The sequence below is a fragment of the Gobius niger genome (genome assembly GCF_951799975.1).
Source record: "Gobius niger genome assembly, chromosome: 19".
In the NCBI taxonomy this organism is placed as follows: Eukaryota; Metazoa; Chordata; class Actinopteri; order Gobiiformes; family Gobiidae; genus Gobius; species Gobius niger.
Genome location: NC_136870.1, coordinates 21827244 through 22100025, shown reverse-complemented (window position 1 = coordinate 22100025; position 272782 = coordinate 21827244). Strand labels below are relative to the sequence as shown.

General features: G+C 42.2%; 4 protein-coding genes across 8 annotated transcripts; 3 read left to right on the top strand and 1 right to left on the bottom strand.

The window, feature by feature from the left end:
- Nucleotides 1-2117: 2117 nt before the first annotated feature.
- On the bottom strand, nucleotides 2118-28598 carry sec24c (SEC24 homolog C, COPII coat complex component). 2 transcript variants are annotated; one of them, XM_079577102.1, is made up of 25 exons: nucleotides 28428-28598; nucleotides 24397-24575; nucleotides 23110-23190; nucleotides 21757-21883; nucleotides 21404-21573; nucleotides 19938-20873; nucleotides 18912-19054; nucleotides 17606-17674; nucleotides 15709-15817; nucleotides 15437-15564; nucleotides 13541-13679; nucleotides 12468-12583; nucleotides 12191-12315; nucleotides 11917-12108; nucleotides 10448-10541; nucleotides 10097-10213; nucleotides 9673-9843; nucleotides 8797-8893; nucleotides 8570-8715; nucleotides 7050-7188; nucleotides 6793-6911; nucleotides 5829-6008; nucleotides 5104-5289; nucleotides 4909-4998; nucleotides 2118-3065 (listed from the first exon to the last, which is right to left on the bottom strand). In XM_079577102.1, exons 2-25 carry the CDS (start codon nucleotides 24554-24556, stop codon nucleotides 2925-2927), a joined length of 3975 nt encoding a protein of 1324 aa, XP_079433228.1. In that variant the 5' UTR covers nucleotides 24557-24575; nucleotides 28428-28598; the 3' UTR covers nucleotides 2118-2924. The 2 variants fall into 2 exon arrangements, with proteins under 2 accessions (XP_079433228.1, XP_079433229.1); XM_079577103.1 differs by lacking the exon at nucleotides 17606-17674.
- A 1511-nt stretch (nucleotides 28599-30109) lies between these two features.
- Nucleotides 30110-49922, top strand: synpo2lb (synaptopodin 2-like b). The gene is made up of 5 exons (XM_079577120.1): nucleotides 30110-30280; nucleotides 36225-36376; nucleotides 36542-36796; nucleotides 38371-38780; nucleotides 47339-49922. The coding sequence occupies exons 1-5, from the start codon at nucleotides 30179-30181 to the stop codon at nucleotides 49891-49893; spliced, it is 3474 nt and encodes a 1157-aa protein (XP_079433246.1). The 5' UTR covers nucleotides 30110-30178; the 3' UTR covers nucleotides 49894-49922.
- A 21709-nt stretch (nucleotides 49923-71631) lies between these two features.
- Nucleotides 71632-88426, top strand: myoz1b (myozenin 1b). Its single transcript, XM_079577322.1, has 5 exons — nucleotides 71632-71843; nucleotides 80905-81071; nucleotides 81330-81399; nucleotides 84152-84335; nucleotides 87954-88426. Exons 1-5 carry the CDS (start codon nucleotides 71759-71761, stop codon nucleotides 88186-88188), a joined length of 741 nt encoding a protein of 246 aa, XP_079433448.1. The 5' UTR covers nucleotides 71632-71758; the 3' UTR covers nucleotides 88189-88426.
- A 6736-nt stretch (nucleotides 88427-95162) lies between these two features.
- Nucleotides 95163-229534, top strand: usp54b (ubiquitin specific peptidase 54b). 4 transcript variants are annotated; one of them, XR_013793899.1, is made up of 21 exons: nucleotides 95163-95306; nucleotides 123657-124338; nucleotides 135243-135335; nucleotides 147789-147923; nucleotides 149909-150022; nucleotides 153876-153958; nucleotides 168652-168757; nucleotides 180741-180887; nucleotides 188386-188535; nucleotides 190128-190326; nucleotides 193542-193724; nucleotides 197100-197319; nucleotides 198888-199283; nucleotides 199914-200041; nucleotides 200135-200293; nucleotides 210324-210471; nucleotides 217574-218283; nucleotides 222441-222568; nucleotides 224842-224973; nucleotides 227353-227500; nucleotides 229270-229534. XR_013793899.1 is itself a non-coding variant. In XM_079577117.1 (21 exons), exons 3-21 carry the CDS (start codon nucleotides 124090-124092, stop codon nucleotides 229354-229356), a joined length of 3567 nt encoding a protein of 1188 aa, XP_079433243.1. In that variant the 5' UTR covers nucleotides 95245-95306; nucleotides 121816-121922; nucleotides 123657-124089; the 3' UTR covers nucleotides 229357-229534. The 4 variants fall into 4 exon arrangements, 3 of the variants coding, with proteins under 3 accessions (XP_079433242.1, XP_079433243.1, XP_079433244.1); XM_079577117.1 differs by lacking the exon at nucleotides 227353-227500 and adding an exon at nucleotides 121816-121922 and having other exon boundaries at nucleotides 95245-95306; XM_079577116.1 differs by lacking the exon at nucleotides 227353-227500.
- The last annotated feature ends 43248 nt before the right edge of the window (nucleotides 229535-272782 follow it).

Genomic DNA, 272782 nt, shown 5'->3' with positions numbered 1-272782 from the left:
AGAGGCAATAAATGAAAAAAAAAAAAAAATCCAAAAAGTTGAAAGTAAGGTTCAGAAAATGAAGGTTACAGTCAAAACGATTGGGTCAGTGAAGTCGGAACAGAGGGCACACCACACTGAAGGGCGACTACGGTGTTGGAAAAAAAAAAAGGGACAAAAAAGTTGTAAAGAGACGATAATTTCAATGAGGAGGGGGAGAAATGTTTTCAAAGTGCGTGTCGGCGATCCCTCTGTTCCTGTCGAGAATTCACCGGGACCGCGAAATGATCACACGCATCCACAAAACCCAGTCACTCCATCACACATGTCGTGGACATATCAAAATCCAGCTTCCCTGTAAAAGCCGTGATTTCAAACCGCTTTACCCAAACCGTGAGCAGCGCGAGGCAGATCTTTTAAAATTGATTTTTCTCTAAATTCTGTACACGTTATAGTATATTTTATTTACACAATGTAGGACTTTAAGAGGGGTAAAAACGGCTGCGCTCTCGTCCCTTAACGCAGGAAAGATCGTAGACACTCGGGGGGGGGAAGTAACGATGGGCGGATCGAGACCGAGATAACGCCAGTATCGAAAGTATCTCACGTTTAGGTATCGATACTTTCATTTCATAAATAATAATTTGTAGTTGAGCAGTGCAAAAGACTACGGCCCCGCGTTCCAATGCATTCTAATGTAAAACCATGAGACGCATTGCTATTAAATCTTACCTAGTGTGGGGAAACTAAAAATCCCAACAGGAAGTGGTATTATAAAGTATGCACTGGGGTTTTCAAAATAAAAGCGATGCAAGAAGGCCTACAGTTTTTCCGTTTGCAGAAATGTCTGTATTATGAATATGTTGAGATCCAGTTTATTCTTTCAGACGATAGTTATTAGTAGAGCGCTAACGTGGAGTAGCAGACAGGAGCGACAAAATGAAAAAAATGATTACTTCTTAGGAATAAATGTTGAAGGGCAATTTATAGTTAAAATGAATAAAGTTACAGACAAAAGAAATGTACACAAATATATATATATGTATAAAATCAAATAGTACAGGGTTTCTACAGGTGGGAGCAAGTCAAATGTAATGCTTTTAATGCCATTTTAATGCTGAAATAAAACATTTTAACCATAGCATATTCAATTTCTCTCATTTAAATCTCGGCATATTTTCTTTCGTATCATTTGGAAATATTCAATTCAAATGGGAAAAAGGGGAACTTTGATAATCAAAGCTAAATTGGACACAACAAGCAACTTTTGCGCAACATTTCAGTCAGAGCTGCAGCTGAATGTGTTCAGGGTCTCTCAAGGCAGCAGAAAAATTAAATTTAATGATTTTTAATGCCTGGAGTTTGCTCCCGGCATACTCCAATAGTATGCTAACTAGAAAAATTTTAATACAAGTGATAAAAAATATATATTTCAAAGGATGGAGGGGAAATTTTGACGTTCAAAACTAATTTAGACAAACGGGAAACTTTTGAGCAAAAGATTGTGTAAAGTTTCAGTGTGAACTGCAGCTAAATTTGTTTGAGCATTGTATGTATGTATGTACAAATGTATGCAGTAAAAATAGAGAGAAATGCCATTGAGTGGAAACTTCTTGATTTAATGCTTTTAAATTACTTTTCAGGTCTTAAAGGGACTAGATGCAAGTTGGCCATTTTATACTCACTACTGCCACTTCAGGGCATACGTGTAACTGCAGCTTCTATATTAAGCTCGTGCATGACTTCGGACTCGAAGCAACAACTTTTTGAGTGACAGTGCAGGATTTTAGAGGCAGTTGTGGCGAATAGGACATGGCTGGAACATGTAGGGGGAGGAAAATACTTAATTTTAACATTTTTAAACTCCGAATAGTCCCTTTAATTTTGGCGTAATTCTTTTAATGACTTAATACTTTTGAATGCCCATCGTTTCAGACCATATTTTTTGTATTTGTGTCAAATGTATGCAGACAAAAATAGTTGAGCGATGTCATTGAGTGGGTTCTGTCTCTAAGGAAAAATTATACTTTCAAGTTTGAATCTAATTTAATGCCTTTTAAATTTCTTTTAAGGCCTTAATTTTGGCACAAATCATGTAATGCTTTTTAATACCCTACAGAAACCATGTAGTATTACATTTTAAGCAGATTTGTTGGTCCGTAAAAAGCAGCTTTTACTCACAACATCCCCATTTCTCCTACCTGCTACTCCAATAGCATAATCCAGCCAACACACTGATAGAAGAAATTAAAAGAATAAAGTCCTTTTAGTCGACATAGACCAAGATATCCAATTTGATCAGATTTTATGAATAGATTTATTATTGTACAACAGTTCAAAACATTTCATTGTGGCTTTAAAACCACATTGTGACAGCTTCACCATAAACTTTGTATCGAAGATGGATCGCTCTCAATATTTAAACACCTCTAAATTTGATGGCAGCAGCTTGGGAAGATCTGTTTAACTCAATTTAGGCGTCTTTCTCTCTCTCAGGATTGGTTTTATATAAAATGTCTCACCGTTATAGGGTTGGTATAGCAGACACAGCCTCTCAGTGCTAGTTTACCGACAGTACGTGGACCGGAATCTCCGTCATTCGCTCCGAAAAAGGTTGCATACATAATTGTTTACTTGTATTTACATTACTATGCCTCACGTCGGGTCACCCTCCAGCTAAGGCAAAGAAAAAGCTTTATGAACAATCTCCTCCCACGCACTCTAACACACAACTCCTGCCAGCCGTCTCCTGATGTCCCGACAGACGGCAGGCGGAAGTTTTTTTTATTTTAGTTTAATTTGGTTAAAAAAGGTAATAATAAAGCGCTTTCGTTCACAAAAAAAAAACAAAAAAAATAGGTGAAAAGTGAATGGGTAGGAAGGGGAGGGAGGGAGGGGCGGGAAGGAGAGGTGGCTGATGGGGGGGGGTTAAAAGTGGGCAGGGCCTAGCTGAGGAGTTGGCGTATTTCCTTGTGCATGTGACACAGGAAGTCCACGTAGGAGGCTCCTCCGCTGGCGCTTTTGTCCTCCACCAGAAAGTGCCGGAAGATGAGCTCGGAGCGGTCCTCCTGCTTCACCACCATCAGCTGCAAACGAGAGGGAAATCGTCAGAGTGGACATATATAAAGTATACCTTAACCTTATATGCTTTACGGGCGTGGCTTTTAAGCTAGAGTAGATTTATATTGGCCAATGCCGATATGCTTGGCCGATACTTTTGGCCGACTTTTCCAAATGTCTGGTCTATAATCCTGTATAAACATAAATGCTTGGCCAGTCCAGCAGTGTCCGGTTTTATTTGATTACTTTAGGAGATTCAATCATAGTTTCTGGCCCAGCTTTGATTAGTTGCCGTTAGCATTAGCATCCTGCTGTTAGCATTAGCGTACGGTAGCTGTGGTGAACAAAAAATACACTACAAAAACTAACTCAGTGGTTGAATTTGAATCTCCAGGTTCTGTGCTTCAAAATCACAGACAGTACATCCATACTCATTGAGTTGGTGAAACCTGTACTTAAAGGGACTATACGGAGTTTAAAAGTGTTCAAACTAAGTATTTTCCTCCCCCTACATGCTCCAGCCATGTCCTAATGTGTAGAATGAGCTCAGACCTGTTCACCACAACTCAAAAAGTTGTAACTTCGGGTCCAAAGTGCTTAATATAGAACCTGCAGTTAAGCGCAAGACCTGAGGTGGCAGTAGTGAGTATAAAATGACCAACTTGCATCTAGTCTCTTTGACAAACTTGTAGCTAACCAGTTTTCATTGTGATTGGGAGGACTCAATCACTTTCAGTCGTCGAGATATCGGCTTTTAGCGGTGCTAGCTCGGTCGATAGCCGCTATTGTAAAATCCCCAAATATCAGCCCGATATACTGGTCGACCTCTACTCTTTAGCATTGATATTTTTACATTTTATAACTTCAGCGAGTTTCATCTATTGCCCAAATACAACATTTTCAACGAAGTGCTGCTAAGGTTACAACATAGTACCCCTTTTTATCCACCTAGAAAATCGACATGTTTAAGATAAGATAAGATAGATAAGATAATCCTTTATTGATCTCACAATGGAGCAATTCACTTGTTACAATCGGCATTCAAGAAGATCACTCAGAGTGTGCATAAACAGACAGGAAAATGTGCAACCAGTTAAATAGTATAAAAACGAGGAATCTTATGTACAATAAGTAAAGCAAAAATCTTAGGGGGCAGAAATATAACAATCGGGGAATAATAATAAATAAAAATAAGATAAAAAGAATATCAGGGAACAATCGTTTTGTGGAACAATACTTGGATCGTGCAACAACTCACGTAACCGTATTCAAATAGGGAAAACTAACTAACTTCACCCCCGTTTGACAACATAGAGGAGAGGAGGAGAGGCTAAATGCTAACAACGTTTAGCCTCGTGACTGAACGCACGCACAAAGACCACACAGGTACACATCAACTCGTCTAAGCTCAGGCAAGAACATCTCAGTATGGAAAAACGGTGGCCTGTTCCTTTAAGCAATGAGTGTTTTCACTTCGCACTGAGAGGATTAGGCTCAGCAAGAGATCGAGAGGTGAGGGAAGCATTTCCTGGATACGTAGGACCAGGAGCTATTTGTGAGCTGGAGAAGATTCAAAGATTACTCAAGGAGGCTCAAAACTCACAACTCCAGGTATGATTTTTAATTTTAAATAGCATTTAAAGCCTTAATTTGGGCTAAATTAATGAAACTTTTTTTTTTTAAACCTCTTGAATGCACTGAGGAAACCCTGAAGAAGGACTGTGTTGGTCAGGATCTTGTTTTGGGATTGGGTCGCCCTCTACTGGCAGCCGTGGGAATGATATGCTTTAATCTGTTTGACCCGTTTTGATAATGGCATGGCAACTAATTGAAGGCACCGTATTGAAAAAAAGGATGTAGAGGAATTACCTTCATGTATCGCGGGCGCTGGGCTCTAAATTCTGAAATAATTTCTCTCAATCTCTTGGAAAACGGGTTATCCAGCTCCGGCAAAGTCGTCTGAAATGAACAAAAATTAAAATGAATCTTATCGAAATAAAGAACAACTAAAAGCATTTGTAGCACACGAGCTAAAAGATAATGCGAGTTTGTTTCTCGTCGCACCATGCTGGGGTCGATCTGGCTGAAGCTGGGCGTCCCGAACAGGTTTTGCAGCAGCTCTTGTTGGACACTGGCCCCGACCCAAAGGAACAGATGCAGCCCGGTCTCCAGGACGTACACGCCCCCTTTAGACAGACGCTCCTCTGACGCCCGGATCGCCACCGGCAACGAGCCGCTGTCCAGATTCGTCTGAAGGACACACGGACAGAGAAGGGGATTAGAAAAAGCACAGCATTCGGGAATTTTTACTTTAAAGCAGTACTAAGTAACTTTTCCCCCTAGAGGCCATAAGCGCAACTGCAGGTGTAGTAGAAAGTTACAATATTTTAACTTATTAATTGTCTTGGAGAGTAAATACTACGCCGACAGGAAAGGCGGAGGGAGAGAGGGTTACAGTGCATCCAATTATACAATGGAAATATTTTTTTTCACTCAAACTTTGCTGTAAATACTGTTTGAAGATACGTTAGCCCGCAGTTAGCTTTGCCCATTAGCATGCTAGCTTCTTCTTCGTGATTTCATTAGTGTGTATTGCTTTCTCCGGACCGGTGGCAGTCAAGTTGCAAACATGGTTTTCTGGTCAGAGACACCAGGGGGAGATGAAAGACCCTTCAATCATCCCATAAACACTTGTATTACCCGCACAGGGACTACGAAAAGGATTTATTAAGGTAAACACGTTACTTAGTACTGCTTTAGACCTAGGAATTGACAGTAAAAATCCTCACCAGGGGCATTAGTTGTGGGTAGAAGAACACGTGTGTCTCGGTGACGTCCATGGAGCTGATGAACTGTCGGAGGTAGGCGCGGTCGTCGAGGGAGACGTCAGCCGCCGGCAACAAAACATCGCTCTTCAACACACAGTTCAGATACACCGGCAGCAGCTTCATGCACTCGGGCAGGATCAGCTGTGGGGGAGAAACAACAGGTTAAATATATCGGGCAGAAAAGAAAACCTCTTAACCCCAACCTGAACCGAGCACATTTTTCAGTTCGTCATTACCCAAATCAAAAGGCTTCTTGAAAAAGCATCAATAATGAGACAATAACAAGGATGAAAACGCTACAACAACAAAAAAACATAAAAAAGTGACAAAGATGTGGCAAAACATGGTAAAAAAGCGTCAAAAAATGTCAATAAAGTGATGGAAAAAATGGCAAAAATGTGACAAAGACAAAGAAAGAGCAACAAAAAAGCGACAAAGGAAGCGATGGAAAAAGTGGCAAAAATGTGATGAACAAATACGCAGAAAAAATTGCTGAAAAAAATTCAAAAGAGTGATGGAAAAAGTTCAGAAAACGTGACAAAAACATAATATAAGAGCAACAAAAAAGCTACAAAGGAGGAACAAAAAAAAAGCTATGGAAAAAGTGGCAAAAAAAGCAACAACATGGCAACAACGTGAAGAAAAAGATCAGATTATATAAGTTTTGTAGATCTTAGCTTTCAAATGAGTAAAGACAAAGTGGAGAAAATGTGCCTGGTTCAGGTGGGGGTGAAGAGGTTAAAATAGTGGGGGGAAATATGGGGAGGGGGGTTAAAACAACATAGAAAAATATTGGGAAAGAAAGAGGGAAAAATGTGTATCTTTTTGAGCGACAAACCAAGCACATTTCTGCTGGTTTTCAAAAATCTCGCTTCATTGTCGTCCAGCCTTACGTCCATTTGAAGCAGATTGAACAGCGCCTCACCTGACCGGCGGACGAGGGGCTGGCACAGTTCTTGCGGTAACAGGCCAGAATCTGAGCGCACTGGTTCACTAGAGTGTCCCGCACCGTCTTTGTGGGGTGGTTCAGCACGCCGCGGAAAGCTGACAAAAAAACAAAGCATATACTTATATAAACACTGCGTCTAAACGCTGGAGTCCACACTTTATTCATTGAAAATCTGAAGAATAAAAATGCACCAAGACTAAGATTAAAAGTATGTCTTTAAAACTGTCTCTCACCAAACTTGGAGAAGTAGTTGATGATGGTGTCGGTCTCGCAGTTGCGGTACAGGTCTGCGAGCTGAGAGCAGCAGTTCACCGCCATGTTGTGGACCCTCAGACGCCTCTGTCCACTGCAGCTCGTGTACAGCACCGCACACTGGAGGGAGAGACATGAGTGAGGGACGGTCACATTATAGACATAACAAATGAGGAAATGCCAATGCAGCATGTGTAACTGGCTTTAAGGGCAACTTCTGAACACTTTTGTATCACACATTATCACATTTCTGTAAAAAATAAAGTCAAATGTTCAACTTTTTCTCTAAAAGTGTGCATAAGCTGTTGATTTAGCAGACAAGGTTCTTTTCTCAGTCCTGTTGCATTTTATTAGTGGCCCTTTTCACTTCTTGGTACTCGTAATGACCAATCAATCAAGTCAAACGTTATTTGTACAGTGCCTTACAACAGCCAGAAGGAGCCCAAGTATATTCCAGTATAAAAAACAAGAATCACAAAGCAAAGACATCGATAAATAAAAACATAAGCTACAATGTTTGTTTAATGACAGACTATGGGCCCGATTTTGTGTTTCTAAACACAGATTATAACGTAACATTTTGCGTTTAGTAGGAGCGCACTTTGAGATGCAGCTCCTAGACTTAAAGGGATATTTCAGTTGAGTTCAATTCAAACAGTTCTTATATTTGAAGAGTTTTGTGGCGCTAGGCTAGTGCAAGGCTAGCGCATTTCTACGATATCAGCTAGCCTGCATTAAAAACAGTCTGACCCGCTCCACAGAGCACCTGAGGCAAATCACTTATAACACCAGACTAACCATATAAATGTCTGTCAAAAAAATAATTTCAACCATCTTGCATTTAAAATAACTTCAATTTGAGCAGCATCAGCTTCGTGGTTGTACAAGTTACGCAGCGACAGAGTGATCTGCTAGAAAATAGTCCCTCAAAATGCGATCATTCATGTGATGCAAGGTCAGTTATATTCCACACATTATTCTATGGACACAGACATTTATATGGTTAGTCTGGTGTTATAAGTGATTTGCCTCAGGTGCACTGTGGAGCGGGTCAGACTGTTTTTAATGCAGGCTAGCTGATATCGTAGAAATGCGCTAGCCTTGCACTAGCCTAGCGCCACGAAACTCTTCAAATATAAGAACTGCTTGAATTACAAAAAAAAAATATCTCCAGAAATCAGCAACACTCTGGATAACTAGGAAATGAGGCCCTATGTCAAAAATCCTGAAATATCCCTTTAAGGAAGAACACAAGGCAGCGCGATGTAAACGAGGAAATGCATGTGAGGACATCAGAGCACCGCTCTCAGTGCTGCTTGTAATAAACCACGCGTCAGTCGACCTCTTTTATTATAAGTGGCACAGGTACATAGTGCAACAGCTGCGCCAGTAGGAAGATAACCATAGCGTTTAGAGTTTGTGCTGTCCTTGCGCCAGGCACGTGTTTCTTTGATTGGAGAGTCTTTTGTGTTTGAAAAAGGAAAGCTCTCTCCGCTCTGACCTGCATGAGCGCTCCGGTGTCTTCGCTGAGTTTGTCGTCGTGTTTGAACTCCACAGTGATGGCTTTGTCGCAGTCCAGTCCCGCCAGCTCCACGTCCGTCGTGTTACTCATGAAGAACGAGCCGAAGAAGTCCGTCGCTCGGATGCCTGGAGAGAGACGCACAGGGATTATTTTTTGTACATTGCAGACTTCATACAAAACAAACAGTAAATAAGCTGTGTGGATACCTGTGCTGGTGCGGACCCTCATAACGGCGTCGAATCCCATCGGCTTCTCAACGTCTCGTCTGAGGTCGTTTAAGAAGCGCTCCTGGTCTGCCTGCGCCTGTGGGGAAACGGGAATACTATTAGACACCTGAAACGAAGGTTCATTAACCTCTTAACCCCTGTCTGAACCGAGTGCATTTTCTCTAGTTCAGCTTTAACCAAATCTCAAAGCGTACAGCCTGTAGGCCAGAGTAACTCCTCATTTGAAAGCTAATATCTATAAAACTCATCTAAACGGATATTTTTCCTCACATTGTTGCTGTGTTGTCGTCACTTTGACATTTTTTCATTGCTTTTTTGTTGTGCTTTCTTCATCACTTTCTCATCTCATTTTTGTTGCGTTTGTGTCACTCTTCTGTTACTCTTTTGTGCCATTTTTGTCACTTTTTGTCACTAATATATTGCATTTTTGTCACTTTTTCTTCACTTTCCATCAAGTTTTTTGTCCCTAATTTGATGCGCTTGTCACTTTTTCATCTTTTTTCCCTCTCATTTCTGTTGCTATTCTGACACTGTTTTTCAAGAAGCTTTTAGATTTGGGTAAAGCCAAACTGGAGAAAAGGTGCTCGGTGTAGGTGGGGGTTAAGAGGCTAAAAAACATGGCAGTCTAAAGACATTATATCATGAAAGGAGCAGTGAACAAGTTTTGATTGACTGGCAACACTCAAACCTACATCTCCATAAAGCATTGATACAATCCTACATTCTACACTGCTTTGAAGGAATACCAGCAGGGGGCAGCACTTTTTGTGAAGAAATAAACTGCTAGGAGCTCACAACAGATAAAACACAAGTATGGGTAACGTTTCTATGAGGATATGTATTTAAAGAAAGAACCTGAAAGTAGGTGTATTTGTAGACGGAGCCCCCGGTGGACACAGGCACCACTCCCAGCGTGGCCATGTCCACGTACTGGTTTGGGAAGAGGAAGAGGTCCACGCAGCAGCCCTGGGCCACGCAGTCCTTGGCCAGAGTGTTGTAGAAGCTCACCTGCGGCTGGAACAGCGACTGTAACCATAAACAAGACAAGAGTGGAGTGACGATGGAGGGTAAAAATCATGGGATTAGAATATGTTAAGGATGCAGTAATATTTTAATGGAATGTAATACAGTGTGTGCTTAACATAGTTTAAAACGGTTTCAGGACACATAAGACAAAGCAAAAGTGGAGCTTGACTTTAGAAAAATCTAATAACATTTCGCAATAAATCCAACGTCATTTTATAATGCAGTTTTTGGTATTCACTGAAATCGTCCCCACCTTTTCCTTGTCGGTTCCCACCAGTTTTTTGTCTTCTCTGTTTTTTAGTTTCCCCGGAGCTTCGGCGATGGGCAGAGACGTGTGGAAGACAAAAAGCTTCCCCGAGCAATCTGCAGCCTGAGGAACAGAAATCAGTTTGATATTGTTGTAATTGTACTACAAAACTATCACAGTATTAGAGGTCTACATTGTGCTTGGATTAAAAGCTTTTTTTTTTAGGTTAGAAATCTCTGGAAGTGTAAGCTACAGCTGGTATTGTGCCATATGCCTCTAGGCACATGGAAAATGAGATGCTTAAAAGGTCAGCAATATATTTTTGATGCTTAAAATTTGTATCGCAACACTTGATACCTTGAGCGCCTCGAGTCCGGCCTGGATGACGGGCCCAAACACGGTCTCTGTTTCTCTTGTGTCTGCGAACATTTCAGGGATCTGGTCCAACAAACTGAAAAAGACACAATGGATTATTTCCAACAGTTTTAGGCAACACAGACACAAGGGCTGGGATCAAACGCTTTAGTCATAATACAATACACAATAATGCGATACATATTGAGATACACTGAGTATTCAATGAGGAATTGCGAAATGCACAGAATGAAAGAATAGAAATAAATCAATTGTCTATCAGAAATTCAATGAGAGAAATATCAGGGTTTCTGCAGGTTGCCCCTAGAGGCCATAAGCCTCATAAGCCGCGGAGGTGTCGTAGCAAGTTGCGATTTTCTTACTTATTAATTGTCTTGAAGATTAAATACTACGCTGACAGAAAAGGCGAAGGGAGAGAGGGATATTGTACATCCAGTTATACACTGGAAATAATTGTTTTCACTCAAACTGTAAATACTGTTTAAAGTGATGTTAGCCCGCAGTTAGCTTTGCCCGTTAGCCTGTTAGTTTCTTCTTCATGATTCTATTAGTGTGTATTGGTGGCTCCGGTCCGGTGGCAGTCAAGTTGCAAACATGGTTTTCTGGCCAGAGACACCAGGGGGAGATGAAAGACCCTCCAATCATCCCATAAACACTTGTACTACCCTCACAGGGACTACGGAAAAGATTTATTAAGGTAAACATGCTACTTAGTACTGTTATAATGCCATATATGATGTTGTAAGATTCAAACAAACAGCAGAATGGGGTAAATTTTGATAGTCACAACAAAATATGACACAATGGGCAACTTTAAAGCAAAAGAGTGTCTAATATTTCAGTCAAAACAGCAGCTGAATTTGTTTTAGAGCAGAGTTTTTGTGTATGCAGTAAAAATAGTAATAATAGGAAAAGCAATCTCTAAGAAATTTTTATTCAATGCCAATTAATACTTGAATCTAATTAATTACTTTGAATCCAATTAAATCTCTTAACCCCCACCTGAACCAAGGACATTTTCCCCAGTTTGACTTTACCCAAAAGCCTAAAAAACCCCATCAAAATAGCGACAAAAAGGAGAATGAAAACCCAACAAAAATGTGACAAAAAAGCGACAAAAAAGTGACAAAAGCGAGACGAAAACATGACAAAAAAGCGACAAAAAACCCAACAAATGGGTTTTGTTGTTATGACACAACAAAAAATAGCGACAAAAAAGCGACATAAAAAGAGATGAAAATATTTCAAAAAAACGGTTCAGAAATGTGACAAAATCACACCAACAACGCATCAAAAAAGTCACTCAGTTTTCTCTCTAATGAGGGATTACGCTGTTGTTCTCCAGTCCGGAAGTTTTTAGATTTGGGTAAAGCATCATGACATATATATATAAATCATATATTGACCCATCCCTATTAGACGGCATATATTCCTACCTAAAGTGTGCTTACCTCTCGATGACCTGCCGACTCTCGTTCACATTGACCAGGAAACCGTCCAAAAGGGGCACGAACATGTCGGACACGTCGGACACCACCAGCATCTGGGGCTGGGCCAGACTCCCCTTGACGTTGTAGAAGTGCAGCACCTTGTTGTAGGTGACGAAGCCGACCCGCACCACCGAGTCCACCTCCGGGTTCTCCCTGGGAGCACAGATCAACCGCGTTTAATCCAAGCATGTGATGCAAACATGTACTAGATGTTTCCAGAACGATGGGGCTGTACCTGGGCAGATAGTCGAGCAGTGTCTTGAGCTCCTGACACACGATGTTGACCATGCCGCTCTTCACAGCGTTGTAGGAAACGTCGATGAGGAAGATGAAGGCAGGAGGCTGAGGAAGCTTATTGTTCTGGTGGAAAGGGGGTAAATGTAACACAGGGTTTAAACAGGGAGCAGCAAGATTTTGACATGTAAATCAAATTGGAAAAACTAGACAACCTTTCAAAAACAGCATGACATGTCCCAGACCCAGTCAAAGTAAGTTAAAATCGTTTTATTTACCTTACAGTAATCGACCGTGGCCAGAAACTCGTAGCTGCCCAGAGAAAGCTCCGGCCGGTCGTAGCAGTCCACCCTTTTCCCGGTGTGATCCAGATGCTGGAAATAATGAGGAGGCACTGGACGAAAGAAGACACAAAACCATTTACAAACGGAAACTAACCTCTAAAACAGGATGGGATTGAATTGCAACCTTTCTACTATTGTTTTATTGTATATGCGTATCCAATGACGTCATGCATAGTTCTAGTGACCATTTTGAATAACGAAGTAGAATTATGCAGTAATACAACTTGTAACAATATCTCTGCTCAGGATGAAAATGAAAAAAAAAACGAATTGACAGTGGCATTTTTATGTACTTATACATATAACCAGCAAATGTGGCACATACAGGATTTACTAAAGATCTGCTTCACTCCTCAGACTAAATTAACACACCAAAGAGGAAACAGAAAACCTTTCTCTGTGATTTTTACATGTGTCATGTCAACAGTCTCAGTCTGAGTCAGCTGCTCAAGACGCTAGCATGCTACCGGTTAGCAACTGTCATCAATTAACTGTCAATGGCCTCAACACAACAAACACATGTGCAAATACTACAGTAACAGCTCAGCTCTGACCTCTGTCACATGTTGTATCCAAGGCTTGATTTTTGGAGTGTGGTTCAGGGCTTTTTCTTGGAAAGGTCAGAGCTGAGCTGTTGAAGCTAAATGCTAATGCTAACATCTTGAGCAGCTAAACACTGACTCACTGGTTTCTTCACATAAACGTGTGTCTCTGGGGCCGTGTTTTAACTGTTACCTTCTTGAGCAATGATTACGAGTAAATAAAAATGCCACTGTCAATTAGTTGTCCTTCATTTATATCCTGAGAATAGATATTGTTACATGTTGTAGTACTGCATAATTCTACTTCGGTATTCAAAATGGCCACCATAACAGCAAAGGTCACATGACTGAAATACTAGTTAATACTAGTAATTTCTACGCAAATGGGCATAAGAAACAGGCAGAATGTGTTGCATCATTAAAGTTTTTTACATATATTCTGCTATGCAACACTGTGCTCCTCACCCTCTGTGACACAGCTACAGAAGCCGCACTGAAAGCGTCGCCCGCCTTCGATGAACTGCATGTACGGACACATGTAGGCCTTACAGCGGTTACAGCGGATGGGGCCCGGCTCGCCGTGGTCCACAACGTAAGGAGGCGTCTGGGAGAGAGAACGAGTTATATTATTATTAGACGGAGGAGCTCTTGAGGACTTCACTTGACATTTTTAGATGTTTGCCAAAATACTAACGGCTCCTTTTATAGCAATTTCGACTTTCAGATGGAAGCCTTATGTGGTCTAAACAAAAGTGGATCATGAAAGTTCACATTTCTCAGACTCCAAAGAAACACACAGAGATAAATGGGACTAAAGAACAAAAAGTAATTTAATTTAGCCTAGTTATCTTTAAATTCTTGATTTGACACATTCTTGAGAGCAAGCAAAAAAATAGCTGATGAAAATTGTAACTTTTTATCCTGCAGCTCTACCAACACCTGTATTAATCTACTGACTTTAACAGATTATAGTAACGACAAACACAGAGGAGATCCTGCCAAAATCTAATCTTTTTTTCTCTCTCTCACAGCAGTCATCATACCGGTGATCCCTTCGGTGCAGACAGATAAAGAGGCACGTCATGGATTAAGATTACCGCCTGCTCCAGCTGCAGGATACTCCGTTACGCAATCAACGATACATAATATGCCCCACATTCAGTAAACTACGGTCTGGGAGTGTTCACAGCCGAACGAGGTTTCACATCGTCAGGTTTTAACGGGCTAATACGGTATAAAGCATGTGTCTTATGGCTAATTTAACACTCTGATTAATAAATATGTAAATACGACTTTGTGGCTGCTATTTTTAAGTACATGCAACAAGTTAACATGTCTTTACAATATTGGAAAAGCGCTATAAAGGTTGGTGTTTTTCTTTTTTTCCTTTTGAAGAGCTGCAAATTGTAATTCCTAGATGTTTTTGTGTAATAGATAGAATGCAGAAATGTCATTCACATTTTTGACATCTGTTCACCGTGACCTGTTCATGAACCGTTCTAAGCCGTTCTACACAATACAGCGCAATTGATTTATTTTCTGTGGAACACAAACATTTCCCACTGCTACCTGCAGAGGGAACTGAGGTGTCCCAAAGCAAATTTATAAGACACACATATGCAAGATAGAAATAGATAGCTAAGGACACTCGCTGATCCCATATTCGGATCTGAAAAGGATATTTCTGGATTTTTGACATAGGGCCTCATTTCCTAGTTATCCAGAGTGCTATAGTCCTTATATTTGAAGAGTTTAGTGGTGCTAGGCTAGTGCTAGGCTAGTGCATGTCAATGGTAACTAGTAGCCTGCATTAAAAACCTCTTCAAAATCATGGGGTCATCCGCCAAACGTTGCCATATCTGAGGTAAACAAACTACTGTAGATCCGGTTACCGAGCAGATCACTCCACCACTGCGTAGCTTACAATCAGGACGCTGATGCTGCTCAAATATAAGTTCTTTTAAATGCAAAATGGTTATATTTAAACAATTATTCAGTCAACACAGACATTTATATGGGTAGTCTAGTGTTATAAGTGATTTGCCTCAGGTGCACTGTGCTTGGGTCAGACTGTATTTAATGCAGGCTACTAGTTACCATAGACATGCACTAGCCTAGCACTAGCCTAAACACTTCAAATATAAGGACTGCATGAATAAAAAAATATATTAAATCTCCAGAAATCATCAACACTCTGGAAATGAGGCCCTATGTCAAAAATCATGAAATATCCCTATAAGACGTCAGAAGTATCACATTAAAGGAATCTTCTATTGTACATGTTTTTACCATTATTTTCAATAAACAAATATTGTTCAGTCTTGTGTACTTTTGGTGTATTCCAGCTGGTCCCGTACTCACCTCGTCGGGGGGCAGGATGGCGAGGGGCTTGATGACAGCGGCCAGAGGCACCTGAGACTGTTTGGCCATGTCGGCCGTACAGGGCATGTTGTACGCCGTACAGCGGACGAACCGGGGGCTGGCGTTTCCTAAAGCACAGAAATCAAAATTAGTGAGAATCTAAGGCTGTTTAATGATCATACCATAATTATACTATTTCAGTTTATTTAGCATTGCTGTCATTTCCATTTAATCTTATTCAGTTGACTTCACAAATACATAAGTGAAAATACCTTGATCGCGGACTGAGAAGGTGGTCGTGACGAGGGGCGGGGCCTGCCCTCGGACCCCTGTGGTGAACGGCTCCGTGGACTTCGCCTTGTCGTCCTCGATCACCTGGATCTGAAACAGGAAGTACATCCGGATTTAGCACGTTTGTCCCGACATGACAAATCCTAGACGCTGTATAAACCAGCGCTAACACCCATGCAGCAGGACACACACAGCAGCTGAGCCCAAAATGATGAGACGACAAAACAAACCAAAACAAATCCATGCTAAATCCTCAAAGGTTTAAGAGAGGGAAAGGCTGCATGCAAGGAAATGAAATGAAACATTACAACAAATGGTCAGTTTAGCTACAAATAATAATATGTGGATTGGTTTGTTTTCAACCATCTTTTAGATTTAGTTTTAGGGTTATTTTGAAAATTGTAAATATATAAAGTGAATTGTGACTTTTATTTCCACAGACAACACAAGGCGACGCTTGCAGTAAATGATTAACATGGTTTTAGAGAGATCAAAGTTTAAAATTATACATCGCAGAATCCATCGACTCCAAATAAAAAAACCTGTAGCGCTTTAAATGCTCCGGCAAACACATTTCGGATTCCTTTTAATACATTATTTTTATGCCAAACCCTGATCCTGTTAAACACGTTTATGTTTGAAATATTGAATGCCACTTTACTAAATTCAAAACACATCCATTTAAATACTACTTTATGTCAATTTATTGAACATATTGGCAATGCTTTCTTTAAAAGGTTCCTATACCTTATTTTTACTACACAGTTATCTGTTTCTGTGGCGGGTAAAGCTCTGCACTGCCAGTTTTGCAAAGTGCTCATAAACTCGTCCCATTAAAGAATCGGGATGTTCGGAAAGGTAAAAGTTCAAAGTCAAACTTAAAGTGAACATATCATGCAACATCAACTTTGGGCTTTAAAACTTGTTATAAAAGAACATTCACGCGATTTCTTCTTCTACAATGTCAGCACTTGTTCCGTTATGACCCGAAACGCTGTTAACCTCAAGCTCATTTTCTCTAGTACGGCTTCCCCCAAATCTAAAAGCGTCTTGACTGGAGCTTAAAGACTACAGGCCAGAGTAGCGCCTCATTTGAAAGCTAAAACCTAAAAACTGATCGCAACTTTTGTGCTGTGTTTTTTTTACGTGTTTTTATAGTCGTATAGACGTTTTAGTCATGTTTTTCTTGCTTTTATATTGTGTAATTGTTGCTTTCCTGGCACGTTTTGGGGCTTTTTCGTCACTTTTTCACTGTGCTTTTTTCATTGTATTTTCATCCTCGTTTTTGATGCAATTTGGACGCTTTGTTCAAGAAGCTTTTAGATTTGGGTAAAGCCAAACTCAGGGAAAATATGCTCGGGTTCAGGTGGGCTTTAAAAGGTTAAAGTCCATAATCGAACATTATATTAGTTCTGAGCCGTTCTGTGGTTAAAGTGTGCTATCAGGTTGTGCTGAAGCTGTAAACCACGCTGTAAATAGAAACTGAAAGTCTTTTTTTTTCTTTTATCATTCCTACAGCTGCCAGCAGGAGCAGCCCCAGTCCACCAGCTCTAGCGCCTATATTTCATTGTTACTACCTCATTCTCACATCATTTGAATTCATAAAAACACAAATTATCAACAGAGGCAGCCAGAATGTCTATTTATAAGCCTCACTTGCATGAAATGTTCACTTTGAAAGGGGAAAAAAAGGCACAGGAACTTTAACGTCTTTATTCATGGTTGGAAAATGGAAAACAACAAACTACAGACCCACAAGCCCCTAAAACAACCCTCAAAACTCACTTCAATGCTCTATATCTATAAAGGCCATGCAGTGGAGGTTATGATGAGTGGGTTAGTGGCGGAGGAGACAGAGGCAGCACTCAGAACACTTACTGGGCTGGGGATCGCGTCTGGGTCTATTCTATGTCGGGATTTCTGCACTGCGGGCAGGTCAGACGCTTGCTTTACATTCAAAAGATTGTCCAGCAAAATGTGCACAGAAACAAAAATAAAAAAAAATACAGAGTGAAAGAGAAAAAAAAGTGTGAGAAAGGGTCCCAGTAAGAGTTGTTCAACGATAAGCACGCAGCAATTTAGTTATTCGGATTAGAAACTGCAGTACAGATTAGTTGAGTTTGGTGATTAGCTTGCGGTTAGGCTGCTCATTGCTCATGCTAAAGCAGATATTTAAATCCCAGACTTGAATCAAGATACAAGTGTCAAAAAAGAATAGAAAAATTTGATTTCGTTTTTAGATTTAAGATTTTAGATGGTCCTTTGTGGCTTGAAATTCCTAATTCATAGGAAATACACAAAGAAATAAGACTACAGTAACAAATAAACTAAACATTGAGGACATTTTGTAAACTCTTGCGGAGTCTTGACCAGTGACAGGTCCAGCAGGCTGAAGGGCTGCTTTATCTACCAGGCTGTTGGGTGAACTCTCTCCTTCCCCCCCCTCTGCTGCCAACTATAATCTACAATTACTACTGTCTTTTTGCTTAAAAAGATTTAGAGAATGACACAATTTAGATTCTTTGCATGTGCTTTTTGAGTGAAAGAACTGTCAATAACGCTAACTGAACTGAATTAAATGGTTGCACAGTGGTTAGTGCTCTTGCCCCACAGCGAGAAGGTTCCAGGTTTGACTTCCAGGCAGGGTGGAGTTTGCATGTTCTCCTCGTGTCAGCGTAAATATGGTAAAGTAGGTAACAGCAATTACTTTTTTCCCCCCCCCATTGCCGTCCATTTAATCATAGTAGTCCTTCTTAGATTCAGGAACTCTTTCACAGGTGGGTTCTCCGGACTCAAGACGGGACCCTATTATATATGTTTTGCCGTTAAGCGAACTCTAAGCACACAGAGGACCCAATATGGACACGAGGAGAACGTGCAAACTAGACACAAAAAGTCCGGCAATCAAACCCAGGCCCTTCTTGCTGTGAAGTAATTGCGCTGACCGATGCTAACCATTGCTAACCGTTGCTAACCGTTGCTAACCGTTGCTAACCATTGCTAACCATTGCTAACCATTGCTAACCATTGCTAACCGCTACCATACGACGCCCATGGTGTCTGCATACCGCCCACAAACAACAAGTCAACACTATTGAATGTTGAAAATGAAAAAGTAATGAAAGACATATTAAGGGGCTCATTGGGACAAAACCAGCTATTCCATGATGCGCTGTGGACTTACCGGGCTGGGAATGGCGTCAGGGTCGAGCCTCTTCTGTGCAGCAGGGGCAGGAGCCGGGGCGGGGCCAGGACCGCTGTAGTTCTGTTGTCCCGGGTAAGGGCCTGGATAGCCGGGTTGGGGACCTCTCACCTGGCCGTAAGCTCCTGGACAAATATATTGACATTGTTTGGTATCCACATGTCAATATGACGCTGTAATTCAAATATGGGAGTTTCCCTCCAGGAAGCACAGCAACAGGGCAGCACTATACAAGACGCTACAAAACTTTAGGGCCGGCTTTGAACCCAAAAAAGGTGCAATTTTATTTTATTTTTTTTCACTTTAAAGCAGTACTAAGTGACTCATGCCCGTAGAGGCCATAAGCGCCACTGCAGGTGTCGTAGCATGTTGCTGGTTTTTTACTCATTAATTGTCCGTGAGAGTAAATATTACGTTGACAGAAAAGACAAAGGGAGAGAGGGATATTGTACATCCAATTATGCAATGGAGATATTTTTTTTCACTCAAACTTGGCTGTAAATACAGTTTGGTGCTAGTGGTGCTAGCCCGTTAGTGTGTATTAGGGCCTCCGACCCGGGGGAAGTCAAGTTGCAATTGTGGTTTTCTGGCCAGAGACACCAGGGGGAGATGAACGAACCCCCAGTCATCCCATTAACACTTGTATTACCCCCATTTATTAAAGTAAACAAGTCACTTATTCTGCTATAAACTTACTTAAAAACTAAAAAAGGTATCCCTCAGAAATAAGAAAAAAAAACGCCAAATGTACAAGACATATGGCATTGTTTTTCTTTTCAAAGCATAAAAATTGCATTTTCAAGTGAATTTCTCCGTTGTGAGATCAATAAAGGATTATATTGTCTTATCTTTTCCCACCCTTATATCTACAGCAAAGTTTCAAATAGCTTTTTTCCCCAATTCCCCTGTAGGGTCTCGTCTTTTTTTTCTTTCTTTCTTTAAATCTAGATGAAAAACTGACATCTCGACCAAACACAAGTTTGGATTGCATGTTGTGCTGTTTCTCACCGTTTTGTTGAGGAGGGTATCCCGCTGGCATGCCCGGCTGAGGAGGCGGCGGCTGCTGCAGCGGTCCAGGGGGTCCCATAGGTCCCATGGGTCCCATGTGTGGTGGGGGTCCCTGGGGCGAGGGAGGCATGTGGTTGCTCTGTTGCATCGAAATTGGAGGCATCTGTGACATCTGTGGCCTGGGGGGCGGCGGACCTGAGTGATACGGGGAAGGCTGATTTTGGGACTGGGGGTGTGGAGGTTGCGCCTGGGACTGCGGTGGTAGCGGCGGCATCGGCCCGGAGAGGAACTGTCCCGATGGGGTCGAGGTGGGAGGAAACGCCCCCGGTTGAGACGTCGGAGGTGGGGGGAACTGGCCTTGCGTCGGAGGGGGAGGCAGAGGGGACTGTCCCGGGGCGTAACCGGGCGGGCCCGTGGGAAGTGGGGCAGTGGGCGCAGAGGAGAAGGGCGGCTGGGATGGGGGAGGCGACTGGAAAGGTGGCTGCTGCTGCGATGCTTGGGACACTTGCGGAGGCGGGGGCTGAGTTGGTCCCGAGTAAGAAGATGGCGGGAAGCTTTGAGGCTGCGGGGGTTGCGGAGGTGCAGAGGTATAATGCGGCTGGGATGACGGAGGGGGCTGCTGGGGAGGGGCAGAGGTGAACTGGGGTTGGGGAGGGAGTTGCTGGGGCGGGGCAGAGGTGAACTGAGGCTGGGATGTCGGGGGCATGGAGGAGGGGTATGGTTGTTGAGGTGGAGACGGCCCCCCGTAGTATTGCTGCTGCTGTGTTGAAGGCGGGGCAGTTGGCGGGGCGTTGGAGGGGGGAGGAAGGGAAGGTTGCGTCGGGGCGGAGGACACCGGGGGCGGGGCTTGTGAGAAGGAGGATGGGGCTTGTGAGTAAGAGGGCACGGCAGCCGAGTAGGGGGTGCTGGCAGGAGGAGGCGCACTGTGAGGGGGAGCTGGGGAGACGAGAGAAAAATAGGTCACAAACTGTTCACTTTAACAAATTTACTGATGAAAATATTGCTTTTAAGACGTGAAAAGAAAGCAGAGGTAAAAGCTAGACAGATTAGATAGATATAGATAGATAGATATTCTAAAGCAAACTTTTGAGCACTGAATCCAGCCAGAAGCACAGAGATAGAACAGCACAGGCTAAAGCACAGTCAATTTGCATACACACGTCAGGCCGATAAACAACAGAGCTCTTCCTGTCTTAGATGCAGCTTAGTGAAGGAGCCACGCAAATGGTTTCAAGTCAAAGTACCCAAATACACAAAGCTCCACTTCTTGTTTCAATAGTAATCCAGGAATAAGACCAATCACAAACATATACTGGGTATCGTACTACTGCTTTTTTTATGTGGTTTCGAATCTAAATCATAAAAGTTTTTATGCTTGCATTTGCATGTCTTGCCTGTGAAAATTAGAGAGAACCTTTCCAGTGCAATTGTACGTGTTTATATATAAATTAGGCTTCAAAACACACCGTAACCTGGCCCAGCAGAGGTAGGGGGTCCCGCGTTGATCTGCATCCCGCCCATTTGGTTCGTGACCTGTTGCATTGGGGGAGGAGGGCCGTAGTGTTGAGGATAGGAGGACTGCGGGGGTCCCGACAGGTTCACGGCCCCCTGGTGGTACGGCTGGGACACAGGAGGCCTAAAGACAAGAAAGAATATGAACACAATTGCGTAGATTTTATAAGAATAACGTCAACTATAATAAGCAATGTTTATCAAAAAGAAGGCAGCTGGACTAGATGTTTTGAATTTCTTTGTAACAATAGAACACAAATGGGAAAAAGAGTTTCCACAGCCCGTAGCTGTCGAGCTTGTTTTTCACCTTTGCGGGGCTTGGGTCATGGGCGGAGGTCCATTCTGCACACTGCCCTGTCCTTGGCTGTACTGACTGTAGGGCTGAGGCGCAGAGACGGGAGCCGCGGCTGAGGAGGGAGGACCTCTAATCGGGCCTAAAGAGACAAAAAACAAACACGCAATGAGTAATGCAAAAATCTAAAGTACATGAGTGTAAACAACCTTTTTTTTGTATTTCATAGTGTCCGTGTTTGTGCATAAAACAAAACACACCGTCACATTAAATCTGCCTTTTACTGTACAGTAAGTGGGTCACAGTTTGGCAAAGGTGTACATGTTGTTCCTACATGCGCAAGATATACTGGTTACGCTACTTTCTATTCTCTCAGGTGAAATGCATGTATTGCTAATGTAACCGAAAACGTGGGCTTTGTGCTTTTCATAGTTCTTTGGATAAAAGAGAAGAGAAAGAGAAAAATTATCTTTAGTAAAGTCTTTACACATCAGAGATCAGAGTGAAAAACTTTGAACTACCCAACATTAATGTTACATTATTTCCAATCAAATTTCATCTATTAATTCAGTGGGTGGTAATGAGCACATGTATTAGGTGCCACAGTCACCAGATCAAGGCCTGTAGAAACAACATGGATTGTTCTATCTAACGTATTATATTAATTTTTAACCAACACAACTTGTTTATTTATTAATAAAAGTTCAATAACAGATACCAAAGTATGCACCAGCCATGATATAAAGGTAAGCCAGTGCAAAAAAACAAAACAAAAAAACAGATAACGCGAAACCTTGGGCAGTTCGTACTGGGCGGTTCCAAGCTAACCGATTCTCATAATTAAAGGAACAGGCCACCGTTTCTCCATACTGAGATATGTTCTTACCTGAGCTTAGACGAGTTGATGTGTACCTGTCTGGTCTTTGTGCGTGCGCTCAGTCACAGAAGACGACCAAAGATGTTGTTAGCACTTAGCCTCTCCCAGCATATTCCTATAGCTCCAAACGGGGGTGAAGTTGGACGCACAAAGACCAGACAGGTACTCATCAACTCGTCTAAACTCACGTAAGAACACATCAGTATGTAAAAACGGTGGCCTGTTCCTTTATCTGATCATACCAATATGAAGATAGTGGTATTGGTTAGGGTTTCATTCAACACGGTTTAATGCTATGTACCTTGATGTCGGCTAAAGAGGATAGGAATACAATAAAGTTAGAAATCAGCCTGACCTACAACAAGCCATAAAACCCACTTACAATAAAAATCATTTTGAGCAAGTGAAAGAAGTGAAGCTTGAGAAAGTTGTCAAAGCTTGCAGGAATGATGAAGTGTGAGATGAGAGCGTGAGAAAGAGGAAGAAGTTACCCAAGTCGAGAGGAGAGGAGAGGTCAGAAACTGGGTTGGCGGCCACTGCTTTAGAGGGAAAGCTTGTGAAAGGAGAATAACCTGCAATACAAGAAGAAAAAGAGGGAAAAGATACAAACACAGTGTATGAGGGGAGCGAGTCGAGCAATATTATGAAGACAGGAGTTTGACATTAGTATGCACGGGCTGCGCACAGGACAAGAGGCAGGAGGGACACTTCAAGGTTAATCGAAAATTGATGCTGGAGGTAAGGGTGGGTGATATTGACAAAATTCATAACAATGAAGAGTATTTGTTGTATCCCAGCAGAGCTCAACAGACCACTCTGGTTTGTTTCCCTTTGTTTTAAACTAAATATTATCATTCTTTAAAAAAAAAAAACTCACTAAATGGATTTTTTACTTGCTAACCAGAGCATGTTGTTGAGCGTCATAACAATAATCTCACAATATGTATGAAATCCATCAAAGACAAATGTGATAAAATGAGTGATTGATATGGGATTTATTTTACATATTGATATCCTCTATCTGGATGTGTGAGAATTCCTGTGTATTTGAGAACCATGTAAGCAAAAAATATATATTCACTCTTAAAAACTGTTTGAAAGATTAAACTGCAATGCCTTTAACATTTTTATCAGCTTAATTTGAATCTTTTTGAGTATTTTCAATTTCAGTGTTTTCTCATAGACAAGGCTTTTGTCCCCTTTTGAGGTTTTTCCACAGGCAGGCGGTTAGCAGCCCAACGCCTGGTCAACCCGGTTTGGCGAGCTTTTCCATAACGAAGGCCTGGTCCAAACAGGTCTGACCAGGTATACGCTTTGGGACCGACCTCTGGCTGTGGCCAAAGCGTGCTAGCCTGTGTCTGACGTGACGTGAACAGACTGCTGGCCTCTGATTGGTGACGAGAGAGTGGACAGCCCTCACTATTAACATCACACCGCTGTTCTAAAAGGGGATTCAATCGATATTAGCATTTAGCCACTGATAGCACAACTTTAGCTGGTGTTAGCATAACATTTGCAAGTTGCTTACCTTGGTTGCTTGTGTTTTAGTGTTTCTTTTTCTGTTTTATTTGCCTTTGCACATCTGAATGATTCCATAAACCCCACCAGAAGTTGTCCACATTTGTTCTCATCGCAGCTTACTAAACTTAAATGACGATCTGTACAGCGTGCTCATCTGTGGAGGCGCCGCCCACAACAACTGCGGGTGTGTGTGTGGTGGAAACAGAAGGGTGTGCGGGGTAGAGATAATGTGGCTTGATGTCAGAGCGGTGGTCTACCTTGTGGCGGAGCTCCGGGTTGGTAGGCAGTTGCCGGGCCGTTGTAAGGGGCGTAAGGAGCGTGGTATCCCCCGTCAAGAGGACCGTACCCGGGCTGAGCGTATCCGGGCGGGGGCTGGCCGTACGGAGAGGCCATGGGAGTGTGCTGGTTTACATTCATCCTCAGTTCATCCCTAAATCTGGACAGAAACAAACAAAGCAATGGCATATTCAGTCAATTATGAAGCAGCATGTTGGATAAATATAAACCCGACTTTTCTTCTTTTACTATTTCTACTGCACAATCCATATAATTGCAATTGCAGATACAAAAGTAGAATGCATCACATCGCTAAAAAAACACTATTAGAGAGAGTCCTTGAGCAGCAGAAAAAGTTGCAGCTGTTTTAAATTTTATCTTGTGTTTCACGCTTGACTCAGCAAAACCGTGTTAGGCTGTAGGGATGTGGAGCGCGAGAGTCACTAGAAGTTCAAGTGATAATTCATTATTTTTGGCCAATTACTCAAAAAGTTTGGCGTAAAGCCGTCCCAAAACACAAATGTCAAGGAGCAGCAGATAAAAAGAAAATCCTCAAGACCACTGTAAGCCACTCGTACTTTAAACAAAAAGCACAACAATCCCAGTAAGTGCCTTTTCTCGTACCTCTCCATATCTTGTGTTTAACGCATGAGCTGCAATGAATCGGAAGCAAAGGGAAACACTATTACAGCATGTTAGCTACTGACAATGAGTCCTATATGTTTATTATGTAACTCTCTAAAGCTTGCATTTGGCTTACTAGGGCTAGGAGATCGCTGGTTAACAACACATACAAATATAGGTTAGGGCTTGATGTTTAAGTTTGATGTTTAATTTGAACTGTCTTAAATTTTAACAAAACAAATTGAATCAAAACAAAACTCACACTCAATCGGGATCAAAACAAGGCTAAAATGGAACTTAATTTAACCTCTTAACCCCCAGATGAATCAAGAGCATTTTCTCCGGTTATTATCCAGGTATCCAGGCATTATCCAAACCTAAAAGCTTCTTGAAACGGGCAAAATTGCAACAAAAAGACCACAAAAAAGTCATGAAAATGTAACAAAAACACAATAAAAAAAAAGTAACCAAAACGTGTTGGAAATGGGACGAAAAAGTGACGACAGCAACAACGCAATATAAGGAAAAATCTTGGCTCGCTGAGGCATGACACTGTCCTGTAGGCTGTAAGAAGCTTTAAGAAATGTCTAAATGATTTTGCGATATAGAAATGTGGCTTCATATACACTTCCAAACATTTGCAATAACAATAATTTGGCAATGTTTTGTACAGGCCAGTCCTTAGTAGATTAATCAATAATCCCAAACCCATTCACTTCTTCTATATTGACCAATATGCTGTTATAGTAATCGGAGAGAGGTATAGCAGCCAGAAAGATTGCTCTTTAGTTTGTAAAAATAACCAAAATCATTTGCCACAACTTTTATTTCAGTGGATGTTTATCTAAACGAATTGGGTCAACTCTGTAACAGGAACGCCTTGTTACTACTAAGCCTATGCTCCACATTAGACAGTAATATTTCCTGTTTCAGCGGCAACACCTTTATTGGCTCATGCTATTTAACTTGGCCACTCCCACGGATTTCAAATGAGTCAGTGAAATGGGAAATTTTAAAACAGGTACAGAGCTCTGCCACTAGTGAAAACCAGCCAAGTAATTTGAGAGACCCAAACAGTAGACTGGACAACTACACTTTGTGGGCACCTGGGATTAAATGATAGGCTTGGGCTATGTAATGTCTGCTGTAGTGGTTAATGAATTTGCATCCAACTATTCACCAACAAAAGCAGCACGACCACAAACTTGTCAAACCAATTTCTAAGCCTAGTCTTAGGATTATTCATTAAGGACACTGACTAAAAGTTTGTTATTGTATTTGTTTCATATAAAAAGTTGTTTCAAGCAAGTTATATAACTAATTCTGCTACAGTATGAAAAATGTATATTTTATAGACTGTATTGTATATTCAGGAAGGATAAACAACTAATACCAGGAAAGGAAGTAATACAGTAGGTAAAAATGCTGACATACAAAAGGAAGTAGGCAATCATTTCTGATAAAAAGACTGATATATTAAGAAGCTGTGAGCCTTATTCTGAATCTTACTTTCCATATCAATTGAAGTTTTTGATAAACTGAAACAAGGTCACTGTCCCAATATTTATTGTGTTTTTATTTTAACAAATAAATAAACTGCTTACTTGTAAAAGAAGAAGAAGAACTTTATTCATATAGCGCCTTTCACAGACATGGTCACAAAGCGCTTTACATGAAACAATCTTACACTTACTCCATACTCAGTGGTGTAAGCTACGTTTGGAGCTTCAGTTTCTCCTGGGGGAGACTGTCAGAAGCGCTGTCACAACTGCACACATCTGCACCATCATTCATTCACGCACACACATCATTCATACTGGCCTATTGTACATGTTTTTAGTGGTAGGGGAAACCGGAGTACCCGGAGGAACCTACGCAGACACGAGGAGAACATGCAAACTCCACACAGAAAGGCCCCGTCCAGGTGGGAATTGAACCCGGGACCGCTAACGGCTGCGCAACATTCAAAAAAGCCTAGAGTTTAAAATTGAGGTGGAGGTAGGGCTGAACGATATGGACAAAATTTCATATTTATGAAAATATGAAGATTTTTTCCAGATATCTCGATATCGATACGATACAACAACGGGTTCGGTGAAAACCAAACATTTTTCAGAAAAATAAAAACATCATATACAGTGCAGTTTTATTGGTGAAAATGTATATTGTTTATATCTTGGTTTTTCGATATGAATATCTTGAATGTTCATATCTCGATATCAATACTATAACGATATATCTTTCATCCCTAGGTGAAGGGCCGCTGAAAATTCTATCAATTCTACCAATTTGGAAGTTGGTGTTTTACCTCCCTTTACAGGAGACAATTATAACTCTACCCTCTGATAACAGGATGGTGTGTTATGTTTAACCTCTCTAACTGCATAGACAGTGGCACCAGTCAGTCATGGAGTACTTTCAGTCTCAACTTTGCAATGAACTGGGTCACTACTTGAGCAGCATAAGTGATGGGGTTCTTTCTTGGCCACTCTACCCACCGCTACTCAAGTCCAACCTCGCTGCTAATAGACTTGGCTTAGCCTAGGGTTGTATATTTATACTTTTGGACACTAGCCCTAACCCTATTATGACAGAGTGATGAGTATCAGCTATCAGACAAACTCGGGCTAAACGAGCGGAGCCGCTGAATAATTCAGTAATGCAGGTGACACACAGAAACACTATCGCCGCAGCCCAAGTACACTAACCTGAGTGTGAGGGGCCTACGGACTGACCCATATGTGCCAGAGCAGGGTTAGCCACCACAGACCACGTTAGTCAATGTCGACAGAAGGTTGTTGTAGTGGTTTTAATACACTTGTTTTCTAAGTATCATGTGCTGATCGGTCAACAGTCCACGTTTAATGGAGTCTTTAGTGTTGTTGGTGTGGTGAGCTATGCGGTGGACACATACATAATAGTGTCTTGGCCTGCTAAAATCAACCATAAAAAACTGCGGTCAGATTATCAATATTGTACCAATTTAAGCTTAAAAAAAACTGTGATCGGCAGCGGGACTCCAAAGCAGGTTTAATAACAACTGCAGCTGACAGCCGAGTGCCGCAATATACAGTTGTTAGCGCTAACTTGGCTTAGCATGACAACAGTGACAACTAAAACTTACAACAAGAGAAACTTGTGCCCATTGTCATGGCTAACGTGTACCTACAGGTATAATCGCACACGTGTGGTGTAAGTAATTGTTAAGAATTGAAGTTCTGGGGCCAAAGGTTGCGTCTGTTATAGCTTGAACCACAATGACAGCAGCGGTGTTGAATCAGCTGTGCTAACATGCTAACATGCTAAGCTAAGCTACCGCTAACGTAGTAAAAGCCCGTGTCCCACTGATGGACCGCGGATGTCACTCACTTTTCACCTGGCTACGTACCTCCACGTGCTGTGAAGAGTAAGGCTGTCTCCCGGTCGGAGCAAAAGGAGGAACCCGGTGAAAAATCAAAAACTACGAGGCCAATGTCGTCCCGGGATGTTTCACTAATCCGTTTCGGTATCACGGCTCTCAGACAGAAGCGGACATCCAGCGGAACTGCCGCAGCCTGTGCCACGTCCACATCCGGGAATACACGCTCCCTCTTCCGGCCTTCAGCCCCGTCTGCCGCCCGGCGACTTCACAGCATCCAGCATCAGGGACAATCTGGTACATGTACATCTCATATATTGACTCACAACTGTCGCTGTTTAATTCTGACATCTTGTTCAAATGGTCAATATTAGCAAGCTTTAACTTAAGTTTGACTTGTTGATTGCCGCGTGCTGCAGCAGTCTACATCCAGAAAATTCAAAATTTCTTAGTTTAGGCTAGTTGTTGTTGTTTGAGGAAATGTATGCAGTATCTTAATTCCATTGGTTAAAAATGTCACTGAAAAACACTGAAATACTATCCCTTTGTAATTTTATCAATGCAGCATAACTCTTTGTGAGGTTTTGGGACCCCAATTCAGGTCCCAACTCCAAGGTTGGGAATCACTGATCCAGTGGTATGATGATGTGCTTCAGCAGGGGGTTCATATGATGACAGAAGATGTTTGGTTTTTTTGTATACTTTATTCTCCCCATAGGGAAATGTGTCCTCTGCGTTTAACCCATCCTTTGATGCCACTGAGGTAACCCGTAAGGAGCAGTGGTCGACGGCAGTGCCGCACCCGGGGACCCATCCCCATGATGTGGAGCCAGGCTGATGGTCAGAATCACCTGGCTGGAGGATTCACCTATTGCACATGTTTTTAGTGGTAGGGGAAACCGGAGTACCCAGAGGAAGCCTACGCAGACACGGGGAGAACATGAAAACACCGCACAGAAAGGTGGGAATCGAACCCTGGACCTTCTAGGTGTGAAGCGGAGGCGCTAAATGCTGCCGCAATAGAGATAATACTGAGGATATGCAACAGTAATGGGCTAGGTTTATAGACTACAAATAGACTGCTATTGTTGTTAGTTACCAAAATAAATGTTTTATTTAGCTACTGTCCTAAATATTGATAAGATTAAATGTCCAGAAAGAGAAAGAAATCACTTTGGATCACTGTGGATCACACATTGGCCATGCGCTACTATGCATGGAATTACATTGTTCCTCTTGATGCAGCCTGTTTATTGATAAGAATGAAAGTGTTGTTTAATTGTTTAATAAACTGACCTTTGTTTATTACTCAAGGAGATTTTCAGTCATTAAGCAGTAACTCTTCAACAAGATCCTTTGAAGCTTCTGTCCACATTCTTCGAATGCGTTTCCCCCCACACACCTGCCCTCTGTCCCGGCGTCTGGTCTGCCGGCCTGGTTTATGGATAGAGCCTTGCTGTGGGGGCATGGGGGTGTCAACAGGAGGGGGGTGGTAGCGGCAACAGTAATGGTGGTTATTTCAGGAGCGTATATCAGCAAAAGCATCCCCTGTGCTGAGTGTTGCGGAGTGACAAGGCAAGTGTTGAGACAAGAGGATGAACTGCAGCACCCCGACACAGCATTCCAGGGTCCAGCGCATGTGAAAGCGAGCCCCCACCCCAAACTAAAGAACCTGAGTGCGGTGGTGTGGTCCAGTTGAAGATACACAAGCGGCAGAGAGTTGTGCAGGGGCTTCTTTCTCTCCTTTGTGGCGGCTTGTTGGTTGTCGGACCAATCTGGGGATGGTGGCGGAGGAGATCGTGGTGTCCCTGTCCGGGGGAGCTCCGTGGGGCTTCAGGCTGCAAGGAGGAGCGGAGCACCAGAAACCCCTACAGGTGGCAAAGGTACGGAGCGCTTCACTCATTCTTACTTGCAAGTGTAGTGCCTAATTGTGAAAACTTCTATGTCTTACTTTGATGGGTGGCAAAGTCATGTATCTACACTTTATTGAAGTCACACACACTCATTTTGTTGTTGAATGTGACAACTTAAAAATAGACCCCAAATACACCAAAGTACTAGATTAAACAAGAGAAAAGATGCATTATTTTTTATAAATTTGAATTTTCTGTGACCTCTACAACATTATCCCATTGCATAGGCCTATAGACGGGCAAGGACATATGCAGTAATGGGGGAACACAGTCAGGAACTAAACTAAGAAAATGAAAATCTATTGCACGGCTTCACGTTTGTAAGGAAAGTACAGGTGTTGCTCTTGCTGAAGCCTTTGCGGGAAATCATGTCCTCTTAATCTCAGTATGCAAAGTGTTATTTTTGTGTGTGCCCATGAATCCAATTACATGTCAGTTTAGGCCATGCGTCATGAACTGATTCTGGGATAAGATAACGCTTTGTACCTTTAATGTACCAGTAGAATAATGTTCCAAGGACAGACCATCTCACTAGTGTCACCAAACCTCAACACATCATGTATTGCATGTTCATTGTATACGTCATATAGCATATAAATACAATCTGTAGACTTTGTCAAAAGGAGAGGGCGTGGGAGTTGATGAATGTACGTTACAATGCCTCTACTGAATTGCCTGTTTGAACTTCTGGTTACTTTCATCAATAAATCTGGCTCTAGACCGATTACTGCTGCCTCTCTGGTTAGATATTTAACCTTCGACAGCTCTGAACTGAATATAAACAAAATACATAAGCAACCCACTCTCTTTCAATAAAAATCTATGTAACTTTAAAAACCTAATACACTCCTTATGTGTGACCTACAAGCCATTGTTGTGTTGAAGACATTTTAACCTGTGACTTATAACAATTGAGTCACAATAAACATGGGTCAGGTCCTATTTAATCCTACAATCAAAGCATTAACAACTGAGTCGCACTTCCACAACGACAGCAGTCCATATGGGGCGTCTTGAGCGATAATGGAGTTCACATTGAGTGCCCATAGTTGTCTCTCCTGGTGGTTTGAGGTACATTGACCCCGCTGTGACCCCGGTTAGATGCTGAATGTTAGGGACAGGGAGTAACTCGAGTGCGTGGATTGAATGGAGAGACGATAATTGGGTTTGAGGTTTGATGGTCAGACTGCGGTGTGCTGTGTTTGTAAGTGGAGCTTCAGAGGGAACCGTTATCGTCTACGGCGCTCTGAGTGGAGTCCACACATCTTCTACTCGGGCGTTTATGGATGGAGTCATCAAGATGTCAATGTCACCTTGTAAATCTCTTAACCCCCCGCCTTAAAGGAACAAGCCACCTTTTTTTAATACTGAGATATGTTCTTACCAGAGCTTAGACGAGTTGATGCATACCTGTCTGGTTTTTGAGCGTGCCCTCAGTCACGCAAAACTACCAAAGATGTTGTTAGCCTTTGGCCTCTCCCAACATATTCCTATAGCTCCAAACAGGGGTGAAGTTAGAAGCGACCAGACCTATTCACCACAACTGCCTCTAAAATCCTGCACTGTCACTCAAAATGTCATGCACGAGCTTAATATAGAGACTGCAGTTACGCGTAAGACCCGAGGTGGCAGTAATGAGCATAACATGACCAACCTGCATCTAGTCTCTTTAACGACACAGTTTTCTTTGCTAATTATTCCCAACATTTTTCTCTCAATTATCTTATTTCACCAAATGCATCGGCAAGTCTTCTTCCCACTCCTTTTCGAGCTAAAATGTTTTTTTTTTTTTTGTTGTTGGCCAATTATAGGGGCAAATGAAGTATGTTGTATGTACACACTGTATAGTTTTGCTAATATGGCTCGAAATAAAATGTTCAATTCTAACCCCTGCACCCAACTCCTACCTAATAAAGTACACTGCTTTAATGGGGATTTTTTCTTTTTTTTTTTTGCATTAGAATGTCTATTTAAAATAACATTTAAATAGAAGCCCTTGGAAGCTTTGCTAAGGTTGGCAGTCACGGCTTTATATTATTAGGCCAGAGCAAAACCAAGTGGTAAAGGCATTTGATTATTATTAATATCAGATGCTATTAAAGTGGCTAGATGCAAGTTGGCCATTTTATACTCACTACTGCCACTTCAGGTCATACGTGTAACTGCACCTTCTATATTAAGCTCCTGCATGACGGCAATTTGGACCCGAAGTAACAGCTTTTTGAGTGGCAGTGCAGGGTTTTGAACAGGTCTGGGCTCATTTTGCCCAATAGGACATGGCTGGAACATGTAGGGGGAGGAAAAGAGATAATTTTAACACTTTAAACTCTGTATAGCCCCTTTTAAAAGTTTGTCTTTATATATAAATGTATTATTATTAGGACAGGATTGTGTTTAGTGAGTAAAATGATGAGGGGCAGCAATGAATAACTGAACAGACTAAATAACATTCACAGAACTGCTGTCATTTTCCCATATAGTCTTAAATGATCTTGAAATGCGAAACAGAACTAACAGCTAATGAATGTCGTAATCTGAAATAGCCCACTTGTCCATCCACTTGCGTACGTGTCGACAAACCAGAATGCACTCGGTAATGGGAAAATCTATTTTGAAGCCAAGGCATGTGTCCTTACAGATAATGCACATTCGGACAAACGCCGTGTTAAAACATTTGATACAAGACTGTAGCGCTTTTTGGGTCCAGGGTTTTCTAGTACATCTCCACACTATACGGGTCAGCACTTGCCCGTGGCTTTGATTTGCGTCGGGGACTTTTGCATCTGCGTGAGGTGGCACATAGCTCAGATAAGCCCTGTTGGGAATAGGGCACAGACGCAGGTCAGGAATAGCTCATTTGAGAGGAGCTGGAAGGGATCATGGAAAAAGGCCTTTAGTTGATAGCAATTCCCAATGTCTTTAGTTAGATTGGCTATAGCCTATTATATATTTAAATGAATGTTCACTTTTTTAACATCAGTAAAACATTGTAAGAGGCAGTGTTGATTTCGTCGACTAAAATATTTAGTCTCAATTTTAGTCAAAGTGATATTTTTGACGACTAAAACTAAATTAAAAGTTTCTCATGAGACTAAAACTATGACTAAAATGTACAGATATTGTAGTCGACTAAAATAAGACTAAATAAAAATTAAAAGGAGAGACTAAAATCATCCAAACTTCTATTGACCGTCTGAAAGAGCCTCATATCATTTAAATTCACTGCCAAAGGATCAGCTCTGAGCTTTATTCATGTGGGAGCAGCTCCATTACGTCGAGGACCTTGATTAAATATGATTATGAATATTATCAATGCAAAGTCGACTAAATTAGTCTTAAATTTAGTCGACTAAATTGACATGCAATTTTAGTCGACTAAAACTAGACTAAAATTGAAACGTTTTTTTTGACTAAATCTCGACTAAAATTAAATTACATCTTAGTCAAAAGACTAAGACTAAAACTAAAATAAAATATGTTGTCAAAATTAACACTGGGAAGAGGGTGAACTCCATATTCTAAGGATAAATATTTACTCGTTCATGGTCCTTATGGTACAAAATGGTTGCTTAGTGACCAAACATGTAAACCCCTTGTGCCCTTTATACCAAAAAGAGTAAAATAGTAAACATTGCTTGGATATCTGTAAATTTACATATAAGAATGATATAAGATGATTAATAAGATAGAGTAGTTTAAAGGTTTTGTGTCTTTCTTTCCAATGATGCTTTATTCATTCATCTGCAGCAAAGAAAGCTGTTATAAAATGCCCCTAGCTCAAAGTATGGTGTTATGTTTTCTAGATAATGTACACATCTTTGACTGTAATTTCCTCAAGCGGGCTCCGTCTGTCGAGGAATGTGCTGTGTAGTTTATTTCGGGTTTGTGGGGAACATATGGCGAGCGACAGAATGCCCCCCGCTCCACTGCAGCTGTCCCGACCCCTCCCTGAGTTTACTCTGTTCATCTGAGCTGCTGGCTTTTGTCCTTGTCCCCTGTGCACCCGCGGACTGTAAACGGGTCAGGGGGAGGGAGATAAGAGAGAGATATTAATGATGAAGAAGAGTACTTAACATTTGTGCTGTGGATAAGAGGGACTGGGTGGGTAGTTACAGGAAGTAGTTGGCAGAGATCGGACCCCATGTAGAGAGGTTTCCTAAAGGATCACGTGACATTATCTTAAAGAGACATTATCGGGACACGCCCAACCTCAGTTTGAGCTCAAAGCAAAATTAAGAATACCTGTTTTGATCAATTTTACAGAGACTGCGGAAGAAAATGGATGGATGGATGAATGTTTAGATCAACTTTTTGCTTAAATGCCCAGTAAATATCATTCAGTTTTGTCACAATCCATGTCATTAAAGTATTTTTTTGCCTTATAAGGGATAACTAAAGCCATTTGCAGCGTGGGAAAGTTTCACACGTCACTGTTATTGGTTAAATTTGCCTGTTACTCACTCAGGAAATCACAAGACGGACCAATAAGAGGAATGTGTAGGGGAAATTGTTTGAATATAATCATAGAGCTATGGAAGAGTTTTTGTGTCATCATCAGAATGTGAATTTTTGGTTTTATTTCATTACAAGTGTTTGGAATTCAAAAAATGAAATAATTCACCTTTAAAATATTCACCGTATTGTTTATAAATTCAACAATTTAAATTTGCTGTCGAAAAAGATTTAAAAAAAAATGAAAAATACACTCTTTAAGGGACTATACGGAGTGTAAACATGTTAAAATTATGTAGTTTCCTTCCCCTACATGTTCCAGCCATGTCCTAATGTGTAGAATGAGCTCAGACCTGTTCACCACAACTGCCCCTAAAATCCTGCACTGTCTCTCAAAAAGGTGTTAATTCGGATCCGAAGTGCCGTCATGCAAGAGTTTAGTATATAGGGTGCAGTTACACACATGACCTGAGGTGGCAGTAGTGAGTATAAAATGGCAAACTTGCATCTAGCCCCTTTAAAATATTCAAAATTTGTAAAACATCAAGCCCTGAAATTCAACAGTAGAAATTCAGAGAATGAAATTTGCAGTGAAACATTCACACAGAACATCCTGGACATTAAGGCCTGAGCAATCCAAATTCTAATTCATCAGCAAACAGTGCAGGGGACCAATCAAAATTCTTAGATTTGACTCGTCAACTCCTGTTTGCTCATCTGTAAGTCCCGCCCACAAAAGACACAAAAACAATAGGAAACATCCGGATTGCTGAGTCTCAGTCATGCCTTATGTCCAGGATGTTCTGTTCACATTTTTTACCTGTGAATTTCACTTTGAATTTTGACTGTTGAAGTAGATGTGATGAATTATTACAAAAAGGGGAATTTATCATTTTAAATTGAAAAAATGTGTAATCGATAACACTGACTATAACTTTTTGTTACAGTCTGTTAAATATTATTTACTGTTTATACCTTTTGTCCCCATAAAGTCCTTGGTAGTCATTGTATATAAGATATCACTATTTACTATTTAATTGTTTTTTACATGCAGTACTGTACGTTTTTTACATCAATAAAGGCTATCCTATATTACCTTATCTTATCTTATCTTATCTTATAAAATTCAGGGACCAAAATAATCAAACATGTTATTTCAATGTTCAAAAGATTAAAAGCATTCACAGACATTGAAAATTCACATATTGAGCCACTGAATCATAATACGGCTACATTACCAAAATAGCAGATTGTCAGAGAAATCGCAACCCAATTGAAGTTTTATAATCGTATTAGTCCTTAATCCACTCATTCGTACTTACTCTTACAAAAAGGAGAGCCATTTCATTTACAGGTAATAATAGGAATAACACTTTGCATCTGATTCTGCTGTGATTACTTCATGAATGACCTAAAAGTGTATCATAATGGATTATTCTAATGGGCCTAACTCTGGTTGCAGGTGCGCAGGCGCAGTAAGGCGTGCAGGGCGGGGCTGAAGGAGCAGGATGAGCTGGTGTCCATTGGGGATCACCCGTGTTCAGAGCTGAGCCACGCGGAGGCCATGAGTCTGTTAGACCAACACAGCAACACACTACTGCTGCGGGTCAAGAGGTCAGACTCAACACATTAGGGATATTCTTGTTTGTGCAATTATCTGGAGCATTTTAAGAATAGTCTATAGCCTAAATACAATTTGTGACTCTAATGTTCACAAATTACTTTCAACTTACACCTCCGGTCAAATACCTTTCCCTTATCGTTGATCTCTACTTTCAGAGCTCCTCCCGGGTTCTACGCCTTCACCTCCAGACTCCTATCCCCCACTTCGGACATCCTGCAGAGGAGCGACCCCTCTCTGCTCCCGGCCGGGGTCACCTCTCCTCCGGACAGCGAGGCTTATTACGGGGAGACCGACAGCGACGCCGACACCCAGTCGCTGACCCTCCGCCGCCAACGCAGGACCCCCCCACATGCCCGCTCCCCGGCCCGATACGACAACCAGGCTGAGGAGGAGACGTCGGAGATGAGCGGGTAGGTCCAGGCCAGGTATCAGTGAGACAGAGAGGACAAGCTAGCTCAACATCTGGAGAAGAGTCTCGGCAGCATTAGGATAGGACAGGTTTTTATTGTCATTGCAAAATTAATCACAATGAAATTCACTTTGAGAGCCCTCCCTTGTGTAACAGCGCATAAAATATCAAGGCTTTCCCAGGAGTCCAGAGATAGACTCATGCCCCTAGAGGCTATAAGGGGCACTGCAGGTGTCGTAGCATGTTGCGGTGTTTTACTTATTATTTGTCCGTGACAGTAAATACTACGCTGACAGAAAAGACAGGGAGTGAGAGGGATATTGTACATCCAATTACACAATGGAGATATATATATTTTTTTTTTCACTCAAACTTGGCTGTAAATACTGTTTAAGTAGCGCTAGCCCGCTGTTAGCTTTGCCCGTTAGCCTCGTAGCTTCTTCTTTTTCGTGATTCCATTAGTGCAGGGGTGTCAAACATACGGATTTAATCCGGCCCCTGCCCTGTAGAGCATAAATTCCAGAGTATGTCAAAAAAAAAAAGTAAGTCTCTAGCCCATTCCTGTGCGGAGTTATGAATTTTTAAAGAATAACCAGAATGCTCATTCTAGCCACTAGGGGGCATTAAATAAAAAAAAAGGGTAGAGTTCCACACGTGTCCAGCAGAGGGCACTGACATAATAAGAGCTCAGGATATGAACAACACATTATATAGCCATGTGGTAAATGGACAGTCTGCCCCAGGGCGGCTGTGGCTTCAATAAAAGTTTACCACCACCAAGTGAATGAATAATGACTACTGCACTTTCAGGAACTTGTGACACAGGCTTGTAAAGTGCAATACAAGTGTAAGCCGTTGTCATTGATGAAGCTACAGTCAAGTAAGGGCTTTGATCAAATCACAGCTTATTACTATTCATTTATTGGAAACATTTTCTCTATTATATGTGGCCCGCGACCCGCCATGGGAGCTGAATTTCGGCCCGCGACCCAAAATGAGTTTGACACCCCTGCATTAGTGTGTATCGCAATTGTGGTTTTCTGGCCGGAGACACCAGGGGGAGATGAAACACCCCCAATCATCCCATTAACACTTGTACTACCCCCAGAGGGACTACGGAAAGGATTTATTAAGGTAAACAAGTTACTTAGTACTGTTTAAATCGTTGCCATTCATTTGTTACCATGCTATTAGCTACAATAAATGTATTCGGGGTTTATACTGAGATTAAATCCCTCTACTACCAGTGTAAAATGCTCCTAACAACATGCGCACTGCTTCTAAAGGTGGTATTATACTTTTTACAGTTTTGTTTGTTCATGATTTCATACACATCTTGATCACTCTCTTCGTTGGTGTTATATTGATCTAAAACAACCTATTAAAATTCTCCCTGAGCTCCTCTTCCTGGTTCAACATTCTGATTGTCTAAGCCCCCTCTCCCTCCCCCTTCGCTCCCCTTCTCAACAGACTTGCGTAGCTTCAGGTGAACAGGAAGGAGAGTAAAGAAAAGTACTTCATTGCTTACTTTGGACCGTGTCGTTTTGTAATACTCTCATCCCCTTTTGCACTCAGATATGAAAGTGCGCCAGACGCCGCACTGACCCAGCGCCCGTGGGACGTCCCGTACTCACTCGGCGTCCCGAAGCGAGAGCTCGTCTACCAGCCCCTGCAGCCGGAGTGGGACACCCCGACTCACACCCCTCACACTCTGACCCCTCACACCCTGACCCCGCACACCCTCTCCCCCACCCCTGACCTCAGCCCGGGGGAGGCGGACGGCGAGGGGGACAGCGGCTTCCAGGACGCGGGAGGCACAGCGGGATGCGGGACACCTGTCTGCCCTCCTTTGGTGTCTCCGGAGCGGGCTCGGGAGGCGCTGACGATGGGACTGGGGGCACAACTGGTGCCCATGGTGGGACCTCAGGAGAGAGCGGTCAACGATGAGCTGTCCACCACCTACAAGGACAAGGCGCGGCAAGCCAGTGAGTATGGGACCGTGAGATTTGAATCTGTATAAACAAAACAACCCATATATATATAATGTACAAAGAGGAAATAGAATTGTAACTATGTAGGAGGGCTATTTATTCTATTTCAGGATAAAAGCTCTTGTTTATTAAATCAAATGTACTGCACAATGAGAAATAAAATATCATCTTATCTTGGACAAATATTACTTAACCTCTGACCTGAACCTCTTAAAGCACCGCATAGAATTTTTCCCAATAAATAGAATTGAAAAACAAGCATTTATATTATGACAGATATTTTCATCATTGAAAAATACCTCACAAATGTACACACAAATTGTGCTTTTGCTGTGAGCAGCTCACCTCTCCTTAGACACGGCTGTAACTTTGCCAGAAGTGGGCACGTCTCCAGCTTGTCTCCATGGAGATGTTGATTAAAGTCAGCAGAATTTGATTTTTAAATAAGTTATGTCTTCATATTAATCCATTCTTTGCAGTAATCGCATTTTCTGTGTCAAGCTGGTCATTAGGAGCATGTTTTGTATTGATGGCATGGAACAGTATAGTCCAAAATATTACGCAGTGTGCCTTTAACTGATCACATTATCTCCAGTTCGGTTTTACCCAAATCGTGAAGCTTCTTGACTGGAGTTTACAACCTATAGGCCATCGTAGCACCTCATTTGAAAGCTAAGATCCATAAACCTGATTGCATTGTTACTGTGTTGCCATCATGTTTTTGACAATGTTTTCATCGTTTTTTTGTTGCTCATTTGTGGCTTTTTCCTCACGCATTTTTGTCACTTTTTGTCACATTTTCCCTCACTCTTTTGTCTCATTTTTGTCACTATTTTGACACTTTTTTATCAAGAAGCTTGTAGGTTTGGGTAAAGCCAAACTGCAGAAAATGTGCTCGGATTGGGTAAGAGGTTAGAAGTGCTTTAATTACCCAGATTTTTTTAGTATTTGACTTTTTTGTTTCATTTCAAGTCTTTTTGTCTTATTTTAAGCGTTCAAGTTTATTTATTTCTTTTTAAGCTAATTAATGCTTCTTGCATTTTTCATCCTTCTTATTTTCATCATCCTTATTTCGATATCTACTCAAAATCAGCATTAACTGTTCTAAATCAAGCACATTTCAATTTCCTGTAACTAGGGATAATAATGGATAATACATTATGCAGCCAAGTTTCCATGTTAGTACCAAGAAAATACTGAGCATGTTTTCTGGTATGAGGGGGTTTGGGCTATGAATAATACTGTTACCATGAGATAAGTACAATGGCAGGTGTGTAATTATGGTAATGACACATTTAGATGTGCTATTTTCATCCTATTACCATGCTTTTACAGTCCAGATCACAATAGGTTTCAGGTGTTTGTATTATTATTATTATTATTATTGTACTACAGCTATTGTGACTGACCAGCATAAGAGTCATTGATAGCCTTTTTAGGACATTTATCAGCAAACTGAACTTGTTACAATAAAGGCCCATGGTTTGGGTCATTATTAACCTCTTAATCCCCACCTGAACTGAGGAAATTTTCTCCAGTTTGGCTTCTTGAAAAAAAAATGGTCATAATAGCAGCAAAAAATTAGACGAAAACGACGTTGAAAATACAAAAAAGCGCCGAAAATGCAACAAAAACACCACAAAAGAGCAACAAAGGAGTGATGAAAAAGCGACGAAAAAGCAACAAAAGAGTAATGGAAGAGTGACTGAAATGTTTGATGAAAAAGCAACAAAAAAGTGACAAAAAGAGATGAAAACGCAGCAACAACACGAGGAAAAAGACCCGTTTGGCCAATCGGCTGTAACAATTTAGATTTGGGCAGAGCTGAACGGGAGAATGCACTCCGCTAAGGCATGGATGAAGAGGTTAAGCTCTGTTTGTTGTTTCCTAGAATGGCTGGTACTCTCATTTACAGTACTGCAGTATTTAGCGCCCTCTAGTGGCCATCCAGTTACTCTCTCGCAAAGGTGACAATTTGGTGATCTACCCTTTCTGCTCCCCTCTCTGCCCCTACCACCCTGCTCCCCGTCATCAGTATTCGAATCATTCACCCCCCTCTGCTGTTCTCATGGCCCCTCCTGCTGGTAGATTTGATATTTATAGCCTCTAAAGCCCTGTTGGACAGTTGGGACGGGGACCACACAGCTGATTATGTGGACTGTACAATTGTTTTGGCTTTCAGTGTGGGTTCTTCTTGATTTCACCATTTTTTTTTTGTAAATATCTTAAACAATTCTTTAAATGTTGTTTAAATCTGAACAAACTCCTCCTATTGTCAGATCTGGCGTTTCCATGTGTGTACTATAGATTTATTCCAAATATAAATGCTGCTGTGCTTTGACTGTGCGCCTAAAGTCATGTTCCTGCATAACATCTCATGCTGCTTCAGTAGATTGTTTTGACAGCCTGCAGATACTGTAACCATGGCTGCCCTGGAGGGACATGTTGGTGATTACAAACAAACTGGAGAGAACGGAAAAAAAACATCACTGACATTTGCTTCTAATATTCAAAGTTGCAATTTGGCTGATGCATTTTTGTGGTTTGGGAAAGTAATATCACAATTGCATAAATGTTTTCCATGTATTCCATCAACTTATAGAAAATGAAATGTTCAAGGTACCTTTTTATCAGTTCTTGATCATGGTGACACAGTTAATGTGCACACTTCACCTTCCAGGCTTAAACCTCTTGATGAACTTCATTCTGTTTTACATTGAATATACAGCACTCATCACTGTTATATGACAAAGTTGGCCGGTCTCCTTGTTGATAAGAGGGAGCAACACTGTATTTTATAAGGGACTTGTTGGCTTCCTGAGTATCTTACATGTGAACTAAACTTCAGCTCCTGTAGCTTCACCAGGTCACATGACTGTTTAGGTCCGAAAAATTCACTCGTAAAAGAGTGAAACATGAACAAAAGAGCCTTTTCTTATTACGCCACTAATAATAATGCATTGGTTTCATGTATCTAGACACTCAAAGACGCTTTACATTGCATTATTCATTCACTCCATACTCGGTGGTGGTAAGCTACGATTGTAGCCACGGCTGCCCTGGGGTAGACTGACGGAAGCGAGGCAACCAGTCTGCGCCAGGGGCCGCTCCGACCGCCACCAACACACTCACTACATTCGCGAGGCTTCCTGGTGTTGCCAAACGGTCTCCCATCCAAGGACTGACCAGGTCCTTCCCTGCTTAGTCTCCGAGGTCTGATGGGATCGGGCAGAGCAAAGGCGGTTTGGCCACTCAGTAAAAGACTTTTACTCTTTAGTACCTCTCTCCCATCTAAAACCCTTAAAGTGCATATAACACAATAGACACAATTTTTGCTAAAATATAGTTAACACAATAATATTTAAGATTTTGCTAAAAAAAAAAAAAGAACAACAACTCAGACACGGACAGGAAGTGACATAGATAGAGGCAAACAATTTCAAACTGTTGCTGTGCCAACCATGTTATGTCAATGGGAAATGAGTCAAGCTGCTACAAAACTTTACCTCTATCTATGTCACTTCCTGTCAGTAGCTTAAATATTCAAATAAAAATAATAATAAAGAAATAAGTTATCCATCTAAATAGTAATAAAACCTGTCATATGCACTTTAATATTGGATATGTAAAAACAAACTGGAGTTGTTTTAAATGAAATAGTAAAAGCTTCTTGTAAATGTTTTATTATTCTAACAGGGCACTCATTAAAATACTCATACCCTCATTGAGCCTTCCCTGTATAAATAAATACTTACTATATTGTGGCCTGAGAAACACAATTACACATAATAGTGATTTAAACGCTTGTTATAGTCGCACAAAAATGGAATATTGTTTAATATTGTCAATTCCTTTTACAATTCCCCAGAGCAAGAAGGTCCCAAGTTTGATTCCCAAACCTACAGTACTACCCGGTGGTACAATATAATCTATGCAATGTCACCCCGGACAGACTTCATTTGAATAACCACTGTTTGTTGTTTTGTCATTGTTTTGATACACATTTTCTCTCTAAAAATAGATCCCCGCTATGTTTTTTGGCCTAGTCTCAATGGATGCCTTTATTCCAGTGGGACAATTATAACTGGTCACATTAGACGCCTGTTCCCTGACATTGCAGTGACTTCATCTGATCGGCCGCTGTGGTGAGCTCGGTTCCTCTAAGAGCGACCAATGACGAATAAACACCCACTAAATACTAACGCTGAGCTTTACTACGGGCCCGGGACAGCCACAGCAGCCAGGGACCTGCCATTTCTCAGGTTACACCCTGGGAACAGGGGATTGTTCACTTCCTGACTGTACATCTGCTGCTATGAGTGCTTTTAGCGACAAAACAAACAGATAGCACGTTTTTTTTTCTTTTACATTAAGCCATACTGTGCAACCTTTTACCTAATAAATAATCCATCTTTGCTGGGAGTGGGACATCACCAGCTTGTCTTCATATAGAGGTCTTCTTCCAAATCTTGACGTCTCACTTTGAATCACATTGTTGATGCTGCTCTGAGCATTAGCAGCGTGTTTGGCATCCTTTATGTTTATCTTTTTGTCAGTGTCTTGTGACAGTGTAGTTATCCTTGAGACGTTGTCACATATTGTCTGGAATGTTCCGCACTGTGTCTTTAATATAAAAATAGTCTTGTTTATGTCATATGTCCTGTATTTGCTGTATGTAGTTTCAGGCTGGTCATGATAGGTTTTAAGCAGATTCCAGGCATAATATTACATACAGCTGGGTATTGTCAACAACTTCATGTTACGCATCCCAATACACAGTTTACGATACGATGCGTGTATTGCGATAGAGTATCCATAATACAAGATATATTATCATATTTTAAGAAAAAAGTGCACAAAATGTAAGTTTTTATCATGCTGAATAAGCCCAGTGTGCAATTTAAGCCTTTTATTGGAGTAGTTACAGTGCATATTGTGATACATTCTGTATAAAGAGTATTGTATTGTCATGTGCACAGTAGCAATATATTGAAATATATATTGACGCAAATATTTTGGCGATCAGACCCTGGCAGTAGACATCGATATACAGAATATTCGTATGGATGGGTAGGTAGAGTTAGGGATGTCTTCCCCCGGACCTTGCACACTGGTAGTGGTATAGGAGACTGGAGAAGGATGTAGCAGGGTGAAGCCATGGACAGAAGGGGTGGAGGTGGATCGCAGCACAGCTGGGAAGCTGACGAGCGTAAACACAGGGCCGCGGGCGATGATTGGCTGCGAGGAAGGTGTGGCTCTGCACTGATAGGCTGAGGTTGAGGTGTGACCCTTGTAGACGCGATCATAAGCTGGAGGTAGAATTTGCACCTCGGCTTCATTATATCAGTCAAATTAACGTTGTTACATTCTTAACTACTACTTTTTTAACTATAACATTGATTAGTACTTTTTGACTACTTTTTTGTTGTAGCAGCAACAGATGTATAGTAGAACCAATATTATACTGCATAATGATTAATTTTGTCTTGAAGTAGGAGTGCTCTTGAACTTTGTCTATAAATGAATTGTTTTCATCTCACTGACTGGAAATTGCTGGGGATTTTTGTAAAACTGTTAAAAAGTGAATACTAATTGCCACTGCCCATTAACCAACTATATTTATTATTGTTGTCTTTTCCAGATTATAGTATGTTACACAAAATCCATTAGACTAACACACTGTTTCTTATTATTACCTGTTTATGAGTTGCCTCATAGCTAAAAGGCCTGAAAATGAAGAAGCTACCAGTCACTGCCCTATTATCAGCTATATTTGCTCATATGAAATAGCAGTCTAAATTTTGCCCAGGGTCGTCCCATTCTGTGTGTATTTGTGTGCATGTGGGGGGAGACAGGTGCTCGATGCCACTCATTGGAGCAGGAATAGAGTGTTGACATCATGTGTTAGTTTGGGTTACATGGACTTAGACAAAGGTCCTCACTCGGACTCGGGACAAGAGGTGGGAGCAGGCAGGGTAGCACCTCGGCAACTGTAGACCAGTGACCCGTCTGGGGATTGGGGGCACACGCCGGGACTGAGATGAGGGATATCACTGAGGCACAAGAACATACAGGCATTGTGAAGAAAGGTAAGATGGGCTTAGAGGATGATGAAGGAGGGATTGTAGTGACCATTGGTAAAATATTTGTAAATTGGGGAAAAAAGTAGGGCACTTTTTAGGATTATAGGATACTGTATGCTATTGTTATAAGGCATGAAAGTTTTATTTCAGTTTTTATTTCACATAGGTGGTAGTAGCTATTCTTTGTTTTCTTTTTTTCCCTACAAATTTTTTATTTTTCATTTGAAAAGTGTCAAAAGTCGTGGATGGAAGCAGTACCTAGAAGTTCTGGATCTCATTTTTGGTTGTAGAGAATTGCTTACCCAAACAAAGGCTATATATTGAAAGTAAATTAGCACTTAGATGACCAGGGAAACAATGTTGAGCCACTATCACAACAAGGAACATGTATTTTTGTTGTTTTTGCTGCAATTTTCAATAACAGATTACTAATGAATCTAATTGTACGATAACTTTGCTGAATTTGACTGTTATCGAACTAGGCCGTTTGGAAGAAACTAAAATGACTGAACACATTTCCTTGTGAAGCCTAATGTGTTGGTGCTTTATGATGTGACTTGTCATATAGTTCAATTTTGTAGGCTGTTATAGGAAGGCAAATGTACTGATTTACAGAGCACAACTTCACACACAAAGCAAATCAAAGTCATTTACAAATATACAAAGGACATTTAGATTACAAGCACACTACTATTAAAAAGAACACACAGCAATGCATAATGTAATAAGTCAAAGACAATAAATGGAGGCAATAAAATCAACAAAACAAGTTGTAACTAATGCAAAGTAAATAACAATGTTCTCTGTCCGGATTTAAAAGCCCCAATAGTCGAAGCAGATTGAACAAAGTGTGCTGAATTGCAAAGAGAGAGGCATAAAAACTCAATTCTGTTTCTCTCTGTTTAGTTCTGGCTCTTGGGGGGAGAATAAACCAAGCCAATACGAATAAAGTGTGGTTAACCTGATTCGTTTCACCATCTATTGAGCGATCTTCAAAGGTACAGTATAGGCACATCGCTGCTGGTCCACCCAATAAAACCATGCGTCAGACGTCCCCTCCTATCGCAGCTGTGAGGGGGGTATTTATATAAAGTGAGATAATAAAACCGCTCAAATGGCCGTGGCCTAATGCTGGAGTCCTGGTGATCTCAGCTTCCTGGAGCGAGTGACTTAGCTTTAGGAGAATCCTTTGTTGTAAATCCTCTCCACGCTCTGCTGTCTGTCAGCCCTGATCCACAGCTCGGCCCTGTGTTAAACTGCGTCATCCTCACACGTCCTGCCATTTTGTTATGGATTTGATTTTGGGCAAGACCACAAAACCTTGCTCACAGTGTATGCGTGTATTAACGATTGTTGGAAAGTGGTTTGTTTATGTAAAGCGCTTTGTGTAGCTTTTAGAAGGAAAGTATTATTTGCCACATTATTCTATTGATCAAAGGTATGAAATGTGAAGATAGAACGTATCGTTGAAAGGGTTTTTAAACTACTTATGATCATTTATTACTTGTTTATTTGTAGCAAGAAAGTACATAAAATGCCTTAGGTATGCCTAATCTCGTCTGATCTGGGACGTCAAGCAGGGCTGGGCCTGGTTAATACAGGGTGAAGAAGACTGGTGTGTGACTGAATAAACATGGCGAAGCTGCGTTTCAGTTTTACACAGCTAAAATGTAGAACAGACTTTCAGAAGATCTGAACCGGTCTCAACTCTGACAGTGTTAAAACTGTTCATTTTAGCTGTGTGTGTGTGTGTGTGTTCTTGTACTTACGACATTGAGAGGACGAGCGTGGGGACATTTTTGGAAAGTGAGGACATTTTGGGTGCTCCTCACTTAAATGAAGGAGTGTTTGAGGGTCAAGATGTGGTTTAGGGTTAGGATTGGAATTGGGTTAAGGTTAGGGTTAGGATTAAGGTTAGGATTCAGGGTTAAGGTCTGGGTAATACATTATGTCTACGAATGTCCTCACTAAGATAGAAGATTGTGTGAAGTAACTGAAGTACACTCTTCATTTTTTAACGTATTTAATTCATTATTATATTGATGTTTTATGGATCGATTTTATCCACCTTCTTGTGAATTAATGTTATGTCACTGTAAAGCACTTTGAATTCCCTTGTGTCTAATTGTGCTCTACAAATAAACTTGCCTTGCCCATATGGTGGCTGTTGGATGGTCCGACAGCACAGATTAGCAGCCAAGCTTCTGTCAGTCTACCCCAGGCCAGTTGTGGCTGCATATTAGTTTACTATAGGGCAAACTTTAAATGAGAAGGTCTCAAATTCACAGAAGTCAAAGGTCAGAAAAATGTTTTCTTTGCTCACTGAACTAAAACTGTAAACAAGAAGGGATTCTTGTGGAGCGCTTTACAAATAACCTTTACTTAATACCCAAATACTGTACATACAGTCCGCAGAGGGTCATACCATATACGCTTTTTTAAATTCTATCCATCTCTCGTCTTTTCCAGAGTTGCAGCGTGGGGAGAGTCAGGTGGAGAAGCAAGTGAAAGAAGCCCGCACTAAATGCCGCTCCATTGCCTCTTTACTGACGGACGCACCGAACCCCAACTCTAAAGGGGTGCTTATGTTCAAGAAGCGCCGGCAGAGGGCCAAGAAGTACACGCTGACCTGTTTCGGCAAAGCACCTGAAGACAAAGGCTCAGAGACAGAGGGCGAGACAGAAGAGGAGGGAGGCAGTTCGATTTTGAGCGGCTCCGAACTTGACGAAGAGGGATTTTCGGCATCGTATGACCCAACGTGGGATAGCGGATACTTGGATTTGCTTGAAAGGAGAAGCTCTGCCTGCCCCTCCACCACCCCGACAACCCCAACAACCGATCACAACCCGGCTTTAGATTTCTCAGTCAATCAGACGCCTCCATTTGGGCTTTCGAATTCGACCATTCAAAGCCCCAAGTTGGAAGCTGTCCCAGGTCTGGACACGCTGGCCTATCAGGATACGAAGCTGGAGAACGGAATTGTGAGTCAACCGATCACCTCTTTGCCGGTTTATCCACCGATGTCTCCGCTAGCTATGCCGATGCCTAATGGCGGGGCGGTAGAGGTTAGCCGTGCCAGCATGGTTCTCAATCCGCCTTCACAGAACCCCGCACCAAGCCAAAGTACGCAACAAGTCAATCCAAGCCAAGTCAATGACCTGAACTCAGCGTTTAGCCCAAGTGCAAGTAGTGTCCTGAACCGCACAGCTCGCCCTTTTAACTCTGCTACAAGCACCCCGTCCCGCCCGACCGTAACCTCCGTGATGTTCCGCCCCCCGCAACCCAAGCCCTTATGCGCACCGAGCCCACCTGTTTCCGCTGTGTCAATGATGACCCTGTCTTCTCCACGCCAACCCGATTCAAAAAGGGCTGTTTCAAGCACCTCTTTGTACATCCCAGCCAGGAACACCAACGGCAACTCCTCAGATATGTCCTCGATTCACTCGCCGCCATCTTCTTTGTCCTCTGCGACTACGATCTCCCTGTCAGCCACAAATCCAGCAACCTTTGCGCCGCTGGGTCCAGTAATTGCAGCTCAGCCTTACAATCCTCCAGCCCCTCAACAAGTGACTCCAGTGTCTAATTATTACAATTCTCCTCCACAAATAACATCACCAAGTCATCCAAGTTATCCATATCCAAACAATGTTGCCCCTATATCTCAACCCTACACACCAGAGACACCCTCTGTGCCAATGCCGCCACCACCAACACCAACCACACCTGTCAATGCATATTTCAACATGCAAGCTCCAATGCCACAAGTTCCTTCCAATGATTCCCTTGCGTCCCGTGAGCAGCGCATTGCAGTGCCGGCCGCTCGCACTGGCATCCTCAATGACGCTCGCAAACGTAGTCAAAAGAAGCCGATGTTCAGTGCTCTGCAAAGCAAAGACGTCAACCCCAATCCTGACTTGGTTTCGATGGTTCAAAACATGGACGATCGCTTTGTTAAAAGTCCAAATGTTGAAACTAGTGGCGGAGCCCCTGTTATTGAAGCTGGCCACGAATCCGGACCGGAGGAGGATTGGTTAAGATTGGGCGCTGAAGCTTGCAACTTTATGCAAGCTCAACGCCAGCCAAAGCCACCACCAGTTGCGCCAAAACCTAAGTCACCAGTACTGCCCCAAGCGCCCCAGATGCCAGTTCTTGGAGGCAAAGGCGGTCAGCTTTTCGCCAAAAGACAAAACAGAATGGATCGCTATGTTGTTGAAAGATCTCCATCCGTCGCAGCAATGCCATACTCACCGGCGCAAACGAGAGAACCATCACCTACCCCTTCTCTTCCTGCTACTTGGAAATACTCTTCGAGCATTCGCGCCCCGCCTCCGATCAACTACAACCCGCTTTTATCGCCGTCTTGTCCCTTGAAGGCCCAGAAAAAGCAAGAGCCTCCTAAATCGAGAACAGCCAAATCTAAGAAACAAGTGGGGAAGGCGGTTGATCTCATGAACCATCAACCGTATCAGCTAAACTCGTCATTGTTTAGCTACGGAGGAAATGCCAACCAAGATCTTCCCAATCCTCAGCCCCAGAGAGGAACCCCGGGTAGCGTCCACAAAACAGCAAAAGTCTACGAAGTCAAGCGTTTCTCGACTCCGCCGCCGATGACAACCGGCCCGGCTTTGAAGGTGATTGTCCCAAGATCAGCGACTACACTTGGGGAACCAATGTGGAGGTCTGACATCACGTCTCCTCCGCCACAAGCCAACTTTGTGCCTTACCAAGCTCCATACCCACAGCAGCAATGGGGGCACGCCCCTATGTCTCCTCCCCCTCCTCCAGCCCCAAATGCCCCACTACCCCAACTACCAACATTCACCTCCCCGTCGACATATAATTCAACCGCAAGTCCCGCGCAAGCTAACAGGCAGGTAAAAAGTGTACCCGATTTGAGCCCACTGAGTCCACCAGGGTCTTCCTCAGAGTTCAACTCTCAGGTTAGGGTCCCAAGGCCGAGGTTCAGCACTTCCAACTTAGGATTGCAGCCGTGTGTTTGGCGACCTGGATCAACACTGTACTGAAAGAAAATGTAGTGTTCCCAGGGGTTCTCAAACTAACCAGATCTAAAACCTTATTTTTTTCTAAATCTGCTGTTCAGTTTCCTTGACTTGGTAGTAAGACATTAAACCAGTGGTGCCCAAACTCTTTTCCTCGGGGGGCCAAAATGGAAACATACTAACAGATGAATTGAATATTAAAGATGAATTGAATATCCTTTAGTTATTGTGCAATGTAGGAGGGCATACTTTTTTGGTGTGTGTAGTATCTGTTTGCAATCTATGAGTGCACATATTAATCAAAGTTGCACCTCTTTACAAATCAAAGCATCATCACACACTCTTTTGGGCACCCTTGCATTAAAAAAAGATAGTCTGGACGAATACGTTTTGTCCCTCCATAATGTAATATGATCAAACAAAAGTTTCTTCTAAATACCACAATGTTTGGTGTTTTCTTGAGTTTATCCTTTTGCATTCAGTGGTAGGGTCACAAATACAAACACAGGTCATTAAAACAAGTTGCAATTTTGTTTCTGCTTTGTGAAGTACTACACAACTTTATAATCTGATTTACATATTCTTATATTGTATTCATTGTATTGTTTGAGTCATTGCTCACCATTAAAGGGAACACTGTGTGAAAGTCGCTATAAAACTGCAGTTAAAGGTGCTTTGTGAAACACTGAAAAAAAATGTAGTAGTGAATTACGAGGTGGATTATTTGAAGGGTAGAAGGGGCAGCTACTTTCTTATTATGCTTTATTGATTATTGACTCCTGCTGCAAGTTTGTGCTAAGTGGTTTGTTCCTCAAAGCATCTTTAACATTGAACTAAAAGGGCATTGAATGATTAATCGAAAAATGTCGCGCTCCAAAGAAAGTGAATGTAAATATTGTAATGATGAAGAGATTCGACGAGAGATTGTGACAAGGATGTGCTTTGAAGAGGACAATCGAAAGAGGAAAAAAAAGGACTAAAGACATTTGATGAACTTTGTCACTCACTTGTTTTGCGTCATCATTTAAGCTGTGTTTTTGACTGTAGTAGAAAAATCTGTGTCATGCTGCACTGCCATTATGGAAAACATTTTTAAATGAAATTATGGATTAACATACATTTTGGATTTCCTAGTACCAATAAGGTTGCTTTTTATATATAGATTTTTAATTCCTTCTACATAATAAATCAACCAGACATTTTGAAATTACAACCTCCTTGTATTGCCTTTTGCATTTTGATAGCGTTTTTATTTGCCTGATGCTGAGTGACTTTTGTAGCTGTAACATGCAGTAACAACACCTGGATTGCTTTGTTTTTGTTTTGTCAATTTTTTATTGTTCAAAGATTTCCATTTTATGGTGAACACCACTTTTTTCTGTTTTTTTGTTTTTTTTGCTAGCTTATCCATGTGTAGTTGTTTTTTTTTCCTTTTCTTTTTCTCCACAAACACATGCTGCTCAATAAAAATAGAGATTCAAGTCAGCAGTCCAGTGTCTTCCTGTGAGATCTACAGCTCTGTATGCCCCTATTTGAAACTAATTTCAGGACTAAGTTTGTATTTATTCATATTTCTTGGGTTAAAGCTTAGGCTGCGCAAGTTGTCAGCACTCTCCTTGCAACAATATCCTAAGTTCCATCTCCGGACGGTGTGAGGCCTTGCAAGGAGGAGCTTGCATGTTCTCCCTATGTTTCAGTGCTCTAGTTTCCCCTATCAACCCAAAACATATACACTTAAGCTTTTTTCTATGCACCCGTTGTCACGGTATATCTCAAGATGAGTCCCAAGATGCACATGCAATGGATTGATGGATCAAAAGCAGAGAACAAAGTGTCCTAAATGTCCCAAAATGTCCAGCCATGTAGATCAGACAAGTTCTGGAGCTTAATCTACATTTAATCATGATACCTTACCTTAAAATGATGTGGCTGACTTTATCATTCTATTAAGGCCATATTGAAATTGTAATAAGCGTCCAAGGATGCACTTTTTAGCTCTCACCACTGGGAGGAGCTATTAGCTTTTGGTACTGTGAGGATGAATGGGGAGTCAAGACAGATCTTTTTCCATTTTAAACAATATAACTACAGAACAAAACCAAATAGTGTTCTGCTACTTTTCATGAAAAACATGTAAGCAAACATGAATCATAATAGCCTTGAGAAAACAGGATACATTAACATTTTAGGTGGTTTCTTTCACAACATGCAGTTTTTAGCAATCCAGATCACTTTGGTCCCTTCTTTAGCCCACAACACCTTTCCTATTTCAGCAGTAGGTCTGTTTGTTTCATTTTATAGCTGAAGTGCTCCGATCTGTGGATTTTATTGTGTCTTTGAGGGAGCCAAAAACTGTCCTCCACATTTCTAAAGCCCATAATCCATCACCGGACCTGTTGCCAAAAGCTTGAAGTGGAGTTTTTTGACATTTTCACTGTTGCCTACAGAGGGCGCTCCAGGTCAATTTGAAATCCTGACCGGCCCATCCTTTTTATAGACATTGTTTGAATTTTTTAAATGTAGATGATCAATGCCAGGTTACCAAAGTAATGTTTTTAAGCCTCAGTTTTAGCTGCAGTTTAGCTTATAGCAACACACTCAGCTGTTGAGGCAACTTTGGGGTCATAGCCATAGTAGGGAAAACATGACGTCATAAATTACAAAAATAAATACATACAAATATTTGTAAATGAAATATTGATTTTAAAAATGGCTCACACAATATAAAAAAAAACAGTTTTTACAAATGGTTTGTTTAATGTTAAATAGGCTAACAAACACATCATTATATAGGCCTACATCTTATTGTTTAGGCTACCTTTAAAAAAAAAAGTTAACAATTAAGTTAAATACTGTATCTCTGTATGTTTTAAACAAGATACATAGTTATTTCCAGTATTTTAAAAGGCAATTTAAAGATCTCTGAAATCCAACCATACTCACAGGTTCAACCTTTGACCCATGGCACGGATCAGGTGACGGATTGGGGCTAACTTTAGCGGCTAACTTTAGCCCTGGTTGGTTCACTGGTAAGCTAATAGCAAGTCTACAACACACATTTTCTCTGTTTGCATGTGGAGTTGAGCTTTTTTTTTGTTCAAAGTAGGTCAGTGGATTTTGCACAGAAATACCAGAGGTTGCACTTTTCAGAAAATGAATGAGTTTTGTAAAAAGCCATGTTGCAGAAATAAGTCCAGTGTTTTAGTCTTGCTCCATGATTATAATGTGTCTGTTGTTTGAGCTAATAACCTGAAACGATGTGACACCTGCCTGTCTGGTGTGTCAAGTAACATTTTGTTGCATAACTGTTTCTAATTGCCTCCTACTGTCAAGAACTGTTAATAGCTTCATCTCAGCCCTCAAGTTTGCACCAGAGAAGGTTGAGACCCGGGAAAAACGTATGTGTTGCTCTCATAATATTTGACCAAAGTAGGATGAAACTGGAGAGAGCCCTTGATATACTACAGTGAGGGCTAGCGATGCATCGATACTGGTATTGGATATTGGAGCCGATACCGGAAAAAATATCTGGTATCAGCTACAAATATCCGATACTGAACCGATACCTGTGTTGGCAAGCTGTACGTCGCTTTGAGGGCAGAACCTGGTGAACTCATTCACTGAGTTAGTTTTAACCTCCGCAAATATATTTCTGAACGGTATGCAAAATGCTGTGGTTAGCGGCAGCATGCTAATGCTAGCAACAGTATGCTAATGCTGGTGGCAGCTAGCGGCAGCATGCTAATGCTAGCTGCAACATGCTAAAGCTAGCGGCAGCATGCTAATGCTAGCGGCAGCATGCTAATGCTAGCAGCAACTAACCACTTATCGGCGCATTGGTGCAGCCGGTCACGCTGCCTCACAGCAAAACAGTCCCAGGTTCAATTCCCACCTGGAGGCCTTTCTGTGTGGAGTTTGCATGTTCTCCCTGTATCTGCGGAGGTTTCCTCTGGGTACTCTTGGTTCCTATACCACTAAAAACATGTACAATGGGTTCCCCTCTGGGGTTTGGACTCCCTTGAAAAACAGATTCTTAATCAAAGTGGGACTTTCCTAGTTAAATAAAGACAAAATAAACAAATCAAGGCTTGACAGAAAACATGATTGGGTTCACCTAAAGTAAGAATACATAAAGTGGCCTCTAACATATTTGTCATGATTAGATCACTTTGGGAATTGTTCATATTAAAGCAACCTAAATGCCTGTCATGTATCCAAGGGTATTTAATGTAGAAAAGTCCAGTGATCCTTGTTTAATGGTTTTACATTAATTTCTGAATACATAAGTATAATTGATATGCAACATCTCGTGAGAAGAGAAGATAATACTCTCTTGATCTTGCAGTGAAGTAAAGAGGGAACATTCACTTTTTCACTTTTTCAGTTTTAAGGAAGTGTCTTGATTTGATGCTTATTTAACAGCAATCTGTCGGGGAAAAAACTGTATTTTACATAATGTGTCATCCTATGAGTGACAGTGGGCCTTCAAGCCATACGAGTTGAGAACCACTGCTGTAAACGGTCAACAATCCTAGTGACGTCACTATATTAGCCTATTAAAATATAACAACACTAATGCAATGCTAATGCTAAAGGCAAAAATAACAGCATTCATAATCCCTAATATTTCCATAATCACTTGACAAACACAGTATAAACAGTATAATTCTTCTGTTTAGGTCCTCCTGACCAAGACCCTGAACATGTGGACCACTTCATGTAATCGCCTCCTAATCCTGACAGGTTACCTCACATTACTCAAAAAACCTGGTTTTGAGAACAATATGGATAACAAGTTACTGTTATGTGTGGCATTTAGTCTAACCCTAAACCCATGCCCACCTCGTCATTTTCACCCTCTCGGATCTGGAAACCCCACACCTGCCTCCAGTGAAAACCCCTCCAACCCCCCGGCCACCAGCGTCTCAGGACGATAGCGCCGCCGCTCCCCCTCTGCTAGGGTTTCACTCTGTCCAGGGCTGACAGGAGGGCAGCTGAAGAGGGGGCTGTGGGATCTACCTGGGACTGTCCTGTTCTCCGCCACACCTGCGTCTTATCTGGGACCACCGGCTGTTACTGTGGACACCTGAAAAGCTAAGGTACGGCAACACACACGGGACAAATGGAGTATTAAAGCTCGCATGTGGCTGGAGTGGGCGTGGATTAACTAGGTTTGCTGCTGACAAGTTGTGAAATCAAAGCGTGGTAACTTTACTCTGTATAAAATTCTTAAGAGCTTTTAGCAACACTTTGAAATGCAGACTAAGATAATATCACACGTGGAAGGCACTTGTGTAATGTGATTGGAACTTAATTGACTGTTTCTCTGTGAGTCATTCATAGCTTTGTATTATTAAACTTTTAACAGGGGTTTTGTCAAAGGTCTGACATAGATCGTAAAGTTGTATTGTGTTTTGCATCGCTCACATCTTTCACTTCATTTGCATATCCTTTTTATGTAGTATCTTCATTTAGTCCTGGTTTTGAACTTGTGCCCTTTGCGTCTTTGTGGTGCCGTGCCGTGCCAAGTTCAGTTCATGGTTTGGTCCCTTTTTAGACCTGCTGTGGTGCTGGCACATATGTGAGACTTTACTCTGTGTGTCGAGTCGTTTTGGTTGGCCAGTTTTAGGTATATTCCCCCCCCCCCCCCCCCCCCTTTTTATACTGTTCAGTTATTAAGTCCTTTGTTAAATTCATAAAAGCCCTAGTGCCTGTTTTGCCTTACTTTGTTACTTGAGTAGTTCTGTTTTCCTGTTGACTCGTTTTCACCTTTACCCTCAGTCTTGTTAAGTTTTAAAATATATTTAGAGACACATTCCGTTACCTTGTCTTCTGAGTTCTGTATTCTGAATACTTTTTGAATACTATCAAATCGATTGTCATTATATTTATGTATAAATATGGCATATACTGTTGGGCGATATGGAGCTAGAATTTAATGAGAGATTTATTTCCCTGATATTTGGAAAGTAACTATTCTCAATTCTCTCAAATGAAAACGTTTTTGAGTAACTGGTAAAGCTAACCAGTTACTCAAAATGAGTATTCTAAATATTCTAAAGACATGTATTTCGTTACTCACCAACACTGCTTGTAGTTTTATTTTTAGATGACTGGGAAAGGGAGAGGGTTGTGTGGGCAAGATTGTCCTGTGTTTAGCGTTTGTCTCTTTTGTTGTTGTTGTTGTTGTTGTTGTTTTGTTTCTCTGTATTATGTCTATTATGTTGTGTGTTGTATTATTTGTTTGTGAAATGATGTGTTGTATTTGTTTTATGTATTGGTCCCCTTTGCAAATGACATGTGTCATCTCAAGGGATTGTCCCAATAATAAATTGAAATGGTTTATACTTCACTTAAATCTAGTTGACGTCATCCCAGTGGTGGTCTGGTCCGCAGTTAAAGTGATAGTCTGGAAGTCTAAATGTATAACACATTTTATAAAATGTGCTAAATGACCACCTGGTCTTGCTTTTTGATGTAAAGTAAGTAATAATATATAAGTGTTTTTTTTTTTTTTGTGAAGTCCCTCCTTCCCGGTTCTCAGCAACTAATCAGAGTCTTGTATCCTCCCACGTTGACCAATGAGACGAGCTTTTCCTGTGAACCAGCCTGTCAGGACCAATCAGGAGGGAGGGGGAGGAGCTTGACAGTTTACTTTAGAAAATTCTGTTACTGCTCTCCTCATTTTACAAACAAAGAAGGGGTTTCTGGTAAAAGAGGGGAGGAATTTGATTGTTTCACTCCATCTTTGCTCACTTTGCAAACTTACAGACTATCATGGCAATGCATGAAATACATTCATACACCATATCACTTTAAGTTGAATGACTCCATCCCTATACTTTCACAATTCCCCAATGGCTTTGGTGAAGCTTTTGTTTTTGTAACATGAGGCGACCAAATCTCTGTAAATTAAACTGGAAACGGCATCTTCTCTTCGTCTCACCTTTAGCATCTTTGACTCAAAAGTTCGGCGTTGTACTTTTGTTCTGTTTTATCACGTTGACTGTTTTAAAGGGGACACTTCAGCACACTCTCACTGCATCGCTCTTCAGCTATCGAGGTATTCTTGACTATTTGAGGGCAGCTATCCAACATACAGTAGCCCCACTATTTATACACTTGGCTCCAATGTAAATGATGACTAAGACTATATAGTTACTTTGTGTAAATATATGCGTATCTTAATAACAGGTGTGGTTTTTCTGTGATTAGAATAACTGCAACCTGCAACCAAGAGGAGGTTTTATTGTCAGTGGCTCCAAGTTCCTTCATTCTGTTCTAGCGGCCTTCTTATTCCATTAGGTGTCGACTTTGTAGATCCAAATGATTTTCCGCGGCGTGTCTCTCTCCAAGCCCTCGTGAAGTGTTTGTCGATTTCTCGCGGCGATGCCGGTGGTGGGACGTACTGGGGAATGTGCTGACTGATGGCCTTCCTCGCAGCTGTCCTCTGGAGATTTATCTGGAGCTAAAACCGTCACAAGCCCCAGAGGGTGGACAGGAGCGCCTCTTCACTCACACCGGGGGTAACTGGAGACCGGCCCAACTGGGGATGGGGGAGAAAAAAAAAATCCACCAACTTGTTAGCTGTGCTCTGTAAGCTCTGCTAATTGAAGCAAAACCCCCAATGGTTTTCTTCAACATTTCCATCTAAGCTCAATGACGCAATCTCCAAACATTTAAAAACAGAAAAGTAATATGAGAAAACTCTTCAATTATCAATTTTCCCTCGATGAAGGTTTTTGAGTCAACATCTGTACTCTGCAGTTGAAGTGTAGGACGTTTTGCCTCGCATCCAAGAAGCTTCGTCAGCGACACTTAAGATTTCTGACCACAGACGGACTAAATAAAGACCACTGGGAGGGCCTTAGCTCGTCCTAGTCCCTCCCCTTTTTATTTGAAGGCTACTCTCAACCAGTGTCCATTTTGTTGACTTAAATATTTAATCATAACTTCAGTCAATGCATTTATAAATTACTCTAAAACTTAAAGTGATAGTCTGGAGGTCTCAATGTTATAAAATGTGCAAAATCCACCACCTGGTCCTGCATTTTGCTGTTAAGTTAGTAATAATATATACATATTTTTTGTGAAGTCCCTCCTTCCCGGATCTCAGCGACTAATCAGTGTCTAGTCTCCTCCCGCGTTGACCAATGAGACGAGCTTTTCCTGTGAACCGGCCTGCCAGGTCCAATCAAGAGGAGGGGGAGGAGCTTGATCGTTAACTTTTGAATATTCTACTTCTGTTTTCCTCATTTTTGCAAACTAAGAAGAGCTTTCTGGTTAAAGAGGGGAGGAATTTGTTGCTATGGCGCCGGCCCTAACTGGCAGCTAGTTGCGTTGGCTCTGTTACCTCTCTTACACTTTTTGCTTTTATCTTTATTTATAGACGTGTTTTTTTTTTAAATTTCATCAAGTAGACTAGACATTGTGCATTTGTGCACAGGGGAAGCTGTTTTTTTGTTGCACTTTCCCTTTTATTTGCAATGTCTTCAGCATTTTTGGGATCTGCATCTTTTTGTTGTTCTCGTTGCCACGGTGACACACACAGTCCTCTTGTTTATTCACGGGAACAGCTTCTCGGACTCAAGGACTCACCTCTCATGCATGTGGAGAGGCCGGTGATCCCCGCCGAGATACGCAGAAAACGCAGAGGCTGCAGAGGTGGACGCAAGAGGAGAAGATGGCTACCCTCCGTCATCCTGGGTAATGTGCGCTCCATCGTGAACAAGACCGAGGAGCTGGCCGCACTGACCCGACATCAGAGGGCTTATCGGGAGTGCGGACTGATGTGCTTTACGGAGACGTGGCTGAACGGGAATATACCGGACTCTGTGGTTTCCCTGGACGGATTTAAACTCACGCGCGCAGACCGGTGTGTGGAGGGGAGCGGGAAGAAGAAAGGCGGTGGAGTAGCTGTGTTTGTGAATGAGAGATGGTGCCACCCCGGACACGTGCACGTGAAAGAACAGATATGCACCCGGGACCTGGAGATGATCGTCGTCAGCATGAGGCCTAGGTATCTACCGAGGGAGTTTTCACACATGGTGGTGTTGTGCTTGTATATCCCCCCCTCGGCCGACGCCGCCGCAGCCTGTGAGCGCATCCACAGTACCGTGACCCAGACCCAGATGCGTCACCCCCGCGCCCTGCTGCTCATCACCGGTGACTTTAATCACGCCTCTCTTTCTGCCACTATCCCCACACTCACGCAGTATGTTAAGTGCCACACAAGGAACAATAAGACCCTGGACCTTCTGTATGCTAACGTGAAGGGCGCTTACACCTCTGCCCCCCTCCCCCCGCTCGGACGCTCAGACCACAATCTCGTCCTACTGCGGCCGGATTACACACCCAAGGTGCGAAGAGAGCCAGCACAGAAGAGGTCTGTGAAAGTGTGGAGTGAAGAGGCTGAAGAGAGACTTAGGGACTGTTTCCAGACCACAGACTGGAACATGATCTGCAGCTCTCATGGAGATGACATCGACAGCCTGACCCACTGCATCACAGACTACATCAACTTCTGTGTGGAAAACACTGTACCAACCCGGAAGGTACGGTGTTTCTCCAACAACCACCCCTGGGTGACCCCTGAACTTAAAGCCCTCCTGAACCAAAAGAAAAGGGCTTTCAACTCAGGGGACAGAGAGGAGCACAGGAGAGTCCAGCACGAACTCCAGTGGAGGATCAGGAAGGCCAAGAAGGACTATGGCGAGAAGCTGGAGCAGAAGCTGGCGCAGGGCAACGCACGGGACGTGTGGAGGGGACTGAAGAACATCTCCGGTTTTGGACAGAGTGCCAGAGGGACAGCTGATGGAGACCAGCGCGGGGCGGATGAATTCAACCAACATTTCAACCGGTTTGATTCTCCCCCCACTCCCTCCTCTTCACGCGTCTCCAGCACAGTGGACACTGCCCCCCTCCCCCGACCACCTTCACCTGCCTCCAGCCCCCCTGCACCCACGTCTCCAGCCCCCATCATACGGACTTCCTCTAGCACCTGCCCCACCCCCGGCAGTCCACCCCCACACCGGTCCCCCCCTCACTCCCCCCTCTCCATCACACCGGACCAGGTGAGGAGGGAGCTGAGGCGACTGAAGCGGGGGAAAGCTGCAGGACCAGATGGCATCAGTCCCAGGCTGCTGAGGACCTGCGCAGACCAGCTCTCCGGGGTCCTCTGCCACATCTACAACCTGAGCCTCAGCCTGGAGAAGGTCCCCGTCCTGTGGAAGACCTCCTGTCTGATTCCAGTTCCTAAAACAGCGCACGCCAGGGAACCGGCCCACTACAGACCAGTCGCCCTGACCTCCCACCTGATGAAGACGATGGAGCGGCTCATCCTCACCCACCTCCGCTCTGTGGTAAGCCCCACCCTTGACCCGCTGCAGTTTGCTTACAGACCCAACATTGGAGTGGAGGACGCTGTCATCTACCTGTGGGAGCGGGCGCTCACGCACCTGGAGCACGCCGGGAACGCTGTGAGGGTCATGTTCTTTGACTTCTCCAGTGCCTTCAACACCATCAGGCCGGCGCTGCTGCGGGGGAAGCTGGAGGACGCGGGAGTGGATGAACATCTCACCGCATGGACCATCGACTACCTCACGGACCGACCACAGTATGTGCGGCTGCGCAGCTGTGAGTCTGAGGTGGTTGTCTGCAGCACTGGGGCCCCTCAGGGCACCGTCCTCTCACCGTTTCTCTTCACCATCTATACATCGGACTTCACATACAACACGGACAGTTGTCATCTCCAGAAGTTCTCCGACGACTCCGCCATCGTGGGCTGTGTGTCTAAGGGGAACGACCTGGAGTACCGGTCAGTCATCATAGACTTTGTGGACTGGTGTGAGCGCAACCACCTGTGCTTGAACATCAGTAAGACGAAGGAGATGGTGATCGACTTCACGAGGAAGCCACTGCCGTACACACCGCTGAACATCCAGGGGGAGGACATTGAGGAGGTGGACAGTTTCAAGTACCTGGGTGTTCACCTCAACAATAAACTGGACTGGTCCCACAACACCAACGCCCTGTACAAGAAGGGCCAAAGTCGCCTCCACCTTCTGAGGAGACTGAGGTCGTTCGGAGTGAGCAGGCCTCTGCTCAGGACTTTTTATGACTCTGTGGTGGCCTCTGCTCTCCACTACGCTGCCGTGTGCTGGGCCCCGGGCAGCACAGAGCGGGACAAGAACAGACTGAACAAGCTGGTCAGGAGGGCCAGCTCCGTCCTGGGCTGCCCCCTGGACTCTGTGGAGGAGGTGAGGGACAGGAGGGTGTTAGCCAAGCTCACCTCCATCATGGACAACACCTCCCACCCACTGCACGGGACTGTAGAAGAGCTGTGCAGCTCTCTCAGTGGCAGACTGAGACACCCCCAGTGCAGGACGGAGCGCTACCGCAAAGCCTTCATCCCCACTGCTGTCAGACTGTACAATAAGACTGTGAAGTAACGCCGACTGTAACAAGTGAATTTCTCCTTTGTGAGATGAATAAAGGTTTATCTTATCTTATCTTATTTGATCGCCTACTTTCAAATTTCACTCTCTCTCTCAAACTTTGCAAACTTACAGACTATCGGAGTTTAAAAATGTTAAAATTATATATTTTCATCCTCCTACATGTTTCAGTCATGTCCTAATGTGTAGAATGAGCTCAGACCTGTTCACCACAACTGCCTCTAAAATCCTGCAATGTCACTCAGAAAGGTGTTAATTCGGGTCCGAAGTGCCGTCATGCATGAGCTTAATATAGAAGGCACAGTTACACGTATGACCTGGGGTGGCAGTAGTGAGTATAAAATGGCCAACTTGCATCTAGCCCCTTTAACTAGGAAAGTCCCACTGTGATTAAGAATCTGTTTTTCAAGGGAGTCCAAACCCCAGAGGGGAAGCCATTGTACATATTTTTAGTGGTAGGGGAAACCGGAGTACCCAGAGGAAACCTACGCAGATACGGGGAGAACACGCAAACTCCACACAGAAAGGCCTCCAGGTGGGAATCGAACCTGGGACCTTTTTGCTGTGAGGCAGCGTGACCGGCTGCACCAATGCGCCGATAAGTGGTTAGTCGCCGCTAGCATTAGCACGCTGCCGCTAGCATTAGCACGCTGCCGCTAGCATTAGCACGCTGCTGCTAGCATTAGCATGCTGCAGCTAGCATTAGCATGCTGCCACCAGCATTAGCATACTGTTGCTAGCATTAGCATGCTGCCGATAGCCGCTGCATTTACATACCGTTCAGAAATATATTTGTGGAGGTTAAAACTAACTCAGTGAATGAGTTCTCCAGGTTCTGCCCTTCAAAGAGACGTACAGCTTGCCAACACAGGTATCGGTTCAGTATCGGATAAGAAATGTCCAGATATTTTCGTCGACTACAACATGACTAAATAAAAGTGAAAAGAAGAGAATAAATCATCAAAACTTTCAGTGAAGATTTCACTGAATTAGAATTTTTATTTTATTTGATCAGTGCACAAAAGACATTAGTCTAAAAAGAAGAGATGTTATAGCAAAAATGGTCATTTCTTCCCCTAGTCTCTGGACAGGTTGATGTTATACAAAAGTTAATAAAATGTATACTGCCAAAGGAACAGCTCTGTACTTTGTTAATGTGGAAGAGGCTCCAAGAAGCACCTTGATTAAATATGATTATAACAAATATTATAAATGCAAAGTTGACTAAATTAATCTTAGATTTAGTCAACTCAATTTACATGCAATTTTAGCCGACCAAAACTAAACCTTGATGAAAATTGAATTACATTTTCAAAAGACTAAAACTAAATGCAAAATATGCAGTAAAAATTAGCCATTATTAATCTTGTTCTGGGTGTATTATAATATTCAGGGTTATATATTGAAGTCGTGACCAATTCTATGTAATAGTGTTAGAAGTTGTGCCAGGATTGAAATGGTGTCACTGCAAAGAGGAGAACCTGTACTTCTTTATTATACCAAATAAAATAAAGGTCCATAGTCATCTCCTGCTTCAACAACTGCTTTTACTATTGCCACTACAGCAACAACTTTTACAACTGTATTATTTATATAGTGAATCAAGGGTCCCACTGAAAGTACTACTACAAATACTACGACTACTGCGTGTTATATTGCTGTGTCCTGAGTTTGGTAAAGTCTGCTCATCCTGGCCCCGATATACTTATAATTATCTGTACTGTTAGCCAGTTTACTTTTGCATTAACATCTGATTAAATTACTTTCCAATGTGACCTTGTTTTGCTCTAATTATAATAACGGCTTACATTTGTATTGCATTTTACGAGCTTGAGTTGACATTATTTTCTCTGCAGTCATTATTTATTCACTCCACACTCGATGGTAAATGGAAATTCCATTCATATATCGCATTTTGACTGCATTTTAAATTGAAGATGTATCTAAAAATGTATAAACTGAAAAGTTATAAAAGTATTTTTATTTTCAAGTATTTAATGTTTATTGTAAGATATCCACGCGAAGATCGTAGTTAGCACATAGCTGATATGCCTGCGTCATACTTTTAAACTCTTAAAGAGGGGGTATTATGCTTTTTTCAATCACATAGCACCAGTCTATAGCACACTACAATGATGACCAAACCTTCTGTTGGTCTGTAAATGCAGTAAATTAGAATAACTGCCTTGTATAAAATTGCTCTCTCAAAATGGCTGTAGTGAATGTCTTGAAATAGGCCTCTGTGTCTTTAAGAACCTCTGACCCTTTCCGACACGCCCCCTCCACACGCTGTCTGTGGCATCAGTGGGGAGGGGGTTCTGCTGAGGGGCAGTGGTTGGTTACTCGGCTGGTGAGGAAAGCTCGGAGGCGTCTCCGGGAGGTGGGGGCGTTCCTAGGAGGACTCAAACCTATCCCTAAAATGGCTGCCATCAGAGTTTTTACAGATTACTCCAAAATACGTGAATGTGCCAAGGCAACACTTCAGGCATGTTTTTAATGAGGGAATGACATCATAACATGATGTAAAGCTTGAAAAAGTCGATTTTGCATAAGACCCCCCCTTTAATATAAATATATGATAAATATAATGGAATTTTTTACTTCCGGACCTCGGCAAAGGTCACAAGAGGAGGTGACTGCTCTGATGGAAGCACCACTGACATTCATGTCGTATTGTCTTGTCTTAGTGTGTGCCCGTGGAAGAGCATGGTCGCTTCTTACTTCACCCCGTTTGGAGCGATAGGAATATACTGGGAGAGGCCAAATGCTAACAACATCTTTGGTCTTTTTGCGTGACTGAGGGCACACAGTTCTTCCATACTGAGATATGTTCTTACCCGAGCTTAGACGAGTTGATACGTACCTGTCTGGTCTTTGTGCGTGCCCGCTAGCTTCCAGCTTCACCCCCGTTTGGAGCTATAGGAATACACTGGGGCCAAATTTTAACAACATCTTTGGTCTTTTTGTGTGACTTACAAGTACGCACCAACTCGTCTAAGCACAGGTAAGAACACATCTCAGTATGGAAAAACCCTTTAAGCATGATAGGCTCTCACAGGTTCAAACTAAAACCTTTATTTACCCCCTCGTGAGCTAAACAATGTTCATGTCTGGAGAGAAAAAGAGCCGATCGTCCCGCTTGGCATGAACGCGAAACAAAACAAATGCACATGTTCAACCCCCCACTCCCCCACAACCCCTCTCCCGACCGCGGAGTCGATCTGGTTGGAGGCTAAAGCGTGTCCCCACCCCAGTACTTCTTCCTTAAATGCGCTGAGTCTGATTGGCAAGATCACAAAACTCCTCCTTAGTGCAGCTCTATACCCCAAAAGTACTGAAGGTATTAGTTTGATGGATAATATCTGATTTTATTTCAGTTAAGATGCAGCGTAATGAAGAAAAGTCAGGAAAAAAAAGTTATTATTGATTTTTTTTAATAGCTTGTGACACGGTTGGCATGGCAACAGTAAACTGCAGATCTCTCCAATAAGGAAGTGAAATAATAAACATTACAAAAAAAGTAAAACCAGGGAAAACTAGTTAAAAATCAGGGCAAAATCTATAGTATAATTGTGTTAACTAGGTTTTAGTTACGTGTCACTTTAAAATACACAATTTTTTTTGCCCTGAAACTGCCTTGAACTGAATAAACCTGCCCTACATTCATACCTGGGCGAGGTTAATGAAGTCAGAGCCGGGACTCGGACCGCCGCCCTCTGGCTCAGCCACTTTCGCACCAGAATTCGCCTGATTTCCTGTGATTTGGATGTTTTACAGAGAGCATTGCGACACAATCCACAACTCCCTGACAGTCTGACAAATACCATCAGTTCTAATGTATTTCACTATTCAATTACGCGTCCCTTTGTATCCAATAAAGCCGTACATCACGACCAAATCCTGGCGCATCAGCCGTTTTATTTCCTAATTAAATGTGACTTAAAAGCCTGTTCCTGTCCTTGGAGGAGCACTCATTCCCCACGGCCTTTTCCTCACTCAAATGGGGCCTGTATGCGCATCTACGGCTTAGGTTAAAAGCAATTATGCGCCGAGAGAGGTGCATTGTCCCAGTGGTGCGGATGTGAAAGGTGGTCTGTGGGGAGACGGCGAGTGTAATTGGCTTTCATTGGTTGTAATTGAAGAGTATGTTCCTGGTCTGAGCTGCGCCGCTGTGTGCGAGAGCTATTTTTATGGAGAGCGGCCTATAGCTTCTCGCTGAGTGGAGCTGTCACCAACTGATACATTTCCAAATCAAACATGTGCGGAGAAACTGGCGACAGTAAGATTGCACTACAAAAAGACCCTGTAACTTACTTCTTTTCTCGTAGTGCAATAACATTTGTTTTGTCCTTCAATATATTTATTTGGCTGAGCATCTGACAATGTTTTTTCTTATCGACCGTGAACCAGCAGATTAGTTATTGTTGACAGTATTGTGCCTTGAAAGTTGTACAGCGTCATTGCAAACTCATCCCTGTGTGGAATTGGGACTTTAATTGCATTAGGAAACTCAGGTCCAGGCCTTTAAATGCATTATATTCTCGTTGTTTCTTATTGTTTATGGTTTATGGGTTTTGCTCAGTTTTGTGCTTTCTCATGATAAAGACTTTCACTTTTAGAAACCAAAAGATGTGGCACAAAGCAGTGATTCTCAACTGGTGGGTCCAGGACCCAAAAGTGGGTCACGGCAGGGGCAGATCTAGAAAACAAATTACGGAGTGGCAAGCAGGGTCAGGGATAATATCTGGGGTGGCAACACAATTTACAGTGTTGAATGCTTATAGCCGGGGTACGCAAGTTTTGCTTGATTGCAAGGTAATTGTAGGGGGTTTCTAACTCAGGTAAAATCTAAAAATCAATAAATAATAATAATAATAAAAAATAAAAACATCTTTGGAGTCACAAGAGTTGGCACATGGCTCATTATTTAGCAATAAAGTTGTTATAATTGTCCTGTCAATAAAGTACCAAGCACCAAAGTAGCTTCGCATTGGTTATACAGTGTGGAGTGGCAAGACATTTACTGGGGTGGCAGCTTTTTGTGATTAAGTTTTAGCAGCTTTCTTCATTGGGGGCCACTTTGGGTGTATATGCCATGGAGGGCCACAGACCAGTGGTCAATGCAGTGAAAGATTTAGGGCTGCAACTAACGATTATTTTGTAATCGTTTAATCTACCGGCTGTGAATGGTGTTGGAAAGTTGTATTTTTTTTTTGTTTTTTTATCACATGTAGCTTAAGTGGCGCTGCTTGAGGATGTGTTGATGGAGTAAACTAAAGGGAAATGTTTGTTGGAGGCTTTATTCATGAAATTTACAATGTACAAAACACTGCAGACCCTAACTATGAAAACAAAGTAGGTTTTCATCAAGAATACTACATTTTTATGTCATTTTTGCTCCATTTAAGTCTGTTTGAACCAGAATTAATCGATTATTAAAGTTGTTGCCGACTATTTCAATAATCGATTAGTCGCCGATTAATCGATTAGTCGCCGATTAATCGATTAGTCGTTGCATCCCTAGAAAGATTTGATTGGGCTCATTTAGCATGAAACCATTATTTAGGTTTGAAAGTTGGTCATTTTTATACTCACTACTGCCACCTCAGGTCATACGTGTAACTGCAGTCTCTATATACATGACGGCACTTCAGACCCGAATTAACACCTTTTTGAGTGACAGTGCAGGATTTGGTAGTTGTGGTGAACAGGTCTGAGCTCACTCTACACATTAGGACATGGCTGGAACATGTAGGGGAGGAAAATACTTTTTGAACTCCGTATAGTCCCTCTAATGCAGCTCTTTATAAAAGTATGTCTAAAATAAAATATATATGTGTGACCACGTACGAATGTATACACATTTATAGCAAAGAAATTAAAAAACAATAACAACTAATATAAAATAGATAAATAAAAGGATTCACATTCACCTTTGATATTAAGCATGTGGTTCAATTTGTTTGGAATTAGCTAGTCAGGAAAATATCATTTTAATCAAATTTACACAGAGCTGGTCTCTTGCTCTGTTTATGCCATGCTTACGGAAGCGTAAGTCCTTTATATAAGATAAGATAAGATAAGATAAACCTTTATTGATCTCACAAAGGAGAAATTCACTTGTTACAGTCGGCGTTCAAGAAGATCACTCAGAGTTAACAAAGTGCAGCTGATACAGAGATTATTGCACATGTTACTTTACAGTCTTATTGCACAGTCTGACAGCAGTGGGGATGAAGGCTTTGCGGTAGCGCTCCGTCCTGCACTGAGGGTGTCTCAGTCTGCCACTGAAAGAGCTGCACAGCTCCTCTACAGTCCCGTGCAGTGGGTGGGAGGTGTTGTCCATGATGGAGGTGAGCTTGGCTAACACCCTCCTGTCCCTCACCTCCTCCACAGAGTCCAGGGGGCAGCCCAGGACGGAGCTGGCCCTCCTGACCAGCTTGTTCAGTCTGTTCTTGTCCCGCTCTGTGCTGCTCGGGGCCCAGCACACGGCAGCGTAGTGGAGAGCAGAGGCCACCACAGAGTCATAAAAAGTCCTGAGCAGAGGCCTGCTCACTCTGAAGGACCTCAGTCTCCTCAGAAGGTGGAGGCGACTTTGGCCCTTCTTGTACAGGGAGTTGGTGTTGTATACAATATGAAATTACATTTTAAATGTAAATTATTAGATTATTAAGATTATAATTAATTATTAAGCATAAAAGCATTTGCACATCATGTTTAACAAAGTTGTTCTGCGGCTGTGTCCTTTTCTTATTGTTTATAGATCAACGAAAGCTATGCTATGCACTGTGTTTGCTGACACCTGATAGATACTGCCGAAGGGAAGGAAACACCATTTTCCACTCTTTTTAGCGATACAACTTATTTATCACATTCAAATGAAGTCAAGTCTAAATCGGGGCCATATGGAGGTTTTCTCACAGCAAATTGTTCAGTAGAAGCAAAAAAATAAATAAAAAAAATGGCATTCATTACGTTAGCATGTAGCATGATGCCAACATGGAGCATTATATTAGCATTCTCCGTTATTTATGCAATTATGGTCTGTTGAACTACTTTGCTCCTCTCCGAGCCTTTGCATCTTTATTGGGTAGAAAACTATATTGATAATTCAGCATTTGTTAAAGTAGTTTTGGAGAAATTTTAGAAAGTTAACATTTTTCTCCTCTTTGTTTTCGCCCACAACTGCTTCAAACATGACCATATATGGGCGATTCCAGAGACACCATCTGTTTCTATAACAAGGAATTTTCATGGTCACGTTAAATTAAGAACATTCCATTTGGAACTCCTAATATTCTAATGTTACATCATACTGACCTACGGAACAGTGCTGTTGCCATAGAAACGCTGGAAACACACATTATAGGGTCAGATACAGTCAGATGCCATCAGAGGACACACTTTCAGTAGTGCCATCAGATGAGACTTTGAAATAACTCCTGCTGGTTTTACGTTACCGAATCTGAGACCGAATATCTGAGAGAATGGATCATCGAGACCACCTCCAACGCTTCAAAGCCCAAGCTGCAAATGTTAATGAGACCCCAGGACCTCTGCTCACTTTGGAAGAGGCAGAGTCACTGGATACAAAGACCTATGCGTCTGTACCAACGAATGAAGAAATGGTGGACGCTCAAAGTCCAGAAAGCAAGCAAAGGTTTGCTCACGATCTAAATCTGAATGACCCAGAAGTGGCCCTGGAAACTGAAGCAGAAGGTGAAAGTGTGAAGATGTCACTCGCACAGACAGAACCTGCAAATGAAACGTCCAAAGTGGCACAACCTGGGAGGACTGATGAGTCTGAGAAAGATGCCGAAATCCAGCGGCTAAAGGGTGTCATAGCGGAGCTTCAGTCTAAACAGAGAGAGGCTGAGAGGAGATCAGAAGAAGAGATTAAAAGTCTCCAAAAACAAATCACAGATGATAAGCGACAGTATATGAGCCAACAGAAGCAGGATGACGAAAAATACTTTCAACGTGTACAGGAATTGATTCATGATCGGGCCAAGCTTCAAGCGGTCATCTGTGTCACAGAGGCTGAACACAGAGCATGGACTGAACAACAAGGAATGAAGTATCAAAAGCTGCAGTCTAGAGAGAAGGAGCTTCTAACAACCATCTCTGACTTGAAAAGGCGTTCAGAGCAAAATGAGAGCCAACTTCAAGCTCAAGGTTGCGAAATTGAGTCGCTCAGAACGGAAAATGGTCAACTGTCTAGAAGATTAAACCTGTTGTCTACAGAGGAGGAAGAATTACAAGGCAGAATTAAAACTCTGCAATTAAAGAACCAGGAGCAAAGTGACACTATCGTAGCTCTGCAGTCTAGAGAGAAGGAGCTTCTAACAACCGTCTCTGACTCAGAGAGGCGTTCAGAGCAAAATGAGAGCCAACTTCAAGCTCAAGGTTATGAAATTGAGTCGCTCAGAACGGAAAATGGTCAACTGTCTACAAGATTAAACCTGTTGCCTACAGAGGAGGGAGAATTACAAGGCCAAACCAAAGCTCTGCAATCAAAGAACAAGAAGCAAAGGAAAACTATCAAAGCTCTGCAGTCTAGAGAGATGGAGCTTCTAGCAACCATCTCTGACTTGGAGAAGGGCTTAAAGGAAAAATCTGCCATGACAAAAAGCAGTGACCACTCTGTCGGTGAGTCTCCTATTCCAGAAGATGACACAAATAATACAAGCAAGTGGAAAATGCCACTTCTAGTTAAAGGAACATGTGTGGGTTTGGCGGCTGCAGCATTTGTGGTCGATACCTTGAACCCATTTTTTTAACATGTCCTAAAATGCCGGAGAGAGACGTTTAGGAGACTGCTGTGACTGGCAGCAGTCTCAAGCAGCTGTGGCAACGTTGCAAACACCATTTTTTGTCCTCAACTTGTGAGACGTTTGTGATGTCCCTGTAATGTCCCTTTATAACAACAAAGGAGATCTCAAAGAGTCGAATAGTCTTTTTGAAATCTCCTTTGTGTCCGACAGGTTTTGGAGACATTACAGGGACGTCACAAACGTGAAACTGTAATGTTTCCGAAATCTATCGGATACAAAGGAGATCTCAAAGATTCGAATAGTCTCTTTGAGATCTCCTTAAGTATCAGACAGGTCTCAGAGACATTACAGGGACGTCACAATCGTAAAACTGTAATGTTTCCGAAATCTATCGGATACAAAGGAGATCTCAAAGAGTCGAATAGTCTCTTTGAGATCTCCTTAAGTATCAGACAGGTCTCGGAGACCTTACAGGGACGTCACAAACGTCTCACAACTTGAGGACAACAAATAATACTATTTGTTGCTTGAGACCACAGAGACCTCTCTGAGACCCTGGGGAGACCATTTAGGATGGAGCAGGATGGAGCAGGATGGGGCAGGACGGAGCAGGACCAGGCAGGACGATATTCCAATTTTCCGAGTTTCACCTATAAATAAAGTTCTTCTTCTTTTTCTATGGGCCTATTAGGGTCGACAGTGGCACAGATGGTAGAGCGCCACTGTCGCTCTACCAGTGCTACCTGACCTTCCGATCTCATGATCGGAAGGTCAGGGGTTCGATTCCCACCTCCTGAAAGTGTACACTGTTGTTGTGTCCTTGGGCAAGACACTTCACCCACATTGCCCCCAGTGTCTGCATACACTGGTGTATGAATGAGAGTATGAATGGGTGAGTGGATCCTTACTGTAAAGCGCTTTGAGTGCCTAATGTAGGTGGAAAAGCGCTATAAAAGTTTAGACATTTACCATTATTATGGGCCTGTTTATTTAATAAATGCTATATATACTTTTCCTTCTATGGGTTTTTATTGGTTACACAATTCTCAGCACTCACTTCCTTTTTATTTGTCAATATGTTTGAGTTCTTGCCACTTCTGGCCACTCCTTCACAACAAATTTAACCATTAAACTTAAAACCTGTGACACACACACATATTTTAGAGACATTTATCATTATGTTGCTGATCATTTTGGACAGAATCTGCAAACTTTTAGGTTCATAAAGTAAAGTAAGGACAAAATGAAAGCAGCACCAAGTAACCTGTTTACCTTAACAAATCCTTTCCGTAGTCGCTCTAGGGGTAATACAAGTGTTAATGGGATGATTGAAGCTTTCCCTGCTCCGACCCGGAGGCCCCATGGAATCACGAAGAAGAAGCCAACTGATTTCAGAAAAAATGCCAAAATCGACTGAGCTCTTCAAAGTTTTGCTGCATTTTGTTGTCAAAAACACAAACAAATGGCCTAACCATCAAATACTTTGAGTAAAAGTTGAAAAATAAATATTGTTTTTGGGTCGTGACTTGTCGTGATACGTTGTAGGTGGATCCTGAAGCCACATGACTACAGTTGAGAACCACTGGCATAAAGTATTGTGTTTCTTACGTTAATGAAAGCTTTGTCTGTGTTCGTTTGTTCGTCTGCAGTGCTGTAGCCATGCCTCTGCCGACCGCTGCCCCTCCAAACAAGAGGAAGAAGGTCAACAAGATCATCACGGACCTCACCAACATCAGCCAGAACGGTACATGGTGCTTGTTTTCTTTCATTTGACCCAGGGTATCAGTATCCTTACTCTGCTCATAGTTAGATAACAATTAATTTCAATAAACTGATTCTCCCACTCTTATACAAGGGCTATAGCGCTTCACTTTCCTCACCATCATTCTCTGTTTGTCTTCAAGTTTTATTTGTTTAATTTATTATATACATTTTCCAAGAGTGCTCTGCTATGGCCAGAGGCTGGTCAGCTAGAAGGTCCTGGGTTCGATTCCCATCTGGACGGGGCCTTTCAGTGTGGAGTTTGCACGTTCTCCCCGTGTCTGCGTAGGTTTCCTCCGGGTACTCCGGTTTCCCCTACAACAAAAAACATGTACAATAGATTCTCCTCTAGAGCCAGGACTCCCCTGAAAAAGAGACTATCCTGGCTAAAAAAAGGTTGATAAATAATTAAGTTACACGGTACTTGAGTAACATTTTAAACTGTAATTCTTGGAGTAGTTTTATCACACAGTAATTTTTACTACTACTTGGAGTGATCTTGTTTTTCACTCTTGTCACTGTGAGGAAATCTGTAAAACAACAAACAACAAAACATACAGAAGTTGAAATAATATCAATTTCAATTCTTTTAATTTAATGTTAATTCAAATTAAGAAAACTGATGGTGTGTCCCATGGAAATATCTTCAATTTTGTACTTTGTTTGGCCTTAAGTAAACAGCAAACAAATACTCATTTACTTTCATTGATTAACTGTTTGGATACTTAGAATTTTTTCGAGATAACTGTTCTCTTACAGTGCATGCATTTTAGAAAAGTAAGAACCCCACATTTGATCCGGGTGTTACATAGCAAAGTCGTGTACTAATCATTGTATCTGCACCTGTTGTAATGATTTCAGTCAGATGGCGTTGTAAGCCGGAGCCCATGTTTCCGGTCCAAACGCTGGTTAGATCCACAGCTGTGGTGTAAATCATGTGCTCTTATGAGGCTGTAATTAAACAGGCTTACATGGGGGGCAGTAACATAATATCTGACATATCCTCAACATGCAGCGGGCGTCTCCTACAGCGAGAGGAGCACGGTCAGACCCTCTGCCGCCACAAATCTGTCAACATTATGAGACCGATGAAATACCACGCACCAGAGATCCTTTCAAAAGACCAGTGGGGGTAGGTATGGGATGAGTAGATCAGCAGTTGGCATTAAAAGGGTAATATTAAACACAAAAATGGTTGAAGAGGCCGTGTGAGAGGTTGCTGTAAATTGGATAAAATGCATATGTTTTTGTTCGAGTGTGACCACGCTGCAAGCATTTCTTTACTGTTTTTTTGTCTCTCTTTGTTTAGTTTATTAGTTTATTTGTCAGGGACAATGTACAAAATACATTAATCTTACGAAAATATGCTTTGTACCTGATTTAGCAAATACTAATTTCCATCTGCAGTCCCTGGGCAGGTGCACACAGTATTAAAACATTACATTACAAATAACTGTCAGTAGCACTAACTAGTGGTACACAGCCAGGCTTCTGTTCAATAGAAATGCCCCACACCGTAACATTTCACCTATGGTGAAAAATACCTTGTCCTAGCATCAAGACGACGAGAACTCGGATGCTAAACAGCATCTATCTATCTATCTATCTATCTATCTATCTATCTATCTATCTATCTATCTATCTATCTATCTATCTATCTATCTATCTATCTATCTATCTATCTATCTATCTATCTATCTATCTATCTATCTATCTATCTATCTATCTATCTATCTATCTATCTATCTATCTATCTATCTATCTGTCTGTCTGTCTGTCTGTCTATCTATGTATCTATCTATCTATCTATCTATCTATCTATCTATCTATCTATCAGGACTCATCTATCTATCTATCTATCTATCAGGACTCATCTATCTATCTATCTATCTATCTATCTATCTATCTATCAGGACTCATCTATCTATCTATCTATCTATCTATCTATCTATCTATCAGGACTCATCTATCTATCTATCTATCTATCTATCTATCTATCTATCTATCTATCTATCTATCAGGACTCATCTATCTATCTATCTATCTATCTATCTATCTATCTATCTATCTGTCTGTCTCTCTATCTGTCTATCTATCTGTCTATCTATTTATCTATCTATGTATCTATCTGTATGTCTGTTCCAGTAACAGTTGCACAGCACGTTGTTAAGTATTGTGTTAATGTGCACTTTTCAAGTTTAACTCTTCAATAAACGTTAAATCAAAATTTTGGTTTATTAACTTTGGACACCTGACTTTTTTTTTTTTACACAATTTAAGGTAAACGTATTACTCATCATAATCACTTACTGTATCACAATACTACTGAGACTCTATTCACATCCACTTAAATCTGCGTTTTTGCTTGTATTTGTTTCTAACCACACGTTTTTAACCTTTAAGCGCAGCACAGCCCAATCTACTGTATCTATTATTGACCGATAAACACGCAGGTCCCTAAGCTACACATTTCGTATAGCAGGAACCAAAGTAATTCCAGTGTTATGTTCTGCTTGGGGGCGCACTTCAGATCACTATGTAAACTTACCTGATCCAAACTTTGCAATATCTCCCAATTTCCTGCGCCCGCTGTTTGTAAAAGCCTCATGCAGTCCCCAAAGTACTTTATTTTATGTCTGTTAAACTGTTGCATTGTAAACCCTCTTTATTACCGTCATTAATAATTCATCGGCTCGCTCCATTTGTGCACCGTTAGCATTGTCTTTACGGCGCTGCACTTTCTGATTGCGTTTTTTCGGGTTCCTCTCTGCCAACTTCCCCCCACACAGCCACACTGCCTTGTTTTTATTCCAGAAATAACTTCACAGACTTCACCTGCGAGGGGAAAAGACCCAGTTTTCTTTTTTTTTTATGTTAAGAGTTGCGTCCAAAGTCGCCATCTGTGCCTTCCCACGCAACGGTTCCAGGCAAACGGGTGCTTATTTAGAAGTGTAAATTTGTCATAAATACTTTTGGAGCTATACTTTTTGTAACGGGTGCAGATTGCTGGAGAAGGAAATGTTTTGGTCATTTTGAGAAACAGGTGCTTCTCCGTGAGGCAACATGAGGTCTGGATGGTGCTTCTTTTTTTTTTTTTTTTGGCTCTGGTTATTGCTGATTCATCCATTTGGACCAAACCCAGCCAGGACTTAACAAGGAGGGGGCAGTCTAAAGCAAAGAGGAATTAAAAAAACATATAAAAGATACAGCAGCTCAAATACTCTCAGGCTGTAATGTTACACAGACATACAAGGCTATAAATATGCTTTGGGATGGGCGTCAGGTGCAGAAAGGAAATAGAATTCATACAGTATATCGTCGGAGTGGCAACTTGTGATCATAATTTCAGAACCAAATGTGATAGAGACTTACCGTTTATAGTTTAGGACACTAGAGTTCCCCTTGAGACAAAATACAGTGCAGTATATTCAGTAGTCTCCCCAAACCCTCAATACTTAGACAAGATTTTAAAAAAAATAATAATAATATAGTCAAAAGGAAACAAAAATGAAAGTTTGAGACGGCTATGTAACAAAACAGAATATTCAGAAAAGACATAAGCAAGGAGTTTTAAAGCAGTATTAAGTAGCTCATGCCCCTAGAGGCCATAAGCGCCACTGCAGGTGTTGTAGCATGTTGCATTTTTTTTACTCATTCATTGTCCGTGAGAGTAAATACTACGCTGACAGAAAAGACAAAGGGAGAGAGGGATATTGTACATCCAATTACACAATGGAGATAATTTTTTTCACTCAAACTTGGCTGTAAATACTGTTTAAGTGGTGCTAGCCCACAGTTAGCTTTGCCCGTTAGCCTGTTAGCTTCTTCTTCGTGATTCCTTTAGTGTGTATTGGTGACTCCGACCCAGACAAGGGAAGTTGCAAGCATGGTTTTCTGGCCAGAGACACCAGGGGGAGATGAGAGACCACGTAAAGGATTTATTATGGTAAAAAAGTTACTTAGTGCTGCTTTAATTTTCTCCCTTCTTTACTTAACCTAAACACAAGATGATGCACTGAGATGTTATGGATTCTGAAAGAAATAACCAGAATGCTCACTCCAGCCACTAAAAAGGGAAGAATTTCACACGTGTCCAGCAGAGGGCACTGACATGAGATCAGGATATAAACAGCATATAGCCATGTGGTTAATGGTCAGTCTGCCCCAGGGTGGCTGTGGCTACAATAGCAACTTACTGCCATAGAGTGTGGAGTGAATGAATAATGACCTCATGTAGCACTTTGAGAAACGAGTGACACAGACTGATGAAGCGCAATAAGACTAAGCCGTTGTTATTTATTAGGCCATAGTCCTATACAATATTAAGGTAAACACGTTACAATAAGTAACGTGTTTACCTTAATAAATCATTTTCGTAGTCCCTGTGGGGGTAGTACAAGTGTTTATGGGATGATTGGAGGGTCTTTCATCTCCCCTGGTGTCCCTGGCCAGAAAACCATGTTTGCAACTTAACTGCCACCGGGCCAGAGCCGCCAATACACACTGGTAGAATCACGAAGAAGAAGCTGCCAGGCTAACGGGCAAAGCTAACTGCGGGCTAGCGCCACTTTAAACAGTATTTACAGCCAAATTTGAGTGAAAAAAATTATTTCCATTGTTTAATTGGATGTACAATATCCCTCTCTCTCTTCGCCTTTTCTGTCAGCGTAGTATTTACTCTCCAAGACAATTAATAAGTTAAAAAATCGTAACATGCTACGACACCTGCAGTTGCGCTTATGGCCTCTAGGGGCAAGAGTTACTTAGGACTGCTTTAATGAACGAATGGATAAAGCTAAACTGTTTCAGTCAGAAGCGGCTTTGAACTGAAATGCTTTCTGATTTCTTTATTAATACACGGCACAGTAAACAAAAAAGAAGAAAAAAGGGGATTTCTAGCTTTCAAATGAGCCCTCACCAATCTACCCAGGCATAGCATTGTGGTGAATATTGGTAATACTTCTTCATCATGTGCCCTCTTCAACCCAAAAAATAAATGTACTCTTCTACAAGAAACCCCAGCTTTAAGAGACATATTACTTGCCCTATATGAAAGTGAACGTGCGATTGAATGATTGACTCTCCGTGGTAGAACCCACTTAAGGCCCGCGGTAACTGGGATGGCCTCCGTTCACCCACTTGTCTGCGATTGTCTCATCTCCACTTACACTATACGCCGTAACCGGGCCTCATAAATGTAAAGTACGAGCTGTCACCTGTGCAGCCTTGACACACATCCAATTTCCTTGACACCTCTTTTCTCTGTCCCATTGCCCTCGTATAGGTGGCATTCATTTCATTCTATGATAATAGTGTTTGGAAATGGAGGACAGGCTGTGGTTCAGTGGTGGAATTGTCCTTGTAACTGTTACATTGTGAGATGTCGTATTTTTAATTGGCGGGGCTGTTCGCATGAAACAACAATGGGTTATTCCATGTTAAACCTAATTCTACACAATTATAACATGAAAAACCTTTGCTTAATTATGGGAAAGAGCTGGTTTGAAGGTTCTAAGCCTAAATAAAGGTGTGGGGCACGGGTCAAAATGGCCCTAAACGAAAACACACCCAGGGGCGGACTGAGACTTAAAAACGGCCCTGGATTCTGACCAGTCTAACCCAAGTTAGCTTAACTTTCACAAAGACATATGTTAAAGGAACAGGCCACCTTTTTTACAGACAGCAACCAATACACACTAATAGAATCACGAAGAAGAAGCTAACAGGCTAACGGGCAAAACTAACTGTGGGCTAGCGTCACTTTAAACAGTATTTACAGCCATGTTTGAGTGAAAAAAAATATTTCCATTTAATAATTGGATGTACAATATCCCTCTCTCCCTTCGCCTTTCCTGTCAGCGTAATATTTACTCTCCAAGACAATTAATAAGTTAAAAAAACGCAACTTGCTACGACACCTGCAGTTGCGCTTATGGCCTCTAGGGGCAAGAGTTACTTAGTACTGCTTTAACCAAGTGTATTTTCTCCAGTTCGGCTTTACCCAAATCTAAAAGCTTCTCAACTGGAGAGCAACAGTGTAACGCCTCATTTGAAAGCTAAGACCTACAAAAGTGTAGCTTTTTGTGATGTTTTTGTCGTTTTTTCTTCACTTTTGTTGCTTTGTTATGTTTTTGTTGGTTTTTCGCTGCTTTTTGTCATGTGTTACGCCACATTATGTCACATTTTTGTCGCTTTTCTGGCACATTTTTGTTCCGTTTTCATCCTCTCTTTCGTCGCTTATTTCGATGCTTTTCCTTTGAGCTTTTAGATTTAGGTAGAGCTCGGTGAAGGCGCGGGGTAAGAGGTTAAGGAGAAAATTGAGAGGCCCTTCTGTGCTCTTCCAGAATGGACATATGGCCAGTCCGCCCCCCATTCGAACAAACTATGACAAAACAAAGTCCTGTCCTTCATGACTAGTTGTTATATTATAAAATGTTACCACTGAAAAGAGCACATCTTCCTTTGTGAATGTAGAAAAGCTCATGTTAGTGCACTGAAGTTAAATATCTTTATTGTTTTGGTAAAGATTGGCAATCAGATGTTGAGTTTTATTTACTTCCTTCAATCTCACATGTTGTTCACAAGCACTGGTTTAGGGGTGGTCAAGTGCGGAGTAGAAATTGGCCTCAGAAAGGAAGAGTAGTAGTATTGGCTCCAACCCCTACTTTAGTATTAGAATATGAATGCAACCTTTTGTCCCCCTGTTCGTCTCTTCCATCTGCGCCATTTCACTCCAGTCAGCACAAGCAGCTGAAGCAGCCCGTACCAGATTCCCATGGCTTTGAATTAACACTCCAATCAATATCCCCCCTGAGCGCTCTGATTTACGAGTTACCCTGAACTGCTCTCCTCTCCTCTGCGCAGGTTATAGATGCTTCGAGTGTATGTGTGTATGTGTATGTGTATGTGTGTGTGCGCGGCTTTATGGCTGCGCTCCAGGTATTATGAGTGATACTCCGATGCATGTGCAGGAAGCCAGCGCTGGTTTACGGCATCGTGTCCCGCGGGAGCAGTAAAATTCATCAAATCTCTCCATCGCGGAGCTGAGGAACGACGGGAAGAGGAAGGGAGGAGAGAAGAGATAGTAGGGCTTCCCCTCAGTAAAGAGCTGCCCCTTTAAAAGCTTTGTGGTACGGGGAAGATCGAACGTTTGCACCAGGAGTTCCCAACATTTTTTCCCCCCCACTTGTCACGGAGACAGGCTGGAGATGAAGTCGAAAGGCGAACAGAACTACTATTTGCACATACGGCTTGAGTTTGGGTTACCTGTGGGAAGGCTTGGCACCCCGCTTTTCTAACTAGACCAGGGGTGCCCAAACTTTTTGTCTCCGAGGGCCAAAATGAAAAAGTGCCTGTGGGTCGCGGGCCAAACACGGCAATGTCAAGAGTGAAACACACATAACTGCAAATAACAATAGTTACTTTATTATATTTTTCGGTGCACATTTGCATGAATCTCCATCCATCCATCCATTTTCTTCCGCTTTATCCGGGGCCGGGTCGCGGGGGCAGCAGTCGCAGCAGTCTCAGCAGTCTCAGCAGAGATTCCCAAACTTCCGGATCCACGCACACCTCCTCCAGCTGTTATGGGGGGACCCCGAGGCGACACCAGGCCAGCTCGGAGACATAGTCCCACCAGTGTGTCCTGGGCCTTTCACGAGGCCTTGTCCCACTAGGACATGCCTGGAACACCTCCTGCGGGAGGCGACCAGGAGGCATCCGAAACAGATTTCTTAGCCACCTCAGCTGGCTCCTTTCGACGTGAAGGAGCAGCGACTCTACTCCGAGCATTTGCATTTGATTCTATCTATGTAAATAACATGCTACATTAAAAGAAATGTTAATTATGGAAAAAGTCTAGTAGTAGTTTAGTAGAACAAAATCAACAATTGTAGCAATATAGTGTAAACAACAACTGTATCTACAGTACCTACAGTGACTTTACCTCATTCGTTTGTTAACTCAAAGAAATGGCACATTAGATCATTTCGAAAGTGTAATTTCAGCATAAATTCTTATATAACTCATTTTTTAACACGTACCTTTGTTGATGTCAGCAACCTTTGCAATAAAAGTTGGAAAACTGGTTGATCTGTGATTGACAAACAACAAGACACCACAACAGTGTTTCCTTAACTTTGCGAATGGAGTGAAACAGCGCCCCCAATTTGACGCTGGTGGCCAAAAAGTGTACTGCAGCCACATTTACCATTGAGAATGAATGGGGGAGAGTCGGTATTAACCATACACGCACGCACACAAGTAGGTGCTCTCTGGTGGGCCTGAACTAGACACTCTGTTGCAGGGCAGCTTCGCCTTCAGACTTGTGTTGGGTACAATTCTTTTGTGTAACGTAAGAGATAAAGAAAGACTGTCACGTTAGTGTCGTGTAGACATTGTTGTTTAATGCAATATTGGTGTGTTAAACTCATGTATGACTATATGTATGTGACACTTGCTCTTCACTCGTGTGCTCAAATTGTCAAGCAGTTTTGCATGTGTAGATACTGTAACCTGTTGTCTGCCCTCTTAGGGTTAGTTTTAGGGTCAGAGTTATTGTCTCCAATGGTATGCATATCCAAAACTCAAAGGGTATTGACAGGAGAGCTTACAGCCTTTATGCCAGTGTGATACCTCATTTGAAAGCCAAGACCACCTAGATTATAAAAAGACGTGTATGTGTGAGTGAAACACAAAGTAGGGCACATTTGCTGTCCCTAACCCTGACCCTGACCATAGCCACCTGATTAAGGGGGACAGCAAGTAGCAGTTTGATTATTCAGAGCAAATGTTATTGTCAGAATCTGCAGTAGTCGTATACAAAGGCTCTGTGGTTCAGTGTTAGGAGTATGACATTGCTTGATTGGATTTATGAGACAAGTTTCATGTATAGACCAGATTCAGATTGGTGTCATCTGTTCATCCACCTGATAATCCATTTCTGCCGCCTCCTCTCTCTCTCTCTCTCGCTCTCTTCCTCACATCCCTCTCCCCTTCTCCCCTCTCCTTCACCGTCTCATTCTCCGCCCCTCACTCTCCCACAGATGATGAGTTGGACCCGGAGGCCGCGGAGTTTGACCTGGGAACAAAGATTAAAACGCCTAAAGATACGATGCTGGAGGAGCTGTCTCTGTTCAAAAACAAGGGCTCCAAGATGTTCCAGATGAGGCAGCAGCGCGTCGAGAGGTTCATCATCACCAACGAGAACCTGGTCAGTCTCGTAAACAAAGTGATCGCTTTAAATCCCTTGGTTTCATTATGGCACAGCTAGATACTAAATATGATCAAGTTACCTTTTCCACCTAAAACTGAAAAACTGAAACTGCTCACTAAGACAAAGCTAAATGCATACACCTGTCCATACTGTTCAAGGAAAATTATATATATTTATTTTTGTAGCGCTGTAAACGGCCTCTCGTGCAGATTCTCTTCTTCTAATTTCGAATCTCTCTTTTTTTTGTTTTTCCAGGCCAACCTGGAGCACCTGCTGATCGTTCCTCCAACACCTCCACCTAAACCCGAGATCGTCAAAGAGCATGGTGGATATTGATTTCATTTCATTATTTGTTTCATTTATTTAATCAAATGAAAAGCCACAATTCATATTTATGAATATTGGATATGGAAATATGTGAGATCATGGAGCTCATTTCCATCTGTAGCCGTGGTTGAGCTAAGCTGGTGGAACGGAGGCGCAGTGGTTAGCGCTCGTGCTTCACAGCTAGAAGGTCTGGGTTTACCTCAAGGGTGGCTCGGTACCACCATCAAGTATGGAGTGAATGAATAGTAACTACTAGGGATGCACCGAGACCAGTTTTTCTAAAACCGATACGAGTACGAGTACTTTGATTTAAGTACTTGCCGATACCGAATACCGATACGAGTACAAGGCATTTTCTTCAACAGACTTTTTGAAGTGAATAGGCGGTTTATAGATTGACTTTTTCACAGCAGATTGGTTAGTAATTAGTTCATTTACTCATTTACATTTCCTTGAGTAAAGTAGGCAACACTTGTAAGATAAGTTATACCAGGTTTGAACAGATGCCATTTTGTTTTTATTTTTGATTCAATATATATATATATTTTTATTGCACTGTCCATCATAGACAGAACAGCTCATGTCCAAAAGCTCCTCAATGCCTGTGCTTTATTAATTTATCTATTTTTATGTAACAATAGTATTGAGATGTTACTTATTACTGCAGCTAAATAGTCTCTTTTCACCTTTACTTCAGCTCTGTGTAGATTTTCTCGTGGGTTTATAACAACTTATCCAGTAGCTACAGCATTTTGATTGTTTTGCTGCAGCTCATTTTCGCTCAATATGGATATTTTTTTAGTCACTGGGTTAGTTTTTCAGACGAATAAGCCCCTGGGCATAAAACAGTGTAAGAATCGCTGTTAGCCACAAGTTAGCGGCTAATTTATCAACATTAGCTTGTCTCTTGTGAACACTGCAGACGCTGCAGCACTAACAACATTTAGCTCTGGTTAAATCCAGCACAGACTCTGATTTAGGGAGTGTCGTCTGTAATAAAGTCAGCTCTATGTAGAATATTGTATTTACACAAAAGAATTCTCCAGTTTGTTACACATGTAGCAGCACCGACCACACGTCAAGTGGTTTCTGGTATCGGGACCTCATGAATGAGTACGAGTATGAGTGCAAGCATGTGGTATCGGCCCGATACCCAATACAGGTATCGGTATCGGTGCATCCCTAGTAACTACAGTGTGGCGCTTTGAGAAACTTAGTAACACAGGCTTTTAAAGTGTAATACAAGTGTAAGCATTATTATTATTACTCACCTCTTAAAGGGGCTAGATGCAAGCTAGCCATTTTTATACTTTTTATACTGCCACCTCTGGTCATATGTGTAACTGCACCTTCTATATTAAGCTCGTGCATGACGGCTCTTCGGACCCAAATTAACACCTTTTTGAGTGACAGTGCAGGATTTTAGAGGCAGTTGTGGTCAGTGTTAATTTCGTCGACAAAAATATTTAGTCTTAATTTTAGTCAAAGTGATATTTTTGACGACTAAAATTGGACTAAAACTAAATTAAAAGTTTCTCATGAGACTAAAACTATGACTAAAATGTCCAGATATTGTAGTCGACTAAAATAAGACTAAATAAAAATGAAAAGTAGAGACTAAAATCATCCAAACATCTATTGACCGTCTGAAAGAGCCTCAGATCATTTAAATCTTCTGCCAAATGAACAGGTCTGAGCTTTGTTCATGTGGAGCAGCCCCATGAAGTCGAGGACCTTCATTAAATATAATTATAATGAATATTATAAATGCAAAGTCGACTAAATTAGTCTTAAATTTAGTCGACTAAATTGACATGCAATTTTAGTCGACTAAAACTAGACTAAAATAGAAATGTTTTTTTTTACTAAATCGCGACTAAAATGAAATTACATTTTAGTCAAAAGACTAAGACTAAAACTATAATAACATATGTTGTCAAAATTAACACTGGTTGTGGTGAACAGGTCTGGGCTCATTCTACACATTAGGACATTGTTGGAACATGTAGGGGGAGGAAAAGACATAATTTTGACATTTTTAAACTCTGTATAGTCCCTTTAACCTCCACCTGAACCGAGAACATTTGCTCCAGTTTGGCTTTACCCAAATCCAAAAGCTTCTTGGACAAAGCACCAAAAAACACAGCAAAGAAGCGATAACAAAAGTGACGACAAAGCAACAAATATGCAACTAAAAGGCAACAAAAGAGTAACAGAAGAAGCCACAAGACAGCCACAAAAAATGAAAATAAATGTCAAGAAAGGTTACGACAACACGGCAACAACACAAGGAAAAAGATCAGTTTAAATCACTTTTGTTGAGTTAAGAGGTTAAAGTGCTTGATTTTGTTGTAAAAGTAAAGCTACTACTGGTTAAATATAACTTTGATACAAGGAATAGATCCTCTGTCAAATAATTACTTAACATAAAGTATTTGCTGTTGAAAATACTGACAGCCAAGTTTTACTTTATACTTTGGCACGTGTATAGAAGTGTAGCGCAGAGAAGAAAGTATTATATTTATCTTTCAAATGTTCAACTACCAGTTCATGGGAAGCTTTTAAGGTTCTTTTAATGAATAGGAAATCATGGCTACACCTTTGGCCTTCCTGCAGCCATTATTAAAGCTTGAGGACTGGAAAAGGAAAGCTGCCCACTTTCATTGACAACGACAGCATTAACAAACTAAGCAACTTCTCGAGTCTGGTTATCTAATGGTCATACGCACCTTTGTTTCTCTCTGTGTCAGAAAAAACGGAGGTGAACGAGGCGGAGGAGAAGGAGCGTAGGAGGATTCAGTACGTGCGCACCTATGTGTCTCCATGGGAACGGGCCATGAAGGGCGACGAGGTGCTGGTGGCCACGATGAAGGGAGTCATGCCGGGGCCCATCAGGATGCACGCCCAGCTGCCCCAGTACAAGAGCTTCAACAGGTAAACAAAGCAAAACTATGAACTTTTTTCTGTCCAGAGCAAAGAAATAAAGCTGAAACAATGGATGGGAAAGACTTATAAAGCTTGAATGCTTAATGTGATGTTTTTCTTTGCTTCTGCAGGTGAGTTTCTCTCATTATAAGGGGAATAAACCCTATTGGCATGTTTCAGGATAGTCCAAACCTGCCCAAAATGAATATAAATCCTCATAATTAAAGCTGTCATTTATCTCATTTAACGTGAGACACTGCAGGTGAAAAGGGATTGTGTTTTTAATTTAGACATATCAATTTGAAGCTTTTGCTGTCGATTACTGACATCAACACATTTAGCAGTTCAGTGCCAACAATCCAGACCATTTTTCCTCTCTGGACGGACACAAGTGTTATGGAAAGCGGCAAATGCTAATAAATTTTCAACGACAACATTGTTGACACCGCATGTTATCGGTCGCTTTTTATCGCGTGTGCATTTAAACAGCCTGGTTCTCAGATTGAAGACTTTAACAGGATGTTTCTCAGCCGTCCTAGGACCGATTTGAACCATTTAAAGCAGTACTAAGTAACTCTTCCCCCTAGAGGCCATAAGTGCAACTGCAGGTGTAGTAGCAAGTTACGATTTTTTAACTTATTAATTGTCTTGGAGAGTAGACAGGAAAGGTGAAGGGAGAGAGGGTTACTGTGCATCCAATTATACAATGGAAATATTTTTTTTCACTCAAACTTGGCTGTAAATACTGTTTAAAGTGACGTTAGCCCGCAGTTAGCTTTGCCCGTTAGCATGTTAGCTTCTTCTTCGTGATTTCATTAGTGTGTATTGCTTGCTCCGCACCGGTGGCAGTCAAGTTGCAAACATGGTTTTCTGGCCAGAGACACCAGGGGGAGATGAAAGACCCTCCAATCATCCCATAAACACTTGTATTACCCCCACAGGGACTACGAAAAGGATTTATTAAGGTAAACAAGTTACTTAGTACTGCTTTAAAAACTCAGAGAAAAATTAAAATCCTTCTCTGCTTTGTCAAACGCGCGAGAGAGAAGTGTCGGGTTTACAGCAGGTTTACGTCCCCCTTGGACTAAAATAAGAAAAGAAACACAATAATATATAAAATATCCTGATCGTGACTTTCACAAGTTTTTGATGAAGATGAATTGAATTGAATTGAATTGAATCGTCATTTATTTCACTTCTGGTCATCACAGAGTTACCAAAATCACACATAAGGTTTATTAGAGTGTCTAGTTTCGTAATAAATAAAAATTGGCACTCGTTTTTGGCACTCAATGTGTTAAAGGGGCTAGATGCAAGTTGCCATTTTATACTCACTACTGCCACCTCAGGTCATAAGTGTAACTGCACCTTCTACATTAAGCTTGTGCATGACGGCACTTCAGACCCGAATTAACACCATTTTGAGTGACAGTGCAGGATTTTAGAGGCAGATCTGGGCTCATTCTACACCTTAGGACATTGTTAGAACATGTAGGGGGAGGAAAATACATAATTTTGACATTTTTAAAATCCATATAGTCTCTTTAAGATGGCAGCTAAATACTTTAACGTATAAATGAAAATTGGTGTGTCAGGTCATTATAGTGGTCAGTTGTGGTTCTGGAAATACACTGGCACTTAATCTCAGTCCAGTGCACTATATATTTATACTGTATATAATAGGCTCACTGTTGACACTGTTGAGGCGAGGACTGAGAGGGTCGAGCTGCTGCTGCGGTTAACAATTTGCCATTAAGAGAGCTTAGGAATGTGTCGTTTCTGGGATTCCTGGCATATTCCATAATAATAAACCAATGGGGATTCCAATGTACCCCCTGAAATGGCGTGTTTGTAATGTGCGCTTTATAACATCCTTTCTTGAACTCTTTAAACTGGAAGAGCATTGCACATTTTTAGTCATATGTGTTTGTTCGAATTTCCTTTTAACTAAGCCCAGGATTTTCAAGATGGCGGTGCATTACACTCTTTGACAAAAGTCTTTCTAAGCCCAAGGAATTTGCAGTACCACGGAGCGACCACTACTCGAATAGGAGGGTGCGATACTATACATCCCTGCCTTTAACGCAATCACATCCAAAGTCAAAATGTATGATGATTTTTGTAAGATATGCAGATGTAAAACAGCTTGAGTTCGATGTCTCCAAACTCTACCCCTTCGAAATAGATTCTCGTGAAATTGGTTGACCCTCTTGAAACCTTTTATCATCTCAGTGAAATCCCGTTGACAGCATAATGACTGACAAACTAAATCACCTCCTCCTCTTGTCAAATAGTCCCTCATTACCAGCCCGTAATGCACCTGTTTTCTCCCTCATCGGTTTTTCAGGTAGGTTTCCAAGGCGACGCTGTAAGTTACCGGCAAGAAAAAAAAAAAGTTTCTATTAATAAATCGCTCTTCGTTCTACCTGCTTCCCTCCGACTCCCTTCACTATGACAACAGCAGCCTCTAAATGTCGCTTTCCTCTCCCTACATCTGCAGCAGCACCGAACAAATGTCATTATTTTTAATCCAGTTTTAAGTCGGTGTATGGGAGCAGCCGTGCAGCGACTAATGGGTCTGAATCAGCAGAGTGAACAGCAGAAAACTCCAGAAATTGAATTAACAAACGCGAGTGAACGTGTCGGGGCCAATTTGGCTTAAAGAAACAAGATTACAGGCTATGTAGGTATAGTTTTCAAGGAATAAACTCGAAACGTTGCTGTAGACTTTGCCCAAATTAATTCTCTTTGCAGAAATTTCTTGTTGAGATTAGGGCTGGCTCTATCGGGATATTGAGTTAGTTTCTTGATATTGCGATAACAATACTAATGCGATATATATACATTTTCTTTCCATTTCGGTTTCAATTTATACAGTGCTTTTCCACCTTAAAGGGTCTATACAGAGTTTAAAAATGGTAAAATTATCTAATTTCCTCCCCCTAAATGTTCCAACAATGTCCTAATGTGTAGAGTGAGCTCAGACCTGTTCACCACAACTGGCAGTAGTGAGTATAAAATGGCTAACTTGCATCGAGCCCCTTTAATGTCCTATATGCAGTGTCCCAAATGAAGCAATAGCCCAAGATTTTGTTAAGGACAGCAAGTAAAAGATAGAACGACAGGAACAGGTTGACCTCTTAAGCCCCGCCTTTATCACATGCATTTTCTCCTGGTAAGGAATAGGCCACCGTTTTTCTTTGTGTGTGCCCGTAGAAGAGCTTGGTCGCTTCTAACTTCAACCCCCGTTTGGAGCTATAGGAATAAATTGGGAGAGGCCAAATGCTAACAACATCTTTGGTCTTTTTGCGTGACTGAGGGCACACAGTTCTTCCATACTGTGATATGTTCTTACCTGAGTTTAGACGAGTTCATACATACCTGTACCAGACAGGTACGCATCACCTCATTTGACCTACAAAACTCTCACGTTGTTTCTGTGTTTTTGACCTTTTTTTCACTTTTCCATCAAATTTTTCCACACATTGTTTTTCCTTTTCTGTTACTCCTTTATTGCGTTTTTTATACTGTTTTGTGGCCTTTTCGTCTCTTTTGTCACTTTTTTGTCACATTTTTCTGTCGAAATTATCATTCTGTCAAACCATGGAACTCCTCTCTTGTCTCCAGAACGGCTCTTCCTTTCGGAAACCTGGAGAAACCTTGTAAGACGTTGACCTTCGAGATCCCAGAGTTCACGGTGGACCCCGAGGAACCCGAGCCTCTGCCATCTATGCAGGGGGACGTCCGCTCCAGACCCTCCTTCAACCGCACCCCCATCGGCTGGGTCTGCTCCGAGGACAACTCCCACATCCACCTGGAGCTGGACACCATGCCCTTCGACGGAGAGACCGAAGACCTCTGAGCCGCTGCATGTGACACAGGAACAGGAACACAGGGACAAAACGGACAGGAAGTTGTAACATACTTGTGAAAGCAAAGTAGGGAAAGAAAGAAGAGAGGTCATGTAATGTTAAACGCTAGGGATGTAACAATATTGTGACTGTTTATCATATCACACCCTAAGAATTGCATATTTGCTACATCCCTACTAAATGCATGGATTGAGTCTTTGGAGAATGGACACACTACACTTTCTTATTTCAAATCTAGTCATTTAAGTCTTACTCAAGTTTTTTTTCTGGCAGTAAGCCTTTAGAAACTGATTCACTCTTTATGTATTTATGCAATAAAGTTCACCTTTACACAATATTGCCTTTGACCATGAGATTCAATCATTGAACATACACAGACAACATGATTGATGCTTGTAGACATTTACTATAGCGGAGGTAGGCGAGTTTGCTGTATGCTGATCTTCTCAATCACTGTTTTGCTCAAATAATAATACACTGACTTGAAATCACAAAGTGTGCGACAGAATTAAAATAACAACAAACAATGCATATTCAAAGACAAGCATTGGCTGTTGGGATATGCTTTTCTGAAATGAAAGGTTTTAAGTCCTTTCTTAAAAGCAGCCACCATCTGTAGAGCCCTGAGGTGGTCCAAGAGGATATCCCACAGTGAGTAGAGGCTTCAAAGACCCCATCGTTTTAAGCGTGTCCTGGGCGGGAGCAGACGGCGCTGACTGGGTCCTGGCCGAGGTGTGGAGTGCAGTCATGGGTGTGAAGGGGGATCTTGTACTCTAGCTAGTGCAGAGTGTGTAGGATGGAGTCGATGTGATAGCTCATCAGGACCCTGGCAGCGCTGTTCTGAGCACAGCGGACAAGCTTTCGTGCAGCAGTGAGGTAGAGGGAGGGCCATGGTTTGGAAATGTTACGGACATGAAAGCAGGATGTTTTGCAGATCCAGGTGAAATGATTGTCGAAGGAGACGTGGGGCGAAACTTGACCCACAGGTTTGTTACTGAGTGAAGAGGGTTGGACCAAAAATGGAGCCCTGGGGGATCCCACAGGTGACAGTGTGAGGTCTGGATTTTGCATCCCCCAAGACCACACACTCGGTCCCTTATGTGAGGTAAGAGTGATACCAATGAATGGCGGTGCCAGAGAGATCATGCAGGAGAATGTGGGGTTTGGGGTCTGGAAGTTCTCCCCTGGAAATGTTTTAATGGAATTGATGATATATTTTGAATTTTGGAAGTACTTTAACAGGGGCTTTGATTTCTATTGGGTGCAATACAAATGTTGCTACGAAATATTACTAAAATTTGGCTTGAAAAACTATCGACCTAAGCAAAAATACAAGACGCAGTACTCCTCTCCCCCCCCCTTTCTGCAAAGTATAATTATCGTCTTGGTCCTAGTGTGGTTTCAACCCCTGCAATCTATAAGTTTGTAATTTTCAATATAGAAACTCCCCATTCCCTGGGTTCTGAACAATGGTTAAGCTCACAGCTATTATACTCGCTATAGTGTCCCCTGCGCAAACACTGAAGAACATAATTATTTTTTCACTTGGCCCTATGCAGTTCATACGGGTTTGTTTCCAGAGTCATTAGGCCGCTGGATAAGGGGGGGAAAGAGCTTCTGCCAAAGTAATTGTTTGGAGGAAACGCGTTGTGTTGGTCTTTGTGCATTTGGGCAAAGTTCCCAACTTTAAATAGAACCGCATTGACTTTTACGCTATAAAGAGGAATACCTGCTAAGACAAATGAATACGGAATGTTAATGACGATTAGAGTAGTTTTTCATATGGTATTTACATTTATTTGTTCTTTAAATATATCCAGTTTATATATATTTTTTACTCATGGGTTGGTGACCTCAATACCCTTTTGCAACCTGAAACAACTGTACATTCAGGAAAATATAGTAACTTCAGCCTTAACTTTTAGAGGTGGATATTTCCTAGTCTAAGATATGGAAATCATGGCTATAACTGGGAGTGCATTAACTAAATAAACACATTACAACTAATGCTATGGTCTCGATTTTTAGTTTTTTAAGTCCTGCACAGCATTTGCATGTTCTTTTATTGCAGTGTAGCTATTTTGAGTGTAGCTCGGTATGAGTTTAAAAGTTGATTTGCTCGTCCCGGCTGGGCCAGGGCGTGTCTCTCACACCCCTCACCTCTCTGTGTTCTGACTGTGGAAGTGTGACCTCGATGATGTTGGCTCGTCTCCAGTGACGGAGAGGACAGATGCCTTGGACACGCAGCGGTCAGCGGGGAGCATCTGAGAGAACGGACCGGTCTAGAGTGAGGTCAGGTCACAACACAGGTATGTTTTGCAATGACAAAACAATTACAAAATGTTCACCAACTCATAAAGACGCCTTGTCAACTTTAGTACACCACTCACTCTGGCTTAGCTCCACCAAATTATTTCCTAAACTCCATCAAAAGGTGATATTTGCTCACAATGTTTAGCGGCCCACACACTTTCCTGACTCTTAGTGTGTGTGCTAGCCGTAATGGAAACACTACATGTGACCGGTGGACTTCTGTGTTGTGTTATTTGTGCAGCTTGCGGTGCATCAAGGAGCCACGGGACACAGCGGGAACTTTTGGAGGCCCTCTCTGTTTAATCTGGTTGCCAATAATGAAAATAAGATCAACATGTGCCGCTATATCAAAAGGTCCAGGTCCAAGCTACAGGGGAGACGATAATGGATAGCGTTAGCATCTCCTGAATGAATTAAAACATCAGGAGCAAGGTCGGAGCTCAATATCAACTCAAGAACAAGTAAAATATATTTACAGATGGGGCAAATGTTAGAGCAGTACTAAGTAGCTCATGCCCCTAGAGGCCATAAGTGCCACTGCAGGTGTTATAGCATGTTACGGTTTTTTACTTATTAAAGCAATACTAACTTGTTTACCTTAATAAATCCTTTCCATAGTCCCTCTGGGGGTAAGACAAGTGTTAATGGAATGATTGGAGGGTCTTTCATCTCCCCCTGGTGTCTCTGGCCAGAAAACCACAATTGCAACTTGACTGCCATCGGACGGGAGCCACCAATACACACTAATGGAATCATAAAGATCAAGCTAACAGGCTAATGGGCAAAGCTAGCTGCGGGCTAGCACCACTTAAACAGTATTTACTACCAAGTTTGAGTGAAAAAAATGATCTCCATTGTGTAATTGGATGTACAATATCCTTCTCTCCCTTCGCCTTTTCTGTCAGCGTAGTATTTACTCTCACAGACAAATTAATAAGAAATCGCAACTTGCTACCACACATGCAGGGACAAAAGTTATTTAGTTCTGCTTTAATTGTTCGTGAGAGTACGCTGGCACAAAAGACAAAGAGGGAGAGGGATATTGTTGTACAAGAGGAGACTCTTTTTTTTTCACTCAAACTTGGCTGTTCTGTTTAAGTGGCACTAGCCCGTAGCTAGCTTTGCCTGTTAGCCTGTTAGCTTCTTCTTTGTGACGCTATTAGTGTGTATTGGGGCCTCCGACCCGTAGGCAGCGAAGTTGCAGGCGTGGTTTTCTGGCCAGAGACATCAGGAAGCGATGAAAGAACCCAAATCATCCCATCAACATTTGTATTGAGTTTGGGAAATTCCACTGTCACCATGGAGTTCAGCCATCTTTGCAACTTTTAGCATACATTTCCATTGACTAACATTAGCTAAAAACAGTATAAAAAGTGGAGAAAAAAGTCATGGAACAGCTTTGTTAGCTGCTGAGTTACTGCTGGTAAATACATATAACTCACTGTGGTGTCCAAGTGTTCTAATGTGAACAATAACTCCAGTATTTTAACTTTTAAAATCTCCATTAGTTTACAATTGCTGCTAATCCCATAATGCTTAGCGATACAATCACATTCCCGAACTCTATTACCCCCAGAGGGACAAGGAAAAGGATTTATTAAGGTAAACATGTAACTTAGTACTGCTTTAGCAAAAGGACACTTTAAACATTGGATGATAAGATAAGATAATCCTTTATTGACCTCACAATGGAGAAATGAACCTGTTACTTGAGATGACTGACCTCTTCCCAACATCAGAGTCACACAGGGAAGAGGCAAACCCTGAAACCCTGTTAACTTTCTTCCAAATATACCACCATCGAGTAGGCGACCGACCACGATGAACATTTTTGAGTAATGTTGTCCGTCACTGCGGTCTCTTCAACACTGAATTTTAATGTAACCCACTGTTGTTTGTTCCATGGGAGTCTATCGCCAGAGAACATTGAGTACCCGCGCTGCCAGCATGTGATTAAAACATTTTGCTGCTCTTAATAACCCCGCATAATGCATCCTCGTCATTATCTCATCAAAAATAATGAGTTCAACATGAAAGTGAAGCCAAGATGGAGTCGTGCTCGGAGCGGTGGATAAACGCGGGACACTTTTATGGGGGGGCGTAATTAGGGTCATCTGCGGGACATCAATCAGGCCATGCAATAATGAAGTTGAATTTCAGGACACAATATTCCAGCGTGTGGGACTGTTTTGGCTTCAACACAATGGCAAGGCATTTGTATTAGAGTATGTAGGGACAAATTCAAGCCTCGGATGACGTCATTGCCGGCAGACGCATCAAACCACTGACCTTTATTGTGATTTTTTGCAGTTTTTAATGTTGGTGTTTCTTATACGCCACCAGAACACAAATTGCAAGCTCAGCGTACTGTCACTGCCTTGAAGAATTAGTCGTTTTGTTCCGAAATCTGACAGAGAAATGACACAATCGAAAGCAAAAGGTGAAGTGTCTCGGATACAATATAGGTTTTATTTTGTCTTTTCGCTATTTCGCTATTATTTTACTGTCCCTATCTGTCCCATATTCCATCCTTCAATGCCGCCGGCTGCCTTGTGTCGGGATACCTCTCCAAAAATCGTGTGCCAAGATCTGATCAAGAGTCGCTGTAAGAGTGTGTGTTGGGCTATAATTAATTGTTGGGACATTGTGTGAAGCAGGTAGGAATTGAAAAGATGAGACAAGATACAACAAGTGGTAGTCAACTGGTGGGTCAAGACCTATAAAAACAAAAAAAATTAGCCACATACCCTTTTTGGGTCACAGGCCTGACCCAAAATGAATATTGATAGGCTTTTTGCTGATACTTAATGATTGTTGATATTTGGATTAATCCTTGAATCAAAAGTGTGTGCAAACAGGCCAACCGTATTGTTTTGTATCTATGAATTATAATAATAATATAATAAAAATAATAATGCATTGGTTTTATATAGCGCTTTTCTGGACACTCAAAGACGCTTTACATTGCACTATTCATTCACTCCATACTCGGTGGTGGTAAGCTACTATTCTAGCCACAGCTGCCCTGGGGTAGACTGACGGAAGCGAGGCAACCGGTCTGCGCCAACGGCCCCTCCGACCACCACCAACCACTCTATCACTCACTACATTCGCCAGGCTTCCTGCTGTTTCCAAACGGTCTCCCATCCAAGTACCGACCAGGCCCTTCCCTGCTTAGCTTCCAAGGTCTGACGGGATCGGGCAGAGCTAAAGCTGTACGGCCCCAATTATGATGTATTTATTAATTATGATGTATTTATGAATTATGACGTATTTATGAATTATGATGTATTTATGAATTATGACATATTTATGAATTATGATGTATTTATGAATTATGACGTATTTATGAATTATGATGTATTTATGAATTATATAGTATATATATAGTGCTTGATGATGGACATATAATTGTACTGTATGAGAACATGCATAAAAACAGGCCATGCCAGATTGTAGGTTGTAGATGGACTTATTTCCATCCGTTGTCCCACACTCTCGCTCAACCTGGCCATACATTTTAGTGGCTGGCACGGAGAGAACATGCAAAGTACACACGGCCGAGGAATCCAACCCGGGACCTTCTGTCTGTGCAAACGCAAGCACCAACCGGGATCGAACTGTAAAATGTTTTATGAGTTATGAACTGACATTAATACTTTTTTGGGTCATTATACTTCATCATCTAAAGCTGTGTTTCTCAACGGGTGGGTCGGGACACAAAAGTGGGTCGTAGAACTTCAGATTTTTACGATTATTACATATACAATGTTAGAGGAAAACATTAAATCGCTCTTCATCATACTGGGTCAAGCTGTACAGTCGTACGATCTCTGTCATAGCCTTGACTGTGGTGCTCAGGCGTCCACTCTCAGCTACTTGTGTGTGCTTGAGAGAGTATATAGCCCTTTTCTGTGGAAGCATAGACAGACTGGAATGGTAGGTAGCTAGTGTCTCGAGTTCATGTCTCCGGGTCCCGCACCAATGGTAAATAAAGATCTTCTGTATAAGACATCTAGACTGCTGCCTATTCTTCATCTATTCTCTCTCTCGAAGAATCTTCTTCTTCTTCTTCTTCCATTCTCTCGAACACATTGTTAATTCTCAGATTTTACAGTTTTTACATTATGTCTAAAAAAAAAATCAATAAAGTTTTGGGTCATGGCATGTTATCTTATGGCAAAGGTGGGTTTATTCGACATTTATTCAACCAGGAAAGTCCCACTGAGATCAGACATCCCAAAACCATACCAGCTCCACTGATGTGAAGGGTCCCACACTACAAAAACGAAATATCAAGAAATGAAAGCATGGGTTTAAATTACAGCCACAAGTAAAAGCCACCAAGAACAATTGGCCATATGTCAAGGACTGTATTTTTCAACCCAATGTTTTCACTTGCTCTCCCTCCCTCATAATCGCCGGTTGGGTCAAGCTGACACCCCAGATTGCATAAAGGCCACAGAACCCCCACTTTGATTCACACCTGCTTCTCCACAGCCTCATCTACTAACGACCCTCACTCTCTTTCCCTCAGAGGTGACATCATCCCCTCTCTCCCTCAACACCTCGTGCCGCGATGTGCCCAGGAGGCGGCGCCATTGTGCCAGACAGGACGACACACACACGCGATCCTTCCAAACCCCCCCACCCCCTCCCCTCCTGCTCTCCCCGCGATAAAGCGCTACGTCACGGGCTCGCGCTGCTCTGCTGGAGGGGAGAGAGCGGCGGAACATGGCACGGCCCACGGCTCGCCCTCATGGATAGAGTGACAACCCCGGAGCCTGCCGCCGCGGTGAGTACCGGGTCATCCGCGTGTGTGTGTTTTTTTTTTCTTTTTCTCTGACGAGGCGTAAAAGTGCGGGACACGCGGGGGGGGGGGGGGTTGGTGGCAAGGCGCATGTGACCGGGACTCGCGCGTAGCATCAGGACAGGGGGGTGTGTGCGCACGGGGGAGGCGAGACACGCTACGATATCCGGTAACGGTAAGGGCTCCGTGCATTCTCTCGCCAGATGTTGTTGCGCTGTTGTTACTGTCTTCGTTTTTCCCCCCGTGCGCGTGCCGTCAGGTGTCCCCCCCCCCCCTCTATACGCAGATGCACGCGCTGTTCCGCGCCGCGGCTCGGGTCCGTTCCCGCTGACTGTCACGTTACACCGGTGACACAGCGCTCTGCCTCTCCACGTGAACTCCATTTGACTAAACAGCATCGATTTTTTTATTCGCCTTTTTTTTGGCTTTCGCATGGACGCCACAACCAGGAAGCGTCACTTTCCTCGCGCCGTCTATTGTGCAGTTATTATGCCGTCTATTTATAGGCCCGTGACTTCTAATTACGTTCGTCGCTGTTACACCCTATTGCATGTTCATGTTAATCCTTATTGCCCTCACTTCTAACATATTTGCATCATTGCTTCGTGGTCACATGGAGCAGGTGCACCCCCCCTTTCAGACCGTCCTGTCCCATCTCACTTCACTTTGTCCCATGTTGCTTTGGTCAGTGTATCTTGTTTAATTGATGACACATTATGAATACGGCTTGATGTCTATTGTTTGTGTATTTAATTGCATTCCAGTAATTGTCTTAAACCGTGATTCATGTTCATTGCAACTTGTGTGATATTTAGGGTATGGTAGTACATCCATCCATCCATTTTCTTCCGCTTTATCCGGGGCCGGGTCGCGGGGGCAGCAGTCTCAGCAGAGATGCCCAAACTTCCCGATCCACACACACCTCCTCCAGCTGTTCTGGGGGGACCCCGAGGCGACACCAGGCCAGCTCGGAGACATAGTCCCACCACCGTGTCCTGGGTCTTCCACGAGGCCTTGTCCCACTAGGACATGCCTGGAACACCTCCCGCGGGAGGCGACCAGGAGGCATCCGGAACAGATGCCCGAGCCACCTCAGCTGGCTCCTTTCGACGTGAAGGAGCAGCGACTCTACTCCGAGCTCCTCCCGGGTAACTGAGCTCCTCACCCGATCTCGGAGGGTGCGCCCAGACACCCTGCGAAGGAAACTCATTTCGGCCCCCTGTATTCGCGATCTTGTCCTTTCGGTCATGACCCAAATCTCATGACCATAGGTGAGGGCGGGAACGTAGATCGATCGGTAAATCGAGAGCTTTGCCCCCCGACTCATTGTAGTAGTCATTGTGGTAGTACATGTATATGATATAATATAACATTTCATGGTCAGATAAGGGGGGCTCAAGCAGTGTCGTGTCGCTGATGTTTTGACCCCGGCCATGTCCACGTGAAACAAAAACTGACACACAGTTCTGTCAACGCAATGGAACGCAGGTAATCATTTTGTGGAAACATTATTCAGACACGCAGATGCAAAGTTGAGTTTAACATGGCTTGTGACTTTTCTCTTAGAGGACATGAAGAGGCGGTTTGTTTAAAGGAACAGGCCATCGTTTTTCCATACTGAGATATGTTCTCACCAGAGCTTAGACGAGTTGATGCGTACCTGTCTGGTCTTTGTGCGTGTCCGTGGAAGAGCGTGGTCACCTCTAGCTTCACCCTGTTTGGAGCCATAGGAATATACTGGGAGAGGTTTAAATGCTAACAACATCTATGGTCGTTTTACGTGACTGAGGGCACACAGTTCTTCCATGCTGTGATATGTTCTTACCTGAGCTTAGACGAGTTGATACGTACCTGTGTGGTCTTTGCACGTGTCCGTGAAAGAGCTTGGTCGCTTCTTACTTCGCCCCCGTTTGGAGCTATAGGAATACATTGGGAGAGGCCAAATGCTAACAACATCTTTGGTCGTTTTGCGTGACTGAGGGCACGCACAAAGACCAGACAGGTACGAATCAACTTGTCTAAGCTCAGGTAATAACATACTGTATCTCAGTGTGGAAAAACGGTGGCCTGTTCCTTTAAGCCAGGGGTAGGCAACGTCAGGCCCGAGGGCCAAATCCGGCCCTTCAGCGCAGAACCTCTGGGAACCTCTGGCCCTCAAGGTGATTTTGAGAAACATTATCACTCAAATCAGAGAGAACTTTTAACATTATTAGAGTTAAATGGGTAGAAATACTGTCAATACACCCAATTAGTCATATATTGTGTACAACACTGGCATTTGAAGGAAGTGCACTGGAAAAAGCATAATCGCATAAAGGAAGAAATGACATAACTCTCTTGAATGAACAGATTAAATCTAAGGTTTGAGTAGATTTGGTCTGGTTTAAGATGAGATAAAACCTCTAGTAGTAGTTATTCTCTTAATTCAGATAATTTTGTGTCATTTCAAGTGAAAACAATTATTTTTTCTGATTTCAAGTGGGTATTAGTCTTGTTCCATTGGCGCTAACATTTATATCTTGGATTAGTTCAAACCAACTGAAATTAAACATAGAAGAACTTTTATTCAAGCAATTTTAAGTAATTTATCTCATTTAAGATTTGGGCTAACAATCAGCGCCTTCGGCCCTCGGTCTATTCACAGTAAAGAAAATCGGCCCTGCTTTAAGCTGTTGGCGCAGAATAGCAGCCATGTCTATATCACCCAACGCCACCTATGGCTACATTAGATTCTTATTATGGAGTCGATGAATAACGTGCAACACAAAACTGAGCTCTCATTGCCATTGTGACGCATCCTGATTGCTGGCATTTTAGAGCTCGATGACATTCCTGACCCAACCCTTCATCAAATGTCAGACACTGCAATCTTCTCCATCAGTTTCCATCTTCTCTGACTGCGTCTCACCCTCACATGTTCAGAAACGCACACGTCCCTTTTGTATCAGTTTATCAGTTTCAGCCTACATTGTTTTCCTGACAAAATGTGCACAGCGAAACCGAAGGTCTCGCTTCATAAATTCACGCTCGATCTCAGACACGTTTCCAAAAACCGTGCGGACCGAGCATACATATTAAAGTATTGACAATCTTGTGTAAATTACTACATTCAAATTCACAACCAGCGTCTTTGATTGACAGCATTACACGTTTTCCTAATCTCCCCGCTGTACCCTTTGGACCCCGTATTCCCCACGCAGACCCGACGTACCTCTTGACAGTCCACTGAGCACATCCGCTTTAACCGCGGCGTGGCTGGATTCGCGCCGCCCGCTCCGCGCTGTCCGCACACGGCTGGCGGCCATATTGATTTAGCGTTGCGCTTTCGATTCTCGTGAGTGATGAGCTTAGCCCTTCACCGCGCGGGACGACACTAACCACTACAGCGCCGTTTTCAGAAGTGGGGGTCCACGAGCGGGCCAGGTGTGTTTGTAGAGCACAATTTGCACATGAGGCTATTCAAAGTACTTCACGGTTGCATAAAATAAAATAAAAATTCAAATAAAATAAACGAAAAGCGTCGGGTGCATGCGTCCTAAAGGCTTGTAGCGAGATATGCGGTTCTCAAGGCGCAGTATGGAGCTCAACTGTGGAAGGTTCTCAGGAGTATTAAAGCAGTGCTACGCTACTCATGCCCCTAGAGGCCATAAGCTCCACTGCAGGTGTCGTAGCATGTTGCGTTTTTTTACTCATTAATTGTCCGTGAGAGTAAATATTACGCTGACAGAAAAGACAAAGGGAGAGAGGGATATTGTACATCCAATTACACAATGGATTTTCACTCAAACTTGGCTGTAAATACTGTTTATGTGTCACTAGCCCGCACAGTTAGCTTTGCCCGTTAGCCTGTTAGCTTCTTCTTCGTAATTCCATTAGTGTGTATTGGTGACTCCTACCCGGTGGTTTTCTGGCCAGAGACACCGGGGGAGATGAAAGACCCCCCAATCATCCCATCACCACATGTATTACCCCCAGAGGGACTACGAAAAGGATGTGTGAACAAGTTACTTAGTACTGCTTTTAAAACAGAAACATCATGGAAATTCGACTTTTTGGGAGTTTTACCACAACCACTTGACGAGTGCTTTTGGGTCAGTGTGAATTAAACCAGGACACTCCGGCCGATCTAAAGAGCTGTTCGCTAAGCAGCTTCTGTCGCAATTTGGAGCGGGAAGGGTGTGGTGCGAAGAATGCCCGCCCGACATAGTTTCGGCTTTTGAGTTAAAGGAACAGGCCACCGTTTATCCATACTGAGATATGTTCTTACCTGAGCTTAGACGAGTTGATACAAACCTGTCTGGTCTTTGTGCGTGCCCGTGGAAGAGTTTGGTCTAACTTCACCCCGTTTGGAGCTATAGGAATACATTGGGAGAGGCTAAAGGCTAGCAACATCTTTGGTCTTTTTGCGTGGCTGAGGGCACACTGTTCTTCCATACTTTGATATGTTCTTACCTGAGCTTAGATTAGTTTATATGTACCTGTTTGGTCTTTGTGCCCGTGGAAGAGCGTGGTCGCTTCCAACTTCACCCCCGTTTGGAGCTATAGGAATACATTGGGAGAGGCTAAATGCTAACAACATGTTTGGTCGTTTTGTATGACTGAGGGAACGTAATCAACTCGTCTAAGCTCAGGTAAGAACATATCAAAGTATGGAAGAACAGTGAACTCTTCTTTTAAGAAAGGACTTTTTAAAATGACCTCGCCAAATATTTGTTTTGAAGAGTCTTGAAGTAAAGCTTTTGTCTCCGTGTAGCGTTTGCAAAGTGCTCCACATCCTCCCTGTATTTAGCCACGAGTGAGAAATCACCATCGTGCAATATCAGGGAAGCGTGCAAAATGATGGGAATGTGTTTGCTCGACACTCTTCACGTGAATAAGTTTCTCCGATTGTCATCACGCGGCTTATAGCGCGGCGTTCGGTGCATGTGAAAACAAACAGGACTAACGGGGAAGCAAATACAGCTGCGATGAAACATGTTTTAGACACACTCAAATAGAAGTCCTTTGATAACCTCAATCTGCAACTAGCATTGTCTGTATGTGGCTAAGAACTAAGCAGAGTTGATGTTCCTGCCTGTTTGTTTATGTTTTAAAGGGGCTAGATGCAAGTTTGCCATTTTATACTCACTACTGCCACCTCAGGTCATACGTGTAACTGCACCTTCTATATTAAGCTCGTGCATGACGGCACTTCAGACCCGAATTAACACTTTTTTGACAGTGCAGGATTTTAGAGGCAGTTGTGGTGAACAGGTCTGGGCTCATTCTACGCATTAGGACATGGTTGGAACATGTAGGGGGAGGAAAATACATAATTTTGACATTTTTAAACTCCCTTTAAGGCGAGACACTACAGGTGAATAGGGAAAAAAATGTATATTAACAGATATCAATTTGAAACCTTTGCTGTAGATCACTGACATAAATGTGAGAAAAAAATACATTGCAAGTTTTCTGTCATTTTATCTTTTCATATAAGAACAAGGTGTTTTATGCCTAAAAATGCCCCAAATTTCTCATCTTTTCGGCGACGAAATCTGAATAATGGATAGAGCTACATTCAAATTTATGGCTTCATTTTATTGATGAATGAGTTACCAAGACTTTTTCAGAGGGGATTTTGGATATCTTGTTAAGTTTTAAGTTTTTAGTGGAAAAATTAGTAAAAAATTAATTTTCGCCTTATTTTTTGACATTCAAAACTCAATAAATGGGGCTTTAGGGATTAAATAATAAAAAATCCCTCTGAAAAAATCCTCCAAATATTGTTCAGTCCAAGGCTGGAAAATTTGAAGTCTTTAGGTCCTACTGACGTGGACATAGTGTCGCCACAATGACAGAAAAATGTGTTTTGAGAAAGAGGCCCTTGAAATTGTGTTCTCCCATATAAGTCTATGGGGGAACATTGAATCAGTGCAATATTTAAACATGTGTTTGTCAAGATTAGGTATATTTTCTGTTTCCAGGTGAAAGCTTGTATGTTAAGAGACCAATTTGGCCCAAAACCTGAACACTGAAAAAATTGAGTTTTGCCTGTAGTGTCTCCCCTTAAGTTTTACAACAGTCTAATTCATTAATTTAGGCCCTATTTTGTATATCTCCCGTTTACTTTTCTATTGCTTATTTTCGTCTTGCTCTCAACCAAACAACCAGTCAGTTGTGCTTTGTATGAAATGTTTGAATAATTTAGCATAACAATCCCTATATTAAGCAGCCTCTCAACACAGAAAAAAACAACAAAACAGCCTCCGCACGTGAGATCTCCTTCCTGTGGAGCTGGTGTGGTCCGAAACGTGATCCTGTTCTTTTTAAATGTCGCTCTGACATTCACAGACTTAGCACATCTTTGACTTTTCACACTTCGCAGGAGACTCGAACACGCCGCATTTAATTAACATTATATTATTAAAGGTGAGACAAAAGAGGGGCAGGATCCAACTTGATCATTTGTATTGTCGACTGTTGTTAGCACTAGGGCTAAGCAGCTTGGGTAAAATTCACCAGTCTGCTTGAGTATGAGGGCGAGGATTGGATTCAAGAGGCGAATGCACTCTAAGGGTTTCTCTTTTGGAAAACTAAATCTACTGAAACATTAAAACAAATTGAGCTGTATCTCTCCCATCAAAACTACTTCCACTTACTTCCTCTTAAAAAAAAGTGTGTTTGATCTTTACGTACAGTTTGGCCAATCTTTGGACAGCACAGAAATATTCATAATCTGTGAAGTTGTCTGCCCTCCAGTGATATTATCGAACATAAAACTGCCCTTTGATGCGAGAATGAGCTCGTGTGAAGTGCCTTTAATCCCATGTATTATGTATTGTCCATTAGCGCTGGTTAAAGCCTGGTGTTTTCTCGGCGGCTCTGGTTTCTCCCTGGGATTAGAGCGAGGTGTGCGAGGAGACATCACACGCTGTGACCTTTAGCAGCTATTTGACATTAATTTATTTGTTCTGGTGGTTTTGCATGCATTTAAAGCGTGTTAGATAGCCTACGCTTTTATGTTCTTCTAATTATTATTGGTTTATCTGGGAAATGCTTGTGGTGAGTGTTGTTTGTAGTAAATTGACACATTTTTATGATCTAAAACATCACTGACAATGAAAGAGGGAAGGTTCCACTGGACTCATGGCCCTGTGGTACAGTATGGTTGCATGGAAACATCTTTTCATGTGCCACATCCTGTGCTCTTGTTGAATACAAAAGTTAAATAATAGCAAATGTCATATGTCATTATTAGGGTTTCTGTGAGTCATTCATTTTGGCAAAATCAAGGCATTAAAGGGGCTGGATGCAAGTTAGCCATGTTATACTCACTACTGCCACCTCAGGTCATGCGTGTAACTGCAGCTTCTATATTAAGCTCGTGCATGACGGCACTTCGGACCCGAAGTAACAACTTTTTGAGTGACAGTGCAGGATTTTAGAGGCAGATCTGGACTCATTCTACACATTAGGACATGGCTGGAACCTGTAGGGGGAGGAAAATACATAATTTTAGCATTTTTAAACTCTGTATAGTCCCTTATAATGTCATTAAAGGGGCTGGATGCAAGTTGGCCATTTTATACTCACTACTGCCACCTCAGGCCATATGTGTAACTGCACCTTCTATATTAAGCTCGTGCATGACGCAGTTGTGGTGATCAGGTCTGGGCTCATTCTACACATTAGGACATGGCTGGAACATGTAGGGGGAGGAAAATACTTAATTCTAACATTTAAACTCCCTATAGTCCCTTTAAGAAGCATTAAATTAGATTTATATTAAATTTATTGGAAAATTATGACATTGCTCAACAATTTTGACTGTGTTTTTCTGTTTTGTCCAATTCTCTTTGATCAGCTTGATGAAATGTTTGCAAATCTTAACACATTGAAATTACGAAACTAGACACTCTAATACACCTTATTTTGAAATAGAAGATGATGAAAAACTTGTGAAAAGTCACATCTGGACATTTCATATGTATTTTTGCGATTCTTTTCTTTTTTTAGTCTTTTTTTAGCAGAGGAGAGAGGAGTTAATCAGAAAGGACAGTGTTTCATAAAATACACATTATCTCCATTTCTTGAAAAAAATCAGTGATTTTGGTCAAAACTAGCATCTGTTTAGCTTTGATTTCTCCGGAACCGAGGCACATATAATTAAACTGTTTCCACCTACGGAGAGCTTAGAGTCTCACCTTTCAAACGAGCCATAGCTACAACACAGAATACGCTGTGGTGCTACAAATATCATGAAAAATGGTCTGGATTGTTGGCACTCTATTGCTAAATTCCCAAAACAGCGCAGCACTCAATGTGTTAAGACATGAAATACACGCTGATATTTTTCTTTGCCTATGACATTTCTTCCACTTGTCACACATATCTTAATGAAGCTGCACGGTTTGTTGAAACATTGTCTTTGACTCAAGTAAATCTTTCCAGAAGTGAAGACCGAACCTGAAATCCAGCCCATCTCGGTAACAGAAATCTACAAACCTACCAGTGACGGCTTAAAAGTTTGCAATTTGATTCTCCGCGCATTCCTAGCATCTTTCCATTCACACATGGCTGTAGCTTTAAATCCATATTCCTATTCATAATCCCCTCCTCTCTCTCTCTCCTAACCTCCTTTTCCCCCTATATCACCAGCAGCAGCGGCGGCGGCAGTATCAGCAGTAGGAGCTTATGTAACAGCCTAAATATTAAGCCCGATCCCTCTCTTTAATGCGGCGCTTCACGTGAGCCGCTGGTAATGGCTTGCATCTGGGTTACGCTGTTCCACTCTCTCACACGGACAGTCGGCACGGGCCTGTCACCTTCAGACTCGCTCCGCTTCCTCATGCTCCTCGAGTGTTTCCTCAATGGCAGCCTCGATATCCTGTTATGTAGCCTTCAAACAAGCTTTTCCAACTTTCATCCAACCACCTTCCCCAGTTTGGTGTTGATGAGAGATCAGATGTGTGTGGCCAGATGTTCTAATCCTTTAGCTGCTAAATGGATTAGCACACTCATTATCTGTGGCTGTGTATTTAGTATTAATAGGGAGAAAAGGAAACAACATTTGAAAAAACATAAAGGATGTCAACTTTCGTTTGTAGTCCAGTAGAGCTTTATTCATGTGTCACTCGATTGTTTTTTCATGCCGTGACCCCCCGAAAATCAGTCAACTTGGGCCCCCCTTCTGTAAAATGTAATTAGCATTTATAATAATTCAAGGTGCAGGAACGTTTGAAATGTGATATAATGATGCTAGTTTTGATAATTTCACTAAAATATGCTGTTTTCAAGCAACAATACATGAAATTAAATGTAAGAAATGGAGTCTCTTTTGACCTCCACTTCAGTGTCCCACGGACCCCACTTTGGGAACCATTGAACTAAGGGATATATTTACTGAGTCAGATGCTAAGCTGTACTGACAACTTAAAATTAGCTTTTTAGTAGCATGTTGCGCCAGATTTATCATTAGAAACTGGATATTTTATACAAATCTTGAGTACACCTGCTTTTCGCCCTACGAGGGGGGTCCGGGTGTCCTCCCCCTTTAAAGATTGAAATAAACACCATCCAATTTGATGGGAATGTCATGTTTTTTTTTTTTTTGAAGAGGGGTACTTTTTCCAGGTATTTGATAATAATGTTAAACAAATCATCACTATCTTACACTAACTGTTAGAAAATGCAACGCTGATCTGCAACAACGAACATAAACTACTTCCTGATCCTATGAGCGAGCTAGAATAAGCCCCTCCCACTCCCCCACTCCTTCTTGTTCCCCTTTGCTGCGGAGCTGTTTCAATAGAGTACAAAAAAAAAAAACCACCACTTGGTTTGTGTGCCTGTAGTGAAGCTAAGATGGCAGTTAGCGCTCGTGCTTCACAGCTAGAAGGTCCCGGGTTCGATTCCCAACAGGACGGGGCCTTTCTGTGTGGAGTTTGCATGTTCTCCCCGTGTCTGCGCAGGTTTCCACCGGGTGCTATGGTTGGGGTTAACCCTAAACCTTTTAAAGAAGTAAGCTTTGCAAAAGATCGAGAGTATAAAGGGGATAGATCCAAGTTGACCATTTTATGCTCACTACTGCCACCACAGGTCATACGTGTAACTGCAGCTTCTATATTAAGCTCGTGCATGACGGCACTTCTGACCCGAAGTAACTTTTTGAGTGACAGTGCAGGATTTTAAAGGTTGTGGTGAACAGGTCTGAGCTCATTCTACACCTTAGGACATGGCTGGAACATGTAGGGGGAGGAAAATACATAATTTTAACATTTTTAAACTCTGTATAGTCCCTTTAAGCATTTCCTGGGTACATAGGAAATGTGTGGACTTTTTATTGTATTTTACCCTTATAGGGACTATACAGAGTTTAAAAATGTTAAAACGATGTATTTTTTAAGTTTCTTATGTGGCATTTGTCTGTTTTCATGTCGTGTAATGTCCTTTTGTACGTTGACAGTGCACTTTGAGCTCATTGCACCCTTTTTTTTTCCAAAGTGTTTTTTATACTGCAGATGGCTAATAAACTGAACTGAACTGACCTCGGCTTTATGGGACAAGGAGGAGCTTTTTGGGAGCGAGGTGAGGATCCAAAGATCTTCAAAGACGTTGCGCTAGAGGCTCGTAACACAACTCCGGGTATGTTTTTGATTGGAAAACAATATTGTAGCACGGTCAAAAACTCTAAAAAGTACATTTGGCATATTTAACGTCTTGACATCAAAGACATGATCAGAAAATGCGACATGGTCTCTTTCATTTTCAGCTCTGAGTGGCAATCAAAAACCCTCCGAGTGCCAACATCTGATCCACACCAGTGATGCGTCACCAAAGTAGACATTTTTTTTTTACATTTTTGCATTGAAGCTACATATTATACAACGAACCGTGTTCCTCAGACAAACAGACTTCGTTAAGCACATGCTCAGCTCTCCTTTCCTTGTGAATGACCTTGCTATGTTCCCTTCCTTTGCTTCCTACCTTCCTTCCCTTAACTCCTTCCTCGCTCCCTCCAACACGGCGTCTCACGTGGCTGCCTCTGTTCTCTCATTCACAAGTTTTGTACCTTTTCTTATTAAAGGCTTCTGGGTTTGTATTGAGGAGGTGGTGAATAGGGCTCTCCCTTTTGTCAGCCCCGCGTCTATTTGAAGTTACAGCTAACCCAGTTTCTCAGGGAGCCCACGGTCTGAGCCTCTGCACGTGGATGTGAAGCGGAGAGAGGAAGCAAGTTTTTCAGAAGAGAGAGATGAATGAGACGAGACGAAGACGGGGCAGAGTGAGCGAGGGAAGAATACAGGTCTGCTGTGAGGGGATGTGATGGGTTACAGTACATTTTTAGTTGGAATATTAGAAGCATGTTTCCTTTTTTGCATATTCTGCCAATAAGACAGGTCTTCTTCAGTGCAGGGTCCCGCTCCTGTCACTAGAACAAAAGCCATTGTCCTGCACGATCTATCAGCGCTTTGTTCTCATCCCGACACGGTGGATCCATCTCCCTGTCATGTCCCACGGCGCATAGACAACTACAGGAAGGACAGTTAACCATCACATGCTCCTAGTCCCATTTCGAGATGTCGAGATCTGATCCCTGGACACATTGGAGACATAGGCCTGATCATATTGGGATTCAGGGTTATCTCTGATTAATGCCACACTTTGCTCAAACCGGGACAGTTTTTTACACCCAGTCCTATTGGTCAGTGAGTGAGTTCGCCCAGTTAGCCCCGGTTAACACGATGTGCGTTCATGCCCAAGAGCTGTTTCTGAAGTTACTGTGTCCTACGGATCTTTAACTACTATTACACCCACGGTTACATCAGGATCTGCCCCAGTGTTCAAACTCAAAACCGCCTAAAACTCTTTAACAGAGGCCAATTAGCACGTGGCTAGCAGCTGAATGCTAACAATAGGCCTATACTCTGCCTACGATGTGACTTCAACAAACTATAAATTCAACAAGCACGGCACAACTTTAAAGGCCTCTTAAGTAAGTGCTTTATTTGTCATAGTGCTCAGGTGTTAGTCCTGAGCCGCTGCGACTGAGCCCCACCACTGTGGGTCAACCTGAGCCGCATGTTTTTGGAGGTCGGGGAAACCGTAGTATCCACAGGAAATCTGGCTGGCTGCCTTCTGTGCTCCTCTGATCCTCTGAAAAGGTGCACGGCCACCTGGGTTTGTCCCTGTTTCAGAGCGTGGTGTCCTGCACTGGTCAGCTCCACCTCCTCCTTCCTTTTCCTCCTGCGCAGCTCCATCCGCTCCACAGCAGTCTTTCACCATCTTCTGGGAAGAGTGTTGCAGTTCATCTGTTTTATCCTCCAGTGAACTTACATTACTCGGTACAATAGTAGGGATAGAAGGCATGTGTGGCTAGGCTGTGAGTCTTGCCCGGATACCTCCTCATTTGTCCTCATTTGTACCCTTTAGTGGGTGACGCCTCCACTGTGCTGCAGGTATGGGGGGCTATTTGTGCCACTTCAGTGTTTCAGAAGAAGAAATTTGTACTCATAAAAAGCAGCTTTCTTCAGAACAATTATAGACTCTCTGCAGTCAAATAAATCCGTCAAACCTCACAAAAACACGGTAAAGACGTACAAAAGTATCCAGTAAAACAATTTAGAGCACAGAAGCCACAAATGCAGTTCACAGAAACAGGTAAAAACAACAACAACACAGCTGTACCACGAGAGAGGGAGATTGACTTCTCTTGTTTTCATATGATCGATCAGAGCTAATGTTAGCTGTAGCTCCGATGGGAGTCTTCAGTCTGTCTCATAGTCCAACAAACATCCTCTGCGCTGATCCACCCACTAAAGGCAGCTCTCCTGACATCTACGAGTAGTGCGGCTTTGCTGAACAATGACAGTAGTTCGTTAGATGCATATAATGGGACGTTTTTTGACGATGTGTTGGAGCAGTCTGTGTCGGGTAGTTAGTTTCCGGGGCAGGGACAGCATGTGTCACTTTGGGCCAATACAATGCACTTTGATACGACTAGACTGTTAGACTCTGCTCTAATCTGACTGCAATCGGCCCAGGCAGGTCGCCGATCGGCTCCCGGGATCGTCAGATTCATTTTGATGAATTACAAATGCAGCCGTAGGTTTGGGCAATCGTGTTCTGGTTGATGAGGTGAGAGATCCGACTTTCCCTTTGTTCATGTAACCACAGAGAGTGACAGGGGGATTTAACCAATCACAGTGTGGTTTTCCCAGTCTGCAGCCGTCCGTATCAAAAGCGGTCAAAGTATAAAACAGCAGTGATTCTGTGCCAGATATTGCAGCAGGATTACCTTTTTTCCCACCTCTAAATATTCAATAAAAAGAAACTACTTTGACAAGGGGCTGAGGACTTTCTCTTTTTACCCAATAGAAAACTACTCAAATGGAACCAAAAGCTATTACATCAGGACAGGCCGTGTAAAAACCAATCACATTGCAAATGCAATGATGTAAGAATTTATCTCTTTAAGCGCTTCTATTGTTCGGCTTAAATTGAAAGATAAAGATAAAATAAAAAGCCTAAACTGAGAGAGAAAGCGGTTTCTGGTAATACATGGGGAAACAGACGACGTTATCCTGGATTGCTAACCGCGTGGTTTAGTCTGTGTTGTGATTACGGCATTTGTTTAGCAGTTCAGCAGCACCGACTTCTGATGAATCAACAGGTGAAGCACTAAACTTGACTCAGACATTATAAAGCAGGGGTGAGCAAGTCATTTTCATGAGGGGCCACATGAGAAGCCTGAATTGAGTCGGAGCCGCACCAACAAACTCAAACTTATTCTGCTCAACTTGGTGTATTTTGAATAGCTGATACTTACCGTTATTTAGTAGGACCATTATTTTCTGTAAGTATTTAGCCATGTCAAGCCAAGGACGCGCATGTGTGCATCATTATTTAGGTTATTCAACTTTTTATCCTGGTTAACTTGAACCATCGCACTGAAGCACCTCGGAGCTTCCTTCAAACGGAGTTTGTTGGAAATGAAGCAATGCGCTACAGCAGGGTCTCCAAGTACATTTCCCTGGGACCAAATATAAGGGGAGTGAATCGCCAGGGTCCATAAACAAAAGCTCCAAAATAAAAAAAAATAGTTTTGATTGGGAAAATACTATTGAGGAAACTTTTTTTCAATAAATGAATAACAATGAGCCTGGCAGGACTGTAGCCTCATAAAAATGGCTTATACTTCTTGCACTTTACAAGCCCGTGTCACAAGTCTCATACATTGTTGTCAATATTCATTCACACCACACTCGTGGTAAGCTACTATTGTAGCCACAGCTGCCCAGGGACAGACTGTCCATTTCCCACTTGACTACATTGTGTTGTTTATATTCTGATCTTTCATTCTGTCATTGCCCTCTGCTGGACACCTGTGGAATTCTTTCATTTTATTGTTGTTTAAGCTGCCCCCTAGTGGCTGAAGTGAGCATTCTGGTAATTTCCTAATTTCTTGAAAAAAAAGAAAATCATAACTCTGCACAGGAATGGGCTGCAGACTTCCTTTTTTTTTTTTTTTTTTTACATACTTATGAATTCATGCTCTTCAAGTCGTGGGCCGGACTGAATAATCTTGTGGGCCGATTTTCTTTCACTAAAGTTGAGTGAAATGTACCCGTTTGGTTTTTCCTGCACCTAACTTTGCACAGGAGCCACTCAGAAGTTGTTTTCACAGTTTAGGTGCTTTTAGGTTGTACTAACGTTGTACTTATAGGCGATTTTCTATTATTAATAAGTATTTTTGTTGTAATGTAATGTAATTCCTGTTTCCCGCTCTCATTTATAGTCTCTGATTGGTTTATACATGCATACTATACACCACTTAGAGCAACCTGAAGGCTTTATTTACAACCAAGATCCTCCATGCAGACCATACACAGACTGAAGCAGTAGAAATCATAAAGATGAAATACAGTATCTGTGAACCCGCCATTTGCCAAAACATTTCTATCACAATTTGTAGTCTGTGTAATCTCGCTCTTCTCCCTCCCACGAGCGGAAGCAATGATGAAGAGATGATCGGATTTCTTCACCTGTCAGTGGTCATAATGTTGTGGCTCGTTAAACTTCCTGCTGTAATTATTTTTTCACTATTTGTTGACATTGCAGATGAGACGGAATAACTGCTTAATAGTAAATGGAGCTTGGTCCATAATTGAATTTAAACAAGTTTGACTTTCCCCAATTACCACGATTAGATAATGCACACATACACACACGCGATGTTATTGGACGTGCTCCGGTGCCTGTCTGCTGCTCCCGCTACGTCTCGCCGTAGATTGAATATTCATAAATGAAGGATGAAATGAGAAGATAATTATGGGAATCTTAATCGGTCATAAGACACCAGTGCATTTGATGAGAGACTAATTGGAAAAATACTTAATAACTTGTTGCTTAACTGAAAAGATCTTCTTGTTAAAAGAAATGTGTTAAAAATGTAAAAAAAAAAAAAAAAAAGAAACATTAGAGGGGGAAGAATACAGGCAGTAACATGGAGTCATTACAAAGTCAAATCAAGCCAAGAAATTTGGGTTGGATTTTTGGGGTCTGATGGAGTTATATATTTTATTTGATGTATATTATTTAATTTCCCAATTACCATTTAACTTGTATTACTATAGTAAAGGTTTCAATCCTATCTTTTGTAAAATTGTTTGCTACAGGTGCAGCTATTTAAATTTGTTTTAGTGTCCTGTAGCTTTAAACCAAGTTGGTTTTGGCTCCAAGCATTTATATAGATAGATAGATAGATAGATAGATAGATAGATAGATAGATAGATAGATAGATAGATAGATAGATAGATAGATAGATAGATAGATAGATAGATAGATAGATAGATAGATAGATAGATAGATAGAGGAAAGCCGTTGTGGTTGACAGAAGGTCTGGAGAAGGTCTGGAGGGTGAAGGCATCAGTGGTGCCCGTGGTCGTTGGGGCACTCGGGGCAGTGACCCCGAAACTGGAGGAGTGGCTCCAGCAGATCCCAGGAAATACATCAGACATCTCGGTCCAGAAAAGTGCAGCTCTAAGAACAGCAAAGATACTGCGCAGAACCCTCAAGCTCCCAGGCCTCTGGCAGAGGACCCGAGCTTGGAGGAAAAAGAGACCGCCCGCGGAGGGTGAGGAAGAGTTTTTATTTTATATATATATATATATATATATATATATATATATATATATATATATATATATATACACTACCGTGCATTAAATTAAATTAATCAGAAACACAGTCTAGACGTTGTGAATGCCTATACTAGCTGAAAACAGGTGATTCTTAATAGAATACCTACATGTACCCACACAGGTGAGCAGAGGCGCATCGCTCCAGTGTCTAATGGTACATTGTGTTCGCTAATCGTGTTAGAGGGTAATTGATGATTAGAAAACCCTCGTGCAGTTATGTTCGCTCATCTGACAACTGTTGTGCTGATTAGAGAAACTATAGAACTGACCTGGGTGACCTCAAACTTTGGAACCGTGTACAGTAAATATTATAAATATTCGTGGACCTCTTCGAGTAGCAGAATTCAAGAAGAGCCAATGTATTACAGGCAAAGATTATTTTCAATTGCTAGCTAACTTAGCGGTTAACTAAATAGAAGAAATGGTTGTTTACATGTACCAGTCGAGACATTTGGAAGTTGAACAAGTCTGGTTATAGGCTATGCAATAAACAACAACAAAAACAAGTATTGATCTAGAATCATTTGGAATGCGTGGGTGATTGTGTGACTGCAGTTCAGTAAAAGGAGGGAGCACTTGTGGATACAAATCTTCAACATGATTTCACACAGCGTCCTGGAGGCCTCGGTGGCTAAAATCTAATATCGGCTGATAATATCGGCTGGCACAATTAACCACAGTCAATAGAAGTCACACATTGAATAGTTTAATTAGCGACTCGCAAAGGCTGCTTTAGGCCTCGACAAACATGTTCTGAAATGCATGTGATACTTGCAGTAGTTTAGCTCAGATTCCAGTCTTCTCTCTGATATTATTGCTCCTGTGATTTCAAAGCATCCATTTAAAGTGTGTGCATATTATCCCAAAATGGTGCAGCCCCAGCACAGAGTAAAGTTTGAGAGCAATGCCTCTTTGATTCTCTCTCCGGCTTAGCATGTGGTCGAACTGACAATAAAGCTAACTGCGAAATGTAGAAAATCCTGTTTGTTCTGGCTGTAAAAAGTCCAGATCCTGCTCCTCAGTCGCCCTTTTCAGACGCCGCGTGCTCCCGGTGTAACATGTGCGCGCGGGGCAGGAGGATGTTTACATTACTGCGGATCAGAGGCAGTTCAGCTCCGATCAAGCGGACGCCACGCAGCGCTAAACACTGACGGCTAAAACCTCAACGACAAACGAGTGGAGAGAGGGATGTAGGCAGAGACTTTGAAGAAACTAGGGCATTTACTGACAGCAGCTGTTTATGTGGGGCATAATGTTGGCATCAAAACATGTAAAACGACAATTTTAATATTGTCAGCCTCACAGTAAATTGCTTAAGTTGTTTTTTTGTTTTTTTTCGTTTGTCGCTACCTCTCAAAACACTCTTACTGATCTCTATTAAGGCTTGTGTTTTCTATTGCCTTAAATATTGCTATATTTTTGCAAAACCATTTCAATACAGAACTTCAAAAAATACTTATTCAGAGGAAAATCATGGCTTAAACTGGTCAGGTGCATTTTTAGACCTAATGATAATTTAGCGCTATAATGTGAACCCCTACTTTAACTTCTTTTATCTTAATCTTTTGTTTTTATTACGGATCCCCATAAGTTTTTACCGCAGCAATAACTATTCTTCCTACAAAAACACAAACATGTACAATAACACACTAGTCCATATGTAAACATTGAACAAAGCAGGTTAAGCTGACATTATCAGTCACAAGCACAATTTCGCTTTACATCATAGACATTGAAATTGTGCAGTGTCTTAAATACACTCAAATACAATTTAAGGGGAGAGACTACAGGCAAAACTCAATTTTTTCAGTTTTCAGGTTTTGGGCCAAATTGGTCTCTGAACATACAAGCTTTCACCCGGAAACAGAAAATATGCCTAATCGTCACAATAACATGTTTAAATATTGCGCTGATTCAATGTTCCCCCATAGACTTATATGGGAGAATGCAATTTCAAGGGCCTTTTTCTCAAAACACATTTTTCTGTCATTGTGGCGACACTATGTCCACGTCAGGCGGACCTAAAGACTTCACATTTTCCAGACTTGGACTGAACAATATTTGGAAGATTTTTTCAGAGGGATTTTTTATTATTTAATCCCTAAAGCCCCATTTATTGAGTTTTGAATGTCAAAAAATAAGGCGAAAATTACATTTTTACAAATTTTTCCACTAAAAAATAGCTTATTTTAAAACTAAACAAGAAATCCAAAATCCCCTCTGAGAAAGTCTTGGTAACTCATTCATCAATAAAATGAAACCATAAATTTGAATGTAGCACCTTATTCTTATGAAAAGATAAAATGACAGAAAAATTGCAATGTATTTTTTTCTCACATTTATGCCAGTGATCTACAGCAAAGGTTTCAAATTGATATCTGTAAATATAATTTTTTCCCTATTCACCTGCAGTGTCTCGCCTTAAACAGAAGCAAGCATGAACATTTTAATTTGATAGAATAATATCCTTCATAAGTATGGCAATTTTTAACTTATTTTTTAAATGCCTCCTCTTTACTGACCTGTGTTAAATATGGAGGCAGATGATTCCACACTGATACAGCTCTACACAACACTGGCTTCTTCCAGGCATTTGTTTTTGGTATCGGTAGTGAGTAATACATGACACTACTTCTTAACCCTTGTCTTATCCAAGCACATTTTCTCCAGTTCAGCTCTACCCAAATCTAAAAGCTTTTCAGCCGGAGCTTGCAGCCTATACAGCGTAACGCCTCATTTGAAAGCAAAGTTGTTGCTGCGCTGTCGTCACTTTTTCGTCATAACTTTGTGCTATTTTGTCACGTTATTGTCGCTTTTTTGTTGCTATCTCCTCACTATTTTGTCGCCTGTTTTGTTGCTTTTTCATCACTTTTTGTCGCCTGTTTTGTTGCTTTTTCATCAATTTCTTGCCACCTGTTTTTGCTGCGTTTCTGCCCTTTTTATGTTGCGTTTTTGTTGCTTTTTCATCACTTCTTTGTCGCCTGTTTTGACATGTTTTTCTTGCTTTCTCCTCACTATTTTGTCGCCTGTTTTGTTGCTTTTTCATCCCTTTTTGTGGCCTGTTTTGTTGCTTTTTCATCCATTTCTTGCCACCTGTTTTGCTGCGTTTCTGCCCTTTTTATGTTGCGTTTTTGTTGCTTTTTCATCGCTTTTTTGTCGCCTGTTTTGCTCCTTTTTCATCACTATTTCGTCAGCTGTTTTGTCATTTTTGCTGTTTCCATGTTGCTTTTTTGTCACCTGTTATGTCGTGTTTTTCTTGCTTTTTCATCACTTTTTGTCGCCTGTCTTGTTGCTTTTTTGACTATCTTGATGCTTTTTTCAAGAAGCTTTCAGATTTGGCTAAAGTCGAATAGGAGGATTTGCCGGGGGTCAAGAGGTAAAATATGACCTTTGCTATTATGAGACTTACAATCTACTCTCATAAACAATCATAAATGTAAACACTAATTCCAGGTTGAATTTTTAGAGCCAAATCCTGCCGTGGTTATTACCGGCCTCATGAGTCACCGATGTAAGGATCAAATCTACTCTTCTGACGTCTCCACCCGCCGTCCTCACCCGAGCATCAGACGAACTGTTCATTACACCTCCCTCATTTGTCCGCCCCGCTGAAACACCAAAGCGCCGTAACCCGTCCTGACAATAGACCCATCTCATCCACTTAAAACTCCACTTAGAGCTTTTCTTATTTTGAACCCCTCTCCTCTCTGTCCGCCCTCGGTCTGTTCGGAAGCGGCCGTGATTGACTCGTGCCTCGACTCGCGGCGACTTTTGGGAACTCTGAAGCATCAATACACATCAGCGTCGTCTCCCATCAGCCGCTCCTGGTTCAGTGCATTTAGTGTCACAAGAAAAGGAAAAAAAAAAATGATAGTTCGGATTTTACCCTACGCTGTGACCGGTTTCTAGAATGCCGTCGGTCTTGTCGGATTTTCAGGGGAACAGACGAAGATATCTTAGTGCAAATATCAGTAAGGCTCCTCTCCTCCATTTTCTATCATTTTTAATTGAAAATTAGCTTCTTCACGGGGCCCCCCCTCCTCCTGGTGACCTATGGGCGACTCACCCAATTGCTCCCCCCATATCGACTGCCCTGGTAAATCGATAAAATCTTAAAAAAGAATAAAATTTGCAAATTGAGGGTAGGCACGTGCATCATTTTCCCTCTTCCCATATAGCTCTGACCGTCAGAGTGTCAACAGAGGATAAAATTGTCAAATTGCCACTCATTTCACTTTTGTTGCCATGCTGTGACATCATCACCCTTTTCATTTTTGGCGGATTTATTAAAGGGATATTATGGAAAATCTAGCAGAAGAAGAAGAAGGTAGAAGAAGAGGAAGAAGAAGAAGGAGAAGAAGGAGAGGATGAAGAAGAAGAAAAGGTAGAGGAAGGAGAGGAAGAAGAAGATTGAGAGGAAGAAGAAGAAGGAGAAGAAGAGGGAGAGGATAAAGAAGAAGAAAAGGTAGAAGAAGGAGAGGAAGAAGATTGAGAGGAAGAGGAAGAGAAGAAGAAAAGGTAGGGGAAGAAGGAAGAAGGAGAGGATGAAGAAGAAGAAAAGGTAGAGGAAGGAGATGAAGAAGAAGATTGAGAGGAAGAAGAAGGAGAGGAAAAAGAAGAAGAAGGAGAGGATAAAGAAGAAGAAAAGGTAGAGGAAGGAGAGGAAGAAGGAGAGGAATGAGAGGAAGACGAAAAAAAGGTAGAGGAAGGAGCGGAAGAAGAAGAAGATTGAGAGGAAGAGGAAGAGAGGAAGAAGAGAGGAGGAAGAAGAAGATTGAGAGGAAGAAGATTGAGAGGAAGAGGAAGAGAGGAAGAAGAAGAAAAGGTAGTGGAAGAAGAAGAAGATTGAGAGGAAGAAGAAGAAGGAGAGGAAGAAGAGGAAGAAGAAAAGGTAGAGGAAGGAGCGGAAGGAGAGGAAGAAGAAGATTGAGAGGAAGAGAGGAAGAAGAGAGGAAGAAGAAGAAGATTGAGAGGAAGAAGATTGAGAGGAAGAGAAAGAGAGGAAGAAGAGAGGAAGAGGAAGAAGATTGAGAGGAAGAAGATTGAGAGGAAGAGGAAGAGAGGAGGAAGAAGAAAAGGTAGTGGAAGAAGAAGATGATTGAGAGGAAGAAGAAGAAGAAGAAGGAGAGGAAGAAGAGGAAGAAGAAGAAAAGGTAGAGGAAGGAGCGGAAGGAGAGGAAGAAGAAGATTGAGAAGAAGAAGAAGGAGAGGAAGGAGAAGGAGAAAGAGGATGAGGAGGATGAGGAGGATGAGGAGGAGGAGGAGGAGGAGGAGGAGGAGGAGGCAGAGGTATACTCGGTGGTGTTCAGTGTCCCTCCCCCTGACAGAAGCGCTGCCGGGGCTGCACCCATCTCTGTCCCTCTGACCACCATCAGTCATTCATGTGCACACATCATTCAGCCTTTCTAGGCCTATTTCAAAAGGCCTAAAAAGTTCCCAACATACCCGGAGTCGTGTTTTAAAACCACTTGTGCATCTTTGAGTATTCTATGAATCTTAGTAAGGTTAAAATATACTTTATTGTCCACCTTGGGACATTTCCTTTTGCATTTGACCCATTCTTCGATTGCCGCATGTGGCGACCTGTAAGGAGCGGTGTGCGACGGTAGCGCATGGTCAGAATCACGTGGCTGGAGGATTCACCTATTGTACATGTTTTTAGTGGTAGGGGAGAACATGCAAACTCCACACAGAAAGGCCCAAATGCTAAATCTGAAAATCAAACCACTTGTGTTTGTTCTGTTGCATTTTCTAACCAACAAAGTGTAAGCTGGTGATTAGGATGATCGAGTACCTGCCTCTACAGACACAGCATTTGGCATTTTTATTTGTTTTTTTGTGACTTCCATTAGGCCTACATGACACTTTTTAAACATATTATAATGCGTGTGTATGTTGTGCCATAGCTTTATCAATTACTAGCATTATCCTTCCCGCCCTAATGTATAAATGTCCAGCTGTGTTCATTTGGTGGACTCCGTGCTACATCCCCCCCCCTTCATCTTTCTTCTCGAAATGTTTGTTTTAGTAGTGAGTTGATATTGGCCTGGCCTCCTCTGCCTCAGCGGGACGCTCCGAACACTCAGCACTGGGACAGAAGCTGCTCGCGGGCCACGCCAAATCTTCCCATAATCCCCCGCTCTTTGGACTACTGTTTGTTTTTTTGTGTGCTTTTTTTTGCAAAGCTGTGGTCATTACATTATGTGCATGGGATAGAAAATGACCATCTGAATATAAAAGGCAGACAAATGGAGGCGCTGTCCTCAAATGAAGTAAAATGGACAATTAGGATTTGGAGCTGAACTCGGCCAGGATTATGAAGATTAGACTAAAGCCAGACTCGATTTAGGACTTTACCAAAATAGGATAAAACCTATAAGACACAATTGCTTAAGTTGCACAAATACAAGATAAAGACCAGAACTAAGCCAGACTTAAAGGCGACATATCATGTAAAATCAACTCAATGTACTTGACATTAGTATCACATTTTATGCTCACTACTGCCACCTCAGGTCTTATGCATAACTGCAGTCTCTCTATATTAAAGGGACTATACAGAGTTTAAAAATGTTAAAATTATGTATTTTCCTCCCCCTACATGTTCCAAAATTTTACTTCGGGTCTGAATTGCTGTCATGCACGAGCTTGATATAGAAGGTGCAGTTACACGTATGACCTGAGATGGCAGTAGTGAGAATAAAATGGCCACCTTGCATCTAGCCCCTCGAAGCTCATGCATGACGGCAATTCGGACCCGAAGTAACACCTTTTTGAGTGACAGTGCAGGATTTTAGAGGCATTTTAGAGGCTGGAACATGTAGGGGGATGAAAATATTTAGTTTTAACATTTTTAAACTCCGTATAGTCCCTTTAATATAGGATTGACCTCACATAACAGACACAACCCCCTACATTTTTACATGTTTGAGTGACCTCTGCCGACAGTTCTCCTCAAGGGCTCCTTTTTAAAGACCAGGCAGCTTTACTGGACTCATTTGGATCATTGCAGCGCTCAAGATTGCCTCCACTACAATGTATATCTTGCTGGTAATTTCATTTTACTTGCTTCACCTATGTCTGTGCCATGAGGTGGTTTGTATGCTTAGGAAATTGAGCTGAATACGTTAAAAATCATTTAATGAACAGTGCCAAAATGAAGGCCCTGCACTATCAAAAAAGATTCATTTTGGATCAAAAATTGAATGAAATCTACATTTATTTGGAGAATAATGACATTACTAGAGTATTTTTTTAAATCCTTTGCTCAAAAGTTGTGCACTGTTTCCAGGTTATGCTTTTTAATATCCAAAATGTCCCTCCCTCTGTTTGAAGAACATTTTCAGATTCCTTGCTTCTGTACTTTAATATGACACCAAATGCTACATAGTCCAGAACTATTTTTAAAGCATGAAAAAAGAATCGTTGACCTTTTATGCAGGTTTAAATCAGCCATTCTCCACATAAAGGGTATACTGTATTTCCCCATCAAAATTCAGCCATTCCTTTCTTTTAATCCTCCTCACTCTCTCCCCTCGTCGCCGATATCGCCCGCTTTACTCCCCACCCACAGACCACAGTGACATCGGCCGCTGCTGTGTCTCACGACCTCTGGACTTTTGCCAAAGGGGGCGCTGTGGAGCAGGCTTCCAGCCCCAAGCACGGTGCCAGAGAGCAGTGCCAGAAAACAGGCAGCTCTATAGGGAGAGAGTGTAGGCGTGGGAGGAGAAGGGGTGCACTGCGGATATACCGACTTTTAATATACATTGAGAAAAAGGCTGCAAGACGAAAACGCAATTGAATCGAAATTTTGACTGGCTTTCACCCCGACAAACGTTGTTCTGAAATGCATGTGGCTCTTGTGTTAGTTTAGCGGTTCATATGTTGACCCTCCTGGACAGGTTAGAAATGTGCACTCGGGAGCAGGAAATGTTTTGCTCAAGGACACTCCACAGTGTAGGCTACATAGATAAGGGTGGCTTCTATACATTGGGTTACCCTTCACCCATGGAAGCACTTAATATATTCATCAAATCACAATGCAAATAGAGCTCAACAACAGATCCACCCCTGTTCTGATGGGGCTTATCACATATGTGGTAAATATTGACCATAGCGTGATTATTTTAAACTAAAGGAGACATTTACTTTGCTTGTACCCATGTTATGAATGTCACCTCATCAAAAACGTACATGTAGTAATATTTAGGTTAGTGCCTGGTCTACCCTGCTATGTGAGCATCCCCAATGCCCAGGCCAGGACCAATCCGGGCTGACCAGGTACAAGCCAAAATGCACTGAAAGGATTTAGTATTGCACAACATCATACCGCTGTTGAAAACGGTGATTTAACATTTAGCCGCTGTTAGCACAACTTTAGCTGGTGTTAGCATAACGTCTGCGTGTTGCTTACATTCATAGTTCATCTTTTAGCTGCTTCTTTCCTAGTTTTTGCCTTGGCACCTCTGAATAATTCCATAAACCCCACCATAAAGACCACATTGTTCTGTTGTTCCTTCAGTAATATGTATTTCAGCGTGTGCATCCCTGGGAGCGCCGTCCACTCCTTTCGCTCCACACGTGAAACTGTCCCTTGTTGCATTCTGCGGCCAAACAGTGTTGGGTTGGCGTGGCTTAAGGGGATCATCTATCCAGTATTTGCTTGAGTATGCACAAAATGCTGTAGCAATTCAGATTTGTGTCTTCTAAAAGATATGCTTTCGCTCATTTACATATCACTTTTATATCTGACAATAACACACGCTATTTTAAATGTCGCATGGTTCTTTCAGATTGCAACAGAATCACAAAAAGCCTCAAAAAGCCAGCTTGCACTCGCTATAAATGCTCCCCAAAGTGCATTCATCGCAGTGCTATGACTTTCAAGCATGGTGTTAGCTGAAAACGAAGCTCTTTTAAGTTTTAGTGCATGTTATCCCCACTCCTGTCTACAGGGGGCACTCCTGGCCAGTTGAAAATAATGACCAGTCCAGTCTCTCTATCCTTACTGCAATTTCTTTACATTGACATATATTTATTAATTACAAGGGACTATACAGAGTTTAAAAATGTTAAAATTATGTATTTTCCTCCCCCTACATGTTCCAACAATGTCCTATTGTGTAGAATGAGCCCAGATCTGTTCACCACAACTGCCTCTAAAATCCTGCAGAAGTGCCGTCACGTGTATGACCTGAGGTGGCAGTAGTGAGTATAAAATGGCTAACTTGCATCTAGCCCAGGGGTGCCCAAAGTGGGGCCCGCAATTAGGTTGCGCCGCATCTGGTTAATACTAACTCTCTCCCATTCATTCTCAATGGCAAATATAGATGCAGTACACTTTTTGGCCACCAGCGTCAAAATGGGGGCGCTGTTTCACTCCTTTCGCAAAGTTAAGGAAACACTGTTCTGGTGTCTTGGTATTTGTCAGTCATAGAGCGTCGCAGCATCAACTTCCCAACTTTTTCCGAATTTTATTGCAAAGGTCATTGACATATATGACTTTTAAAAGAATTTATGCTGAACTGACACTTTCAAATTGGTCTAATATGGCATTTTCTTTGACTTAAAGAAATGAATGAGGTAAAGTCACTGTAGGTAGTGCAGGTTACAGGTGGTGTTGTTGCACTATATTGCTACAATAATAGATTTTTTTTCTACTAAAACTTGGCTTTTCTAGCATACTATTTGCATAGAATTAAATGCAAATGTATACCAAAAAACAAAATAAAGTAACTATTATTATTTGCAGTTATATGTGTCTCACACTGACATCGCCGTGATTGGCCCGCGACCCTTAGGCACTTTTTCATTTTGGCCCTCGGAGACAAAAGGTTTGGGCACCCCTGATCTAGCCCCTTTAAAAGGTAAAATATCTATGCTGCTGAGGTACGTAATGTCTATAAAATATCAGATAAATATTAAAATAAAACTTTTTGTGTTTTACGTCTATCCAAAATGACAAAAAAACAACATCTGGAATAGGAATTGGTTTGAAAGTGAAACTCCATTGCTGCAACTTGCTAACCAGATTGTTTTAGTGAAAGAAAAAGAGGACAGAGACGCCCTCCACAGTAAACCCAGAATCAAAATTAACGCCCCCATTGTAGAAAACCACAATTGTGCCAAAGCCTATACCAAAGGGGAGCGCGGCGTTATGTAACCCCGTGTGAGCCGCCTCTGGTTCGCACACACGCTGTGGCAGACACGGAAACGCTGCTGTGACCACCATAAGCTCTACATAATGCCCCAAAGAACTGATTATGAAATGACATAAGAGATTTGTCCAAACGCTTCCTCTCTCTCATTCTCAGATGCAACGTTACCCGGGCTGACACGGCAGGCGCGGCTTCTATCACCGAAATCTGAAGCTGGAGAAGCGCCACGGCCTCTTTTCAAATAGGACTGCTCATTCCTGCAGGTCTCAGGGCCCAGTTTATTCATGCTTAATAGACTTTTCTTCTTTTAACCGTGCGATAACGTTGTTTCTGAGCAGTTCTTCTCCAATCTGAAGTTAAAAACGCCAAAGGTTGAAACACCTTGGCCAGCACCTTGCAATCCATGAAGCTCTTTCATTTTTAAGTTCTTGCACCTCCACTGGACTTGGTCTATTCATGCCCGTGCGCTCAAATTGCCTCCACTGTGGAGCTTACTTTGGTTTTACCTTGTTTTATGTACTTTTCGCTCTACTTTACTAAGTTGTCCAGTTTAAAAAGTCAGAAAAAGTGTGTCATTTTGTCTGAGAAAATTTGATTTAGGCCAAACATGTATTGTACTTTACACACATTGCTGTCACAATATCGACTTATTGTTTACTAAATAACAGATAAACGATTTTTGGGCTCGATGTTTATCGTCTGTACATTTATTAGCATTCCCACCCTATTTTTTCATTGTAAAACTTTGATTTCTAACTGAAGCAAATAGAGTTACATTATATTTCACGTTTATTGCAGCTTGTGTGGTAGTTTAGGATATGATTATGCACTTTTAGAACAAAGGTTTACTGTCATTTTTATACCTGAGAGTTGACAGCATCCAGTATGTCAATAATATCGTTTATCGCGATACTTTCCTGCCTCGATATATCAAACTTCAAATTTGTTATTGTGATAGGCCCTAGTCATACCTATGGGCAAGAAACTGAACTCTCCTTGCTTAGTTATACCTATTCTCATAGTTAGGGCTGGGCAATATGACAATGAAAATGTTTTCGTCTGATCCCTGTTATAGAGCGATCTTGTGTGTAGCTTTTTGTCTATGCGGCTCTGTGCTCAGATCAAGACTGTTTTCACCACTCACTCTTGTCAGTCATGCTCTGAGTAAGTGACAGGGGGGATTTAACCAGTTATAATGAGGTCTGAACTTTCATAACCAATTACCAATTACCAATTACCTGTTAAATGCACTACAAAGGCAATGGAATTGAAACAATGGCCGCTGGCTGCTCTGCTTTGCGACGACGACACTAGAGGCCGCCATTGCCCATTGGAATGCATTGGACTTTAGACACGTGAAAAACAGTCTACAGTGAAGATCCCGCCCTTACGCCCTTTTTAGGAACAGGCTTCGTCAGAGCTGGGGAGGGGGAGTCTGTAAATCCGCCATGATTTCCCCCTCGAACGTGGTCATTGTGGCAAATGGGGAGGAGTGAGCAGGATCTGTCTATTTATATATACAGTCTATGAATCGAAATCGTGATCTATCTTTGAGAACACCGTGATGTCGCCCACTCCTACTCGTATTAGAACTAAATACAATTTGTCCCCTTGTTCGAAACGTCTTTACAAACTAATCTCCCTGAAGAATCTGGATGTTTGGAATGCGTCGGAAAATGTAGGGTTAAATTTTGTCCCACAGCTAACAATTTAGAAATAGCTGCCTCCATTTTTGTCTTTTCGAAATGGGACCTCTTTGGTGCAGGGCCTTTCCCCATTGTTTACTTACTAGAAAATCGCTGTGGAACATCTTCGCCGTTGCAAGTCTGAAAAGAAAACGGAAAACCCCAAAAGATCATTCCCTGCTTTTACGAAATGTCCCTATGAAGCTGCTGTAGTGTGAATTCAGGGACTCCGCTCTTTTGTCGCTATCAACACGAAAACATTTTAAGGCATTTTCCTCGGATAACACTTTTTTTTTTCTTTATTTCTTGCAGCTCGACGTTTCATGGGACAAGTAAACGAAGTGGGATTTCTAAACCATCATCCAGCCGACTCAATCTATCCAGGGAGGCTTTTTGGACTTGGATCTTCTTTACCCTTCTTACTTATGCCTTTAAAACGTCGTAATCCAAGGAGCTCAAGGAAGGACTAAACCCCGGCGCTGGCGTCTCCGTGCGGGGCAGATTTTTAAATCCGTACCACGGCTGAGGTGGGGGGGACGACGTCTTGCATGGGTGCCCAATCCCTGAAAAGCAAAACCTCGTCCAACCGCCGCCTCCTGTTTCCTCAAGCTCCCACACCTTTTTCGCCTTCCCAACGATTCTCCCCCATTCTCTCTCATGGGAGTGACATAGAGCGCACCGCCCCGTCCGTAGCCCCGCCCCCCCTCCCCCTCCTGGACCGATCCGGCGGGGCGTCCAGGTAGTGATGTCTTGGAAGAGGAACTACTTTGCGTCGGGAGGTGGCGGAGGAAGTGGGGGCGTGAGCGGAGCTTCGCCTGTGGGAGGAGGAGGAGGAGGTGGTGTTGGTGGAGTAGGAGTAGGAGGAGTGGGAGGAGTCGGGACGGGCGGCCTGCAAGGGCTGGTCACCCCCAGGAACATGAACTCCATCGCGCCCAGTAAAGGACTAAGCAACGAGCCGGGACAGAACAGCTGCTTCCTCAACAGCGCTTTGCAGGTGAGTGTCACAATGTCGCTTTCTTTTGACCCATGGCGCATCTTTGAGTGTTCTGGCTATTCTCAGGTCCTGGGTAATGTATCCTCATTCCCTTGCAAAGCTTAGCCCCTTGATGTCTGAATTTATTTCCAATTACATGAAAAATACATTATCAGCATTTTTAGGTTTAGGTTTATTAAACATTGACATAGCAGGAAAGAGCAACATTTTCAACCTGAAATGTGTCAATTATAATAGAATTAAAAAAACATCTATAAAACAACGTTAAAGCTGCCTTAAAGGGATATTTCAGGATTTTTGACATAGGGCCTCATTTCCTAGTAATCCAGAGTGTTGCTGATTTCTGGAGATATTTTTTTTTGTAATTCAAGCAGTTCTTATATTTGAAGAGTTTCGTGGCGCTAGGCTAGTGCAAGGCTAGCACATTTCTATGGTATCAGCTAGCCTGCATTAAAACAGTCCCGCTCCACAGTGCACCTGAGGCAAATCACTTATAACGCCAGACTAACCATATAAAAAGGTGTTAATTCGGGTCCGAAGTGCCGTCATACACGAGCTTAATATTGAAGCTGCAGTTACACATATGACCTGAGGTGACAGTAGTGAGTATAAAATGGCTAACTTGCATCTAGCCCCTTTTAATGAACATACGTGGGTCTCATGCATGTAACCACACCGGATTGTAGCCTTGGGCCAATTTCCATCCGTCGTCCCCCATTCTCAAACGCAATCTCATTCATCCTGGCCTATTGTACATGTTTTTAGTGGTAGGAGGAAACTTACACAGACACGGGGAGAACATGCAAACTCCACACAGAAAGGCCAGGGTGGGACCTTTAACTGTGAAGCACGAGCGCTAACCACTGTACTACCGTGCTAATCAAATGAAGTACCCCCTCAGAAATCCTGCCCCCTCCCCCCAGGATAAAACACAATTTTGTGATGTCACTTCCAGTCCCCCTGAAGGTACTATTTGGCTTAGAGAAACAAACCATCATATTGCCTTTCTAGACCCGGTTTTGTCCAGATTGGTTCTTGATCCAAGCCCGGTGGCAATCGAAAGGTGAAATACTTATTGAGGCGCTGTGATATGTTTTGAGAGTCAGTGGTTATAAGCCATGTCATGATGTTTTAAAATCACGTATGTCACAGTTTTTCTCCGTATGAAAACGCTCGCGGTTATCCTTTTTTGGCCATCCCTTTCTCTCCAACCTCCCCACTATAAAGCCTTTTACAGATGCTTACTCTGCGTTGCTACTGCTGCATCTCCCCCTCTGTTCACACACTCCTCCCAAGACTTTGAACTGGCACAAACACAACACCGCACACACACACACACACACACACACACACACACACACACACACACACACTTCTTCGCCCCCCTTTTTTCCACTATTGCCTTCAAACCTACAGCAAACCAGAGATGGGGAGCACGCTCAGGGCAAAGTTAACGTCAAAATAAAGCCGCACAGGAGCACAACCAAAGGAGGGATGAGAAGCGTGCAATATGAAAGGAGCCGGGAGTCTGGGAAACGCGTGGAGAAATACACGGGGAGCAATAAGGTAAGCGCGCCGTAGTGGGACAGGTGTAGGTGTGAAGGACGGCAGGTTCGTTTGTGAGAGGGAAGAGGGAAAAAAAGAAAAGGGAAAAAAAATGGCTGAATGAAAGCGGAGGTGCTGCGGCGGCTTCATTGAGGAGGGAAATGGGCCACTTCAAGGGCACACATGTCGCCGCACATGCACAGAGGGAGGAGAGAGAGAGAGAGAGAGGGGGGGGGGAGAGGGGAGAGAGTTAGCGGGACAGGAGCTAAACGGGACCGGAAAGGAGTGTGAAATAGTGAGAAGACGCTGCCGATTGATGGAGTTCTTGTTAGTAGTTGCAGTAATGTATGTTTGACTTGTATTGGCTCTATGTTGTTCAACAGTGAGTGATTGTTTAGTTTTGTTATGAGTGCTTTATTTGGCTTAAATGTGTGACCACTTTGGGCTTATATACTTGGAATCTAATGTTGGCTTTGAAGCTTTATCTTTGTATGTCTTAATTTAAGTTATGCTGAATGTACAGCCTTGTAGTTTAGCATCAGGACAAATGTATTTATTCAAAAACCTAATAATTATATACAATTTGTGCTTTTAAATGTGGAAATAAAAATGAATTGCATTGGACACTTTGCGTTCGCGGGAGAAATAAATAAACAAAACATATTTTTTGCTATGTATAGTAGTGTAGTGCAATGATTTCCAACCTTTTTTGCCCTGTGGACCGCTTGAATCCTTCACTGATACTCCGTGTACTCCCTACCTCAGGGGTGTTGCAGTTTCTTTAGAAAGAGATCACATATACGTTCGATTGATGTGTAAAAAGACAATGTTGTGTGTTCAAAATAAAGCTAGAATGCTCTCAAAACCATAGATTTTACAGCAAAACGTCTGATGTAGTTCCAAGTTCCCCCAGGGGTCACCGTACCTCTGGTTTGGAAACACTGGTGTAGTGTACTGTAAGGAATTTGCCGTTTAATGATCTATTATTCATCATTAAATTGTACATTGCGAGCCTGTTATAACATATTCATAGTATTGAGGATAAGTTTGTCCAAGGTCAAGCATCCGAATTGTAGTTCAGACTGTCGTGTCCCGGGACAAGACCCTTCATCTGCCATACCCCAGATTACAGCCCCCCACCTTCCATCAGCCGATCCAGGAAACAATACTGGATCGGGAATCGTTCCAAATATCTGATACTGAAATGATACATGTCTTGGCGGAGTGAGTTTAACGTCACAAATTGTCACAGTTAACAGTAACGTTACGAATACTAGCATCAACCAAACAGGGTTGGGACCAGAAGGAAAGAAATAATATTGGCCAGCCACTGAAGGTCTCAGTATTTACATTTCAGGAGAAATGCTGTTAAAGAATATCGATTATCTTTTTTTTGTGATAAAGAAGTTTAATGATCAGATGTTTACCTTAATAAATCCTTTCCGTAGTCCCTATGGGGGTAACACAAGTGTGAATGGGATGATTGGAGGGTCTTTCATCTCCCCTTGGTGTCTCTGGCCAGAAAACCACAAGTGCAACTTCGCTGCCTCCGGGTTGGCGTCACCGATACACACTAATAGAATCATGAAGAAGAAGCTAACATGCTTGCGGGCAAAGCTAACTGTGGGCTAGCGCCACATAAACAGTATTTACAGCCAAGTTTGAGTGAAAATAATGATCTCCATTGTGTAATTGGATGTACAATATCCCTCTTTCCCTTTGTTTTTTCTCTCAATGTAGTATTTACTCTCACGGACAATTAATGAGTGAAAAACTCAACATGCTACGACACCTGCAGTGGCGCTTATGGCCTCTAGGGGCATGACTTACTTAGTTCTGCTTTAACACTTGGTTCAAAAACTTTGGACACATGACTGACAGTTTCCTTTTTACACATTGTAAGGTTAAGTTACCTCTTCTATAGCACAATTATTTTTTATATATTTACTTTACAATGCAGTCAAACCCTCTAACAAGGCGCTTCTGTGGAAATGTACTCAAACCTCTACCAAAGCCTCATGTCCAACACGTTTATAACCGTACAATACAAACACTAATAAGTTAATCGTCTCCTTTCTCCGTGTCTTGGGAGCCCTTGAGCAGGACACTTAGCCCCCCGCTGCTGCAGTGGTGCTGGGGAGTACAGGCAGTTTCCTGTGGTTATGTAGATGTGGGCTTTTAATGAGGCGCTATACGGTAAAGTGTAAGACTCAGCATGTTCAGAGCGCGCAAACAAAAGTAAAAATAAAGTAGTTACAGGAGCTGTAGGGAGCACTCCGCATTGATGAAGTTTTCTAATTAGGAGGCCTCTGTGTTTCTATTTAGACGTTTGCAGTATTTGAAAAGCTAAATGTGAACGCAGCTATAGGTTTGAGACAGCGGCGCTGAGGATGATAGGAAGGAAAAACTACACAGAAAGTGTCAAATTAAGGGGATATGAGGGCATTTCTTTACTTTAAAGCATCTTGGGCAGCTTTCTACTAAGTCCACTTCCATGACAGTTTTACAGTTTAAACATTCATGCCTTAGTGGTTCTCAAAGAAGCAACAAAAACGCCACAAAAGAGCAACAAAGCAAAACAGAAAAGTGACAAAAAGTCAACAAAAAAGCAGTGAAAAGGAATGTCAACAACAGGTGACTACAACGCGGCAACAACGCGAGGAAAAAGATCTGTTTAAATAGGTTTTATAGGTCTTGGCTTTCAAAGAGGTTTAGTAAATTATCTGTTGCAACACAAACCTCTTCAGACTTCAATTCAGTGCCTGTTTGGGTCAATACTGGGTCATTTGAATCCTATTTCCTCTGAATTTCTGCAGTAAAAGTGTATGATCTTTTGCATGGTTGTAGACTGCAGCACTGTAGCCATGACTGCAGTGAAATCTCTTACAAACATCGTTAGCGTAAGATTTCATTCTGGTCCAAAAGTTGCATTTTGAGCAAATTTGAGTACTTTGAATCCTATTTGCTTAACCCCTTAAAGGAACAGGCCACCGTTTTTACATACTGAGATATGTTCTTACCTGAGCTCAGACGAGCGTTAGCATTTAGCCTCTCCTCCTCTCCTCTATAGCTCCAAACGAGGTGAAGATAGAAGCTACCAAGCTCTTCCACGTTTTCCCTATTTAAATATGGTTACGTGAAGTGTTACACGATAAAGTATAGTCACACAAAATTGAACAATGTGGATTTTCTAAGCGGGTAAAAAGGGGAACTATATTGTAAGGCGTAATAATACCAGGAGTAGTTCAGCGTCCGCACAGATGAAGTGAAGTGAAGATATTCCTGCACGGATGTCGAACTACTCCTGGTGTTATTATTATTATTAGGAGGAGAGGCTAAATGCTAACGCCGTCTGTGCTGTGTTTACGTGACTGAGGGCACGCGTGAAGACCAGACAGGTACACATTAACTCGTCTAAGCTCAGGCAAGAATATATCTCAGTATGTAAAAAGGGTGGCCTATTCCTTTAACGCCGCGTGTCGCTAATTTACGACATACCTCTTCCTGCAAGGATTTAGCATCGGCTTGAAAGCAAAAACAAATCCAATCTCTGAGTGAGAGGCGGGACATGGCCACACCGCAGACCCTCCAGAATATCCTGAAGGACAGTTCTTCTCCTCTGCACACCTTTATGACTCAGGCCCCCTCCATTGGAACTCAGGCACCGAAGACCATATGCAGCCAAGAAGAAAAAAAAACATCTTTTATCCCACAAGCTTCTATTGTTGTTCTTCTTCTATTATAATAATTGACACATTTCAGGTTGAACATGTTTTTCTTTCCTGCTATGCCAATGTTTAATAAACCTAAAGCTAAACCTAAAAACACTGATAATATATTTTTTGTATAATTGGAAATAAATGCAAGCGTCAAGGGGTTAAAGGTGCATTATGCAACTTTTTATGTGTAAATAAAAGTTGTTATTAGTGCGTTTTTGACCTTGTAGTGACCCAGCAGCAGTATGAGTGGTCAGCATGGCGCCTTTACTTCCCATCACAGTTTTCCCTGGGACGCTCCTGGACCAACTATTTGGACGGTTTTCACTGCTGATCGACCCTCTCACCAGAAAAGCTACCAAACAATTGATCCTGGAGCGCTGTAGCGACCGTCATGATGGAAAGTAAAGGCGTCATGCTGATCACCCACACAGCCGCAGGGTCACTACAAGGTAAAACACGCACAAATGTCATCTTTTTTCCCCCATAAAAAGTTGCATAATGCACCTTTAAAACTGGGAGAAAGGATGAATAGTCTCGTTTCTTCAAGGTGTATTTAGAAAGCAGACTAAAACACGATGAAACCCCGCTATATTTAGAATCACATGCATTCCTGACTGTGTTTGAAGAGGTCTAGCCTACAGGGTTTGCAGTTTTTTTTTTTTTTACTACATCCTCTGCAGAGAACTAAATATAGAAACGCACTAAAAAAAGGCTCCATAAATAATCGACGTTGCGATTTCATTACTGCGACTCCTCCGATTCCGATTAGTCTCCTTCGTTGCTGTCATATTTCACACACAGGGCTCATAAGTGTCAGACGTGCCCCCAGGTTTCCCCCTCCCCAGACGCCCTCCTCCACCTCAGGGCGTTCCGGCAGACGGTCCCTCTGGTGAGTCCTGAGGGTTTTCCCCCGGGGCCGACTCCCAACGGGACACGCAGAGCCGCCCTTTTTTGGAGCGTGTTACAGGCAGGGCTGGACTGGCAGAAAAAAATCGTCCCGGGACTCTTGGGTCAAGACCGGCCCCTCATAGTCAATGCAATAGCCGAGACCATTAGCAAAACAGTGAGCCCTTAAACTAAAACAGTAAATGCTACAAAACCGAGGACAACAGCTGCATTTTGTTTCTGCCGAATTGAAGCTAGCACCTCAGAGCACTCACGACTTTGATCTTGTTGTTTAGAAGTGTCTGGAACATTTGTGAAATAACTAAACAATCTTAAAAAGCGCGTTCCGTTAAGGAGGTTCCGCTTGCGTCTGCTACACAAACAAACTCCACAAAAGCAACCAAATGATCACAGGGTAGATTTGGGAAATGAAATGGTAAAACTCTAGTGTCACTCTAGGGAGGTGTAGAGTGAGAATAGAAGTCCTGAAAAGGCAAAAAACATTGTAAATCCTTTCAATGGAAAAGAGAAGCTTTTCCAAACTGCGCACTCTGACGACGAGGGGCAGGAGGGCGAGTCACCTGACAACTCCCAACATGCACTTCTTTACATGCATTGGTCTAAAATGTGTAAAAAATAGTCAGGTCTGAGGTTCTGTTGGTCCTGGAGGGTGTTACAATAAACTCTTTTCACTTATAGTGGCAAATATGAAGTGAGGGGCATGAGTAATGTTGTATCCGATAAGCCCATAGCACATCATATACAAGATTATCTGGGAATAATAACTCAAGAAAGCTCCAACGGAGGGGTTAAAATGTGTCAGATACACCTGGTAAATGAGTCATGTGATTGCATCCAAATTATGATATGGACGTCAAATATATGTATGTGCTGGATGAAGTGTGACGGACTGAATGAGGATTTTAAAGGCCCTGCAGCAGATGTTTTTGGATTACAAATCCTAAAAGAGCGAGTGAATGAATTTTTCGTCATGATCCAAAGTCATTGCTATAGGTTTCCTTCAGTCTTTGTAACTTTCTGATTCTTCACAGGGGAGAGTGTATAAGCAACTTTAGGGGAGCAATTCTTTTACAGAAATATGAACAATGAGCCTGCAAGTTCGAGATTGATTAAAAAAATATGCTTTGTAGCCAGACGCAGAGGACACAAAGTAACTCAATCTGGGGATAGGGCTTTATTATTTAGAGACTATACAGTTGTCAGAAGGTTCATGGGATTTAATGGGAACTGTCTGGGAATGAACGAGGATATGGCACGGTGGCGCAGTGGTTAGCGCTCGTGCTTCACAGGTTGAAGGGGTTCGATTCCCACCTTGACGGAGCCTTTCTGTGTTGGAGTTTGCATGTTCTCCCCGTGTCTACGTGGGTTTCCTCCGGTTTCCCCTAGCACTGAAAACATGTACAATACGTTAATCCACCGGCCAGGTGTTTCTGACCATTAGCCTGGCTCCACATCTGGAGATGGGACTGGCTGCCCACTGCTCCTGCAGGTCGCTCCAGCAGCATTGAGGATGTGTTCTGTTGCAGAGAATGAATTTCCCTATAAGGGCGTTAATAAAGTATAACTTAACTTAGTGAATTGATTAGAATAAACAGGGAATTAACTGAGCTGAAGGTTGTTTCTTGGGAGAAACATTCTCAAACAAAACCACCTTATTTTATGTTAATACACTGAAATATGTATCGATTCAGGGAGATCATTTTTGCCCCGACTGACCAAGGTTTATTGTAGAGGTCTCCTATAGAGGTCTCATATAGAGCTCTCCTATAGAGGTCTCCTATAGAGGTCTCCTATAGAGGTCTCCTATAGAGGTCTCCTATAGAGGTCTCCTATAGGGGTCTCCTATAGAGCTCTCCTATAGAGGTCTCCTATAGAGGTCTCCTATAGGGGTCTCATATAGAGCTCTCCTATAGAGCTCTCCTATAGAGCTCTCCTATAGAGGTCCCATATAGAGGTCTCCTATAGAGGTCCCATATAGAGGTCTCATATAGAGGTCTCCTATAGAGGTCTCCTATAGAGCTCTCCTATAGAGCTCTCCTATAGAGCTCTCCTATAGAGCTCTCCTATAGAGCTCTCCTATAGAGCTCTCCTATAGAGCTCTCCTATAGAGCTCTCCTATAGAGGTCTCCTATAGATGTCTCCTATAGAGGTCTCCTATAGAGCTCTCCTATAGAGGTCTCCTATAGAGCTCTCCTATAGAGGTCTCCTATAGAGGTCTCCTATAGAGGTCTCATATTGAGGTCTCCTATAGAGGTCTCCTATAGAGGTCTCCTATAGAGGTCTCCTATAGAGGTCTCATATTGAGGTCTCATATTGAGGTCTCCTATAGAGGTCTCCTATAGAGGTCTCCTATAGAGGTCTCATATTGAGGTCTCCTATAGAGGTCTCATATAGAGCTCTCATATTGAGGTCTCACAGCAACGACTTTCAGGGGGTGAGATCCTTGATTGAAAAGCATAGAAAGGAAACAAAGCTTCACCATATGTAGTCCACACTTTAATTTTACGGAAGAAATTGGATTAAGAGATTAAATCTAAAGTTTGAGTAGATTTTGTCTGGTCTTAGATCAGAGAAAACATCTTATTGCCACAACTTTCCGAGGATTTTAGAGGCAGTTATGGTGAACAGGTCTGAGCTCATTCTACACATTAGGACATGGCTGGAACATGTAGGGGGAGGAAAATACTTAGTATTAACATTTTTAAACTCCGTATAGTCGCTTTAAGATGATCATTTGTCCAATGTGAGTTTAAATGACTTGAATTAAGAATGTTAATCCTGTTTTGAGTAGTTTTGACTAATGTAATTTGCATGTTTGATGACATTTCAGACTTGTTCTCAGGTAATCTCACTTGAAATAATAAAGTAAAACTTCCAATGGGACAAGTCAAAATATTCTTACCCCATTGGCAAATAAAATACTCTGGAATTAAGACAAAATGTAATGAAACAAGTTAAAACATCTCAACAGAAATAGTCTATGCCAAATTACTGACTCAATTCTAATTATCATGCTCAATTTGAGACATTTAAACTCATGTAGATATATATTTTTGGAGCGCATTGATACCTAGAACCTCAGCCATTTACTGTGGAACAGAAATCGATAATGTAGCAGCGCTGTATTTGGTTGCGGCTCATCTGGCGGGCCGCAGAGTCGGCTGTGCGTGGGCGTGCGGTCGGCTGTAGCTCTGTGAAGCAGCCGCCCGAGGGACAGCGCTGTGTCAATATTATCTCTCAGCTCCGCAACCAGCGCTACAACGGCTCTTTTCTCTAATTATCCCACGGAGAGGCCCAGAGGACAGGGAAAGGAGCGCTTTGGATCCTCCGCCTTTGTTCTTCCTCTGAGGCGGATAGAGGGATATCTTTGTTTTGTTTTTTAAAAGGCGTTTCAGTCTGGTATAACCTGTGGAAATGTTCCCTGTAGCTTTTGAGCGTAAATGTCTGTAATTCTGAGGAGATTTCTGGATGTAGTAAAATGTGATGTGCGGCTGTGAATGGAAAAAGGTGCTCGTTTTGATTCAAGCCGATTATTTGATGATGCAAACCCAAAAGTTATATGTTAAAAAAAATGACAATTTAGATTTTAAAGGGATATTTCAGGATTTTTCTTGCAACTCCAGACTTAGCCCATTTAAGTGGGTGGAGACACACTTTTTCCTCCAACCAGATTGCCTCCGTGGTCGGGGGAGGGGTTGTTGGGGAGTGGGGGGTGAACATGTGCATTTGTTTTGTTTTGCGTTCACGTCAAACCGGCCAATCCGCGCCACAGCGGACGCTGTAGCTCTTTCTCTCTCGAGACATGAACATTGTTAAGCTCACGATGGGTTAATGAAGTTTTTAGTTTGACCTGTGAGAGCCAAAGGTTTAAGGAAGAACACAAGAATGTCAGCGGTGTCCCCATCAGAGCAGTCACCTCCTCTCGTGACTTCCTCTCACAAGTGGCTCCCCCCTCACATCGCTCCGCCACTGGGAAAATCATTTGCCATTTCCCCGTCCGTGCGCCAGCACAAGATCTGGCGCTCTATTTTACACTACCCTTGATATATTCTACTTGCCAAATTTAGTTCAATGTAATGGGCTTTGTAACAATGTGTAATAACTTGTACCTGTGGGTGAGATACACAATGGAATAATGTGTATTAGTATTTTGCAGGTACGTGATGTAATAAGACCCTAATCCTAAAGGTCATATGTCATATTACATTACATTGTAATTCTTAGTCTGTTTTATTGCGCTTTGAACTGCAAAAAAAAAAAAAAAAGGTTTTCCACTGAGAAATAACTCATTGAAAAAAATATCTCCACTGAAAAAAATCTTTGTAGCTAATATATCGACAAAATTTAAATTTAAACCTGGCTCTATCTAGTATTTAGATTTCAATAAAAAAAATGTTTATGCATAAAATGCCATATTTTTATATGAAAACTTAAAATGACAGAAAACGTGCAATACCTTTTCCCCCTAATTTACAAATCAGTAATCCACCGCAAAAGTTTCAAATTGATATCTCTAGATTCAATGTTTCTGTTCTCCTGCAGTGTCTCACCTTAAGCTTCAGGTACATTTAATATATCTCTGTTTCCTTTAAGAGGTAACGCTTTGCGCAGTATTTGCACAGAGCGAAGCTTAACAAAGTTTCTTCTGAAGCCTTGGAGATTTGCAGCTCGCTCGCGGATGAAATATTAATGGCATTGATCGTGACAGCGCTGTGTGTTTGGGGCTGTTTGCAGGTTTTGTGGCACTTGGACATCTTCCGGAGGAGCTTCCGACAGCTGACCACGCACAAGTGCATGGAGGACTCCTGCATCTTCTGCGCTCTCAAGGTAGAAAACACGCTCACATACTTCCTTAATGCTGAAGATATGACTTGGTTTGGGGCAAACGGTGGGAAGTGCGGAGTTTTAGCTCGATTAGGACACGTGCAGACAAATGTTTAGTGTCTGATTGTTGGATAAATCTGGTTTTCAACAACAGTTGTCTTTGGGTTGCACATTTTACCCGGCGCTTTGCCCTTTATCTTGAGCACTTGTGAGGACTACTTTTTTACTTATCTGTATTATTATTAAAGGGATATTTCAGGATTTTTGACATAGGCCCTCATTTCCTAGTTATCCAAAGTGTTGTTGATTTCTGAAGATATTTTTTCTTGCAGTTCTTATATTTGAAGAGTTTAGTGGTGCTAGGCTAGTGCTAGGCTAGCGCATGTCTATGGTAACTAGTAGCCTGCATTAAAAACCTCTTCAAAATCATGGGGTCGTCCTCCAAACGTTGCCATATCTGATTTGTAGAAAGCTCCTTTGTGAATTCCACGTGTAGTAATGCCGGCCGCAGGTAAACAAACTAATGTAGATCCGGTAACCGAGCAGATCACTTTGCCACTGCGTAGCTTACAACCAGGAAGCGGATGCTGCGCAAATATAAGTTATTTTAAATGCAAAATGGTTATAAATATTCTATCGACACAGACATTTATATGGGTCGTCTGGTGTTATAAGTGATTTGCCTCAGGTGCACTGTGGAGCGAGTCAGACTGTTTTTAATGCAGGCTACTAGTTACCATAGACATGCGCTAGCCTAGCACTAGCCTAACTAAACTCTTCAAATATAAAGGCTGCATGAATTAAAAATAAATAAAAAATCTCTCAATAACACTCTGGATAACTAGGAAATTAGGCCCTATGTCAAAAATCCTGAAATATCCCTTTAAGCTCTGTCAGGGTTAGTTCCCCTACTACATGAATGATCTTTTGCTTTGCACTTTCCACAAACCATGCGTTTTACATTTAGCTTGGCGACTCAATCAGGATTCATCGGGCTAACATTGAGAAAGAGTGATTCAAGGAGCATGAGACTTAACCCCATTGAGAATCTTTGGGATGTGCTGGAGAAGGCTTTGTGCAGTGGTCACACTTTCCCATCATCAATGCAAGATTGAGGCGAAAAATGAAAGCAAAACTGGATCTTTTGACTTTGCAGTTTATTGAAACAATGCCACAGCGAATGTGTACAGTGATCGAAACTAAACTACTGCCACGTCCGGTAAGAAAACCTGACAATTAAAAAAGCAACATGACCATAAGTGTTTAATAAATTAAATTTAAAAGAACAGTGCATGAGTACATTTTCCCCACTCTTCCCTCCTTTAGGCTTCCCCACAGTTCCGGGCGCTGTTGGCGTTTGCCTGGTGTCAGCCTCATCAGTGGAGTGGAGTGGGAGGGTTCTTTTGTATTTAATTGTAGAGGGGGAAAAGACAGTGAGAGCCCCGAGCTTTGTGACATTTCATTGACATTTAATCAGGATCGGGTGGAACAACATCATCCATCTGAAGTGGAAATCGCACTGGAACCAACCACTCCAAAGTCCAAATTTTGCAGTCAGTGGCATTATAAAGCTTAGATCAGTTTGCAAAGCACTCGGGGCCATGTCTTACAGAATAAACCTACCTTCGCTTTTACAAACAGAAGCTCTGGTTTTGGAGAAAGTAACAAGAATGGATCGCTTTCTACGAATTGAATGCCAATACTGCCTTCAAAAATATATCACAGTCGACTTTTTATTGATTGGCAGGGTTGGATGAAGTGCCTTGCTCAAGGACACAATGTCAGCATGTACCTGCAGGAGCAGGTACATGGATTCGAACCTCAGCCTGTCGTCCCCAGTTGTATTTTCACTTCGGTCATTCATAAAGCTTCCTTAAAGGGGCTAGATGCAAGTTTGCCATTTTATACTCACTACCGCCACCTCAGGTCATACGTGTAACTGCACCTTCTATATTAAGCTCGCGCATGACGGCAATTCGGACCAGAAAGAACGCGTTTTTGAGTGACAGTGCAGGATTTTAGAGGGACTATATAAAGTTTAAAAATGTTAAAATGATTTATTATCCTCCCCCTACATGTTCCAGTAATGTCCTGAGGTGTAGAGTGAGCCCAGACCTATTTATCACAACTGCCTCTAAAATCCTGTCACTCAAAAAGGTGTTACTTCGGGTCTGAATTGCCGTCATGCATGAGCTTAATATAGAAGGTGCAGTTACACGTATGACCTGAGGTGGCAGTAGTGTGTATAAAATCGCCAATTTGTATCTAGCCCCTATAATATCAAAACAATTCATTTGATAGGTAAATGTTTGCTTCCTTTCTCTATTTACTGCATTTGTGGGAATTGTGAAGATACAAGTGCAGAGATGTTTCTTTGTGATGGTCGGAGTTAAGAGGCAGAAGCTGAATAAATGATCAGCAAACATGAGTGCGTCATCTCATAAGAGCCTAATTCACTGAGTTTCTCATAAAGCACCAGGTCTAGCAGGAACACAGCGTCTCAGGTGCTTGGTTAGCCCACCCCCCCTCTTCAAATGTGTCCGCCCACATCTTCGAAGCGCTTCTGGCGGCAATGAGCGGTATATCGCGAAACTGCAGGAATTTCTTGATTAAAAAGAAAACAATCCAAACCGGCCCAGCCCTATTTACAGTAGACACTTAAAAGTCAATTTTTTACAGATTGCAGTGAGGGGAGTTGGGAGTTTCTCATTAAAATGTGGCACATTATTACTAAATGCGTCTCAACACACCGCCATTGATCAGCCAGCATGCAGTCAGCAGTGTTCATTTTGACAACATATTTTAATTTAGTTTTAGTCTCGACGAAAATGTAATTCGATTTTAGTCTAGTTTTAGTCAAAAAAAATATCTTCAATTTTAGTCTAGTTTTAGTCGACTAAAATTAAGACGAATTTAGTCGACTTTGCATTTATAATAATCTTTATAATCATATTTAATCTTGTTCCTCTGCTTCATGGAGCTGCTCCACATGAACAAAGAGCTGATCCTTTGGCAGTGAATTTACATGATCTGAGGCTCTTTCAGACGGTCAATAGAAGTTTGGATGATTTTAGTCTCTCCGTTTCATTTTTATTTAGTCTTATTTTAGTCGACTAAAATATCTGGACATTTTAGTCATAGTTTTAGTCTCATGAGAAACTTTTAATCTAGTCTTAGTCCAATTTTAGTCGTCAAAAATAACACTTTGACTAAAATTAAGACTAAATATTTTAGTCGACGAAATTAACACTGGCAGTCAGCTGAAAGTGTAAGCTTGTTTTCACTGGTTTATAACATGCCATACTCACTACTGCCTGCAGAGGGTGCTCCAGGCCATTTCATAATCCTAACCAGTCAAGTCTTTCACTCCTTACTGCTTTTTCTTTTCAGATTTTAAGCATCAATACTGAGGCACCACAAACAATAAGACTCATTCTTGTGCCACTTTAAGGGACTTTACCTGCATTTAGAAAATAATATCTTCTCACACAATAAATTTCCACTTTTCATGTGTTGCTCACTCGTAAATTCGATGATAATCACCATCGCGGCCCTGATGTTTCTGTATCCTTCCCCCATCACGGGGATTACTCAGTCTGCGCGGCTGTAAAATGAGCGCAAAATGCCACGACATAATGTTCACCAATGACTCCTTCATGTGTTCAATGATGGTCCCAATCTCAAGATGAAGTGCTGCGATCTTAATGAACCCGGCCTATGCGGCGTCTCTCCAGCAGCACCATTTGTTGCGTCAATGATGACAAATTTCCTTCGCCGTGATGTAAAAAAAAAAAGAAAAAAAAAGGGATCTGGAGAGGAAGTACGCATGTGTGTACTTCATAGTGTGTGTCCTCCACGGCTGCTCGGTCTCTAGCGCTTCTCTGTAATTAATTGGCCGACAGAAACAGCTGAGCTTGCAGGAGCCCACGCTGAGAGGAGAGAGAGAGAGAGGAAGGGAGGGATGGGGAGAGAGAGGGATGGGGAGGGAGAGAGATGGAGGGAGGGATGGGGAGGGAGAGAGAGAGGGGGAGAGAGATGGGGAGGGAGAGAGAGAGGGGGAGAGAGATGGAGAGAGAGAGATGGGGAGGAAGAGAGAGAGGTGGAGGGAGAGAGAGATGGAGGGAGAGAGGTGGAGGGAGAGAGAGGTGGAGAGAGAGATGGGGAGGGAGAGAGAGATGGAGGGAGAGAGAGAGAGGAGGAGGGAGAGAGATGGAGAGAGAGAGAATTGGTGAGGGAGGGAGAGAGAGGGGGAGAGAGAGATGGAGAGAGAGAAAATGGGAGGGAGAGAGAGAGGAAGGGAGAGATATGGAGAGAGAGAGAATGTGAGAGAGAGAGAGGAAGGGAGAGAGATGGAGAGAGAGAGATGGGAGAGGGAGAGAGAGAGAGAGAGCGGGAGAGAGAGAGAGGGAGGGAGAGAGAGAGGGCGAGGGAGTGATGGAACGGAGAGAGAGAGGGAGGGAGTGATGGAACGGAAAGAGAGAGGGAGGGAGGGAGATGGGGAGAGGGAGGGAGGGAGGGAGGGAGGGAGAGAGATGGAGAGAGAGAGAGAGTGATGGGGAGGGATTAAGAGAGGAGAGAGAGAGGAGGGAGTGAGAGAGGGAAAGAGAGATAAGAAGGGATAAAGGTAGAAAGTGGGAAAGAGGTAAGAATGGAATGAGGGGGAGTGAATGAGAGAAAATAGATGAGAGAGAGAGAGAGGAGATAGAGAGATAAATGGATAGATAGATAGATAGGTAGGTAGATGGGGTAGACCGATGTATAGACATAAATAGTGAGAGGTAGATAAATATAGATAGACATAGATGACGCTACCTAATGGAAACTTCATGAACAAACATGACTCATGCATGTAAACACGCCTCACCGGACTGCAGCCACAGGCAGGCGCATTTCCATTTATGGTGGTTTTGTTGTGTTTTAGTTGTCAAAGAGCAACAAGTGAACAATTGATAGATTTCTCTGAATTTAATGCCAATAGTGCCTTCAAAAAAATATCACAATTTACTTTTCTGATCGGCAGGATTGGATGAAGTGCCTTGCTCAAGGACACAATGTCAGTATGTACAACTTTTTTCGGCCATAAGGCAACCCAAAGTACCCAGTAGTATTTTCACTTTGGCCATTTCTATTATTACGCTCCATTATACACACAGAAAGGTCCCACCCGGGTCAGGAATGGAACTGGAGACTGAGCACAGGGATGGAAGAGAGGGGAAAGGAGAGAAATGATGAGAGAGAGCGTAAGAGAATAGACAGAGGGAGAAAGGGAAGACAGGGAGGGAGCGAGGAAAGAAGAGAAGGGGGGGGAGGTGGAGAAAGACAGAAAAATGGCAAATCTTCCGTGCGCGTTGGTGTCTGTGGGCGTTCAGAATCAAAGGTATTGTGGATGTGTTGAGCTTCCATTTTCTCTGTCAACTGGCATTAAGCGCCCTGTCACTGCGCTTGAACAGAGGATGGTTGTTCTGAACACACAGTTTGAGGCCATAAAATCTCCAAGGCCGTATATAATAGAGCAATAAAACTACACACGGGGGGGGAAATAGAAAACCGAATGTAGGTCAGCAATTAAAGAGGAGAATTTGGATGCGTAGAAGTGATTGTAGGATGTAGGTGTCTCTTGATTTAAAACACATCATAAGGCGAGCTTCATATTGCATACATAATTGCAGCCTTTGTAATTTGCTAATTACTATCATTGAAAGTGTGGGAAAGTGTGACTGTGACTTATGCTGATCCCGCTCGTCTTTCTTTCATTGAACGGGAAACAGACGTCCGTTTGCACCAGGCCTGTCATGAGAACACTGTATCCGCTAAAGCAAAAATAACCCTGGGAACACCACTGGGCACTTTCCGTTTCAAAACAAACAGCAGCCATTTTGGACTTTAGGGGATTGCGGTTTGCTCTCCCCCCGCCAAACAGACAATGACCAACCAACCACCACAGAGCAGAGGCTTCTGGGACGTCCCGGCGAAAGGAGAGATGAGGGAGATGAATGGATTCGGAAGTCGGGCCGGACCGGGTCTCTCCTGTTCAGATACACACCCCTCGATCAGTCCCCCCCCCCCCCCCTCGCTCCCTCCCTCGCTCGCTCTCTTTTTGTAGGGTATACCCCCCTCTGCTCTGGTTGGCGCATTGCTGCAGAGAGTGCAGGCACACACACTGTCAGCACGACTGCATTGTACCTGTCCCACTGCCAACCCGGAGCCACTGGGGCCTATTGTTTTATAACGGGAGCGCCTCGTATCAAGCGCCAAGAGCAGATGCACTACTTTCACCGCTCGAACCGGAGAACGCAGTGTGTTTAGACAGAAGCGTCCTGGAAGAGCTAAACCACAGGAGGAGCTTGGGATTTTGAGATTCCTCTTTGGTCATCGGTTTACGCGGCTTGTGGATAGATTTTATTTTGCTAAAGGTTTTGAATTGGGATGTTACATTAGAAATCTGCCATGTTAGGGTGAACTGGCAAACAATGCCAATGGATTATTATGTCAAAACAATATGAAAAGAAAGAAAGAGAATTCTCTATTTTCCTTCCTCATTTTTTATATTGGTGAACCTTTGAAAGTTTACCTTAATAAATCCTTTCCGTAGGCCCTCTGGGGGTAATACAAGTGTTAGTGGGATGATTGGGGGTCTTTCATCTCTCCGGCCAGAAAAAAAACACAATTGTAACTTTGCTGCCCACGGGTCGGAGCCCCAGTACACACTAATAGAATCACGAAGAAGAAGCTAACGGGCAAAGCTAGCTGCACTTAAACGGTATAATTTACAGTTACACGAGTTTGAGTGCAAAAAAAAAAAATCTCCATTGTGTAATTGGATGTACAAAATCCCTCTCTCACTTTGTCATTTCTGTCAGCGTAGTATTTACTCTCACGGACAATTAATGAGTAAAAAAACGTAACATGCTGCAACACCTGCAGTGGCACTTATGGCCTCTAGGGGCATGTGTTACTTAGTACTGCTTTAACCTTTTAACCCCCACCTTAACCGAGTTTGTTTTCTCCAGTTCAGCTTCACCCAAATCTAAAAGGTGGCAGCCTATTAGGCCAATGTAACGCCTCATTTGAAAGCTAAGACCTACAAAACTCATCTAAACAGGTCTATTTCCTTGGGTTGACATTTTTCCATTGCTTTTTTTTCCGTCACTTTTTGTCGCATTTTTGTCCCTTTTTTGGTCACGTTTTTGTCACTTTTTGTCGATATTTTGACACTTTTTTTCAACAAGCTTTTAGATTTGGGTCAGGCCAAACTGGAGACTGCTTGTTGTATGTGGGAGTTAAGAGGTTAAAACATGTATTCTAATTAGGCGTGGGAACCTCTGGGTAGCTCACGATTCGATATGTGGCTTACGATTATCTCACGATACACCGATACTGCGATAATCGAGATATTGCACAAAAATAATCTAAACCTTTATTTTAACATACTACATATTATTCATCATTTACATTTCTTTTCATGTGCTTTGTGCCACTTTTATAAATGATCCTTGACTTACACACATCATTAAAAGTAATTTATTTGTGCGACAGTGTTTGGTCCAAATGCTTCAAACTGCAGTGCTGCCCCCTGCTGTCCTGGCTGAATTCTTCATCATTATTGGCCTATATTGACTTTGAAAACAGTGGAGCGCTGTTGCCTCATTAATATGCATGACGCCATCAAAAGTATCGATATCGGAATAAAAAGATATCGCAACGACCTGCAAAATATCGCGATATATCGGAAAATCGATATGTTTTCCCCCTCCTAATTCTAATGCTACCCTGAAACATAAGATTTGCTTGCATTGTCGCCTGTCCTGTGTTACATTGACATCATTGGCCATAGTCGTGGTCCGGGCAGCAGAGGAGAGATCTCTAACCGGAGTAAAAGCTGCAATCGTCCGCCGTACCAACGCCATAGATCACGCTAAAGGCCGTCTTTAATAATGCACGGTGTGGCCCTTAAGTGTACTGAACTCACTGTCCTCCTCTGTGTGCGCTGCTATAGGCGACAGGTCTATTGAAGTTTACACATCCGAGGGGAAACTGCCTCCGGAGGCTCTTCTGTTGTTGAATTGTCTTCAACAGATTTCCAAAAATCCACCCCCCCCCCAAAAAAAAAAAAAAATTATGATAAATTGACATGTAGAATTCTCCCCAACAGTTTTACGGCCCTTGCACATTGTAAAGTTATTGAATTAACATCAAAGCCACACAGTCTAGAAAACTGATCGCCAATACTTGAAAAGTTATTATCCATGTGACGATCTATGGATTTGAGGATCTGTGTAACTGCTCCTGACAGAATAGATCAGTAACATTAAGGGATGGGTCAAATACTAATAGGATTTCAATTAAAACAACCTACAAATAAATCTGTGAAGTAAAAAACATTGTGAAATGTTTTTTTTTTGTTCAAAACAAGCAATATGACTCTAGGTGTCCAAATATAGTCCAAACGTTTGTATAGATGCTCTTGGGAAAGGGATCCAAATTGCAAAAATGTAGCAAGCCCAGGCACTCCAAACAAATATGAACAGCACAAGGGGATACTTAAATGGCCTGTATCAGGGGTTAATATATCACATTAAGCCCTGATGAAAACCTAGTGCTTTTGCTGCTTTTTTATAATTCCATATATGTTCATTCATAATTGTGCGCCTTCCGTGAGAATCTACTTATGGAAATAGTCTTGAAATAAAAGAAAAAGCAACACATAAAAAAGTGTTTCCAAACTTTTGACCGGTACTGTATGTTCTCTGTGTTTTCCTTCCTTAATTTTGATAAATATAAGAAATGCAATATTTCACTCTCAGAAATTTAGAATCTGACATTCTTGGCCCCGTGTGCTTTATGACGGCCACACTAGGGGTTGATGTTGCCCGCCATTGCAGCAGTACCTCCATATATGGGCAGCAAAACAAGCTAGTTTTCCATTAGATAGCATTGCACGTTGCACACGCTTTAAAGGGACTATACGGAGTTTAAACATTTAGAAATGAAGTATATTCCTCCACCCATGAAAACAAAAGAGCCATTTCGGACCGTTTCAGCCCAAACAAAGGTCTCAAAGAGCCGCAGTAGTTTTAACGCTCAACCGACCAAACAAACTGATTTCTATTATTGTTGATATGCTGGAACATGTAGGGCTTGCATGTTCCAGGAGGAGTAAGGAGTCTATTATTTATTATGTCTGTGGTTGGGACGCACCTTCAAAGTATCATAACAAGCTGCGACCCATAAAGCCACATTTAAACCTCATTTCTTCACAGATTTCTCTCACAAACTACAAAAAATATCAACAGTAATCTTAACCCACCAAATGAGAACCACTGCCCTATATCAACTCTTCGATGTAGTACTTATATCTAAGATTCAGTAGTATTACTGTATGTGTCTGTGTGGTAACTGCGCTACCATGTACTGACGCATTGGAGCGTTTGGAGCGGTTACCTACAGCTGGTATTTATAGTGCTCCGGAGCGCGTCATATGGCCATTTCCCGCCGAGTTGTTGTGTAAACGTTGAAAATCGGCATCTTCAGTGAAAACAATCGCGTCCCGGCCAACTGTTGGAAATTGGCAGTAACATACATCGTTCGTGTGCTTTAGGAAATTCACGCTGAAGTTGGTTGACTTTTCGTTTTTCCACCATTTGTGAACTGAAGCCTCCCCCTTCTACTTCGGGCATGAAGCAGGGCGAGCAATGTTATCGCTATCGACGTTTCTCAGAGGATTTCTATCAGCAGGGGTCATTTTCAATGCATTACAGATGACTTTGAATTATTTATGCTGCCCAAATCTCCATCCGTTTCCAGTCTTCTCAAACCGTCGGCAGGTAAACTCATTTGTAAATCCCAGGATTAGATTGGATTGTGTGGACGGCACCTCGGCGGCCCCCGTCCCTGCAAACGTTTGCTTTCAAATTTGCTGCTACACGGCGTTTTGAGGCTTTTCTGTCGAGGAAAAGTGCTCCACAAACGACATCTATTATTGATACTCGGTGATATTGAGGCCAGCGGGGCTCGGGGGCCTGTATTGTGTTGTGTTTGGTCTGGGATTGTACCAAAAGAGCTCCATTTAAGATGAGGCTTCGGGACCTGTGGCTTATGTGGGTCAGTCACGGCGACAAGAGAGATCAAATCCAACAAAGATCCACACCCGAGGCAGATGTGCTCATGCAAGGAGATGAACATTATGCCATTTTGAATTTAGGTAATTAAGGTGAGACGTCTTCATCTGTTTCATCAGTTGTTCAGTGTAAAAAAATAAACCAAACTCACCCGGAGGTTTCAATAACAACTACAGTGCGATGATCTCTTGCCTTTCACACACAAAAGCACAAAAGGGGCCAAAGATTAAGATTAATAATCTAAATATGGTTGCTAACTTTCAGGGAGACAGCCGTGGCTAAAGAGGGAAAAAATATACAGGCACAGATATAGACGTTACAAAAAAAGTAGGGCCCGTTTTCTCAAAATATAAGGCTTTCTTTACGCATCTCCACTTTAATACTGCCTCCGAAATTCAATTACAATTTCGATTATTACACTAAACGATTACAAAATTAGCATAATCTGGAAAAAAACGTTTTTGTTTTTTTAAATTTTAAATTTTTTTAATTTAATTTTAATTTTTAATTTTTTTTGCAAAGTAGACTTGCATTATTTCATGGCGCTGGGATTATTTTCCCTTCGCATTTCACTTGCCATGGCTCATGCATTTGCCTGACATAAAAACTGTGTGATGATGTCATCAGGCCGCGCTGCTCAGTTTACTTGTGCAGGTGTGAAACAGAGACCTCTCCTTAATCAAGGCATCCTTGAAATCATTTGTACTTTTATGACTGTTCAGAAAGCAGAAACTATTCAGCATAGTTTGTTTTAGTAATAAATATATAAATAAAATAAATACAAATAATTGTTTGAATAATCGTGATTTCAATTATGACAAAAATAATCGTGTATTATTTTTTCCATAATCGAGCAGCCCTATCTTGTACTAGCCGGATTTATTGAGTTTGGAACTGCAAAAAAAAAAAGACCACGTTTAAATTTCTTCATTAACTAAAAAAGAGATCCAAAAGCAGCTCTGTTTATGTACAAATATTCATAGTGCATGTCTGTTGCATGTGCTCTATCAACCACCTCTGGATACGTGCTGGTCTCCTGCTGGTGTCCAAAGTCAAAACTAAACATGGTGAGGCTTTGTTCCAGTTTTTGCAACTAAAATCTGGAACTGTCTTCCAAGAGATGTGAGACAGGCCTCAACTCTGACCGTGTTCGAATCCATGGCATTGAAAGTATTTTTTTTGCTTTTTTTGGTGCTAATTATTTTACATGTGTTCTAAATGTGATTTTATGTGAATCGTGTTCTGTTAAAGGAACAGGCCTCCATTATTCCATACTGAGATATGTTCTTTCCTGAGCTTAGACGAGTTGATGCGTACCTGTTTGGTTTTTGTGCGTGCCCTCAGTCACGCAAAACGACCAAAGATGTTGTTAGCATTTGGGGTGAAGTTGGAAGTGACCACGCTCTTCCACAGGCACGCACAAAGACAGGAGCGGACTTGGACTTGAAAACGGCCCTGGACTCTGACCAGCCAGGCCCAAATGAGCGTAAATGCGCACTTGCACAAAAACACGTTAACCTTTTACCACCTGCTTTACCCAACCGAGTGTATTTTCTCCAGTTCGGCTTTACCCAAATCAAAAAGTTCCTCGACTGGAGAGCAACAGTGTAATGCCTCATTTGAAAACTAAGACCTTTTTGAACTTTTTGGCATGATCTTGTTGTTTTTTCATTACTTTTTTGAGGCTTTGTCATTGTCTTTTTAATCACTTTTGCGTTGTTTTTCGTCATTTTTTTGTTGATTTTTCACTGCTTTTTGTCATGTTTTCACCACATTTTTTTTCACACTTTTGTTTTTCCGGGCACATTTTTGTCCCATTTTCATCCTCGTTTTCGTCGCTATTTTGATCCTGTTCTTTTGAGCTTTTAGATTTGGGTAAAGGTTGGTTAAGGCGGGGGGTAAGAGGCCCTAGAGCCAGTGGTCCTTCTGTGCTCTTCCAGAATGGACATATGGCCAGTCCGCCCCTGCACAAAGACCAGTCGGGTACATATCTACTGGTCTAAGGTCAGGTCAGAACATATCTCAGTATGGAAAACTAGTGGCCTGTTCCTTTAAGCACTGTGGATTTGTGCACAAAGGTTGCTTCATAAATAAAGCTTGTCTTGCATTGCCAAGTGTATGTTTTAAACACATCCAGCAGCATTAACATTTGAGAGAGGAAGCTGCTTCTTTCATGAATCCGTGGTTCTCATCTGTAAGGTTGAGACCAAAAAGTTGTTTACAGGACCATTTTTAGTGGGCCTAAAATGATCGCTCACTGTAAAACTGCACTGTGGGTGTCTTACAGTAGAAATGCTCTGAGGTAGTAACTAAATTGTGTGTTTTGTTCTGTGTGCAGAGTATCTTTGCCCAGTTCCAGTACAGCAGTGAGCGGGTGCTGCCCTCTGACGTGCTGCGCTCGGCTTTGGCCAAAACCTTTCAGGACGAGCAGCGCTTTCAGCTCGGCATCATGGACGACGCCGCGGAATGCTTCGTGAGTCACGCGGTCAATCTGCCGCCACACAGTGTGGCCGTGACACCTGCCCTCTGCACTGTGCAACAGGAAACAGGGAGACAAATGAGGCTAATGCTAAATCTTAAAGGCCCTGCTTCATACAGGGACGTCTTTTGGACACCTTGATATTTTTGACGTATAACTTGAGGAAAGATAGTTTGAGGTTTCAGCTTTGATTTGAACAAAACATCATCTTTAAATAGAGATTTAAAATGATGATTTTCTGGGAGCAACAACTAATGCAGTGGTTCCCAATGTTTATTGTCTTTCGTACCCCTTGGGCCTTTTAGTGGTCAACCATGTACCCCCTACCTCAAGGGTGTTGTAGTTTATTTAGAAAGTAATTACTTAAAAGTGGTATTTGTAAGAAAAAGGACAATGTTGCAGTCAAAATAAACCTAAAATTCTCCCAAAGCAACACATTTTACTGAAAAATGTACCTTTCCTATAAAAATTATGTTACATTTTCCATTTTTTTTTCAATATGATATAGTTCCAAGTACCCCCAGGGGTCCCCGTACCCCTGGTTGGGAAACACTGAACTACTGTACGTCACTGAGAAGGTTACCGCCCCATTTGGGTGAAAATAGCGGCTCTCGTCCACTGAAATGAATGGGCAGAGATTGTCTGAGAACTTCAAATTTATGTATATATATAAATAAAAACGTTTTATTTGTTTAAATTATGTAATGAATGTGAAAAGGAAGCCCTGGAAGTGATCTGTTGCTTTGATAATTCATGGAGAAGACGGTTAATGTGATTGAACTGAGCAGCTGAGGCCCACTGTGATCATAACTCATAGCTTTTTCGCTAGTTCCCTTTTTAAAGTCATTAGAGCTTCAGCTTTTAGTCTGTTCATTTTATATTCTTATTACATTGCAGCCTACAATGTAGTTTTGTGTCTTGTGAGAGCAAATGGTACATGGTTCATTGAGCAGCTAATCTACTAGCTGCTATGGCTAACATTAATGCTTGTTTAAAGTAAAAAAAAAAAAAAAAGCTAAAAACTGTTGATTTGGCATAGTATGAACCCTAAGAAACATCAAAATATAATCTGGCAACAATAATCCGGATAAATTTTCCAGAATGAATCCAAATGAATGGATTGTTCTTGCTGTCTTCATTTAGCTATAAGGGCTGTCCATGCTAATGCTAATGCTAATGTGTTATTAGGCAGTTTCCCGTAAGTCTCTCTCTTGCTAATTCTTTCCCTGATGTGCAGCCAATAATTCCAAACATTTAACAAAACATGGGACACTAAAGAGGCCTGTAAAGTAAAAGTAAAAAACACCTGCCAGCATTGAAAAAGCAAAGAAGATTTTAGAATGGGACACATTTGTTTTCTGGAATCTTATCTCACAGTAGCTCAACTTTAAAGTGAAGCAGTGCCTTTACAGTCACCCCATATCTCTTTATTTCGAAATTAAACCTGATTCAGTTGGTCACACATAAAAAAAAGCCTGCCCCTCTCTTTGTCTTCCTACTTCACTCGTTCCTCCGCTTCTCCACCCATCACTGTCGGACAGCCCCGGCATTTTAAACAGCCGCTCTTCATAAAACCATCTCCCCCATTACCAAGAGAAACCTCCATCATTCACGAGTCCCGCTCCTGCTCCTCTACGGCCCCTCCGCGTCGCCCCCTGTCTGCGCGTGCGTGTAAATGCTCGTGTGTGTGTGGGGCCCGGAGGCGCGTTCTGATCGATTGGGACTAAATGTGTTCAGTCAGGGAATCCGTCGGAGTTCTTATGAAATATAGATGCTGCTCCCACGCCATAGATTAACAAGAAGCCACAGCCAGCCCACACAATACGCACTTCGGGTCTGCCGTGCAAACAAGGAAAGTGAGGCTATAGTGTTTGATAAGGCTAATTGTATAATGTGTTTTTACTCTACACTTCCCTTTGAACACAGACACCGTTCACACACTGAGTATTGTTAATATTTGCCTTCCTGCGTGTCTTTAGGAGAACCTGCTGATGCGGATCCACTTCCACATCAGCGCAGAGAGCAGAGAGGACATCTGCACCGCCAAGCACTGCATCCCTCACCAGAAGTTCGCCATGATGCTCTTTGAACAGGTACCACCCCTACCTGACTCATGTTTACTCTGTGCACCACAGAATAGATCAGAGGAGACCGACCTGTTAGAGCTGAGGGCCACTTCGAGAATTCTCCGCACGACAAGCCTTTAAGTTACACTATCTGATTGTAGAACTGTATATTCAAGAACTTTTCTTGTATTTATTTATTAAGGGAATGGTGTTATTTGTGGATAAAGTCCCAGAAGCAGCTGAGAAAGCCACAAAGGGCCCCCGGGGGCGTGTGGGCATAGAGTTCGTGAGCCGTGGATTAGATTGAAAAGGCAGTAAATCATGGGGAAAAGAAATGAGACCAATGGGTGTAATCGTTTTGTAAAATGGACCAAAAACACAAGAGCTGTCGGTGTTGTGTGGGGTCAATGCAACTTTTCAGATTTTGACGTCCAAGGACAACCTTGACAGTAGAGCTGGGCAATTTCCCCCCCCAAAAATCAGCGATTTATAAAGAAATCTGCAATCTTTTGTTTTGTTTCGTGTATTTAATAAATGTGCGTCAACATAAACAAAATTGCAAAGGAAAACCATTTCTCTAACTGAAAAGTCACTGTGAAACAAAGCAGAACTGGAGAAAGTACACTTTTTTGGTTAAGGCGGGTGGTGGGTTAAGGTTAAGGTTAAGGTTAAGGTATACTTTAAGGTATACTTTATTAATCCCCGTAGGGAAATTCATTCTCGCATTTGACCCATCCTCAATGCCGCTGGGGCGACCTGTAGGAGCAGTGAGCTGCCAGCGTGGGCCGGTGCTTGGGGACCCATCTCCATGATGTGTAGCCAGGCTGGTGGTCAGAAACACCTGGCTGGAGGATTCACCTATTGTACATGTTTATAGTGGTAGGGGAAACCGGAGTACCCGGAGGGAACCTACGCAGACACGGGGAGAACATGCAAACTCCACACAGAAAGGCCCCGTCCCTGGTGGGAATCGAACCCGGACCTTCCAGCTGTGAAGCACGAGCGCTAACCTCTGTACTACCGTGCTGCCCCGGAGGGTAACATATGTCTTGGTGGAGATGAATTTATGCTAATTTGGAACAGACTGGTCAGAGTCCAGGGCCGTTTTAAGTCCCTGTTGGAGGATTCAGCAATGCGTTGGTATCATAGCCAGCCTCGAGCGATTCCCCACGAATCCAGCTCAGAGTAGCTTCGAACACCGGGAAACTCCCGAGCTCTAACAGGCAGAGAAGGGAGGCTCTAGACACGGCCAAACTCCCGAGGAGGAGTCGCTGTGCGGGCAGTGCTTTGGCTTGACTGAACACCCACCTGTTTAAACAAAAAAAAACATAACACACTTTAAAGGGGCTAGATGCAAGTTTGTCATTTTATACTCACTACTGCCACCTCATATCTTACGTGTAACTGCAGGTTCTATATTAAGCTCGTGCATGACGGCACTTCGGACCTAACACCTTTTTGAGTGACAGTGCAGGATTTTAGAGGCAGTTGTGGTGAACAGGTCTGGGCTCATTCTACACATTAGGACATTGCTGGAACATGTAGGGGGAGGAAAATGCATCGTTTTAACATTTTTAAACTCTGCATCGTCCCTTTAATAAAAGTGAAGGCACCTGTAGGCCACTGTTGTCTTGGTAAATGTGACCGTGCACGAATCGAAAAGTCCAGTATTTCCAGTGGTGATGGTGCTTCTAATGCGAGTTGGTGTGGCTCATTCAGGTGCGCTCGAGACTTACCGCACGATACCATTTATTATGACAACTGAGCTGTTTTTAAAGGTATCACTCAGAGAAACCAAACCGGCCCTGAAACCGTGGCCCTCTTTGTCGTCTGTCGAGGCAGTGCTGCCCCTAACGTTACACAAAGCTCCAATGACTTCTATCCTGCTGATCAGAGTGTGGGCAAAGGCAGTCCTCCAGTCCCTCTGTAGTGCCAGGCCATAAACCCAAACCAATAAAGTCGACTTAACTGGACGCGAGAGGTCAATCACACTGTACTCAGTACTACTCCATTCTCGTTAATTTTATATGGGACGCTATCATGTCTTTCTGTGGTTACGGAACTTTTTTTTCTTCACACCAAGTACAGTCGTAGAAAGCTATTGCATTTCCAAGTGTTACAATGTATCAAACTACATACAGTCAGTGTGGAGTTTAACAGTGTAAAGCAACCTTGAACGCCAAATTTCTCCATTGCTTTATAGATTTAGGTTCAAAACAGAAACTACAACAGTAAGAAAGTCTTTACTAAACCAGTAATGAACAAATCAATGACTACTTCTACTTTTCGTTTGGACTAAGGCTTCATCAAGTCAAGTTCAGGCGTATCACCCGTATCATCCGTACAAAGACAGCCTCCTCGTCTTATCTATGGATTACAAGTCTATAGAGTAGTTTCATCTTCACTGTGGCGTTATTGTTTTATTCTAGAAAGTGTGCAGCACATCCATTTCCTACTGTCTTGTTCTACCCTGAAAGACTTTCAGTGCCAGGGTCACAGCGCCACACATTGATCTGGCACATGTAACGCAGAGTTGATTCATGTAGATGCGCACATATACCGAACCGGCTCTGTGTTTATGAAATTACAGGTGTTTTGTCTTTGTGTGGATGTACAGTTGTGCTCAAAAGTTTACATAGCCTGGCAGGAAAAAGAAAGTACCAAAAATGACCCTGATCAAAAGTTTATGATGAAGAGGAATGGGCCGTTTTACCATTAGATTATGTACAGAACCTTCTCCACAACTACCACAAAAGACTCCAAGCGGTCATTGATGTTAACACATTGAGTGCTGCGCTGTTTTGGGGATTTAGCTGTAGAGTGCCAACAATCCAGATTATTTTTAATGATACTTGTAGCAGCACAGCATATTCTATGTTATAGCTATGGACACATGCTATGGCTTGAAAGGTGAGACTCTAAGCTCTCTGTAGGTGAAAACGGTTTGATTCTACGTCGGTTCCTGAGAAATCTAAAGCTGAACAGAGGCTGGTTTTGATCAAAATCACAGAATTTTTTCTAGGAACAGAGATATTGTGTGTTTTATGAAACAGTCTCCTTTCTGATTAACTCCTCTCTCCAACTGTCTCCTCCTCTGTGGACAGACACTAAGGTTAAGATGCAAATGCCTAATATCTCCATTTCAAGTCAATTTCAACGACAACATTGTTGTATCGATCGTTTCTCGGATTGAAGACTTAACCCAGATGTTTCTCAGCCGTCCTTGGATCACTTTTGACCATTTAAAAACTCAGAGAAATGTTAAAAACTCAACTGTTTCGATCTTTCCATGGGAAGCTTTGTTTTGTCCAGAGTCTTTACAGCTGTTTGCTACGCAACACCACGCCCCCTCAGGCCTTTTGAGCTAGGTTTGGTAAGGACTACCTGGACTAGATGGAGGTTTTAGCCTTTTGTGCCGGCTTTGGGAAGAAACCAAAAGAAGAAACCCATCTTGGCGTTACCAGAACATGCAAAAACTGCACCCTGAGAACCAGAAAGGATAATAATTTTAAAGTGTTCATGTATTTTACAGTTCAAAGATAGACTAAGTTTAAATTGTAACGCGCGTAAGCAACATGTAAATCAGATCTAAGTGTCGGTTTGGTAATCGGAGTGAAACTGCCTGTTACGTAAAAGTGTAATTGCATGGGAGGTGAGTTAATTGCCTGTTCATTACTCATGGAAAAGGGGTCACACACCTGCCACTCTTATTTATTTCAAAGTTACATAGTTAACCATTGCCCTAACCCAGTAGAAAGGTATTTCTTTTGTAATATTACAGAAACGGACCCTTGTCATCCCCAGTTACCATACTCTTTGCTATCTCCATGCCATTACCGCGCTGTGAAGTAAAGTGTGACCCATTTGTCTTGTCTTGCAGTGCGTCTGTACCAGCTGCGGCGCCACCTCAGACCCATTGCCCTTCATTCAGATGGTCCACTACATCTCCACGACATCTCTGTGGTGAGTCCCGGCACTCCCCTGCACACAAAAATACCACACCTCACACTGTGCAGTCGCTGTCGCCCCTCGCTGTGGCCGGGGCGGTCGGCGGCGGCAGCAGCAGCAGCAGCAGCAGTGGAGGAAGGTACAGCCTGTTCTCTCGTCCTGTAGCTCAGAGCCACACATGTCTCGTCCTCATACATATGCAGGTGTAGCGCTCCGTAAACCAACCGCACCACACTGTAGAAATCATCGCTTAACGGACTCCAATTCTGCTCGACTGACTGTTCGCGCTTTTATAATGTTATGTAATATCCTTATGTAATGATTCAATGCACCTGGAGTTGTGTTTTTCTTTCATTTTTTGGTTTTCAGAGTCTGTTTATTTAATGTTGAACAACAGCCAAAGCTTTATTTTATTTTTTAATGATACAAATACACTGCCTGACCCCCCTCTCCAAAAAGGTCACCACAAAAACAGGTCAGAAGCTCTATTATTTGATGGGACCGCTTTTAGCTTTGATTACAGCACATGCATTTGCTGTTGCGTTGTTTCAATAAGCTTCTGCAATATCTGTGCACGCAAATGACACGTGAGTCCCAAGTGGATCCTCAGTCGGTGTTTGCGGATCCTCTTTCTGTTATTTCCCTGTAAGGGAGCAAGAAAGCATTACTGACAGTGAGATATTGATCCGAAATGACTCGCTACGTGTTAAAAGCATTACTTTGGAAGTAAATTCTTGACTGCAGGAAGCATCTGTGTTTTTTGAGGTAGGACTTTTTATCTCAGAGCTAACAGCTAAACAGTCTCTTAAGTATCTAGTGTTTAACATGATGCTAGTGACTGTTGTTGTGGATTTTCTTACTCAATCTAAAGGAACAGCTGAAGAGATGTTGTCTCATCAAGTGAGATTTATTATCCATGCAGAGGGCTACACACAGAGTCAGTCCATGGTAAGAAGCAAGACTTCTTAACAGTTTCTATAGGAGAACGTCTGAAAGACAGCACAGCAGGACAGCAGGATACAGTGATACAGTGTGTGCAGATCGCCACAGACTGGGATGGTAATGCAGTAGGAGGTTGGTGGACGAGCAGACCTTTTTGGGGTCGTTCCACACGCGCATGGCATGATCTACGTGCACGTATCGACTCTACCCCACACACACTTCTGTTTCCACCACACATTTATTGTGCGCTTCGTCCCCACGGAGGAGCACGCTGTACAGATTGTCATTAAAAGTTTTGTAAGCCGCGATGAGAACAAATATGGACAAATACTGCCTGGTGGGAGTTATGGAATCATTCAGGTGCCAAGCTGTATTAAAACAGAAAGAAACCGCTAAATACAACTGTGAAGGTAAGCTACATGCAAATGTTATGCTAACATCGGCTAAAGATGCACAAACAGCGGCTAAATGCTAGTATCGGCAAAATCCCACAGCCATATGAAATATTAAATCCGTATGGCCAATAGTGAGGGCTGTCCACTCTCTCGTTGCCAATCAGAGGTCAGAGTCTGTTCACGTCACATCAGACACGGGTCAGCGCGCTTTGGCCACAGCCAGAGTTCGGTGCCAAAACCTATACCTGGTCAGACCAGTTTGGCCCTAGCCTTATGGAAAAGCTCGACAAAGCATTTGAAAGAGCCATTCGGCTGACGCATGCCTGTATATGGAAAAGCAGCTATAGATCTACTGTCTTAGGTGCTAGAGGAGCCTAGAGGGGAAGAAGGAGGAAGCCGGTCTTCTGGGCTTTGATTAAAAGCCCAGCGGGACACCAGACAGCTAAAGCTAGTCTGTGTATTCTCACTACTGCAGCTTGCTTTCGTGGTAACTAGCTAACTAACTAACTAACTAGACTTGTCACAACACTGTCCACCAGTAACTCACTGCCTGCCATTTAATCTTGAGCTATTGTTTTTTTTGACAAGGCCTCATAGGGAAATAAAGGATGAACAAGTGCTGACTGAGGATCCACTTGGAAGTCATGTGACGCTCACGTGCATATAGTCTATGTCAAAAGATCCAGTGTTGCATTAGTTTTTCACCAAGACCTTGTATTGATGTTGGGAGAGTGTGACCACTGCACTAAGCCTTCTCCAGCACATCCCAAAGATTTTCAATGGAGTTAAGATCTGGACTCTGGTGGCCAATCCTTATGCTCCCTGAACCACTCTTTCACAACGTGAGCCCGATGAAGTCTCACATTGTCATGTTGGAATATGCCCATGCCATCAGGGAAGAAGAAATCCATTGATGGAATAACCTGGTCATTCAGGATGTTCATCAGCTGATCTTATTCTTTGGGCACATAGTGTCGCTGAACCTGGGCCTGACCAACTGCAGATCAGAACAGTTTGTTAAATCCAGGTGGCGACTTATTTTTGGTCAGGCAGTGTATATGTTGTTCTGAAATAGTAGACGCTTCAAAACCTGAGACAGCACTGTGCAGGACAGCTGTTGTTTTCAGCCGTTATTTAAAAGCGCTGTACCCATTTTTCATTCTATTTTCACACCAAAAATGGAGGCAAGATAAAGCTTCTTTAAAATTCATGCTCCTCCTAACATGGCAATTCTTCACATACCATTGAGATGTTGGGTGCAGAGCAGAATGGGGTATTACTTTACATTACAGCCCATGTGTATGCACAGGTAGCAAGAAAGTAATGTAAGTACAGGTAATTACACATTAATGTGCAAGGTTTAATAACTGTTCAAAGAGTAATAAAGGTGTACCACACGCAGGTGTACGTGTAACACAGGGATACATGGTCAAATAAAGGTGTTGGAAATACAGAAACTTCGGATTAAAATATATTCCGCTACAATTTTGTTGACATTCTCTTTTTGCTCAACAGTTTCCCTTTTCGTCCATTTCTCTTTCCTCTGCTGAAATGTTGGCAAATCTTGAGACAATAATTGTGCACAGATTTTGTTCTGCCTTTGTGGTGTTCAAATTGACTATTTCGGCATTAAAAATGTATTAAAGTAATGTAGAAAGTAAATGTAAATGTATAAAGTAAGTATTTAAAGGCACACTGTGTAACAATTTGGACTATTCTGTTGTCATCAATACTCAGGAGCTCAACACAGAAATTGCTATTTCTGCAGTGGGTAATCAAAGACTGGATTTGGATGAGGAACTATTCACTGAAATCTTAAATACTGCCGACTTTAGCCACATCTCCATGGAGACGTACCCACTCCCTGTAAAGTTACCGGCACTGGTTGTCTGATGGATTTAGCGATTATCTTCTAGCACGATTATCAGAAAATGTTGCGATCGATTCATTGACACATTTTTTTATCGCGATTAACGATATTATTGTTTATCATCCCATCCCTATTTACAACAATGGACCTGAACCAGGATGAAGATTTTTAGCAACAGTGCTATTTCTGGGATTACATTCACTAAAAAACAAACTGAAATTGATTCCACCCTATTTTGGGTAAACGATGAGTACAATTCGGTATGGCGTCTTTGTGCGCTCTGCTGTTTACAGTTAGGGGTGCTCGAAGAATGCCTCGATTAAGGAGAGGTCTCTGTTTCACACCTGCCCCCTGCTGGCCAGCCCTCACACCTGCGCAAGTAAACTGAGCAGCGCGGCCTGATGACATCATCACACAGCGCTGTTTGTTTTTATGTCAGACAAAAGCATGAGGTACGTGATATGCGAAGGGAAAATAATCCCAGTGCCATGAAATAATGCAAGTCTGCTTTGCAATAATAATAAAAAAATAAATAATGTTTTATTCGAATATGCTAATTTTGTAATCGTTTAGTGCAGGGGTAGGCAAGTTTCCTTGGCAGAGGGCCGATTTTCTTTATTGTAAATAGACCGAGGGCCGAAGGCGCTGATTATTAGCCCAAATCTTAAATGAGAGAAATTACTTAAAATTGCTTGAATAAAAGTTATTCTATGTTTAATTTCAGTTGGTTTGAACTAATCCAAGATACAAATGCTAGCGCCAATGGAACAAGACTAATATTTCATTTCATTTTTTTAAAAATTTATTTCATTCATTTAAAAATGCAACAGCATTTAGCAATACCCACTTGAAATCAGACAAATAATTGTTTTCACTTGAAATGACACAAAATTATCGGAATTAAGAGAATAACTACTACTAGGGGTTTTATCTCATCTTAAACCAGACCAAATCTACTCAAACCTTAGATTTAATCTGTTTATTCAAGTAGAGTTATGTCATTTCTTCCTTAAAACGATTATGCTTTTTCCAATGCACTTATTTCAAATGCCAGTGTTGTACAAAATATATGACCTCATTGGGTGTATTGACAGTATTTCTACCTATTTAACTCTAATAATGTTAAAAGTACTCTCTGATTTGTGTGATAATGTTTCTCCAAATCATCTTGAGGGCCAGAGGTTCTGTGCTGAAGGGCCGGATTTGGCCCTCGGGCCTGACGTTGCCTACCCCTGGTTTAGTGTAATGATCGAAATTGTAATTGAATTTTGATTAATTGCACAGCCCTAGTTACAGTGACATTTTGCAAGTTTATTTCACTTGTTTACTATGAATTTGATTTATACAAAAGATAATATTCCCAGTTTCATTCCAGTTTTCGAGACTCTTTCCCCTCTTCCTTTTTTTTGCAGTGCGTTGGACACACACTCGCACACATGCAGGTGAGGCGTTCGTGTGTCCTCCGCGCTGTTACGTAAAACCTAAAACCCCACACCTTTTAAGTCAATGGAGTGAGGAACTGCAGGGAAGTAATCAATCAGCTCTTTAATTCAGTGCACCCAGGGGCCCGCATAAATCCATACCGTGTGATCGCGGCTCGGAAACGTCTGGGAAATCACGGGGAACGCGCCGCATCCCGCTCGGAAGTGGAGCGCAGGAGGAAGAGGAGGGTGAATACAAAGATGAAGCAGGAACACTGGCGCAACAATAACGCCCGCAGCTGGACCGACGGGGGCGAGGGCCGCTGCGCTGGGACCAGGAGCGGGACTGGAGGAGATGTATGGCTGTGCTGTTTCAAAGAGCTTTTCTATAGGCGCCATAGTGGTATTAGAAACCCTAGAGTTAGTAGCTGTGCAATATCTTTGGCAAACAACAAATGCTCTCCCCATAGGGTCTGATGTGTTTACGGCTAACCCTGTAGTTTGGAGCTCTGCAAACCTATTCTGGCATCCATCTTTAGAAGTTTAGAAGTTCATAGTGCAGTCTTCTCTCAAATGGTAATGCTCCATGACATGCTATGTGCATTATGTTATAAAATAAAAGTCCAAAATGTAATAAAATACTCACTTCATCTTGTAATAAACGGATGCATTATGTATTAAAGGGACTATACAGAGTTTAAAAATGTTAAAATTATGTATTTTCCTCCCCCTACATGTTCCAACAATGTCCTAATGCAGGGGTGTCAAACATACGGCCCGCGAGATGATTTAATCCGGCCCCTGCCCCGTAGAGCATAAATTACAGAGTATGTAAAAAAAAAAAGTAAGTCTCTAGCCCATTCCTGTGCGGAGTTATGAATTTTTAAAGAATAACCAGAATGCTCATTCTAGCCACCAGGGGGCATTAAATTAAAAAAAAGGATAGAGTTCCACACGTGTCCAGCAGAGGGCACTGACATAATAAGAGCTCAGGATATGAACAACACATTATATAGCCATGTGGTAAATGGACAGTCTGCCTCAGGGCGGCTGTGGCTTCAATAAAAGTTTACCACCACCAAGTGAATGAATAATGACTACTGCACTTTCAGGAACTTGTGACACAGGCTTGTAAAGTGCAATACAAGTGTAAGCCGTTGTCATTGATGAAGCTACAGTCAAGTTGGGGCTTTGATCAAATCACAGCTTATTATTATTCATTTATTGGAAACATTTTCTCTATTATATATGGCCCGCGACCCGCCATGGGAGCTGAATTTCGGCCCGCGACCCAAAATGAGTTTGACACCCCTGTCCTAATGTGTTGAGTGAGCCCAGACCTGTTCATCACAACTGCCTCGAAAATCCTGCACTCAAAAAGGTGTTAATTCGGGTCCGAAGTGCCGTCATGCACGAGCTTAATATAGAAGCTGCAGTTACACATGAGAACTGAGGGGGCAGTAGTGAGTATAAAATGACAAACTTGCATCTAGCCCCTTTAAGTTATTACATTTTCAGAATAGTTGATCCCCCGCTGGAGAGGGTGGTTTCCCCTACCACTAAAAACATGTAAAATAGGCCAGAATGAATGAGAGTGTGCGTGAGTGGTTGCTGGTGGTCAGGCGATCCCAAGGGGCAGCTGTGGCTATGATAGTCGCTTGCCACCACCGAGTGTGGAGTGACTGAATAATGACAGTGTAGCGCCTGAGAAACTTGGTAATACAGGCTTGTAAAGTGCAATACAAGTGTAAGCCATGATTATTACCAATATTAATGCACATTGTATTACATAATGCACCAGGGTAGTTTATTACAAGATGTGTTATTTCAAAAGGTACAAAATAACAACAAAATTTACAAAATTGTTGTGTGCAAAAGTCATTCAATTTTGTGAAACTTACAATTTGTGACTATATTTGTGATTTTGGTTTTCAAATCCAGATTCAGAAAATCAACAACAGAGAAAAATATTATAACTTAACGATACAACATAAAACACTATGTAGTGGTTTAAACTACAAGGTTAGGAGGTTGAACATATAATAAAACCTAATGGGGAGAAAGATATTTTGTTGTTTGCAGAGGCCATCACACATATTAACCAAATAAACAAGTCACTTTGGTTGTTTCTTCTTCTACTGCTGAAGCTCCTCCGTTTTATTCCCTGCATTTTGTTGCATTTTTAAAGCCCAAAATCTATTACCAATTATGTGTTGAAAGTGTCCCCTTGCATGCCGTTAGATGACAGTGAAATCTTGTTTTCATTGCTTTATAACGTTCCCATTACTACCTGCAGATGGCGCCCCAGACTGATTCAAAACCCAACCGTCCATCCGTAACCTGGGTGTTATTTTTGACAGCGGTATGACCTTTGACAAGCAGATAGGTGCAGTTGTGAAAGTGAGCTTTTACCAGCTAAGGCTCCTCAGTAAGATCAAGTCTTTCTTGTCCCGAGCTGACTTGGAAAAGGCCATCCATGCCTTCATCAGCTCGAGGATAGACTACTGTAACGCCCTCTACACTGGACTGAACCAATCACTCCTCAATCCGCTAACTGGTACAAAACGCAGCAGCTCGTCTCCTCTCCAACACCTCCAGACGCTCACACATCAGCCCAGTCCTCCGCTCTCTCCACTGGCTCCCGGTGGCGTTTAGGGTGGACTTTAAGGTCCTGATGTTTGTGTTCAAGGCCATCAATGGTCTGGCCCCGGCCGACCTTGCCGAATTAGTAACGGTCTACGAACCAGCCAGAACTCTGCGCTCCTCTGAACACACCTCCCTCGTCACTCCCAAGTTTAAATACAAAAAGTTTGGAGGCCGGTCATTTGCCGCGCAAGGCCCAAAGCTGTGGAACGCACTTCCGGTACAGCTTCGAAACATCACAGAGCTGAGTGTTTTTAAATCACAGTTGAAGACACATAAATTAAATTTGGAAACATAAATTACCCAAACGTAAGTGCCCAAAATAATGTTTTAAGCCTCAGAATATGTCCACTTTTAACTTAAAGGTGCATTATGCAACTTTTTATGTGGAAAAAAAGGTTGATATTTCTGTGTATTTGACCTTGTAGTGACCAAGCAGCTGCACGAGTGGTCAGGATGGCGCCTTTACTTTCCATCACAGTGGTCTATATTACGCTCCAGGATCAATTATTTGGAAGGTTTTCTCTGCTGACGAACCCTCTCACCAGAAAACCGACAAAACAATTACTCCTGGAGCCTTGTAGGGACCACTGTGATCAAAGGTAAAAGTGCCATGCTGACCACTCATACAACCGCTGAGTCACTACAAGGTCAAACACGCACAAATGTCAACTTCTTTTTCCGCATAATAAGTTGCATAATGCAGCTTTAAAGTTGTTTGTACCTAAAATGCACAATATCATACAGCAGATGTGGTCCATGTGTGTCTATTCTTTTTCCACTGTGCAAACTGCACATTTAGCCATTTTTTTTAACCACACAGGATTTATTTTTTTCTTCTTTAATGGGGCCTGGAAACACCACTAAAAGCGCGGCGAATGGCGGAATAAACAAGGGGCAAAAGTACAAATCAACACCGAGCGGCGGAGCCACCACGCCGCTGTTTGCACCCGGCTGTTAGCGAGCTATTTTTAGCCGCTACCAAATATGCAAAAGTCAACACGGGTGAGCTAATCAGAGGGCAACGCGGAGACGAAAACACAATGTCTGTTCTGAGCAAATGGGTAAACAGAGATAGAGGCGCGCTGTTGTTGTTCTCGCGTCGGGGAAAAAAAAGGAGGCTGGATTTATTAGAACGAAAATAGCGAGGGGAGTCTTTGTGTCAGTTCTACGACAAAACAAAGAGGACAGGGTCAGGAAGGGCGTCTGGCTTTTTTGGAAGCTTGTCATAGTGGCTGAGGGTGTAGCATCATAGTAAGAAGTCCCTGGGTTTGATTACCGGATCAACTGATGACTTTGAGTTGAGTTTGCATGTCCGCCTTATGCCTTTTTTCCCTGTTCTCCATATATACCTAAAACATGTACACTAGGACTGGATTCTTAAAGTGTGATGGGGTCCCAAGATAATGAAAAGAACAAGAAAAAATACTCACTGGACTGGAAAATACTCACACACTGGATTTAAAGCAGTACTTAGTAACTTTTGAGGCCATAAGCGCAACTGCAGGTTCTGTAGCATGTTTGTTTGTTTTGTTTGTTTGTTTGTTTGTATACTTTACTTTTGCTTTTTTTGTTGTGATTTTTTAACTTATTAAGAGTAAATACTACGCTGACAAAAAAAAAGAAAAGAAAAAAAAAAGGAGAGGGGGATATTGTACATCCAATTACACAATGGAGATCATTTTTTTCACTCAATCTTGGCTGTAAATACTGTTTAAAGGAATGGGCCACCGTTTTTACATACTGTTCTCTCCGTAGCTTAGACCAGTGGTTCTCAACCTTTTGGAGCCGCAACCCCCAATATAACAGGTAAAGGGGTTCGTGACCCCCCGCCTGGGTCACACCGTGAGAAATAGGAACATTAGCCTATATAATTCTTATTAAAAAACAAAGAAAACAAAAAAATGGCTGAAATAAAATTCATGAAACTACGAACAAATAATGGCATTCTGGTACAATAGCAAACACATGCTACAATAAAACATTACATTATTTGCTAATGAAAATATGTATATTTTATCTAAATGATCTGGCGACCCCCCAAATTTGTCTCGCGACCCCCAGGTTGAGAACCACTGGCTTAGACAAGTGCCCTCAGTCATGTAAACACAGCACAGACCACATTTAGCCTTTCCCTCTCTCCTCTATAGCTCCAAATGAGGTGAAGATAGAAGCTACCAAGCTCTTCCACATTTTCGCTATTTAAATATGGTTACGTGAAGTGTTACACGATAAAGTAGTGACACAAAATTAAACAATGTGGATTTTCTAAGCGGATAAAAAGGGGGAACTATATTGTAAGGCGTAATAATACCAGGAGTAGCTCGACATCTGCGCAGTAATATCTTCACTTTACTGTGCGGATGCCAAACTACTCCTGGTATTATTACGCCTCTACATCTATTCTCTGTGTTTGCGTCACAGCGCCACACACAGGCCTGGAGGATGAATTGCGCCGTTTTCACTGACCTGAGCCGACCCATGTGGACGCACACATTTACAAAGCTATCTTATCTTCATGTGGATATAGCCTATGTCACAAATGAAACATTAATCAGGCTTTAACTCTCAAACAGTTCATTGGTACTCAGACAAAGAAGTACTAGGACAATCCTCCAGCAAAGTACTTGTGGCTAAGTTTAGCGCTTGAGATTTGTAGATGAGCCTTTGGGCGCTGCACTGCTCAAGACACTCCAGTGGCATTAAAGGAAAGGTCAAAAGCACACGTTTCCTTAGAGAAACTGTCAATTGTAAATTATTCTTACCCTCGGGCTCTTTATATATAAATATATTACATCTTCAAATCTTTTAGGACAGTTTTCCTGCAGCATCATGTTATACAACTTCAAATAGTGTATAAGAAGTGAGGACAAGGGGATGAAATCAAATGAAAGCGTTATCTTAACAAAATGAACTCTTAAAACCCAGTCATTCATCCTTACATTGACGTTTGCAGGCTGCACTCAAACGCCGATTTCTTCTGATATAAATTAGACGGATTTTCCGGCTCTTTCTCAGACACAAAAACAACAAACAAGGCTCGTGCGGCGAGAGACTTTTGAGGAGTTCATCTGAGGCTAATGACGGGGTTAAAATAAGGGGGGAAGGAAGTGAAATGCGGCTCAATCACGGCTTGTATCAACTCTAACATGAGCTGCACGCGGAGAGCAGGGTCGCAATTATAAATTCATGGATATTTGAATATGGATGTGTCCTCAGCATGACATGGGGTTAAAGCCTGCCCTGGAGAGGAGTCACTGAAGGACGGATTATGCAACGGGCGGCTATAGAAAGCCCACTTGATGTATGCAATTAGCAGATTGAATATGCTGAAGTGATATGGCCAGCGGTGTGGTGGAGGAACTGTGCTCTGCTTTTTAATGTGCCATGTCAGAAATGAGTTTCCTTCTTACAATCAAGCATATTTAGTGAGAGTCTTTCTTTACTTAAAGGGGCTAGATGCAAGTTAGTCATTTTATGCTCACTACTGCCACCTCAGGTCATACGAGTAACTGCAGCTTCTAAGCTCGTGCATGACGGCACTTCGGACCCAAATTAACACCTTCTTGAGTGCAGGATTTTAGAGGCAGTTGTGGTGAACAGGTCTGGGCTCATTCTACACATTAGGACATGGCTGGAACATGTAGGGAGGAAAATACAGAATTTTAACATTTTTAAACTCTAGTCCCTTGAACAACAATGTCACAATGCCGTTTTTTCTTTTGAAATATACAGATAGATTAAGTTGTAGTATTTGAAGGAGCAACAAAAATAGATAATAAATTAAATACATAAATGTACAAGCAATCGATTTACTGCAAGTGGTTTCGTCAGTAAAAAATATCTGAAAAATATATACATATATAATAATAAAATAAAATAAAATAAAAAGAAACTCTGCTTGTAGACACATATAGACACCACATTATCCAGTCTTGTACTTGGTTTAATCTGAGGTATTTTTCAAAACTAAATCCTTGCCTCATTTATTAATGAAGGCAAGACAAAATTAGAATTTTCAATAATTTCTTCTCCTATTAACTCTCTGTTTAAGGAAAAAAAAAAGATTTCCAAAATAAATTCATAAATTCAAACCGGGCTTTTTTCATTGATTAGATTTTGTTTGAAATAAAGGCAATTTTGGCAATTTTTAAACATTAATTTCATTTAGTGTTTTCTTCTGGGTACTCCGCGTTCCCCTTCCACTCATAACATGTACAATAGGCCAGATTGACTTTGAGTGGTTGGTGTTGGAGATTGGCAGCCTCGCTTCCATCAGTCTACCCCAATGGGCGGCTGTGGCTACAAGACTAGCTTACCACCGCCGAGTATTGTGTGAATGAATACTGATGACAGTGTAGCGCTTTGAGAAATTTAGTAACACAGGCTTTCATTCATTCATCACCCCATCACCGGCAGCTCCAATCATCCAATCACAGACCCTGCTCAGGCCGCACCTTCACGACAGCCAATCACTGCAGCTGCTCATCCCCGCTCCAGCCTCTCATCGCTCAGGATCCCCTTTTTAAAGGAACAGGACACAGTTTTTCCATTCTGAGATATGTTCTTACCTGAGCTTAGACGAGATGATACGTACCTGTCTGGTCTTGGTGGAGCGTGGTAGCTTCCAACTTCACCCCCATTTGGAGCTATTGTAATATGCTGGGAGAGGCCAAATGCTAGCAACATCTTTGGTCCTTTTGCGTGACTGAGGGCACGAACAAAGACAAGACAGGTACGCATCAACTCGTCTAAGCTCAGGTATATCTCAGTATGTAAAAACGGTGGCCTGTTCCTTTAAGCTCCCTGGTCAATCACTCAGCAGTTTCCCAGCTGTGCTATGACCCTCCTCCACCCCTTTCTCCACCTGGCCTCTCCGCAGCTCCAGGTCACCTCTTCTACCACTGCCAGGGTCCGGGCTCCAGGGAAGTTTCTGGCTGTCATTCATCGATGCCATTCATTTCATATCATTCATTCAATCCTCCACCGTCCACCTTTTCAGGTTGAAATAAAGCACATACTTACCTGCTTGCTTATACACTTCAATATGCTGGAAAACTTCATATCTAGACCAAAAGTTTCAAATAGATGGCTATAAATTCAATTCTCCGTATCTCGACCGTATCTCGACCTTTCTCGTCATTGCTGTTGTGAAAGAATCAAATCCCTAACCCGTTTTCCCTTCTAAGTGACTGGTACTGTATATATCTGCCCGTGTCATCGAGGTGAATAGATTTACTGCTCTGTTGTTTCTTCCGTGCGTCACTTTTAATTTCCCTCCACTGAAGGTGCTCCCCGGAGGGAACTTTCCTTTTGGCACGCGCCACTTCAGAGGTCAGAGTTCATTATTAGTCTAAATGCAGTCAGATAACCCAAGGACATTGCGGTCTATATCCGCCGATTTCCTGCAAGGCGACTTCGGTTTTCAGGGAGTCCCTCGCTTTCAGTCTCTCCATTCATTATGCATGCGCGGGATATTGTTCCTAATCTCAAATGTTATTTTCCCCTCACGTTTAATCCACTAAGGCAAATGGAGAACGAGCCGGGATTGTGCATAATTTAAAACAGGTTCAGGCAATCAGTGAACCAGAAACTATGGGGGACTGATTCAACTTAAACTACGTAAAGATGTGGAAATGTTGGGTCATAGGCAGTTGTTACTTCACTTTTCAAACTTGTTAATGTAGAATGTGAAAGGATAAAGCATGGTGTTTGTCTAATGTATCCAATACAATATTTGTGGAATATGTTAAATTAGATGTTGGTGATATTGCAACTTGTCATGCACTTTTTATAGCTTTATAGATAGATAGGCAGATAGATAGATAGGTAGGTAGGTGAGTAGATACGTAGGTAGATAGATAGGTAGATAGATAGGTAAGTAGGTAGGTACGTAGGTAGGTAGGTAGGTAGGTAAGTGAGTAGATACGTTGATAGATAGATAGGTAGGTAGGTAGGTAGGTAGGTAGTTATATATGTAGGTAGGTAGTTATATACGTAGGTAGGTAGTTATATACGTAGGTAGGTAGTTATATACGTAGGTAGGTAGGTAAGTAAGTAGATACGTAGATAGATACGTAGATACGTAGGTAGGTAGGTAGGTAGGTAAGTGAGTAGATAGATAGGTAGATAGATAGATAGATGGATAGATAGATAGATACAGTAGATAGATAGATACAGTAGATAGATAGATACAGTAGATAGATAGATAGATCGATAGATAGATACGATAGATACGATAGATAGATAGATCGATAGATAGATACGATAGATAGATACGATAGATAGATAGATAGATACAGTAGATAGATAGATAGATAGATAGATAGATACAGTAGATAGATAGATAGATAGATAGATACAGTAGATAGATAGATAGATAGATAGATGTAGATAGATAGATAGATAGATAGATACAGTAGATAGATAGATAGATAGATAGATAGATAGATAGATAGATAGATAGATAGATAGATAGATAGATAGATAGATAGATAGATAGATAGATAGATAGATAGATAGATAGATAGATAGATAGATAGATAGATAGATAGATAGATAGATAGATAGATAGATAGATCTTTATTGTACAGATGTACAGTCAAATGCAACAAGGTTAGGGGACCAAACATTAAAACTGGTCACCCCTGTTTTAATAGGGTGGCCAGACCACATTAAAACAGACCACATTCAAACTGGACCAATTAGTATTGAGATGGAAGAAGGTTTGTCCCTGTCGTGTTGCCGTAATGAAGGTGAATTCGGATGCAGTTTTCGTGCTCTTGAAGCTGCAAAGTAATGAATAACACATTTAAACAGATTCCTTGGATGGATTTACTTTGTACTGTGAATAGGCTACTTAAGTGTTTCCTACAACAAGCACTATACTGCAGTCTTGCACTTTGATTGAGCCACTTTTACTGTTATTGGAGTAATAATTGATAATACTATTACTCAAGGAGTGAAATCAAGTACTTTGGCCTATTTAAACTATTGGAATGTTTGTGTAAGCTCTCAGTTGTACAGGGGCTTTTCATGGTAGACAAAGGTTTTAAAGCTGGCAGCTTTACTTGGTAGTGTGAAAGGCAAAACGGCCAACACTTAAACTACCAAGTTTGGATGGCAGCTAATTAACCTTTTGTCTACGATCAGTCAAAGTATAATAAAGGTAAATGTTCCCAAGCTATGCTAATTTTGCTTTATCTTAACTATTTATCCTTATTTTGAGCCATAAACAATCCAGTCCACTATTTATTCAACAAAACCAAAAAAATCCAGTATCTTTTAAAACCAACTGATATATCTCCCGTTCGATTTCGTTGTCCTAAACTAATTTAATTTATAAGACATTACCTGCGCCTTCCCTCCCTGCCTCTCTATACAGTGAGTATCGACTGCGTTGTTTTATTAATGACTTTGTTGTCCCGTGTGCCGCAGTAACCAGGCGGTGAGGATGCTGGAGTGCAGAGAGAAGCCCACACCGGACATGTTCGGGGAGCTGCTCCGCAACGCCAGCAACATGGGCGACCTCCGAAACTGTCCCGTAAGTCAATCCTCCGTGTCCAGTTTCCAAAGTATCATTGCTGCTGTACGTGCTGTGTGGGAAGTATAGGAAGGCTTGTTTTGGCTCATTTTGAAAAAAAAAAAGCTAACTAATGCTGGTGCTTTAACAAATGTTTGACAGATGGTTAGGAAAGTTTCTGAAATGTTTTATAAACCCTGAATTGCAGATTTACCAATGCTTTGCAAACGCTTGAAAGGTCCTATATCGTGCTTTATGCAGCCTTTTCAACAACTTAAAGCACATTAGCCTCAATATTGTTAGTTTGAATTCAAATAAGCTTTAGTTGCATTTTGAGAGGACTGTAGCAAAGCGTTTTGTGGGTGCTCTGTTACCAAAGGGGGGTCTAGAGCACCCCAACGCCAGACTCCTGTTTGTGGGGTGGGGGAAGAGATGCCACACGGTTGGGCGGCACAGTAGCGCAGTGGTTAGCATTTGTAGAAGCTTCCAGGTCGGATTCTCACCTGGACGGGGCCTTTCTGTGTGGAGTTTGCATGTTCTCGCCGTGTACAATAGGCCAGTATGAAAGATGCATGTGAATGTATTGTGGTGGTCTGACGGACCGTTGGTGCAGATGTGTGCAGTCAAGACAGCGCTTCTGTCTTTCTTCTTCTTCTTCTTCTTCTTCTTCTTCTTCTTCTTCTTCTTCTTCTTCTTCTTCTTCTTCTTCTTCTTCTTCTCCTTCTTCTTCTCCTTCTTCTTCTCCTTCTTCTCCTTCTTCTTCTCCTTCTTCTCCTTCTTCTCCTTCTTCTCCTTCTTCTCCTTCTCCTTCTCCTTCTTCTCCTCCTTCTCCTTCTTCTCCTTCTTCTCCTCCTTCTTCTTCTCCTTCTCCTTCTTCTCCTTCTCCTTCTTCTCCTTCTTCTTCTTCTTCTTCTCCTTCTTCTCCTTCTTCTTCTTCTTCTTCTTCTTCTCCTTCTTCCGCCTTCTTCTTCTTCTCCTTCTTCCGCCTTCTTCTCCTTCTTCTCCTTCTTCTCCTTCTTCTTCTCCTTCTTCTTCTTCTTCTTCTTCTTCTCCTTCTTCTTCTTCTTCTTCTCCTTCTTCCTTCTTCTTCTCCTTCTTTCTTCTTCTTCCTTCTTCTTCTTCTTCTTCATCCTCCTCCTTCTTCTTCCTCCTTCTTTTCTTCCTCCTCCTTCTTCTTCTTCTTCTTCTTCTTCTTCCTCTCCCCCCTCCTCCTCCTGCTCCTACTTCTTCTTCTGCTTCTTCTCAACTTCTTCTTCTTTACTCGTCTTCTTCTTCTTCTTCTTCTACGCTATGATCCAGATGTGGGGGAAATGTACTTGAGCAAATACTGCAAGCGTAAAAGCGAATATTCACAATCAAATTTCAACACATTCGCCCAAGTGCTGACCTGTTTTGGCGATGGTGTTGTTTTCTGTGAGAATGGTAGCAAAGCCTGAAAAACAAAGCAACAGCATCTCTTGTTTGGAAACATTTAGCATCATCTTCCAATTGTAAATTTACATTACATTGCCTTATGAGTTAGAATGCAGTAGCCTATTAGAGTTTAGGATCGTGATGTCATATCCCTAAGCATCATGGGATATGGCTTTTCCCCCCCTACTTTTTCTACTGTTTTTAGGTAATGTTGATCTATGGCAAAACATGGTGGATCTCTATGGTAACAGTGAATCTTCGCAAACTCCATAGAGGGGCAGGAATGTTTTGACTCTGCATTAACACAGCGCCTCCCCAGAGCTATAGGGAAAAGCAAAAGTCACATGATATAATGAGTTGCAAACATGCTAATCAAACATGGAACACTGGATCAGGACAAGTTTGGTGAAGGACAAACAGAGAATAATCAAGGAAACCTCCCTGTGATGTATATCGGAGTGTGGTCTGGCGTTTTGAGTGTGTAAGCGGTATAGACGCAAGATAGAAGAAAAAAAACACTTGTGTGACAGGATTTGACATTAGAAAAAAAAAAGAGTTGTTATGATATAGCTCTGTAATATTGCGTTGTTTTTATAAAGTGTTGCCAGTGCAGTTGAATAAATAATAGAGAGAAAGTGAGATGGAAAAACTGTCCTCTGAAAACATCCATATAGTGTTTCGTTGTCGTTCCTCAAATGTTAATGCTCCTGCACTGTACATAATTTGATATTTCTCCAAAGTTTTTATTGTTTTTTTCATACTGCACATAGCCTCCTCTGTACGGAGGACCAAATGATGTCTTTGACCTTATTCTGTTTGCAATACACAAAGTTTATTGTACTTATGGAGAACTGTTAGTGGCCAGCGCGATTCCCCAAATTGTGTACACAGCACTATTGAATACCATCATTGTCCACTTTTTCTATTCAAGCTGTTGGTTGCATATTAACTCTTAAGCCCCTGGAAGTCCTTGGACTAAAAGTTGCTGATAATACGGTCAGCCTAAGGAATAGGCTGCTTTTGTGTAAAAATAAAACGTCAAGGAGACACACAGTCAGGTATTGAAGCAGGCAGCATTTAGCGCCGTTGTTGTTGTTGTTGTTGCCACATGGGAAAGTCCTGCCTGTGAATAGCTCCGGCTTGGCCCCCGGGCGCCCACTTCTCGCTGCCAAAATACCCGCACAAAGCAGCTCCTCTCCGGGCTTTGGTCGGGCATCTGTCCCCCCTCTCGGTAACCTCGGCGTTCTGACCATTTGCTCGTTCAGTGACGCCCGGATTGTGCTCGGTCCCGTCGGGGAGACAGCGAGGAGGCAGTGTTTATCTTCCATCAAAACCAGACGAGCGTTTGCAAAGGCCCACCCCGGCTTTTGTTCAAACAATGTCATGGTATCGGGACTGCGAAGGGAGGAGAGGCTTTGGGAGGCTGGGGGTGTCGGATTTAAGTGCTGGTTTAACTCGGGATGACGCCTGGAAATACAGTTTAATCTTGGTAAAATTTTTGCTCCTATTTCTGAGTAACATCAGGTAAAAGTATCCAGACCTTGCGCACATATGGCAAAACAATGTCCTGTTTGTTGAATCTCTCTCCCTGCTCTTTTCCTCCTTCCATCCTGAGCTGTCCTGGCAATTAAAGCTTATGGGCCAAAAATCCTTAAAGGAACAGGCCACCGTTTTAAAATACTGAGATGTATCCTCACCTGAGCTTAGACGAGTTGATGCGTAGCTGTCTTGTCTTTATGTGTGCACTCAGTCACGTAAACAGAGCACAGACGGCGTTAGCAAAAGCCTCTCCTATGGACCCAAGAAGAAGTGACCAAGCTCTTCTATGTTTTCCCTATTTCAATACAGTTACATGAGCCTTTACACGATCCAAGTATAGTCACAAAAGATTAAAACATGACGATTTTCTAAGCGGATAAAAAGGGGGACTACATTGCGAGGCGTAGTAGCACTTCCACACAGTAAAGTCCTTTAAAAAAAACTTTTATTTACTACATAGAAGTTTCATCCTGAAATTACACATTCATTGATTTCATAGTAGGGGTGGGAACCTCTGGGTATCTCACGATTTGATACGATATGCGATACATGTCTCATGATAATGATTATCTCACGATACGCTGATACTGCGGTAAACGATGTATTGCAGAAAAATAACCTTCAATACATAAAGATTTTAAAAAAACATTCTGCTTTTAACTTTAATTTTAACATACTACATATTATTCATAATCTGTGCTTTGGACCCCTTTTTTCTGTGTCTATAGATCTGTCAGTGACATCATTAGGAATCACAAGGAATAAATCAACCCCAAATTAATCTTATATATAAATATAAAAACTATCATTAAAAGTAAATTATTTGTGTGACAGTGTCCAAGTGCTTAAACTAGTGCTGCCCCCTGCTGTCGTTGCATGTCTTGTGCATGACGGCATTTCGGACCCGAATTAAAACCTTTTTGAGTGACAGTTAATGATTTTAGGGGCAGTTGTGGTGAACAGGTCTGAGCTCATTCTACACATTAGGACATGGCTGGAACATGTAAGGGGAGGAAAATTCATTATATTAACATTTTTAAACTCTGTATAGTCCCTTTTAATATGCAGGATGTCATCAAAAGTGTCGATGCTGGGAAAAAAAAAATATCAGTATCGTATCGTCCCGCAAAATATCGCGGTATATCGGAAAATCGATACATTGTCACACTCCTATTTCAAAACAATACTTGTCTCTCCAGGCAGGAGGTAGCATGATCAAATCAAATATTTATTTCACTGATGATAATTGTAATGTCATCAGTGACTTCCCAAGTTATTTTTGTTCACAATTTTTTGTTTTGGTTCTGAAGAACTGAACCTCAAACTGTGGGTTGCCAGATCCTGTGGCTAAACTCAATTTTTCATTGTCAAATCCCAGCCTTGTCTCCAATAAAATACTGATTTGTACAGAAATTAAGACTGTAAATTTCAGAGTTGCTCTTCAAGGATTCAGGTAGAACATCCCGAAAGGAGATGATCCGAGGGATTGCAGCTCCTTTATCTGTCCAGTCCTTTTTATAATTATGCCCCATTTGAAACATAAAGGACTTTTGTCATGAAAGCAAGAGAGTGTAGCATCTCCTCTTTTCCTTAGTTACATGGAAAGTAATCATTAGTGACTGAATTCTGGAGGTTCTTAGCTTGTCCACAAACTTAGTGACATAGGAACTCATACCTTAACAACAGCTGCAGATCATTCCTATTCCTCTCCAACATATTTGTGCTGTTTTTGAACTTTTGTTGCTAATGATACAGAGACACAGCCCTTACTGTAGATTGAATCCAGTTAAAAACAAGGCAATTTGAACATTTCAGTACCAGACTTCACCAAAGTAACATAACGAAATAGAGAGGTGTGAAGACTTCCCGAACCCTCAGTACAGTCATTTCATTTTTGATAATTTATTCAGGCGCACTGACGGAGAGAACATTAAGTAAACTCCCGGTTTTCTAGAGGTAGTGTTTGTGGAGGAGACTGAGTCAAACAAATGGCACCTTTTTAATGCACCATTAGGAAGCAGAGTCACGACCGAATCTCCGACTTCAATCTGAGGAGCATTAGCAAGAAATTACACACATTTATCATTACAGCATAAACCTGAGTTCAGTGTTAATGTATTCACGCAGGCAAGATGTGGAAAGTGTTTTTGCTTTACGACTGCGACCGAGAACCTAAAGGCTCGGTGGGCGGATACCTTTACACAGTCCACTTCATTTATTTGTAATTAGAACATTTACCAAACAAACTTAAATGATTAAAGAAGATCCTTTTGTTCAAGGGTCTCCGACATTTCTTTTCCCGCGAGCTAAAGAGAGAGAGAGAGAGATACTTTTTCTTTGAATATACCTGAGGAACGATGTGGATTTGGTGCATAAAGAGAGAATACAATGTGAGTTCATACAGTGAGTTGTTTTGCCGGGACAATCTTCAAATTCGACTGATCGAGCTTCGAGCGGTAGAAAGTCTATGGCACACTGGAAATATGAGACAAATGATTTGAACTTGCTTGAATAAATGTTCTTTTTTGTTGAATTTGAGTCAGTTTGATCTAAAATGCAAATGGAGCAAGCATAAGTCCCACTTGAAATCAGACAAATTCACTTTTACAGTCAAAAATATTTCTTTTTCCCTTGAAAATGACGCAAAATATCCTGAATAAACCTTTGCACAAATTTAGCCTTATGGCAGAGCGGCATTTTTAAAAGAAAACCATTAGAAGAAAACAGGATTTTTTTTTATGGCCCAGATTTGTGAAGTGTACGACTAATAGTTGTGGACAGTTTCCCCCACCTGAGCTGTGTCTCTTTGCAGTTCATCCAGGGTCACCATAGGCTTCTTGGTAACAGCTCGGGTCAGTGCTGTCCTTGTTCGGTCAGTAAGTTTAGGAGGACGGCCGGGTCTTGGTAGGTTTGCAGTGATGCCAAACTCTTTCCATTCGTGGATGGTGTATTTAACTGAACTTTGAGAGAAGTTCAAAGTTTTGGAAATCTTTTTATAACCTAACCCAGCTTTATACTTCTCAATAACTTGATTCTGGACCTGTCTGGTGTGTTCTTGGACTTCATGATGCTTCTGCTCCACAATAGTCTCTTCACAGACCTGAGACCATCACAGAGCAGCTGTATTTGAACTGACATTAGATTACACACAGGTAGACTCTCTTTAGTCATTGGGTCAACATGTGATCATTCAGAAATCATCAGGTACTTATGCAACCCACTGTAAGACCTACACAACTGATCGTGACTTTTTTGCTGCATTGTCACCTTGTTTTTCGTCTCTTCTTTTGTTGCTTATTTGTCTTTTTTCTAATTGTGCAAAGAGCCTCTGGCCCATATGATGATTTGAACGTTACACACATCTGAGACCAAATACCTGTGAAAGTACCATAAAAAATATGAAAATAAATCAGTTAGGGCTGCTCGATTATTGAAAAAATAATAATCACGATTATTTTTGTCATAATTGAAATCACGGTTATTCAAGCGATTATTTGTTGCCTTTAAAAAAAAGTCTATATTTTATTTATGTATTTATTAATAAAAAAAAAACTATGCTGAATATTTTCTGTTTTCTGAACAATCATAAAAGTACAAATGATTTCAAGTTTGCCTCGATTAAGGAGAGGGTTAGGGTTAGGGTCTCTGTTTCACACCTGCCCCTGCTGGCCAGCCCTCACACCTGCGCAACTAAACTGAGCAGAGCAGCCTGATGACATCATCACACAGCGCTGTTTGTTTTTGAGCATGAGCCATGGCACGTGAAATGCGAAGGGAAAATAATCCCAGCTCCATGAAATAATGCAAGTCTACTTTGCAAAACAATTTTAATTGAAAAAAGAAAAAAAACTTGATTATGCTAATTTTGTAATCGTTTAGTGTAATAATCGAAATTGTTATCGAATTTCGATTAATTGCACAGCCCTACTGTCAAATCCAATAAAATTTCCAATAGGGGCCGCCCCCTGGCGGGACATATGCAGGATTTGAATGTGGTGCTGACTTTGTACCGCGATTAGGAGGTTCGGCCCCTCGTCGTTTGACATTAAAGGAAATCGTTCCATCACAAAGCGAACTCGCCTGCCTCTGGTCTACGGGGAGCTGCTTGGAAAGGGCCGGAGAGCTACGAGCAACTCCTGAAGGTTAAAAGAACCCCTGCAACTTTCGTAAGAATACTCAAAAAAAAAATGCTTGGATTGTAATTCTTGTTTAGACTTGAGTAATCCTGCGTCATCAATACTTCTCTGCTGTTGTCAGCCATTTCTTCATTTTCCCAGCTCTAAAAATGAGTCATGATTTGGAGCGAAACTGTTTCCCGGAGTTGATTTAAAGATATTTTTTGCTTCGAAGAGACAAATGTATTGCTCAGTATTACGCAAAGAACATCCTGTGTCCATATGTGTAAATGATGATTATTTTTATTAGTTAAGCAGGTTGTAATTCAGTCTCTTCTCAATTCCCGCCGCTCCTGGAAGCTGTGTTTTATATGCATACTGTGAACTGAATCTTAATTTTGGAACATTAAGCGCAAAAAAAACAAAAAAATACAATTAGAAGATCTTATTGATGTCGATATGTTTGGGCTTTTAGATAATGAAGGATGTCTGTGGTTTGAAGGGAGCACAGAGAGCTATTAACAAACCCAAGCAATCAATACTAGTGTGTGTGTGTGTGTGTTTGTGTGTGGTTTGTTTTGCGTTTCCTGGGAATTGGAACTGGCAAAGTCACTTCCCGGTGCCACAGAACAACAAGGAAAAGGGCACCAGTCTCCACAACAACTCGACGAGCTTCGCAAAAAACCTCCTCCATTGATCGGTTCTGGGGTAGTAGCCTTTTAAGAAGTCTGTTTTTGACCATTACAAAACCACTTTTGAGCAGCTGTTTTTGATATACACTGAGGAGTGTATTTTTGCCTTTTCTATTGTTGGCTGTTGTTTAATATGTCTTCATGGAATCAATAGATACATGTATGGAGTCATTGTTTATAATAAGATAATGCTAAAGGTGGCATATTGTACTAAAGAGATGTTTGATTTAAAGCTGCTTCTGATGGTTTCCCTGTGTTTCTTTGTAACTTATTACTTATTGTATTGTTTTATTGTATTTCTATTGTTATGTTATGTTAAAAAAATCACTGAAACTGCAGAAATTATTGGAATTGGGCAATTATTACATTTTCATCTTCATTGTCTGCTGTAAATGTCATACTGAGAAAGACCTAAAGTATTTAAAGGCACACTGTGTAACATTTTGGACAATACTGTTGTCATCAATACATAACACGTAGCTAATGAGCAACTCGACACAGGAAATGCTTTTTCTGCAGTGGGTAATCAAAGACTGGATTTGGATGAGGAACAAACCTACTGAAATTTTAAAGGAACAGGCCACTGTGATATGTTCTTACCTGAGCTTAGACGAGTTCATAAGTACCTGTTTGGTCTTTGTGCGTGCCCATGAAAGAGCGTGGTAGCTTCCAACTTCACCCCGTTTGGAGCTATAGGAATATGCTGGGAGAGGCCAAATGATAACAACATCTTTGGTCGTTTTGCATGACTGAGGGCACGCACAAAGACCAGATAGGTACGCATCAACTCGTCTAAGCTCAGGTAAGAACATATTTCAGTATGGAAAAACGGTGGCCTGTTCCTTTAAATACTGCTGACTTTAGTCACATCTCCATGGGGACGTACCCACTCCCAGTAAACTTACCGGCACCGGTTGTCTGATGGATTTAGCGATTATCTTCTTGCACGATGATCTAGATAATCAAAAAAAGTGGTGATCGATTAATTGCTGCATTTTCAGACCCAAGATGTAAGGCGCTGCTGCTCCCTCAGCCTACGGTGGAGAGTAAAGCGACAGTAATGTGGTTTCAATTGCATATGGTAATTTGCATTGAGAGACTAAGCTCCAGTAACTAATACGCAATGTGGTATTGAATAGGTTGCCGATCCTAGGAAAATCTGTATCGGTATCGGAACAACCCTACTCATAATCAACACCATTGTGGTGAACAGGTCTGGGCTCATTCTACACCTTAGGACATGGCTGGAACATGTAGGGGGAGGAAAATACATACATAATTTTAACATTTTTAAACTCCGTATAGTCCCTTTAAATAAGGTTAGATAATGTTGTATGTGTGTATAGATGATCTCAAAATGCCAGGATATTGAAGGCAATTATTGAAAGCACAATCTTCTCTCATGTCTTGTTTTTTATGGGACTGCAGATGGAAATTAGCCTTGAGCTAAATCCGGCATATTTACAGCACTAGTTGTCTGTTCATTAATATGCACTGTCCCATTCAAATAAATTAATAAATGAAAATGAAATGTTGGCCTAATACAGTATGTACTGCCTAAACAATTGTGATTGTTAAAATTCTCCGTTGTCAAGCCTGTCCATTCGTACGACTCTCTCCTCTAGCCTATTTCTCGCTGCTCTTCTCCTCCTCCTCCTCTTCTCTCTCTCTTTCTGTGGTGGGTCAAAGTAAGGACTGAGAACACATTGAACTCCACAGTTTCCCCATGGGACACTCGCACACTCTGCCTGACACACTGCTTCTCCTCCTCTTTCCCGCTCAATTCGTTCATTTGATCATCTCTGATGTTAAATCTCTACGTCCTGGTGCTCGGGTTTCTAGAACACCATGTTTTTGATCCTTATCGTGGCTTTCTAACTAGGGCTACTTGGATAATTCTCATCTGAGGTCTTTGAAATCGCTTGTCTGTTCTATTTGGTCAATGCTTTTTCTTTTGGTTGTGTCATTTAAGGTTGTTTATTCATTCAGAGTTGCCACAGAGGACCAGTTACCTGCCAGAAGCCATGTTTGTCACAATATCACTGTCTTTGCAAATTATCTATCTTCACAATATGTCAAATATCAGCTGTACTGTTATGAAATGTGCTATTTTCTTAATTGTAATACACTTTCATCCATTATAGATAGATTTGCACCGTACTGAGCTGGAATCGAACAAAAGGCTTTAACCACTGAGTCACTGCTGTCTTCAACTTGTTCCCTTGGTTTTCTGCCAGATGTTGGTTCTTAAAGCCATTTGCAATTAATCCATGATTAATGCACTCATTATTTTTTGATTTATCATGAGTTAAAGCTTTAACCTTGACAGCCCTAGTGATTACGTATACATTTATCAGTAGAAAGTACCGCACAGAGCATGCGTCTTTACTGTGAGTCGCCTCACGTCGCCTCGTAACTTTGCTGAGAGATTTAAGCTGTTGTCAACTCATCGTAGTAGTAGTGGAGTAGTGGAAGTAGCGGAAAAAACAAATGATACACAGCCCTACTGATCGGCCACATTTAGATGATGTCAAAGCCAAGTTTTAAATCACTAATCAATGTACAAATATTTTATGATTTAGATAATAAGATTTAGACTTTAGATAAGAATTAGCATTTAAAGGTTTGCCTCTGGACTCAATGCTAAATCATATTCAGTTAACCGACTCGGTTCCGGACTTTGGCCCGTTTGGAGGAGGTGGGCCAGAGCACACACGGATACAAGCAGCTGTTGTTTGAGTGGTTGCATTTGTCCTGGTAAAACAGTGAGAACAGGCTGTATTTATAACGTTTGTCAGTGCATATTAAGCATATATATCAAGGTGAGTTTATTTTAGTCTTAGTAAACTTCAATTTATAATTATATTTTAAAATCTTTTACATACGTTACTCACACACAACCGCATTCACATTCATTCATATCCGCATCCACTCAAACAATGAAATAATAAAATAAAACAAGAAAGTTCTAAAACAGTCACAATGTGGCGTTCAGGGCCAGAGACCAGGATAGGAACGAAGTTTTACAGCAGCCGTTGTGTATTAGGGCGACGTAGATGGCGATAGCCTTGCTACGTTGCTTGTGGAGGAGTAGTTTGTGAGACCAGCGAGGAACCCCTGGTCAATTGAGTTCAGTTCAGTTCGTATGCAGCTTTAACTTGCTTTAACCAAGCAACCAGAGCAGAGTTCACCACTCCACCTACTGATGAAAACATTTCAAAAAGACATTGCTTAAAGGGGCTAGATGCAAGTTGGCCAATTTATACTCACTACTGCAACCTCAGGTCATACATGTAACTGCACCTTTTATATTAAGCTCGTGCATGACGGCTCTTCGGACACGAATTAACACCTTTTTGAGTGACAGTGCAGGATTTTAGAGGCAGTTGTGGTGAACAGGTCTGAGCTCATTCTACACATTAGGACATTGGATCCCAATCTTTATTGTCTTGGGCTTTTCAGAGGTCGTCCGTGTACCCCCTACCTCAGGGGTATTGCAGTTTATTTAGAAAGTAATTACTTAAAAGTGGTATTTGTAAGAAAAAGGACAATGCTGTGGTAAAAATAAACCTCAAATTATTCCAAAGCAGCACATTTTACTGCAAAATATAGCTTTTCCAATGAAAATTATGTTTTTGTTCCCCACTTTTTGAAATCTGAAATAGTTCCAAGTACCTCCTACTAGGTCCCTGTTCCCCTGGTTGGGAAACATTGCCATAGGACATTGTTGAAACATGTAGGGGGAGGAAAATACTTAATTTGAACATGTTTAAACTCAGTATAGTTCCTTTAAGGCAGCTTTAAAGAAACCACATGTATAAATATAAATACAGTATATAAATGCCATGAAACAGACAATCCATACCTTGACATACTTTTACATTGGGACTGGCTTCTCCATTCATTTATATGGGGATAGAGCTTAATTCAAACAGGTCTGGGAATCACCTTGTCTCCATGTAGGTCTTGCTTATTATTAGAACACTAACTGCCTTTTGCGATAGATGAGTTAACCAGTAATGTTTCTCAGTGTGGCTTTAAATACCAGCCACTAACACGGTCATTCTCAATCACAGCGTGTTACCCCAGAACCAGACAAATCTTTCGATGTGTTGAGGAGCCTCGTTTTCCTCACAAGTCATCATTAAATGGAGCCTTTTGTATCAGCACCGTCGCACTCGCACATCTCAGCATTAATAAACCCGTTTGATCACACCTTTTGTTCCTCTCCCTCCGTCTCCACAGAGTAACTGCGGGGAGGTGCTGCGGATCCGGCGGGTGCTGATGAATTCGCCCGAGATCGTGTCCATCGGTTTGGTGTGGGACTCGGACCACTCGGATCTGGCAGAGGACGTCATTCACAGCCTGGGCACCTGCTTACGTCTGGGAGATGTAAGTCGCGATAACGAAGAGCTTTCAGATTTTCACACCACATCAGCAAGCTTTGAAGTAGTATCTGACGGCCGAAAAATGAATATTGCTACGTAAGGAGAAGGCAGAGATTGAAAGTGGACTTAATTAGGGATATCTACTGTACGAGGTGCCTGGTTGTTCGTAACCATGAACAGGACAGGGATTTTAATAGGACAAAGTCATAAAAGGGGTGGCGTTTTACAAAATTGGCTGTTCGGAGCTTGTGTTTCGAGCCGCGCATCTTTGAGTGAGCTTTGGTTTGGACCTTCACCGGTGGCTGTTCCCAAAAATCTCCTCCTGAGGTCTTATGTATTCAGGAAATGTTTTTCTCACCTCTCAATCTATTGCTAAGCTTGACGCTTTCATCACAAAGCAAAAACACTCGTCATAGCTTCACAACGGCCACCGGTCTTTATCCCCCCCTCTCTTTATTGAAACAATTGCAAAGGGGAGCAAGAGGAGGGCTTGGGAGGGGCTTATGGGGAGATTGAGTGAATATCAGGAAGTAAAAGTACTGGATATTTTATAAAATATCAATAATGTTTGATAGGCCTTAACAAGCATTGATTTCAATCCAAACTGGCATTAAATGTACATTTCCTGGAAAATAATGACATTGTTCATCTACTTTCTATAACTATGTTTGCTGTTACCAAAAGACAAAAAATCGGGGTCTATACTAAGCATATTCAGCTACAGTTTTGGCTGAAATTGTGCACAACGTATTGCTCAAAAATAGCAGCTCTGTCTGAAATCAACATTTTCCATCTTTCTTTTGTTTGATGGAATTTACAAATCATACCTCTAGTAGTATTTTTGCTTCATTCACGTAGATATGTTTACTTTGGTTATTTTTAGTCCTGACCTAAGCCATTCTGCGCTCAAAGTGTGTTCATCATACTAGATTTGCGGGGTACCCCAAGGCTCAATTTTAGGGCCTATTCTGTTTTCATTGTACATGCGCCATTGGGCTCAATTTTTAAGAAATACAACATTTAGTTTCACGGCTTTGCAGATGATGTACAGATCTACTTGCCTTTGGACCTTAAATCTAACTCATCTGCCACCTTATTGACATGTCTTAAAGAGGTCAAAGACTGGATGAGTTTTCTCAGTTTGAGAAAAAGACTGAAATAGTGTTTTTTGGTGAGCCTGACCTCCCTGGCAGTGCTCTTGGTCCACTTGTGTCCCACTGCTGTTTATCCGGCAAAAGTCTTGGATTTCATATTGACAGTTCATTTCAGTTTGAAAAACAGATCAGCGCAGTAGTAAAAACTATTTTTTTTCCAACTCAGGCTTCTAAGTAAGGTAAAGCGCTACTTGCCTTTGAACCAGTTTGGACAGGTTGTCCAAGCATTAATCATGACTCATTTCGATTATCATAATTCTTTGTATTTTGGTCTAAAGCAGTCATCGATTTACAGACTCCAAATGGTCCAAAACGTGGCTACTCGCCTGCTCACAGGAGCCAAACGACATGAACATGTTACTCCTGTTCTGTCTTCTCTTCACTGGTTACCTGTTGCTTTTAGAATCAACTTCAAAATTCTATTACTGTTTTTTAAATCTATCATGGACTGGCACCGCCTTATTTATCTGAATCGTGGTCTTTGCCCCTGTCAGAGCTCTGCGATCCTCAGGCCAATGTTTGCTGGATCGTCCTAGATCTCATTTAAAAAGTAAAGGAGATAAAGCTTTTGCAGTAGCAGGCCCTAAACTGTGGAACTCCCTCCCTCTGAACCTTAGACAGGCTACTTCAGTTGAGAGCTTCAAAACATGAGATGAGCTGAGCATTTTTTGTAGTTTTACTGTTTCATTTTTTACTTTTCTTATCGTGTTATATTGCTGTGTTTTTTGTAGTTTTGTATTATTGCACTGCGTACCTGTACAGCGCTTTGGGGCAGTGACTGTTTTGTAAATGTGCTTTATAAATAAAATTGACCTTGACCTAGATTTTCTGACACAATTATCCACAATATGCAAGTAAGTAAGTCAGTAAGTATGTTCTTTATTTGTCACTGTGCAACAGTGCAACGAAATTGTGTTCAGGTGTTAGTCCTGAGCCGCTGCAATTGAGCCATTGTGGGTCAACCTGACCGGCATGTTTTTGGAGGTAGGGGAAATCGTAGCACCCGAAGGAAACCTGGCTTGCTGCCTTCAGTGCTCCTCTGATCCTCTGAAACGGTGCACCGCCTCCTGAGTTGAGTGAGTCCTGCTGTGTTATTTATATTTCTTTTAATGTTGCATGGGCGGATTAGCTCGGAGAGAGGGGGCGGAGTTAACTGAATCGAAACGTTGTGTCTTCCGGGTTTGCAAAATACCCCCAGAAAATACTTATATTCTCACAAAAAATAGTACTCCATAGCGGTAGAGGAACAATACATCATATTGCAAATGCCTATAGTTTACTTCGGGATGGCTAAAATAGCGTGATACAAATCCTTTAACACTTTAATTGGTTTGAACCCGATGTAACTGTACATTGACCATGAACTGGTGATTGAACAAACTCGTCTGAACTTCTACGGCGGTTAAATATCACTTTGAAATGCCCTTCATAAACGCCATCATAATCTCATGTCCCGTGACTTCCCCGAGAGTCCCGCAGCCCAAGGACACGCGTACATTCCTGGACATTTACTGCACATGTCGGACATAAACAAATTCATAAAACTTGGCGGGTTCGATGCGGCCATCGTAAAATCCGTCTCATGTAAAGAAAAGGGGGGGGGGGGATAAAAAGTCTTACCCTCATCCCTACCCGTCTCTCTCGTCTTCCCTCATCTTCACACCTCGCACATGTGTTCGCGCAGCGGGCTCTGTGTCATGACTGACTAATGTCCATGCATTTTAATGGCACCATTCTCCAGCAATCGCAATGAATAATGGATTGGTGCATACGACGATGATGTGCTACACAAGTTTCCCCTCCGTCTGTCTTCTCTCTCACGCTCTCTCTCCTTCTTTCTTTTTTTTTTTCATTATCTATCAATCTTTTTTTCTCTCCATCTCTATCCGTCTATCTTGTGCTGTCTTTCTATCTCTCCATCTTCTTATCTTTTCCTCCTCTGTCTTTCTTTTCCTTTTGTTCATGTTTCCTCTTTCTCTCTCTGTTTTTTTATCGCTCTCATGCCATCTTTACATCTCTCCCCTCTCTCTTGTTCTCATTATTTTCCTTCTTTATCCCTCCCTCCTTGCCTGTGTGGTCCGTCGCTGACGTTAAATGGAAATCGTAGGTCTACTCTTTTGTTCCGTGATCTTAAAAGTGAATTTCTCCCTCTCATGTCTTGCGTGTTATCTCTCGCCGTTTCCCATCTTTTCGTGGTTTCTGAAGTCGTGCGGCTTTAGTACAGATTAACATATCTGCTGAACTCGCCATATGGTGCACATACATTGTTCCTACATACAATGCGTGCTTGTATTCGTGACTGCTGAAATAATTACTGCTTGAGTGAGCGTTGTAGTTGGCTAAATAGTTAAAGAAGCCAGGCTGTTAACTTTCAAATGCACTTCTACCATAGAGAGTACGGTAATAGCAAGGACGAAGCAGTCATTTATTATGATATTAGGTCTTAGTTATTGATCTGTTTGTGCATTGATAAGTTAGGATTTCGCAGTGAGCATGACAAGGCCCTGTTCTTGCACCTAATTCATCATGTATTGTGTAGAGGTCGACCGATATGGGGTTTTCTAAGGCCTTCTGTGGATGTACAGTATACTGGCCGATGCTGATATAAACCACTGAGATTTCATCCTGCGTATGATGCTTCTAAACTGTAAAATGTGTCAGTGTTGATCTGTGACAGCAGGGGATGCTTTATTGGGGGCAGAGGGCTGATGTATTCAGGACATTCATGGCTAGCAGTTTCTATTTCTTATGGTTCCAGCAAAAGTCTGCAACATAAATATACAGCATATGGTAACGCTTTAGAATACAGCCCGCGTTCCAGGTGTAAGTATGGGGTAACAAGAAAGTAATTACATGTGTAAGCACAGGTACTCTTGCATGTGTAACAAGGGAGAACAATGTGCAACGAGGCAGTACAAAGTGTAACAAGGGGAAACAATGTGTAACATGGCAGTACAAAGTGTAACAAGGGGGAACAATGTGTAACATGGCAGTACAAAGTGTAACAAGGGGGAACAATGTGTAACAAGGCAGTACAAAGTGTAACAAGGGGGAACAATGTGTAACATGGCAGTACAAAGTGTAACAAGGGGGAACAATGTGTAAAGAGGCAGTACAAAGTGTAACAAGGGGGAACAAAGTGTAACAAGGCAGTACAAAGTGTAACAAGGGGAAACAATGTGTAACAAGGCAGTACAAAGTGTAACAACGTCTAACTACGTGTCAAGGTATTCATTTTCATTTTTTTTATTTTTTTTTCATTCAAAGGTGACATCATACAATCATAACAAAACCACCAAGCCAATACGGTATGAATGAAACGGAACAATTAGTGGTGCTGAGCTTTCAGATAGTTGTGGCAAAAAGGCATTGGTGTTGTGCATACATTTTAATGTTGCAGGACAGTATTACTGTAAGTGAAGACATGACCCCAGGCATTTTTATTGATTGTTCTTTATTTTTTTTTAGTAGTAGTTACACTTTGTACTGCCTTGTTACACATTGTTCCCCCTTGTTGCACTTTGTACTGCCTTGTTACACATTGTTCCCCCTTGTTGCACTTTGTACTGCCTTGTTACACATTGTCCCCCCTTGTTACGCTTTGTACTGCCATGTTACACATTGTTCCCCCTTGTTACACTTTGTACTGCCATGTTACACATTGTTCCCCCTTGTTACACTTTGCACTGCCTTGTTACACATTGTTCTCCCTTGTTACACTTTGCACTGCCTTGTTACACATTGTTCCCCCTTGTTACACTTTGTACTGCCTTGTTACACATTGTTCCCCCTTGTTACACTTTGTACTGCCTTGTTACACATTGTTCCCCCTTGTTACACATGTAAGAGTACCTGTACTTACATGTGTAATTACTTTCTTGTTACCCCGTACTTACACCTGGAACGCGGGCTGTATTCTAAAGTGTTACCCAGTATATAAAATACAGCCTTGTTTAAAGTGATCACAGCTTGAGGAAAGAAACTGTTAATATGGCGATCAGTAGAACATATAGAGAGTACTTCCACGTGCATTGGACTTTCAGTGCAGTATTGTAAATTGCAAAATCAATAGTTGTCACATTGTATGTTACATAGTTTTATGCCGCTAGATGGAGTTATGAGCTATTAATGCTTCCGTATCATATTTTGTGTTGTTCACTTTGGTGCCACTAGATGGAGTCATGAGCTATTACATTTCCCGTGTTGTTAGCTCTTTTGAACTATATATAGCAGCAATTTTTGTATTATTTTCTGTAAAATGTTCAATTACAAAGTGCTACTACTGCCTTTTGTCATCAGCAATATCCATCCACCGCTGTCAGAATTACATACGGTTTTCCCAAGGTCATCTCCATATTTTTATTGCCTGGGGATTTCAAACTCAACGTGCGGCCAACACATTGTAGATATGTGAATCAATAGAGCACATATTGTAAAGATCCAGCCATAGAGGAGCTTAGGGTTCACGGCACAGTGCTGTTAATGGTAAAATCAATACTTGTCATATTTTATGTTGGATACTTTTGTGCCACCAGATGGAGTTGAGAGCTATTGGGAATTCCTCGTGTTGTTGAACCTCTTAAGAACATTTCACTGTAGGATTGACAGACCAAACACCTTGAGTGATTCATTAACATAGGTTTGAGTTATAGTCCTTTCTTTCCTTTCCTTCCTTCTACTGCTGAAGCTTCAAATCTGTATTTCCTTGGTTATGTGACATCATAGATAGAATTGGAAAGTGTCCTTCAACTTTTTAAAACCACATGAACCTTCACCAGATCCAATCATGTCCACAAACGACATTTATCATGGCGCTATTGATGCTGTAATAGTGCAGGGGCAGGAAAGTTTGCTTGGATTTTCTGCACTGTAAGGAACAAATTTTAGTACTACATTTTTAGTAGTTTACCTCAAAAAATGTTCAAGCAGAACCAAGTAACTTATGTCCCTACAGGCCATAAGCGCCAATGCAGGTGTTGTGGCATGTTAGTTTTTTTTTTGAGTAAATACTACACTGATAGAAAAGACAAAGCGAGAGAGGGATTTTGTACATTGTGCCACAACCCAATTACACAATGGAGATATGTTTAACAGTCAAACTTGGTTGTAAATACTGCTAAAGTGGTGCTAGCCCGCAGTTAGCCTGTTAGCGTCTTCTTCATGATTCTATTAGTGTGTATTGCGCCTCCGAACCGGAAGCAGGGAAGTTGCAAGTGTGATTTTCTGGTCAGAGACACCGGAGGGAAGATGAAAGACCCCCCAATCATCCCAATAGCACTTGTATTACCCCCAGAGGGACTACGGAAAGGATTTATTAAGGTAAACAAGTTACTTGTGTCTTGTGTAATAATATTTCTCAAAATCATCTTGCGGGCCAGAGGTTTTATGCTGGATTTGCCCCCCGGTCCTGACATTGCCTACCCCTGTAATAGAGGCTCGCATACTGTTTTTAGCCTGTTTATTTCCCGTTAGAGCCAGTGGAGGGCGCTCCAGAGACCCAAACCAAAACAGCCCTGAAGATTAAGCCTCCTTTCTCGGCATTTCAAGTTGTAATATTTAGAACTTTTGTGCCCGGGTTTATAAGCCATAGTTTTGCAGGATATGTCCACTTAATCTCTTAACCCCCACCTGAACCGAGCACATTCTCCAGTTTCCCAGATCTAAAAGCTTCTTGAACAAAGTTAGTTGGTCTTAGCTTTCAAGTGAGGTGTTACTCTGGCCTATAGGCTGGAAGCTCCAGCCGAGAAGCTTTCAGATATGGGTAAAACCGAACGGGAGAAATTTCGCTCGGTGAAGTCGCGGGTTAAGGGATTAAAAAAATAAAGGGTCTTCAATAACAAATGCGTAATAACATAATTTTGCCACGCAAGGCTGCCAACATAACGCACGATTTTCCCAAGGTCATCACCATATTCTTATTGCCTGGGAAGTTCAACGTACGGCCAACACAATGTAGATGCGTGAATCAATAGAGCGCATACTATAAACATCCAAATGCAGGGGGAGTGCGGGGTTCACTGTTAATGGTAAAATCAATACTTGTCAGCTCGCATGAATGTATGAATGAAAATATGAGCGAGCCTCCACCTCCTCTTCCTCCTCCTCCTCCTCCTCCTCCGCAGCGGCAGCAGCAGCAGCAGCAGCAGCACTATCAGCAGCCGATGACCTTAGCACGAGGAAGACTGGGCTTTTGCACGACTTCAGCACAGTGCGGCAGTGTGAAGGATTACTGCATACTGGCCGTGTACTCCAGTCACAATAACTCTCCCTTCTCTCTCTCTCTCTCTCTCTCTCTCTCCCCCTCTCTCTCTCCCCCCCTCTCTCTCTCCCACCCCATCCCTCCCTCAGCTCTTCTACCGTGTGACCGAGGAGAGAGCGCGGCAGGCAGAGCTCTACTTGGTGGGCATGGTGTGCTACTACGGCAAGCACTACTCCACCTTCTTCTTCCAAACCAAGATCCGAAAGTGGATGTATTTTGACGACGCGCACGTGAAAGAGGTAAGGACGAGTATTTTTTTTTTTTTTTTTCACCCTTCAGACGTATTTCTTTTCGCAGGACGGCTGTGTGTGATGCCTGGCGGGATGGGGATGGGGATGGGGGGGGGGGGGGGGGGGGGTGATGTAACAAACGAAACGGGGTGCGGAGTACAGTACAGTAGCCATTGCAGCTCTGTACTTGCACCTGGGGGGAGAAACGGCAGATGTAGGTTATACTTTGAGCGGCCGGGGGGGCAGCGGCGCTCGGGATGATTTGCGGCAGCCGCGCGGTGCCCAGTTCAATCTGCCGTCTGGAGTTGATTAAAAAAAATGCGAGCTGGCTGGACTTTTCGATCAATTAACTTCTTTTTTTTTTTTTGTATGTTGTTACGGTTGACTTTCCGCCTGAAAAGGGTGTCATTGGCTTTTATGCAGCTGCTGTGATTATAACACGGAGACCAGATAATCACACAGATTTAAAGCATGCACAAACAGTTTGACTACTTTCATTTTGTTTAGAGATCTTCCACTGTAATGTTTTAGGGCTGTGCCTGATCGCAACTGGGAGTAGATTTGCCTTTTTGAAGACGACACAAGAATCCTGTGCTTTTCAGAGCCACGTACTGCCCGGGTTTTGCATGTGATGAATCCTTTTTAAGCCACATTTTACTGTTTTCCATCAGTTTAGTAAGTTGCAAGAGCTGTCCTATGATGCTCGGCCTAAAGACTTGCTGGAATGAGTTGCTGAAATTGGCTTTTCTGACCTAATTACTCATTGTTTATCACTGACCAGATTCCCCAGTGAAACCTCTTTTTCCGAGTGCAGTTTGATATCGTTTGCCCCTTTTAAACATCACTTATTGATGTTTTTTTTTTAGTCGGGGGGGTTGTGTAAGAGAGCTGTTTTCATAATGACCCACTCTGGGCTTAGGGTTGAACTTACTGCATAGATTTGGTGCCACTTCACAGTCGTCAAAATGCTTCAACAAATACGCCAGCAGCTCTCATCTCGGAACTTGAAAGGCTTCACGACTTGCTCTGCGGGAGAGGGAGGTGTTAATAGGGACGTCGATTTGTCCAAATTGAATGCTTAACCTACCCGTAGATTCACATTTACTTGTGAGTGTGCTTTTAAAGACCTATGGGGCTTACTGTACATTGCCAAGGACGTCTTACCATTGATCTGCACGGTTCTTATGCACAGTGTCTGCTGCATTGACTGACCGCGCTTTGGTCGTTAAATTACTTTCTAGAATTGCTTTCACGTTATTCACCTTCCTTCCTGTTTGCACTGCTTATTCTGTGACCAATGACCTGATAGCTTGTCTGCAAAACTGTAGCTTTCCCTGTCTAGTACTCTCTTTTTAATACTAAGATACAGACTAGGGATGTGATTCAAACCCCCATTTACATACAGGTTTAATACTTTTGCAGTATAGCTTACACTGGAATCTGTTATTACACCTTCTAAACTTCCAGCTTTGTTCATTTCAGTCCGATTCAAACAGCATATTGCAGATGTCGAAGCCGTCAACACTAAATCCAGTCTCCCCTCCTGACTCCCCTGCAAAGTGTCCCCCCCTAACGTCTTTTCCCCCCCATCGCTCCCTCAGATTGGGCCCAAGTGGAAGGACGTTGTGTCTCGCTGTATCAAAGGTCACTACCAGCCGTTGCTGCTGCTGTACGCTGACCCCCGTGGGACGCCGGTGGTACTGCAGGACAGCCCCAGCCCCTGTTTCAGCCCTAACCCTCATTTGGAGCTCCAGCACTGCAGCAGCAGCAGCAAGGCCGGCTACGACAGCGAGGACTCAGGTACAGAGAACAAGCGCAATGCTACATTTTTAGACCCAGGCTACGGCTATTTTTACACAGCTTCTTCCTCTTCTTTTTTTTCTTTCTTTTTTTTTCTTTTTTTACCTGGAAACTGTGGATTGTGCTTTGTAGTGGCATAGTTGTTTTGTCGGGGCAAGTGCACCGCAATGGAGGGTTTCAATTGCTAAAATGATTTGTGTTTTTCTTGACGCAAGTAGTTATTCAGCCTGTGAGTGTTCGGGGTGAGTGCCAGCTGTCCTGTTTTTACTAGTTTAGTGTTTTTGACGTGGAACTGGGTTAACCTCGTAACTCCCGCCTGAACCGAGCACATTTGCTCCAGTTCAGCTTTTACCCAAACGTAAAAGCTTCTCGACTGGAGCTTACTTACCAGCTTCTCGGCCAGTGTAACGGCTCATTTGAAAGCCAAGACCTTCAAAAGTGATCTAAATCTTTCTTTGCATTGTCGTCACTTTTGTGTTGTTTTTTTTATGCTTTTTTTCGTTGCGTTTTTCATCCTCATGTCTTGTTTTTATTGCTTCTTTGTAACTGTTTTGTTGCTTTGTCATCACTTTTTTGTCGTTTGTTTTGTTTTGCGCTTTATTTGCTTTTTTGTCGCGTTTGCATCCTCTTTTTTGTCGCTATTTTGGCACTTTTTTCAAGAAGCTTATAGATTAGGGTAATGCCAAACTGGAGAAAATTAGCTTTTTATTGGCTGACATATTAATATTGTGTTTCAGAGGAGATTTATGATATCTATTTGTTCTATTTGATTTCTGAGGTGTTATTGAGGTTCGAAGCTCAGTACTTGTTAAAGTGACTAGATGCAAGTTGGTCATTTAATGCTCACTACTGCCACCTCAGGTCTTACGCGTAACTGCAGCTTCTATATTAAGCTCGAGCATGACGGCAGTTCGGACTGAAGTAACAACTATTTGAGTGACAGTGCAGGATTTTAGAGGCAGTTGTGGTGAACCGGTCTGGGCTCATTCTACACCTTAGGAAAATACATAATTTTAACATTTATAGTCTCTTTAAGTAAAAGACCAGGATATTTGATGAAGTAAGATAACTTTGAGGAGATGGCCTTTGATTTTACATTTTCCCATGTAGCTCTATAGCGCAAAGGCAAATCGGTGCAGAAGCTTACTGTGTCCACTGAGCAATGCCTTTGTTCACAAGTGGAGGTTTATATGTTAAAACAATATGACCCGAAACCTCACAATATGAAAAAAAATCTGCCTTTAGATTGAGAGGCTGGCTGTTCAGCCCCAGCTCTGTTCAGTCCATACACTTCTTGTCTGTTGGCGGTGATTGACGGCCCGGTTTCATCAGTCAGCCACCGGACAGAGTGGAGAGTGAATGAAAAACGCAATAGCGACTCTGCGTATTCCGAAAAGCCCGGTTGCTACGGATGTTTTTCCAGGCGTGCAGTGAGAAATCTTTGGACTTTTTTATGCTCGCTTGTGCTATAAATGGAACACCCGAATGGAAGTGTCTGCCATTGCATATAATCCACTCCATTACCGGTTATATTGTGACCCGGAGTGCTGCTTTTGTCATTCTGTGGGCTGAACACACCGACCTCACCTTTGACATAATGCTAAACAAATTGTTAGCCAACTCCATGCTAAATCAATTGTCGTAAATATACATACAATCAGCTGACTGCCGCAGAACGTGCTTCAGTGCGTCTCCACAGTGTTTCTCTCATTCACTCGCACAGACCACAACCTCAAAGTACAGTATGTACAGAGAAGAATGCATTTGATTGAATTATTAAGCAAGGATAATGATGACTGTTGTAGGGCTTCACAGGACACGACCAGCTCTGGAAATGTGAATGCGGTGGAATGGAATTAGGTGGTATTTATAGGGTGAAGAGAGGAATGAATGAATGATGGTTTATTTTCATTACAAAGGAAGGAGCCTGAGGTGCTGCAGAAATCAAGATCTCAAACATGTAGCTTCAGTCGTCTCCCAAATCTTTATTTTGAAAGGAAAAGCTATATTTTGCAGGTAAATGTGTGTGTTTGGGAGAATTTTCAGTTCATTTTGAATACAATAATGTCTTTTTACTTGCAAAATGCGCTTTTTAAGTGATTGCTTTCTAAACAAACTGCATTACCCTTGAGGGAGGAGGTACACGATTGCAACTTTCCTGCCTCCGGGTTGGAGGCGCAATACACACCAATGGAATCACAAAGAAGAAGCTAACAGGCTAATGGGCAAAGCTAACTGCAGGCTAGCGCCACTATAGCAGTATTTTCAGCCAAGTTTGAGTGAAAAAAAGTATCTCCATTGTGTAATTGGATGTACAATGTCCCTCTGTCCCTTTGTCTTTTCTGTCAGCGTAGTATTTACTCTCACGGACAATTAATGAGTAAAAAAAAAACGCTACATGCTACGACACCTGCAGTGGCACATATGGCCTGTAGGGGCATGAGTTACTGCTTTGGTAATTATTGAATTATGTGTTTTTTCCTTAAAGCGGAGCAAAAGAGACACACCATGCAAACTTGACCTTTTGGGGCTTTTAAAAAAAAATCATTTTATCAAAAACATACTCGTGAGTAGTGTTTTGCGGAAGTAATTCTTGACTATGTTTTTTTTATACAAAGACATTATGTATATTTTTACAGGTAAATACTCAATATTGAGGTACCCTAACTTGTGTTTTTAAGCTTCATTTTACTGCAGAAGTTAAGGAGTAGATTGGCTTTGCTGTGAAAAAGGTTTGTAAGATATTTCACTGCAGTCATGGCCTCATTGTCGTCCTGCTCCTGCATGAACATTACTGCAGAATTTCCGAGTAAATTGGATTTTAAGTTCACAATACGGACCCAAAACACTATGCTTGAGCAAGTTTTAAATTTTACTCTATAGGATTTCTGTCTGCAGTCATGGCCTCAGTGTCATTTAATCAGCAGAAATTCAGAGCAAATAGGATTGACATTACTCAGCATTGACCAAAGGTGTTATTCTTGAACTGGCATAAAATATTTTACATGAAAGAGATGTAATTTACACTGTGGTCGATACGTTTTACTTAGTTCTAGCATTAACCATAAAGGTTTCAGCCCAGCTTCTAAGACAAATAACTCCCCTAAAATATTTAACCTTCAACACTACTCCAACAAATCTGCAACTCCATTGCCCTCTTGTTCCCGAAGAAAGAAATCGATCTGATCAGCGCGCCGCTCCCTCTTCATTCTCAGGTCGCGAGCCGTCGATATCCAGTGACACGCGGACGGACTCCTCCACGGACAGCTCCAGCCACAGGACGTCCCGCGCCCGGCCCCTGCACCAGTCCACGGGCAGCCACCTCAGCAGCGACTCCCAGGCCACCGTGGTGTGCAGCTATCAGACCGGGACTCCCCCGCCAGGCCCTGACACTGGAGGTGGGTGTCCGAGCACAGCAGAGTGAATGGGTGATCTTTGGTGGCGCTGGTGCGGAGGAGAAGGTGGAGTTTTTCTGCTGCTGCAACAGAACAGTGAGCCTGAAGAGCTGAAAATGCAGGAGAAATGATTTGTATGAATGATTACATGTTTGCCAGAAGGAGCAACAAATACCCATGTGATTATGTTTCAACTTCATGTCATAATCTATCAATGTAATACAGTTAGGGATGCACCGATACCAGTATTGGGCATCGGGCCGATACCACATGCTTGTACTCATACTCATTAATGAGGTCCCAATACCAGAAACCGATGCCACTTAACGTGTGCCCTGCGCTTCTACAGGACGCGGCTCTCCGCTGAGGAAAGAAAATAGCAACAAACTGGAGAATTCTTTTACATATTCAATATTCCACATAGAGCTGACTTTATGACGGATTACACTCCCTAAATCAAAGTCTGTGCTGGATTTAACCAGAGCTAAATGTTGTTGGTGTTGCAACGTGGAGTCTGCAGTGTTTTCAAGAGACAGGCTAATGTTGCTAACTAGCCGCTAGCAGTTCTGGCAATTCTTACGCTGTTTTATGCAGAGGGTGTTATTCATCTGAAGTTGCTATAAACACACGAGAAAATCTACACGGAGCTGTCGTAACACACATGTGTCCAGCAGAGGGCACTGACATAATGAGAGATCAGGATACAAACAACACATTGGCTAAAGTCCTATCAGGTTCATTATTTTTCATTTATTGAAAAAAGTATAAGAAGTTGAATAAGCGAAATAACGATGCACACACATGCACGTCCTTGGCTTGATATGGCAAAATATTTTTAGAAAATAATAGTCTTACTAAATACGAGTTTCAAATAGTCAAAATACACAATTTAGTGTAATGTGCAATAGGATAACGTTGCAGATTAAGTTCGAGTTATTGTTGGTGCGGACCGCTAACTCAATTCAGGCGTCTTATGTGGCCCCTGGTGGAAAATTAATTGCCCACCTCTGGACTAGATGGAAGTTGTCATTTGTATACTCGCTACTGCCACCTCAGGTCTTACGTGTAACTGCAGTTTCTATATTAAGCTCGTGCATGACGGCACTTCAGGCCAGAATTAACAAGTTTTTGAGTGACAGTGCAGGATTTTAGCTGCAGTTGTGGTGAATAGGTCTGAGCTCATTCTACACATTGGGACATGGCTGGAACATGTAGGGGGAGGAATATACATCATTTTAACATTTTTAAACTCCGTCTAGTCCTAATTTTAAACAGACTCTCAGAGCATTTTCATACCATTTCAGTATAAATATTGAAAGAAATGTTCCCTGGGAAAGGCTTGTGACCCACTGAAAAGGGTTCCGTGACCCACTTTTGGGTCTTAACCCACCAGTTGAGAACCACTGGGAAGGGAAAGTCAAACAAAAAGTACACAAAGCGAAGACAAGCTTTTGTTAAGTCTAATAGCGTTCATTTGTATGGCATGAAATCACGATGGACCTCACAAACTCAAAACACAGCTAGAAAGGAAGGATGTAAAATGTAAAATGATGCCACCGTTTGGACTATTTTGTGCAGATCCCCTTTATCACCCCAGTTACCACAGAAGAAACATTTAATTTAATATCGCAATGTTTTCCGTGACCAGATGAGTAATAATCTGCAACAACAGACGCCTGGAGTGCTGCCTATATGCTACAGAGGCGGGTATTTGCTGCATTGAACCCAGATGCAGGAGTTATTGTATTCATTTACAGTAGCCACTTTAGCTGCTGAACGGCCGCAGTGAGCAGGGGGAATACGCTGCTGCGGCACTTGTTGTTCGTGAACAAGCAAAAAGTCAATGTCCAACTTTTCCGCAGCTTTTCTGCTGCCTCCTCCTGCGCCGCAGTCCCCTCCGCTTAGACGCCTTGTTAGTGGTCACTCCGATATTCATCTGCACTGCTGCCCGCTGCCTAATTGCCCCCAAAGGGATAAATGAAAAAGCTTATTGCAGGGGTTTTTACAAGTACCACCTAAGAAGATGTTTGCCTTCCAAAATGGTGTCTTTAATATTAGAGCTCTGCGCCGAGATGCAATTTACACACAGTAATGCTTTTAGATTAAGCTCTATAATGTTGTGCTATTTTTTCATCACTTTGCTTGTGCATTTATCGCTGTTTGGGGAGCAGTTGTTGTTGTAAATGGTAGAGGTTTACAGTAAATGCAGTTCGGGCTTAAACCAGGAGTGGCAGGAACCAAACCTGGCATTAAATCTGCATTTCTTACAGTAATGGCATTGCTCAACTGCTTTTACTTCACATGTTTGTCAAATACCAGAAATTATGGTCTAAAACTGGTGGTTCAGGACCCAAAAGTGGGTCTCGGGACCTGTTTCAGTAGGTCACCAAAGTAATTTTCTTTATCATATTTGAATGGAAGTGCTATGATCAATGGACGTCTCCAGCTCGTCTCCATGGAGATGTTGACTTAAGGCAGCGAAATATGAGATTTAAATAGGTTAGGTCCTCATGCAAATCCATTTTTTGTTTACCCACTGCAAGATTGTAATTTTAAAGGAACAGGCCACCGTTTTTCCATACTGAGATATGTTCTTGCCTGAGCTTAGACGAGTTGATGCGTACCTGTCTCTTTGTGCCCGTGGAAGAGCCTGGTCGCTTCCAACTTCACCCCCGTTTGGAGCTATAGGAATATATTGGGAGAGGCTAAGTGGTAACAACATCTTTAGTCGTTTTGCGTGACTGAGGGCACACACAAAGACCAGACAGGTACGCATCAACTCGTCTAAGCTCAGGTAAGAACATATCTCAGTATGTAAAAATGGTGGCCGGTTCCTTTAACACTGTGTCATATCTGATCAAGAATAATAGTTGGCAAAACCAATCCTAGAAATGGTCTGAAACAGACTTTAAAGCTACCCTCGGCTACTCCATTTTGCCGGACCAGCATGGTTGCATTCCCACATTGCATCACTAGATGTGCCACCTTTGCAAACAGCGACAACCCCGCACTGCAGAGATCGCAGTTAGCAGCTACAGTTTACAAAAATATTGTAAAGTGATAAAAATCTGACCGACCTGCTCTGATGCGGCTGAAATCCTGATGAAATGTCCATTTGTTTAACAATCCAATGTACAAGGAGCCATCAGGTCTTTTTCCTCCAGCAGGCACTGGGGAGGCAGTGAGGCGTACTTATAGTCACTTATAGGGCCTTTAACCAGAGATATACCACAACTAAACCAGGGTAAACCAGCAATTAACCAGAATTTTGGACTAAGCTAGGACTAAACAAGTCCTGGAAAACAATACATACAACTGAAGTTCCTGTACCATAATCTGATTGTCCCGACTCGTAACAGTGTGCCCTGTCCCGCTCAGAGTCAGCAGTGGAGGCTCCGGCGCGCCCGCCCTCTCCTGCGGTGGGCGAGTACAGAGAGAGCGCGGTGTTCCTGCTCACATCCCGCCGCCCGCTCACCTCCTCCTCCTCGTCATCCCGTCCGCTGTCCTCCTCTTCGTCGTCCGGAGTCGGGGGCTGCGAGGGGGGCACCGGGGGGCCGCACTGGGAGGATGAGAGCACCAGCAGCGAGAGCAAGTCCAGGTACTGCAGAGCTCACACACGTGACATCGCCGAGAGACTCTTCTCAAAGGGAACATTCTGCTAACTTCTTTCCTCATAGAAGAAACACTGCAGGAGATTTTTGAGTAATCTTGCAGATTTAGTCACTCATCATTATCAAACTGGCATTAATTTAGGCCTGAACTAGCACCAGGTCACAGAAATGTCTCAGAGAGATAATCCTCTGGAGAAAAGGCGAGTCTTCAGGTTCGATTTCAGGGGAGTCTTCTTGGAGATTTTTTCCGTATTATCTCCACCAAGGTCTCTGAGTGGTCTCCAAGGTCTCAAGCAGTTGTGTCGGGAATACTGTTGTCAGGCTCCTCAACCTGTGAGACGATTCTGTGACGTCCCTGCAATATCTCCGAGACCTGTCGGAAACTAAGGAGATCTCAAAGAGACTCCATACGACTCTATGAGATCTCCTTGGTATCTCAGATGTCTCAATGTCTCAGAGATATTGCAGGGACTTCACAGAAACGTCTCAAAGGTTGAGGACAACAAATAGGGTTCACAACATTGCAACATCGAGCCTGTTTGTTTTCACCAAGACTACCCAGAGACCTGCCTTATTGCCAGGGGACATCTCAGAGACATCTCTGCAACTTGCGGCAACTCTGGTCTACAACTAGGCCAGTGAGATAGGCCCTGTTTGCACGCAATGCAAACTCTTTCCTGTGAGACAGGCCTTTTATTACACATTTATACACATGGGACTCATGCATGTCAACACACCATACCCGATTGCAGCAATGGGCTGATTTTCGACTAACAAACATACTATCATCCATCTTGGCCTATTGTACCTGTTTTAGTGAAAGTAAGGAAACCTACACAGACACAGGGAGAACATGCAAACTCCACACAGAAAGGCTTTGTCAAAAGAGTCTAAAGTTTACATCATATACAGTAAAATGTTCCTGTGCTTTATTAATTGTCATTACTATCGTTATTAGCGAGTTCAAATTTTGATGAAACCATGATCACTTCATATCTCTTCATATCTGGGAACACAGTTAGGCTGAGTTTTTGAAGGAGAAAATATACCTTTTAAACCCAACAGAAGTGGATCTGAACAGCGAGTCCCCAATAGTTGTGTCTCATATTCACTCTTTATAGATTAACTCAGCTGGTTTGCTGTGCCCAGTTACCAGAGGGTTCATTGTTCCTTTCCCCCTCTGACTCTAAGGGCAAAACCACATTTCCAAATGGGACACCCTGCACTACACTACACCACTCAGTAACTCGGGTTCATATAAATATTCTTTGTGAAATGGATAAAACCTTAAGCTGTGTTGAAATATTTAATACTATGACATAGGCTTTTAGTGTGTTACATTTAACCTTTTAGTCGTACATGGAGAACTGCATTCAGTATTTATGAGTAAACCGTATGCAATATTAAATCATGACAAACAGTGTTTAATCACATGTTTCCTAACACAGATCGCTTTCAGTTTAATCACAAGTGCATCACCGTGATGTTATAAAATCTGAAGCTCTGTCACGTCCGTTTGGTTCTAATGATGATGACGATTTCCCGTTGTGTGCAGCTCCTCTGGAAGCCGTTACCGGCCGACCTGGAGGCCACGGAGAGAGGCCCTGAACATCGACAGCATCTTCACCCGACAGAAAGCCTCGTCCGCGGGCTACAGCGCTCCCCCGGGCCCCCCTCTACCTCCAGAGCCCCAGGACTCGCCTTTCCCCGTCCCGGCCCCCGCTCCTCCTCCACAGCAGCAGCAGGGGGCGCCGGAGTCAGAGGGCAGGGAGGAGGCAGAGGCGGGGCAGGGCTGTGGGCAGGTGGGGCGGCGGACGATGGGACCCCCCGCCGCTCCGCCCCTGCCCCGCGCCGATCTGCCCCTCCGTGGAGTGGAGCACCAACCCCGGCTCATCCAGAGAATGGAGAGCGGCTACGAGAGCAGCGAGAGGAACAGCAGCAGCCCCGACCGGTCAGACAAACCCTCTGGAGTGTTAATTCACCGCTTTATGGCACTTATTTCTTTCATTTAGCTTCATTTAGTCACAATATTCATTAAAACGTGATTCAAATCCTCTTTTAATGGTGGCCAGAAACACAAGGCTTATAATACTGATAATTTGACCTATTTAGATGGATGACATCTGTTGTAAGTAATAGTTATCATTTTATTTCAGTGAAGCAGCGATTTTAATTACGAAATGTTGGACAGAAAAGTTATTTTTATTTGAATATTTAAGCTAAAGACAGGTTAGCGTCTAATGAGAAACTATAAACATCACAAAAATGGTCAAACTTGTCGATGATTGCTTGCATAATAGAAAAGGAAAAAAAAAAATGAGTATAAAAATTCTGCCCCAAGACCTGACTTAAAGGGGCTAGATGCAAGTTTGCCATTTTATACTCACTACTGCCACCTCAGGTCATATGTGTAACTGCACCTTCTATATTGACAGCAATTTGGACCTGAATTAACACCTTTTTGAGTGACAGTGCAGGATTTTAGAGGCAGTTGTGGTGAATAGGTCTACACACGCAACATTTTTAAACTCTGTATAGTCCCTTTAATTTTTGCTTGTCTTGTCCTGGTTCCTTGCGACAGGGAGGTAGGACAACAAAAGCGGGCTCTGATGTCAGGACCTTCATGGCGTTCGGTGCCCAAGTCCAAAAGCAGCGGTGCCATTTTACAGGAGCTGCCCCCCTCCGGCAGCGGGACGGCCACCAACACAGGTATGGGACGGTCAACAAAATCAATCAAAAAAAAAATGTTATTCCCGCAGTGTGCAATCATTTCCCCGTTTTGCTCTGGCTCTTTTGTGGCAGGCTCAGGGCGCAGTGAGCTGGACGAGCTGCAGGAGGAGGTAGTGAGGCGGGCCCGGCAGCAGGAGCAGCAGCGGCGCAGGGAGGCCGAGCGAGAGGCCGCTCTGGGATTCAACCCCAAACCCAGCAAGTACATGGACCTCGACCAGCTACAGCACCAGGGTACGAAACACGCCTAAACACCCGCCATGTCATCAGTATAGTCGTGTATTTTCCTGAATGAATCGGCCTCTACATTTTGATGTAACAAACTGATGTATATATTCATTGTCTTGTTGACTCCCTAAGATCCTGCTTTGGACCCCAGTGTAGTTTTCAATATTTTAGCAACTCTGCCACAACAATTCCTTGGCTAATCATAATAGGTGCCACCATTGGTGTCATTACTCTTAAAAAGTAACTTTGTTCATCTGTAGATACATACGAAATGAACAGTATATACTGTATGTGCAATAACAATAGCATGCACAGGATTTATCCATGATCCAAGAGTTTTTTTTTCAGTGTTGTCACAGAGGTTAGCACAAAGTGTATTTTTCTAATGTATTAGGCCTTACAGTGACTAGACCTTTTAAAAGTCAATTTTTCGCAGCTCCAACAATGACACATGAAGAAAAAGGACAGGCCCAGTACAAGCCGACTCTTAAGGTCAACTGAGCTTTTGTTTATTTAGCAAAACGTTTTGAATTTCCATCTCACTTTTCACTCGCAAAATGTAAAAGCGGTGCACATCTGTGACATTGCAGCTGGAGAAATGGACATTGGTTTTGTCATTGGGCTAATTCTTGACGCTTGTCTTGTTCAAATCTAGGGGTTTAAGGTCGTTTTCCGAGGTGTGTCGATCTGCCCCTCCGTCTGTGTTGTTTATTTGTCCGTTTACTCACTGTGTGCAACGCCAGTATGGGTTCCTGTTTGTCAAAATGGCGGTGATGATGAGTCAATTTGCTCTTACTCCAGAGACTATAGACTTTTAGATCTAGAAGGGAAATTGCTTGGTCTTTCAGAACTTGAAGAAACCACAAACAATGATGCTATTCTGTCTATTCCTTATTCTATTTACTGTCCTAGGTTCTTTTAAGATTGTTTTTAGAGCATTGTTGAGATTCTAAGAAAGAAAACTTGCAATGAATGAAAGAAGCACCAGAATATGCCCAGGGATATCAACCAGGCACAGCTATTGTTCTTTCTAGTAGTAGTAGTGGTTTGGGATTGGGCGATATGAGACTTTCATGCCACGACCAAAAATACAGTCAAGGACAAAAACAAGGTCCTGATTGATTTGGTCATAGAAGTAGCATTTGATGTATGAATAGTGGTAGAATCACTAATAGATACTCTAATAGTTGTTTGGGGTGGTGTGAATGGACTGTTTTTGCTTCATATCCAGTTAAGGGAATAACTATTTTGTGTGTCTATATTTTTGGGGTACAGAGAGTGAAAAGGGTCTCGCTAACACTTGATTCGGTAATATCTAAATCTGTGTTGCACAAGGTCAGAGAGGGAGTTTAATTTTTCAGGGTTCAAACTAGGGATGCACCGATACCACAAGCTTGTCCTCATACACTGCGTTCCAAATTATTATGCAAATGACATTTTTCTAAGATTTTCTAAATTGTCAACTCAAATGAGAGTCAGCATAATTTTTAAGTCTTTAACTGGTAGAGGATCATTTAAATGTGGTGGAAAAAAATTTCCTAGTGATAACAGTATTTTTTTCAAAAATAAATATAGTAAAAACCTCAAAATCCACTGTTCCAAGTTATTATGCAACTCATCGTTTCAATACATTTTAAAGCTTGTAATTAACTGAAAATGGTCATGTGTTGTATTTGTAGCATTAGGAGGTCATACTTACTGAAATCAGAAGCTATTTCAATCAAAAAAATATGAACAGGTCAAGTTATATTTTAACATAGGAGCCCTTGTGTGATAGCAGCTTCAAAATTCTTAAATCCATTAAAATTGTAAGTTTTTGGACAGTTTCTGCTTGGATTTCTTTGCAGGATGTCAGAATAGCCTCCCAGAGCTGCCGTTTGGATGAAAACTGCCTCCCACCCTCATAGAAGTTTTTTTTGTTGAGGCTCCAAATGTTCTCAACAGGGTTGAGGTCAGGGGAGGAGGGGGTCCACATCATGAGTTTCTCTCCTTTTATGCCCATAGCAGCCAGTGATGCAGAGGTATTCTTTACAGTATGACATGGTGCGTTGTTATGCATGAAGAGGATTTTGTTCGGGAAAGCACGGCTCTTCTTTTTGTAGGATAGAAGACAGTGGTCAGTCAGAAACTCCACATATTTTTCAAAGGTCATTTTCACACCTTCAGGGAGCCTAAAAGGGCCTAATGGGGCCGACCAGCTCTCTCACCATGATTCTGGCCCAAAACATGACTCTGCCACCTCCTTACTGACGTCACAGCCTTGTTGGGACATTGTGGTCATTCACCAACCATCCACTACTCCATTGATCTGACCATCCAGGGCTACACGGCGCTCATCAGTGAACAAGACTGTTTGAAAATGAGTCCTCATGTATTTTTGAGCCACTGCAGCCGTTTCTGTTCTTCAGCTTCAATTAACCGTTTAGGGGAGGCCCGGATAGAAGGTTTATGCACAACTGCAGCCTCTGGAGGGTCCTACACCTTGATGTTTGGGGGACTCCAGAGGCACCAGCAGCTTCAAATACCTGTATGCTGCTTTGTGGCATCTGTTCTCCTAATCTGATGTGTTTTTTTTGGCAGAAACCGTCCATATTGTGCCATTATCTGCACAAAATGGAGTGGGCTCTGAATCATCCACAAATCTCTTATCAGTATGATGAGTATGATCAGTACACTTAATTTTTCATGAAATATTGAAGGTTTTCATACCTAGACCAAGGCATTCAACTATTTCACGCTTTTCATCAGCAGAAAGTCCCTTTTTCTTTCCCATATTGCTTAAAAATGATGATCTGCATAATAAAGTGGAACACCCTTTTTCAGTAGTTTTTCCCTTAACTGGGCTTAACCTGAAAACTAATCATCCCAGGTCTCTGAGATTTATGTCAGTGATTCATAGAGCCCCAAGACACAATACCATCCATGAGTTTCATTATTATTATTATTTTTTTTACCTTTTTGACACAAAAATCCAATTTGCATAATAATTTGGAACGCAGTGTACAGTACTCGTACTCATTCATGAGGTCCCGATACCAGAAACCGATACCACTTGACTTGTGGCCGACGCTCCTACAGGACGCACCTCTCTCCGGTGAGGAGAGAAAATAGCAAGAAACTGGAGAATTCTTTAGTGAAATTACAACATTCCACATAAAGCTGACTTTATTACAGACAACACTCCCTAAATCAGAGTCTGTGCTGGATTTAACCAGAGCTAAATGTTGTTAGTGTTTTCAAGATACAGGCTAATGTTGCTAACTAGCCGCTAACTCATGGCTACCAGTTCTGGCGATTCTTGCTCCGTTTTTTGCCCAGGGGCTTATTCATCTGAAAAACTAACCCAGCGACTAAAAAGTACTCAGGAAATCCCAAATAAAGAGATACTGCATGTATCTCAATATGGACATATTGAGCGACAATGAGCTGTAGCGAAACAATCAAAATGCTGTAGCTACTGGATAAGTTGCTATAAACACACGAGAAAATCTACACAGAGCTGAAGTAAAGGCGAAAAGAGCATTTAGCTGCAGTAATAAGTAACCATCTCAATACTATTGTTAAATAAAAATAGAATAAAGCACAAGCATTGGGGAGCTTTTGGACATGAGCTGTTCTGTTTATGATGGACAGTGCAACATATATATACAAAATTTGAATAAAAATGGCATCTGTTCAATTCTGATATAACTTCTCTTAAAAGTGTAGCCTATACTTTACTCAAGGAAATGTAAATGAGTAAATTAACTAATTATGAACCAATCTGCTGTGAAAAAGTCAGTCTATAAACCGTCCATTCACTTCAAAATGTCTGTTGAAGAAAATGCCTTGTCCTGATATCGGTGTTCGGTATCGGCAAGTACTTAAATCAAAGTACTCGTATCGGTTTTCGAAAAAGTGGTGTCGGCGCATCCCTAGTTCAAACTTCGTTCACCTTGGGCTGCATATTGAAGGGTGTGCGGCTTGGAGGACTTACATTACTTATGGAGGTTAGAATTGTGTAGAATTATTTAACTCGCATTTGAAAGTACCATTTCTGGTGAGTCAACTCGGCAAGAAAAGAAAAGTGCCAATATGAGAGAAAAATGATGGGCTCTTGTTCACGTGGCGACCCTAGAAGGCAAAAGCAAAGATAGCAGTATAGTGGTAGTTCTATAGTCAGCCCCCCCGTGTCTCGCCATGCTTTGTTCCCATGACATTGCAGTTACACGGCTCCGTCCCGCGCTGTGCTTGCGTGTGTAAAACCACCCTCCGCCAAACCACCGTCGAGGCAGGTTTCCCCCCCTTCTACGGGCTCGGCTCCGGCTAAATCTATGCGAGGGGATTATGAGCCCCGTGTCCTCGGCGCGTCCTGAGCGGGAGCGCAGCCACTGACTATGCGCAGCCTGGCGAGCACGGCCAACCTTGACACGGTGGAAGGACGCCGCGCAAATGAACAGATGGCATCACTATCAGCGGCGCTTGCGTAACGGCCCCTTTTCGCTTTCCCACGTCCCATGTCGAGGGATTCCGACAATTTGTCTCAATTCTTGCAGAGTTTGCAGCCAATGACGACGACGGCGGCGGCAGAGCGGCCCATTCGATTCCGCCGGACGCGTTTTGGCACGCATTCGGCTGCTCTGACGCCGTCTCCTTTCTAAGCGTTTATAAACTGATTTCAAGGGATGCGTTCACAGAGCTTTTTGAAATGCCACTACAAATTGCACCACTAGATAGCGGCTATGGACATTACTAAACAATCCCCATGCATACCCTGCCTTTAATGGTATCTGACGTGTGTTGAAATGGATCCTTTTGGTGTATGACTAACAAATGTAATGCTTTTATGATAATATAAGTAGATGTTTTAACCAGAGAGTTGCAAAGTGGAGGATGAACTAAAATGACAATACACTGTAGGACTTTTATCAGAACTAACTTGATGAACTAGTGACACAAATGGACAACCTTTAGAGTTAAAGTTTAAAGGGATGTTTCAGGATTTTATGACATAGGGCCTCATTTTCTAGTTATCCAGAGTGTTGCTGATTTCTGGAGATATGTTTTTTTTGTAATTCATGCAGTTCTTATATTTGAAGAGTTTCGTGGCGCTAGGCTAGTGCAAGGCTAGCGCATTTCTATGGTATCAGCTAGCCTGCATTAGCTAGCCAGACTAACCATATAAATGTCTGTGTCGATAGAATAATTTTTGGAATATAGCTGACCTTGCATCACATGAATGATCACATTTTGAAAGACTATTTTCTAGCAGATCACTCCGCCACAGCGTAGCTTATACAACCACGAAGCTGATGCTGCTCAAATATAAGTTATTTTAAATGCAAAATGGTTAAAATTATTCTATCGACACAGACATTTATATGGTTAGTCTGGTGTTATAAGTGATTTGACTCAGGTGCACTGTGGAGTGCGTAAGACAGGCTAATGCAGGCTAGCTGATACCATACAAATGCGTTACTAGTGTTACATACTAGTGCGCTAGGCTTGCACTAGCCTAGCGCCACGAAAGTCTTCAAACATAAGAACTGCATAAATTACAAAAAAAAATATCTCCAGAAATCAGCAACACTCTGGATAACAATAGGAAATGAGGCCTTATGTCAAAAATCCTGAAATATCCTTTAAGTTCACTTTTAAGGGCTTATCTCTCTGACACAGGTACACAAGTAGACTAAATTGCCACAAGAAAAGCACTTAAATCTAGATAATTGTGCATCATCTTATGGAAATTGCCAATGAAATGCTTCGCCATAGGTTGGATACACGACTGTACAATCCCTTGCCAAATTATTGTAACTTTTTAATGTATTGTTTTTTTTTTTATTTCAAGACCATTTACGTTGTTGATTCTCACTGAAGGCCTTTATGAATGAAATGAACACATATTGAATTACGTTTTAAACAAAAGAAAAGGTGAGATCGATTCTTCCAAATAGCCGCCTTTTGCTTTGATTACTGCTTCATGCTGCAGTCACCAGAAATGGTTTTGACCATTTCAGTGGACTGCCTTAAGAAGCTCATTGAGAAAATGTTAATAAAGGGTGTCAAGATAAAGATGACATAATTTGAGTTATTTCACCCTTTTTTGATTCCTATAAACACTACAGCTCAAATGTCTGGGGTCACTTATAATGTCCTTGTTTTTTAGTCAAAATGTGACGAAACTGGTAACCCTTTTCGTCATATATGGACAAAATATATTTGGGTTGACCATACAAAACATCAACAAATCATAGCATGGCGCAAACACCGCATCAGGCATATTTTCTCATAAATTACTATTTATAAAACATACTTTTATGGAGCGACAATGATTTTCTCCAACAAAAAGTCAGTTATAGCTCCTTTAATGAGGATAACATTGAATTGATCAGAAATACAGTTTAAACATTGTTAAAGCAGTACTAAGTAACTCATGCCCCTAGAGGCCATAAGCGCCACTGCAGGTGTCGTAGCATGTTACGATTTTTTACTCATTAATTGTCCGTGAGAGTAAATACTACGCTGACAGAAAAAAACAAAGGGAGAGAGGGATATTGTACATCCAATTACACAATGGAGATAATGTTATTCACTCAAACTTGGCTGTAAATACTGTTTAAGTGGCGCTAGCCCGCAGTTAGCTTTGCCCGTTAGTCTGTCAGTTTCTTCTTCGTGATTCCATTAGTGTGTATTGGTTACTCTGACCCGGAGGCAGGGAATTTGCAACTGTAGTTTTCTGACCAGAAACACAAGGGGGAGATGAAAGACCCCCCAATCATCCCATTAACACTTGTATTACCCCCAGAGGGCTAGGATTTATTAAGGTAAACAGGTTACTTAGTACTGCTTTAATGTCGTGAATGCCCATTCTAGCTGGAAATGGGTGATTCTTAATGGAATACCTACATATGCGTGCAGAGGCGCATTCAAATGGTACATTGTGCTAGCTAATCGTGTTAGAGGGTAATTGATGATTAGAAAAGCCTCGTGCAATTATGCTAGCACTGCTGAAAGCTGTTCATTAGAGAAGCTATAGAACTGGCCTGGGTGACCCCAAGCTTTGGAACGGTAGTGTACATCCATGTGTTCATTCCTGGTTTAATGCTTTCAATGAGAATCATACAATATATAAATACTGTTGAAAATACAGAAACGATGCATTTTAGCCATGTTGTGTTCATGATTTGGTGTTTTTTAAGTCTTGTTTTGACACATTTTTGCTGGGAAGGGAATACAAAAAGGAATCGGTGGTGTTGACATGGTTCAGTAAAATATTCCAACAATTTTCAAGACAAATGCCACAATTTTTTGGATAACATAGCCAAAAGTACAATGATTCCTCACTGATTCTTCACTGACTAAAACCTGCCAGCTTCAGGTTTTTTCCACACCAACAGCCAGTCAAAACTGTGTTAAATTATTTAGTGTTGTAGAGATGGTCAGAAACTTTTCAGAGCTTTTTTTTTTTTTTTTAACTTTAGCACAGTCCCAGTCCACGATCCATCTCCTGTCTGGACTCTTACGCTCATAACCACCCACACACTGCAGTCCGGTCTTCTGCGGTTTTATTTCTACTGATGACTCACTGCAAAGTTTCAAAGTCCTGGAAACAAGATCTGCTCACTTTTGGCAGATTTTTGGAAAGTTTTTTCTTATAGGTCTTGCCCTGTAATTGATTATAACCAAGTGAATTCTTTTTGTATCCAATACTTACTTTGGTGAATTTTTTTCCTGCTCTTTTCATTATGAGCGAGCCTGTGAACTGAAAATAGACTTACAAAGGCAGAAGGTTTTGTTTGAAGTAACTGAAGACTTTGCAGAATCATAATCAATATAAAAGACATAAAAACACCATTCCTTCATTCTAGCTTTTTCAGAAGCTTTACCCCCCGTGAAGTTTTGAGGATGGGAATCACAGCTCTATTGGCTTTTAATAAAAAGGTTTCCGTGGGGCATAAGAAAGAAATGATGCCAGAATTAAGGATAATTAAACCATTAAATTGGATTCAAACTGGCCCTAAATCAATTTTTTGGGTGGAAATAATGACACCGCTTAACTATCTTCACTGCCTAAGGTGCCTATACAAATGAAATAACACAGAAACTCATTTAACTGCTGTTTTGGCTGAGATTATGCACATTCTAGCGCTAAAGTTTCTCACTGTGTTCAATTTGCTTTTGAACATCAACATTTCCTCTTATTCCTATATTTAATAAAGTGCTTTTTTTTTGTATTTGTGGCATAAAATTATAGTATTTGGATATTAAATAAAACGTAGGGATGCACCGATCCGATAATGGATATACGATATCAGGTATCAGCTACAAATATCCGATACTGAACCAATGGAGTCAGCCCCATGTTTCCCGGTACCTGTGTTCCACCACTTAAATTGTTTAAGGTTAGGCACCAGCCCACTATCCTTAAAGGAACAGGCCACCGTTTTTACATACTGAGATATGTTCTTACCTTAGATTAGACGAGTTCATTTGTACCTGTCTGGTCTTCACGCGTACCCTCAGTCACGTAAACACAGCACAGACTGCGTTAGCATGTAGCCTCTCCTCCTCTCCTCTATAGCTCCAAACGAGGTGAAGATAGAAGCTACCAAGCTCTTCCATGTTTTCCCAATTTAAATATGGTTATGTGATGTGTTACACGATAAAGTATAGTTACACAAAATTAAACAATGTGGATTTTCTAAGCGGATAAAAAGGGGAACTATATTGTAAGGCGTAATAATACCAGGAGTAGTTCGACATCCGCGCAGTAATATCTTCACTTTACTGTGCATAGGTACCCGAGCCAATAGAGTTCGGGACTGTGATGTCATATCGCTAAGCATTATGGGATTAGCAGCAATTGTAAACTAATGGAGATTTTAAAAGTTAAAATACAGGAGTTATTGTTCACATTAAAACACTTGGACACCACAGTGAGTTAGATGGATTTACCAGCAGTGATTCAGCAGTCACAGAGTTGTTCCACTGCATTTTTCTCCACTTTTTATACTGTTTTTAGCTTATGTTAGTCAATGGAAATGTATGCTAACAGCTGCAAAGATGGCCGATCTCTTGTTGTAGAATTACTGATATAAGACACTCTATTTGTAATGCACAAGTTGTAATGATCAGATCATGTGAGTTGTTTTAGATAGCCTGTCCCAAGGATAGTGTCAAAAATTGAATGATACTTGTTAAATGTTTTCCATTATTTTATAGAGTTCGGGAAATTCCACAGTTACCATGGAGATCCGCCATCTTTGCAGCTGTTAGCATACATTTCCATTGACTAACATTAGCTAAAGACAGTATTAGAAGTGGAGAAAAAAGCTGTGGAACAACACCGTTCGCTGCTGAGTTACTCCTGGTAAATACATCTAACTCACTGTGGTGTCCAATTGTTTTAATGTGAACAATAAGTATTTTAACTTTTAAAATCTCCATTAGTTTACAACTGATCCATTAGTTTACAATCACATTCCCAAACTCTATTAGTACATATAATCGATAATTGATATGCATCATAACAAGACTTTATTGATCTCAATTGATCTCACATTGGAGATAGAAAACCATTAACTTTTTCACTCACAGCAACCACTTTTAGGAAAGTCTCTTGGTAGCGGTTAATATCGGATATTGGCAGAGACTCATACCCCTAGTATCGGTATCGGTGCATCTCTAATTAAAAGTAATAGATTTTTCTTGCTGCTACCTGTATAAACCCAACAAAAGGTCATGGCCTAAAAGTAACAGCACTGAGAAATTGTTTGGATGACTACTTTAAATGTCTAATTGAGAAACTCCACTATACTTGATTAAATACTTTGTTCCTAAACTCCGCCTCCATCTTTGCAACTCAAATTACTCTTACGACTTGTACTGAAAGCCGTGAAGCGTTTAGTGCATGGCGCCCCCGACATAACCTCCTCTATATTTCTCTTTTTTTCTTTTTAACATACCTGTTTCTTCTCACTCCCTCCTGTCCTCTCTGTCTCTCCTGCTCTCTCGGTGTTAACCTCCCCCCCCCCCCCCCCCCCCCTCCCTTCAGCTGTACTCAGACCCCTGCATGAGGCTAACGCGCATAGCGGATTGGCTGTAGCTGCGTGCATGAGGAGCACTGGCGGCCCAATCAAACGCAGGCAGGAACAGGAGGCGGGACGGGAGACGGGAGGCGCCCGCCCACAGTGTCCTCGCAGGTACCGCTACTACTGTCCCACTCTGTCATATACTATATATATATACGTGTCCGCCGCAGCTGTGCCCCCTCTCTCTGCACCCCGGCGGACCTCCCGGGTGTCCCTTGGGTGCTGCTGGCTGCCCGAAAAAGAAATCTCCCTGTGTCATGTGTGTGTCTTTAGCTGTGGCTGCTCCGAGTGCTGTTGTGTCATGTTGTCGTCTTTTTACACACCAATGCAAAATGCTACACAATGTTTAGTGAGTGTCGTCTCTCATGTCGTGCTGGTCCCGCCTGATCTTTGGCAGCTTGGCCCCGGTGTCCCTGAATCTGTAACCTCTTACCCCCCCCTGCCTGAACCAGTACAAGTTTGGACCAAATCTGATGTCAACAGGTCTTTTTCCTTGCGTTATTGCCGTGTGGTTGTCACGTTTTTACGTCACATTATTGTTGCTTTTTGTCACATTTTTGTTGCTTTATTTATTGTTTTTTTGTTGCTTTTTTGTACAATTTTTGTTGCTTTTTTGTTAATTTTTTCACATTTTTGTTACACTTTTGTTGCCTTATTTATTGTTTTTTTTGTCACATTTCTTGTTGCTTTTTGTCACATTTTTTGTTGCTTTTTTGTTAACTTTTTCACATTTTTGTTACACCTTTGTTTTTTTTGGTCACATTTTGGTTGTTTTTTGTCACATTTTTGTCACTTTTTTTGCTTTTTTTGTCACATTTTTGTTGCTTTTTATAGTTTTTTGTCCCATTTTTGTTGCTTTTTGTCACATTTTTTATTTTGTTACATTTTTGTTGTTTTTTGTCATTTTTTGGTTGTTTTGTTGTCATATTTTTGTTGGTTTTTTTTGTTAAATTTCTGTCACATTTTTGTTGTTTTTTGGTCACATTTTTGTTGTTTTTTGTCACATTTTTGTCACTTTTTTTGCTTTTTTGTCACATTTTTGTTGCTTTTTATAGTTTTTTGTCCCATTTTTGTTGCTTTTTGTCACATTTTTTATTTTGTTACATTTTTGTCATTTTTTGTCATTTTTTGGTTGTTTTGTTGTCATATTTTTGTTGTTTTTTTTTGTTAAATTTCTGTCACATTTTTGTTGTTTTTTTGGCACATTTTGGTTGTTTTTTGTCACATTTTGGTTGTTTTTTTGGACACATTTTGGTTGTTTTTATGACACTTTTTTTAGATTTGGGTAAAGCCAAACTGCAGAAAATGTGCCCGGTTCACGTGGAGGTTAAGAGGCTAAATGAGGCGTACACTCAAGTATTGAGCCCCCACATGAATAAGGCATTCATAAGACACTCAAATATTTGTACACTCCAAAAAAGCAAACACTAGATTAGTTTAAAAGTCTGAATTGAGTCAAATCCTTTGTTTAGACTAGTTAAGATTGTGTTGGACCTCGATTATTTCACTGACTCGTTAAGGGTAAAAGCAACATTCATGGAATCACTGAATCATACTTTTCTTTACAGCACAGTCATTACATAGGATGGAAATAACCCACTTCTTTCCTGCACGAAGGAAAGTGGGTCTGACGGGTTTCTGACCGAACCAATCACAGCTGTCGCACGTCATTCACCAGATAACGCCACTCACTGTAGTCCGTAACACATGAAGACGTCTTAGTCTAAAACAAACCAGGGACAGAGCCAGCAACGGACGTCTCTCTCTCTCTGTCTCTCTCTTTCTCTCTCTCCTCTCTCTCTCTCTGTCACTCTCTTCTCTCTCTCTCTCTCTCTCTCTCTCTCTCTCTCTCTCTCTCTCTCTCTCTGTCAAAAATGTGACAAAAAAAGCAGTGAAAACGTGACAAAACATAGGACGAAAATGCGACAAAAACAACTAATTCGTGATAACAAAAACAAGTAGGACCCTAAGATGAGTTTTGAAGGTCTGAGCTTTTACATCAGCCTTTACACAGGCCTATAGGCTGTAAGCTCTCCAGTCAAGAAACTTTAATATTTGGTTAAGCTGGCGTAAATGTGCTTGGTTAAGTTGAGGGTTAAGGGGTTAATATTAGCTTAAAGTTAGGAATAAATTGGTTTTCAATTCTGTTCAACGACTATGCTGTAAAGTAAAGTGCTTGTAATGTTTAGTGTAGTGCTTTAATCCATCCAAAGACACCAGTATAAGTCACTGAAGAAAAACGTACACACACTTCATTCTATTTCAAAAAGACAGTTATTTTTTGCTTAATCTAGATGACTTTCTTCCCTTTGGGCCTGTAAAACATCGCGCTGCAAGTCAAATAGCGCTTGTCAACACAGCTTTTTGCGAATGCTGAGGACACAATAAAAATCATTTGGGACGCATTGTGCTGCACTAAAATCACTTCGGATCGTCGCTTTGCTTGGGCTTTTGTGTTTTCGCCGTCGAGAATCCGAACCAGTGACGTATCGAGAGATTCTCCGAGCTTGCTTTTTTCCCGATTTTCCTCCGAGCCTCCGCGCCGTGTCCCGTGTCTGTGTGTGTGTGTGCGATGGCGGATGATTGCGCCGCTCATGCCGCTGCTGTCATTTGTTTCCTCGCCTCTGTTTGTGTGAAGCTTCTGTCCCGTCTTTTGTGCAGATGAGAGCGAGCGAGCGAGAGATTGTGTGTGTCAGCAGCAGCAGCAGCAGCAGTGTGCGAACTCCAGTACAGCGAGAAGTGCTGAGCTGAAAAAGAAAAACCGAACAAATCTATCATCTATCACAGCGCTATGGAGTCATCGCGCTGGTCATTAGGGGGATAGAGACCGGCCATCGCTTTATTTTATGGTGCAGGCCTGGACAAGGTGATGTTAGTGTAAATTATTACAAAGATGTGGCGGTCTTATCGTTGCAGCGTGAAGACAAATTTATTCTAACTCCTCAAGCATCAATAATGCCATTTAATAAAGTAAAGCCGCGGTGAGAAATGAATTCTCACAAACTCCATTTGCTGTGATAATCCTATTATACTTTAGATTCTGTGTCAGAGACTGATTATTTCTGCCTCACAGCAACATCTTGAACTCAGTTAACCCGTTAAGTAATAATTATCATTTTATTTCAGGGACGCAGCAAATTAATGAAGAAATGTTGGGCAGAAATGTTATTTTTACTTTTTATTTATTTATTCTACTGACAGGAAGTGACTTAGATACAGACGGCATCTTTGCAATTGCCCATATATGGTCATGCTTGAAAACTGTTAAGCTAAACTTTCTCTCATTATTCAAAAACTACTTTAACCTCTTAACTCCCACCTGAACGGATCCCATTTTCTCCAGTTTGGCTTTACCCTAGTCAAAAAGCTTCTAGGGAAAAAAAGCACCAAAATAGCCCCAAAAAATGAGAAGAAAGCAAGGATGTAAACGCAACAGAAATGTGACAAAAACTCAACCAAAGAGCGACAAAAATTCAACAAAAATGTGACAAAAATTCAACAAAAAGTGACAAAAAACTCAACCAAAAAGTGACAAAAATTCAACAAAAAAGAAAAAAAAAGGAAAAAAAACATACAAAAGGTGACACAACACAGCAATAACGCGAGGGAAAAGATCAGTTTTGTGGGTCTTAGCTTTCAAATGAGGTGCTACACAGGCTATATAATATATATATATATAAAATATATATAATAGCCAAAGAGGACAGAATGCATTTGGTTTAGGCGGGTGGTAAGAGGTTAACAAATGCTGAATTATGAATATAGTTTTCTACAAAATTAAGATAAAAAGGCATGGAGAGGAGCAAAGTGGTTCAACAGCTCATAAAAACATAAATAATGGCGAATGCTAACATGATGCTACATGTTAGCAGCGTGCTAATGCTAGCTACGACTGCCATTTTTTTCCCCCACTTCTACTGAACAATCTGCTGTGCATAAACATCCATATGGACCCGATTTAGACTTGACTGCATTTGTATGTGATAAATATGTTTCTAATTCGCCTGAAAATTGCTGTTTCCAAAAAAACATGAAGCAGAGGGTTAAATAGGATTATAATAAATGTTATAAATGCAAAGTTGACGAAATGACTCTTAGCTGACTGAAACTAGATTAAAATGAAAGCCAATTATTTGACTAAATCTTGACTTAAACTAAATTAAAATGTTAAAACTCATCTCGCACTGAAGTAAAAAGGAGAAGCAGCGTTAACCGTTAGCATTAGCCATCCGTTAGCCATCAAACATCGCAAATTATGAGCGATCCAGATGTTTTCAGCTGTTGTCAACCCATCGACCACATTTAGCTGATATCAAAGCCTAGTCAGAAATAATTAGGGGTGTAACGGTACGCTAAAATTGTATTCGGTTCGGTTCACGGTTTTGGAGGGCTCGGTTCGGTTAATTTTCGGTACAAATAAATAAGAACTAACAAAATGTTTCTTTTGAAAAGCTGCCAATACACAATAGAATTCTTGCATAAAATAAATAAAAGTGACCCATTTGGGTGATATTTTAAATAAATTGCACTCTTATAATGAGAGTTACTGTAACTCATGAGAACCATGTGGATTCAACTCAACAAAAAGGCCACAGTGAACGGCTTTTTACTCTCGTCTACTCGCCAAACTACTGTCCTGATACTCTAGACTCACCAGACACAGTAAGAAGAGGGTTTAAATGAGAGTGAGGCCCAGAGTCCGCGCAGAGAAAACCTGAGAGCAGCGCCCGGGACACGGGTGACATGATGCAACCGCGGAGGAGCCGCGCATGAGGCGAAGCACCGGGAGACAGACGGCCGAGCGGGGACACGAGCGGAGAAGCACTCGCGCTTTGGAAGAGACAGGGGGAAGGCGGTCGGTCTCTCCTGCTCATTCACTTCACCAGACTACTCCGTTTTGGTGTTATATGTGGCGAAGTAGGCGGAGAGTGAGTGCCCGCTGGAAGAGCCTGTCCCCGTAACAACAACGCGTTGATTAATCAGTGAAACAACACTACGTAGTTTGCGTATAGGAAGAACCGGCTCTGAGCGCTGGTGTAACTTTTTGGCTGAAGTGCGGACGTGACGGGATATTGTAGCGAGGCTCAAGACTTTTAATCAAATACTTAAAGCCAGCGCCTGTAGTTTCTCTCGGCTACTCATGCAGCTTCAATGTACGTCACTCAATAGCGTCCGTGCGGAAACTCGCGTAGGAACTTTGTTCCGCGGCACTTAATATGACGCTAATAATAAATTTACATTATTTAATGAAAATAATACACCGAAACGGTACGCAAGTGGACCGAACCGAACAGGCCGAACCGAAGCGGTTCAATACATCCCCGTGAACCGTTACACCCCTAGAAATAATGAATGAATGTAAAGCTCTTTTTGAGATATACATTTTTTTACAAGCATTAGCGTGTAAAAGTGTCCTCTGAGCTAAATGCTAAAACATATTCAACTTAGCTACTGCTCTTTTTTGGCCAATGAATACACTTCCATTGGCCACTAATCATCACCTTAATGATGGAGAAACCACAAACATGATATAAATGCTATGAAACCAAGGTCTTGCGCATTGACCTTGGTTTTCCAATCCCTTCATTAACTGTCCGTTTATGACCAAACCATCATTTTAAAACAAAATGTCGCTGCAAAATGGCCACATAAACCACAGTAAGCTGGATAGTATGGTACAAACATGACATAATACTATCAAAAGATTCAATACATAGTTAGCTTAACCCAGAAACCAGATAGTGGACAGCTCCCAGGCTTATAATAACCGTCTTTAGCACCGAATCCCCTCCGAAGTGTTAACATCCACCGGTACAGACGCGGTGCTCGGCGGAGGTGGCAAAGCTGCTCGCTCAGCCCCTTTTATTACCTCCCTCCTCTGCTCCTATTGATCAACACAAGCCTCTGATTTATAGCCCTCCGCTGCAAAGCCTGCTGGGTAATTACTAAGACTTGAAAGAGACAGGACGGGAGTTAATGTCGGGGACGGAGGGGTGGCGGTGGATGGAAGTCGCAAAGTATAAGTCGCACATTTACGGCCGGTGTTGCTTGGGTAGGCAAAGGAATCGTGACATTTGCTCCCTGAAAGTTATGAAATGTGCTTATAATAATCTTAGGAATGCATTAGCAAACTAACAATTAACTAACTAACATTTTAAAACTAGGAATAGGGCCTTTAAAGTGATATTTCAGGATTTTTGACATAGGGCCTCATTTCCTAGTTATCCATCGTGATGTTGATTTCTGGAGATATTTTTTTTGTAATTCATGCAGCTTTTATATTTGAAGAGTTTCTTGGCGCTAGGCTAGTGCAAGGCTAGCGCGTTTCTATGGTATCAGCTAGCCTGCATTAAAAACAGTCTGACCCGCTCCGCAGTACACCTGACTAACGCCAGACTAACCATATAAATGTCTGTGTCAATATAACTGACCTTGCATCACATGAATGATCGCATTTTGAGGGACTATTTTCTAGCAGATCACTCCGCCGCTCCATGGCTTACAACCAAGAAGTTGATGCTGCTCAAATATAAGTTCTTTTAAATGCAAAATGGTTAAATTATTCTATCGACACAGACATTTATATGCTTAGTCTGGTGTTATAAGTGATTTGCCTCAGGTGCTCTGTGGAGCGGGTCAGACTGTTTTTAATGCAGGCTAGCTGATACCATAGAAACGTGCTTGCCTTGCACTAGCCTAGCGCCACGAAACTCTTCAAATATAAGAACTGCATGAATTACAAAGAAAATATCTCCAGAAATCAGCAACACTAGGAAATGAGGCCCTAGGTTAAAAATCCTGAAATATCCCTTTAATGGTTGCATATTAGGTATAGTCTAATCTCAAAGCTTGCAATAAATGTAAATCCCATTCTATTATCCGGCTCTAGAGCAGAGCATAAAGAAAATGGATTTGTTGGGTTTTGAGTGTGATCTGGCTAAGCTTCCTCAGCATGGCAGAGACGTCCTGTTTGCAGACAGCAGCTTGCATACGGCTCCATAAAGTGCGCTCGACGCTGTTTTTTTTGTTGTTGTTGTTGTTGCTTGCACGCCCTGCGCTCCGCTGTGACCTTCCCCGCGTGCAGTAACTCACCTGACGTCACTGTGAATTTTCTTTACTGCGCTCTGACTGACGTGCCCTCCCCGTCTCCCTCCTCTACCCCCACCTCCCTCGCCTTTTTCTCCCCCCCGATGTGTGTGTGTGTGTCTTCTAGTGAACAGCCTGGCGCGGTCCAAATACTGCTGACGCCCAATAAGGACGAAGAAGAGGCCCAGGCCACGGCCAGTCAGGGCGCTGCATCGTTCGCCTCTGACCCGCCCCCTTCCTCTCTCCCTCTGCCTCCCCCGCCGCCCCGCTACAGGCCGCCGTTTCACGCCAGCCACCCCTGCTCCCCTCAAGGCTGCGTGGGCGCGGGTTTCGGTGGCAGCGGGGAGGAGCGGCACGACGGCGGCGGGACGGGGGTGAGGCTGTGCGAGCTGCTCCAGGCCGGCGGGGTCAGCGTGCGGCCTCTAGGGAAGCACCTCGCGATCTCCCTCCCCTCGCTCCCTCTGCGTCTCTGGGATAACACGCCGCTCACGGCCCACACGCAACAAAGTCAGCCGCAGATCCGGCCGCCCCCGCCCCCGCCCGCGGAGACGCCCCGGCCCCAGTCCAACCCGATGTGGCAGCCGCCCCACCCGCACTCCCCCACGCGGCACTGGTCGTCGTGGAGTTTGGACCGCCCGGACGCCGTGGTGTCGCCCTACGACACGCCCCCGGACCGGTGCCTGTCCGTCCGGTCCCCGCAGCCCCTCGCCTACAGCTGCCAGTCCTCGCCAGGGCACTACAGCTCCCAGCCTGCACCTGGGCTGGCACAAGGGGAGGAGGCGGAGCTGACGGAGCTGGACTCGCTGTACCAGGCCAGTCTGCAGGCCGGGAGGACAGGTACGATCATTTTACCCACAGTAACTCAGGGATATGAAACACACAAGTATGATTACACAAAAATTACAACAAATTATATCTAGATTAGTTAAACCTCTTAACCCCTACCCTAACCCGCATTTTCTCCAGTTCGGCTTTACCCAAATCTAGACATTTCTTACAGCCTACAGGCCTTTGTAACTACAAATCTGATTTAAGATTATTCCTTGTGTTTCCACGGGTTGTTGCCGTGTTAACATCACTTTTTCGTCACGTTTTTCTTGCGTTTTTGAAATTTTGTTGTCGCTTATTTGGCGTTTTTTGTTACGTTTTTGTAACTTTTTTGTGATCGTTTTAGTTGCATTTTTATACCTATGTTGTCACTTTTTTTATGCTTTTATTGTCACGTTTTGGTTGCGTTTTGTTATTTTGTTTTTGTTACTCTTTCATCTTCATTTATGTCTCGTTTTCGTCGCCATTTTGAGTTTGTAGATTTAGGTGTTACCTGGATAATGACTGCGGGGGTTAAGAGGTTAAATATCTGAAATTGAGCATAATATTTTAAATTTCAGCTGTTTCGACTTCAAATTTCTCTTGATCTGATATGTTTCTGACTCGATTCAATACACTTTGTCTTTGATCCAGGTTGATTTATCAGTTTTACTTTCTTATTTCAAGCAAGATTACCTTGTAACCAGTCTGAAATGTCATCGAATAATCTTGGTCAGATCGGGAGAAAAGTCTAAATGAAAACCACTCAAAACAAGAATGGTATTTTAAATAATTGAATGAATTGAATTTAAACCCATGCTTGATATTGAGTTTTTGTAGAGTGCAGGCTGGGGCTGTTGGGTTCTGTTGCCCAGCAGCAGTATATTGCTGGCCATTTACAGTTACACAATTTATTAAAAATTCTAACAAATATCAATTAAAGGCCTGATTTTTCTTTTTTAATAACTGACAATGAAAAAGGAAGCTACCAATTTAAATGTTAGTGGTGGTCCAAAGTCATTCCTAAAATATTAGCATCCAAATTCATCACAGGGACAAATTTATAAGCATATTTCACAAATTACAAGGTCAATTTTCAGGGTCACTTTCACACAAATGCAAGAAAGATAAGCCCCAAAGTTCATAAAATTGATACAAATGTTTTATAATTAGATGCACAGTGGGAGGACAGAACACATTTTGTTTCATTTCTAGAAATGAAATCAGGTATAGTGCCTTTAATGTGCTTAATACACATGTATATTGTCTGTCTAATAACCTCTTAACCCCCACCTGAACCAAGCACATTTCTCCAGTTTGGCTTTACCCAAATCTAAAAGCTTCTTGAACAAAGTGTCAAAATAGTAATGAAAATGAGGATGAAAACACAACAAAAAAACAAGACCAAAAACAGCCAAAAACAATCAGTTTGGCAGGTCTTAGCTTTCAAGTGAGGCATTATACTGGCCTATTGGCTGTGAGCTCCAGTCAAGAAGCTTTCAGATTTGGGTAAAGCTGAACTGGGGAAAATGTGCTCAGTTAAGGCGGGTTAAGAGATTAAGCACAAATTCACATCGTGCTTAACCGTATTTCCTTTTTTTTGTTTATTTTAAAGAATCCATTATGGGGCACTGGTTATTCTTAGGTGACACCAGGGCCCAAATGTCTTTAAGGCTTTAAGAAAAAATATTGAAATAAGCCTTTAACATTTAAAACGTAGCATTCTGTTCAAATTGCATTCATTAGTCTGTTGGTATTACAGCCATTTCACCTTGTGAGAAACCATTTGGTTCCAGGAAGATTTCCCAAACCTCCAGGATAGTGCATAAACAGAGTTCGCTAAATCGATACAGCTGGGCATTTCTACATTAATTAGAGAAAAACAAAACAAAAACACCCCTCGTCTTCACGGCTAGAGATATGTTTTTCTCCAAATGTCGGCCGTCCAAATGTAGAAATGTCAGTATCGATTATGTGGACTCTGTTTAACATTTGGTGAGTTAACAATCGGCTTAAATCTGAGCGGGGTTTCTGTGGCTGATCAGATCCTAAGGGTGGCCTTTGCTACTTCCTGGTCGCCCCCGAGACACCCTTTAAATGTGGACATGGTGTGGACACAATGACAAAACAAGCCACTAGTTAGTTAGGGGTTAGTTAGGGGGTGCTGAGGGACGAAATTTACCCCAAAAATGCTTTTTCTGTGCATATATCCTATTTATTAATGTTGCCTGCAGTTCGCAAACGATCCACTAGAGGGTGCTGCAGCGCCCTCAGCACCCTGGGTTCCCACGGCCTTGACTGCTGCCCCAGTATGAGTCACTGTCTGCCATAGGCGGTTTCTCCGGGGTATTAAAGCATTCAAAGTCATTTAATTAATTTGTTCAAAATTAAAGGAGCTATACCTGACTTTTTTTTTTTCTTTTTGTAGAATAAAATTATTTTTGCCCCATAAAAGTATGTTAGTAGTCATTTGCGTAAAAATCATCCTGATGCGTGAAGTTTGCGCCGAATTATGATTTGTGGATGTTGTGTATGGTCAACCCAAATAGGCAGCATGTGACAGAAAGGTAAACCCCCCTCTCCCCTACTACAAAGGGCGGCCATGACGGTCACATTTTGATTAAAAGGGTTCAAAATTAGGTATAGTCTCTTTAAAGGAACCATTTTTCCATACTGAGATATGGTCTTGACTGAGCTTAGACGAGTTGATGTGTACCTGTCTGGTCTGTGCCCGTGGAAGAGCGTGGTCGCTTCCAACATCACCCCCCTTTGGAGCTATAGGAATACATTGGAAGAGGCCAAATGCTAGCAACATCTTTGGTCGCTTTGCATGACTGAGGGCACGCACAAAGACCAGACGGGTACGCATCAACTTGTCTAAGCTCAGGTAAGAACATATCTCAGTGTGTAAAAATCTTAGATGTTAAAAAATATTATATTGTATTCGAACTGACATTAAATGTACATTTCTTGGAAAATAATGGTGCGTAAGTTTTACTGCACTTGTAGCATCTTAAAATATGGTCTAAAACGGGGGTTTCCAAACCTTCCTGGCCGGGAAATGTTCCCTGGCCTCACTCGGGACCGCCTTCTAAAATGTAATTAGCATTCATAATCATTTCTTACCCCCCACTTTAACTAAGCGCATTTTCTCCAGTTCGGCTTTACCCAAAAGCTTCTTGACTGGAGAGCTTAGCCGCCTCATTTAAAAAGCCAAGACCTGCAAAACTGATCTTAAGTTTTTTTTAAGCATTTTTATTGCTTTGTTTCATTGCATTTTCTTCACTTTTTTGTTGTTTTCGTCACATTTTTTCTTCACGTTTTTTGTCGCTCTTTTGTGATTTTCATGTGGCTTTTTTATCACTCTTTAAGTCATGTTTTTGATGTTATTTTATTGTGTTATTGTTGCTTTTGTGGCAGGTTTTTGACACTTTTTTCAAGAAGCTTGCTTTATACGCAAGTATAAAAGTTAGCCATTTTATACTCACTACTGCCACCTCAGGTCATACATGTAACTGCACCTTTTATATAAAGGCTCATTCTACACATTAGGACATTGTTGGAACAGGTAGGGGGAGGAAAATACTTATTTTTTACATTTTTAAACTTCCTATAGTCCCTTTAACATCCGAGTAAAGCCGAACTGGAGAAAATGTGGCTTACGGTGCAAAACATTAGCTACTTTGTATACTTCAGTCGTAGTTGAAGTAGTTCTATTGACTATTTATCGGATGAAACGATACAAAAAGTGCAGAGATGACGCTCAGGGTTTTCATAAAGTGTCTGCAAAACTTCAGATCTTAAAATAACACTATATTCACACAGTGTTTCCGGTCCCAAGAGAAAAGCCGTTGCTGCGGTTTCTTAACTTCGTGAACTTTGTATTAAATTCGTGACTGGAAGTTTCCAAAGATAAATTACAGTCAAATGATTACAGATGGACGGCGGCTGAAGACTACATCTTAATTTGCTGAAATGGTGCGAGTATAAAAAATGGCCTTTTGCATTTTCATATTTCATTCAGTAAGTGTGATGAATAGCTGCGGCGGTGGGCTCGAGTGAAAATTGCACTGTCAAAAAAAGAGAGAGAAAAGAAAAAAAAAAAAAAAAAAACTTTGAAGGGCAACTTTGGCGATAATGAGCCGCTAATGTTTTCGGGGGGCGTTTTTTTGTGTGTGTGATTTCAGTGTACAGTCCGTCGGAGAGGCTGATCTCTCGCGTGGGGGGGCCGGCCCGTTCGAAGACCCCGAATGCGGACATGGAGAGGTGCATGTACGGGGCGGACTGCACGGGCACCCCCACCTACCTCAACAAGGTAACGCCCACTGCAAATGAGTTACCGAGGGTTTTCAAAGTGTTTAATCACGGTGCGGACGGGGCATTATGCAAATTTTTCTGTGGTTATTTAATTAATCTTCAAAATGAAAAAAACTCTTTTTTTATCACTATCTTCACGGGAGAAAGAATAATCATCTTTGGGAAGAAATGACATAAATCTAGTTGTATTAAGAGATTAAAGTTTGAGTAGATTTGGTGTGGTCTTAGATCAGATAAAACATCTTTTTTTTTTTTAAGATGATTTTGTATGATTTCAAGTGATTTCAAATGGGATTTGTGATTGTTCAATTGGCATTAGCATTTTTATTATATAGTTTAAACCAACTTAATTTGAACATAAAGAACCTTCTTAAGTCATTTAAGTCATTTAAAGTGATCGTCTGGAAGTCTACATGTATTACAAATTTTACTAAATGTTCTAAATTTACCACCTGGTCTTGCATATGAATGTAAAGTAATAAGTAATAATATATATACATCATTTCTTGTAAAGTCCCTCCTTCCCGGATCTCTGCAACTAATCAGAGTCTAGTATCCTCCCTTGTTGACCAATGAGACAACTTTTCCTGTGAACCAGCCTGTCAGGTCCAATCAGGAGGGAGGGGGAGGGGCTTGAGTGTTTGCTTTTGACAATTCTGTTCCTGCTCTCCTCATTTTGCAAACTAAGAAGGGCTTTATGGTTAAAGACGGGAGGAATTTGATTATTTACTTTCAAATTTTACTCTGTATCTCCCCACTTTGCAAACTTACAGACTATCACTTTAAGATGGCTGTCACAAAATGCTCCCCTTAACTACACAGCTGTTTTAATTCAGAGGGGAAAAAGGGGGAAAAGAGACTGTGTGGTTGTAGTGAAGCTATGGCGAGTGTTTTTATTGTCTGATGACAAGATTAAGCTTTGGATTAACATTGTAGCATGGTAAACACTCTAAAAGTCAATTTTGCATAATATCCCATAATATTCCAATACTGGAACTTTAAATACAGTGTTTATAAAAGAGGAAAAAAATACTATTACATGTAATCTGAATTGTTTTTCATAAATACAACAAACAAAACCCATCTATTCCACATGTGTCTAGTGTATATACCTCAAAACTAAGTCTTTTGCCTATTCCTATATTTTTAAGCAATAACCAGAATGCTCACTCCAACCATTAGCATTAGCACAGTGCTAAATCTGGTGCAGCCATCTTTTTAATGTAACTGCACACTGTCCTGTCAAGAACATAAACTAAACTAAACCACTAGAGGGCAGCCAAAATAAATTACACACGTGTCCAGCAGAGGGCACTGACAAGAGATCAGGATATAAACAACATGTTATAGCCACGTGGTAAATGGTCAATAAAATAGTAGCTTACCATCACCACCAGTTGTTGTGAATGAATAATGACAGTGAAGCCCTTTGAGAAACTTCGAACAATACAAGTGTAAGCCGTTATTGTTATTTATTATTTAAAAGAATTTTAAATTAGTCGTGGTCCAAACTCATTTGTAACACATTTCTAGCATCCCGATTCCTCCCAGATATGAGCTCATCAGCGCATTTCACAACTTGCAGGGAACATCCTGCCAGTTCCCTATTTATAAAAAGGTCCCGGGACTGTTTTTTTCCCCCCACAAATGTCTGCTTTTACTATAATTATATATTCTTTAACATGTTATGTTTAAGAAAAAAACTACGAGAAGAAAAATAGCATATAGGGCCTTTAATGCCCTTCTAAAACAAAGTGATGACCACAAACTATTATTGCACATATCAGCAAACAAATGGCTGGTAATCTAGTCTAAAAATACAAAAAAACACTTTCAATTTCTGTAAAATGTCCAGGCAAAACACCCAATTAGGTCATAATAGACGTGCAACACTGGCATTTGTAGAAAGGGGAGGCTCACTTTGGGCAACAATTGGAAAATTAGCCCCCCATTAACCAAACCTGCCTTCCCTTGCTTTAAACAGTGCGGTCTTCTCCCAGTCACTTGTTATGTGGCTAGTTTTAATGTAAATGCAGCTCTATCTCCCTTTCCTCAGAGACCTGATTTCTTTAATTGATCACTTTTTGTTTTTTATATGTCCAAATGCCCCTCAGGATACGCACTATACAGCAGTGATATCTCACTCACAAAAGCCCCCCCTCTTCCCCCTCTCCCCTGAGTCTCCACCAGTGCGGCCTTGACACTGTCCCCGCCGCTCATCAGCTTTCAGGTCCATTTCCCTCGACTGACGGCTCTGTTTCTGCCTCTCAGCCAACGGGGTTTCGGGACCGGGCCTCGGGGGCGGGGCCTGGGGACAGCGACAGCCCGCGGAGGATCGGACGCAGCCTGAGCGGGACGGTGGTGAACTCACGCCGCCACCGACTCACCGCAACGCGCAGCTTTGTGAGTGTCTGCTGCCCCCCCGTGGATGAGTGTGTGCACTGCAGTGTGTCTGGTGCAGGTGGTGTGTTGTCACGTGAGACGCCGCTGACTTCACACATACACACAAACCGAAAGCTGCATGTGCTGTAATGTATGTGGAAGGGCCATTCATCTTTCGTTTACAGCCCACAGAAGTGCACATGAACAAGTTTAAAGGCCAGATTGACTGTAATTGTAGGGTTTAGCGTAATTTGCTTCGTTCTAAGGTGGCACGTCCCATGTCTTTTACTGAAATAGCATCCCTTACCGAAAAACAAGCCGGCACCTGGATTTAACTAACCGTTCTGATCTGGGGTTGCTGCAGTTGGTCAGGTCTAGGTTCGGCAACAGTATGAGCCCAAAGATTGAACATCCTGAATGACCAGGTTTTTCCAATAATGCATTTATTCTTTGCTGATGGCACAGGCATATTCCAAGATGACAATGGCAGGATGAGCATGAAAAGAAATCTCAAACATGGATTTGCCGGCACAGAGTCCAGATCTCAACCCCATTGAGAACTTTTGGGATGTGATGGAGAAGGCTTTGCGTCACACTCTCCCGTCACCTGGAAAAAATTACATCTAATCTTAGATAAATGGTTTGAAATGTGCTTTAATTGAGACACATGCTTGAATTGAGGCAAATGGTAAATGGACTCAACTTATATGGCGCTTTTCTACCTTTATCAGGCCCAAAGCGCTTTACAGTAAAGAACCAGTCACCCAGTCATTCATACACCAATGTACACAGACACTGGAGGCAACTAGGGTGACGTGTCTTGCCCAAGGACACAACGACAGTGTGCATTTGCAGGAGCTGGGATTCGAACCCGCAACCGTCCGATCATGAGACGATCCGCTCTACCATCTGTGCCACCGTCGCCCAAATGCTTATTTTTAGTAGATTCGGACTGTCTTGAAATCAAATTGCCAATGGAACAAGCATTACACCTGTACATATACAATAAGACAATGACATGAGACAAAGTCAAAGGCAAGAAAAGATCATTCTTGTTCCATTGGCAACAAGATCGTCCAAATCTACTCAAAATGAGCAAAAATGACGATAATTCATGCACTTTTAGGTCACTTTTGCCTAACATAAGACGGCATTTTTCCAGTGTTTAAGATCTTGGTGAAAAAATAATGCAACACTGGATCTTTGACTTTGCAGAAGCTTGTGGAAGCAGATCATCATTCCAATACACCAGGGGTAGGCAACGTCAGGCCCGGGGGCCAAATCCGGCCCTCCAGCATAGAAGCTCTGGCCCTCAAGCTGATTTTGAGCTGATTTTACACAAATCAGAGATCAAAGGTCTGTTAGTCTCTTAACACCCACTTGAACCGAGCACATTTTCCCCAGTTTGGCTTTACCCAAATCTAAAAGCTTCTTGAAAAAAGTGTCAATATAGCAACAAAGCGAGGATGAAAATGCAACAAAAAGAAAGAAAAAAAGAAAGCAATGAAAAAAGTGACAAAACACAAGAAATAAGTGACAAAAGCAGCAACAAAGAAGCAACAAATGGACGACACAAACACAAAGTACTCAAAAATGTGAAACATACAGTCAGTTCCTTTACATTTCTTTGCAGAACAGCCACTCATATGATGTACAACTGGCATTTGTTGAAAGTGAAGCTTTACTTCGGCCCTCTGTCTTTTAACGATGAAGAAAATCGGCCCTCCACGAAGCAAACTTGCCTACCCCTGCAATACAAGTACACATCTGTGGGCTATATACTAAAGATCAAAGGCCTTTCCATATATTATTACACACAACTCATTTCTCAAAAATACTGCTCAATATATTCAATTCCTGCTTTGCGCAGAATTCCCTAAAACTCTTTTCCAGAGCTTTGGGCACATTTTCACACTTCCAACACATTTGTCGCTCTCAGCAGTACACATATTGCAGAGCGTTAACACACCTTTATTTGCCACTGCAGATGATGCCACATTGATTCAAGGGTGTTTTGAGAATGAAGTTCACATCTTCACATCAGAGTGTGATTTTGACTTATGGGTGCAGTGCTTTTGTGAATTAGGCCATAATCAATGAGCAGTGTCTTATCGATTGAGAAAGACACTGCTTTCTCAATCGATAACTAAAGCTACATTTTGGTGGTTCTCAAAGAAACTACTAAAATGTAGTTTTTGTCATTGTTTAAGGCTATACTAGGCTTTAGTTCTGCTTAGACATATTATACTATTCTTCGGTGCATGCCATTTTCTTGCACTTTACCCATTGCCTTCTCCATGTGCTTCTCTCCCCCGCTGTCTGTCTGTCCGTCCTACTCCTTGTCTCCTACTTCCTTCCTCTTTGCCTCCTACCTCCTACTTCCTGTCTCCTCTCCTAAAGGTCACGCAGGCTGATGTCAGTGCCTCCTCTTGCCTGTCTCCTCTGCTCTGAGTCCCTCCTGTCGCTATTTCTTCACACACAAAAAACATCTTCCTCCATCTTCTTCACCTCCTCCTCCTCATCACCACTTAACACCTCCGCTTCGCAGGTAAACACATTCGCTAAACCTTTGAAAAAGAGCACGTTAAAATAGCTCCCACCTGCTCTGGAAGCAGAATGTTTTGCAAGTCAAGGTTTTATCGGGTTTATCGGGTCGTGCGGGGGGGCTTGGTGGTGTTTTCTGGCGAATATTTTAGCGCGGCGATGATCTGCTAAAGTAGGCTAAGCCCCTGTTTGAAAAAAAGCCACTTCCTGATGTGTAATCCGCGCAGAGAACTAAAGGTGACATGTAACGACGCTGGCATACCTCTAAGCTAGTGGGATGTAATACTATTTTGCAGCACAAGTTACAGTATATCAACACCGAGGGATTTGTAGCCTGCACATTCAAATGCTAAACTGTGTATTTGTTAACAAGCATCATTGTCAGGTTACTGTGTGTCTTTGTACTAATAACTGAGTCAGGCTGAGTCGGAGTGCGGCAGTTTTCCACATCAACCTAAAACAGGCATACAGTGGGAAGAAAAAGTATGTACATCGTTCGGAATTTCTCACATTTCTGCCTAAGTTGGTCATAAAATGGGGTCTGATCTGTATTAAAATCACAAGAATGAGTAAACAGTGTCTGCTTAAAGTAAAACCACCCAAATATTTACATTTTATCATATTTTATTACCCACAACATGTAAACATCCACAGGACAGCGTGGAATAAGTGAGTACACCGCCTGAATCTAGCTGAACCGCAGCAGTGCTGTTAAAGGGACTATACGGAGTTTGAAAATGTTTTTTCCTCCCCCTACATGTTTCAACAATGTCCTAATGTGTAGAATGAGCCCAGACCTGTTCACCACAACTGCCTCTAAAATCCTGCACTGTCACTCAAAAACGTGTTGCTTCAGGTCTGAATTGCCGTCATGCACGAGCTTGATATAGAAGGTGCAGTTACACTTATGACCTGAGGTGGCAGTAGTGAGTATAAAATGGTGAACTTGCATCTAGCCCCTTTAAGAGGAATGGTCTAAGATTCATCCTGATTGTTGTGAGCGCTATTCAACTTTACGAAAGAGCTCTTGGATGCTCCACAGCACCACTGGCAAAATATTCTGTGAACTGATTAATCCAAAGTTGAATTGTTTGGAAAAATGGAACAGCACATCAACATCAACACCCTATCCTCAATGTGAAGTATGGATCAGGGAGAATCATGGTGTGGGGCTGTTTTGTTGCCTCAGGGCCTGGACAAAGTGCTATTATCAATGGAAAATGGAAAAACCTGAGACATTCACAACAGCATGGAATAAGTAAGTGAACCCCTGGCAGATCCTTCTTTTGTAGCAATAACTTTTCAATAACTTAGCTTTTCTGTCGTTACAGATTAGACGTGCACAATGATCAGGATGAATCTTATACCATTCCTCTTTACAAAACTGTTGCAGTTAAGTGAGATTCAGGGGGTGTACTTACTTATTCCTCCCTGTCCTGTGAATGTTTACTTGTTATGGCCAATAAAAATATGATACAATGTAAATGTTTGTGTGGTATTAGTTTAAGCAGACACTGTTTACTCATTCTTGGGATTTTAATAAAGATCAGACCACATTTTATGACCAATTTAGGCAGAAATGTGAGAAATCCCAGACGGTGTACCTACTTCCCTTTGAGGGCAGTAAAGTGTCTTTTGTTTCTCTGTTGTTGAAAACGGCTGTTTGTTATGCTGCACGGTCACCTGCCTCCATTTAACCTCCCCGACGACCCCGCTCCGCACTCTGCTCTGACTCGTTACTATTCTCCCCCTGTCCCCCCTGCGTCCCCGTAGGAGCTGTCTGGCGGGACGGGGAGTTTCTGGCTGTGTCTGACCGGGGTCAAAGTGTCCTCCGACCAGAGTCCCGCCCTGTTCCACTGATGTCCCGCTGAGCCCCGCCTCCTCCTCCTCCTCCTCCTCTGCCTCCTGGTGCTGCGGCTGGGACCGGTCCTCTCAGCTACAACAACAGCAACAACATGGTACTATTCCACGATGGGACGTCCCAAACCAGCTCCACAGGATCTCAGCCACTGTCCCAAAGACAAAGTGTTGCAACTACTACGTTCGCTATCATTTCTTTCAGACTTTGTTTGCGCCCTTTATTACTGCCTTTTGCATATTTTTCTTGCAATCTATCTATTTTCCTATCATTCTTTTCTTGTATTCCATCTGTCCATGTTTCCCTTTGCATACTTCACCTATTACAGCTTATTGTCATTAATTCTTACTATTAATGTCACTATAGGTTTTTTGTGTACCCACTATAACTTACACTCTTCTTACCACATCCCTATCCTTTTCCTATCTATCATTGCTATCCCTACAAATGATCTGAATACTAGTGCCTCTTTTCAAATCTAATCATTTTAATCACATTATTCTTCCCTCTCATTTACCATAGACGTAATTAACCTAATTTATAGTGGCCTATCTGATACGGAGTGCTCTCTCTACCTTAAAGGTGGTGCACACAGCCTTTCATGGTTACAAATTGATTTCTATTCGCTGTTAGGGCTGGGTACCGTTACATTTTTTCCAATGCCTGTACTTTAACGATACTTGGTTTACGATACCAATGCCTAAACGATACTTTTTTCGATACCTATACTAAAATTGTTGTCATATAGAACTTTAATCAGAACAATAGTTTCGTTTAAATGTGTATCATTCATTTGAGCTGAAACAACCAAGTCACTTCCTTTAATGGTGTCTCTAAAGATAGATCTTTTTTGGTACTTGCTTTCAATACTTAGTCCCTCTGGGGGTAATACAAGTGTTAATGGGATGATTTCATCTCCCCCTGGTGTCTCTGGCGGGAAAACCATGCTTGCAACTTGCACCGGGTCGGAGGCCCCAATACACACTAATGGAATCACAAAGAAGAAGCTAACAGGCAAACGGCTAACGGGCAAAGCTAACTGCGGGCTAGCGCCACTTGAGTGTAAAAAACTCTCACGGACAATTAATAAGTAAAAAAACGCAACGTGCTACAACACATGCAGTGGCGCTTGTGGCCTCTAGGGGCATGAGTTACTTAGTTCTGCTTTAAAGGTACCCAGCTCTATGCACAGACTATTTTTGCCCCTTTGTCAGTATATTGCATTAAAAAAAGGGGGATGCTAGGAGTGAGTTTGAAAAGGAACTTAACTTTCTCAATTTTTGGTGGTACAAGACCTTTAACTGTCCCTTTTGTCCCTTTACTATACACTAATGCATACGTTTTTTATTATTATTATTATTATTATTTCCATCCCAGCTCCTCGCTTGTATCTTACCCTTGCTATCAATTGTTCTTTGCGTTGTGCTTTTGTTTACCATACTGCTAAATTCCTCTCATGTGTCTACCTCTTTTTGCCTCCATTTTTACTTTCTACCTCCTATCTATTCACACTTTCTCACTTTCCTTTTTGCAATGTAATCATTTGGCCCCAAACGTCGTCCTGTAGTTACCACACTTTGCCTCCAGGGCGCTTCGCTGAAGACACACATGCACGCTCACACGCACAGCACCTGCACCTTCGCTTTAGCCCCACCCCCCCTTTCTACCCAATACTCTGTCTATGCAGTCGATGCCCCTTTCACCCTTTTCCCTTTTAAAAAGAACCTCCCAGGACTGTTGCTCTCTTTCTCTATCTATCTATCTACCCCCCTCCCCCCAAAGAGGGTCCCAAACGTGACGGGCGTGTCCCGGACTAGGATCTCCACGCCGCGTTCGTCATTGGACCCTTTAAGTAGCCACGCCTCTTCCTCTCCTTTCTCCACGGGCATTTCCTGTCGGACGCACACGTAGCCGAACTGTTTCCAAGATGGACAGCCATATTTTTTTCTGAATTTATTTTTGACTTTTTGGGGACTTTTTTCCTTTTCTTTCGTTTGGTCGTTGTTGTGTGCGCGCACAGTAAAACCCGCCCGAGAACTGAACTCTCTATAAAAATGTACAGATAAACTCATGTATGAAACCTGTATGTTAATAATAAGACCTTATGGAATGTTGATAATTACTGAATATTGCTAAACTTTAACGTGGTACTTCCTTATGTCTGCATTTCGATTAGGAGGGGAGTGCACTTCACAAGTGTCTAGCCGGAGTCTCCTTTCCTCGCCCCCTTGTTCCCTCGACCTCCTGAAGGAACCAATAACCTAACATCGACCAAAAACGTGACAATTATGTCCAGTTTTAAATGTAGCAAGCCGATAATGCAATCACAGGTCAATAATACAAATGGGTTTTTATCTTTAATGCGATAATTCATGTTATAATGCGTCAAAGTGAGACATATCATGCAAAATGTACTTTTTTAAGCTTTTAAATCAAGTGTTTGCTTCATTCATGCTGTTGTGATTTATCCTGTTCACCTTAGATGTTTCTTTTTCTACCGATCAGGGAACACAAAGCAGTTCTCCGCTTTTTTTAAATCAGAATACGATTTATTTTTATTGTCAGTGAAAGGGAATTTTCTTTGTTCGATGTTTTTTTCCTGAGACTAAAATTATGACTAAAATGACCAGATGTTTTCACTTTTGTTTAGTCTCATTTTAGTCGATGAAAAGAAGAGACTAAAATCATCCAAACTTCCAATGAGATTGATAGAGCCTCAGATCATCATCCATTCACGACCAAAGGAAAAGCTCTGAGCTTTGTTCATGTGGGAGAAGCTCCACAAAGCAGAGAACCTTGATTTAAATGTGATTAGAAGAAATATTATAACTGCAAAGTCGACTTAATTTGTCTTAAATTTTGTCGACTAAAACTAGACTCAAATTGAAGAAAGTTATTTGACTAAATCGCAACTAAAATTAGCACCCTGAGCAGTTTTGTGCTGAAAGTTTGTTCATCAAGAAAAAGCGGCTTTGCGATTCCCTTTGTTTCCTGCAGAGGGCGCTTTAGGCCAAGACCAATACAGTGATTATTTCAGATTTTAGGAAAATATTGACACAGAGCTACCCAAAAGTATGTTTTAAAGTCTCAGTTATGCATGATATGTCCACTTATGTCCCCCCAACCCCCCTTACGGACTGAAATGCAAAATCGTGCTTCATGATAGAAACCAATTTGGCCTAAATATTATATTAATGCAAGTAGAACGCGCCATTGACTTGAATGGGATTTTCCAACGTTCTATGGATGATAGAGGACCTCTGAAAAAAATAATGACCGCTGCCAATGGCAACGGAGTTTGTGCTTGTAATACAGGTCTCTCATATCACTCTGCCCGTAGTGGTAGAGGACACAATCTCTCTCATGAAGTTAAAGGGACTATACGGAGTTTAAAAATGTTAAAATTATGTATTTTCCTCCCCCTACATGTTCCAACAATGTCCTAATGTGTAGAGTGAGCCCAGACCTGTTCACCACAACTGTTACTAAAATTCGGGTCCGAATTGCCGTCATGCAAGAGCTTAATATAGAAGGTGCAGTTACACGTTTGACCTGAGGTGGCAGTAGTGAGTATAAAATGGCGAACTTGCATCTAGCCCCTTTAACGTGAGTCCGACTTTCAACTTACCCAGAGATTCGCCACCATTCCTCATCTCCAACTGCACCTTCAACTAAGAAGCTAGGCTAGCAATAAGTAGCTAGCCGTGCTGCTACTAGCCTAGCCACACTTGCAATATTTTTCTGCATAACAATCAATGAACTCATTATTGGAAACATTTTGGCTCAACATTTTCATCACATTATTGACCTGTGACGACACTATCGGCTCATTTCACTTTAAAACTGGCAGACATTATCACGTTATTGGCCATTGTTACATTATTTGTGCCTAAACTCCACCTTCTTTCCTACAAAAACCGCTCGCCGAACTGAAACGACAGCTCTCCCATTTCTGTTGGGAGATCAAACCTGCAAAAGAGCTTCCTCCGATTTTTTTCCTTCTCCCGCCTCTAGTTTCTGCCCTTGATCAGACTCGTGTAGCATCAGGGGGGGGGTGGGGGGGTGAGCGGAGTGACGCAAGGGTGAGCGAATGTAGTGTACTTGTATTATTATTTTTGTATTGGCTTTAGACGACTCAAGTGCGCTTTGCAAATCGAAAAAAAAAAAAAAAATGAACAAAAAAAAGAAAAAAAAAGAAGCGAGGCTGGGGGTAGAAGTGCACTTTCAGAAAGCGACGGGCGCTGCTTAAAAGACGCAGTTAATGGGTTTGAAGCGGGTCGTGTGGGGCACGCGTGGAGAGGCTGTTATCACTGTTACGTGGAGGTTAAGACGGCTAATACTAGAGGAACGGTTCTTAATCCTTTCAAATCGACTACCACCTTTCAATTCCATTCCATTTCAATTTCAGAGACACCAGTTAGAAATAAAGCAATTACTAAATGGAATAAGTAAGGTATGGCTTTTACATGTCTATAAGTGTAAGCAGAGGTGGGTACAGTAGCCAATTTAGTTACTCAAGTTACAGTAAAAAGTACTAAAACGAGTACTGTGAGCAACTGAGCGTAAAAGTCTGAGAGTAAAAGAAATTCATACAGATACACTAAGTAATTATAAAGAACAAGGTGTATGAGACGATATACATCTATTTTACAGATCAAAGTGAAGCATTTGCTGCTTAAAGCAGTACTAAGTAACTTGTTTACCTTAATAAATCATTTTCGGCGTCCCTCTGGGGGTAATACAAGTGTTAATGGGATGATTGGGGGTTCTTTCATCACCCCCTTGAATCACGAAGAAGAAGCTAGCAGGCTAACTGGCAAAGCTAACTGCAGGCTAGCGCCACTTAACTCATTGACTGCCAATGACGTCTATAGGCGTCAATTGAAATCTGAACGTTGACTACCGATGACGTCTATAGACGTCTATTAGGTTTTTCAATGGGAATGGCTGCAGCAAAGCCTTGAGCATGTCTGGTATTAAAATCTTAGTTGTAGTTCTTTTATTGAGACACTAGGTGGCAGCATTGCTCTTTGGATGCAATCACAGTCAATGTTTTGCTTGATTACAAAAAGCTAGTTTTCTCAGTTTTTTGGTCAGAAACCAACATTTTGGGTGATTTCACCTATTTTCTACGGACGATTACTAAAGAATGGAAAGAGGTACAAACAAACTTTTTTTTAGATGAAAGAAGAGAGTCTAATCTTTCTTTTGGTGGGTTTCGTGTTGACATAGACCTAGATCTAAATTTTCTGTGGGTCTTGAAAAAACAGTCAAAATCCTGAAAAACCTCTGGCAGTGGGGAGCTCTCTGATTTGAAAATGGCTGGCGGTCAATGAGTTAAACAGTATTGTGTAATTGGATGTACAATATCCCTCTCTCGCTTTGTCTTTTCTGTCAGCGTAGTATTTACTCTCACAGACAATTAATGAGTAAAAAACCGTAACATGCTACGACATCTGCAGTGGCCTCTAGGGGCACGAGTTACTTAGTTCTGCTTTAAATATTAACTAAGTAAGTACAATTAAGTACAATTTCTTCAGTAAATGTAACTGAGTACTACCCGCCTCACTCATTTCAGTTGTCAGATATCATGTACCTCAGACTAAGACGTCGTCAGGAGAAAAGTGCCTAATTTTGGATAAGTTATTGGAGTTTTTTGTCACTCCTGCCATTATGTATTTCCTTTATTTTATCAGGCAATACATTAAGAGCATATTCTTATTTACAGTGACCAACACATATAGTGGAATGGAAGGTTGATGTGAAGTAATAAGGTGGGAAAAGACGCCTCTAGTAGAAGTATGTTGCTGCCGTCTCCACAACCATCACGTAACCTGGTACTACAAATCCACAAGTACCTTTTACAGCTCCGCTCTCAAACCTTGATTTTGCTTTTCTTTCTTTTTTTCCCGACTAGACTAGGGCTCGTTTACTTCGGCCTCAGGTGACCTACAGTGGCACTTATCGTTCACACTCATTTTCTTTTTTTCTCTCTCTCTCCGACGCTGAATTTTTGTGACGGAGCGTGAGGTGCGTTACATCCTGTCTGACATGCTTTCTTATATTATAACGATGTACTCGCGACACGTTCTTTCCTGCGAACCTCCTCAGAGATGTCAATCATCGCTGTCTCCCCCTTTACAGTAGCATTCTGTACATGTAGATTTATATATGCTTTCAACTATTTAACATCGTTGGCCAATGTGTAACCGATCGAGACGAAAACCAAAGGTGGGCACTTAACGTACTTAACTCCGATTTGCTGATTTAAAGGCCTCATGTTATGCATCTCCGGGCTTTTTCTAAATACGTCGGGACACCATGACAATATCGGAAGCACAAAAGATGCAGTTAAGCGCTTTCAAGGGCAAGGCAGAAAACGCATGCTCTTCCTGGGGCTCAATGTGCTTGATTCATTCTCGTTTGTGAGTGGAGACTTGGGCCACCAATAGGGCTGGGTAACTGTTACTTTTATTTTCGACACCGGTACTGCTTTAATGATACTTGGTTTACGATACGATACCTGAATTATACTTTTTCCGATACGTATTGTTTTCTAGTACAGGAAAACGGACCAATAATGTAAATGTTTTCCATAGAAGAGAATTTCTTTGTATCATTTATTTGAGCTGAAACAAACAAGTAACTTCCTTTAAAGCTGTCCCTGGACCAACAGGCATAGAAACTTGGGTCTCTAAAGATTTTCAACAGAGCCGTGGGAAGATACTTAGATTAGGGAGTGCTGGGGGACAAGATTTATCCTGAAAACGCTTTTCCTGTGAATATTTTCTATTTATTAATGTTGCCTGCAGTGCACAAACTATCCACCAGGGGGTGCTGCAGTACCCTGGGTTCCCACGGCCTTGCTTTTCGATAACGGTAGTACCCAAACTTTTTTTTTTATACCATACTGGTGTCGTTTAACAGTACCTAGCCCTTGTCACAAACCGAAACAACAATAGAAACTTTTACATCACATATTTGTTGTAATTGTAAATAAATCTACAATAAAACCAACTGATATTAGATCATGCTTAACTTATATCAGTGGGCACAAAAGGTGACGTTTATGCAGTATTTACCAAAAGTAAAGACAAACTTACACACCTAACTTTAAGATGCTACCAATTAGTAAGGCATGAGTTGAAGTAGGGGCAATTTGAGTGCAAAAATGGATCAGAATAAGTCAGATATTACAAAAAAGTGCCACTTCACAACAAATGGAGACAAGTAATTTCTGAAACATGGAACAAAATACACTTTCTTATGAGGGAATGCCAAAACAACATGGTCAACATAGAGAAAAAGAGTCAGTTTATCATAATATGAGGCCTTTGACTTTTTAATTTTTGTTTAGACTTTCCTTAGGTTCTTGATTTTGTTTTGGATGCTGGGAGAATGTAGCCAATTGTAGCGCATGAGACCGCTATGCAAATCAACCTTCCCTCATTTGATAGACAAGAGTTGGACCATCACACACCAACGGGACGCTCGAAATGTGAGGAATTAACATTAAGTGAAACTTCAAAATGCTGCTGGTGAACTTTCGCAACAAGCCAATAGAAAGCGGGAGCAACACGGCGGAACGAATGCTTGAATGTACAATTTGAAGATGCTTTATTGAGAGAGAGATATATAGAGGAGATTATTCTACGAAGGCCTAAACTGTGGGGTGTGTGTTGACTGCGTGTGTCAGTGACGGGGTGGTGTTGCTCGGGGAAAGAGGGAACCTGTATTTTTGCAATAAAGTTATTACCAATGCACTCCCACAGGGGGCGTAACCACTGCTCCTGGTCGTGTCGTCATTTGAAGATACTAGAGTGAAAAGAGATGCCACATTGTAGTAGTGGAAACAAGATACAGTTGTGTTCTGAATTTGAGGCATCTCTCATTTACCATTTTAGCTTCTTTTTTTTTTCAGATGTTAAGAAGTGTCTTTTTAGTACTATTTTCAAATGGCCTGATAATTTTTCAGTGCAATATTATAGCAAAGTCATTACTTGTTGGGAAAAACAAAGTGGGTCTTTACAAAACAACTGAACTCCAGTGTCAATGCAGTTACTAGCTGTGTAACATCTATATTAGCTATTCCAGAGGTAGGTAGAGTAGCCAAAACACATAAGTAAGAGTAATGTTACTTTGAAAAAAAGAACAGTACTTTTGTAGGAGAATATGTTGCTCCTCATATACATCTATCCATCCATCAGTTTTTTCCATCCATTTTCTTCCGCTTTATCCGGGGCTGGGTCACGGGGGCAGCAGTCTCGGCACAGATGTCCAGAGAACCCCGAACCACGCACACCTCCTCCAGCTGTTCTGGGGGGACCCCGTGGCGACACCAGGCCAGCTCTGAGGCATAGTCCCACCAGCGTGTCCTGGGCCTTCCACGAGGCCTCCTCCCAATAGGACATGCCTGGAGCACGTCCCAAGGGAGGCGACCAGGTGGCATCCGGAACAGATGCCCTAGCCACCTCAGCTGGCTCCTTTCGACGTGAAGGAGCAGCGACTCTACTCCGAGCTCCCCCCGGGTAACTGAGCTCCTCACCCGATCTCGCCACCCTGCGAAGGAAACTCATTTCGGCCGCTTGTATCCACGATCTTGTCATTTCGGTCATTACCCAAATCTCATGACCATAGGTGAGGTAATATACATCTATGGTAGTCTATTAGAACAGGTGTCTACAACCTTTCACCTGGTGGGCTACTCTTATGTAACAAAAACATCAAGGAGCTACCGTTTTTCAAAGATACTTGTGGAGCTCACCTTAGAGTTGGTAGTGTCCCGGGCTGTCACGATAATTACTATTTACTGTATCGACTATTTGTTTAATAAATAATAGAGAAACGATACATTTTTGCTCTCGATATTTATCATCTGTATATTTATTAGCATGTTTTCTTTGTAAACCATACATTATATTTCATGTTTATTGCAACTTATGTGGTAATGTAGGATGTTATCATGCACTTTTATCACAAAGGTTTACTGTCATTTTTATGCCTGAAGGTTGACAGTATCCAGTATCATTAATCAATAATATTGTTTATCGCGATACTTTCCTGCCTCAATATATCGAACTTCAAATTTGTTATCGTGACAGGCCTAGTAGCTGAGATATTTACTGATTGAAGAAAATTATTGGAATTCTGTCCTTTAACTTGACTTCATTTGCTTAAATGTTTACAGATTGTTGATGTTCAATATGTTCAAAACAAGTAAATGCTTCTAAAACGTGACATATGAAGCAGCGAGTTACCATTAAAGGGCTGCTGGTTGGTTTTCTGAAGAAAAATGGGCATGGAACCTAAACTTAGTGTATATTTTAGGTCTACATTAAGCGTTTGTAACTTTAAAATTTACTCACAGTGGCACTTTTTTTTTCTCAAGTAAGAATAAAGATACTTGTACTTGAGAAAATGTAACGGACTACCCGCCTCTGGCTATTACGATGTCAGGTAGCGTTTTTCCAGGCGCTCAAAGTTGCTTTCAAATTTTGCGCATTATTGATGTACTCCCCACACTTGGATATGGTGAGCTACAGACCGAATGCAGCCACCCTGGGGCAAACTGACAGAGGCCAGGCGGCCCTTCTGCACCATACAAGCAATTACTCACTTGTTTCTTGGTTTCTTTATATTAAATGCTTCCACTCCCCAAAGCACTAACATAATATACTTCCAACAAGGCTTCACAACAGTGTTAATCTGTGTCTTAATATCTTCTTACCGCATTAAATTGAATGAGTTTTACTTCTAATCCCATATGTAACCGACCTGTATCAACCAGTTATTCAATCTGTATTTGTAAAGTGCCTTTCACACACACAGTGAGTCTCAAAGCACTGAACGTGACAATGAAATGCATTGCGATATTCAAAGCCAAGGAAAACCAGAAAATAATGCGCTAAGATTACGCATAAACTGGGTGCCATTCCCACATCTCCCACCAGATGGCCCCAGTCGTTCACATTCCCACCACGCGCGCCTTTGTTAGTAATTCCCACACTTTTATTGACTGAGGCGGGTCTGACACACTTGACACAGGCAGCGTTTTTCTGTTATTGTCTGAAATGATTGAGCGGTTGACGTTTTTCCTCTTCAGTTAGACGTTTCTTTCTGAAAAAAATCCTGAAGAGCGCAGAGGTGCAAGCACATTTATTGATTTCCTTCCACTTCTACCCAACGAAACATTTAATGGACTTTTCTCAGTCTATTGTCCAACTTTTTCTGACCTAAATTTATTGTTGAGCGGAGGACGCGCTGTGTGTTCTGTTGTCCTCTTGAAAGATATAGGGAACAGGCTGAGGGGCTTTTTCTTTTTCTCTAGTTGTGAGCACATTGTGAGCCGGTGTTGATTTCCACACGGGATGCTGTTCCGATTACAACCAGTCTGTGACAGGAGAGGGCAAGGGTGCATCCGATGTGTTTGTTTTGATAATAGTACATTGATATTTGGCCTAATTTCATTAAAAATACAATATTGTCTTGAAATCCTGACCCCACTTTTGGAACCCCTGCTCCAGAATAGACCATCCATCCATCCATCCATTCATCCATTTTCTTCCGCTTTATCCGGGGCCGGGTCGTGGAGGCAGCAGTTTCAGCAGAGATGCCCAAACTTCCCGATCCACGCACACCTCCTCCAGCTGTGACCCCGAGACGACACCAGGCCAGCTCGGAGACATAGTCCCACCAGTGTGCCCTGGGCCTTCCACGAGGCCTTGTCCCTATAGGACATGCCTGGAACACCTCCTGCAGGAGGTGACCAGGAGGTATCCGGAACAGAAGCCCTAGCCACCTCAGCTGGCTCCCTTCGACGTGAAGGAGCAGCGACTCTACTCCGAGCTCCACCCGGGTAACTGAGCTCCTAGAATAGATGGAATAGACCATAAACCTAATTAAAGCTCTGATGAAGGGTACCTGTGGGTGCAGCAGTGGTGCAACCGGAAAGTTATCACTGGGGTGGCCGAGGAGGCACCATGTGGGTGGAGTCCTGAGAAGCCGACTGGGATGTGTGGAAAAGGCAAGACACAAGGTAGCTCAATGCGCCTTACAAAAGAAGATATGCCAAATTACAATCAGGTGAAGTTAAAGGATCAGGCCGCCGTTTTTCCATACTGAGATATGTTCTTTCCTGAGCTTAGACGAGTTCATACGTACCTGTCTGATCTTTGTGTGTGCCCTCAGTCAAAGAAAGTAAAATGTTGTATCTATTTTACACTGTTTTTACACAACAACCACCAAAGTCTGTTATGTCCTTTAGTATGATTTAAAAAAAAAAACAGACATTAGGGTAAAAAATAGACCTTTGTGCAAGAAACCGCAAATTGTAAAGCTGTTTTTTTTTATCAATCTCAAACTGGCAAGCAAGGTATAGATATAAATGGACAGTGTTGCTCATCTGAAATTTGAGAAATTTGGTTATAAACTCCTCTTTGTGAAGAATTGCGATGTTATAAATGAGTCACAAAAGTTAGGGAGGGGCCCTTTAAATAGACATACAAGGGTTTGAAATACTAAAGATAACCTCAATGTGTATATCTGTGTATATCTGTATATGTATGTAATATATCGATTCAATCTTACTATCTTGAACCTTCTGTTACCTGAAAAAAGCAACATGATCAAACCTCAGCAGTTCTTACCATTCTGCTCGAAGAATTTCAAAGACCATTTTGCTGCAGTGAACTCTGAGGTGAAAGAGTGGGAGCAAGAGTGGGCAGGAGAGATGGAGATTGATGAACTCTGAGGAAAAAGTGCACTAGCTTTATATATCTCTGCATTTGTTTTGAACCAACAGAGTACACTAAGTGCGCACTCGACAGAAGTTGTTTTGCAGTTGGAATGGTGTCATGTAAATCCATCCTCTGTGCAGACCGCGACTCGGGGCTGTAATCATCTCATCAGTGGGTTTTCTGCAGTTGTAATTAGAAGTGCACATTCGAATGTAAATTTTTAAGTAGGAAGGTAAAAACGATCTTTGTGTCAATCACACGCTTTTGCAGGTGCTCTTTAAGCACTCAGGTAGGACATCTTCAGCATTCTGAGGATGGAAGGCGATCCGAGGCACTCTGACTTTAGGTGAGAATCCTTTATTATTGCAGGGACGTCACAGAAGACCGACGCCTTAGGTCTTTGTCGAAGTGTTGTTTTTGGCAGCCCTTTTAGGTTTTTTTTGTCTTTTGGATGGAAATGCTTTTAGTTTAGTCACATTTTAGTCAATGCATTAACTTGTATATTAGTTTTGGCGATCAGACCCCGGCGGTAGACCTCGATGTATGAAAGTGATGATTAATTGTTTATTCCGAGTTCAATGTACAATATATATACATTTTTTACACCATTTTTTACATTAACATGTGCAGCTTTTGCGACTTTTTGACATGCATTCATGACATATATACATAATTCTGTACATAAACTCGAAAAGGAGTGGGAGGAAGTATAACTTATAAATTCCCACCCCTGTTGATATCATATTTACATTAATGTTGTTGGAGCCGGTGGCAGGGCAATGCACAACAACCTGATGGCAACAGTCAGCACAATGATCCAGCCAATCCCAGCTGCAGCAGGACGACAACGCAACCACACACCGGCAACGCACCAAAGCCGCCGAGCCAGTGAAACACAAATCTCCCTCCAACAAGAGACCGGACGCCACGTTCCGTCAGTGTGACCAATCTGAGAAGTTCGATTTGTTTATAGTTTAGTTTTACTTCTTTTTTTTCCTGTTATTGTTTTTTTCCTTCTTTCTTTATAACATTATTCCAGTAATGCACATTGACTTGTAGTTTTCAACCATCCAAAGGTACGATACTTGAACTTGCGCTCTCCAACGAAATGTGCCAATCACTTCAATTTGCCTTCTGTTTTCCGTCATGTGGCAACATATCAATACAGTGGTAGAAAGATACAGCGCCCCCTGCACAACAACCTCACTACGTCACCGGCCCGCCACCCTCCACCACACCCAGGACCAGCCATAACCACCACATGACCAGTCACCGCCCTGCCATAAAGTCAGTATGGATGAACAGCTTGGGGTTACCGATGTCTTCCCCCAAAGCCTGGACACTGGTGGTGGTATGGAAGACCCGTGAAGATGCAGCAGGGAGAAGCCGTGGACGGAAGAGGTGGAGATGGGGCGGAGGTGGGTCGCAGCACAGCTGGGAAGCAGACAAACCACGATTGCTGGGGCCTAAAAGCAGGACCGAGGGCGATGATTGGCTGCTACGGAGGTGCGGCTCTTACGTTGATGGCTGAGGTGGAGGTGTGGCCCTCTCGGAAGCGGTCATTGGCTGGAGGTATGTGACGCTGAAATTAGTCTCCCAACGCCTAGGCTTCATTTTCTAAATGTGATAGATTTAGTCACATTTTAGCTCGACAAAAATTAAAAAGTCAAGTTTTTGTCAGTTTCATTATAAAAAGTAATAATTAATTCTGAAGTTTTGTCCCTTTGTTGCTTCCTGTAGCGAAGTAGAAACGATCCTGGTATGGATTTTCGGCTTTGAAAATGTTTTTTGTTCCATGATGTAACCTTTGTCACTGATTCTGTTCAGTATAGAATTTCTAGGTGCAGCCAGGGGCCGGAAGGCGTCCGGTTTGGGAATCTCAGGATCTCTGTTGGCTTCATCAAAGCAGGACCTTCAGCTGCTCTGGGGAGGGTGTGTAGCGGCCGGGATGAGGATCTCCACCTCCAAATCCGAGGTCATGGTTCTCCACTGGTAAAAGGTGCTTCCTCTCTTCAGGTTGGTGAAATGTATGCAGAAATATGACCATTTATTGATAATCTTCAATACCTTCTACAATTATTACTGTATTGGCACTAAATTGGCACCAGTTATTAATTATTATATTAGCAACTACAACCTTTATTTGAGCTGAGCTTTTATTTTGAAATCCATTCTAAAATATGACAATTTATGGATAATCTTCAATACCTTCTACATTTTTTACAGTAGTTTACACCAGTTACCAATTATCATACTAGAAACTTACTACAACCTTTATCTGGACATTTATTTTGAAACTTTGTGGAGTTGGTTGTTGTTGTTAGCAGTTGCAGTAAGCTAAGTTAGCGGGTTAGCCGCTACAGGCTGCAGTTTGTCTCACTTTCCCAAACTCCTCTGTCAAGTGTAACGGAATACATTTTTTAAGTATTCTCCCCAACATTGTTCCCATGTCCCATGTTGGGACAAGGCCTCGTGGAAGACCCAGGACACGCTGGAGGGACTATGTCTCTGCGCTGGCCTGGTGTCGCCTCGGGGTCCCCCCAGAACAGCTGGAGGAGGTGGATCGGGAAGTCTGGGCATCTTTGCTCAGACTGCCCGGCCCTGGATAAAGCTGAAGAAAATGGATGGATGGATGTAACAATACTATTCGTGAAATACTGATCAGACATTTTCACATATTACAAGAGCGTCATAACATGGTTACCTGCTCCAAAAAAAGTGGCTCTCTGCCTGTTATGTCTCCTTGATAGATTCCCTCTTCCCTATCCTTCCCTGACCTATTACCACACTCTACATTCATCTGCGTGCCACTAACCAATCTATAATCATTTGCGTAGTCTTCACCATGTAGTATTCTTTGTTATTATCATTCTCCCATCACAGACACACACTAGACTCCAAACACTGACTCCGGTTAAAGTGGGCGTTCGCAGAGCGGCTGCAGAGAGAGAGCTGAGAATCGATGATGAGATTATTCTCAAAGGGAAATGAGCTGTGCCCAAATCAGTCACACCAAGGAGATTGGAGTCCTGGGAGTCTAAAACAAGGCAGAGGGTAGAGGAGAAACAAGACGGAGCAGATGAATTGTTTTTGTGATGGCAGAGGTTTGCTTAAGAACAAAGTCGTGTAGATTAATCGCACACTAGGGTAGATTCAGAGAGATTTACAAATTTAAAGAGACAGACTTTTTGCACGGTTATCACAGTCAACACTAGATGGTGCACAAACTGATTCAAATTAACAAGCCGGCATGGAGTGTTTTCATGCTTGTAACTGTTGCCATAACCCCTGAAAAACACAAAGGAAAAAAAGTATGTGCTGTTCAGACCAATAAAGCTACAACACATTCCAGTTAAGGTGTTGCTAGAAATGAAAAAAGTCCAGAAAGAAAAAGGTTATGCTCTAAAAATGTCCCGCAATGGATTCTGCAAAGTTGTGAGCAGGTCACTAGACGGGTCGATCTAGACCACAATGCATTGCGAGAGTCGGAGTACAATAGCAGTGTGTGACATGTGTTTGCACTACGTACAACACAAATGAAAGAAAACAGCTGTATACAGTGTATTGTTTTATGAATACACTACTTAAATATAACCCATTATGATGAAAAGTTGCTAAAGTTAGCTGCTTATCTTTAGCTTGCCCTGTAAAAGGAACCGGTCTGGTCTTTTTGTTTCGCCCTGAAGGTGCTTATTTTCCTGCTTATTATACGGCCATTTGCCAACTGAACACACACAACGTAAACTTCATGTTCCTTTAAATCAGGGGTAGGCAAGTTTTGTTGGCGGAGGGCCGATTTTCTTTATTGTAAACAGACCAAGGGCCGAAGCCACTGATTATTAGCCAAAGTAAAGCACAACACTGAAAAAATGACTATCTTAAATGAGATAAATGACTTGAAATTGCTTTAATTAAAGTTCTTCTATGTTGAAAAACAGAAAAAAGTGAGTGCATCTTCTTCTTCTATGTTGAATTTGAGTCGGTTTGAACTATTCCAAGATACAAATCCTATAGCGCCAATGGAACAAGAATAAAACCCACTTGAAATCATGTGAAATGACAGAAAAATATCTGAATTAAGAGAATCCCTACTACTAGAGGTTTTATCTCGTCTCAGACCAGATCAAATCTACTCAAACCTTAGATTTAATCTCTTAATTCAAGTAGATTCATGTCATTTGTTCCTTAAAATTATTATTCTTTTTCCAGTGCACTTCTTTCAAATGCCAGTGTTGTACATAGTGCATGAGCTCATTGGGTGTATTGACAGTATTTCTATCTTTTTTTCTCCCATTTAACTCTAAAAGTTCTCTCTGATTTGTGTGATAATGTTTCTCAAAATCATATTAAGGGGCCGGAGGTTCTGTGCTGGTGGGCCGGATTTGGCCCCCGGGCCTTACGTTGCCTACCCCTGCTTTAAATGATCGATAGCTTTCCCTCTCAGGCAAAAAGGCAATGCTCCAAGCCGTAGTTTCTTATAAATTCATGTGACATAAAACTGAGATTTGAATTTGTTAAGCAGAAATCCATTGTTACCGAAGTTTAGCAAGCTTAAAGGAGGGTAGATGTGGTGCACTCATTCTGTCTCCGCTCACTATAGTTTATCCACGCCACAATACACTTGGCAACCCAAACCTCATCTGCACAAGAAGAAACTACAGAGCGGTGCGTCCAAATCCGTAACAGAATGAGTGCACCATTAAGTTCAGTGGTTCTCAACTGTCAAGGTGTGGGGACCCCTCGACACCGTTGCCATGCTTCTCTGAGGTTTATTACTACATGTAGAGCATGAGCCTCGAGTGGGATGGCCTTCTTTGTCCTCCTGGAGGCTGGGTCGTTGGCTTGGACGACTGCCCTCCTACATCTGTAATTTAATCTCAAGGAGAAGTGTTGACTCTTACTGTTTACCTTCAAAGGATCATTTGTTGCTCGCTGTTCCATTTGCCCGCACACAAATGAGAAAAAGGGCTTTTGTTTACTCTGCTCCTTGAACATGGAACTTGTTTGAAAAAGACTGGAAGTGAACTGAACTTATTCCATTGGACGTTTTTACATCCAGATTGAGAGCATTTGAGTCGACCTCTTTTAATTGTATCTGTTTTTTATAATGTGTATGTCATTTTGAACTTCATAACTGTAATTGAAAGTGTAACTGTGTGTAACTTTGGCTGCCAGGACTCTTACCTGAGCTTAGACGAGTTGATGCGTACCTGTCTGGTCTGTACGTGTGCGCTCAGTCACGCTAAAAGACCAAATATGTTTCAAGCCCTCACCTCATGGGGCCAAACGGGGTGAAGTTAAAAGCGACCAAGCTCTTCCATGTTTACCCTATTTATATAGGGTTATGAGAGTAGTTACAGAAAATTAAACATGTCAATTTTCTAAGCGGATAAAAAGGGGTACTATATTGTAAGGCGTAATAATACCTTAGGAGCACTTCGGCGTCCGCACAGTAATATCACTTCACTGCATGGATGTTGCACTCATAAAGACCAGACAGGTACGCATCAACTCGTCTAAGATCAGGTAAGAACATATCTCAGTATGGAAAAACTGTGGCCTGTTGCTTTAAATAAAGTTAATCAGAAACCTAGGGCCCCCCAGTTTTAGAGGCGTCACAATATATTAATGGCGAGAGTCTCTAGTTGCACCCTTTTGAAACTCTAAAATGTCAATTTGTTCTGGAGCCACCGCTGCTCCCAACACCTGGGATGACAAGTTGTGATCCCCAAAAAATAATTTATTTTCTTATACAATATAAAAACTGTATTTTCCACTCTAATTGTTGCTGAAATTGTATGAATTCTAAGTTGAAATTAAAATAAAATTGAATAAATGGGAAAGGCTCACGACCCACCAGCTGTGACCCACTGATATAGTCTACTAACGTATAGTGCGTCACTATACTATTTATATAGTAAATGAGGAGTTAGATGTGGATATAGGCTACATGCACGTGAGCCTCACATGACTCCAAGTGGATCCTCAGTCAGTACTTGCTCATCCCGTCTCCTTTATTTCCCTTGTTTACAAAAATAAATAGCTGAAGATTACATGGCAGTGAGTTCCTGGTGGACAGTCACAGCGTCATGTTAAAAACATCACGTCAGGACCAAAGAATTCACCAGAGGAAACTTCCGTGCTCTTCACGCTAAGTGTTTTTCTCTTGAAGCTAACGGGCGACACTAATTAAAAATCAAAATAGCAACAATATTTTGAAGAAGCTGCTCAAAAAATAATCAGCCTGTATTTATTATAGATACTTTTTAGTTGTTTAATTTTTGTGGTGTTGGTTTTGAGACTTAAAAAGCAGATGTTTCCTGCAGTCAAGAATTTACCGCCAACATAATGTTTTTAACACAGCGAGTGACTTCCCATCAATATCTCACTGTCAGTTCTGTTCTCTTGACCTATTTGTTGATTTCTGCTTGTCATCGCTAATCCTTAAAGGTGCTAGATGCATATTCCTTTAGCTCCAAACGGGGGTGAAGTTGGAAGCTATGCTCTTCCACGGGCACAAAGACCAGACAGGTATACGCATCAACTCGTCTAAGCTCAGGTAAGAACATATCTTAGTTTGGATAAACGGTGTTCCTTTAATGGGAAAATCGTAGAAAAGGTTAAATCATCAACTGGACTGGGTTTTGGTAAAGATGAGGACGTTTTGCTTCTAGTCACAGAAGCATCTCCTTAGCTCTCCCGAACTCTCTACCAAACTGGAGCCGGCTCGTCCTAGGAGGGAACCAAATCTGCCAAAAAAATACCTATTCAAGTTGTTTAAAGCAGTGGTTCTCAACCTGGGGGTCGGGACCCCCAAGGGGGTCGCGAGACACATTTGGGGGGTCGCCAGATCATGTAGATAAAATATACATATTTTTATTAGCGAATATCATAATATGTTATTGTCGCAAGTGTGTGCTATTTTACCAGAGTGCCATTATGTGTTCGTAATTTGATTTTTTTTTTTTTTCAGAATTATGTAGGCCAATTTCTCACGGTGTGACCCGGGCGGGGGGTCCTGAGCCCCTTTAACCTGTTAACTCCCGCCTGAACCGAGAGGATCTTTTTCCTCACGTCACCAGATTTTTCTTCCATCATTTTTATGTTGGGCATTCAACAAATTTTGGTCATTTTTTGTCTTTTTTTTGTCATTTTTTGTCACATTTTTATTAATTTTTTGGTCATTTTTTGTCCATTTTTTGTCCATTTTTTGTCAATTTTTTGTCCATTTTTTGTCATTTTTTTGTCTAATTTTTATCACATTTTTGTCATATTTCTGTAATTTTTTGTCCAATTTTTGTCATTTTTTCGTCCATTTTTTGTCCATTTCTTGTGACATTTTTGTGACATTTTTCCACTTTTTCATCAATTTTTCATCACTTTTTTGTCACATTTCCATCATTGTTTTTGTCTCAGTTTTGTTGCTATTTTCAGCTTTATTCCGGAAGCTTTTGGACTGGGGTAAAGCCAAACTGGAGAAAATGTGCTCGGTTCAGGTGGGAGGTAAGGGGTTAACTGTTATAATGGGGGTCGCGGCTCCAAAAGGTTGAGAACCACTGGTTTAAAGGATCACTCAACTATCAGGTCTTTGTTCTGCCCTGCTGTTGAGTCAGCATTAGCAGGGAATACCCAGGGAGTAACCTTTTTCTACGATGGATACTCCCTGAATGAATGAGAGCCTTCATAAACTGGGAAAATAGGGAGAGAGGAAAGACCAAGGCCGCCAGGGATCGGAAAAAGCACGTGTCGTTGGAGTCTGTTCAGATCTCATGTTTGGTTTACTGCAACATCTCCATGAGAGAAGCTGGTGTTGCCCCATTCCCATTCATCACCGCTGTTACTGCAAAGATATTTCAGAACAGACAAGCTTTAAAGGAATAGGCCACCGTTTTTACATACTAAAATATGTTCTTACCTCACTTTAGACGTGTTAATATATCCCCGTCTGGTCTTTGTCCGTGCGCTCTGTCACGCAAACGGAGCACATACGCAGCCTCTCCAACACGTCACATAGCTCCGAAAAAGCTCACGATAGAAGCTACCAAGCTCTTCCACGTGTTCCCTATTTAAATAAAGTTACGTGAAGTGTTTTCATGCGAAGTATATTTACACAGAAATGTAACATGTCGATTTTATAAGCAAATAAAAAGAGGGACTATATTGTGAGGCGTAATGATACGAGGAGCACAGCGTCCGCGTAGTAACTCCTAAAGACTTCCCCCGCTCACTTCCGTCAATAACCTTTAGGAGTTACTGCGCGGACGTTTTACTCCTCGTATCATTACGCCTCACAATATAGTCCCCCTTTTTATTTGCTTATAAAATCGACATGTTACATTTCTGTGTAAATATACTTCGCATGAAAACACTTCACGTAACTTTATTTAAATAGGGAACACGTGGAAGAGCTTGGTAGCTTCTATCGTGAGCTTTTTCGGAGCTATGTGACATGTGGGAGAGGCTGCGTATGTGCTCCGTTTGCGTGACAGAGCGCACGGACAAAGACCAGACGGGGATATATTAACACGTCTAAAGTGAGGTAAGAACATATTTTAGTATGTAAAAACGGTGGCCTATTCCTTTAAGTTCAAAAGTTCTCCCTGTCAGAAGCGACGCTAAATTTAACCCAGCACCGTTTCCCTAATCCTGCCACTTTAATTCACGACACTTCTTCGCACGCGCTCTCTCTCTCTCTCCCATTCACATCCTTTACTCTCTCTCTCTCCCTCTCTCCTCCCGCCTCTCACTTCCGGTTCTTTCGGCCGGTTGCCCCGTGTTACGGCGGCACCATCGTCACGGCGACCGGCTGCTTGCTGCACGTGCGGCGGTCTACACGTGCCGTTCCCGGTGTCAGACAGACGCTCACGTAGGAGAGTCACGCCGCGGCTAAAAATAACGCCGCCGCGGTGAAAAAGACAGAGGAGCGGAGGGGGGTCACGGGGAGACCGTAGGAGCGAAATAGCAACCGGGTTATTTTTAAACCCCGGCCGTGCACTCCTGCATCCGAACGTGACGTCTTCAGAAATGCGCTCTGAATTATTTTGGAGCTATTTTTGGGGGGGCCGCTTTGTTCTCATGAAGTTGAGCTTTGAAGAGTTTTCGGTGGAGGCTTCGTTGAGGTTTGGAGAAGTAAAGTTCAATGAGGAGAAGAAGTCGTTTAGTTAATCTATTTGTCAGCAGATTAAGCTAATACGAGCAGAAATAGAAAGCGTGTGAAGTGCCTTGAAAGAAAACGAGCCTTAAAATAGGACGGGAAATAGTCAACAATGAACATGCAAATACCGAGTGGGAAAAATGAAAAGAGTCTAAATGTTTTCCAAAGTTTGTAGTCTGAAAGTTGCTCAAGAAACACCTGGATTTTTTAGTAAATGTTGTTCATCTATGCTGGCAAAGGATCTCAGTTTAGGCTATATAGAGTTTGGGAATGTGACGTCATATCGCTAAGCATTATGGGATTTGCAGCAATTGTAAATTAATGGAGATTTTAAAAGTTAAAATACTGGAGTTATTGGTCACATTAAAACACTTGGACACCACAGTGTGTTAGATGTATTTACCAGCAGTAACTCTGCAGCTAACGGAGTTGTTCCACTGCTTTTTTCTCCACTTTTTATACTGTTTTTAGCTAATGTTAGTCTATGGAAATGTATGCTAACAGCTGCAAAGATGGCGGATCTCCATGGTAACTGTGGACTTTCCCGAACTCTATAGTGTCACATTCTAAAAGCACATTATCTCCAAGTGTGTGAAGTAATGAATAAATAGGATCATTGCCAGAACAACATGGGAGTGAAACCCATCGATTGCTGGCTTGGTGGTTTCGCATTTTGCGCACACAGCACAAGAACAGCACGTGTTGGAGCCGATACAACTCAATGGGAGGGACACAGGAAAGAAATCTCCAAACAGAAAAACTGCAAATGTTGAACCTGAAGTGACTGGATTCACTTTTGGATTCATCTGACCTTAGTGATCAATGTGCTGAGAGGACAGATGTGTTTGATTCATGTTGATAGGTCCAGCCATTACAGAGATATTAACCATGAATGAAGCAGAAAATTCAGCGTTTTGACGGTTGCCCTTGTTACCACAGTTACCACAATAGAGTCCCCCACTTTTACATTACCGTCTGTGACGTCGTGTGAACGCAACCTTTTTTGGAAAGACCCTACAATAGACACCAATGCCCACAATGCAAAAAAGCTGCATTTATATTTGTGATTCTTTGTTGTGACCCGCCCAGTATATAAACCACTGGTAATGGCGACCCCCACAGGGAACGTTTTCCATTCAAACTATATAGATTCCCATAAGATCTGACCTTTGAAACGACCGCAATAGAGGTTATTGAGCGTGTTGAAAGCAGATATTCAGAATAATGGCGGCACCAATAACAAGACCAAAGATCTAGAAGCATCTGGCCTCTCTCAGTTTAATCCTATAGCTCCAAATGGGGGTGAAGTTGGAAGCTACCACGCTCTTCCACGGGCACAAAGACCAGACAGGTACGCATCAACTTGTCTAAGCTCAGGTAAGAACATATCACAGTATGGAAGACCTGTGTGCCCTCAGTCATGCAAAAAGACCAAAGATGTTGTTAGCATTTGGCCTCTCTCAGTTTAATCCTATAGCTCCAAATGGGGGTGAAGTTGGAAGCGACCAAGCTCTTCCACGGGCACTTAAAAAGATCAGGTAAGTACGCATCAACTCGTCTAAGCTCAGGTAAGAACATATGTCAGTATGGAAAAAACGGTGGACTGTTCCTTTAAGAACTCTCGTCTACAAGAATAGAACTTTAATCAACAATGCTGTCAATGTACAACTCTGTCGGAAGGGATTTGACAGTTTCAGGTATAAAAGCACTGTTGCATGTGCTCCTCTCTTCAGTATATGTGGAGAAGCCCAAGGACACGGCGGTGCTTCGCCTGTAGCATGGATGGATCCATGAACCCAGCAAGAGCTTCTAACAACTGGATCACTTTTGAAGATGGTTCTCACTGCCTAAGCCTGATTGTGTGGACGTGGCTGGAGAGATGTGAGCTCCCGGGAGACGGCGGCACCAGACTCACTGCGTGCAGCATCCATTGAAGTGGGCGTGATGTGTCAGGGGAAAAAAAGCTGTGTTTTTCTCTCTCCACACTAACCGAGCTGTAGATTCAAGCTAATATGACAGTCTTTGCTCACTATTGATAATGTTGTTGTGGCGTGTTACTATACGAAGTTATTGTTCATTATGTATTTTTCCATGAGTACATTTGGTAAAAGACTTCATGTGGTGCAATGTGGATGACATGTTGCTACTGCATGAGTTTGTGGATGGTGGCAGACAAACAAGGCTCCATCTGCCCAGGGGGAAACTAGCTCTTACTCCCTGTGCTTCAGTGAGTCTTTGGTTTTCATTTCTGAGGGGTTTCCGAGGAGACTCAATTAGATTAAGTGTTTTTGCAATTTCGGAAAACAAATTATTAAAAAAGAGAAGAAGCAAGAATTAGATCAAAGGCTGTTTTACATCTCCCCATGAAAAAAAATCAAATCAAAGTTAGATGCTGCCACTTAAAGGCCCTCTGCTTGTGGGGTACCATTCTTTTTGCCCCATAAAAGTGTGGCATATTGATGGGAGTTTGTACTGGTTCTATAGCCAAATTCTGAAAAACAAGATATGGAACCAAAAGAAACGACTTCACCCCACGAAAAGAGACGATCGTTAGTTTTAGCTGATCAAAATTCAACTTTACAGCACAACTTCTCGACTCAACCAGAGGAAGCCACGCACGAAATATGAATCAAATCACAGCACTTGCAGACTGAGAGACCCGTCGCCATGGCAACCGGGGGCATACCCATAAAAGGCACTAGTCCCCTCTCCCTCCCTCCATCCATTCACGCTCGAGACCCATTCATTAAAAGCCGCACGTGCATCTGCACGCGCGCTACAGTCCAGTGTGGAATTAATGCGGAAATCCATTCTTCATGTTTCTCATTTGTTTTATTCATTATTCAAGCTCATCAATAAAGAGAGAGTTAAATAAAACAACACTTTATGAATCACTTTTTAAGGGGTTTGCGCTTTGCAGGGATGTTTCCTAAATACTTTTGTCAGGTGGGCAGCCTGTCGCAATTTTTATTCTGTGAGCGCATCCGCAGCTGTTGCTTCTGTGTTCGTATAAAAAAATGCAAATGCAGGACAATTATGCAGCGAGAATGCAATGCAGAAAAACAACGCTGGTAAATGCTTTCAATGTCCTTTAGTTTGCGAGCAGTAAACGCTCCCACCGGCAACACAGCAAAAGGCAGTTCGACACATGCACAGGAAAAGGTAGTGACGCAGTTTGTGAGGGAAAAGTTTGAGAAAAGTTCTAGAATTCATTGTTTCGATTTCAGATGGGGTTCCCTTGCCAATTCGGCGCCCTCGGCAAGAAATTTACGAATATTCAACACAATGTAACACGTCTCCCCGGATGTGTAGAAATGTCTAGTTCTCAACACAAAAGACTACAATCCTACAATCCTACAAGGCAAAATGAGTAATGTTAAATGTCCCTTTTCATGCAGAATCGACTTTTTTTTCTAGCTTTTAATTGTGTTATAATCTTTACATGATTGGCCACCAGAGAGTCCGGATCTTAACCCCTTTGAGAGTCTTTGGGATGTGCTGGAGAAGGCTTAGTCACACTCTCCGATCATCAATTGAAGATCTTTGTGAAAAATGAATACAACACTGAATCTTTTTGACATTGCAGAAGCTTATTAAACCAATGCCACAGCAAAATGTGGTCTCTCATTCATCCAGGGAGTAACCATCGTATAAAAGTTAAATCATCGATTGGACTAGGTTTTGGTAAAGGTGAGGACGTTTCGCTTTCTCGTCACAGAAGCTTCTTCTTAGCTCTTTCAGTCAAAAAAGAAGCAATTACCCAAACTGGAGCTTGGGTCTAAATAAGACCCTGGAGGAGGGAACCGAAAACTTTACTGTATCACTGAACTAGCAAGTCTTTGTTTTGCTCCACTGCTGAGACACTGGGTGGAAACCGGTGGCGATGGTGGAGCAGAGAGAAGAGTGGGTCGTCTTGTGATCGGGGGTTCAAATCCCGCAGGGGCACACTCTCGATGTGTCCTTTGGCAAGACACTTCACCCATCTTTCCTCCAGGGTCTGCGTGAATGGGTGACTGGTCCCTTGATGTAAAGCGCTTTGAGTGCCTAAAGCAGGTATATAATGGCTATGTAATGTGACCATTTAGACGACCCATTAGCCTTAACAAAAGAGCGTTGTTCACCTGATCTTAGTAGGCCGTTTAGAGCAGGGACAAGGCATGCCTCAGTTTCTCCCTCTCTATTGAGACTGGGTTTCTGTTGTCTCACAAGAATAGCTTCCTTAACTCCCCTTTCGAACCATCTATTTCCTGATTTAACCACTTTGTCTTCAAAGGTGTGGTGAGTGGCTTTCAGGTGGAGATGGACAGCAGACTGTGGACAACAGCTGTCTTCCCTGTGATGCTGTGCCATTCTTTTGAGGAGAAGTTGCTTGGTTTCACATGTAGACCTTCCTGACACTGAATGGAGTAGACTACATTACTCTGCTTGAAGCTCAGGATGGACTAACTTCTGTCTCAAAGTGCTTACTGGTTTGAAATACACCGGGATCTTGTGTTGTCTGAAAATCCTCTGTAGCTTCTCTTCTACTCCTGCTACATACAGGATGGCCACTGCTTTCCTTCTAGGCTCTGTTTCCTGAATGTCCTGTGTTTTGCTTCTTTGAGTTTTCTTCACCTTATCAAAGGACCTTCTCAAGTATCCACAGACTGTCAACGCCTGCTTCATACGCTGTTCTTTGGTCTTTCAATCTGCCGTTGCAGGTACTTGCTGGACTCTGTGCTGCAGTCTTCTAATTGTACTAGTTTGTGTTGAAGAGGGTGTATTTTGGTTCCTTCTTCCTGAGAGGAGCCAGGGTCTTATTTAGACTGCTCCAGTTTGGCTAATAGTGTCTTATTTTACCTAAAGAGCTAAGAAGAAGCTTCTGTAACCAAGAGCTAAACATCTTCAACTTTACCAAAACCCAGTCCAGTCAATGATTCAACTTTTTATGTTTTTTGAGTTGTTCTGATCCTTTTGTGGACTCAAACCAACAAAGCCACTGCTGAAGAAAGTTGTAACATCTAAAGATAACCGAATAAAAACACATATTCTGTCACAAAGGCACATTTCCAGTAATTACAAGATTTGGCGCAGCAATTATGACAACATGTAATCTTTTGCAGCAGTGATGGATAGAGAGAGCCTGTAGCAAGCTGGAGTCAGGTCAAACACATTTTCGGCACGTATGTAAAGACGTAATGGTTAGGAGATGTGCGCACAAGCAGCTATTACCACAATTATTATCATCAGAATCCGCTCCAAGCACATGCAGTTTCCATTTCTGTATGTATGAGAATGAACAGAGAGCCCATAGTCCACCATTAACCCTTAATCCGTCACAGTAATGGGCCGTGCCAACCGCTATAATTAATATTTTCATTCTCCATCCACATCTTCATCCTGCTCCCATCGAATGAGACGGCAGTGGAAGGAGTGATAAACGCTAATCTCCTTTTGCTGCACTCCCCAAGCACAAATCCTCCACATATAATTCATGAGAAAGATGTGGAGGAACTTAATGTTGTTTCATGCAAAGCTTAATGACTTTCGAGTTAACGTTTACTTTACGCAGTGCTTCCTGTTTAATTGTTATTTTATTGATCCTTTGAGAAGAATATTGGTTTGCTTCCTAGTTCTTGGAATTGAACGCGATCAAGAAGTTTCTGCGTTTGTCAAGCTTCATTACGACTGTGTCCAGCTGTGTTTACACTAAATTGGAACAGATATCATTGGGTGTCGCCGATACCCAGGAGAGGTAAAGGTGAGAGTGGAATTTCAGGCGAGACACTGCAGGTGAATAGGGAAAAAATGTATATTTACAGATATCAATTTGAAACGTTTGCTGTAGATCACTGACATAAATGTGAGAAGAAAATACATGGCAAGTTTTCTGTCATTTTATCTTTTCATACACACAAGGTGTTTCATGCCTAAAAATGCCCCAAATTTCCCATCTTTTCGGCGACGAAATCTGAATAATGGATAGAGCTACATTCAAATTTATGGTTTCATTTTATTGATAAATGAGTTACCAAGACGTTTTCAGAGGGGATTTAGGATTTCTTGTTTAGTTTTAAAATAAGCTGTTTTTTAGTGGAAAATTGTGTAAAAATGTAATTTTCGCCTTATTTTTTGACACTCAAAACTCAAATGGGGCTTAGGGATTAAATAATAAAAAATCCCTCTGAAAAAATCTTCCAAATATTGTTCAGTCCAAGGCTGGAAAATGTGAAGTCTTTAGGTCCGACTGACGTGGACATAGTGTCGCCACAATGACAGAAACATGTGTTTTGAGAAAAAGGCCCTTGAAATTGTGTTCTCCCATATAAGTCTATGGGGGAACATTGAATCAGCGCAATATTTAAACACGTTATTGTGAAGATTAGGCATATTTTCTGTTTCCAGGTGAAAGCTTGTATGTTCAGAGACCAATTTGGCCCAAAACCTGAAAACTGAAAAAAAAATAGTTTTGCATGTAGTGTCTCCCCTTAAACTCATGGTTCTCAAGATTTTGTCCAAAATAGGAAGCTTCCCTGAAGAGGCACCAAGAGCCCCCTCACACCTGCAGCACAGTGGAGTGTAGAGGTGCTACAGGAAACAAAAAAGGGACAAGTAAGGAGGTACCCAGGCAAGACTCGCTGCTAAGCCACACAAATCTTCTATCCCTACCATTGTTCTGACTAAGACTGCTGTGGAGCGGAGGAAGCTGAGCAGGATGAAGAGGAAGAAGGAGCTGACCAGTGTGGGACACCATGCTCTGAAACAGGGACAAACCCTAGAGGCGGTGTTTCTTAAGGCTACTCCAGGTTCCCCTTAGCCATCCGTAAACTCCGGTCAATTATCATTTCCCTACATGTACGTCTGGGCTTGATCTCAGTGGCTGCGTTACATCGATTCTACCGACCATTCAGCGAGCGGGGGAGGCGGGTGTTGTCGGTGACGTCAGGCATCTGCGCTGATTTACTGGTTGTAGTTTGGCAATGGTGGTGGATACAAAAGACATGGAAGCTCTTCAATCTGTCCTGGCTCGGCTCCGAAATATCCAGAAATTAGAATTAAAGCCTTGGAATGTGCAAGTGATGCTCCCAAGAGCTATGATGGCTGCTTCACTCACTCGGGCGCATTACATACGTCACGACCAAACGCGAAAGTCAGATCTAATCGTTTCACCCCTCCCACCTGATAACAGAGCTCAATTGAGAAGTTCCAGACCCTTGTACGAGGGTCTAGTAAAACCAGGCTAGGTTCCCCTACCTCCCAGAAAAAATGTTGGTCAGGTTGGCCCACAATGGCGACGCATCACTAACCCAACACCGGGAAATAAAGCACTCCCTTACTTCCGACTCAGTGAGACAAAGTACTTCTGTGCCAAAGAAAAGAATTTCTTTTTTACAGTTGCATAATCTCTCTTTGGGTTTCTTTTGAACTTGACAGTTTGTCTAAGCCCTTTTCCTCCTTCCACTTCCGCTCATTTTGTCTGACATTCAAACTAAATGTCTCTGTATTAGCCAGTGGCGACATTCCAATCGATCCGTCGCGTGGCAGATTATTAATAATGTCTGGAAGTGTCCAGAGGTGCAGCGCAGAATGACATGGTACAGTTAAGCCCCAGGTGAAAGGAAGAGCAGAGTTATGAGACCCGGGTGGGAGGAGATTATAACTGTACCGGATTCAGTAGGAGACCATTGATTTGAGAATGTGATAAAGTCCTGGAGCTTAGTCACACACTGGCTTAGTTGGACACTAATGCACCTGTGTTCTCATTGGCTTAGGGCGGTCATGAGACAGGCGCGCCGGAGCAGGGAATTCTGGGTAAATTAATTCTAGGAAAAGTATGGCCAACAGCATCGGACACTGACAGGTCAATACATAGCGGGGAACCTGACTTTGAGGGACGTCTCACATGTACAGTATTGCATTGACAGGTGATTAAAGAAAGGAAAGAAGGCAAAAAAGACCACAAGACCACCTGATATCAGTAACAAAACAAGCACAGCATCCGTGGTTTGAAATTCCTTACGCTTGCGTCTGCAGCAAGGACACGAATGAAGGGTGTGCACGTTTTAGATCAATGATAGAACCTTCCACATTGCAAATTGAGTGACAGATCAATGAATACCATCGCATACTTTTCCACTCAATTTGCTGCCGTGGCCATGATGGAATGCTACCTGCCATACTGTTGCTACGTTATGACAGCACATGTATAACCTTGATAAAAAGCGTGCGGATGAGTCTCGGTTGCGAAGGCACCAGAGGAGCAGGTTGGGCGCTCCTCAGCACGACATGGAGGATTGCTGAGGTGATGGCAAGTAGCCGGATTGGCTGTTGCCAATGTTCTCTCACTAAATTTGCAAGCGACAATCGTACGTAGTATTATTGATGCTTTTTTAAGATCAAGAAGGTTCTGGAGGCTGTGATCCAGCAAATATCCATCCATCCATCCATCCATTTTCTTCCGCTTTATCCGGGGCCGGGTCGCGGGGGCAGCAGTCTCAGCAGAGATGCCCAAACTTCCCGGTCCACACACACCTCCTCCAGCTGTTCTGGGGGGACCCCGAGGCGACACCAGGCCAGCTCGGAGACATAGTCCCACCACTGTGTCCTGGGTCTTCCATGAGGCCTCCAGCAAATATTTGTAAGATAATAACCTATATGTACGCAAGCGACACTTGACTTCCGAGTAAATTCTCACTAGGCGCTGTTCTTCCAGTCAAGTTATTTCTCTGAGTTATAAGCAGAGGCTTGTCCAAATAAATAAATAGTTAAAAAATGATTTGGCAGACTCCCCACCTGGAACTGCCACCTTAGCGTGGTGGAGGGGTTGAGCACCCGAATGACCTTGGGAGCTCTGTTGTCGGGGGCTTTGTGCTCGTGGTTGGGTCTCCCATGGCAAACAGGTCCTGTGTGACGGGTCAGACAAAGAGCGGTTCAGAAGCTCCTTATGAGAGACCAACAGGCCTGGTTAGAATCGTGAGGCCGTCCTTCTGTGGACTCACCACCTGCAGGAGGAGCCATAAGGGGCTGGTGCAATGTGATCTACGACCCGGCAACGGACAAGTGGAGGAAAATGGATGGATGGATGGATGGATGGATGGATCTGTTGGCGAGGGATGCTCCCCTCATGACAGAATTTAGTCATCCTGTCTTGTTGTGGTGTAGTTTTTTATATTAGCCATTAGCGCCAAGAGAAAAAAACTCCTTAATGAACGCTGACATTTCCTCCAGTCAAGTATTTATAGCCAACGTAATGTAGCCACCAACTCTCTGTACGTGATGTTTTCTCGAACTATTCATTGATTTGTACAAGACGTCGCTAATGCCTAGTGAGGACAAAGCGAGATATGAAGGACAGCGGCCTCCAAAGAACTCCCCGTCACATGTCACTCGTGTGCACTGACTCCACACACACACAAGGATTTTCTTGACAGACAATCACTTGTGAGAAGCGGAACTTTGGTCACGACTCCCCAAACTCGAGGAAAATCGGGCTCAAACTCCTCCAGAGTGTCCCTCGCTTGCCAAATTATCAAGTCTTTTTTGTGTGTGTGTGTTTTCATCTCTTGAGAAGGAGACAGACTGAATAAAGAAGATGTGCTTTAACTGAAACAAAACAAGCTCCAACTGTGTTTTTCACATGGTTAAAAGAAGAAAAGTCACTCTAGTATAAAGACTCAGCATTACAGATTATAAGGGTAATGTAAAGCGTGCTGGTTATAAATAGTCTCTTCCACTTCAGTTCACTTCAGCTGACATTCAAAATGATTATGTTTAAGCCAGTGGCAACATTTTCTCACTCATGGGCGGATTGTACTGCAATTTAAAACAAATATATAATTATGAAAATGTCTCTAATTGTAGATGAAGTGCCTGGAGTAAAATCTGGTCGTTCTGATGAAGCACATGTATCTGTGCCTATGCAAACATCTTCTCTCTGCCCACATTCGCTGCTTGTTATCTCGATGCTTGCTTCTCTCTGAAGCCGCAGACATACAAATAGATGGCAGGGGAGTCTACCCAGAGGCGGCGGTCAGAGAACAGAGGATAATCCTGGACACCACATGCTTTTTCACTTTGTTCAAATGCTTCCGTCTAGCTTCAGGCAACGATCTGCCTCCCTGTCTCTTCCTCTTTCCATCGTTCCATCTCTCTTGTCTCTAAGGTGTCAGTCACCGATGATGATTCACAAGAAACATAGTCTTTCTCTCTCTATCCGTCAGTCTTTTTCCTTTCCTTTCCTCTCCCTCTCTCTTTTCTCTTTCTCTCTCATGTATGACTGACAGACAGTGGTGGAGTCCCCAGCTGGACCTGGTTCAGTAGTGAGGACCCCGCAGGCCCATCCTCCATGACACCTGCTCTGACAGCACCATGAGTTCCCCATCGAGCGCTTCCAGCTTTTGCAGAGTCTAACACATGTTGTTTTTGGATCTCCTTTAGTCTTTGAGGGCACATTACTGAAAAAAGAAAGAAGCTAGGATTAGGCTAGGAATTAGATCAACACATTCTTCTGGCAAAATGTTCAAATTACTGTCAAATGGAAAACCGGTAGATTTGTGTCACAGAAGTGCAATTTTTAAAAAGAAAATACTTACTATCAACAGTTTTGTCATTTTCAGGTGAAAGAGAACATGTTAAAAGACCAAACTGATGAGTTAGGGGCGAGTGTGGACATTCGGACACGGCCTTATACCAGGATTCCACATCTTCCGCCTGGTTACAGAGGAGATCGGTTTGAAGCTGGACACTTCCGTTTCACGATCAGAAGAAACAAAAGTTACGTGAGTGAGAGCAACAGAAGTTTAATCAGGTCGTGTGATTGTTTTCTACAGAGGAAAATATCGAGGTTATTTTGTGTAAAAGTGATTGCCGTTCTCTTCCCTGGGTGGTGTGATCTGAACTGTAGAGCTTGATGGAGCTGAAAATAGAAATACAAATTTCCCTACGGGGACAATAAAGTATACAAACAATAAAATACAAACAGTTGATTGTTTTTTTTTATCGTGGCCAGGCGGAGAGGCGACGAAGTCCCTTTGGAGCGGAGTGGACAATGTGGAATGTTTGTTAATGGTTAAAATAGTATTTGCTGTGGAGGTCAGGGCAGAGTGGAACAGGGCGAACACGGAGAATGTGGAATCTGGCAGCAGGATCGCCAGGTCTGGGGGAAAAAAAACAGAAATAGTGATTTTGATCAAAAAGAGCCAATTTTACATTGAAAACAACAAGGCAAAAAAACGTGGACAGTATTTTTCACCTGCAGAATGGCGTAAAAAAACCCGCCCAATTCTGCGGTTTAACCGCGGACCTGGCAACCCTGTCTAGCAGTTAACAGGAAGACGTTTTCGGCCTTGGTGAGGAGTTTATAGAATTCTATAGTTGTTTTTTGAGACATTTTTTTTGTAGTAGACTACATGCGCCGCACTACTAATGTAGATTCCGTCATTGTTGTTCTGCCTCGCTGCCTGTAGCGTGACGTGAGTGGATGCTATGCGTGGGCTGAATTACGGTCTTGTCAAGACAGATCTGATTGGCCAATATTATGCATTTAAAATAATAAAAGTAAATAATATCCCTCTCTTCATCCTTCACCCAAACAAGACTTTAGGCTTACAATGTTGTGGAACAGAATGAAACAGCAACCAGATATATTTATAAGCTATAGTTTTATTGTTGTTGCAATCTGTCAAGCTTCGCCACCAGGGGGTGCTGCAGCACCTGCCGCACCCCCACTTCAGGCCCCCTGGCAGTTAGTCTTTTGTGTGACTTTCAATAGTTCTTTTTCATGCCTTCGTTCTCGGGTTAGTCCGCATGCGTTTCTCTGATTGGTTAATCCACCTGCTGGTCATGCCTCTGAGTGGGAAGTTCATTTACTTGACAAGAAAAACAGGATCATATCATCAACCTTTGATATTTGATGCTCAGTTCTCTCGCTGAATGAATCAGGCTTCACCGCGGGCCACGAGGACACCTAAATGCCACTGGATCTGTGTGAATGCCATTATCCCACATGTCCACCGCTTTGTCACGTTTTAATGAGCAAAAACCCGCAGCCACAATCGACAGCAAGGCACAATTTGACCAATCGAAACTTTTCATCCAGCTTATGCAGTTTATCCTGAATTATCGAAACAACAATGTCTAGACTTTCCTCTCCCCCAGATGCTTCATCCAGCTGTTCCATGGATTGTGCTTTTTGTTGTGTTGCAGCTTCGCAGGCCATGTCTGGGTTGCTATTGTAAACCATGGTGATTTGTGTTTGTTGTGCCCTTACCCTTGTATTCAGCCACATGACTATCACCGGGGCCTGAGTGAGGTTCAATATCTGAACTCTTTAGTCGCTGTGGGAGCATGAAACCACTGTCAAAGCAGAGTTTAAAATAGTAGACAACACACTACACATAGCCTACACAGGGTGCCATTCATTTGTTATTTACAAAAGTTTCCAAATTCATTTATACGCATCCACGCAAATCTCTACATGTTGCCATAGTAACACTGCGCACCATCCCGGTGTCTGGTGAAGGTTTGGCACAAGTCAGGATTGGATAAGGTCAGGAAAAGGGCAGTGTTGGGGAGAATATTTTGAAACTGCATATATATAGAACACTGAATACTCGCCTTGAAACGTATTTAGCAACATCCATTACTTTGTCCAGTCAGAGTTTTGTATTCTGAATACTGAGGATACTTTCAGGTTGATCTACACAATATTAAAGGATCTATATCATGCTATTTTAGCCATTCCAAAGTTAAGTATAGGCATTTATGTGAATGATTGTACCTCTACCGCTATTGAGCACTCATTTTTGTGATAAATATAAGTGTTTTCTGGAGGTATTTTTCAAACCCGGAAGACACAACGCTTCGATTCAGTTAACTCCGCCCCCTCTCTCCGCACATACTTTACCGTAATATAAATAAACAGCAATAAGTGAAGATACTTCACAATGCAGTTATAAGGAGTTGACATCTGCAACACAGCTTCATAAATGGCTAACACACATGCTAATATGCTAACACACAAGCTAACCCGCGTTTGGACTGACTCACCCTCTGGTCCATCGCTGTTTACATTATGGGACTCGCGTTGGTTATAAAAGTTAATCCACTTTGATTCTGGCGAAGGTTCACCAAACATCCATCAGTGACAGTCACAGAAAAACAACCAGAATAAGTTGCAACGAGCTCCATCTTCAGCTGCAGCGCAAACATGACTGATCTGTTCAGACGCTCAGGGGATGTGTTTGTTTTGGCCACAGCTGACCTGGAAGCACCAGGTCCCTTTTTTTTTTTTCTCTTTGCATCTCTCTTACGACAGAAATAATGAAAAGGGTGGTTTACAAATTAAAATCCGGCCGTAAGCATAGAATTAAGACATTGCATTACAGACGTCGAGCACTTCCGTTCCGCTGTTACGACACAACTGAACACTCAGTCGTTCACCAGGAGAGGGAGGAGCAGCTGCTCAGAGAGCAGGATTCAGGAGGATTGCGGAGAGCTGCGTGAATGAAGCCACAAACCACTCCGGGGGTGTTTTTGATAAGGAAATAGCATTACAACATGGCTAAAAGCTCTAAAAAAGTCGATCTTGCATGATATAGGACCTTTAATACACAAAAGCGGCGTATGATTAAGAGGATGTTTAGGCTGCACTTGTTAGTCGAATGCTACAAACGTATTTTCCACTAATTTGGAAGGAAGCCCAGAAGGACAGAGTTAAACTTTCTCCAGCGGTGTCCAATAAGCTTCTGCAATTCAGATCCAGTGTTGCATTCGTTTCCCACCAAGATCTTGTATTGATGATGGGAGAGTGTGACCACTGTGCAGAGCCTTCTCCAGCAGATCCCCAAAATTCTCAATGGGGACGAATAACAAAAGTTAACAGATGGATTCAAAAATACATCTTAGTGTGTAGGCATTATTTAGCGTTGCCAAATATGTAACTCACTGAACTTTTCAGCTTATGTTCTCAAACTTTCATACACAGTACCTACATGTGTTTACTACAGATGGCACCAATTCAAACCTCTGCAAGAATATCACAGACATCTTGAGGTGAGGTCAAATACATGGTGTTCCTTTGCTACAACCTACAACACTACTGGGATAGGTTGTAAAACATGATGGAGTAAGTTGTAACAGTTAAACAAAACAAGAGGCCACGCCATGTGATATCAAAATAAAAGAACAATGTCTCTCTCTCTCTAACCAGTCATATGCTTACCTCACGTGGAGTCAGTCCATCATACTGGTCTGAGTCAAATAGTCAGCCAACACTTCCTCCTGCACCTCAGAGAAAACTTGATGATTTGTTGATGCTCCAATAACTGTATTTTTGCAGTGTCTGCTCAGTGTTATATGGCAGATCCCAAGTGCCTTTGCAGCCAATCTGACTGACTTGCCCCAGATGCTTTTTTAACCCCTTAACTCCCACCTGAACCGAGCACATTTTCTCCAGTTTGGCTTTGCCCCAGTCCAAAACCTTCTGGAAAAAAGCTGTGAAAATAGCAACAAAACTGAGACGAAAACAATGATGGAAATGTGACAAAAAAGCGAGAAAACATTGACAAAAACGTGACGAAAAATGTATGAAAAAGTGGCAAAAATGTCACAAGAAATTGACAAAAAATTGACGAAAAAAATGACAAAAATGTGATTAAAAAAATTGACAAAAATGTGATAAAAATGTGACAAAAATGACAAAAAAAGTTACAAAAAAGCTACAAAAATTAGTTGAATACCCAACAATAAAATGATGTAGAAAAATCTGATGACGTGAGGAAAAAGATCCTCTCGGTTCAGGCGGGAGTTAAGAGGTTAAACATGTGACGGTTTGCAGGGTCTCTGAACACAGGGGGTTTCCGAATAGGGGTGCCAGCCAGGTATCCCTCCTGACAAGTTGGATATGGGTTACAGGGTTACCGGTCACACAAGGATTTACACTAGGCTGTATAAACCCTTTCTTGGTAAAATGGTGAATGATACAAAACAAGAGGGTCCACACAATAACAATAAGTGTCCAGCATGTGTATTTACAATTCTAGTGTCCACAACAACATCTGTCCCCTTCCCACAGTTCTAGGCAGGTGGACTTCTATTTTACTCCCCCCACCAGGGTTGCTCCACAGCACAAGCTGTAGATAAAATATACACAGATTCAAACTCAGCATCCCGCTCACACACACACAGACAAAAAAGTACCGACTCACATGTCACAGGATAAGGCAGGACGAAACAGAATAAATCCTGACTTGCTCTGCACGGAAAATAATAATAAAGTTACAGTCTATGTTTGTGGCAATAAACACAAAAGGAAAACTTTAGTTTGTGATATTTTTACCTCACGTTTGGTGAGGTTTCACGTGAGACGCGATGACGTCACCAACCGGCACCCCCGAGGGCTTCCGTGTTGGAGCGAGATACACACAGGGAGAGGAGCGCACTCGTACTGTTCTCTTTTCCACAACAACGTGACACGCATTGATCCCAGTAGCAGCGGCCAGCAGACGGAGTGACGAGGGATTGCACGCCTCGGATTTGTAGTTAGAATGTAACGCACTGACTAAAACTGACGACGGCGGCGGCTACTGCTTCCCACACTGATCAGAGGGAGACTGACATTTAAAACAGGAAGGAAGGCAGCTCAAACGGCGGCGCGAACGGTGGACAAATGGGGTGAGTCTACGACGCCACGGGGCGTACACCAGAAATGGTGCGGACGGTGGGGGTGGAAAGGCGCTCGCAACTCGAGAGTTGTTACACTCCCCCCCCCTTCGGAAGACCCGAACTAGCGAGGGGTTTGTGTATTTAGATACTTTGCTACGTCAGTGTGGCCACGGCACTGGCCTCCTGAACGTCATCAGTGAAACCCAAGAAATCCTCCCCCTCACTGTCCTCCAGAAGAATTTCAAGGACCTTTCGGTGCTGCTCCTTCTCCAACTCCTTTGCGGTGGGGTAGCAGGGCTTCATTTGGGCCACGTGGACCACCCGGAGATCCTCCCCGGTGCCCTCCAGGACAACCTCAAAGTTCACAGGCCCAGTCCTCCTTGTGACGCGGTACGGACCCTTCCACCTCGGGGCAAGCTTTGCCGAAAAAGATTTGTCAGCTCGGGATAAAGGGTGAGTACGGAGCCATACACGGTCCTTTACCGAAAAATCTCCTTCCCTTCTTCCACGGTCATAGTTCTGTTTTTGTCTTTGCTTAGCCCTCTTCAGATTGACACCAACAAAGTCCCTGAGATCAGCCATCTGCTTTGCCGTCGCATAGGCAGGAGCGTCAGGGTCGCATTGGTTCGGCCGCAGCTCACTATCCAATGGGCCCTTTAATGGTCTCCCAAGGTTAAGTTCTGCGGGGGTCACTCCTATGGACTCGTGCACCGCTGAGTTCAAAGCAAAACGGAATTCAGGTAAGTATTTATCCCAACTTTTGTGATTGTCCTGTACATACGAAGCAAGCATGGCCTTAATGTTACGGTTGATCCTTTCTGTAAGGTTGGTCTGTGGATGATAAGCAGAGGTTTTTTTATGGGTAAGGTTCCATCTTTGGCAGGCTTCCTCAAAAACAGATGACACAAACTGCGGTCCTTGATCCGACAGGAGGTACGTGGGAACACCCCACCGAGTGAAAATGTCTTTGATCAAGTATTGTGAGATGGTCTCTGCCGTAGCCCTGCGAAGTGGGAACAACTCCACCCACCGTGAAAAATAATCCACGAACACAAGGAGATGAAGGTTGCCGTTGGAGCTCCGTGGAAAAGGTCCCATGAGATCCACTCCCAACATCTGCCATGGCATCTCCACCTCGGTCTGTTGTAGTTTACCAGCAGGCTTACGGGTTTCTGGTTTGTACCTCTGGCAAATAGAGCAACCTCGCACATAGTCCCGAACATCGAGGCTCATCCTTGGCCAATATACCAGAGCTTGCAATCGTTTATAGGTCTTGTATCTCCCCAAATGACCAGCCAAGGGGTCTGTATGGTAATGGTAGAGAAGCGGTTGTCGGAGAGAAGGTGGGATGTACACCTGGTAGATGGTCTTATGAGCAAGTTTCACCACCCGGTACACCTTGTCCTCCAGTATTGTGTACTTGGTGTTGTTTTTATCAGCTTCACCTTTCTCCATAATCTCTTGGTACAGTTCTTGTGCAAAAGGATCCTGCTGTTGGGCCCTCCAGATGTTTTCATCGGTCACCGGGTGGAAATCCTCAGCGGTGTCTCTCTTGGACCGAAGCACAACAGCACAGGTGGCAGGTGGGTATTCCGAGTCCTCCACAGGAGCTCGTGACAGGGCGTCCGGAACGGTGTTATATTTCCCTTTCCGATACTCCACTGTGAAGGAGAACTCTTGGAGGCGAAGAGCCCATCGAATGAGCCGGGTGGTGGGCTTCTGAGTCTTGAAGACCCAGACCAGTGATGAGTGGTCTGTCACAACGGTGAAATGGCGTCCTTCCAGGTAGTATCTCCACTTCTCAATTGCCCAAACAACAGCAAGGCACTCCTGCTCTGTGGTGGAGTAATTTCGCTCAGCTTTGTTCAAGGTGCGGCTTGCAAAAGCAAGTACCTGCTCAGTCCCCAGCCCAGTTTGCTGAGCCAACACGGCACCCAAGCCCACGTCACTGGCATCGGTGTAGACAATAAATGGCAGATGGAAATTTGGATGTCCCAGAACAGGCGAAGAGGTCAAATGTCGCTTCAGGGCCTCAAACGCTTCTTGACATGCGGAAGTCCAGATAAACTTTGCTCCTTTCCGTTTCAGGGCATTTAGCGGCTCAGTTAGTGCAGAGAACCCAGGCACAAAGCGGTGATACCATCCGGCCATGCCCATAAATCTTTGGAGCTGTTTCATGTTCTGCGGGACAGGGAAATCCTGCACAGCCTTAATCTTCTCACCATCCACAGCTACCCCATCCGAGGAGACAGTGTGACCCAAGAACTTCAAAGTGGTCCGGAAGAATTGGCTCTTTTTCATGTTCACAGTAAGGTGGGCCTCACGTAACTTGTCCAAGACTGCTTGAATGTCATAATGGTGTTGGGCCTGAGAGGAAGAATAAATGATTATATCGTCCAGGTACACCAGACAGATACTTCCTCTCAACTCTCCCAGAACAACTTCCATAAGTCGCTGGAAGGTGGCGGGGGCATTTTTCAGCCCAAACGGCATCACTTTAAATTGAAAGAGGCCATAAGGACATACAAAGGCGGTTTTCTCACGGCTGTCTGGGTCCATTTGGACCTGCCAGTATCCACTATTGAGGTCCAAGGTGGTGAATACCTCTGCTCCCGCCAAAGACTCCAAAATCTCCTGGATATTGGGTAGTGGATATGCATCAGTGTGAGTAGCGGCATTAATCTTGCGATAGTCCACACAGAAACGGGGTTTCGGATCATTTTTCTTTGGCACAAGGACAACTGGAGCAGCATACGGCGACGTGGATGGTTCTATGATGTCGTTATCCAACATTTCCTCCACATGAGTCTTTATCACTTGGAGTTTGGCAGGTGAGACTCTGTACGGCTTCTGCTTAATAGGTACATCATTAGAGAGGTAAATTTTGTGGGTGAGAACCTTAGTACACCCTAGAAGTGTGGTACACACATCTACGTTCTCCTGTAATTGGCAAAATAATGATCTCTTCCCAAATTCATCTAGGTGAGCGTTGGTGACTGCCCTCTGAATAAGATCGGGGCAAGCGCGAGTGGCTATTAATCGAGCAGGAGCAACAGCTGAGAAAAAGGCAAGCTGCTGGCATGGGGTGGTTTGCCAAGTTAACGTCTCCTGCAGAAAGGAATATTGGTGGCTTCTGTTGGACTTAAACCAGTATTGCTGATCTGACACATCGAATTGTAAACCAGAGACAGATATGAAGTCGAGCCCAAGTACAGCCGGAAAAGCGAGACTTTGGGCAGGCAGGATTACACAGGGCAATATAATGGTGTGGTTTTGTAAGGCAACTGTTATTTCACTCCATCCAAGAGGCTGCAGTCCTTCTCCATCAGCCAGATACAGAGGTCCTCTCTCCCAAGCCTTCATCACTCCGTTCAACTCTGCCCACACTCGTTCATTGACTAGAGTGTAAGATGATCCTGTGTCCAGTATGGCAGCTCCTTTCCAGGAACCCATGCTGATGGGAACCATAAGCTGGCATGGCAGGGAACTGGCCCCCCCGGCAGCAGGAATGGGGACTCCTCCCGGAGGTCCAGAAATGGTGAGGGTTCCAAGCGTGGCAGAACTCTCCCGGACGTAGGATGGTTGCTCGGACTGTTGAGGAGGGACTTGAGGTGAAGATTGACGGTTGGGCCCTCCCCGGAGACAGTCAGCAGGGGAATGGTTGCCCTTACATCGCCAGCAGAATGGTTGAAGTGGCCGGTTGTGGTTTGGATTATAATTGCCTGTCTTGGGCCGTACAGTGGGGTCGCTGTTAGGAGGTCTATAGTCAGTGGTCTTGGATGGGATATGCCCCTTTTTCCGATGTTCATATTGCTGTTGGTTATCCCTGTCCTTTTCCAGCTGCTGCCCCAGTCGCACAAGCTCCTCCACCGTTGCAACTCGACTACTCCTCAGCTGACTGGCCAACTGAGGGTTAATGTTTTTGAGAATTAATTTAATAATTTCCTCTTCCTCGATGTGTGTCTTCCAGCGTTTACATAGAGACTGGTACATATACACAAAGTCACGGATGCTCTCCTTTTCCCCTTGGACGCGGGTACGTATCCTTTCGGCCAGTTCATCCTCGTAATCTTCGGACAGGAAGGCCGCCCGAAAATGCCTCTGAAATTCTGTCCAAGTCTGCACTTTATGTCTGGCAACATCCCACCAATCCCGGGCTGTACCATGTAAAACATTTCTCAAGGTGGCCATGAGCTCCTCATTAGTTAAGGCGTTGAGCGCCAAGTAATCCTCACAGCGCTCGAGGTACTGAAGGGGGTCTGGGGTGTCATCAATTTTCCCATACGTAGGGAACTGAAGTTTCACTGGGCTCTTTCCAATGTCTCTGTTTCTATTTACAGGCATGGTTAAACAACCAGGTGCTGCGGTTTGAGCTCCTGTCACCCCCAGCTGAGCGGTAGACTCCATCCTTGGCCTCACCGGAAGTGTAACTATATTGGGTGCCTCCTGGCACAGGGTGGAATACCTTGGATCCAGGATATTGGTTGGCCTAGTGTGAGCCATTTCGGTGAGCTCTCCTGCCATCGATTTAATGGAGGATGTACACTGTGTAATATCCCCCTGCAGGCGTGTAACTTCGTCTTGCAGGCAGGCCACACTTGCTGTGACTGGAGCCAGTAAAGTGCTTACTTCCTGGATCATCTCATTATGATGATGCTTAAGCCGCCAACTCAAGGTGCTTTTCATTTGTGTGAGATAATATTCAAACTGAGTATCAAGATGTCCCAGCTCCTCTCTCTGCTTCTCCCTCATCAAGTCAGTCAGGGTGGTTTTCATACTGTCCATCTCCACCCTGAGGTTCGTCTGCATTTCCTCCATCCTCGCGTTTAAACCCAACACCTGGGATTCACCTCCAGATAGGGTTATTGACGCTCGAGGGGGCTGATTAGGAGCCTGTGGAGCCAGAGCCACGTCGGCCAACTGTGCTTCGGTGATCTCCATGTCTAGGAGTGAATATGCTGTGGAGCATCCATTTGTAGGTGGCAAAGGTTGGGGAAAAAATGTCACTTCTTCTAGTGCCCGGAAGACTTCATCAACAGTCGTTGTGGTCATTATTTTTTTATTATTATTATTATTATTATTATTTTTTTTTTATGCTGTCCTTATTTTCACACAATTCACAATTGTTTTGCCATTCACATGTCCCATCTGGGGTGCCACTATTTTATGTGACGGTTTGCAGGGTCTCTGAACACAGGGGGTTTCCGAATAGGGGTGCCAGCCAGGTATCCCTCCTGACAAGTTGGATATGGGTTACAGGGTTACCGGTCACACAAGGATTTACACTAGGCTGTATAAACCCTTTCTTGGTAAAATGGTGAATGATACAAAACAAGAGGGTCCACACAATAACAATAAGTGTCCAGCATGTGTATTTACAATTCTAGTGTCCACAACAACATCTGTCCCCTTCCCACAGTTCTAGGCAGGTGGACTTCTATTTTACTCCCCCCACCAGGGTTGCTCCACAGCACAAGCTGTAGATAAAATATACACAGATTCAAACTCAGCATCCCGCTCACACACACACAGACAAAAAAGTACCGACTCACATGTCACAGGATAAGGCAGGACGAAACAGAATAAATCCTGACTTGCTCTGCACGGAAAATAATAATAAAGTTACAGTCTATGTTTGTGGCAATAAACACAAAAGGAAAACTTTAGTTTGTGATATTTTTACCTCACGTTTGGTGAGGTTTCACGTGAGACGCGATGACGTCACCAACCGGCACCCCCGAGGGCTTCCGTGTTGGAGCGAGATACACACAGGGAGAGGAGCGCACTCGTACTGTTCTCTTTTCCACAACAACGTGACACGCATTGATCCCAGTAGCAGCGGCCAGCAGACGGAGTGACGAGGGATTGCACGCCTCGGATTTGTAGTTAGAATGTAACGCACTGACTAAAACTGACGACGGCGGCGGCTACTGCTTCCCACACTGATCAGAGGGAGACTGACATTTAAAACAGGAAGGAAGGCAGCTCAAACGGCGGCGCGAACGGTGGACAAATGGGGTGAGTCTACGACGCCACGGGGCGTACACCAGAAATGGTGCGGACGGTGGGGGTGGAAAGGCGCTCGCAACTCGAGAGTTGTTACAAACATTTGAAGGCACCTCTGTTAGTCTATCTTTTCCCACTGCCTCGGCATTGTGTAAAAGCAAGAAAATCAAGAAAGCGGTCAGCCATTGTTTCGCTAGCTGTATTAGCATAACGGTTTGAAATTAGCAGGGGAAATGTGCATCACATTTTGCCTGAGAAACTACAATTTAATCTAATGTAAGTCATATGGTTTTATGTGCAACAGTAAAAGCGCTAAGTAAAATATAGTCGAAAAAATGTACTTTGTTACTTCAAAATCAGCTATAGAATCTGCATGCACCTGTTTACAGCTTTGACAATAACCATGTGGGATCAGGGAGGATCTGGGTAAACACTGATATGTTCATTTGACTCCTACAACTCTCCCCATGTTACAACCACACCCGGTCTCTCCAACTTAAGAACAATAAGCTTGCGACCACAATCACTGCAGTACAGAAAGGTCTACTCACTAATAGTTGTGCAATACATAAAATAATATAAACAATAAAAGCTTTGTATCCATCTTTTTGTGGGGTTTCCAAACAATGAAAACCAACTAAATGATTAGTCCAAACTTATTCCTACCTCTCTTTTCACATCTCTTTACAAGGATGAGTTATGAGCATGTATGACAACCTTCAGGTAGAAAAGTGGAGCCACAATGGCCTTTTTTTATATGCTGAAGGACAAAACTAAGGTCATTCCCCTGCAAGAAAGATGTCAGGTTCCAAGCCTTTAATCAGTCCCTTTTCAGATGTGAATAATCTGTCGAAACGTGCCCAGGGAGCATTCAACCAGCCGTTCCTTTGT

Bases quoted from the DNA above. Each gene is read 5' to 3' on its own strand.
- sec24c (XM_079577102.1), bottom strand. From the start codon at position 24,556: ATGAATGTAAACCAGCACACTCCCATGGCCTCTCCGTACGGCCAGCCC. The intron at 5,290-5,828 runs GTGAGGATTTTT...TGTGTCCTTCAG, and splicing joins ACCCACAACTAATGCCCCTG to ACGAATCTGGACAGCGGCTC. The intron at 4,999-5,103 runs GTGCGACGAGAA...TGTTCATTTCAG, and splicing joins GCCAGATCGACCCCAGCATG to ACGACTTTGCCGGAGCTGGA.
- synpo2lb (XM_079577120.1), top strand. From the start codon at position 30,179: ATGGTGGCGGAGGAGATCGTGGTGTCCCTGTCCGGGGGAGCTCCGTGG. The intron at 30,281-36,224 runs GTACGGAGCGCT...CTCTGGTTGCAG, and splicing joins AACCCCTACAGGTGGCAAAG to GTGCGCAGGCGCAGTAAGGC. The intron at 38,781-47,338 runs GTGAGTATGGGA...CGTCTTTTCCAG, and splicing joins GGACAAGGCGCGGCAAGCCA to AGTTGCAGCGTGGGGAGAGT.
- myoz1b (XM_079577322.1), top strand. From the start codon at position 71,759: ATGCCTCTGCCGACCGCTGCCCCTCCAAACAAGAGGAAGAAGGTCAAC. The intron at 71,844-80,904 runs GTACATGGTGCT...ACTCTCCCACAG, and splicing joins CACCAACATCAGCCAGAACG to ATGATGAGTTGGACCCGGAG. The intron at 81,400-84,151 runs GTGGATATTGAT...TCTCTGTGTCAG, and splicing joins CGAGATCGTCAAAGAGCATG to AAAAAACGGAGGTGAACGAG.
- usp54b (XM_079577116.1), top strand. From the start codon at position 124,090: ATGTCTTGGAAGAGGAACTACTTTGCGTCGGGAGGTGGCGGAGGAAGT. The intron at 180,888-188,385 runs GTAAGTCGCGAT...TCCCTCCCTCAG, and splicing joins CCTGCTTACGTCTGGGAGAT to CTCTTCTACCGTGTGACCGA. The intron at 224,974-229,269 runs GTGAGTGTCTGC...GCGTCCCCGTAG, and splicing joins TCACCGCAACGCGCAGCTTT to GAGCTGTCTGGCGGGACGGG.